General features: G+C 39.8%; 1 long non-coding RNA gene across 1 annotated transcript; it reads right to left on the reverse strand.

Moving 5' to 3' along the window:
* Positions 1–61,905: 61,905 nt before the first annotated feature.
* On the reverse strand, positions 61,906–227,000 carry LOC130083425 (uncharacterized). Its single transcript, XR_008806831.1, has 2 exons — positions 226,963–227,000; positions 61,906–61,982 (listed from the first exon to the last, which is right to left on the reverse strand). It is a non-coding gene; the product is annotated as an uncharacterized LOC130083425 (long non-coding RNA).
* Positions 227,001–288,358: the final 61,358 nt, after the last annotated feature.

The following is a 288,358-nucleotide window of genomic DNA, read 5'->3' on the forward strand; positions in this document are numbered from 1 at the left end:
TGAACCAGTCTAACTGCCAGGCAGAAGGAATCAGCAGGCAGGGAATCTAAGGGAGCAGACAAAAAAGTAAAAACTAGAACACAAGAAAACAAACTAAATATAACTAGTGCAATAGCAAAGGACAAATACAATTATATAAGTTAATATCTGGAATTAGTAAACAAAGAAATAACACAAGACTGCAACCTTGAAGACAAGCTGAAGAGAAAATCAATAAAGATTAGTTAAAAGCATAAAACAAGAGGTGAACCAAAATTAAAGCTTGGAAGAACAAGCGCAAAAGAAAGATTAGGATTTTACTAGACTAAAAATCAGGAACAAAGAAAACACTGAAGAGAAGAAAAAAAAACCTGACAGGAGGGGGGGGAGGGTTGGGGGGGGGGGGGCAGTGCAACGACTCCAAGACGCAATAACATGCACATAACTAACCAGCAAAGACATGAGGGAAAGAGGCACAATATAAAGGGAAAAGCACATGAGGATCAGGTGAAAACAATCAAGCAAACGAGGACTAAACAAGGGGGTGTGGTAACGGGAAAGTAACAAGGAGGCGGAACAAGAGCAGGACATGGCCATATGCTGACACACAAAACAAACATAGAGACATGAAACAAAGACAACACAGACGAGGCTGTCAGGGCAGAACCCTGACAACTAATGCTTTCCGCATGTTCATCCATATGTGCTGATATTATTCTAGAAGAGTACATCTGAAACATCTGACTGTTATCCAAATGTGCTGAGGTAACTTCCTGTCAACACACGAATATGAATGTATCATGGCCTTGTTCAGTTGAGAGTCTGCAGACATCATCCATACACATTGATGATTCCAACCATCTGGGTTGAAGGAAAAGCATTTCTGACTTGTCTAAATAGGAAAGCTGGACATTGCCTCAAGGTCTCGCCAAAAGAAGCTCATCTAAATGTGAGTTTCACATTCTTGGAGATGCTTCAGTGAGGACACTCATACAGAGCTCATTCATGAAGCTCCATTATCTATATCCCTGCCTCTGTCTGGTCTCAAAGTCCAATTATCTTTAATTTGTTTCCTATTTTTCCTGCATGCCTTGTTAAAGGACGGATTTTCTATAATAATCTCAACTGTCTTTTCAAGAGTGTTTTATCTCCGCTTTGAGATTGACATCATGTGGATCTTGTTAGCAAGGTCTGGACAGAAGGCGGCTTACTATTTGAGGAAATTGAATTGGAGGATGGGTCACCACAGATACCATTGAGAAAATTTAATTGATTTGCAAGTGCTAGTAAAAAGGAATATTTCTATTATGACAAAAGCCCTATGGCATTATTTAGTGTAGTATTATTCCCTAACTGTATTCTGCTGTTTAGCTGATTTAGCTACCTCTGTCATGGTCAATAGATATTTGTTCTGCTTTTAATGGGGACAGATTAAACTTTGTCCTGGAGAAAATTATATTGTCAATGTGGATTCTCCATCAAATGTCCCATTTAGCTCTCTATTAGGTTTAATCTGTGTCTGGGAAAGCAGCCCTTCTAATATCAATGCTTGGTAAACACACCTTGTCTGTTTTCCTGTTCTGTGTCCAGGGCTCGTGTAGCAAGTTTAATATCCTGTTCCTATTTATCACTGTCATAATCCAATTATTCACAGCATAACATAGTCAAAGCCAGCTGTCTCTCAAGGAAGATGAAATTCCCCTAAACATGGGCTTGGTCTGCCATTTCTGACAGGAAGTGAGGGTTAAGAAGCGGGCACGTCTCATCCGTACTCAAAAACAGACAAGAGAGGCCTGTTTTAGACACCAGGACACTAGTCTTACAGATTGGTATCAAGCGGCGAGCTTACGTGTCACATCCAAAGGACATTTACAAGACAGACATTTAAATGTTGCATAAAGTGCCCTTGCATAAAGTGCTTCTCTTAAGCAGCAGAGACAACAGTGTTGATGAAACACTTTTAACTCCCTTCACTACCCTCCCTAATTCTTATTTAGAAGAAAAGAGAAGCCAAACACTGCTTGTGGCTGGCAGCGCTTTGAATCGGCTGGACGGCTAGTAACAAATTAGGGGATGTCAGTGTGGGAAATGGGCTGGCCAGGATGATTAGTGTTGTTCTACAATCTGGTAAGGTTTGACCTTTCAGGGCTGCCATCATTCTAAACCCAAGTCAACTTGAGAGGGGGACCAGATGTAAAATGGAGGTTGTTAAAAACCCGTCAGTCTGTGTGCGCCTCAAACGTCAATTCACTTCACACTCTTTTGTTTTCTTTACTCCCCGAATTGAAACTCATCCTCATTTGAAGCCAACATGAGGCATCTAGAGAAATGACACTGTCAAAAGCCCCAAGTAACAGCCACCAATGGAATGAAAACAGATGATGTGTCAACAGATGTAACTCAGCACTAAAGTCCTGATGGAATTTATGTTTCCAAAACTCTGGCTCAAAAAAATACTTACGTTTTGATGAAGAAAATACAAAAATAAAAAGATGATAATGATCAAGATGCTTCAAGTATAATTTCCATGAAAGCACTGTTGACCCTAATTAGCCCTCTTTGGTTTTTTAAACAGTTGTCATGGCTGAGGGATGAAATAGAAAATGGTTAATATCAATGGCCAAAAACCAGAGACTTGCAGGCAGCGGGGCTGACACTGTGCACTGTGGGCTCCCTGCCAGTGTGATACGATATAGTAAGAGTGTTCTCTCACTCACTGCCAGCTGCAAGAGCAGAGGCAACAAAGATTCCCCTGTGACCCACACAGCAGCAGATTCAGAAAAAGATGGACGCCGCAGGCCCTAACCTCTGCCAGTGTTAATTGCCTTAAATTATTCAATTGCATCTGAAGCCAAAGAGGGTGCAGCACGCTGGGCGTGCAGCTGCAGGGGAGAGCTTACGCGGTCCAGCCCCTCGTTCACACTTACTGCCTGCTCTCTGCTCTCCCCGCCACCAAGATAAGAGCAGAGGAGAAAAACTGAATGGCCCATCCTTCACCTTCAGCCAGGCTGGATGAGTTGAGGCAATGGAAAGCCAAAGTATGTATAGCTCAATGATTTAAAATGGTCAAAAACAGGCATGCGCATGTTTGTTCATTCAAATGTTCATTTGTTAATTTAAATCTTTGTTTGTTTGTTCTTTTGTTTAAATTTGTGTTATTTAAAATGTTTTTGTTCAAATGTGCGTTCATTCAAATGTACACAAAAGAAACACTATTTCTAGAGTTATTCACTTTAAATCACCCATTATTATACTGCTATTTCTCTTTACATTAAATAACTGTGATTCCCATTGCATCATGGGAATTTTCTGTGACGTCAAACACCACATACAGAGACTTACTGTATTTCTTAAATGAGCAGTATACTACTGTATTTGACGTAACGGTCTCTCTGACTGGCACCATTCCATCGTGCTTTTTATTTCCTAATTTTTGCCTTACACCACGTGTCTACGTTATAACAGTCAGAGGCTTTCTATATTGGACACATTGAAGCGACCGGACCATTAATGCAAAAAGCAAACCTGTTTGTCCCTTGTCAGAAATAGCGCGAGCGCTTGGACTCGGAGTACTGTACGTCAGAAATATAACAGCGCATAACTATACACTGTCTGGGATTTGTCGTGTCGCGCAGAAACATCCAGTGTCATATCACTGGGTTCTGACAGTCTTGTTGGACTGCGCCGTTCGTGTCTGGCCCGGGGAAGAGACGGAATTCACTTCACCGAGAGAGAGACCAGAAAGCAAGGTAAAACACATTCTGTGTGTGTTGACAGGTTTGTGCACCCTATAGTTTAACATTATACTCGTCAACATGGCAGTAACAAACTTTACCACGGTAAACTGCGCCAACGTTTCATTTTACAGACTTTGTTAGATTATTGAATTGAATTGTTAGATTATTGAATTGTTTAAATACACCAAGGAGCAACGCTTAGTTTACATTAAATTAACTAATGTGAAATTCTGTTTTGGTTGTAGCCAATGTTGGCCTACTGTTGAGAAAATAACATTGTATGTTGGCTAACAAGTTTTATGGCTAGTGACCACCTTTCTAGTTTTAGCATTAATTTGCAAACTATAACATTATATATTTATTTTTTTAATGGAATTTGATATTTACTGCAATTTTGTATGTGTTTAAAAAGGCAACTGCAACAAAGCGCCAATTCGCGCCAGTGACGTCTAGCAAGATTCATGAGGTAAGCCTAAACTGTAATTGAATTTTTTTTAAATATATTTTGACATAAGTTTGCTAAAATGATTAGCATTATGTGATAAGTGCTTTGAAGCCACTGGTGCAGGTAGCATACAATATCTTATACAATCTCTATAAAATTGGCTTACTTTATATCAAATAGGCTAAGTGACCTTTGCATCATGTCTAACATTATATTTCTGTCAGGTCCATTAAGTCAAGAACACAGACAAAAAATAATTTAAGATTTTTTATTGAATAGAATGCAAACAAGTTGATGTTCCTGAATTAAAATTTGGCGGTATGGCTCTGTTCAGGACAGCAGCAGCAGCAGCATTAGGGAACGCTCACACAGTTTAGGACTGTGAGAGCTAAAATAAATTTAGCGATTTATATTATGGCAAAAATTATTTATTAATTACTGAAATGACTAATCAAGAGCGCAATAGCTAAAACATGCTTTTACCTAGATTATCTGTCTTTGAACTGTTTGACGGTCTACAGTGTAAGCTCTATGAAGAGATGACTAATCCAACTTCTGAAAAACGAGCTAGATGAAATTAAGCAGCTGATAGCGCATTCAGGGGCGTTATACTGAGCAGAGCGCGAGCAAAATAATGATAAAATGTATTTATTAGCGAAACAAATCAGAGACTTGAGCTCATGGCTTTCTGGGCGTCAAGAATAGCCCGAACATCGGGACGGAGGTATCGTTCGTAAGCAGCAGAAGACCACCGCCCCAGAGCTTTAAGGGTTGAAACCGGAGCTGATGCTGCCGCTGTTGTTGCTGCGCCGATGCGCAGAGAATGAGCAGTATAGCGGTCCGGGGGCAGTCCACAGAATTGGCAAAGGAGGTGTAGGTGACAAGAAAACCAGGTTCTGGACATTGTTTTCCCTGCCTGCGTGACGAACAGCGGCTCCTGCGGATTAGCACTGGGGCGGTACCTCAAATAGGACAGTATGGAAATCAGAGGACAAAAACAGTGTTAGACTCAAGAGATGTACACGATTACGCCTTTACAATTTTTATCAGTTTTGGAATGTTTTAAAAATAATGTGAAATGGTGATCATGAATTGAGACATCAGAAATTGTTAGATTGAGATTTGGGTCAAATGAACAAGTCCGTGAAGAAATTTCACCACCCCTTAGAAAACCAAAAAGGCTGTGAGAATGACTGTTTCTAACAACTGATCGGTGTACGGCCCAAAACACCCATCCCGTTATTTTGATATGATTTGTTTAACCAAAGGTAGAGTAAAAGGTAGACGTTTATCTTTGCCTTGTGGAGATTGTCTTTTGATCCCGTTCAGCAAAAGGTGAATGGAAGGATTTTCCAAAATACTGGAGGCAGATGGATCCAGGCAGCGCATATGGAATTGAATGCCAGCGACCGTACTTTTGATGGAAGGCTGCAGTTTTCGATCCTCGAAGCAGTGGACTATAAACGCACTAATATGTGATTTATTGACAGGCAGATCAGCTACAGATAAAGAAGGACAAAAACTGATGAAATAAGACCATGCAGAGTCATACGATTTTAAAGTAGAACTAGCCAAACCCCCAATACCACTAACAAGGCTCAAAATAGCCCCACACTAACACGGTAGCATAATGAGGGTCCCTACCTTCAAACCGAAGCATTGAGAACTTTGTCAGTGTCCAGACAGTTTAATAAGAAGATATTTAATACATACAGTCAACTTGGCGTATACAGGCAGGAGCCATCTTTGAAATACAGCCTTTACCAGTCAATCTACGAACGCCGATCCTCATTATCAGGGTTTCCGCGGGGTTGTAAAAGGTAGTAAAAGATAGTAAATTAAATTATGCCAAATTAAGGCCAGTAAAAAGTAGTAAAAAGTAGTAAACGTCATCTGACGAAGTAGTAAATTTTCGAACCCCCATCCAACTAGGCCTATGAGTTTCAATTTGTGTTAAGTGCAGGACTTTGTTCTAAAATTCGCGTGGATTTATTTATATGTTGCGAGTAGGACCTGTGCGATATCATGTGACGTGGTGTTTGTTCGTTCGCGCGCGCTGAAACAAACTGGGTACCCGGCTGGCCTGGCTTGCTGCCCAACCTGTTCGCGAGTTCGCTTCTATTTCAGTCATCAGTCGGCCGCCAAAGCCATATTTGATCGGTGAGTAGCCTAATGTAGACGACTGACTGCTACGCTTGTGACAGGGTGCATGTTAACTGAAAGAAGGAACAGAGAGAGAGCCCCGGCTGCGCGCGCGCACTCAATTCACTCTTGCTCTCTCTCCCTCGCTCATATTAATCAAAATCAATTGACAGACACGATGGTAAAAGGTCGGAAGACCGAAGTTTCACGTGGCGCAATTGGAAATTTATTTCCCGCTGTGTGTGAATTGTGCAAAAAAAACGTTGCCTTATCTTCTCTCACGGCGTGTGCCACATTCAGCTGACATAACCACACTTTCAATAAAGGAAAAATCTATCCTAAAAAAACCTATTTGTTGACACAAATTTTGTGCGATGTCCTAACTGATGGGATAACCACACAATGCGTACACGTCCGCTAATGACGCGTCACTTTAATGAATGGTTAACACAACGGATCTGTCCTCACGGGACTTCTGAATCGGTAACACAGTATGGTTCCATTTATTAAAATCTAGTTAACTACATTAGTTAACATGAACTATTAATAAACTGCACGTCTACATCATTAATTAATCTTTCTTAATGTCAATTTCACCATATAGCCTACATTATTGAAATCAAAAGTTGTATCTGTTAACATTAGTTAATGCACTGTGAAGTAATATGAACAAACAATTCATGTATGTTGTAAACTACGTAGTATTTTCAGGTTATTTATGTTATAATGTGTAGAAACATTGCAAAAAAAAAAAAAAATTAGTTTAGACTGGAGTGAGGTGAAACCAGAAAAAAAGTGCAAAGCAAGTTGTTATCTAGCAGCAATTTTTGTTATTTAATTAAAAAAAAAAAAAAGTATCTGGCAGCTAATTCTATTAAATTTTACAGTATATGGTAGAAAATTAGACTTCAATAAACTTTTAAAATAAACTTTTTAATGCTCCGTTTTTATTCTACTTTTTGATATTGATATGATTATACCAAAACAATTATCACGTCCAGCAAAGAAGTATTTTTTTTTAAAAAGGGCAAGAAAGGATAAGTGTCTGTCGGCCACCACCGAAGACCAATTTTGACCAAGGAAAAAACCCTGTACATTATGCAGTAGCACCTCAATGCAGTACATGAGATCCACGGGGAGGAGTCGGATCAAGATCCAAGGGGTGGAGATGGGTAGGATTAGGGTTGGGTTTAGGGATTAGGGGTGGGTTTAGGGATCAGGGGGCGGAGTTGGGTAGGTTTAGGTGTATGTAAGGTGGGAGGAGTCGGATCTGGATCCGACTCCTCCCCGTGGATTTCATGTTCCGCAGTGAGGACCATCTCACATTATGGGGAAATGCAAGTTTTCGAAGATATTTCATTACTTTACTTGTCTCTATATACGCCACTACAGTTGCATCTTGAAGTCGTGATGGTATTAAAAAATATAGTGAAGGTATTAAAAGGTATTAAATTCATTTTAAGAATTTCTGTGTATACCCTGTATTAAATGAAAGATAAAATATGATAGAGTAATAGAATGAACAGTGACCGAAACAGAAGCATGCTTTTTAGCAGGATTAATTTAGCATGAAAATATCTGAAGGAAATATATATTTGATGAACAAATTAAGCCAACTAATATGATTTATATTCTTTTGGTTTATCTACTAATACATTTAAAAATTACAAATGCAGTGAAAATTCAGGGATTGGTTACGGTATCGATATCGGCGAGTACCAAAAATGAAAGTATTGGTATCCGTCTCGTTCTGCAAAAAGTGGTATCGTGCATCCCTAATTGAAAATATTTAACGGGTTCGCGTGAGGGAGGAGCAAAGCAGTGCCATATTTGAAGCACATTTAGAGATGTGATTAAATAAATTGCTGTTTTGGGATAGTAATTTCACTGCTTAAGTCTGTGTGTGTGAGAATGTGTGTTTGTGGGTAAGTGTGTGTGATGTGACGCACTTTATTATTAATCTTTATTAAAGTTTATGGCTGTTAAGTGTCATTTGTTTTTAAGTGCCAAGGTTATTATTCACCTTATTAGGGCTAAGGGCTAACGTAATGGTTAGGATAACTCAAGGGCTAGGGTTAAAGGGGTCATATAATGCCATTTTTGTACAAGTTAATATGAATCTTTAGGGTCTAAATGAAAACTTTGTAATATACTTTTATCAAAAATTCTCATTAGTATTTTAAGAAAACACTCATTTTACCAGCTCAAAAATAGCTCTGTTTTCAGCACGCCGTTTCAGTGCACAATCACATGCCTTTAAATGATAATGAGCTTTGGTCACCCCGCCCCTCTGCGTACACAGTTTTTAATAACACAATAACCATAACGCGTTGTTCATTATAAACGTGGGATTATGAATTATATTGAGAACATTGTAACGTTACATAGAATATATGTCGTGTTGGTAGTAAAAAATATTGTGGAGGTAGTAAAAAAGGTAGTAAAAGGTAGTAAATTCATCTCTATGATTCCTGCATAAACCCTGATTATGCTACCGTGTTAGTGTGGGGCTATTTTGAGCCTTGTTAGTGGTATTAACAAGCGATTTTTATTTGTCATTGATCTATGCCCAATATACTAGCGTTATACTAGCTTTATAGGCTAAACTGTTTTTAGAGATAAAACTATTTACATTCGATAATCATGAAAACAAATCTCAGATAACGGTTGACTAGGTAACAATGTGTAATTAGACCAAAGGTTCATTTTGCGCCGGAGTTCTCCTTTAAACCTGTCTTCGTGGAGAGGGATGAATTCGGCCATCTTGTGCGTTTATGGAGAAGGAAAAAAGCTGCAAAGGCAAATGTTTCCAATGGTATGTCTGTGTTGGTCTTAACCCTTGATTGAACATTACTGCAGTTACATTTTGCACAGCATTTGATGTTTCTTAAACTTTGTTTTACATACTACACTACCCCATCAGTAAGAACCCACAATAAAGCGTCATGTTGATGTAGTAATAGTTCATACAATTGGCCAAGTCAGCAAATTCATATGATATTGTGCAAGTGCACTCGTACAAAATTCTATGACTTTTACTCCAGCTGCTGTCATTGGCCATTGCCTCAACTCTCTTGCAGATTGTAAGTAGTTGGACCGTTTATATCAGAAAGTTCATATCAAATCCATTGTATTCTTTATTAACCTTTACATATTGGCGCCGTCTCTTCTCGTACCAACAGTACATGATATCTTTCCACATGTTGATTTTTATTGACCACATCTGTTTAAGAAGCAAGAGTCTGGAAATGCTAGTTTAACAAGTTACGTGACACATGAGATCTTCAAATAACTTGTCCTAATCAGATCACTTAAACAATTAGTTCACCCAAAAATGAAAATTCTGTCAGTAATTGCTCACCCTCACCCTCATGTTGTTCCAACCCCGTAAGACTTTCGTTCATCTTCAGAACACAAATTAAGATATTTTTGATTAAATCTGAGAGCTGTCTCACTCCTCCATAGAAGCTAAGGGATCGAAACTTGCCGGCCTAGAAAGTTAGAAAAGACAATGTTTAAAATAGTCCAAGTGTCTACAGTGGCTCAACCTTGAGTTTATCCAGCGACGAGAATACTTTTTGTGCGCAAAAATAACGACTTATTTAACTCTTCATTTTCTTCTCTGTGGGCCTCTGAGTGAGTTTACGTAGTGTAACAGCGCAGCGCTTCTGTGTTGTACGTCAGAACGTAGGCTCGCTATTGGCCGACGCAGGTCATGTGTGTGATGCGTGTGACGTACAACACAGAAGCGCTGCGCTGTTACACTATGTGGCTCACTCAGAGGCCCACACAGAAGAAAATGAAGAGTTGAATAAAGTCATTATTTTTGCTTGTTTTTGCGCATAAAAAGTATTCTCGTGGCTTGATAAACTTATGGTTGATTGACGAAAGTCTTACGGGGTTGGAACTTGGAACAACATGAGAGTGAGTAATTACTGACAGAATTGTCATTTTTGGGTGAACTAACCCTTTAAGTTCGTTCATCACACCAAGAACAATAACTATAATGATAAATATTCTAACATCCACAACAAACGGACGATAAAGTTCTGTTTATTATCAAAAGTGCGTGCTGTGGTCATGTTGTCTGCCATTTTAAGTGCTTAAGCTTTTTAAAGTCGAGTAGATTCTGATTGGCTGTCAAAGATTTTATAGTTCATCAGCTGGAAAAAAAAAAAATTTCTGAAAGTGATTCCAACGAAATTGTTCCTCTGTGTCGTTATATGTTAAATAGCTGCAGTGTGGGCTCATCCTTTTTGTGAAGAGGCCTTTAAACTGCTTACAACAATACTGGCAGCAAGTAATCATGTTTAAAGGAATTCATTTATTAATATAGCTTGCTATTGAAGATACAGCTTTTTCTAGTACCACCTTTCTCTCATTATTAAAACTTACACCCAAAATTCTGCCCGTCTCAGTTCATGTCTTAATGTATATATTTAAACAACAATAGTATTTAAACATGGGTTCAATAGACATTTCTTGTTTTACAGCTGAAAAAGAGCAAGCCAGGCAAACCAGTATTCACCAGGACAACCAGTCCTGTTGGGGATGAGAAATGAACATGGCCTTCTCATGTATTCATAGATACTCATACATACATGTTTATAGCTGGAACTGCACAGAACACTGTTGAAGGTGAGCTTCCCTCCCTCCAGGACAAGGGAGTGTGTGAGGAAACTTCCCTTCCTACAGGTGTGTGTGAGGAAAGCACGGAGAATCCAGACACCCGAGCCATGGACTGCTCTCACCGTTACCATCAGGCAGAGGTTATCGTAGAACCCGCACCAGCAGACTGGACTCATACCAGTAAAACACACAGCAACCCCCACCCCCCAACCTCATATGCTCTACATTTTTTCAATTACACTGACTGGACTCTTACTCAGTATTATTCTGGACCCTGACATTCTATTTTCACTCATTCATACCGTACTGCACTGTATATGTATACTGTGATTATTTTGTTTGTTATTTTTTTCATTTTTCAATCTGTGTATAGTATAATATTGTACCATATATTGTTCTCTACTTGTATTGAGTCCCTAACATATACTGTGCATATTAATACTGTATGTGTTGTGTAAATATTCTATACTTGTCATCCATACTGTCATTCTGCAGAGTTTGCAAAAAATAATTTCATCACCTGTACACACTTGGGTTCATGGTTTTGTGACAATAAAATTATTTGATTTGATCACATCTTTTGTCCATCATTTGTACTGTACTGTGCTCGATAACAATTGCAAATTGCTTATATACATGGAAAAAGATTTTGATAGGGAGATAAATATCATGATTATAACAACCCTTTTTTATTTCTCTCAAATATCATAAGTCTTTATATGCTACTTTAGCTGTATTTATGCTGTATTATCCAGTAAAGTTTTGTACATGGTGTTGGATAACAACATATGGTGAATATTATTTATTAAGGATTGTGTTTGGTAAACACATAATTAGATTTTGTAATAAGACATAATAACCATGATTGTTTTAATTGAGACATGAAGATTTGTCATATTAATGACATTTGGGACAATCATTTGCTAGAATGTTACCATTGTATATGTTTTAGGACTTAGATGCTGTGTCAAATACAGTAAATATGCCAAATTTCAGTTACATGAAGTGAAAGGCTGAAAGATGCATCACAAGAGACTGCATGGGCTATATTGTAATGGGCACTTCAGGCACACTGAGGATGATGTACCAGGGAAAGATCAACATGGATCCTGTACTATAAGCAGGATGAGCATTCAAATTTCTGATGTCCAGAACTTTTACATTATGATGCTTTGCAGGGCATTCATTTTTTGTTAATACTTTTGAGCCATAAGTTACACACTGTGTGTACTTGGACAGTATGCCATTCAGTAAAACAATGTTGTACAATGAAGTGTCACAAGTGTATTGGTTGTTTAAATTGATGTCTTTGTTTATTGTCAACACTATTCTTATGCTATGTTTACATAATGATGACATAATGATGACAAAGGTGGTATAAAGGCGTTTTAAAAAGTGCTTATAGTAAAATACCAAATTTTAGCCTGCCTCTCAAATATGTCTTAGAGGTTTGCACAGTGACCATGATTAGATTTCCCTATGTTCAGTAAAGATAGTATTTTTAACCCTTTGATGCGCAAGCTATGGATACCCCCTCTAATGCACAACATGGGTCTAAAAAGACCCGTATTCATTTCCTATGTTATTCATGCATTGCTCTGCATTTTTTTTGTTTCACCTTTTGAAATCACTTTATTTGAGCATTTTATATTTCATGATCTATAAATTTCATGATTTATGAATATTCAAAATATCTTGTTTTCAATTATCTCAAATTCATATTTGAATATTTCCTAGGTTTTGTGTAAATACATCAAGTTTACACACATGGGTCTAAAATGACCCATCTATGCAAGCGTGATAAAACAAAAGAATAAAGAAAACTTTTTGTTAAAATAACCATTGTCACAGTTGTTTAGATCAACACATTTACTGTAACACTTGAAATTTGTTGGCCACTTTGTCACGCATAACACACATATAACCGATAACACTGAAATTGAACTGTAGTGTAGTGCACCTGTAGGGGGATCTCCCCACCACCAATGTGCAGCATCCACCCGGATGATGCGACAGCAGCCAGAGTGCACCAGAACGCCACCACACGACGGCTTATGTGACCGATAGCATTGATTTATGACCACAAATAAAAATTAATATGGAGGTACTGCCCAGGTAAGGTTTCTGCCCAACAGCGCCAATATATACTTGTATATATAATTTTCTATTGCAACTTTTATTTTGTTGACCTAGCTAACATTAGATAAAGTAAAATAAATAAAATATGTCGACCGCAAGCTAGCTAATAGTATTGGACATGTTTCTCTTTTGCACTAGTAATGGATTTCAAGGTCAAGGTAACCTTAGCCTAAATGTTCAAATTTTAGGCTATATCTGTCTTTCACAAAATATCAAATATTTTCTGTGACAAAAAATGTATTAAATAAAACTTACATGCATGAAATATACAAAAGCAGCCGTGTTGAATTGTGAAATGTGTGGCAGGTGAATAGTTTTCTGCAGTAAATATATTTATACTATTTATAAATATCAAAGGTTCCTATATGGGTCATTTTTGACCCATGTGTGTAAAATTGATGTAGAAATACAAAAACCGTGTTTGTTTATAAAGTAAGAAAGGAAAAATAAAAATAATGATTTGTGGAAATCAAAAACAAGATATTTAATGAATACCTGGATTAATAAATGACAAAATACATTTCTTTCAAATATTCAGCAAAGAAACATGAATACGGGTCTTTTTAGACCCATGTTGCGCATTAGAAGGGTAGTGAAACAAAAACGATTTTTATTCGAAAAGTAAGACAGGAAAAATTTAAATAAGGATTTGTAATGATCTAAAACAAGTTAATTGAGGAATACCTGAAATACTGAATGATGAAATTAATTTCTTGCAAAGATACAGAAAATGAAAACTCAGTCGGGTCTATTTAGACCCATGTTGTGCATCAAAGGGTTAAAAAAATTCTTTAATAAACTTTTTAAACTACATTACCCATGAGCCTCTATCATTATCAGCTATTTGGCAATAGTCTTTGTTTGTAGTTCAGTTAACTTATACTTAGGGTTAGGGTTAGGATCTCGGTAAAGGGGTAATTTCTCACAACAACTCAACACCACATTGTTAACTTTATGTATTACTGATGTAATTATAACAGCAAAACGTACTTTGCAACATTAAACGTTTAGTAATATGGGTTTAAAGATAGTCCAACCACAGCCAGTCCTGTAGGTGCCAAGGAAATGTCAAAGCCAATGACAACCCAGTTGAGCAGATGCGTCACACTTACTTGTCCATATATGGTCATTTATGACAGGATCTTCCAGGTTCTTGTGGTGAATGGACAAATTAAACATTTATTTGTCCCCATTAAATATACAACTAAAATGACAGATTGCATTGCATAACCCGATGCAACAATAGATTACACACAATAGAAAAATGTTGCAGTTGGATACTGTATGACAAATAAGTATTAAAATAATTCAAAAGTTTCATTTGCTTACAAAAAACTAATCCTCTGATAATTATTCAAGCATTCAGTATTTCTTAAACAAAGATAAGTTCAGCTACTATTCAAATGAAGTGCTTCTATAACATTTACAATGTATTAAAGGTATATATTTAATTCTGTGTTTCCAGGAAATGGACCCCATTACCATTATTAGCTAGTATAAATATAGGAATAAAAAAAAAAAAAACTCAAAAAAAGCATAATGAATGGACACATTTTGTAGTAATTTCCCAATGTTTATTTATATGTCAAACTGTTTAAATACAAAGATAAGCGCCCAGCACAGCATCCTCTGTCACACAGGTACTTCTCCAGTTTGCGCCACTATGTAGAAAAGAAAACAAAAAAATAGGTTGGTTATATAAAAAAATATCTGCATTGAGGTAATCAATTATAGTGAAAAATAGAAAACTCTTAAAAAAACACTGATTGATAAAGTAACTGATATGTAACCGAAACCCCTTTAAAACAACAATGAATAGTATACAACATGTAATTTTCATTGGCATTTCAGATGGATGGAGAAAACTGAACTGGAATGATATATGTAAGGGATAATGTGTAAGGGACATTATCCCGCTTATTACATGGCTACCTACCAAATAAATCAATAATTTGACTCAAAATATTGATTTAAAAAGGAGTTTATTGATTTAAAAATGATTGTATTGCTTCCGCTAAAGAAAATAGCGTTTAGTGCTACGTCTCTACGGTTAGAATCCATTGCAACGCTCAGTTTTTCATGGCAACGGTGTGTTATACTCAGCAGCGGTCTGTTTTCAAGAAACAACAGACCGCATTCTACATTAGAATTCAACCAAGCCATGTAATAAAAAAAAATATATATATATATATATATAATTACATATTATGCAATTCAATAACATTAAGTTGAAACAATTAAGGAAATAATATTAAAAAGAAAGAAAATAGGTTATTTTTAAATTACCATTCCTCCCCCCCCCCCCCCCCCTCTTTCTCTGTGTTGGCAAGTAGAATACAGTGGGAGGGATGGTGACAGGAGTGCTCACAGTAGAATCTGAGTGTTCACTGTAGAAAAGAAATTATTACAAGTAGACATGGTCAGAGTGGAAATTAGCAATAAGAGTGAAGAAGGGCTGAGAGCAGATGTGCCACACAAGACAGAGAGCGATGTGAAAGCTTTTGGATGGGTTGGGTCTTAAAAGAGCCATTGGGTTTGATATTGTTGAGAGCTGATGGAGTTTGATATTGTAGAGAGCTGATGGAGCAGGACTAAGTAATTCGTGACAAATCCTGCAAGAAAGGACAAAAGAGAATTTTATTAAATCACAAGATGAACTATAAAAACACTGACAGCCAATCAGGATCTATCCAACTTTAACCGTTTGTTGTGGATGTTATAATTATATAATGGATGTTATAATGTTATAATTATCTTTATAGTTATTGTTCTTAGTGTGATGAACGAACTTAAAGGGTTAGTTCACCCAAAAATGACAATTCTGTCAGTAATTACTCACTCTCATGTTGTTCCAAGTTCCAACCCCGTAAGACTTTCGTCAATCAACCATAAGTTTATCAAGCCACGAGAATACTTTTTGTGCGCAAAAACAAGCAAAAATAATGACTTTATTCAACTCTTCATTTTCTTCTGTGTGGGCCTCTGAGTGAGCCACATAGTGTAACAGCGCAGCGCTTCTGTGTTGTACGTCACACGCATCACACACATGACCTGCGTCGGCCAATAGCGAGCCTACGTTCTGACGTACAACACAGAAGCGCTGCGCTGTTACACTACGTAAACTCACTCAGAGGCCCACAGAGAAGAAAATGAAGAGTTAAATAAGTCATTATTTTTGCGCACAAAAAGTATTCTCGTCGCTGGATAAACTCAAGGTTGAGCCACTGTAGACACTTGGACTATTTTAAACATTGTCTTTTCTAACTTTCTAGGCCGGCAAGTTTCGATCCCTTAGCTTCTATGGAGGAGTGAGACAGCTCTCAGATTTAATCAAATATCTTAATTTGTGTTCTGAAGATGAACGAAAGTCTTACGGGGTTGGAACAACATGAGGGTGAGGAATTACTGACAGAATTTTCATTTTTGGGTGAACTAATTGTTTAAGTGATCTGATTAGGACAAGTTATTTGAAGATCTGATGTGTCACGTAACTTGTTAAACTAGCATTTCCAGACTCTTGCTTCTTAAACAGATGTGGTCAATAAAAATCAACATGTGGAAAGATATCATGTACTGTTGGTACGAGAAGAGACGGCGCCAATATGTAAAGGTTAATAAAGAATACAATGGATTTGATATGAACTTTCTGATATAAACGGTCCAACTACTTACAATCTGCAAGAGAGTTGAGGCAATGGCCAATGACAGCAGCTGGAGTAAAAGTCATAGAATTTTGTACGAGTGCACTTGCACAATATCATATGAATTTGCTGACTTGGCCAATTGTATGAACTATTACTACATCAACATGACGCTTTATTGTGGGTTCTTACTGATGGGGTAGTGTAGTATGTAAAACAAAGTTTAAGAAACATCAAATGCTGTGCAAAATGTAACTGCAGTAATGTTCAATCAAGGGTTAAGACCAACACAGACATACCATTGGAAACATTTGCCTTTGCAGCTTTTTTCCTTCTCCATAAACGCACAAGATGGCCGAATTCATCCCTCTCCACGAAGACAGGTTTAAAGGAGAACTCCGGCGCAAAATGAACCTTTGGTCTAATTACACATTGTTACCTAGTCAACCGTTATCTGAGATTTGTTTTCATGATTATCGAATGTAAATAGTTTTATCTCTAAAAACAGTTTAGCCTATAAAGCTAGTATAACGCTAGTATATTGGGCATAGATCAATGACAAATAAAAATCGCTTGTTAATACCACTAACAAGGCTCAAAATAGCCCCACACTAACACGGTAGCATAATGAGGATCGGCGTTCGTAGATTGACTGGTAAAGGCTGTATTTCAAAGATGGCTCCTGCCTGTATACGCGAAGTTGACTGTATGTATTAAATATCTTCTTATTAAACTGTCTGGACACTGACAAAGTTCTCAATGCTTCGGTTTGAAGGTAGGGACCCTCATTATGCTACCGTGTTAGTGTGGGGCTATTTTGAGCCTTGTTAGTGGTATTAACAAGCGATTTTTATTTGTCATTGATCTATGCCCAATATACTAGCGTTATACTAGCTTTATAGGCTAAACTGTTTTTAGAGATAAAACTATTTACATTCGATAATCATGAAAACAAATCTCAGATAACGGTTGACTAGGTAACAATGTGTAATTAGACCAAAGGTTCATTTTGCGCCGGAGTTCTCCTTTAACAAGCCCTTGACAGCACTTCCTTTTCAGCTGAAACAAAGAGAAATATATACATGTTGAGACAGTGTGTTAAAAATGATCCGTGACCAAATTATTTGAGAGGAAGGACTTTAAGGAAAGTTAATAAAACATAAAATAAGGATACATTCATTAAAGCAAATCAGTTATAACTAAATGTGTTCAACATTACCTAATTTGAAGGACCTGTTCAGCCTCCCTGGCAGCTTCTTCAAGATCAGCACTGGGAGCTTTGAGTTCAAGTTCCCTGTTAATAGCAGCTTTCTGACAGAATTGATCAAATTTTGATTTTTAAAAATATTCCATGATGAAGAAGAGAAAGAAAGAGAGCAAAAAAATGTGTAAATTAATTACAGTTAAAAAAACTGAGAGAGAGAGAGAGAGAGAGACAGAGACAGACAGAAAGTGAGTTTTTGCGAGAGATGGCCTCTTAAAAGAGCTGTTGGATTAAAGGTTGTTTTGGGAGATGGAGATGGAGATGTATGTGATCTGAAGTAACTGCAAGACAGAAAAAGATTATTGAATTACAATTACATTACAAAAAGGTATTAAAGGCATGGCCAGTGTTGTGATTATTGTGGTAAAAGCATGGCAAGTGTTGTGTTACTGTTTCAACTACAAACACCACAGTAAAACTATGGTTACTGTGGTAAAACCATGGCAAGTGTTGTGTTACTGTTTCAACTACAAACACCACAGTAAAACTATGGTTACTGTAGTAAAACCATGGCAAGTGATTTGTTACTGTTTCAACTACAAATACCACAGTAAAACGACAGTTACTCTGGTAAAACCATGGTAAGTGCTGTGGTTACTCATGTGCTCTAAATACAAATAGTAGACAGTAAAAACAGTTATTGTGGTAAAAGCATGCAAGTTACTGTGCTTTAACTACAAATACCACAGTAAATCTAACGTTACAGTTACTGTGTTAAATCCAAGGTAGGCCTATGTGTTGTGGTACTGTGCTTTAACTACAAATTCCACAGTAAAACTACTTAACTTAGGTAAAACCATTGTAACTGTTGTGTTACTGTGTTTACAAATACCACAGTAAAACCACAGTCTTAAAAGCATGGCGTTGTCTTATTTAACTAAAAATACCACAGTAAAACTAATTAATGGTACAATTTATGGGCACTGTGCTAGCAGGATCGAGCTAATATACTGTGGTAAAATCACATTCATTCAGTGGCATTCGCAAATGATTTGTAAAGAAAAAAACATCAAACTACACTTATACTTACACATGAATTGCCGACAGTCACAACGATACATTAAAAAGATCTTTAAATAAAATAAAACAGATATTGATTACGGCGTTCAGGGACATTCTTTTTCTTGCCGCATTTTGTTTTTATTGGTAACGACAGTCAAAGGTCATTTGATGACGACACACCCGATAAACGAGACTGTCATATATAAGACTGCTAGAGGGCGCTTCATTTTAAAACGCCACTATAGGTCGTAATACGCTGCATGTACAAACGACATATGGGGTCGTTTTTCGGAGGAGGACAGTCTCTTTATGGGAGTTGATGGTTTTATTTCTTTCGCTCCATTTTTATGAAGCGTGTTCTCCTCGGGCACACGGACTTTGGGTGGGCGTTCCCACACTAACTACAAACATGAAAATATTAACAATTATGCATCCTACAAAAATTCTCATTGAAATTAAAGCAAATAGGAGTACCAAAGTTATTCACCTGGGGGCCAGATTTATGGCTCGGGCCAGGATGAGACATGGAGGAAATAGGCTTAGATTTAGAGCATAAATTAGTAGAATGCGAGAGAGAGCCGCAAACGGAGCAGGACAGGATTTGGTGACCTGTGAAGTGTCTACTTATGAGCGCGAGATCGACCACGGAGCAGTCTAGTCTGATTAAAGCGTTGAATGAACATAGCTGCCTTTGCAGAAAAAAGACTTGTGATACTCGTAGAACAGAACCCCACCGTAAGAGAGAGCTAGGTCAGAAATGATGGCCAGATATGGCCAGAGCAAACTCCAAATGCGGTAACGAACTCGGAAAAGTTCGAATTTTTGAAAGTCTAGGGTCCCCATCTTTTAGCTCGACATGTACGTCACCACAGTCTACTATACGCCGTTCACACAGCTCGGAGCCCAGCAGGAGTTTAACGAGGTTAATGTCATTACCTGCCAATATCTGTCCCCTCAGCTGATGAGAGATGGCAGCAGCTGGTGGGAAAAAAGGCGAGCCAGTGGAAAGAGGTACGGCGGTTGCTAGGGTCCTTTTAGGTATAAATTCCGCGGTGACGTTATCACTTTGAGGCCGGCACGGATGGTGATGCGGGTCGGAGATAACAGCGGCAGTTGAAGCCGGGGTGGATGTCGATTGAGCAGAGAAGAGGGTCGAGGAATGTCTGGAAATGTAGCGGTCTTCCAGTGTTGATATCCTAGCGGACATGCCGAGGAGAGAAGATTGGATATCAGAAAGTGCCATGAGCACTGGATCATCTGCTGAAAAAGCACTTGGGCCCGGACGAACAAAGCAGCTGACCTGTTTTTGTGCTGGGGCTTTGCTGGCCGTCTCGGGATTTTTGCGCTTCGAGGTGTGCTTTTTTCCGGAAGACTGGGGAGGAGGCACCGGCGGAGATTCAGCAACTGGGATAATTAGAGAATTGCAGAGGAGGACAAATAGGTCCTCGTGAGAGGCGCCACGCAGAGGCTGAATGTCATTTGAAAATAGGGTTTCCAGTATTTTTGCCACGGGCCAATCGCCGATGCATGGTTGGGACGAGGATTTATTCGTCAACCGCCGAGAACTCCTACGAGCGGTAGCGTTATCTTCCGGGCAGGCATCCTGCCCCTGATCCGATTGGAATGGTGATGGCCAGGTTTCCTCAGAAGAGTCTTGCCATTCTTCCTCGACAGCGGCGGAAGTCATAGCCGACAATAGGGTGAGTAGAATCAGTACTTTTGCGCTTAACAACATGAGTGATTTTACCAGCGTACAGAGCAGCAGAAGCGAGCAGCAAGCATGTGTGAGCAAGTTGAATGAGCTTTAAATAGGGCGCCTTGTTTGAGCTTTGGCCATTGAGCAGCGAGGGGAGTTACCCAGCTAATGCAGCTCAGCTGGAGCAGATCAGCTGGAGCAGATCAGCTGACGGGACAGTGTTGTTAGCAAATAGCATTAGCAGTGTCTTGACTACCTGGCCTGACAGAACTGACGCTGACGCTCAATTTATTACACAGCAAATGAACCAGTCAGAAGATGGACCATTTTCTATGTTCAGTCTCACCAGATTAAATGTATCCAGGTAAGTATTGCAGTTAAAAACTCTCACTAATTCATTCATACCAAATCTAGCATTTTAATAACTCAAGTTTATATAATATATTTACATTATTTTGATATTTTGTTAGGCTGATGACTCTACCATTGCAGTCCCACCTGACCAGGAAGGTCCTAGTATCAGCGCACAGGTGGGTTAACTACTGGAAGGAGAACGATCATCACTCAGTGATTTCTTGCATGTGTCTTACTGTCTATTTGTCTCAAACAGGAACCCCTTCACTGCAGACAAGCTGAAATGGGCTAAAACATCAATTTCAGTCTTTCTCTATACGGATCTCAGCATTTTTGAACAGAATTTATGATATGTAAGTATTAAAATTTAATCTGGCATAGTTTAATTTAGTCAATTGACAAAAAGCTGTTTACAAATATATATTCTTAAGTTTTAGTAAAAAAAAAAATGTAACAAAAAACAAAAAAACAATGGAATTCTCTCTCTCTCTCTCATGTTGGAACCGGGATCTCCTCTGAAGGACTGAATATACATTTGTGTTTGTGGACCCGCATACAGACCAGGGAACATTCTGATGTTGTCATTCAAGTTCTGAACAGGAACCAATCTTTGGAGAAGTTCATTTATTCACAAAGGTGGACAAAAACATTTTGATTTGAAAGTATTTTGATGATGACTTTTACTCCTATGCTGTGGAAAAGATGGAGGAGTAGACAGTCAGACATTGATAATAATAAGAAATGTTTCTTGAGCATCAAAGAGACTTCTTTCAAAAACATTAGGACACTTAAATACTTCTTTTGGCCACCAGTGTACGTGAATAATAATTATTTTGAAGGTGGGGTTATGTGTCATGTATCCTTTTTGACTGCTTAATGTATTTATATTCTGCAGTTTTATGAATGTAATGGTTGCTATTTCATTATAATAATTGTGTAAGCTAAACAACCAATGCCTCTACAATAATTTTGTCAAATGCTAACGTTTTGTTTAGGATTTTATGTACTTTTTTTTTTACAATGTGTGCAGTGATGGACAGCACATAATGTGTTAATTTAACATGTTTACACATCTTTGTGCTAACCTTTCTGACATATTTACTTTGTTAAAATTAACACAAAACCCTAAACTCACCCACCTAATTTTTACACATGTATAAATAATTAACACATCATTTCCAGCATTGGCAGACTGTTTATTTTGTGATGTATATGAAATGTAAAAAAAAAAAAAAAAAAAATGGTATTGTGTAATAATTTTGTCTAATTGATTTGAATGTCAGTAGTACTTATGTAGGATAAAAATAAAAATTTATTCTATATCAAAATTATGAAATCTAATTTATATTTCGTAAATAAAAATAATTGTATAAGTGTACTGATTAGCTTGATTTTTACAGTAATACACTGTATTACACAATTACAGTACCATGTTGTTACTGTAAAACTGAAATACGTTATGGTACTGTAAATCTTAATTACAGTAACTTACTGGCAACAGTGTTGCCAGTAAGTTACTGTAATTAAAATTTACAGTACCATAACGTATTTCAGTTTTTCGTTATGGTAATCTTTTTTCAAATATGCATTTTTTTTGTCTGTTTAAATGTGAGATTGTTCAAATGTGACCCTGGACCACAAAACTAGTCGTAAGTCATACCGGTATACTTTTAGCAATAGCCAACAATACATTGTATCGGTCAAAATTATCGATTTTTCTTTTATGCCAAAATCATTCAGTAAAGATCATGTTCCATGAAGATATTTTGTAAATTTCCTAACTTAAATATATTTAAAAAATATTTTTGTGAGTGGATGCAGCAAAATCACGCAAAAAAAGTCAGAAAACACTACAAACTTCAATCGCTGCAGCCCGCTCTTTGAGAATTACCCACTCAAGTTTGGTATCTATGTCAAGTTTAGATTTCCCGCTTTCGGGTTCATAACTCTCCACGACTTCATTAGAGCAGTAAGCCAATAGAGAGTGTTAAAACAAACCCTTGTGTAAAAAAAAAAAACTGTTTTCTTCTTAGCAACGGCCTGCTACAGCACCTATCATTGGCTGGCGACTTCTTCGCATGCACAGTGTACACAATCCGCAATGGTTACGGTGCAAGCCATGGATTCTGAGATCATACGTTTGCTCAATTTAAACTTTAATGACAGCAATAATTTAATGACAGCAAATGATTGGGAAGATGATACAGAATGTCCAGAGACCGGCTTGGCAAAGGAGGATGCCCTGGAAGACGACGAATTCAATCAATGTGTCAAGTGTAAAATTGTATATGTTCCTGGTGAAATGTGATGCGATCTGGGAAAACCCACCACATGGTGAAATTTGACATAGCCTATTACAGGTTTTGATAATCTGTTTTCCAAATCTGTTTTTCTTTCTTTCATTGATTAAAATGACGATTTTTTTCCCCATGCGTGTTCTTAAAGAGAACGACTTTTCAGCTTGCCACTATAAATCGCAATTTTTCTGCACTAAACGTGTACATTTTTCCAAGATATATTCAGAGAGGATAGACAAGATGTTAAAGAATAATAATTTAATGAAAACCCAATTTTGACAAAAAACTTTCAATCTATTTTTAGACCTTACTGAAACCAGTAAGCGACATCCAACGGGTTTTCCCAGATCGCATCACAAATATTTTAATGACATTTTGTGTGTATAAAGGTTTAGTTGTGGTAAATCAATAGTGCAAATTTCATTTATTTTCCTTCATTAGTAATATGCGTAGCTAAGGACTTCGTTTGGACAACTTTAAAGGCGATTTTCTCAATATTTAGATTGTTTTGCCCCATCAAGATTCCAGATTTTCAAAAGGTTGTATCTCGGCCAAATATTGTCATATCCTAACAACCCATACATCAATGCAAAGCTTATTTATTCAGCGTTCAGGTGATGTATAAATCTCAATTTAAAGAAAATGACCCATAAGACTGGTTTTGTGGTCCAGGGTCACAAATGTGTTTGTTTGTTCATTAAAATATCCATTAGTTTCTTTGATTTCTTAAAATGTGCTATTTTAGATTTGTTATTTCAAATGTGCGTTTGTTCAAATATGCATTTGTTTGTTCGTTCAAATGTGAATTTGTTTGTTCGTTTAAATGTGCATTTGTTTTGTTTGTTCAAATTTCTAAGTTGTTCAAATGTGTCATTTTAAATTTGTTCGCTCAAATGTGTATTTGTTTGTTCGTTCAAATGACAGTTTGTTCAAATGTGCATTCGTTCAAATGTCCATCTGTTAATTTGTTCAAATATGAGTTATTTCAAAAGTGTGTTCATTCAAATGTTCGAACGTTTGTTTGTTCAAATGTGCTTGTATTCATTCAACTCTTCCTTCCTTCCTTCCTTCCTTCCGAATCTAAAGTATATACTTTAAAGTCTTAGATTTCACCCCGTGACCCTCGTCTGCCATACACAACACTCTCCACAGTATCTCCCTTTCTGACCTGATTAAAATAAACACTTCTGTGGTTTAAAAAGTTTATCACTTTTTACACAGTATTAGCACAAAGCCACACTTTACATTATTGTGAATTCAAAGCCGTTACAAACAACATGGAATTCAGAGGAAGAGACACGCACTTTTGAGCATACTTATGTATGTATGAGTGCATTCATAATTCATGGATATTTCTTCCATGCATGCTATATGAATGCAGCCAGAGAAAAGGGGAAACATTTCATCCCATGTCCCATTATCTACGTAAGAAGGGAATATGTGTTGAATCAGACATGATAAATTTAAGTTAATTTTGTTCCTCTGTTCTCTAATCGTTAAGCTGAATCCTTCTATGGCATTAGAGAAGCTCGTACAGTAAGTGCGTAACAAGGCTCAGAGCAACAGTTAGCATTAATGGGGCGTTTGGGTAAACATGGGACTTTTTTAAGCCATTTTTGTTTAAGAAACACTTTCATAAAAATCTCAAGCATTTGGAACGCCTGTGTGGAATCATGACTGAAGGTCACTTTGGTTCACATGACCTCACCTTTGTGTCTCTGCTCAGTATTGTCAGTGACTCAGAGCAGCCTGAGGCCTGTGGTAGAAGGATGTGGTGATGGGCACTGAATTTCGCAGCTCCACCCAGAACATTTTCTCAGTTTTTGCAGGAAACAGAGTGTAAAGGGCCCAAGAGTGGTGCCCTCTCATCTGAGACTGCAGGCTCACCGTTTGGATGTAGAGCTCCCGGTCCCCTTCGTCAAGCAAAACAGGAAGCTTTTTGCGACCTGTCACCGAATATCTCACAGTTTCCTTGTTTTATATTTTTTTATTTGTTGTTAAAAGAAACATTTCTCCCACTACCAGGCACCAGTGCGCCACATCCACTGGGAGTTCTTTCACAGCTTCATTCTGTCCCATTGGTTTTTTTTATTTTTTTATTTTATCTCTTTTGCTTTTTACCTAGACAGAGGCTATGGGATCAGCTGTCTATATTTTGCAGTATAATTATTGGCTTTCTAAAATTTGAGAACATTTAACATTTAGAAATGAAGAATTGCCTCCCTTTAAATTCATGAATGTGAATTTAAATCAAATTAGCCACAACAGGAAGCTGAATTGGAATTTGAATGACAGCTAGAGGAATTTAATTTAATAAATTGTCAGTCTGTCCATCCGTCCATCCATCCATCCATCCATATTTACTCTCAAAAGCAGTGGCTTGCAGTGGTGTTTTGAAATGAGAATGAGGCGGCAAAGTCCTCACTTTGTTTTCATAAATCAAATGTAAATTCATGTCCATGCAGTTACACTTAATGTTGTCACATTTTCCTGGTTAAATAAACATTAATTTGCATTACATAAAAAAATAAATAATCTATTTTGCATTTGTACATTATGCAATTAATATTATATTAATTAAAATTAAATCAATATGAATAAAAGTAAACTAATACTCTATTAATTACATTTATTAAAACCAAGGATAAATCTCAAGTTTGGGTTTTAAAGCATTTTTACACTTATTCCAAAATAATAACTGAAGGAAGTAAACAGTTTAACAATATATTTTATTTGCGAACTGATGTTCAGCTGTTCTTTTCAATAGTCAACTTATTTTTGGATCATTATTCACTCACTAGATTGCTCATGAGTGATTTATACACTTTTTATTGTTACATTTTGTAATATTTGCTTTCCAAATAAAAAAAAAATAGATTTTTTTTTCTCCATTATTTTCTCATACATTTTTTTTTAGGTGGCACTGCCTCCTCGGAGGAAACACCCTGATCAAAAGTAAAAGTTTATGTTAATGAAAATATCAGTGCCATCAATTCAGCTCTCTCTATACCCTGAAGCAGAACTAGACTTGCTAAAGGAAAACATTGGAAATTCATAAATTAAGAAGTGCCTCCCTTTAAATTCATGACTGTGAATTGCCTGTTCAAAAACAAGCTGAATTGCCTGTTCAAAAACAAGATAGCAAGTTCAGGATTATATTAACAACATTTTGACTTAGTATTTCCTGATGTAAACTATAAGGCTGCAGTTGTGATGAAAATGATTGAAAATGCATTTTTTTTTCTTCACTTTTGTCTGTATGGCATATATTCATTTCAACAGTACAAATTTAAGGACCCAATATACTTCGAAATTACGTCATACTAGTTCATTCTCTGTTGTTGTTTGATCAAAATCAGGCAAAAGGTGCTAATTAAAAGCAATACTGACACTGTTTTTTTTTGTTTTTTTTTCATGTTTAATACTGTAAAGAGATATATATAAATGTGATTTGACCTGACTGGAGTGCCGAATTGCATAGCTGGTGCAAACATGATCAGATGCTTTCTTGACTGTTGTTTTCTTACTACTTTCATTTTTGTTATTGCGAGGAAAGTGTACAGAACATATTTAAATATTCATCTAAATGCCACTCCCAGCTGTAAAAGGTATTTCAAACTTAATTTTACCCCTAAGCGAACAATGAAAAAGAACTTTGCAGTGAGATCATCAGGGCCTTTCACACTTAACTGTACATGTGACATTGATTACAAGGGATTGGATAGGATTTAAATGTATGCTTACGTGCAGCACTGTTTCAGAAATTACGGAGCAGTCTTTACCCCTTCATTAGTGAAAGTCAAGATTCACCTGAGAGCAATTTATCAATTCAGGACACATTTGCAAAAAAGTCTAAATATGCTTGACAGATTTTGACAACTGGTTCAACCATTTTGCATTTAATGACGTATGCAAAGAAATGAAAGCGTAGCGTAAGTTCCGCCAGGAAGACTCAATTGTTACATCATTTATTACCTTCTCATCTATCCAATCGCGTCTAATACTTACGGTATAAAATACCAGTACTTACACGTGTTTGAGTTAGCAGATGCTGACGCTTCCATTGACCTCCATCCTCCCCACCACCTCCAAGATGGTTCCTTCCCTTCCAACCTCCCCACCACCACCAGGATGGTCTCTTCCTATACTTCCCGGGGGGTCGGCTGCGCCCCTGCCTTCGTCTTCAGGCAGGAAATGCAGAGTCCGGACCCTCGGATTGCGAGCTATGGACGGGGCCTACGCCAAAGAACTTTATTGCATATATGGCTTGCTGGGCTGTTAATAAAATGCATCATTGTACAGTATCTCATCTCCCGAGTCTTTCTGGTAGAACTAATGCCTAGATGTTTTCGGAGTAAGAATATTCAACAGAAAATTTGTATAATATAATATTTTGATCAATATGACATAAACATAATAACATACTGACATAAGCATAATGACAATGTAGGAAACAGCAGACAATTGAATGTAATCAAATGCATGAATATACCAAAGCTCATCAGACCTCAGCGTTGAGTTTCCTCGGTCCCCCATCAGCCTCTCGGCCACATCCACCCCGGGCCAGCCGTTTACCAGTGCCGGCTGAATGTACTGATCCCCTGGCTCCGCCTCCAGCCACTGTTCCTAACACTCTACCTCGGCCCGTCTTCCAGGCTCCTCCGCCTTCGCTCATTCCTCCCTCGGCTCCACCAGGGAGAATGGAACTTTTGGCTCCACCAAGCTCCCTTGACCCTCTGGCTCCATCTATGTCAGACGACACTGCATCTATGCCACAGACTTAAGAGCCGTCCGCTATGCTCTGTCTCTCCACCCCTACGGCTCCATCTGGCTCCACCCTCCCACCGGTTCTGCATCGGACCTCAGGGTCTCTGGTACTCTGGCTTCACCTCGGGGGATCGTCGCCACAGCTCCGTCGCGGCCTTCAAAGCCTGCGATCTCGCTCTGGACCATGTGCTCTTCGTCTGTGCGTTGGGCTTCCACCATTGGCTCCGTCTTCGTCCATCATCCCCATGCCGTCGAGTCCACCTCCATGGCTCCTCCCTCCTCCGACTCCACCATAGGATTTCATCCAGGCTGAGCTCTTGGCTCAAGTCAGCCTGCGTCTGCTCCTAGTTCCTCCATGGCTCCCCTCGCCGCCTGTGCCACCGTGATTGTTTCTGCCTGTATCTCATTGGCCAGCTTTTCAACTGCTACTCGTCCTCCTCCAGAGCCCCCACCCTCCCTCCAGTTGAACCTTACGTTCATTCATGTTTTGTTTCTGTTGGTTATTTCCCCATTTGTCTGCCTTTAAGTTCTCATTAGTCACATTTGTAACTGATTGATTAGTTATTCTGTTCAGCTGTGTCCCGATTCCTTCCCTTTGTTTGCCTCATACATTTATACCCTGAGTTTCTGTCTGTTCCTTTGTCTGTTCTCGTTTACAAGTGGCTGTTTATTCTGATTCTCCTGAGTTTTCCAAAGTTTTATATTAAAATAATGTTGTCGTCGTAAGCTTCATTCGCCACAGCTACCCATTCCAATAACAGAATTTAACTTCAAGAACAAAATAATAATTATATAGAGCTTGTCTCAAGAGTATTTCAGGAAGGAACCAGCAAGGATCGCACTGCCAGTAAGTGTCAGACTGCAGCACAGCTGCAGTTAAGGAAAAGAGTAGAGGGCCTCTCCTACAGATGCCTGGCAATTCAACAACAAGACTCTTGCCACTCACATGGGACTATTTGTCATGCAACTGAGAGGCTGAGCATACTTGTGGAAAAACTGTTCCAGCTCGTCATCAATTTGAGCAAAATAAACAGTGACAGTCAGGCATATCCAGAAAGTGACTTGAAAAAGTCAGATCTGATTCTGTCAAGATGAAGCCCTTGGTCCCCTGTGTGATTGGCAGAGACGGGTGGATCTCCTCCATCACATAAGACAATGAGGAATTGCTCTCTCACCTTGAAAGTGGTTTTGGAACACACAAAACATCCAAGTGCAGGAATCCCAGTAGACCACATGATTATTCTGCTTGACACACAACTCTTGCCCAACTGTTTAGTGAGAGAGCACCGTTCCAGGAAAACAGTGGGGTAAAGTGAAGGAAAACCTCAGTCCTTAACTGAGTGTGAATGGAAAGGAAACAATTTGATGGTTTGAAGGTTTGTGCAGGAGTTTGAGGTTAAGCTTTCATCTATGCAGTGCTATAATATCATTCATTATTGATTGTGAGATCATGGGGCACATTTCAAATGATCACTAATTCACATAGTTCACATTGGGATTAAGCTCCTGGTTATCTCCACTACTCTTATGTTGTTATATAAAAAGAGGACCTTTTATATTTGCTTCTGCCATATCAACATTCTAGAAAGTTCCAATTGTTTTTGATTATTTGAAACATTTTACAGTAAATTGCTCTTTCACATCTCACAGGAGATGTCATCATGTTCGCCCACATACAATCCCAGCTAGTAAATGAAAACAACCTTGTCTTTATATTTCTTATCCAGAACTGATTATTCAAGCTCTCAAGGTAGTTCTAGTCAAAGGTTTGTCAAAGCTCAGTTTTCTGTACTTTCAAATACCACTCGAGCAGGCTAGCTGACTGAATACCATGCTTAGACTGAACACTGAACTCAGAGCAATGCCAGTTGCCAATTCAGAAGTTAAATGTGGTGTCTGTTGTGAATATAATCCTATAGCAGCATACAGCAACATAAAGTAACATTGATTGGTTTTTATTTCAACTTTCAATTTTAATTAGTAGATTTTCACCTCACAGGAAACTAACATTAAAGGGGACATAACACACATAGTTTCTGCCAAACTTTCTGCCAGTATCGCATCCTTCATATCTCTGAACCCTTATGAAAAGAAATATATATTTCCCTATGTATGAATGATCAATATAGTATATGGTTTAACAGTATATTTGAAAATATACCGAAAAATATATTGTGCTAATATGTTACAATATATTTAATAATACATAATGAATTGCCGCTTTTCATATATTGAAAAACATGTGACATTACTAATATATCATGTATGTAATTTTAATTTCAGTAATACACTGCATAATATATGTATATGTGATCAGATATGGTACTGCATGTGTAATATATTGCAGATATATGTACTCATGCAGCATAAACACACATATATAGAGAAATGTATAATGTAATACACTTCATTTGTATTTTTTAATTATTTACATTATAAGTGTTTCATATAGGCCTAAGCTAGTTAACAAAAGCACAAGCACACCTGCATGTACTAAAGTATTTAGCCAGACTATCACTGTGCTGAGGAGTGCACAGCCATTACTTTTAAAATATAGTAGCATAATTATAGTCTTAAAGGGGACATATCATGAAAATCTGACTTTTTCCGTGTTTAGTGCTATAATCATGAGCCCTGGTGCATCTACCAATCCAGAAAACGTGAAAAGTGACAACCCACTTTGTATTGGTAAGCCTTTCTCTGCAAGCATGTCAAAAAATAAGCCGATCAGGTTTCTATCCCCTTCTGACATAGGAATGGGATCTTATTATAATATTACCGCCCCTTAATCTGCACGTTTCCACCCACGGTGCCGCCATTTTGTTTTCGCAAGCGACAGTAGTGTACTTTACAACAGTGTAACCAGTTCTAACGCAATGGCAAAAGTTTGAGCAAAGCATGCAAACTTTTGTTGTTGGCTGCACAGACGAGCACAGAACACTATTTGACCAAACAATTTCACAGCTCTCTTATAAAGACCTCAGGGAACTGTGTCAACTTGTGTAAAAGTTAAACATGACAGTACATGCAAGTCGTCAATAAGATGGAACTCCACAACAGCTACATAAATGTATCCACTAACCATTCACTCTTCCTGAGTCTCTCTGTAGGGCTGCACTCCACTACTGGTTATTTCTGAGATTTTGGATAAGTGAGATTATTTGCATGTTTTGCTATTGTATCCGAAGCTCATGTAAAGGATCGGCTGTCTTCTGAACGGAGGCAGAGCAGCAGCTCATTTGCATTTATAGGGACACACGTTTTTGCTCACACCCAAAAAGGGGCAACTTTGACAAGCTATAATAAATTTCACAGACATATTGTGGGGACTAGTGATGTCCGGTTCGTGAATGAATCGTTCTTTTGACACCGGTTCTTTTTAGTGAACCGGTCGAACCAGTACTCTAAATTGGACTGAATCGTTCGAAACAGTCCACGTCTTGCGTCAGCGCTGATCCACAAGTTACTAAAGTTACTCACTTTCGGACATGCCTGAGAGTCCCTCCCACTCGAAATAAACCAATATCCCGGACTATATTTTACTCCAGTAAATCCTTCAGTTCACTAAACTGAGACATGTTGGGCTGAGAGAACTGATGAGGACGAGCAGCTGATACTGAGCATGCGTGTATTACCGAACACATACAGGTACAGAAGAGGGATGAAATGCATGTTTCTTAAGTAAGCTATTTTGTTGAACATCAATAAGTGTAACAAAATAAAACATGTTGGAAACATTTTTATCACATAATTAGTATTTTCACTGTATTATTTTAAAGATTGTAAACACAATGAATGGATTGTAAAACTAAACATGTATTATTATACTAAAACATTATTTTCAGGAAAATAAGTTGATATAAATCTTTGACGTAAACTCTTGCCAAGGTTTTAAGAGTGCAATGTAAATGTCTATAATGTGTCAATCAAAACATAATGTAAAAATACTGGAGACATGCATCGACTTTTTAGTTTTGTCGACTGTATAGTAGGCTAAGGTTTCAGCAGTTCTCAGCTCAGCACACACAGGCCTAACTGCTTCAGCGGTTTTCGAATCACCCGTACAGAACCGAGAACTGTTTCTTTCGGACATGTTCGATACGGAGAACCGATGAGCTGGAGATACTGCGCATGCGTGATAGCAACGTCTCTGAACCGAACTTTCTTTCGGCCAACTGCATGCTGTGCTGATACATGAGAACGGGTGAACCGAGGACTTAAAGGGATACTCGACTTTTTTTGGAAATAGGCTCATTTTACAACTCCCCCAGAGTTAAACTGTTCAGTTTTACCGTTTTTGAATCCATTCAGCCGATCTCCGGTTCTGGCGGTACCACTTTTAGCATAGCTTAGCATACATCATTGAAGTGGACAAGACCATTAGCATTTCTAAAAAAAAAAATGACCAAAGAGTTTTGATATTTTTCCTATTTAAAACTTGACTCTTCTGTAGTTACATCGTGCACTAAGACCAGATTAAATCCAGATAAAACGGAGGTATTACTTATTGGTCCAAAAAACTACCCACAAAATCTCTTACAATACAACTTTAATTTAGAAGGATGTCCTGTTACCTTATCCACTACAGTAAAAGACCTGGGTGTTATACTAGACCGCAAATTGTCTTTCGAAAATCATATTTCATTTGTTACAAGAACTGCCTTTTTCCACCTTAGAAACATTGCTAAATTACGTAACATGCTATCTGTTTCTGATGCAGAAAAGTTAGTTCATGCATTCATGACCTCGAGACTAGATTACTGTAATGCTTTATTAGCTGGTTGTCCTGCATCCTCAATAAACAAGCTACAGTTAGTCAAAAATGCAGCCGCTAGAGTTCTTACTAGGTCAAGAAAATATGATCATATAACACCGATTTTATCATCTCTACACTGGTTACCTATTAAGTTCCGTATCAATTACAAAGTACTGCCCTAAATGGCTTAGCTCCTGTGTATTTAATGGACCTTTTATCGCCCTACAATCCACCGCGTTCTTTAAGATCACTAAATTTGAGGCTTCTGGTCATTCCTAGGATATCTAAGTCCACTAAAGGAGGGAGGGCGTTCTCACATTTAGCTCCTAAACTCTGGAATAGTCTTCCTGATATTGTTCGTTGCTCAGACTCGCTCTCCCAGTTTAAAACTAGATTAAAGACGCATCTCTTCAGCCAAGCATTCACATAATGCTTACCTTTTGTACTACTGTTGAATCAGATCAAATGCATTAATATTATGAACAGCAGCTACGCTAATTATTTCCCATCTGCTTTTCTGCTGTTATCTCGGGACGCTAGTCCGTACCATGAGAGCAGCAGGCGTAATGATATGACGCAGCGCCTGAAAATAGGCCACCTTCCGTCAACACAACGGAACTATTTTCAGGCGCTGCGTCATATCATCACGCCTGCTGCACTCATTGTACGGCAGTGAAGTTTCTTGATTATTACGCAGGAATGAGAGTATAGTTCCTAGCCATATCAGCCTAGAAAATCGCAACTTTACATTTTCCGTCGGTCTTAGTGCACGATGTAACTACAGAAGAGTCAAGTTTTAAATAGGAAAAATATCAAAACTCTTTGGTCATTTTTTTTTAGAAATGCTAATGGTCTTGTCCACTTCAATGATGTATGCTAAGCTATGCTAAAAGTGGTACCGCCAGAACCGGAGATCGGCTGAATGGATTCAAAAACGGTAAAACTGAACAGTTTAACTCTGGGGGAGTTGTAAAATGAGCCTATTTCCAAAAAAAGTGGAGTATCCCTTTAAATGAGGGGCTGAATTCGGCGAAATGCAAGTTTATTTAATAACAAATAACATTATGAAGACCATTTATTCACTTTATATCTTTAAGACATGTGAAACATCCACGTTTGCACATTGCCTGTAGGGTACAGGGTTCATTTGCAAAATGTAAATGTAAGAAACTTATCCAAGATGATTATGACGATGAGTACTATTATTTAACTGAAGTTATGATTACAAACGCCTTTATTTTAATGTATTTTTATCCGCAGGGATGTTAGAATTGACGTCATTAGTAAGAACGTAAAAGAACTGGTGAACCATTTTCTTTAACCGGTTCATTGAAACGAACTGTCTGAAACAACCGGTTCGTGGAAAATAACCAGACTTCCCATCACTAGTGGGGACCCCATATATTTATATTACATCTTATGAAAAGGGGCATAATATGTCGACTTTAATGGCATTTGGCCAATCGTCAAACAAACCACATGCCCTACTCTTCAGCACAATGGTAACCCTAAAAACTCACACATACCAGAAAACCTTTTAAATTCCAACATAATAGAGCATTAAACACTAACAGATCTCCCCCTATATGAATATTGAGCAAAACACACTAAATGACACTTCATTTTAATATTTGCTCTGCTTTAACAGTCAGAAGCAAAGCATGCTGGGAACTAGATGTTGTAACTCATTCCGTGAATGTGTGTGTATATATTTGTGTGTGAACATACATTCACATTCATATAGGAACATGTATGTGCAATATGTACACAATAAATGATACTACTTTGTGAATATTGCATGTAATGCAATTTTTGTCTTCATTTATAAATATTTTATATGTATTAATATATAGCCATACATGGTCGATGCATATGTTGCAGTATATTGACAAATATAATCAGTTTCCCATACATGGAAATGATTATGTAATATATCACATTATATTTCACATTTATATTCCCATATATTTTTGTTCCGTAAGGGAAGAGTCTTTAGTTTGATCAGATTTATAAAAGACAGATACAGCTGTGCCGATTCTTTCCGAAAACAGCCGAGCTCCTGGGGGCGTGCCGTAGGCGGAGCTAAATTGTCACGTACAATACATCATCGCATTATCCCTGGATAACTCGCAGATTCACTATACGTTCGTGTTGTTAACATTATATGCACTTACGTGCCGATCGGCGACAAAACACACATTTGATGTTACTTACCGCCTGCAATTCCGACTCATGACAGGGATATTTTATAATGCTGGAACCGCTCCATCTTTCAGTTTCAAACGATCTGCAAATCCAGCGTCGAACTGGGCCTTGTTTATAAAACATTTGTCACCAAAATACCGGGAACAAACAAACAGACTGTTGCTGCCCCGGAAAAACTAACTGCATCCACTGTTCCCCTAACACTGGGTTCTTAGGCAAGCTGAACAAGGTTATCTTTCCCTCACAACCAAAAACACACTGATTTCGTGGTCTATAAACAAAATGACAGCCCTGCTTACGGCTTACGTTACGTTACGTTGCTCTTGCTCTGCTCGATGTGTGCACGAGCACTTCCAGGAGAAGTGCGGATACACTGAATTCCGCCCTTTATGACATCATCCAAGACCATACTCGAAAAAAAAACTTTCCGAAACTTATACGAATCCTGAAGGAGTGTATTTGGCAAAGAAATACTCCGTCATACGTTCGTTTTTTTTTTTAACTTTGTCCATGTTTAGCATGAGAATCCAACTCTTTAACAGTGTAAACAAGTCAGAATGTATGAAATAACATTAGACATCCCCTTTAAATGTTTGCTTTATATATAGATTTTTCACTTTCCCTGCATTAATCAAAGCACTTCTTCCCTGACGGGCAGGTTGGGCAGGAACATACTCTCTCACACAATTACTGTCCACTGAGAGGCATCCACGTCCAACAGTGAATCACCACTAGGATCAGATGTGATGTTTCTATTCCTCAGAGTATGATAACTCATGGTATTTATCACCTCGTTTAGCATCCTTGCATTGAAAGCTGGGCAGCAAGGAGAATTAATCTTCCTTGAGGTGCTGCTCTTTCAAGAGCAAGCAGGGACAAGGTGCACATAAACTGCACTGCTGCCTGTTCTGTGTCTTTTTAGGTAGGCTGAATGACAAATGGTTGCGTCTAAGAAGATGATGCTTGCAAACAAACATAAAACTTGTAGATAGAGAGGCTACAGTTGACACCTCCCAATTGCTGAGACTGATAAGCAAAGGGTTAAAGGTCAACCAACAAGAGGTGTCCATGCAGAGCCACAATGCTGATCAATGTCTAAGCTCTATTCCTACAGACCATCTATCCATGCTAACTTATTAGTAATTTGATAAAGGTGAGAGAGGTGTAAGCTGAGCCACTTTTTACTTAAAGTCCCCATGAAATCAAAATTTAAGGTTTTTGGCTTTTAGTATGAATATGTTAGCCTTCCTGTTATCTATAAGCTAGTGTGCTCCAAAACAATGACAAAAATCACATTTAGAAGATATAAGCATTCAAAACCTATAGTCTCTCCCTTCACCATATATGGGTCGGTAGTTTTGGTGACATCACTCTGCATTTCACCTTCTCATCAGATTTTCTGTCCAATCAAATGCTCTCTAGAATCTAAAGCGTCCCACCCCCTACATTATAAATAGATGCTGAAGCTGTGGCTAAAATCAGTCACTTTACTATTTTCTACATGGTAAATGGCACACAGTGTACTATATAGGGGATAGGGAACGATTCAGACAGTGTAAATATGCTTTCCAATGCAGTCTGGTTTTTACGTTAGTGTCACACAAACAGCCTCGGTGCGCACACAGTCTGCTTCGGTCTAGATACATGATAGCACAGGGCGGATCATATGCTCAAGTCGGAGCATACCAGGAAAAGTATCAGACCCATTTGAATTCTACACAGAATGATGTATTTTAAAGTGATATGGATGAGATTAGGAGGTGAAACGGTTAGAGATTAGAAGGAAACTGTGGCTTTACTGAGCTCGCCGGCTCTGGCCGAGTTGTGATATAAAATGCTATTGGCTATTTTGAATTAGGGTAGGAGCTGTTCGATAGTTCGATATGTCATGCCCTGTCTTCCTGTTTCAGTGGAAAGTCAACACATTGAATAATGCTGTTCGTTTCAACACATTAACACCAATTAACTGCTAAAATGTAAATATAATTATGTAATAAAATTAGAATGTAATATTATAAATATAATGTATCTTGCATTTTATTTCAGGATGTATGCTATCAAATTCTCAAGGTCACGCCAGGCTCTCCAGTCACACCCACACAGCGTCCACTCTCTCCTGAGTTCTAATCACCATCACCTGTTCCTCATCACCAGTACTAAAGTGCACACCTTTCAGTCATTCATCGCTTGGCCTTGAATGTGGAAACAGACTCCTTACCTGCTCACCTTGGTGGTTCAGCTAGTAAGCCATGTTTATCTCCTGTGTCGATTCCCCTGCGTTTCCTTCGCCTTTTTAATAATCTACTTTGTCTCCGTGCCTGAGACCTGTGGATTAAAGATTACCTGTATACTCTCCATGTTCATCAAGAGGTGTGCGTTTCATCCAGTTACTCTACCACCATCGCCATTCACTACCTGCAACGAAAAGCAATGCAAGCTATCCACCAGCATTCTCTTTGTTTATGTGCCATTTACTCACCTGAACTCTGCCATTCATCCATCTGTTCAATAAACGACTGTTTGGATTGTTTATATCCGTCTTGGTTTATCCTTGCACAAATTCATTTTACAGCAATACATTCTAATGAGAGAAAAAATGTTAACATATAATATAAACCTGGCCATGTGACAAATTGTACAGTTTGTTATATTAAGGAGGCAACACAGCTTAATTGCTGACACATCTTACCCTATCTCCATTAGTGCTGCAGTGTGTATGACTTAACTGAAAATATTCTCAAACCCCCAGCAACTGGGCAAAAATGCAACGTAACTCAAACTAAATAATATCGCATCATAATGGCTAAAAAAAATAAACAATTCTGTACATTCACGGAACAACAATGTGAAGCACAATTGTGTAGTTATACACGGTTGCATTGCAATGTTATATCCTATTCCCATGCTTAGAATAGGTCTGTAACGAATAAACAGATGACGCAGATGAAGTAGAGAAGAGCTAAATGTGCTCTAAAGTAGGCAGTGATCAAGATGTGAAAGCAGAAAAAGGAAATTCACTCAGCTCATGCGAAGCATAATCTGCTGAATAAGTCAGTCCAAACATAGAAGCTCATTTTCCACCCAAGAGCAACACAGATGTGATCCTTGAATATATTACTGCTTTAGCCACCGTTATTATAACCATTTTGCTTTTTTCTAACTGGGATGGAATATACATAATCTAATGCCAGGAGCAAAAATAGAACCTGAGGAAAGGGAGAGTTTGATGGCCTGTGATTGAGTGCTCTTGTTTAGCAGCGACCAAGTTGTGTGATGTGAAGCCATCTAGTCCTAAGCCGACTGGTTGGCTTCTGCAGATATGTTCTGTCGGTCCTGTGAAGATATTCCTGCCAGAATCATGGATTTTGTACCATAAGTGCTCAATATCTATGCAAATGAACAGCATCATACATCTACAGAAGATTTGCTGGGGACCATTGATCAAGCCCGAAATACAATCTCTCCTTGGTAACAATTGAATGCTATTTGATCTATGGCACCTGATTGGATAGGACAAATCCAATCTATTTGTATGTGCAGTTCCTTCAGAATTTACACTTCTGTTTTTTTGTAGTCAAATCTACAAAAGGGGAGACGGAAGCCATCATTACATTTGTATTTATACTTTGGAGGAAGTTCCTTGAGTTCCTCTTCTCCTCTTTTACCAACCAATGGACATTTTGCAACAAATTGTCCGGTTACACTTTATTTCGATAGTCCACTTTAGACATTCAACTAACTATAAGTAACTTTTCAACTACATGTCAACTAACTCTCATTAGAGGATTAGTAACCTGTCAGTAGACTGTTAGGTTAGGGTTCTGGTTAGAATAAGTTGGAGAATTGTAGTTGCCAAGTTACTTATAGTTAGTAGAATGTCTGTTGGGGGACCAACAAAATAAAGTGTTATCAGATATTAAGCAGACAGTCTACTAATAATCTAATGACAGTTAGTTGACATGTAAGCTGCAAAGTTACTTATAGTTAGTAGAATGTCTAAAGTGGACTATCAAAATAAAGTGTTACCAATATTGTCCAACTGTTGAAAACTAAACAATTGTCCTGTGACCTACTACAACCTGCTATTTTCCTCATATTTACTTTGGAAGCATTGCATTATGGGAAGCAGGAAACTGGCTAGCGAATGTGAAAATATCTGCCAAATGTATTGCATGAAAACAAAGCATTTTAAAAGGTTTGGGTCTGAAGTTTTTCTTTTCTTTTTTTCTTCAGCAAGAACTAATTAAATTAATACAAATTGACAGTTTATTTGATATAGATATTTGCATTGTTACAAAAGATTTCTATAACAAATAAATGCTGTTCTTTTGAACTGTCTATTCTTCAAATAACTGTTATTTTAAATTGTAATAACACTTAACATTATTACTGTTTTTACTGTATTTCTGACCTAATAAATATAGCCTTGCTGAGCATAAGAGGCTTTCAAAAACATAAAATAACTAAACAAATAAAAATTCTTAGTAACTTCAAACAGTAGTGTATATTCATGAATAATCCAGTATAATCCATAATGAATTTCCTTCATAGTATAATCCATAATGAAATGTAGAGCTTTACTTCAAAATGTAAAATGACAGTATCCTGTTTACAATATCTGTGTCTGAACTTGCACACTGTCAGAGTAGGTAATACATTTAAAGAAATATGTCCTATAAAGTATGTGTGTATATATGCACACAGCATGCATACATACTCCATCCATCATGTTGGTATTGACCTACTGTATAATTGCATTCTTGTCACTGTTCCTCTACTAACCAGTCTTTTATTCATCAGATAGTAAAGAATCCATCTGACATATACTTCATAATCTCAGTGGAAGTATAGGTCATTCAAGTATTTTTTCCCCTACTGTTATGAATACAGAGGAGTTAGACACAGCCAAATACTAAACTACTTGATGTACTGCTTTTCACATACTATATTACAGAAGTAGGCATATTAGGTCACGAAGAGTTAGCTCTTATGTGCTAATCAGTGGTGGAATGTAACAAAGTAAAAATACTTCGTTACTTTACTTAAGTACATTTTTCACGTATCTGTACTTTACTTAAGTAGAATCAATAGTGCATACTTTTTACTTTTACTTCGTTACATTTTGCAGAAATTATTATACTTTCTACTCCATTACATTTCTACAATAGTCTGTTACATTTTCGTTACATTTTCTGAACAGTTTTTCCTGCCAAAACGTCATCCTGACCGTCCGTTCGCCGCACGTTTGTCTCACCAGTCAGTGAAGTTTGGTTGCCATATCAACCCGGTCAGTGTTTATCGTGCAATTTATACGCGAAAATTATTTTTTTACGTGCATATGGTGGGTAGGTTTAGTAGTGGTGTGGAGTCATAGACGTGTGGGGTGCGTGTGTATTACGTTTGGTTAGGATTAGTATGGCAAGCCAAGAGGTTAAGAATTACGCCATATATTAATCGCGTTTACAGCCAAACGCCGTCAAATACTAGTATTTATAGTAAGGATATAGTAAGCTTGATGTGTGTATTGCCTAATTGCAAGCTTGTTCAGAAATGGTGACAAAAACTTAAAAAATAAATCCATCATTATTGAACATCATTATAGGAGTAAGCTATTAGGTTGAATGAGTTAGAATTAACTGTTTTATAAATCATTAGAATATACATTAAGAGAAAAAAAATGTTATGCAAGTACTTTTACTTTTAATACTTAAAGTACATTTAAAATCAGGTACTTTTTACTTTTTACTTAAGTAGGATTGTCATTGTGGTACTTCTACTTTTACTAAAGTAAATATGTCTTTGGTTATTTGTACTTTTACTTAAGTACTGAGATTCAGTACTTCTTCCACCACTGGTGCTAATAGCACGTTTGCCACTGGACATGACCTGCTTGATAGAGAAAGATGTTTTTGCCAAACTCTAAGATATCAGAAAACAAGAGCTATTTGATATGCAGGTCTCTACTGAGAACAAATTTTCCTGACGATTTCTTTCCTATTCCTCTGCGCTCTGAAGTCTCTGAGCACTTCTGGAGAAGTAAACAAACAAAGACTGGTTTCGGTTTATTTCTTTACTTATTTATTATTTTTCCGTCTGTTCCATTTCAAAGGTAAAGATATCACTCATAAAGAAAGAGACATTTAATGGAACACAGGCTCCCATGTGTCCGGCTCTGTGGAGTGGTTGCCCAGCAGTACTATTCATAAATATAAAAAATGCATGGAGAAATCTGATCCAAAGCATGTGTCATACATACAGCTGTGAATTAATCATTCATTTGATGGCCACTTTTTGAGACACTGTACATCTATTTCCATCAACAGGAAAGCAATCTATTGATTAATTTTTAGCTCTCTGTAGATGGGGGGAAATTCCGTTGTGGATATGCATTGGTATTTAGGTCAATATACTATGAATTATTTTTTTCTCTTTATTTTTATTTATTTATTTATTTATTTATTTTTCATGTTTTTGCATTACTTGCATGTTTTTAGTGTTTTTCCCCCCTTCAAGCAATGGAGTCTGTCTGCGCTCAATTGAATAACTTTCAGAAAAAATAGAGCACCTCATTTGTCAAAAGAAATATAATCAATATTGAATTACGTGATTACATTTAAGATAGAGCTGGGAGAAAGATGTGCTTCGAAGGCAGAGATACAGAGATATAGAAATGAATCAAAATACACAGCAGCATCAGCAAAGACTTAAAGAAAAGTCATGGGATAGGATAAATTAAATAGATGAAGATGATATGAAAAGGCACCAACACTCTAAGCCTTTAAATTAGGAATCATATAGAGAGACATATGGAGACATGGCATGAAGGCATCGATGAAATGTTTTGTTGTTTGTAAGGTATAAATCACAGTCACATAAATAATTCACCAAGGTGGAGCAATGATAGGATACACATGCAAACGTGTAATGTTATATTCTATTATTTTTCCTAGCAAAAATAATAGCTTGAAGTACTATACAAATGTAAAATATATGTGATTATAATTATGACAAAGTCAATTCATTATTTTGATATTTAGTTTATAATTATCTTAATTATGGTGATGATGTCTGAGTGAATTAAAATTGGCATAATTAATTACTTCTTACACAATATTTAAGCTCACACTGGCTCTTGTGTGATAGATAATGATTATTCATAAGTGATGATTAATTGGTTGTAGCTACTAATCCAAAATTTCAACCATGAATCGTGTCATCTCAGTCTTTCGTAGGCGCAGGCACGCAACATCAAGGCTAATTGTAGTCTAAATAACGTGTTTACATGTTGGATGAAGATAAACTACAATCTCATTATCCATGTCAGTTAGTCTGACTTCACAAAAACTGGACTAGTCCGATTTCAAGTATTTACATGACATGTTAACAACACAAATGATTGCTTCAATCAGACTGAAATCAACAATGTAAAGAATAGGGCTAATTCAGGATAATGGGGACATTTTCCCCCAGTCATCTCAATGGCAAAAAAGTGTCTCAATTTACCTGCATTCCCCCTGTAAACACAAATTCTGACCTGTGTACAAGTATATGATGTGCATGTGATATAATTTAAAATGAGATGCAGCTCTGCTTCAGGCTAGATTGTTCTAGTTCTTCTGTGGCAGACACTAGGAGGTCTGAACTTATATACAGCTTCTATTTCTGTATGTGACAATCTGTGTGTGGCAGAAACACAAAGGAAGCCATATTATGCAATAAAGAGTAAAGTGTGTATAACATTTTGAAGTTTTTACTTTTTTTTTCCCCACATTCATCAACTTAGCAACAGTTATGGCGAAAAATCAATGCCAATAATAACCGAGCGCACAAGATGCTGGCGCGCGCGGTAAATGACTTCCGCGAGAGGATAACAGATCTGTAATGGTGTGTTCACACCGAACGCGAATAGAGCGTCAAATACGCGTCTATCGCGTTTAGTTAGACGCTTGAACATTCGCTCGAGTTCAAATTTTTCAACTTGCGCGGAAGACATTCGCGGCAAACGCGTCGCCCAATTCGCGTCATTCGCAACGCCCGGCGCGAATGATGCGTCTATTCGCGTCTTTGCATTGACTTTGTATGTAATCTACTCGCGCAAATAATTAAATTCGCGTTCGGTGTGAACACACCATAACACGCGAGGAAACGGGAACTCGCGAGCTCATTCAAAAACCGTGCGCCTGCATGACATCTCCTCTGCACGCAATAGAAGCCATCACGTGCATGCATGATCATTCCACACGCTCTCGCGCTTGATCTGCTCTCGCCTGCTGCTTTTGCTCTCTCGAACAGTTTTATTTTTGGCAGTCGAGGGGCGGGACTTGATGTTTTAATAACCTCAAATGTCATTGGTTACTTACCCTTTTCCGGAAGTCAGTTGTGATTGGACGCCTGTCCAATAACCCGTAATTCACTTGACTTGAGACATGAGACATCACTTAATTTGTTTTATTTATTGTGGTTTATTATTAATGTGTAATGTGATTTAATGCATTGTTAATATAGAATAGATTCTTCCCAGATACTTTATTAACAGGAAGGCTTACTAGTGATTGCATTGTGTTGTTAAGAGATATTTACAGACTGTAATGACGCATTTCCATGGTTATTATTAGCATTGCAAAGGTACCCACATTTTTAATAAATTTGTACGTAATATAAGTGCTTCATTATGTTTTCTATTAAATGTAAAGGGGGTTCTGGCTTCTCAAGTTAAAGGGTTAGTTCACGCCAAAATGAAAATTCTGTCAGTAATTACTCACCCTCATGTTGTTCCAACCCCGTAAGACTTTCGTTCATCTTCGGAACACAAATTAAGATATTTTTGATTAAATCTGAGAACTGGATCACTCCATAGGCTTCTTAAGGGATCGAAACTGGGCTCACTATTGGCCGACGCTGGTCATGTGTGTGATGCGTGTGACGTGCAACCTAGAAGCTTTGCGTAGTTTCACTACGTGAAATCTCACGGCCCACAGAGAAAGAAATGAATAGTTGAATAAAGTCGTTATTTTTGTTTGCTTTTTGCGCACAAAAAGTATTCTCTTCGCTTGATAAATTTAAGGTTGAGCCACTGTAGTCACTTGGACTATTTTAACGATGTCTTTCATAACTTTTGGGCCGGCCAGTTTCGATCCCTTAAGAAGCCTATGGAGGAGTGATCCAGCTCTCAGATTTAATCAAAAATATCTTAATCACAACTGACTTCCGGAAAAGGGTAAGTAACCAATGACATTTGAGGTTATTAAAACATCAAGTCCCGCCCCTCGACTGCCAAAAATAAAACTGTTCGAGAGAGCAAAAGCAGCAGGCGAGAGCAGATCAAGCGCGAGAGCGTGTGGAATGATCATGCATGCACGTGATGGCTTGTATTGCGTGCAGAGGAGATGTCATGCGGCCGCACGGTTTTTGAATGAGCTCGCGAGTTCCCGTTTCCTCGCGTGTAGATCTGTTATCCTCTCGCAGAAGTAATTTACCACGCGCGCCAGCATCAGTTTTACGCTCGGTTATTATTGGCATTGATTTGCCGCCATAAACAGTGACTTTTCAATGTGAATGATGACTAAGTGTGTGTTCCAACAGTTCATTAGGGTGATGAGCAAGAAGTGTGTGCTAATCACTGATAGCCGTCTGGGCAAGGCTTGATGGCAGTTTGAGAAGCTACTCGATTGGCATGGCCCAGTGAATCATTAGCTTCTGTGTCTGAATCATGTGCCAGCTTCACAAATATATTTTAGAGAAGCTAATTTAAGAGACGCAGGCCACCGTGATCTTCACATAATCTAAACACAAAGGCATTTTTTTCACACTAAGCAGCTTCTGAACGTGTTTTTTTTTTAAACACTGATGCCAAAACAACACATATACTGTAAGTTAAACTAACTAAACAATGTTTTTATAGTTTTATTATATTCTACTAACATAAAACAAATCCATGGCACCAATAAGACATCTAAAACCTTTTTTTTTTTCCAGATTTTCAGGAATGTTTGAGAAGAAATGTATAGTCCACCAAACTAAAATTCGATTACTAATATAACCATAAGTTTTTAGTCAATTACCTCCAATGTGTCTTTTATCTTACTATTATCTGTGTTTTACACACTAGACAAGTACACAAGCGTGTCAATGCACAAGCTTTGTGACAAGTGAGGATTAACACTTGCACTTCTCAGATCACGGCAGAAGAAACAGCTTTCCGCTCTCTGAGAAATGATTTCTCTGCCACATCATCATTTGGAGTAGGTGAAACCACAACATTTATCACAAAGATCAGTGTGACATTTGGCTTGACTGATACTGCCTGTGAGCAGCTACAGACACTCCTGTCATCGACCATCCCGACTTCATTGCTTCCCCTCATTCCAGTGTGTTTGTAAAAAGATATTGATAATTCTAGTTGGGATGAAAGTGCCATTCGTATACTGTACTGGGTCCCACTTTATATTAAGTGGCCCTAATACCTGTGAACTTACATGGTTACTAGATATGTACTTAGTATGTAACTACAGTGTAAATACACATTGGTACATAGTATTTACAACTGTAATATTTGTGTAACTACACATATGTAACAACCCACGGAAAGGTATGTGTAAGTACAAATGTGTAACAGGACATTGGTAACAACACTTTTTCCACTACAGTAAGTACACATGTGTAACAGGCATTATGTAACTACATTTTGTAACAACAATATGTATTCACACAAGTTGTTCCACTTCCACACGCAGTCTTCCATACTGTAGTTACCAGTTAAGAACACACTGAAACCATGATGATTCCTATGTGTATACCATGTATTTACTATATGACCGGCAGCACTTATGTTGAATTACAGCTAAGGTTTTCCCTTGTGGTACCAGTGTACATACATGGTAACTCCTCAGGAACTCTGCACTTGATACAATGTGTTAAACTGTCATAACTTACATGTATTATGCAAAACCCAAACCTCTGTGCAACTGTACTAACAGTGTACTAACATGGTAACTCCTCAGGAACTGTCCACTTAATATAAAGTGTAAAACGGTCATAACTTACTGTGTATTATGCAAAACCCAAACCTCTGTGCAACTGTACTAACATGGTAACTCCTCAGGAACTGTCCACTTAATATAAAGTGTAAAATGATCATAACTTACTGTGTATTATGCAAAACCCAAACCTATGTGCAACACTGTATTAACAGTGTACTTACATGGTAACTCCTCAGGAACTGTCCACTTAATATAAAGTGTAAAATGGTCATAACTTACTGTGTTTTATGCAAAACCCAAACCTCTGTGCAACTGTACTAACAGTGTACTAACATGGTAACTCCTCAGGAACTGTCCACTTAATATAAAGTGTAAAATGGTCATAACTTACTGTGTATTATGCAAAACCCAAACCTCTGTGCAACTGTACTAACAGTGTTCTTACATGGTAACTCCTCAGGAACTGTCCACTTAATATAAAGTGTAATTGTTAGGGTCATTGTTGTGTACCACAGTAAATGCAAAACACAAGGTTACGTAGTGGATAGTAAACTCTGAAATATAAATGTTATAGTTATGCTTTGATAGATTCTGGGATATTACGGCATAGCACTTTTAAAGATTTATTCTTTAATTTAGATTTTTTGATTTGCCATTGTGGTGACCTATTTGCCTTTACAGTAAATTCCAGTGTCTGTAAACAATAAACAAGAATAGCCTACACTTTAAAACTTTAAAAATACCTTGTTTAATCGTTTAACCATTTTGTAGTATTTAGTTTATTTACCGTGAGACACAAAAAGCGTTTCCTCCAATAAAACACAACATAAATTCACAAAAAAACAAAAATTGTATTAGCCTGATATAATCCAAATCTTTAGAATCCATACGTTGTTTGCAAGAAACAGATCCAAATTCAGCCCTTTATGATCTTCATCTCCATTTCTCAGCAGCGACCGCCAACGTCAAATCCCGCGCTCAGGCGCTGGTGATGAATTCAAATAAAAAAAATGTGCCTTCTTGAAGCGTTACGACATGTTTTACGGCCGTGATATCAAACGCTCATTGGCTCTCGCCTGCTTCGTCACAGATTGCGACATGCCGTGTTTCAGTCGGTGTTGTACATTTGAAATGGAGAAGCGCGCGCGCCTTCACAGAGTGCAGTGAACCGAAACCCGATTAACATTTTCATGGATTAATAATTGATATTCTGATCTGTACCTCATACCCAACTATCATAATACTGCAAGAGAGGACTGCGGCTGCAACGCATCATCATGTGAACGACTTTTGGTACCGGTTTTGACATTTTCGCAATAAACGAATTATTGTGAAATTTATAACGTTAACGTTACTTGTCTGTCTGTTATGTTTTTATTTTCTTCATAAGTGTAGCCTACGTAGTTTTAAGGAATGGTTATGGGTAGGTTTAGGGGTATGAGTAGGATTAGTGGCTCAAAATATATTTTAATGTTATTGTTAATAAAACTATGAGAGGTTTGGGTTTGCTGAGATGGTCTGTTATGACCGTTTTACACTTTATATTAAGTGGACAGTTCCTGAGGAGTTACCATGTAAGTACACTGTTAATACAGTGTTGCACAGAGGTTGGGTTTTGCATAATACACAGTAAGTTATGACCATTTTACACTTTATATTAAGTGGACAGTTCCTGAGGAGTTGCCATGTTAGTACACTGTTAGTACAGTTGCACAGATGTTTGGGTTTTGCATAATACACAGTAAGTTATGACCATTTTACACTTTATATTAAGTGGACAGTTCCTGAGGAGTTGCCATGTTAGTACACTGTTAGTACAGTTGCACAGAGGTTTGGGTTTTAATACACAGTAAGTTATGACCATTTTACACTTTATATTAAGTGGACAGTTCCTGAGGAGTTACCATGTAAGTACACTGTTAATACAGTGTTGCACAGAGGTTGGGTTTTGCATAATACACAGTAAGTTATGACCATTTTACACTTTATATTAAGTGGACAGTTCCTGAGGAGTTACCATGTTAGTACACTGTTAGTACAGTTGCACAGAGGTTTGGGTTTTGCATAATACACAGTAAATTATGACCATTTTACACTTTATATTAAGTGGACAGTTCCTGAGGAGTTACCATGTTAGTACACTGTTAGTACAGTTGCACAGAGGTTTGGGTTTTGCATAATACACAGTAAGTTATGACCATTTTACACTTTATATTAAGTGGACAGTTCCTGAGGAGTTACCATGTTAGTACACTGTTAGTACAGTTGCACAGATGTTTGGGTTTTGCATAATACACAGTAAATTATGACCATTTTACACTTTATATTAAGTGGACAGTTCCTGAGGAGTTACCATGTTAGTACACTGTTAGTACAGTTGCACAGAGGTTTGGGTTTTGCATAATACACAGTAAGTTATGACCATTTTACACTTTATATTAAGTGGACAGTTCCTGAGGAGTTACCATGTAAGAACACTGTTAGTACAGTTGCACAGATGTTTGGGTTTTGCATAATACACAGTAAATTATGACCATTTTACACTTTATATTAAGTGGACAGTTCCTGAGGAGTTACCATGTTAGTACACTGTTAGTACAGTTGCACAGAGGTTTGGGTTTTGCATAATACACAGTAAGTTATGACAGTTTAACACATTGTATCAAGTGCAGAGTTCCTGAGGAGTTACCATGTATGTACACTGGTACCACAAGGGAAAACCTTAGCTGTAATTCAACATAAGTGCTGCCGGTCATATAGTAAATACATGGTATACACATAGGAATCATCATGGTTTCAGTGTGTTCTTAACTGGTAACTACAGTATGGAAGACTGCGTGTGGAAGTGGAACAACTTGTGTGAATACATATTGTTGTTACAAAATGTAGTTACATAATGCCTGTTACACATGTGTACTTACTGTAGTGGAAAAAGTGTTGTTACCAATGTCCTGTTACACATTTGTACTTACACATACCTTTCCGTGGGTTGTTACATATGTGTAGTTACACAAATATTACAGTTGTAAATACTATGTACCAATGTGTATTTACACTGTAGTTACATACTAAGTACATATCTAGTAACCATGTAAGTTCACAGGTATTAGGGCCACTTAATATAAAGTGGGACCCTGTACGGCATAACAATCTATACAAACATGTATGGTGGGCGTATTGAGCAGCCTAAATTAGAACCAGAAATGGTAAAATCAGATTGTTTGTGTGTTTTGAAGACCGATATAGTGTGCTGTTACCAAGTCATCAAGGAAAATGGCGGATCTAAATTGGGACTTTAATGTGAGGCTGACAGAGTCTCAAAGGAGATGGGTGACATCCCACAAATGCCAGGTTCAGTCAGATGCAAAAAATCATTAATTACAGCTACGAAAAGCACAATCGCCCCTGCAGCATTAAGTGTAGAAAAAAACACAGACAAAATAGCAAAACACTCTTTAGAGGTACTGTACATTTCATTCTAAATCTATACATCCAAAATGGACCAAGATAGAGACAACCTTTGAATTGCCCTTAATAAGGATAGAGATGACAATGAAACACACCAAAAAGTCTGTCATCATTTACTCACCCTCACCAATGCTGTTGATTGAAATAAAATAAAAATAAACAGAAAAGTGATTCATGATATGATGAATTCATATGATATAATCTTCCCTTGCAGTGAGCACTTAACAGCTATGAATGGATGATTGTCAGGCAAACTCGTGAACTTTGTTCTAATCCATGAAATAATAATTCAGAGTAGATTTTTGAACCAGATCGAATGATTTAAAATAAAAATCTGTTCACAAATCAGACATCACTACTTTTCTCATTAAAGCGCTTTCAGTGAATAACGACTGAAACTTTGTTCTGTTTCTCACACAAAGCTATCGCACAGCTTGGAATATGCTACTTTATGGTATCATTTATGAAGCTTTTAAAAATCTAACTTGAGGGTGATACAATGATTACACAATTAAATTGTTTAACTTAAATGTTCCTTTAAGTGCATTTCCTGGATGGATGGATGGATGGATGGATGGAATGAACAATGTTACAAGTCACATTTGGAAATACAGGGCAAACTCTGATTTAATTGGAACTGTGGTCAAAGGACCTGAAAGCCCAACTAGTGTCCTGCACTGGCCCCTCAGACAGACCCGGGATGGAGGGAGGCGAAAGCAGTCGGGATGGGGCGAAGAAGGGACAATAGGGACATTTCTCACTATTAAACCCCTGTTATGAAAACTTCACATTAATAAGACATGTACATTATGGACTTGAAACATCCTCTCAGCTTGAGATGAAAAATTAAAGAGAAGGGGAGAGCAAGGAAAGCGGTGCCTCCTGAAATAAAACACAGAACCAGCTTGGAACATTAGAGCTATCAATAAATCAGAGTATAAAAGACAGCTTTCAGAGGAAAAGAGTATATGCAACCCTCACTGTCCCTCACTCACTGTAGGAAGATGGGTTCTGAAATTAGCATGAAGTGCTTACCACACATACTACATTCTGTGTTGTGTCTATTAGTCCAAGTAGTGTGTGTACTTGAGTCAATGACATATTTTAAGATTTTCCATGATAAAAAACAAAAATCTTTTAAAAATCTAGATTGAGACACATGTTCCAAGTGCTTAGAAATGTACTTTAGGAATTGTATTTACAGTAGTCAACATTTTAAGTGGATCAAAACCTTTCATCAAAGTGAATTTTGAACAATACCCGTTCTTGACTTAGGACAACTTTGATGATTTTTTTTTTGATCGACTTCAAATGTTGACTACTGTATTTGGTTTCATAGTGTTTTTTTAATAATATTTATACCATTTAAATTGTTTTGGGAAATTATCATTCATTCATGAGAAGTTGTGCCACATGTTTTTTGAAACCCCAAATGAATCTTGCCATGTCATACACTATTTAGGATATTTTAGGCTTGTTGACATGTTCAACACACCCCAAACATTAAATAAATAAATCAATAACAATAAAAATAATAATATATGAATAAATAAAAAACAATACAAATAATACATGAATAAATAATAACAAAACTTCAAAAACATTATTGTTCAAGTCAGTGTAAGAAAAAAAGTCACATTATTGACCCATTTGCAAGGGTGTTGATTTGTCTCACTTTCCTGTATTTTCATAGTCGTGTTTTTTTCTGAATAAATCCCTCTATTTTCATTTGACCTCGTGACTGGGGTTGTCATCGCATTGAGAAGTCAAGAGGTCCGTGCGGAGTAATTTAGGATATTGCTTGTGCCACGTGAGATGTACCACATGGAATTATTGACTGTTGGGGCATTTGCATGCAGTGTAAGCTTACAGCCTGGAGCAAAAGTGATCCATTCTGAGCAATATCAAGCTTTCACACGCTGCTTGAAATGTTGAGATTCGATAGCAGCAGCAGATCAAAGACTCAACACAATTAGCTCTGACAGCCTTTATGTGTTTTCGAGAGAGACCTCACCTTTTTTTTCTCAGCACAAGTGATTCCACATGCACCATAATGCATGATAGCACATCATGTTGGTTACGATATAGTGTAGAATTTCAGATTCTCCATTGGCAGCAAAAAAGAAGAGGACCGTGTATAAACCCACCAGCTCATCACAAGGCTTGGAATATAAATACAAAGCGGACAGGCTTAAACACTGCAATCTGAACTCTGTGTCACAGAGATGGAAACAGACAGGGCTGTGTACTGAAGCAGGAGAATGAAAGCACTCTGGTAATAGTCCCGTCATCACTATCAGATGATTATGTCTGTGCCTGGCCCTCAGAGGGCATGTATGATGGCCCCCTGTCATTGTTTACGGGGGCTCTCTAAACTCAGCTAGCCAGGGGGGAAATGCATCGCTGCTTCAGTGAGCTTTGAAAACGCCTCTCCTTCTTCAATACAGCCTGGTCCCCCTGCTGACTGCAGACGGTCCCCTACCAGACGCAGGATATACACACTATGGGGTGCTGGGTGGCTCCACCTGATGGGTTTGTGGGAGGAGGGGTGTTGAGAGGAAACGCAGGGCTTTGACCAAATGCCCCATGGACATGTTTTACATTCTCTGACATTCATTAGCCAAAACTTGTTCTCCACTCTCCACTGCTCCTGATATGACTTGACGGCCGTGGCTTTGATCAGGCCGGCATGTTACTTGGACACAAACAGACATGGGTGATACTTCACAAGCATTCTCAGCGTCACCTAACACCAGTGAGTCCCTCTCCGTGGATAATTACCAGCCCTGCACGTGATCTGATTTTTTTTCTTCGTATTCTCATGTGTAATTTCCCTTCTTTTTGGGTCACCATCTTGGATAAATGCTCAGAGACAGGGACAAAAATGCAGATACAAATGTTCCTTTTCTCCTCTAAGGAGAAAGCAATATTGTCATCAGTTTCTAAATTACATAGTCCCTCTCAGTGGAATAACATACTAAACATGCAATCAAATCTCATACCGATTTGAACCATAGTAATTATTTCACTATGTGGAAGAAGTCACTCTAGCCCGTCCCAACCCTCAAGGGTACAGCTATTTACAGCTGGTACAGAAACAAAAATAGTCCAATAAAATGTTGCACACATGCAGGCCTACGAATAAGATAAAAAAAAAAGCACACAATTTTGCTAAATAGATAACAAGCACGCTATTTGCACAAATGCTTGATTAACGCGGTCGTGTGGTAATAATTACTGCAAAATTACTGTGAATGTGTCTCAGTATGTTAAGGATGCTAACCTGAGTTTCTGTTGAGCCAACAGGCTTTGCAAAATACCCATAATTATAAAACACACTGACAGAGGAGAGAACATCATCAAACAAATGTCACGGATGGATGCCTTACAGACAGTTCAGTGTGCCGGGTTACTAGGCACGCTGATTCACGCCAAATAGAGAGACTGTTACTTATATTCTAAGTATAGAACATTGCAGTGCATTAGACAGGCCATGCATGCCAGATGCAGAAAATATCTTTTTTTTTTCACTATACTTCAGAATATATAACTACAATTTTACAGCTCAAAGCAGGAAACTGCCTAGGGTGGAACTGAATGTGTGATTAATATGTGATTAAAATCAAAAAGACAATTACAAGTATATTTATGCTCAGTGTATGCAGACTATGGCTCTTTTTCACACACCAAAAAAATAAGAAAAAAAAAACATGACAAAATCATATTTGCATGAAGATTTAAATGTTTAGAGGTCTCTGTGATCAATAAAATAACCAACAGATGTTGGTTGACAGATGTGACAGATGTGTCTAAACTGAATGACTGTTATTGAAAGTGCTCTTCTGAAACGCTGTGTTCCAGGAACATTTAGATGTTTGCTCCCACAAAACTTTTTTTTTTTTTTTTTTGTATGACAAGATCTGTAATCTTTGAAATTGCAGTTCAGTCAGCTGTGCATAGTGGTAGAAAGTTTTGCAGAGATTATCACTGGCATAACCTTGGCAGGGGCAAGGTATATTTTAATAAAGCCTGTCTGCTGGAGTGTCTGGGAGAGGATGACACAGTGCCGATAGGAATACTGACTCACACATACTTTTAACCTCATTCACACAAACAACTCTGTCCATCTTCCTGTCATACATACTGAACATCATCCATTGTTTTCTTCTTCTTTCATGCAAGAACACATTACATTGAAATGTGTCTCTGCTATTATTTAAAGCGCACATCTGTCTGTCTACACTGCAAAAACAACAACTAAAAACAAAACAAAAAAATCTATATTAATTTAAATAAAACTAGTAAACATTCAAAAATAGTATAAAAAATATTCATCTCCCAGTGCATGCTTGAAAAAGGGTGAATGAGACCTATGATACTTTTTTTAGTCTAGAAATCGAACAATTTAATTAATAAAGCTCACATGCTTCTTGGTTCGACTAAAATGAATGTCACTTTCACTGTCTGTGACAAAATCTCATTGACAGAAATCCTTTGCTGCTGCTGCGGAAGAGTTATGCTTTCCCCTCCATTGGAAACATCTATGTTCTTGTGAGAATTATGATTCCCCCTCCACCACGTCGTGTGAACTATCAGTGGTTCTCACAATACTACAGGTACGGTTAGGGCCCTAAAGTATAACTGTGCACTATATAAATAACAGTACAGAATGACAGCATCATGAAACTGAGAATCCATCCCTGGCCGACGTTTGGTTCTCACCTTTCCCTGATGTATTTTGTGTGCTATGGTAATAAGCACAGATCAAAAAGCAGCAGGCGCAATCAGCCGTGAGCCCAGGAAGATGAATTTGTCCTTAACAGACAGTTCCAGACGCAGTTTATAGTACGGCAACAACTCAATGTCCAGTCCTTTGGGTGAAGTACCACCATTTCAAATATGTGTTTGAAGTTTGGTTAGATCAGGACAAGAAGCACATACAGCATCAACATCAGCAGCAGACAGAGAATTGCAGGAGGCAGATAGAAAAGCAACAAACTCCTCATCAACATCATCATCAACAGTCAAGCCAAATCACCTTTATTTATATAGCGCTATTTACAATACAGATTGTTTCAAAGTAGCTTTACAGAGATAACAGGAAAATCATACAACAAAGTTTGTGTCTAGAAGAACATAGCGTCATAGTCCAGCTTAAGTAAGTTCAGTGATGGTTAATTTTTGTTGTAAAACATAAAAAGTAATTAATTAAATGTCCCCAACTAAGCAAGCCAAAAGCCAAAGGCAAAAAAGCCGATAAAGGCGACAGTAGCAAGGAACCAAAACTCCATCAGGTGACAGACTGGAGAAAAAGACCTTGGGAGCAACCAGACTCAGTTGGGGGGCCAGTTCTCTTCTGGCCAACGAACAAACAGTGTATGATTATGATTCAGGCAGCATTATAGGTCAGAATTCAGATTGGATCAGAACATTCAGAATAATTATCCAGTTCCATCTGGTTGAAGATCGGAGTCATCATGGAGATGAGTTTGTTGAGGATCAGTGCTCTTGGCTGTCGTGTCGATGAGGCCTTCACAGCGGAGAGTCTAGTTGGCACAATCTCAGCTGACGCTTCAGGGATGCGTTGTGGTCGTGTCTAGGCGCAGGTCCTCCATCTGATCTGGATCCATCAGGAAAAAGACCCTCCGCTGAAACAATATGACCTAAGAACAGCAGCAGGCTGGTTTGTCGGAAGCGACACTTGTCTTTATTGAGCTGCAAGCCAGCGGCTTCTAGTTGTTGCAAGATCGATTGAAGTGCTTCGTCATGCATCGACATGTCCCGTCTGTGGATGATAATGTGGTCCAGGTAATTTTCAATTCCTGACAAGCCAGTCAGGATGATAGTCATCATCTTGTGAAATGTTGCAGGGGTAGAAGCCAATCCGTAAGGAACAAGGCAAAAACGGAACAGTCTGTCGTGTGTAATAAAGGCATTGAGGTCACAACTGTCCTTATGCAGCGGCACTTAGTAGTCAGCATTAGTCAGGTCGATGGTAGTGAAAACAGTAGAACCTTTTAGAGCAGAGAGTAGTCTATCAGTGCGTGGGAATGGAAAAGTGTCCACTATCACTGCTTTATTTGAGCCCGTTCTCTTCCGAAGGCGTCATATACTGACGCTTTTGACATTTCGTCTACATCCAACGCACATGGCACCCTTTGGCATCAATATGAGACGCAGATAGATATGGGCCAGAAGGCGCCTCCTAGCGGTCTAACCCTAACCCTACCCCAGACCTAAACCTACCCATATCTATCTGCGTCTCATATTGATGCTAAAGGGTGCCATGTGCGTTGGATGTAGACGAAATGTCAAAATATGTCAAATATGACGCCCTAGGATGAGAATGCGTTGTTTATTTGGCTCTCTGAGGTCTATTTTAACTGACTTTTTTTGCGTAACAACAATTGGTGACACCCATGTAGAGGCATCGATGCGTTCTATCATCCTAGCTGCTTGCAAGCGATTTAATAACTCTGACACAGCACTGCGAACAGACATTGGCAGACGGCAAAGTTTTTGACACACAGGTGTGATCTTTCATCCAGCTTTAAGCGTATAAAATATAATGTTTTTAGAACATCCATACTCAGTTAACTCAGCAACAGTGCACTAAAAGACTGGCACAGGAGAAGTAGGCACAGGAAGGGCATTATGAGGCAGGACTTAATTGTGTTCAATCCTCACATGCAGTGCAGACATTAGGTCCCTCCCCATGAGGGATGTCCCTTTGTCCACAATGAAGAACCTGGAAGTACAATGAGTGGTCATGTAGGGAAATGTTCAGTGATGTGAAATGTTTTTGGGCTTTTCAATATGTCACAAGGCTGCCTGTGAGTTGCGACAGCAGAACGTTACTGAAATGGCATGCATGAGTGATGTAGGGGAGGAAAGATATGGAAGACCCACTGTCAACCACCAAATCCACCACACAAGTCTGTGAGTCTTCCTGCATGTTGCAGTCGCAGCTGGGCAGTTCGCAGCATTAGCTAAACGTGCCTCCAATCCACAGAGAAAGCATGACTTCCTTTTCCCCACCTGAGAATTAAAGGTCCCGTTCTTCATGTTTTTTTGAAGCTTTGATTGTGTTTACTGTGTGCAATATAACATGTGTTCATGTTTCGCGTGTAAAAAAACAGCATTTTTCACACAATTTACTTATCTGTATACCGCTGTTTTCACTGTCCAAAAAACGGCCTGATGACTTCCTTGTTCTATGAAGTCCCTCCTTCAGAAATATGTAACGAGTTCTGATTGTGCCAGCGGTTCCTGTGTTGTGATTCGACAGCAGCTTATCGCACGTTGCCCGGAAAGGTCACGCCTCTTACCATAAATCGGAGATGCATGCGCAGCTGAAGTGCTTCTTCTCCGTGGGAGCACAACAAGAGCACGCCCCCTTTTTTTGTGTATTCCTGTGGGCGGAGATTAGTAAAAAAACTGTTTAAGATACGTCATTAAAAAAGGAAGTAGAGGGATGTAGTCCAAACCGGCCGTTCGCTGTATGCTTTGAAAGGGGACTTCTGTTAAATAAAATATCTCGCTAGGCATTGAACTTTGAGCTTTATCATTTTACAGGTATTATTTATGCTCTAACAGCAACATTACACACTAATTAAAGTTTGAAAAATGGAATCGCGAAGAACGGGACCTTTAAGATGTGCATGTGATGGTTTCTCCCTTGTTCTGCATTCTGCACTTATTATGTGTTCTTATTTCCCTTTTTTAGCTGATATCAGTGAAGAGTATGTACTACATTCCTCTGAGATTTGTGTTTCATTTAAGACATAGATTTGCAACCCTTATATCTAGTCTCTGAAGTGAATGCTGGGAAACTACTACATAAATCCACTTTCCCTCTTTCTCCCTCATCAGAACAGTGATGGAACTCCAACCTGCAAAGGAAGGGTCTACTGATTACATTAAAGATCATGTAATGACTCTGGTATAGATTCAGGTTGCTGCTGGCACCAGTCCCCCCAAGTATCTAAGCGAAAACAATGTCATTACCTGTGTAATTGAGGCCAATTCTCTTCATCTTTGAGCTCTTAGGGAGCTTTTATGCTGATTAGAGAAGAGGTGGCCGAGGGCAGAGAGGTAGGCTCAAGATGTGCATAGATGACTGCAGGAGTTTGGAACAGTAAACAAAGGACACTGTACTGCTTTGGCTCCATCTGAACATGAGACAGCATTTGCTCCAAGGCTTGTTAGCAGAGTGATTACCAGACTCACACTGGGAATAATATTTTGTGCAGTAAAGATGAGAGATGTAGTAATCTATTCATCATTTGTCAGTTTTCATCCACCTCGCTGTGGTGTTTGCTGACTGTAAACAGCATTGTGATCTTCAACAAATTATCCCAGAAATATTTAAGTCTTGAAAAATTCTATTTGTGCAGTCAAACCTATAATTGGGAACACCTTCCAGCAAGCTAAAGTGTAGCTAGGGAGCCACAACAGCAAACACCTGTGGGTTCAGATAAATCATACTTTTACATCAAGCACAGTTGAAAGACTCTGAATTGATTGATTCCCAGAAACTACCAAAGTCTGAAGCACATTAAAAAGTTATCCCAAATGAAATTTAAAGGGACAGGTCACACACACATATATATATACACTACCGTTCAAAAGTTTAGGGTCGGTACGATTTTAAATACTTTTAAAAGAATTCTCTTCTGCTAACCATGGCTGCACTTATTTGATTAAAAATACAACAAAAATCAGTTATAGTATTAAATATTATTCCAGTGTAAATCAGCTGTTTTCTGTGTGAATATATAGTAAAGTGTAATTTATTCCTGTGATCAAAGCTGAATTTTCAGCATCACCAGTGTCAGTGTCTTCAGTGTCGAATGATCCTTCACAAATCAGTATAATATGAGGATTTGATGCTCAAGAAACATTTATTATTATTATCAATGTTGAAACAGTTGTTGGTCTGTCAGTTGTACAGTTTTTTTTTTTTTTTTTTTTTTTGATTCTTTGATGAATAGGAAGTTCAAAAGAACAGCATTTGTTTGAAATATAATCTTTTGTAACATTATAAATGTCTTTACTGTCCTTGATAAATAAAAGTATTGATTTCTTTCCTCCAAAAAATAAAAATAAAATTCTCACTGACCCCAAACTTTTGAACGGTAGTGTATATATATGTATATATTAGTGCTGTCAAACGATTCAAATATTTAATCGCGATTAATCGCATTAATGTCATAGTTAACTCGCAATTAATCGCACATTTGTATATATTCTAAATGTCTCTTGATTTCTTTTTGTCCCATTATTTTTTCACATTTTACAGTTTTTTTCGATCGCTAAACGACAGTGAGCACAACTGGAGCTACAAGTGCAAAACTCTAACTACAGTCTGCACTACCAACAGTCCCCTGCGCTAAACAGTACACATCACCTGCAAAACTCACTCAAAGCAACACAACTCTTAACACATGGCTCAAAACAGGCTCAGTGAAGCAAACACTATGCACAACCCTCACTGAGATAACACACACTGTCACTTAGAACACACTGAGAGTAAAAACACTAGCATAAAACACCAATACAGAAAATACTAACTTTTCATCTTTACAGTTTCAACAATTTCAGTGACTTCATAGAAAGTAATATTTTCTTCAATGAAAAGATTGATATTCTTTCACATGATTTATTTACATTTTTAAAACATAACAATTCTTTAAGGGTAAATGAAAATTAGCAGTTTGCTTCAATAGCCTGTAGTACTGTAATTTACGGAATTACAGTAATGAGAAAAAAGGTAGAAACTAAAAGTACATACTGTAATTCTAACAAATAATTGAGGGGCTAATCCTGCCTCTCTCTAGCATCAGGCCACAGGTTTTCGTCAACATCACATCTAATGTTCTCTCTTGCCATGCACCTGGGGAAGAACCTTCTGGAGTGCCGTATCCATCCCTGGCAGTCCTCTGGACTCGTGGCCTCACATCCGGCACGCATGGCTTCCAAAAGAGACATTTGGTCATGTGGGTGGTGATCAAACACTTACCACCTCCAGGCAGAGAAAAACTCCTCTATTGGGTTGAGGAAGGGTGAATATGCAGGCAGGTACAAAATCATAAATCTGCGATGTGCTGCAAACCAATCTGTGACAGCTGCAGAGTGGTGAAAAGCAACGTTATCGCAAACTATGACAAAAACTTGGGGGTTTCTTACTGGCTCCCCTTGTTCTGCTGGCACTAGCTGAGCATAGAGCTCTTCTAGGAAAGCTATAAGCCTTTCTGTGTTGTATGAGCCAATGAGTGGTGTGTTGAGAAGCAAACCATCATTGGCCATTGCAGCACACATCGTCCCCTTGGAATTATAAGTTTCTATCTGCGTTCTGAGCAGTTTTGAGATATTGAACTTTAAAGTTTTTGCATTCCATTTGACTGTGTAGAAAGAACCTTTTTATTTTCTAAATAAAAAGTTCCAAAATGTACACAACTTAAAAAACAACATCACATAATGTAAAAAAGTGGTCACAGAATAAGAATATGTGAATAACTAAATTTTGACAAAAATGTCAGATAGAACCTTATAATTCCAAGGGGACGACATGGTGATATTTCCCCCCCTTTGGCCTGGAACCTCCACAGTGGCCCGTTGACCTATAACATTCCTTCTTCTATATCTGTGTAAATATTCTATAATTGCAATAGAAAACAATTTCCTGTAATGTTTTTATTTATTGTAAGGATGTAACTCTCACCTGTTTGTACGATGGAAAATTCGCATTACAGATGCCACTGTGGATCTTTGCAGATTGGGTTGGACCCTCAACCCTGCCTCTCTCAATGAGAGACCATAGTTCACGACATGGTCTATAAGTGTAGCCCTTATTTCATCTGAAATAACAGCTCTTTGTCTTCTTTGTCTCCCTCCACGAACCCGTCCTCTCCCTGCCACCCTTCTCCCTCCACGAACCCGTCTTCCTTGTTCCATTTCCAAAATTAGTCTTTCTGAGCTCTACCTATATATATATATATATTTGTGTGTTCACTAACAAGTCTAAAACAAGACACCTGCTTAGCCTTTCAGCTGAAATTGCACTCAGTAGTGTTTGAAAGGCACAAGGCTGAAATCTATTCTGTTTTGAATGTGTGGTTCACAGTTTTGACAGCAGTGTGTTAGCATTTGAACAAAGTGCTGTAAATCCACAGTGTTGTGCAGGTTGTGGTTAAAGTCATGGGATAAGTGTGTAGAGTTTTGAAAACTGTGTTCAAGCAATGAAAAACGAACTAGAGTTTGGTCCACATGAACTGCTGCTGTGCAGACTGTAGTTAGAGTTTTGCACATGTAGCTCCAGTTGTGCTCACTGTCGTTTAGCGATCGAAAAAAACTGTAATGCTCTTATCAACATGGAAAAGTGGATCGGCTTGCTTTGTGCAAATGTTTTTTTTTATTGAAAACAACATTGACAATACTGTGTTCAATTTCACACTAACATTCTCACTTGGAGCAAATAATCTCTCACACAATGTAACACTGTCCATCAATAAAAGGGTGAAAGAAATACTGACATGGTCCTGATCTTGACGGAGGGGCGGAGAGTTCGCATCAGCTGTGTGTGTGTGTGTGTGTGTGTGTGTGTGTGTGTGTGTGTGTGTGTGTGTGTGTGTGTGTGTGTGTGTGAGTGTGTGTGTGTGTGTGTGTGTGTGTGTGTGTGTGTGTGTGTGTGTGTGTGCTTGGCCATCAAGTAGTATTTCAGACTGGACGTGCTGCGATGATGATAGCTCAGTTCACAATGACAAAACACACAGATCACTTTGGTCTTGTCAATGGAACCATTTGGCAACTTTTTAAAAGTAAACTTTCCATTCAGAATCTTATTGGCATCCATTTCGGCGCCTCGCGCTCATCATCCACTCAAAACGTAACGTTTACCAACTATTTGGCCGGCTCGCAAGCCCAAACAAGTGTGTGCGGCGTCGTGCCTGTTGTTTTGTTTCCGGTCTAGCTAGATCCGCTTGCGCTTTCAAAACGTCCTCGCGCATGCCACGTCCTGTTGCAAAAGCATGTGAAAAAAACTACAAAGTTTGCTAGGCCAAAAAGACCATTAATCACGCGATAAAAAAATTAACGCCGTAAAAATGGGTTTGCGTTAACGCCGTTAAAGGATTAGTTCACTTTTAAAAAACCTTTTGCTGATAATTTACTCACCCCCATGTCATCCAAGATGTCCATGTCTTTCTTTCTTCAGTCGAAAAGAAATTAAGGTTTTTGATGAAAACATTCCAGGATTTTTCTCCATATAATGCACTTTGCTGGGCACCAAACGGTTCAAGGTCCAAAAGACAGTTTCAGTGCAAACTGCAAACTGTTCAAAGGGCTTTAAACGATTCCAGACGATGAATAATGGTCTTATCAAGCGAAACAATCGGTCATTTCAAAAATAAATAACAAAGTTTAAGTTTTATAAGCTCAAATGCTCGCCTTGCTCTGTTCTGTGATGCACGTTCGTGACTCTCCTGTTCGAACTCGTTCATCAAAATGAACAAATCTTTTTTCAAGTCATTTGGTTCATTTAACGAACGAAATAAAGGAATTGACTAGGAAAAAGATTCGTTCATTTTGATGAACGAGTTCGAACAGGAGAGTCACACAGAACAGAGCAAGGCGAGCATTTGAGCTCATAAAACTTAAACTTTGTTATTTATTTTTTAAATGAGCGATTGTTTCGCTTGATAAGACCCTTATTCATCGTCTGGTGTCGTTTAAAGCCCTTTGAACAGTTTGCAGTTTGCACTGAAACTGTCTTTTGGACCTTGAACCGTTTGGTGCCCAGCAAAGTGCATTATATGGAGAAAAAACCTGGAATGTTTTCATCAAAAACCTTCATTTCTTTTCGACTGAAGAAAGAAAGACATGGACATCTTGGATGACATGGGGGTGAGTAAATTATCAGCAAAAGTTTTTTTAAAAGTGAACTGATCCTTTAATAACGCGTTTAACTGACAGCCCTAATATATATGTGTGTGCGTGTGTGTACACACACATATCGTCTCTCTCTCTCTCTCTCTCTCTCTCTCTCTCTCTCTCTCTCTCTCTCTCTCTCTCTCTCTCTCTCTCCGTGTGTGTGTGTGTGTGTGTGTTTTAATGGTTTATGCTCAATTCTCCAAGCATTTAGGGGATCAGTTCCAGATGTTGACTCCCAGAAGGGTGAAATGGTAATGCAGGCCTAAAGCGAGAATACTCTCTACTGTATTGGAAAATTTGATTTGTCATAATACCAGGGTTTGTCTATTCATTAAATATGTTTGTGACTCAAATCAATTAAGGAAAACAATACAATGCACAAGCTTCCCACAGTGCAGTGGACCACTTTCTCAAAGTTGTTTTCCCATTATTTGGGGGCCAACAGAGGTGACTGAATTCAGACTGAAATGCCACCTCATCTGTCCTCAGGGCGAGTGATATGTTGATATGGACTGTCAGTAAGCTCTCCCACAACCTCTATTTGTCATCTAAACATAAGGCAACTCAAAGTCTTGGATTACACATTTCCTTTGCATTTTTCACTATTTTCTTTTCTTTAATTTGCTCAAACTTTCCACATATGCACTCAAAGCCTGTGCAGTGCCATTGCCTGGGACTGGGCTTCCATCCATGAACGGCTCATACCTCCTCCAGCAAAAACAGGGCGTACTGGAAACCAATAAAAGGGTTGAAACCACATGCAACAGAGCTGCTAGAGGAGAAGAACAGCCGTGTGGCCCTCAGAGTCCCATGTGCAGTAAATTAATGCAGCACTATAAATAGCCACGTGGATGACTGTAGGAAGATGTGATATAAGAAATGTAAGGAGGTTGGAAAGTTAGTTGTGCAGTTTGAAGCCACGTCATGAACAGCTGCACATCAACATTCTCCCCAGCTTTAAAACACACTTTAAATAGTGTTGGAAGGGGAGGGAAAGTGAGAAGTATGATACAATGAACAAGTTCAATGTGGAAAACCTGTTGTTTTCAGCTTTGAATTTAACCTTGCAGCCTCACATACGGGCTAAAGTCAGGCGTTTGGTTGTATTTCAGTGTTTTTCTTCTCACTCACTGCTGTCAAACCATTCATGTGGTTCATATTCTTTCTTTGAAAATCTCATTTTCTGCATCTCAAAGAGACTACCACTGACGGTAATCACATCAGGACATAAGCAGCATTGCACAAGAGGCTGGCAATACCATTAAAGGACACACAGAGACACTCCTAGTGCTTTTCAATCAGAAGCAGAAACTCGATCTGCCAATTTCAACCAATAAACAAATTTCTTGAAGTGTTACTCGTTGAAGTGAATGCTGCAAGAAAAAGGGCTTTTCTTTATGTTGGAGTTGATTACATTAACAGAGGAATTCTACTATAACAATGTTGTGTTTTGTAACCTCTCAGCCTCTTCGCCGTAATTAAAATACATAAATCAGGGAGAGAGAGAGAGAGAGAGAGAGAGAGCGAGAGAGAGAGAGAGAGAGAGAGAGAGAGAGAGAGAGAGAGAGAGAGAGAGAGAGAGAGAGAGAGAGAGAGAGAGAGAGAGAGAGAGAGAGAGAGAGAGAGAAGCTATTAAGGCACCATATTTAGAGGTGTATACATTTGCATTATAGCAAGACAGTTTGCTCTTGTAATAAGAATACACAATATCATTGCACAAATAATAATAAAAACATATTACGGAGAGAAAGGGAAAGACAGTATGATACCCGTCCATCATAAAGCCCTTGGCCAAGGGAGGATATTTAAAATTCAAACCCATTCCTGAAAGCTGTGTGTGAAAGAGAATACAAACAGTGGTGAATTAGTTGAGCTAGCACGTACATACATTCATCAGCCTCCTTCCTCTGATGATTTTATACAAATGCAAAATGTTCCCTGATAGGCCTAAATATTCTGCATGCTGAGGGAGGTCTGGGTGGCCTGACAGAAACATTGGCTACACTTTAAAATCCAAACGGTGACTCTTTGCATTGAGATGTCACTAAGAACCCCAAGAATCCCACAGGACACAGCTGAGGCCTACAGTCCCATGACTCAGAACATCAAGTCATTTGGCACGGAATAAAATCAATTTCAACCAAAATACATAATACTCATTCCAAATTCATTTGCTCATCTCCCACGGTGGTATCTTTCTAGATGCACTTGGAATTCTAGTTTAGTTGTAAGAACACAATGAATGTAAGTAACTCATTAAACTTCTCAAAAAGCTTCAGCAGGGGTCTGATTGGATTTCTCCAGACTTCTATTCAGAATAACCAACAAGAAGCTCCCTAATAATGGCCATTAATTTCCATGTCCCTCAGGCTTTCAATGATGTTGTTGTTACTTTCTTTTTTCCAGCTCTTTTGTAATACTTATTTAGAGAAATCAAATCGGATGCTGCAAAGGGCTACATGTCGTGTCATGCAATTGACCCCTCAGAGCAATTGCCTTAAAGAACAACAAGGACAGAAAATAACAGTTTATTCCATCCACTAATGACCAAGCCCGTGTCCATTGATACCCTGTCTTGAGCTTCTTGGCGTAACCAGAGGTCAGAGGATATGATAAGGACAGATCTCAGAGCGGGACAGAGCTGGTGGTTAGCAAGAAAGTCAGACGGGAAGGCTGACAGATGCTTAGAGAGAGACTGACTGAAGGAGTTTCCCAAAGGAGCCAGTGCCAAGGGAGTGCTTGAGATAGTCATTCCTCCGGTGTCACCCCTGATGGGAGGCATGGATTAGTGCTGAAGCTCCCTGGGTGGCCATGGTGCCACACCACATCCTGTTCTGCCCAATTATCTCCTGTCTCCAGTCTATCTTCACTCCTGCTCCGTTGATCCCCAGGACCCCTGTCGGTGAGCCACTCAAGACCTAAAGTAGAGCTATGGACTGCCTAAAAAATATATATAGCACACTCTTAAATCTAGTGTGCAACTTCTTGCACTTTCCTTAGAATTAGCCATTACCACTTGAAATCTTTTAGAGATGTTTACATCATTAAGATTTTCTCAACATTTCCAAAAGCCCCAAAATAATTTTTCAGAGTAATTACCATTTATGATGTTATGGAATGTTGAACAAATAATTTCAGCTGGTCATGTGTAACGCTGAATATGCAGAGGGAGACAATTGCTCATACAATGATAATGCTCCATTTGAGAGCTTGAATTAATTCTGGCGCCTGTCCTAAATTATAGTTTCATGTAATTTAAAAAACAGGCAGATGATAATAGAACAGAATATTTAAAACATCATTATTGTCAAATGAAAAATGTAAATATAAAGCTCACAAGCAGGACATCAAACAAATAGTGCATAATTTATTTCTCTCTCTCAAAGAGTCATCATTGGCTTCTTAGAACGTATGTTTGGTCTCATACAGTAGGTATAATGATAAAGTAGCTCTCACATGGCACACACAGTACCCTCATCTAACTCCCGCTCTTCTATCCCTCATCAACATGCCGTCAATATGATCCCTGTTGAAAATTGCATGATTTGTAACGAAACATTTGAATACAGTTGAGCTTTAAACGGTCGCTTAAAATTAGATGAATAAAGCAATGTGAGCTGAATAATTTTGACCTCTCTCTAGACTGCATGAATAAATGAATAATACACTGCACGCGCCCTACGTCTTAAGTAGTAGCTCATTTATGTATAAATCGTTATTCTCCTCACTCAACCCACTTGGCTCATTAAAAATTACAGAATAAAGTCTTCACAAGTCTTAAAATATAATGCAAATTTTAATTATGCTTGACTGATGATCAATAATGAAAAAAACTGGAGTCATATTTTGAATACTTTCAAATACACTGAATGAGTGTCAGCAGCCATTTGTGTGGCAACATAGGTTCTGAACTTAACACTGAACTGAATCTGTATTGGCTTAAACCAGTCTTACAAATGCTGATACCCTGCCACCTTGTATCTCTAACCTTCCGTATTCTTGAAATGGGTTGCTGTGATCAGAGAGCTGACCCTGGGTCTGTACTCTGTGACCAACCAAGGTTATTCTGGCAGGATAAAGCTGGGTTTTTTTTTGTTTGTTTTTTTATCCTTTTGGGCAAATGTCACCAGGCCTTGATCTGGAAAATCTATGGATGAGCTTTGAGCACAGAAAGGAAACAGCTAACTGCTAAGACACATTGGAGGACAGATAGCATGTCACAGCCCTGATGTCAGAATGGTGTGCTTTCAGATAAGCGTAGCATTAAATGTTTAATGAAGTTTATCTTAGCACTCACTTTTTCAAAGCCATTCCCAGGTTTAAATCTACAACCAGGAACATTGTTGTCTTACAAATAATGACCAATAAGGTGTTATGTGGCAGTGGTTCTCTCTTTTGAAAGTACAAAAACATGTAAATCAAAAACAAAAAATGTTTGTAGCACCACTTTCAGGATTTGATTTGTTTTAGTGTTGAATAATGAAAAAAATACTAACACAAATACAAATAAATACATAAATAAATAGAAATTATATTAAAATGAAAAATTTAAAAATGTTGGAGGAGCAACATAAAAAAGTTGTTGCTCTCACTGATTCTCACATCTTTTGTCAACGCATGTGAATGTGTGAAAGTGAAGTTCCCGCACCCCCTTAACAACACCATCCCAGTTTGAGAACCACTGTCTGCTGTCTTACAACTAAACCAGTAACACTCAAACCCTGGAAATAATTTCTGTATTCAAAAACATAAAAGGACCATTTGAGTAATTTGAAATTGAAGAAGCAATTCCACAAAGAACATTGGGCTTTTGCAGTAATAACTTTTGCTTTCAATGCAAATTGCAGTCAGATGCAAATGAGGTTAATTGTAAGGAGCTTTAAGACTATCTAGCTAGATTCAGAGGAGAAAATGCACAAAGCTAATGCAGCTACAATTGGTATAGACAAAATGATCGGTGGGAGGAATAGTCCAACTATTGACCAGAGAGAGGAAGTGGAAAACGAGGCAATGTTTTGGTCTCCTCCTCTGCACATTCATCTGAATATAGCCCTTACTCTGTTATCTAAACTCTTGGTTTTGGTTTTGGTTCAGTTGTTCCATTTGAATGGTGCATTTGTACTGGCCTCTGAGCGAGATTGGATTTGGACTTACACTTCCTGTCCTGCTGTTTTTCTCCCCTGCTTCGACTGCCTGGCCACAACCAACTCCAACCCTCCAACCTTTAGTGTTATTTTGTATGCATCAATAAATAAACATTTCATATCGGTGTGCAGGCTGGTAGCTACTCACATTGTTAATCTGTCTATAAAAAAAATAAGAAAGAAAAAAAGAAATCACACCTTTGCAGCTGACACAGTTGCTTGCACTTTGGATTAATCAATTATACAGAGGTTGAAAAAAAGTATATTTTCCCTTACAGCAATAAAACCAACCGTCATGTCGTTCAGTAATCCATCTTATGAAGCATAATTCACTCTTTGGCTTCTTTAGAGTCTGGAAATTAATTTCCAATTCTCTGTCAGTGATTTACCCAGGCAGGGAATTAGGAATATATTACCCTGGCAATGAAAGTTTAAATTTTCTGCCTTAACATACATCACAGGTCTAAATCTCTGGTTGTGAAAACAAAAAGAAAGCGTGGAAAGCATTAATTCGGCAATTTATTTTACTTCCTTTTCTGTCAGAAATCCTTGACGAGTGTTTAGGCAACATCCATCCATCCTTTATTCTGACTGTACAGCCTTCAAATGTCAGACATCCAAAATTATTTTAATCTTTCAGACAAAGTTTATTAAAATTTATCTAGACAAATTTAACCTAGGCCTATCTATTGTTTCATTGATGTGTCAAGAATTGCACACACTGAATCCACTGAGCATCAGTTTGCACTGAAGACTAAATACAGAAGGACGAAACAATTAAATTAATCATTTTATCAATATTTGAGTTATTCTGTATAGTGGCACAATTCATGTAATTTCCATGCAGCTGTACAGAAAATGACACATTAATGACAATAACACCAAATAAATAAATAAATAAATAAATGTTAGTTAAAAGCAGAGAAAGTCTACAGTGAATTAGTATTTAAAGTGTTGTTTTAGGTATGGTATCTTGTGGTATCATATGGTATGGTGTCTTACTTTGATTTTGTTTTACTTGGCATCATAAAATGTCTAGACAGAAGGAGTTCCTGCCCCAGTCCAAACACTCAGTAAAAAAAGTCTGCATTCTAAAAGTCTTTTTTTTTTAGACCCTTTAATTCTTTTTTTCTCATTCTTTCATTATTCAAACAGCATACTGAAGGCCAAATGCTGACGTAACCCTTTTAAAAGAAAGCACATGCAGAAAAAAGTGGTCTCCATTTTTATGCATGAACTAAATCTAATCATGCAATCACATTTTTTTCAAGCCTGATCATCTAACCCTAATGTTTTACATGTTTTTTTTTATTTTAAAATATATGCAGAGATCCATAATGCTGTATACACAGCAATAAAACCATCATCACATATGATGTGTTGGGATACATGGGGCCATCATATGGCCTCCCGTGTCACCTCTTGAGCTGAGGAGGGAAAACGTGCACAAAGGGGAGGGTGAACATATTGACTCAAAAGCAATTAACATGCTCAGTATGGAAGACAATGTGTTCGATCTGGAATGCCAGTGTCTTCTAACACACATGCAAAGATCTAAAAATGGCTCTTTCTTATTGCAAGGTTGTCGCACACATACACACACACACACATTGGGTTTTCATGTTTTATGTAGACTTCCTATTTACAATAATTTGTATACTGTACAAACTGTATATTATGTCCCCTAACTCTAACACGACCCCTAAACCTACCCATCACAGAAAACTTCCAATAAGGTTAAAAATTACCCCTATTACTATCCTTGTGTGAACATTTGGTCCAGATAATATATATATATATATATATATATATATATTAGAAAATATAATTTTATATTGAGTGTTTCAGACCAGTTTACAGTCTCTATGTTGTTTTAATGATTATTCCTTTTGTAACTATTTGCGTTGGCAGAAAACACTCTGAATAATCTGGCCAAACTTTGTCAGAAATATAAGTTAGTCAATATTAATTACTTGTTTATTGAGAGCTTTTGTTTAAAAGCAATATCTCACTCACTATCATACTGTTGTACTGTTGCAACCTTGTAGGATTGCTTAATTAACATAAACATAAATATTTCTTCCAAAGCACTCTTAAAAAGGGAACAGGTCACCCCTCCCTCCCCCCTCCCCCCTCCCCCCTCATCCCTCCCCCCTCCCCCCTCATCCCTCATCCCTCATGAGAGCAGGGAATTAAAGAGTTAGTTCACCCAAAGATTAAATAAATCTGTCATTAATGACTCACCCTCATGATGTTCCAAACTCGTAAGACTTTCGTTCAACCTTTCGAGGGAACTCGCGATGCGTCGATGACACTTTGGCAGAGGTGGAAAGAGTAATAAAATATTCTACTCAAGTAAAAGTACTACTACTTCAATGAAATTTTACTTAAGTACAAGTAAAATTACCGGTCAAAAAATCTACTCAAGTAAAAGTAAAAAGTAGCTCATTTAAAATATACTCAGAGTAAAAGTTACTGAGTTACCTTTTTAACAGCGGGCGTGGGGGACTCTCCCGTATGGTTGTAATGGTAGGAGATTTTCACAGTATGATAACGTCTCAGAAAATATCACGGTTTACAGTATTAATCAATTATTAAATACATAAACTGTATTATTCAATTATGGTTATTATTAACCACAATTAGTATTATTATTATTATCATCAGTTAAAATGACAGTTAAATTAATGAAGTTTTTTTTTTTTTTTTGCTTTTATTATAACAAACTTGAAACCATTTGTTTGTTTTGTTAATTAAAAAAATAAAATTTCAATAAAACATGTCTAATCAATTAAATTTGATAATTGATAATGAATTAGATTAACAACTTATTTTTAACATTAATAATTTATTAAAATGTTTAAGAATAATATTGTCCTATGAAATGTATTTTATTCAGAAAATTAATGTTTCTTAATATGATTTAATCCAAATATATTATCAAAAACGGTGGTAATCAAATGTAAATTTAAACTTGAGTCCTTTTATTTTTTGGGGAAGCGCTGCAAAAATGGATTTACTAAATTAAACCATGGACAAAAAATATATATTCCTTTAAATAATGTTTAAATAAAATGTAGTATTATTGTTGTTATTATTATTATTATTTTGAGAAGTAGAATAGTAATATATTTCTGTCATAATTTCTCCTAGTAAAACCAAACTTTTATTTTGACGGGTTGTAGTGAAGACCAAAAATGTAAAAAAGTGTTTCAAAGTGTATTTGACAATGGTTTTGTTTTTCTCAAATAAAATGATGAAAATGCTCATTAGGCGTTCTCTCAGAGCAGCTCTGGAAATGTTCATGTATTCATATCCTCAAATTGTTTGTGAGAGACGCTGAAAACACCATGAACGTCACGCGTACTTGAGTATGTAGTAGACAAAGCGGCGCAGATCAGCAGAACAAATAGGGATATATTTACATGCAGTATTTTTGTGCTTAAATATTCACAGACCATGTCGCGATTGGATTTATTGCACAGTTCTACTTTCCATGTATTCCATTATTTTGCGTGTTTAACGTGACATCTGCGTTATGTAATTTTTTTCATTTTCATGACTGGATTCCGGGATTCCCTCTGCATCACGTTAATCATTCGGCCTTAAGTTATAATCGGGACATACCTTTATCTGCAGGAGGGATGGTGTCCTATGTATCCTCCTTTTGCAGCCACTTTGCGTCCACATTTTTTGCTACTTGGATATTTATCCTCGAGAACCACGTTTTTTTTCTACAAAGTATTTTCATACTGGCCATAATTCGCTTCATAAGAATTCGAGGGCGTTTTCAGCTTCAGCTGGGTCTGCGTCACCTTTTTTGCGCGTTTGTTCTCCCGCCCTTCAATCAATGCAGTAGTTTCCAGAGTGTGATTTTGTTTTTCTCCCTTGTATTATTATTTTTTACTCAGTAACGGATATGATTTCAAATGTAGTGAAGTAAAATACTTCAAACAAAACGTACTCAAGTAAAAGTAAAGATTTTAAAAACTACTTTAAAAAGTAGAAGTACACAAAAAAAACAACTCAATTACGTAACGCGAGTAAATGTAATTCGTTACTTTCCACCTCTGCACTTTGGGAACGCTTCCAGTGTGAATGCGTCTGAAGTAGTGATGCGCGGGCCGACTCGTAACCCGCGGACTTTATTTGCGGGGCGGGTTGAGGCGAGTCATTATTTTTAATCCATGTATGTTGCTTGCAATTTCCAGCCTATATTAAATATTTGGGAATATCTATTTTCTTATTTCATTAGGTTATTTGATAAGGTTACAATACGAATGCCGTAGCAACTTAACTTGCGTGAGGTCCGTAAACCTTTGGCGTCACGTGACACATCACGAAAGCGGCGCGCCAAGCAGCTCTGCAGCTCCCGCCGCCAGCCACGACAACAACAACAACGGAGAAATAAAAGTGAAGATGGAAGACGAGGTGCGGGAGAAATTGAGGTTGGGAATTTAACTGATTAAATTAAAAAGAAAAATAAGGTTAGGCTGCTAAATCTAATGTTTGGGAGCTGTTCTCAGAAATAGTTGCAGCAGGAGACAACAGTAGCTAGATCGGCTACCTGAAGTGCAACTCGTGTGAAAAATATACAAACAGTAGCGCCACAAAACAGGCACTTCCAGCATGTCAAGACATATTTGTGGGGGTCTAAGAAATAAAAAATGGTTTAGCCAATAGATGAATACAAACGCTGCTTTGTAAATGTTGAAAATGTTTATTAGTATCTTATTAATATGACCTGATTTATGATTCATATTCATAATCGTCTCTTGTTGCCAGTTTACAGGGCGTTGTTTCCAAGCACTTTCAGGCTGAAATAAAGGCTGTTTTCATTAACATTACAATGCCTAGTAGTATGTCTATTTAACGGTCGCGGGTGCGGGGCGGGGCGGGTTGTGAAAATAGATACAGTGGTGCGGTGCGGGCTGGGTTGGGCCAAATAATTTCATAAAAGCGGGACCCGCGGGTTGGAAAAAAAGCCGACCCGCGCATCACTAGTCTGAAGCATCTATGTCAACTAGTCCAATGGAAGGAATGAACTTCACAGGCGGGTGATGTCATGACCAGGAAGAGATACGAGCGCATCCGGTGAAAGCCGGCATTAGCTTCTGTTGCCTCAGCAAGCGATCTGTGTCAAACTGTCTGTTATATTTACTGTTGTCTGTCTGAATATATATCTAAAACACTATGGCGAAACAATTGCACAGACTCTGTGTTCTCCCTGCTTGCGTTATTTAACGAGTGGGGACACACACGAGCTTTGTGTGATGTGTTTGGGAGTGGAGCATGCGGTATAAGCCTTCGAGGTGGCTATTGCCGACATTGTGAGAAGCTTTCGCTTCGCATGCTCCGCTCCCGCCTGTCACTTTTCAAGGAAAATGGCCAGGCTCGCGGTACTCAGGGTGCAGGACCCGCGTCTGCCGAGGCAGCGCGGAGAATGCATTCCTGCGGATCGCAAATGGATCTCTTTACGGGGTTGGAGACGGGTCCGCGGATCTTATCTCCTCCCTCCTGAGGGATCTATTGCTTTCTCTCCGATATCGGAAGCCCGCGCTGCGGTCTCTTCCGCCCGGAGAGAGAGATCAATGCTTCAGGTCTCTACCTCCGAGGAGGTAGATGTGCTGGGCATTGAAAGTGACACAATCATTGGGGAAGTGGATTCACCATCTCTTTCCCCAGCGTATGAAAGATATTAATATATATATATATATATATAAAATAAAAATAAAAAGCTGGTGGAGGTGATTACTAAGGCTGTAGATAAATTAAATATTTAATGGCCAGCAGAAAAGGGGGCGCTCGTCCTAAAAATAAATTAAACGAGCTTCGTCCTCTCTATTTTTTTCACCTCCATCACGGGGCCTTCCATTTTTCCGATCTGCACAGCGAGCTGTCTAGATCATGGAAAAAGCCTTACTCATCTTTCTTTTCAGCCCCCAAGTTCATGTATATTCAGATATTAGGGGGTTAAGAGAGTATGGCTATGGGGCAATACCCCGGGTAGAACAGACGCTTGCGAGGTATCTGTCTCCCGGTTCAGTATCGTCCCTGAAGGCGCCGGCTTCTCTCACTAAACCATTAAAGAAAACTATTTTTTTAATCTAGTGGGCAAAGCATATATGGCAGTGGGTCTAGCATGAGCCTGCTTGCACACTATATCAGTGCTACAAGCATATCAGGCTGACCTGCTGGGGTATTTGGACAGAAGTGAGGGTGTTTGGCCCGATGGGGTTCGAGAACTTCGTCGGGCCACATATTTATCTCTCAGGGATACTAAGGAGACCGCCTGAGCAATTGGGCGGTCTATGGCAGCCCTTGTGGTCACTGAGAGACACCTCTGGCTCATTTAATGGAAATCAAGGAGAAAGATACAGCTTTCCTTCTTGATGCTCCTATCAATCCTTCTGGTCTCTTCCGCGCGGTTATTTCGGTCGTCGAGTTTCCAGGAGGCCAAATTACAGTCAGAGGCGGTTTAAAAAAATCTCTCCCTCGCTATGTCCAACCCCCTAGGGCTGCTGGGCATGAGCAGCTCCAGCCATCTAGCATCACGGAAGCTACTGCCAAATATATCTCTATGGGTCCTGCAGTTAGTAGTAAGAGGCAGATTTGGTTCTCGTCCTCCAGGGTACAACGGGGTGTTGCTCACATTAGTGCATCCCGAGCAGGCTCTGGTAATGGAGCAAGAGGTAAAAGCCCTGTTAGCAAAGAAAGCTATAGAGCAGGTGTACTCACCCGACATTGCGTCGGGTCTTTACAGTCGTTATTGTCATTGTCTCATTGTTCCAAAAAAGGATGGAGAGCTGTGTCACATACTAGATCTTCGTCTGTTGGAGTGTTTGGTGCTGGAACTCAAGTCCAAGATGCTGACACTCAAACAGATTGTGACTCAAATCAGATCCTCCCTCAGCACAGGAGGTTCCTGAGGTTTTCTTTCAGGGGCAAAGAACACCAGTATCAGGCACTTCCTTTCGGTCTAGCTCTATCACCCCGCACATTCACGAAGCGCGTAGATGCAGCTCTGGCCCCGCAAGGCTGCAGTGCATACGCATTCTGAATTGCATAGACGACTGGCTGATTCTAGCGGAAACAGAACAGTCAGCGGTTCGGCATCGAGATGTCGTCCTCGCTTATATGCGAAGGTTAGGGTTGAGGCTCAATGCCAAGAAGAGTGTGCTTTCTCCAGTACAGAAGACCACTTTTCTTGGAGTGGTCTGGGACTCAGTCACGATGGGAGCCGTTGTGTCACCCGCTTGTGTAGCTGTTATCCTCACTGCCACAAAAGAGCTAAAGCTAGGCCAGTCACACACTGTGAAACGGTTCGAGAGACTGTTAGGCCTCAGGGCAGTAGCGTCCATTGTGATACCCTTTGGCCTGCTGTACGTGAGACCTTTGCAGTGGTGGCTCAGGACCAGAGGGTTCTCCCCGAGGGGAAACCCACTCTGTATGATCAAGATTACGCGGCAGTATCCCCACGCCTTGGTTATATGGAGGAAACACTGGTTCTTGTCCCAGGTTCCGGTGTTGGGAGCTCTTTGCCATCGAGTTGCTATCTCGACAGATGCTTTCCTCACCAGCTGGGAGCGGTATTGGAAGGCCGCTCAGCTCAGGGCTTGTGGAGGAGTCATCTTCTCTCTTGGCACAGGAATTGCATAGAGATGATGGTCGTCTTCAATGCGTTGAGACATGTCCTCCCAGACCTGAGGGGCCATCATGTGACTGTTAGGCCTCAGGGCAGCAGCGTCCAATGTGATATCCTTTGACCTGCTGTACGTGAGACCTTTACAGTGGTCACTCAGGACCAGAGGGTTCTCCCCGAGGGGAAACCCACTCCGTACGATCAAGATCACGCGGCAGTATCCCCGCGCCTTGGTTATATGGAGGAAACTCTGGTTCTTGTCCCACAGACAACACGTTGGTGGCCTCTTATTTTGGTCCCTCGGGAAAATATGCTCTCTGAGGGCAGTGTATATTCTAGGGGGCCAGAATATTGGAGCAGACACCATGTCGAGGCCGGGGCTGAGGCCAGGGGACTGGAGACTCCACCCCGATGCGGTGGAGCAAATATGGGAGTATTACGGCCAGGCAGAAGTGGATCTGTTCACGTCTCAGCATACCCCTTGGGGCTGGATGCTACGTCTGTACGCATTCCCCCCTGTTGCTCTAGGACCTAATTCTTCTCCTCGACGGCCCTCCCTTGGAGATCCCGATCAGGGGAGACCTTCCGTCTCCGCAATATTGCACCCCCGGCGGGGGATTTAGAAACTGTGGGTTTGGCCTCTGAGGGGGCCCAACTCATAGAGAGTGGTCTCTCAACCGAGGTTGTTGAGACCATTCTAAGCTCCAGAGCTCCCGCTACGAGGAAACTATATTCACTATTTGGATAGTTTTTCACTTCTTGGTGTTACCAGCGTCAGTGGGATCCGGTTAACTGTTCAGTAAACACAGTATTCGAGTTTCTGCGAGAATGCTTCGTATCAGGTCTATGTCCTTCCATGCTTAAGGTATACGTGGAGGCCATTGCGGCTTTCCACGCCCTGGTGGGTGGTACATTTTTGGGTCAAGACCCCCTGATCACTCGTTTCCTTCGTGGCACTTTGAGGCTGAGGCCTGCAACTTGCACTAGGGTGCCGGCTTGGGACCTTGCAATAGTTCTAGAAGGCCTTTCTGGGGCTCCATTCGAGCCCTTAGATTTGGTCTCAGAGAAGTTTCTTTCTTTTAAGAATATTTTCTGCTGGCTATTTCATCCCTCTTAGAGTCGGAGAACTTCAGGCCCTTTCGGTCCCCACCTGCCTTGAGTGCACCGGGGATGACCAAGGCATTCTTACCCAAAGGTGTATGTTCCATGTTCCTAAGGTGCCTACCATCATCCGAGGCCTATTGTGCTGCAGGTTTCTGTCCTCCCCCGTTTATCGGACCAGGAAAAGCTGAACCTCTTGTGCCCAGTGCGAGCACTGGACACTTATGTTCATCGGACTTCTCCGTGGAGAAAATCCAACCTATTGAGCAATAGATAGTCGAGACTATTCTTCTTGCTTGTGAGTCCTCTGACCAACCATTTGGTGGTCAGGGCTCATTCCACTAGGAATATGGCTTCTAAGCTCTATTATCTGGAATTCTCTCCAAGACGTTTGTGATGCGACAGGCTGGTCCTCACCGCTCACATTCATAAGATTTTATAGCTTGGACCTGGACGTGTAGTGTAGTGATGACAACAGGCTGACATTCAGGCATTTGAAAGTTTGGCGATTTGGGTATTATCGTTCCCAAAGCGTCATCGACGCATCGCGAGTTCCCTCGAAATGGAACGTCTCAGGCTACGACTGTAACCATAGTTCCCTGAGAAAGGGAACGAGACGATGCGTCGCCCTGCCATACTTCCTGCATCCCTGTGATCGACTTGCTTCGGCAATTTCTGAAGCTAATGCCGGTTGCACCGGATGTGCTCTTAATTCTTCCTGGTCATGACGTCACCCGCCCGTGACGTTCATTCCTTCCATTGGACTAGTTGACATAGATGCTTCAGACGCATTCACGCTGGAAGCGTTCCCAAAGCGTCATCGACACATCGTCTTGTTCCCTTTGTCAGGGAACTATGGTAACAGTCGTAACCTGAGACGATCTTTTTGATAAAATCTGAGCGATTTCTCTCCCTCCTTTGACAGTCTACACAATTATCATTTTGACGCTTCAAAAAGTCCATAAAGAGATTATAAAACCAGTCTATATGTGAATAAAAGCCTAAATTCAATCTGGTCATCACATAAAGCGATGTTGCCTTTTCAGAAAAAGTTGACTATACGGCTCAATTTAGTTTATGATCTCTTTATGAACTTTTTGAAGCATCAAAGTGGTAGTTGCGTATATCTGACAAGGTAATGACAGAAATCGCTCAGATTTCATCAAAAAATACCTTAATTTGTGTTTTACCTTAATGGGTGAACTATCCCTTTAACATAAAGCCTTAGAGTAAAACCCAGAGAGAGCTTATCTGAGCCCATACATGGCTCTCTCATGAGACCGCTGGACAAACAGATTTAGAGAGAAACTGCAGAAATCCCCCAAATCATTTTGCCCTAGCTATAACAAGAGTGCTGCTTTGCGGCAGGCAGGCCTGTATATTGATTTGATGCCGATTCAAATGAAGGTGCACCTGCTGTGTTAGCAGTTGCCTCTAAATGTCTCCACTTCCAGAGCCATTATCTTCATCTATTGCTGAGTTTAGGTTTAAAAATAAACAGACACAATCTAATAGCACAAGCATTAAAGGTTACAGTGTGGAGAGATTATGCCCTTAGAAGGGTACAGTATATCTGGAGGTACAGTATATCTGAGATGCGGGTTGAGGATGCTCATTGTTTCTTGCTCTTGTCTCTCTTGTCTCTTACACAACAGACTGGAAATTCAGATGACTCTGTGAGAATGAGGTTTGAGATGCAATATGTTGGTGACAATACAAAGATGGGTGTTCATTGTTGAGACTGGCCTTGCAGTATTAGACGGGGACAATGCCTCGTCTGGAGGAGGAGACACACAATAGCCGTGCTTCCTCTCTTTTTATGTGGAATGGTAAATACCAGTTTGATACAGCATAACTGACGTGTACTCCTGACACAAACTAAAAAACTACTGTCACTGTAACATTTTTACTGCAAAACATTGGTCAAATATCGAAGCTGGAACCTTAAAGGGTGAGTTCACCAAAAATTAAAATTTTGTCATTAATTACTCACTCTCATGTCGTTCCAAACCCGTAAGACCTTCATTCATCTTCGGAACACAAATGAAGATATTTTTGATGAAATCTGAGAGCTTTCTGTCCCTCCATTGACAGCAACTTCTTGCAACTTTCAAGGGCCAGAAAGGTGGTAAAAACATTGTTAAAATAGTCCATGTGTCTACAGTAGTTCAACCTTAATATTATGAAGCGATGAGAATACATTTTGTGCGCAAACAAACCCTAAAATAACGACTTTATTCAACAATCTCTTCTCTTCCATGTCATTCTCATACGCTGTTGACATAATGTACAGTGCAGCGCTTCTGGGTTCAACGTCAGAACGTAGGCTCACTATTGGCTGACACTGGTCATGCGTGTGATGCTGGCCAATAGTGAGCCGACATTCTGATGGGGACAGTGGAGATGCAACTTGTTTTTGGCCACGTTGCTTGAGGTCTGAGGCATTTGCACCTGCCTAGCACATTTTTTAGGCAAGGCTCGCACTGGCCCGACAGTGGAAAAGTGGCTAATGATGCTATTTAACATGGTCCTGACATGAGGACCTGGGAACAGGTTGATTTGGTAAAGGTCAAATGATTGTAAAAGTTTTATCACTGTCAAATTTACTGGACATAATTCTATAATGTTTTTCTATCCCTCAATTATAACTAGTTATGGAAATTAGGGACATTTCTAATACAGTGATCATTTTTCTATTTGTATTTTTGTATTCATTAAATATTTAATCAGTCAATATTACTCTGAATAAAATGGCATGTGAATCCACATATACTTTACCATTCAAAAGTTTAGTTTCGGTAAGGTGTACAATTTAATGTTTTTGAAATAAGTCTCTTATGCTCACCAAGGCTGCATTTGTTTGATCAAAATACAGTAAATACAGTAATATTGTGAAATATACATTTTAAAATACCTGTTTTAATGTATTTTTAAAATAAATGTATTTATGTGATGACAAAGCTAAATTTTCAGCAGCAATTACTCCAGTCTTCAATGTCACATGATCCTTCAGAAATCATAATATGATGATTTATTACTCTCAAGCCACATTATTATCATTAATCTTAAAAACAGTTGTGCTGCTTAATATTTTTCATAATTTATTTAATTTTAATATTTTATAATAGTGTCTTTACTCTCACTTTTGACCAACTTAATGCACCCTTGCTGAATACAAGTATTAATTTCTTAAAAAAAAAAAAAAAAATCATACTTACTCCACACTTTTGAACAGTAATGTATGGATGCATTTGGATTAATTAACCTCCTCGCAAAGCTCTTCAGTTTACCGGAGTTCATTCACTGTTCAGTTTCAGCTAGGTTAAAAACCATTCATTAACACACATTTTAATCAGTGAGACTCAGATTACCAACAGTGTCACGGATGCAACATCATCATCAACACCAGACCCTTCAGCTCCACCCACTCGATCAGCTTCACCTGTCACCGGTTTAATAAACCTTTCTGTAAATGATATTACCCGTTGTCTTCTTCTGTCTGCTGGCAACCAGACTGTGATCTGTTTTGACACATTAAAAAACAAAATGACGTATCTTACTCATAAGTGTCCACTCAACACATTTTAAAAATAGAAATACAAATGTCAGAGGATGTTTGGTTTGTCCACATCAAACACTCCAAAATTACTGTTTTCTGCTCTCTTTGCTGCCAAAACAATTCCTATCGAGGGTCATTACTGTGATGTCTCCTCCTTTCATCCAGCAGCCATCAGAGGGTAATGAATCCTACCAAAGACCTGTTTGTGTAGGTGCTCTTTATGGGATGTCAGTGATATGACAGGCTTGTGCATCTGACAAATTTCCGAGGACGACACTGACAGCCATTGCTATGAGCTAGCCTGATGGACAGCAACTAGATCTTATCAGCGAATGGCTATCAAGCGGTGCGACAAGCCTCTTTATCTCCCAGCCACACATTCTCCCCTATGACTGGGCCCTGGGGTGGAGTGGGAGAGAGATAGAGTGAGAGAGGCAGACAAAGGAGGTGAGGAAGAGGGAGAAATGGAAGGAGAGACAAACTTGTCATTTTAAAAATGTTTTAAAAATAAAATAAGGATGCATGACTCATTACCCTTGTGATAATGAGCAGACACTGAACATATGTCAGTGCAATTTCTCACGAGTATAAATGAAATTACCAGCATTTACAAACAACACTCAGCAGTGACATTTCAGAGTTTTCAAAGCTGTTCAGATTAAGCATAAAATACCCTATTTTCAAAAGATTGATAGGGGTTTAGTGTTTCTGTAGACTCCAATTCTTATCTGTGGATCTGGATTTTAACAGTATAATTTACAGACCTTGGTCATCATGATGGCCTCTGCTCTAATATGAGCCAATTGACCCAAAGCTGATGTCTGTAGATTTTGCATTTCAACAAGGCAAATGCAGTCTGATATAAGGCCAAACAGTGTACACAGCTGTAAAAGTGGTGTGAATTCAACAACTTGTTACACACAAATATGTATCTCTCTTAAAATACCAACATCCAGTAGGCTCATTGGAAAAATGTAGCAAAAAAAACAAACAGAAAAAACATATACATACAATTCACAGCAGCTTCCAGCGGAAATGAACACTAATGGCAGTAAAACACCAACTGTTTTCACACAAATTATGATTACTGGGGCAGGCTATCGATTAATAAAGACTATGTTATGATGACATTAAAAAATTGTTACCATATGATTGGTAAACTAATACATTTGAAACTTGCATGCACAACCAACTCCATATAGGGTTTTCTAACATAGTAAACTTACTCTGTAGCTCACCTGGTAGAGCGTTGCACTTAAGATGTGAAGAGCTAGGGTATGAGTCCTGTGAGTCACGATAAAAGACCTCAAAGACGTGCAAACTAAAATGCTAATGTGTTTTTTTAGCTCACGTTTTTCTTTTTTTAACACTATCGGTTAAGTTTATGGTAGGGTTTAGTACATTATTTTCAAACGCAATATAGCATTAACCTTTTACCACCCCTTACCGTACATTTCCTTTCTGAACTGCTGTGATACATAAAACAACCAAATGTAATAACATATTGTTTACAATCATCTGTGAACATGCTTTTAGAGCCACACTTACTGGATAGTTCACTTTGAAAGTGTTGAAAAAATGCAAGAAGCAACACAATATTATTTTGCAGAAATAATCGCCACAGGTAGGTTTTTGCAATGAGATTGTGTTGGTAAAATAAAGGTGTGTGTCCCAATGTACGTGTTCCTGAATGACAATTACAAACAGTTTTAAGCAGTCCAATGGAGAATGGGATTAGACTGAGAATCCTGATTGAGTGAGTAAGCAGAAGAGTGAGCATGTGTGGTCCCTTGACAGAGGAGAGGCTGAGGAGCAGGACTGTGGTTAACTGCTGTGCTAAGCATGTCAGATGGGCTCTATTCCCAGGCTCCGATTTCTGTCTGCCTGTCATCTCCTCTGTCTGATTCATTACATCTGTACACAAACAGTAAATACCATATCCCTTCACAAATGAAGCTCTTTTTTACAAAGATGACAAAGAGGATCAATGCCATCCATTCAGATGTGTCAGGGCTAATCTTTTACTTCTCCTTGTTGACTTATCTTTTCCATGTTGTGATCTTGTTGTGGGGAGGAGGAGTGTAAGCAAAAATCAAACATCCCCACCCTGTCAGCTATTACGATCCACTTGCACCTCATCTTCACCATGCCAGTGCAGAGGGAATTTATGTCAAATTGTTCCACCGAGCGAAAATGACTGCTCATCTCAAGGGACAGGGGGTGCGTCCTGTTGCTATGGATTTCATATCATGTGGCAAAGTTTTGCAATTTCACAGAGAGCATAGATCTGTTTTACTCCTAGCGATCATGGGACTTCGCCTCGGCTTTTCGGGTTATATGGATGCACCACTAAGATGAGAAAAATATTTTCACATTATGGAATAAATGAAAAATAAAATAAAACACTAAAAATTTTAATCAGTCATTTTAAATTATACAAGTAAAATGCAAAATGTAAAATGTAATCTAAATGTAAAAATAGGATAAACATCAACTGATACCGAAAATGCAGCCTAATCTCATGAAATTAGTCTCTATAGCACACATTGTTTTTGTCGTGCAGTTTTTAGGCAAAAATTAGTTTTTACGTGCATATGATACGCAGTTTTTGCGTGCATATGATACGCACTTTATGCCGTGGTATATGCACGTACCCCACACCCCTAATCCTACCCGAACATTTAATACGCACGTACCCCACACCACTAATCCTACCCAAGGGGTTTACAGTGTGTATCATATGCACGTAAAAACAAATTTCCGTGTATAAATTGCACAATAAATACAATGCGGGCTATAGAGATGCAATTCATGAGATTGGGTTGGATAATGAATGGAAGATGATGATGATGATGATGATGATGATGATGAAAATTCATCCCTATATCAATCATGATTGGGTAAATATGAGGGTATATTTAATATAGTAATAATGTTACTGCAAATTGAACCATGTAAGTATCCCAGGGCAGACAGAAACACAGGAGTGAATCTAAACATGGTCATCGGTCAAATAACCCTGGTGGCTGATGATGACAAAATGACTATGTCTGTGATAACAGGGACAGATTGCAAAAGGGAACAACAGCAGACAGCAAACAGCTGTCTGACACAGTTCAGAATGGCTCCAACCACAGTCAGTGCCAAAAGACAAGATTACATGGCTAAAACAAAGGCAATATGGCAGCAGCACACTCCAAACGCATAACTGTCATGTGGTCTTAGGATAGCAGCCCACAACAAACTCTTCACTTTTAAAATGACACAGAGCAGATTTGACAACCTCACAATTTGTGAAATCAAAGGCCAGACTCACAGCAGCAGAATACGGTCCAAGTCCTGTTTTAGAGTGCTAAATATGGCACTGTTCAAAGTGAACTGTATCTGGATGACTCTGTATCTGTGATAAGAGCCTCATCTTGAGTTCATTTTTTAACTAGCACTTAGCACTAACTTAGCACTTATATAATGAACTGCAACTTTACATGTCTTCCGTGTCCTGTTTAATTCGTATATTTTACAGTTAATGTGAAAATGTTAACATGATGAAGGAGTTTTCAAACTTTGTCATGCCAATGACTCCCAAATATGATGATCCCTCTATAAAGTATAGGCTAACGTTAGTGGTATATTTCCATAAAAATATGAATGAAGCCATGGTCACACTATAGACTTTGAACACACACAATTTCTACGGATACTGCAACCGTTGTGATATGATGTCACACTCTGCAGAATCTCTTTGAAAACATAAATTCAACATATTACGAAAAATAATGAGCCTAAACTGTACAAATACAATCTACTCCACTTTACTGCAAAATGACTATGTCTGCTGCCCTTGACATTATGAATATTTAAGACAGTACACAGACAAAAATAGTTGCAAAAGCACATTTTATTTTTAATATAATATTAATGTAAAAAAGTACATCAAACATAAACATTTCTGACATTGACAATTAGCATACAGTTTGGATTGGCGGTATGGTTCTGTTCTGGGTGAGAACTCCCTGCACATCTATGCAGCCTAGCATGTATACGAGCAGCAATAACCCCCCTTAGGGTAAACAGAACATAACCAACATGAATGCATGCAGATATCATTAATTCAATATTTTAATGTACAACATAATTCGAGAATTTAATCTTGATTCAAGGGGAATCAGAATGCCAAATCCTGACTGAGACAGGAGGAGCTGGGGAGGGAGGAGGGTAACGCGCTCCCGAGAAACAACGATATCAGCTGATATTACTGAAGGGGCTTATATATGTTTACAGTGGGCATCGTATTCCTATAGGTAGACGTGGATCAGCTGAGAGTCACTGAGGCGAGATTGACTAACGTGACCTGCCAGAACTAATGCTATGCTTGATTTTATTGTTATTGGAACCCACATATTTACATACAACTAATATTGTTAATGATATTAAAGTAATTAAAATATTGAAGCATTTAATTGTTCTTGGAACAAATGTTTAAATTGTTAAACATTTAGATTAGATTGTTAGATGCTTTATATTCATGAAAGTCATCCAGTCTTTGGAGCATAATCTTGAGGACCGTGAATTTAGAGGTTCTGGCTCACTAATTGTTGTATGCACGTCTTCTTTAAAGTAAAAGATTTTGTCTGGGTCAAATGCCAAATGTGGTTCCTGTGGCACCTTATCTACTGGGATGTCAGGTGTCACATTTAAAGACTCTGGGTTCAGGTTCAGTATATTGTTTATGGTCCTCAACTTCTCTCTCTGCCTCTGTTTTGCCTTCATCCATAGAAGACTCCTTTTTTCTTGATCCTTTTGGCCAAGTTCATCAATTGACACTTTTTCTTTTTTGGCACTGAGTTTTCTTCGTTGGTATACTACAAACAAAAAGAAAACTATACCACTACTACTACTAATAATAATAATATAATATTGGCAGGTGTTCCTGTTAATTACTCAGTTTTCTTTAGTTACTAAATGCAAAATAGAGCCGATTGTATGCATTGTAACAGTGTTATGATGCAATTACTACTATAAATAGTATTATAATAATAGTAATAATAATAATTAAATAATATAAATAATAAAATCAAATTATACTTTTCTCTTATTTTGGCAAGTATCTCTTCTTTTTTAACAGGATCAGCTTTGATCCTTTCCCAGTAGTGAGCTGCTTTTTCATTATTTGATAAAGGCATCTGCAAAAATTCAGTCAAAATAATGTAATAATATACTCTGCACATTTCCTATTAAAAACATGTTGTATTTATTTATTCCAGATATGTACAAATATGACCTACATACATTGCTGTCATTCGGTACAATCAGTATGTCATTCGACAAAAAATTGTCCATGTTTTATAACGGTTGTACCGAATTACCTGATATTTCGGGACATGTGTATAAGCAAGTGAAAACATGATTTTTTCAAATAGTTACTTACTTTGCTTCATGACCATGTGGTCCTTTGGAGGTATCTGAATGATATCACATCCTGTCACATGATATTGACTGCATGACTTTATCCAAAATTGTGCCTTTATATTGGTCACTCCGAATGACATCAATGAAATTAATTTTTCCGGACATTCTTTCTCATAACAAAGCAATGACCTCCACACATATTTTAATACCATTTTTCACTATGTTGATATATAATGTTATAAAATCATGCCAGAATAAAAACTATATAAATGTATTACATTTTGAGATAGTTTAATCACAAATGAAATGGCTGTATTGGCCTTCGGACGGTTACACCGAATGACATTTTGACACTTCAAAATCTTTAAAATACCTTTATATGTAGTCAAATATAATTAAAACCTTTTGTATTCAATAAAAGAGATCAAGTTGTACTACCTTACATACTTTGGCTGTCATATCTTTGTTTTTTTATTATTATTAAGGCCTTTGGACAAAAAATGGCCCGTCACGTCATTGACCCATTTAACATTGCAAAGAATAATTTAACACACGATATGAATAATGCATATCCATCTCATCCATTGCTGAGCTGTTCATTCAGTGTGTCTGGTAAGAAAATAAAATGCAATGATTACAGTGAGACCTCGGATTCTTTGGTTTAGCTCAGCACCTCATTAAATCATGTGGAAAATGAAACCTGCCAAACTACTGGCTCTGCAAGGCACAATGTGGTCTCATCTACTCCCAAAACAACAGCAGCCAAAGACAGACAAAAGGACAGCTTCTATCACATCTGCATCAAAGAGCTTCACGGTAAAATTCGATATAAATGATTTATAAATTATTCACATGCATATTACGGATGAAATGTATTAAGAGCCATCAAAACTGCTAGTAAAAAATTTACACAGTAAAGTATGCTTCCAGAACTACTTCATCCAAGAGAACACGCTGTCATCCTCTTTTATTAAAAGCTTGGCACTTCTTGTACTCAGACTAGTTTATTAGTTCTCCAGGGCTCGGTTAGCACTTCAGGGCCAACAAAGACACAATAATAAAATTAAAAGGAAAAACGATTCAACAAAATACTTGACCCCGTTCTCCATAACCTGCACATCTCCTTTGAATTCGCACAATGGGTTAAAATGGCTGCATTTGACCATTCATGTGAAAAGCACCTCTAATTGCCCTTTCTCTTTGAATGAGTGCGGCATGTGGCTAGATAATGTCAATTAACACTGATTTGGTATTCATAGAAACAGTAACAATTTATTGCATTCATATTGGTAGAATTATCTAGTTTGCAAAAGTCTTGTACCCTTCCTCAAACTTTTAACATTTATCTTTTCATTAATTTCAGACTTTTCTTGAAGGCGATAACACTGATAGGAAACATTATTAAACTTTTGGCTCATACCAGATTACCACTATCATCACTATCTCTTCTTTACTTGACAGACTTTTTTATGTAGGATGAACAAGTATGCTAATTTTATTTAATTTTAGATATGAGAACATTTATCTTTCCACACTCTTCAATGACGAGGACTTCTGGCTTTTGAGCTATTTGAGGAAATAAAGTGGGTTTTAGGTTAAGGCAGTGGTTGTTTTTTCTCTCTTTTCTTTCCTATTTCTCTTTTTTTCCCAAAAAGACCAGGTGAAATACCTACTACAGAACTCCATTGATATGTGGTCAGGGATCTTCCTGATCAGTTCCATGCTGTTTAACTTCACTTCATATGTAAATGTAAACTTTAAGCAGAGAATGAGGATGCAGTGTTATGAAAAATGACCTTGAAATGAACAGGAATTCATACTCGGAAATGACCAACAACAAGGAACACAAAGACTGTGCTAGATACTCACCAACCGTTCATGCAAGCATTGCTTTAAACACTCTCAACTAGCTTTGTTTCCTGTTCCATCTGGATAGAGAAGTGGCCTGATGAGTATGACTGATTTAGGTATTACGTTGTGCATCTCGTATTAGTCAGTTACACTAGGAAACATGGGAGAAATAGCATCAGAATGTACACAAGGCAGAGCTCTGTCCATGGAATGATCCACCACAGACGTCTCTAAGCCTGTCACAAGCTGTTACAGCTCAGACTGAGTAAACATGAGCACCATTAAACAAATTATGTACTTGATGCTGCAAATTCGGAAAGAATGCGAGATCAACGTTACACTAGGCCATCATGATTTGTGTTGTCTATGTGGCAGACCAGATGGAGACCGGATTTAAACACTTCTAATGCTCTGGCATTGTCATTGCTAAACAGAATATTAGCATGTCATGCATAATAACAAACAACTGCTCCCGCCGGCATGTACAACGTTTATCTCTGAGGTCTGTATGAGAATGTGTCATTGAAACACTATGTACACTTCAAGGGTAAACTATTCCCCTCATGCTGCAGCTGCGCTGTCTTCAGCCTTCCAGTTTCCCCTCTTGCACTTTTGACTTTTTCATACATTTCATTTCATTATATACACAGCTCTCTGGAATATTTGATTCTGCTTGGTCAATTGCTGCATTTTCCAGGCAAGTTTCCTATAGAACATAGCTGTGGAAGTTTAATGTCACAGCACAGTCTCTTTCTTCTTATACAATAAAACAAATAAACTAAATCAACATATCATGTCCATTTATCTATGTAATTGGTATGTACTTTTGTTATAATCTGTTGTTCTGTTTCGTGTTGGCATCCTACTATCATTTCAGTTCTCATTTCAGTACTCTTAGGTCCCTGCACACTGAGTCCGAAATTTTCGTAAGCATTTTTCGTATTAATCATTTGGTGACTCTGATTTGTCAAACACCTCTCAAAATGCTTGCTACGGATGCGAAAAACGCAGAAAATTCTAACCCGATCAGATTTTTTTTTGACAGACGAAAGTTTCGGATGCAGTGTGTAAACATGATTGACACAACTTGAGGTCGTTTTTTTTTTATGTTCGAAAATTTCAGATGATAATTTTCAGTTTGCAAAGACCTAATTCTTTCAATTTTAGCTCGCTTGTCATGGATAATTAAATGCAGATTTAACTTTCTATTGATTAATAATAAAACTGATAGTTGACTTCAAAATCTGATTTATTTAGCAATGTTGAAATACATCAAATAGCAGATGTACACAGCCGTGTAAACAAATTAAATTCTATATTAATGTGACTGTAAATAGTCAACATTTAGGCTGATGATTTGTAAATAATAATATTAATAACAATATTATTATTATTAGTTATTATTGTTAGAACAGTAGTGTAATTGGATAAAAATGGATAAAGCCAAAAGACCAGATATGTGCATTAAGACTTGCAGTGTAAACACAGCCAAAGAAATTGGTGTAATGAATTTTTAGATATCACTAGTTGTAAATCACTAAACTCTCAAACAAACAGCAACAACTTTAAACAAATGCCAAAAAGTCTGGCTTTGGCCTACAAAGCAGCAACTGACATAAGCAGGTCTTCAAGTTTTACATACATGTCAGACTCACAGTACGAGAAAATGAAAAAGAGAGAGACATGTAGTCTAGTGCAGTAAACTAGTGTGGATGAAATGATAAGAGTAATGCATTTCTGGTGACTAAGACGATGAGCTAAATACTGTGGCATTTCTTGAGAAAGCATTTAATGGCAGTTATTACCATTAGCAACAGATTAAATGAGAGAAATTTGCAAGAACAGAGAGCATATTCACATCTCATAATCTAACTGAGCCCTTCTTGGTGGAATATTAAGACCCATGATGGGTTCAGCACAATTAGCCTTCAATTAAAGCTTTTTAGTGTTCTTTGAGAATATATTTCTGAACTTAACATGAAAACATCAGAACAGAAAATAAAATTTCAACAAATATAGGTTTTGTATCTATAATAACAAGATGCTTTTCAACAGTCCACATCATCTTTTGTGCATTTTGTATGCCTAAATAGGACATATGAGACATCGAACAGTCTTTGTAATGGCAGTTCTGGAAATGCGCTCTCACATAGAAAGATGAGATTCTATTTACTTAATTCTGCCAGTGAAATGGTGTGACTGACAGATTAATGGAGAGGTTTTTGACAGTCAGCCATGGGATCACAGTGTGGGAGACTTTCTGAAATGAAAATTAGACAGCGCTACTCTTTCACATCCATATCATTTCACAGGTAATGCCTATGATAACTAGGAGACTTTATTTTGAAGATACTGACTAATTACTCTGTGCCATAGCTCTTTTTGTTGAAAACAAAAACAAAAAAACTAAATGGCTAAAGGATTGCATGGGGACTGTGTGAAGTTACTTTTTTAGAGGAATCACAAAACACATCAAAATGCACTGCAGCACTTGTCTTCCATTTAAACCATTTGGAAATATTATTATGGGTGTGTACTTGTAAAGTTTGGTTTTGGGGTTTGTCTCATGTTTAGGTTTTCATGTCTTTTAATTTGAAGTTTGATCATGTCATGTGATTCCATGTTCTTCTCATGTGATCTTGTCATGCGCTCATGCCATGTTGTAATTACCATAACAATTCTGTTCTGTAAAAAGCCTTCACATGTTTGAATAACTTACATTAACTCTTACATTTTCTGAGAGCTACGACTTGTACCACCTGACCACTGCAGATTTAAGGTGTGATCGACTTGAAGAGCCACTGTGCAGACCGATCAGTGACATCAAAGTGTTAGAGCGATTTGAAAGCATACGGAGCATTCTTCACAGAAATTACAACATGGCGTGAAGGCAGTATTAGTAAATGTATTATGTTCACATAGGTTTATTGACTTGTTATCAGTTATCTATTTTCATTGGTTCATGTTCTTTAGTTCAAATTTGTTATTGGTTGTTGTTGTTGTCTTGTGTTTCCCCTTGTCCATGTATTTGAAGGGTTCAGCACAAAATGAAAATGCTGTCATATACTGTATGTATATACACTCACCGGCCACTTTATTAGGTACACCTGTCCAACTGCTCGTTAACACTTAATTTCTAAGCAGCCAATCACATGGCGGCAACTCAGTGCATTTAGGCATGTAGACATGGTCAAGACAATCTCCTGCAGTTCAAACCGAGCATCAGTATGGGGAAGAAAGGTGATTTGAGTGACTTTGAACGTGGCATGATTGTTGGTGCCAGAAGGGCTGGTCTGAGTATTTCAGAAACTGCTAATCTACTGGGATTTTCACGCACAACCATCTCTAGGGTTTACAGAGAATGGTCCGAAAAAGAAAAAACATCCAGTGAGCGGCAGTTCTGTGGGCGGAAATGCCTTGTTGATGCCAGAGGTCAGAGGAGAATGGCCAGACTGGTTCGAGCTGATAGAAGGGCAACAGTGACTGAAATAACCACTCGTTACAACCGAGGTATGCAGCAAAGCATTTGTGAAGCCACAACACGCACAACCCTGAGGCGGATGGGCTACAACAGCAGAAGACTCCACCGGGTACCACTCATCTCCACTACAAATAGGAAAAAGAGGCTACAATTTGCAAGAGCTCACCAAAATTGAACAGTTGAAGACTGGAAAAATGTTGCCTGGTCTGATGAGTCTCGATTTCTGTTGAGACATTCAGATGTTAGAGTCAGAATTTGGCGTAAACAGAATGAGAACATGGAACCATCATGCCTTGTTACCACTGTGCAGGCTGGTGGTGGTGGTGTAATGGTGTGGGGGATGTTTTCCTGGCACACTTTAGGCCCCTTAGTGCCAATTGGGCATCGTTTAAATGCCACGGCCTACCTGAGCATTGTTTCTGACCATGTCCATCCCTTTATGGCCACCATGTACCCATCCTCTGATGGCTACTTCCACCATGTCACAAAGCTCTAATCATTTCAAATTGGTTTCTTGAACATGACAATGAGTTCACTGTACTAAAATGGCCTCCACAGTCACCAGATCTCAACCCAATAGAGCATCTTTGGGATGTGGTGGAACGGGAGATTCGCATCATGGATGTGCAGCCGACAAATCTGCGGCAACTGTGTGATGCCATCATGTCAATATGGACCAAACTCCCTGAGGAATGCTTCCAGCACCTTGTTGAATCTATGCCACGAAGAATTGAGGCAGTTCTGAAGGCAAAAGGGGGTCCAACCCATTACTAGCATGGGGTACCTAATAAAGTGGCCGGTGAGTGTATATATATATATATATATATATATATATATATATATATATATAGATATATATATAGATATATATATATATATCAGGGTTTCCGTTGTCCGGTAATTACCGGACTTTGGCCGGGAAAAAAATTAAAGTCCGACAAAATTAAATCTCTCCGGTCAAATTGTCCGATTAAAATGGCCTAATAATCCCACCCCCTTAACACAATCGGAATTTGAGAATAAGCCTAAAATGTATAAAGCAAAAATACACCGACCGATCAGAAGGATTATTTGCCATTTTACAAGCATTGAGTCTGCGGACACCGCTCCTCTTATCAATGCCGTAAGCCTGCGACGTGATGCCCTCGCCGTCATGACAGCCCTCCGTGGCAATGGAGGATTGCACTCCACAGCCCGCGAAGGGAGGGCCTCATATGTGATTTCAACAAAATTTATCCAGTTCGGATGCTCATTTCGGTTAATTTTCCCGACCGACAACCGCCGCTCGTTAATCGATTATTAACCGTTAACTGATAAGATTATAATATTGAATTGGCATTAAATAAGAATAAATTGCCTATCTGTGACCCGTTAAAACTACAAACATTTTTATTTATTTATCAAAGGGTTTATTTTAACGTGCAAAGTGCAAACAGCAGCATACAGAACAGATCAACAACAGAACCTGGATTCAGATCAAATTTCCACGCACCTGCAGCATTTCTAACAGTGACAACAGAGACAAACAGGATAAAATAGTTCAAATAAAAACACAAAATTGGCCAACACTAAATATATTATTTTTATAGCAGCCCTACCTCAGTCCACACCGAGATGTTTTTATCTCGATGTGGCGCGGACGCGCTTGGAAAAAACGAGCGCGTCGCACTTCCATTATGAGCGCGCATACTGTGCGCAGCGCACCTACATTTGAAATAACGAACTTGAGCGCGCAAAAGACGCGATATGTGAAGTCATTTTTTAGGTTACATAGCCTGCCTCCAGTTTTCCTCAACTTGACTAATTAAGGGGCGATATTTGACTGGCAAATCATCAAAATGTCCGTAAAACGAAAACTCTGCCGGTCATCTTGACCGGCATCATTTTTTTCTAGCGGAAACTCTGATATATATATTTATATATATATAATTTGTTACATTTATATAGCGCTTTTCTAGGTACTCAAAGCACTTTACATATGGAAGGGGTAATCTCCTCAACCACCAGCAATGTGCAGCATCCACCTGGATGATGCGACGGCAGCCATATTACGCCAGAACGCCCACCACACACCAGTTTACAGGTGGAGAGGAGACAGAGTGATGAAGCCAATCATTATATATGGGGATGATCATCATTTACTCATCCTCACATTGTTCCAAACCTGTATGAATTTATTTATTCTGCTAAACACATAAGAAGATATTTTGAAGAATGTGGGTAACAAACAGTTGATGGGTACCCTTGACTTCTACAGTATGAAAAAAAAGAAAAAAAGACTGGAATTCAATGGGGTCCCATCAATTTTCATTTTTGGGTGAACTATCCCTTTATGCCCTCATGTTTTCTTGTCGAGTATTGTTGTTTGTGTATTCTGCTGTCAGTGAGTCAAGTCAAGTGTATGTTTATGTTTAGTCTATTCATAACCTGTTCATGTTCTAAGTCTATTTTTGTTCAAGTTATCTTCTCGTTTTGTTCACTTTGGATTATTCAAATAAACTGCACATGGGTTCATCTCAACTCACCTACAGTGGACTAATATTACAGTAGTAAAGTTAGAGTGCAGCTTCACATCTTTCCATCACCTTTGCATACCTACTTGTAATATAGTATATGTTTTTATCGTTCAGAAGGTAAAGATTATCTATATATGCACTTGTGCTTAAACTGTAGGCCTACACGTAAATGGCTGTTGGTGTGTTATACTATGCTTTTGCTGGTACTGTACTACGAAAAAAAAAAATTAGCTGTTGTTACACCTTCAGTCCTCCACATTCTATTACAAGCACTACAAAAAAGCGTTTTCACACAGATCATAAATAAAGTTTACTATCACAATAAGCAACTGGCACAGCATTCCACAAAGCATCTAACACAGTTCCCCTTTCAAGGGAACTCGAGCTGCGTCGAGACACGGGTGGAACGCCCCTGCGTGATTGCGTCTTGAAGCACGTATAATCAGTCCAATGGAGAGACGAGACGTCATAGGCCACTGACGTCATCGACCAGGAAACTATAAAACACACCTGAAAACAGACCGTGCTAGCTTCTATGCCTTCAGCAAGCGCTCTGTGTGAATCTGTCTCTGTCTATTTATTGTTGTTTGTCCACAAGCATATATATTAGACATGAGTATGGAGAGCAAAGAGCTTTGGATCGTGTGTTCGTCAATGCCCTCGCTTCATTACGAGTGGGGACACACGCGATTCATGTGTTGTTTGTTTGGGAGTGGAGCATGCACGGTCAGCTCTAGTAAATTGGGGCTGACAGTGTTCATTCATAAATTCCAAACGTGTAACATATGCACTATTGAGAGTTTTAGCTCTGCTCTTGTTGGCTTTCTTCTCGAGGGAAGAAAGCCAATAAAGATTTGGCTCGGATCTCGCGTTTGGCGAGGCAGCTCGTGGATTATGGGTTTGCAATAAATATTCTGTGATTCGATCTCGGATCTCGCGTGTGCCGAGGCAGCACGTAGATTACGGGGCTGCATAAGAGTCATGGCTCGGATCTCGCATTTGTCGAGGCAGCGCGTAGATTACGGGTTTGCAATAATAATCTATTGGCTCAGATCTCGCGTTTGCCGAGGCAGCGTGTAGATTATGGGTCTGCATCTCTACAATAAGAATCTATGGCTCAGATCGTGCACTTGTCGAGGCAGCACGTAGATTATGGGTCTGCATATCTGCATAATAAAGTGGCTTTTCTCACGTTTGCCGAGGCAACGTGTAGATAATGGTCCGCAATGGATAATATGCGCAGGGAACTGAATAGACGGGACATTTCCTTTTTCGCTCGTTCTCTTATGATTGTGTGAAAACTAATTTTGTATTCTTTATTGTTTGAGATTATAATATGAGGTCTATATTAATACACTATATTCAGCCTTTCAACTAGACCGTTTCTACTTGTCTGGTTGATATTTGGCTGCATTTAATTTTTGAGAAAATGAAATATGTACTCATCTAATCTTTGAGCTAGATGTCTGTATTGATATACTATTCAGCTTTTTCTTCCAGGCCATGGTTACTTGTTTGGTTGATATTTGGCTGTATTTAATTAAGGACATTAAATATGTACTCATCTGATCTTTGAGTAGTCATTTAATTCTGAGGAAATAAATGGTTCGTTCCCAGGGGGAAATCGATAATACCTCATTATATGGTGACCATCTCCCTTCGGTGCCCTCCAGCGAGTTCTAGTCTCAGTGTCTGACTCGCAGAAGGGGGGTTTAAGAGGGGTCAGTTGGGGTTTTTTTCTGCCGGTCATCTGTTTCAGGACGCCGGATTGGCTTCTCAAGCTATACTAGAGACCAGTCTCGAGAGGCTGGTTCCTTTAGTAGTCTCAGCCGTAGTCGTCTTGGGATAAGACATATCTGAGGACAGTCATTATCTTGAAGAAGGCTTCGACTAAGAAGAAGTCCTGACACCGAGGCTATCAAGGCTTCTGAGGGTGGCCCCCTCTGGGGAGAGATGGGTTCGAGAATGCCTCTGGGGGGCGACTCTCTGAGGAGGGTCGTAGAACAGTCAGTTCGGTTGTTCGCTGCCGATTCGCCGTTACAGGGCACCAAAGTGGCTGTTTGACCAATACCAGAGGCCAGTGTTGAGAGACTGGTCCCCTTAGTAGATTTTCTGGCAGTGTGGAAGCTACTGCCAAATATATCTCATTGGGGCCTGCTCACTATAGAAAAGGGTTACAGAATTCAGTTCTGTTCTCATCCACCCATATTTCTAGGGGTCCTCCCTACGGTGGTGGACTCCAAGCAGGCTCTGGTTATGTTATCATTCCTGGGAAGCGACTCTCTGAGGAGGGACACGGCGCTGCCAGTTCAGTTGTTTCCTGCCGGTTCGCCGCTTCAAGGCACCGAGTTGTCAGTGTTCCCGAATGATCCTCCGAGCAGGGTCGTAGAACAGTCCGTTTGGTTGTTCCCTGTCGATTCGCCGTTACAGGGCACCGAAGTGGCTGTTCGACCAATACCAGAGGCCAGTCTCGAGAGACTGGTCCCCTTAGTAGATTTTCTGGCAGCGTGGAAGCTACTGCCAAATATATCTCGTTGGGGCCTGCTCACTATAGAAATGGTTTCAGAATTCAGTTTGGTTCTTCCGCCCAGATTTCTAGGGGTCCTCCCTACGTGGTGCTCTGGCTATGGAGCAAGAAGTACAGACTCTTCTGCGAAAGGAGGCTATAGAAAGGGTTCCTCCTCCCAGTAGGGAGTCAGGGGTTTACAGCCATTACTTCATTGTTCCAAAGAAGGATGGAGGCTTAAATTCAAACAGATTGTGTCACTGATTCAGTCCGATGACTGGTTTGTCACGATAGATTGAAGGACGCGTCCTTCCATGTAGCCATCCGTCCTCATCACAGGAAGTACCTGAGGTTCGCTTTCGGGGCGAAGTGTACCAATATCGGGTTCTTCCCTTCGGCCTAGGTAAAACTAGGCCAGTCACTGACTGTTGGGTTGCATGGCAGCTGCGTCCAATGTAATAACTTTTGGCCTCCTGTACATGAGACCCCTGTAGTGGTGGCACAGAACCAAGGGGTTTTCTCCGAGGGGAAATCTTTTTCGCATGATCAAGGTCACGCGGCGATGCCTACGTGCCTTAGTCATGTGGACTTTTTCTCTCAGGCGACCGGGTTGATCCTTCACCCCAGCCCAGAGTTGTGGAGACTTTGGGCTTGAACTCTGAGGGGGCCCAGCTCATAAGTTCGGCTCTCTCAACTGAGGCTGTTGAGACCATCCTCCACCTCACAGCTTCCTCCACAAGGAAACTCTACACCTTGAAGTGGATATTGTTCACTTCCTGGTGCGGAGAGCACCAGCTGGACCCAGTTATCTGCCCTGTCGTTATAGTGCTGGAGTTCCTGCAGGAGCGTTTCTCCGCAGGTCTATCCCCCTCCACACTAAAGGTGTACATGGCAGCCTTAGCTGATTGCCACGTCCCTTTAAGTGGTGTAGCCTTGGGGAGACACTCTGTAGTACGTTTCCTTCGTGGCACTGTGAGGCGTCTGACCAAGACACTAGGAGTATGGCTGCCTCAAAGGCTTTATTATCGGTGGTTTCCCTCCATGACATCTGTGATGCGGCAGGCTGGTTCCTTATCGCATACGTTTGTTAGATTTTATTACTTGGATCTAGGCTCCACTCCGGGGGCTAGGGTGCTTGCTTCTTAGTGTGTGCAATGACTTCACACAGAACAGGCATTTGCTATTATGGCATCGTGGGTATAGTGTTCCCACCGCGTCTCGACGCAGCTCGAGTTCCCTTGAAAGAGAACGTCTCAGGTTACGTATGTAACCCTGGTTCCCTGAGAGGGAACGAGATGCTGCGTTGCCCTGCCATACTCTCTGCATGACTGTGATCGACTTGCTTCGGCTTTTCAGAAGCTAGCGCAGTCTGTTTTCAGGTGTGCTTTATAGTTTCCTGGTCGATGACTTTAGCCGTCTATGATGTCTCATCTCTCCATTGGACTGATTATATACGTGCTTCATGACGCAATCACACAGGGGCGTTCCCACCGCGTCTCGCAGAGTCTCGTTCCCTCCCAGGGTTCCCTGAGATACGCAACCTGAGACGTTTATCCCACAGCTATCAAAATGCATCCTTTAATAAATAATATCTAATCTTTAGCAAGATAAATAAATAATAGACAAATACATCAGCAATTCACAGATTTATATAGTTTTAGAATACAATTTCATTTATATACAATGCCATGTCACATACAAAATAAAGAAAAGAAAAAACAGCTCTAAAAATGCATATCACTATCATTTGAGTCTCTCAATTACAGGAAGCAGAATATGGCATGCAGACTATTTTTTAATATTTATTCACATGACAAATTGTACATATTTTCCTACATTAATAAAACAGTTGAAATTCTAACCCCACTCTACCATATAATTTTAAATTAACTAGTAAAGCCTGGAACACACCAAGCCGACGGTCGGCCGTCGGGCAGTTTTTGTGCGTCGGCCGACTAAGTCTTCTCAGTGTGTTCCGCACGGTTCCGCACCGTCGGCTGAAATTGGTCCACGTCGACTTTTTTTCGGGCGATTCGACATGTTGAATCGGCGTTGGGCCGTCGTGAAAAATGGAACTCTGATTAGCTGTTCAGCTTAGTGAACGAGTCAGTGCACGAGAATAATAGCAAATCAGCGAGCAAAGAAGTCAAAACGGTACAGATAGAAGGCTGTTCTTATGTTACATCATCTTACCTGAGTGTTCCTTGGCGACTATTTCAATATTAACATGAGCGGAGTGGAATAAAGAAAGTGTTTAGCAGGATTGATATTCAAAACGGTAAGCACGCACTGCTTTGTTTACGGTATGTGTATCTGCAGCGTAGGTTTCCCTTTTTGAATGACGAATATAGACGAATATATCTGCAGAAATAGACAGTTGCCTCATTTACACGCAAGCGCAGAACGCGCATTCTAACTAACAGTCGGCTGTAGTTCTCTCGGTGTGTTCAAGTGCAGCTTTTTACCCCGACGCGAGGCGACAACACAGTCGGCTTTCATCAGCGCTAGTTCGTCGGCGTCGGCTTGGTGTGTTCCATGCTTAAGACGATGGGAATACTCAAAAACAACCCTATACTATACTAGTTCCACACACACTAAAGGGACTGGCTCATTTTTTAACCTGCTTTTTCATCCAGTGCTTTGTGCTCTGGTTTAAATGTCACAGAGGTCCATGTCTACTAAAAGTAAATGTAAAAAATATATATTTTATATATATATATATCAATGCCTGTTCTCTTTGATCTCCATCTAGTCTCACAGCACAAGGTGATAAACATAATAAATTCCTCTTCACTTCAGAGTCTGTGGAGGTGGTAAGTTGGAGTTCTGCAAAACTGCTAAGGTGACCTTTTATTATTTAAAATCCTGGACAGAGTTCTCTAGACAAAAAAAAGAGAGAGATAGCAACAACAAACCGTCTCTCTCTATGCAACAATACCTTTGCCATGGCATTACAATTCAGATGCAAACCTCAGGTTGAAAGTCATAATTTCTGTTTGGTATGCAATAAAAAGCTCCTTCTAACTGAAGCCAATTTCTGTTGCTATGAAATATATTTCGAAATGTATTTTATGTTGCACTTGACACATCTGGAATCCAAAATCTTTTACCAGTGATTTACACATTCTTCAGCAGGTGGAAGGTGTCCTGGCCGTGGAGGGTGATAAATTCAAATCTGTTCGAGGTAACACTCACCTTCCCACTGCCTGCAAAATGTATGACAAGCTGCTTACTGAATGACAATTAGACTTTTATGATTTCATGTCAGCGTGAATTTAATTGCTGTACTGTAGGAACCTGTCTCCACACTCAAATTATATTGCCATGGGCTAGAGGACAACTTGTTTTAATGCTTGAAAAGGACCATCCGTAGGTTAATGTCATTTACATCAAACCTCACTGAAAGGCGTGTGATCCATTTATATACAAAAAGCCGCCAAAAACACAGTACAAAGTCAACAATTATTGCTAAGGTACGGGTTACCAGTTTGTCTGTTCATCTTCACTTTGGCTCCCAAGAGCTCCTAACATTCAAGTAGTCTTTTGGTATGTGGGGACATACCAATATTAGAATTCTGAACTATACTGATAAGAGACAATTAGTTCCATCAATTAACACAATTACTTACTAATAAAAAAAAAAAAAAATTAAATGTTACAGGTGAATCTACCCATCAAAACTTTACACTACCTTTTTGTCACGATTCCTGTCTTTGTGCTTCCCTCGTCTTCTGTGGACCTTTTGTTATTTCCTGTCTTGTGCCATGTTTCCTGTGTTCTTTGTCAGGTCTTGTCCTATATGGATGTACGTTTGGTGTTTCTCAGTCTGTTCTCGGTTCCCTGGTCTCGGTTATGGATTTGTTTATTTTCTTATTAAACTACTTTGCATGTGGATCCAGCTCTCCCTTTGTTTCTTGAGGTCACCCTACGTTAAACTTAAAATTTTGTGTCAAGTAAAAAAAAGAAAAAAACTTTAAATCAGCTGTTTTCAACGCTGATAATCAGAAATGTTTATTGTGTTCCAAATCAACATATTAGAATGATTTCTGAAAGATCATGTGACACTGAAGACTCAGTGGCGGTTCTAGCCCATTTCAACTGGGGGGGCCAAGCTGGGGCCAGTTGTACTGTTAGAGGGGCCAGTTACATTTAGACCTTATTGTTGTCCTATCATTTTCTGCACTGCTGCAGGCATTAACAGGCAAAATACCGTGTTTATAATCATTCAACAATGTATTTGCATTTCCATTATATTTTTACATTTGCATTACATATTCAGTATTAGTCACAGTAACTGTAATAGACATGATGTCCTTCTTTCTCTTCATTTTGAGAACTATAGAGCAAAAGCAATGGGGACCAAGAACCTTATTAATTCATTTACTGAAAATAACTGACTTTCTAGGTAACTACGTCTAACCGTTTACAGGGTTCCTGCACACTTTTTAAAGTCAAATTTAAGGCTTTTTAAGACCTAAAGAAATCAAAATTAATACCGTACATTAGGGGTGTGCAATATTGACAAAAATATATTTCAATATTTTCAACGTTTTGTTGATAATAATTAGATGATATTTTACTGATTGTGTTTTTGTGCTGGTGCCATGGCTGGTTTAGGCCTGTTGTTGACAGCTGACTCACGAAGATATTCATATTTTTCATATTATATGGTCAGTTCACAGCAGTGACAGAAATAATTTTTTTAATTAAGGGGCAATATTTGCCACCTTAAATTGATTTCCAGGGGCATTTTCACCTATATATGGACATTTTTTCTAAACTTATTTAGAGTTATGCATCACCTTTTATGTCAAATACTAACATTCAAATTATACAATAATTATACTTATTTATACAATAATCCTTAATTATACAATAATTATACAGTACCACTGCTACCAGTCAAATTAATTAATTCAATCAAAATCCATCTTTGCAGTGCAGAGGTGACACAGAAGTGGCATTAATATATTTACACTTCATTTACAATAGCATAAATAAAGCTATGATATTTTTTAAAAATCAATATTTAAATATAAAATGATTTCTAATTTTAACGTTTTAATTAAAGGATACTTTAAATATGAAACTAAAACCGCCAGTAGGCGGCGGCAAGTCCCTGTAAGAGGGATTCATTCATTCAACCGATTTGTTCAAACGGCTGATTCGGGAAAGAAGCAAGTGATTTGTTCAAAACGCGGATTTCAGACTAGTCAATAAATCATCGCTGTGTTGCATTGAGACTCTGCTACGGTTTCATTATGAAATTCTAGTCGGCGAAATAAAGGGAAAACAAACAATATTGACAATATTGTGTCTAAAAAGTTCTCCCAATGTTAACTTATTGTTAATTTAACTGTTGTATAACATAAATATCACAGTTGCAATTGTGCACGGGAAAACTGCACCCTTGCTGATGTGATATTCTAATATAAGAACATAATATGATATAAATATAAGACAAAAACTAATTTGGGGACATAGCCTACCTATGAACTGCACACAGCAGTGAAAGGACGATAGACAAATGCGATGTCACCTCACAGTGCCTCGTACATAGTTAAAACAATGATTACAATATCATAATAGACAATACACATCGCACACCCCATACGCACATAAAGAATGAACTTACAACTGAACTGACATTTACCAACTTTCTCCTTCTCTCCTCTCTCGCGTGCAGGAGACAGACGTTATTCTGCCGCGATTCCCGGGAATGTGATGCGAATTGTCACGTGAAAATGCAAATCCACAAAGATAGAATAATAAATAGAAAAAATAATACGCATACAACGATAACAACGATAGCAAAAAAACAGTTTTGTAAAAATTATTTCAAACCCCACATTTAGGGGGGCCACAAGGGGGGCCAAGCTTTTTGTCACTGGGGCACTGGCCCCCCTGGCCCCCCCTCTAGAACCGCCACTGTGAAGACTGGTATATTCAGCCTTGCCATTACAGGAATAAAATAAAATGTCACAATAATTCAGTAATAATATTTCACAATATTAGTATTTTTACACTAATTTTGATCAAACAAATGCAGCCTTGGTGAGCATAGTAGATTTGTTTAAAAAAATATTGAAAGACCTCAAACCTTTGAATGGTTGCAAATAATGTATATTAGCCCTTTCACACGTAAGTTTAAAATATTCTACCTGACCCCCCAGCGTGAGTTTTTCAAGGCGACCGTTATTTAGAACTTGTCACTTTAATGTTTCCATGGTGACGCATCATTGCTTGTCACGTGACACAGCGCAACCACAACACAGCGCTGAATGAATGATGATCTGCTTTTATGTCATTTTTCCTTTTTTATTAAAAATATTCACAAATGTATTAGCTATAGCATGAAACACTGATATTCCGATTATCAAATATGTGCAAGTGGATGGGTTTTGTTATTTAAACATATTTATAACGATCGCGTTTGAGCTGTATGCACAATGGGCGGCGCCATTTTAGTTTGTTTTACAGTTCAGAGAATCGAATCTGTTGGATTTGCAACACGTCAATTCCTCCACTTCTCACGAAATACATAAAAGTAAGTGGCCGGTGAACTGGGAGAAGAATAGGGTCAAATGTAAAGCTACTTACACAATGTGTATCTGATATGAATAAAACGTGTTGTCTTATTATAATGGAAAGGATTTTTATTGCTGCTTCCATAGACATCAGTGTGTATTTTACAAACTCAAAATAATTGTTTTGCTAGTACTTATGTGTATTTAAATGTCTGAAACCTAAAATCAGCATTATGTGGTTGAAAACACTCAATAGTTGTGATATATGACAGCCAGGGACGGACTGGGGCTAAAAAACAGCCTTGGACTTTCTCCCAAATAGGCCCATCATCCAGCCATTCGCCCCTAGCCACTAGGATGTCCTGATACTATGCCACAATACTGTAACCTATATCAGACAAGGTATTCACAGCAAGTAATATCTCAAAAACAATGATGACAATTGGGGTTTTGTTTATTAATGAAGCCTCAGTCTTCAAATAAAAACAAAAAAATGTACAATGCCATTACATCTGCATTGAAAATAAAATACAAATAATGAAATGTCACTGGCTACAGAAACCCTAATTACACAAACTTGTAATTATAAAACATATAGTTACTATATACCAGGTGACAGGCGTCTCCAACCTTTTTGTGTGCGAGGGCTACCTCAAGGGATAAAATAATCTAGAAGGGCTATACTCAAAAATATTTATTATACATATAACATGGTGGTGTTTTTTTACCTTACCTTTACCTTTACTTTTAACTTTAACTTTTTTACTTTTCACCATCATATGCGAAATAATAAAATATCTTGATATTCTGGTTCAACAATTCCTGAAAAATTTGTAATATATATATATATATATATATATATATATATTATTCTCTAAAACCCTATTGTAGCATAAACATTTAGTATAAATATGTAATGCAAAATAAATAAATAAACTGCCATAACTTCTAAACAAAAACATTACTGCATTACATTTAATAGCCTACATTTATAGGCCTACATGACTATTAATATAACAGCATTTTTAATATGAATACAGGCACATTTCTGCCAAAAAAGTTTGTTTTACTAAGTTACAGTTAATTCATAAGTTGTGGAGTGAAATGTCTTCTAACTGGTTTGTTCTTGGAACAATGTTTCGCCTGTTTTTTTGCGTCAAGATGTTGAGAATATCAGCGCTGTTTAATCTGGCTTTTAACTAGCTTAAATCACAGCCATCTGTGGGTTTATAATAGAGATAGAGAATTCTGCGCTGAATTGAAATGCTTCTCAGTGGATCGCGCAACTCTGTGTAATAATGTTCGCGTGATCGAGATCAGTCCGCACAGCTGCTTCGGCCGCGATCGCAGTTTTTTTGGGCCGAGCTGATAATGCTCCGCGCTGGCATCCAACTTAAAGGTGCATTGCTGCCACCTACAGTACTGGAGTGTGAAACAGATTAGTGGGGGGAAAAAACAGGTGATGACTGCGTGTGTGGCGGGTGGTGGCACAGATGGCCAGTCCGCCCCTGATGACAGCACTGAGTGCGTCCGTCTCTGGCTCAGCGCCAGCCAACGCGCAAAAGCACGTTTGAATTTAGCAGTTAATCACGTGATGCACTGACCATTCTAATCACACCGGTGTGATCGTACGCTCCAGGGACCAGCCAAGACTGATCACACCGGTGTGATCGTACGTGTGAAAGGGTTAATAAATGGTATGCCAGTAAAATGGTGTGGAGAAAATAAATCGAGATACATTTTAAAAAATTATTATTATGGTTTTTAAAGATTAACTTTAAGTAAGCATTCGATCACAACAAAGATACTGCACAAGATGTAATGAAAATATAGCAATACCACTATATCTCTAATATCAACCAATACAAAAAAAACCTCTGGAAAAAAAAAAAACGTCTCAGGTTACGTATGTAACCCTGGTTCCCTGAGAGGGAATGAGATTTGAGATGTTCACATGATCAAAGATACAATTAAACATCTCGCCGCGGTGGGAATGCCCTGCGTGATTGCGTCGTGAAGCAAGTATATAATCAGTCCAATGGAAAGACGAGACGTCATAGGCGGGTGACGTCATCGACCAGGAAGCTATAAAGCACCCCTGAAAACAGACCGCGTCAGCTTCTGAAAAGCCGAAGCAAGTCAATCACAGGCATGCAGGGAGTATGGCAAGGCGACGCAGCGTCTCGTTCCCTCTCAGGGAACCAGGGTTACATACGTAACCTGAGACGTTCCCTTTTTAAGGGAACTCGAGCTGCGTCGAGACGCGGTGGGAACCCTACCCACGACACCATATGACAAATGTCTGTTCTGTGTGAAGTCAATGCGCACACTAAGAAGCAAGCACCCTAGACCCTGGAGTGGAGCCAAGATCCAAGTCATAAAAACGAACAAATGTAAGCGGTGAGGATCAGCCTGCCGCATCACAAATGCCATGAAGGGAAACTCCCGGGATTAATGCCATAGAGGCAGCCATACTCCTCGTAGAATGAGCCTGGACAGCCAAACGGGGAAGGCTGTCCGGCCTCTTCATAAGCAAGTGAGATAGCCTCAACTACCCACTTGCTCATCACCTGTTTAGATGCAGGGCAACCAATCTTAGGTGACAAGTAATTGCTCTGATATACGCCACAGAGCAGCTCTGTGGACATACGCATCCAAAGCCCGGACAGGGCATAACAGATTAAGTTTTTCCTGATCTGGGGTATTAAAGGTGGAGGACAGAAGGCCTGCAGCACAAATGACCCACACATTTAGTAGGGACCTAGAAATACAACCCGACCTGGGCTGAAGAAATACTATCACCATACCGGTGTAAATCCAAGTACGTGCAGGGCTCAGCCTCATGTACCACGGAGAAGACAAATTTAAGGATTATATTTCATCTAATAAACTCTTATTATTTTCACTCTCATAATGTTCAGCTGGCCAGTAAATATTAACTGGCAACAGCATAGATAAAACCTCCTTTTAAAAGCTCCTCTTTATTCAGCAGAGTTATGAGCGGACTTATTTATTTATTAATTGAAAACTCAAACATCTGCCTTATTCTTAATATCTTTATTTGTTTTGTTCTCTTTCTCTTAACAAAACACTAACGATACCAATTCCTCGGAACTGAAATCGCAGCACACTGGATCTGGCATATGAAAGCTGAGATAGGGCGGCGCCCGTCCCAACCCACGCTGTCAGATCCGTTTGCGAACCCCGAAATGTGAGTCGCCGCCGTGCCTCGGCAACAGCGGGACCCGCGCGGGGAACGCGAACCGAACCGAACCGCCCTCCTCGAAGAACGCCCGGCGGGAGCGGAGCGTCCTCACGGACAGCTTCTCGCAATGCTCACAGTCAGCCCCCTCGAGAACTGACTGTTGGCATGCTCCACTCCCAAACAGCAACACAAAGCTGATGTGCGTGTCCCCACCCGTGATATAAGTGGGCAGGGAACAACACAAAGCTTGCTTGCTCTCTTTTGCCATAATATAAATAAATATTGCAACTTGACAGACAACAATAAATATGACAAGTACAGAATACACAGATCGCTTCCTGAAGGCGCAGAAGCTGACGCGGTCTGTTTTCAGGGGTGCTTTATAGCTTCCTGGTCGATGACGTCACCCGCCTATGACGTCTCGTCTTTCCATTGGACTGATTATACACTTGCTTCACAACGCAATCACGCAGGGCGTTCCCACCGCGACTCGACGCACCTCGAGTTCCCTTGAAAGGGAACTACTATCATCTGATAATCGATAAGGTGCCTATACTAACCATCTCTAAGTGTTAAGTACATTGCATTGGAGGGGTATATCCTACATTCAGAATTTATCAATGAAAACACACTAATACAGCCAATTAAGATCGGCAGTTCAAGGAGCTATCTAAGAATTGTCAGGTGACAAATGGGAGTTAAAGACCATTTCCAGTCTATTTAGGTTAATTCCATGCTGAACAAACCAGACAGAAGAAAAAAAAAATATCTACAGTATCTCTCATCTATCATTCTGTGTTGTACACTGAAGAGTATGAATGTTCTAGCAAGTTTTTTACTCTGCACCAGCATCCTCCATTATTAGATACAGCTGCTCAGGTATACAACTGGGAGGGAGAACTGGGACTGATTCAATCTGCTAACCTCTTGTGTTAGCCCACTGTTGCCACTGTAGTCAGGTCAGTCCTGGCCTCGCTAAGAGAGTTAAAGAGCTATTCTTCCGTGAGACCTCAGCCTAAACCTCATCCACTGCACCGGCCTCTTTGACAGAGATGTGCTTATAAGTGATTACTTTATTGTACTTTTATTGTAGCAATTATAGTAAACTTGTTGTGAGTTCTCTGGGATTATTTCTCAACTGTCCCTCTGCAAAACAAAACTGCATGGTCCCGTAAGTCTGCGAATGAAAAGATCATTTAACTTAAGTTTTGCTATTTCCTATAAATTTGTCTGATGGGACTACAGTCAGCTAAAACAGAAATGGGTAATTATCATAGTACACAACATAATCAACATAGACCAGCAGTGAAGTCTCTCTGCATTTTGAGTGCAAACGTTTTGGATGCGGGGGTTTCATAGCCACTTGCAGCTGTTTATATCTCTGTTTATATCTGTTTATATGCTCTACTTCTGCATGATGGGAAGCAGAAAATGACTGATTACTATCACATATTTAAAGCACTGAAGCAGTGACCCTGAGGAGGCTGGGACTGCACAAGAAGAGTGCCATCGTACTGATAGGAATCAGTTTGGATGATGAGTAATTGTGCAAACGCTCAGGCACTTCTAATTGGATCCAGAGCACTGTTGTTTCATAGGTGTGAAAGAAGACGTGATAACTTCACAGTCCTGGAAGTATATTCTTTTTTTCTTTTCTTTTTACCATGAAAGAAATTGTGTTTTAACATTTGAGTTTGGCATTAAAATAGCATGCTACTATTGCATGTACTATAAAACGTCTCGGTTACGTGTGGTAACCCTCGTTCCCCGAGGAGGGAACGGGGACGTGAGTCAGAAGTGATTCTGACGAATGGGAATCACTTGCGAGAGCCTATGTACTTTGAGTGAAACTAAATTAGCCAATGCACATTGGCATGCGATAATTGCACCAGCTGCTGTGCATCGCGGCGCAAGCATATAATGAGCAGAAGGTGCCTCACATCCTTGTTTTTTCGCTGAGGAGCCGGACCTGTGACTCGGCTGTACAGTGGAAGCTCAGCAACCAGACTGATCTCATGAAATGGCGAATGTATGACACGCAAATTCGTATTTCTATTTTTGGCGTGCTATCAACACGCATAATCGCTTTTCAGCGTGTTTATCAACGCCGTTGACTTAACTACATTACTGTATATATAAATATATGACCTACCCCAACCCCGTCCCTAAACCTACCCGTCACTGGGGTTAATACCATTTATGAGTCTTCCCCTACCATCCTAGGAAAAAAAATATCGCTCCGCAGATGTAGATCTACGTTTTGCTTCGTTTCGCTCGGACATTTAACGGCGTACACATACACGCGGAATCACTTGGATGTGTAACGGCGTAGACATACACACAAAAGATTTCGGCGTGGACATACACGCGGATAGCTCAAAATGCGTATAGATAACACGCCACTTGACTTGAAAGTGGCGTGTATGTTTACGCAAAGTCATGATGTCATGTTGCAGCAACTGTGGCGAGTGGACTCACGTCTCGAGGAACTAAGGTCATCATACGTAACCGAGACGTTCCCCTTCGTCAGCTCACTATGGCGAGAGTCAGAAGTGATTCTGACGAATGGAGATATCTACCAAAACGCCACGGCTGCTGGCCCTTCCAGCGCTCCACTTGAGCCTCCTGGCCTGACCGCATTGTTTGGGCAGAAAGTAGGAGCTCTAAGCAGAGAGGGTCAGTCACTGCTGTTCTGAAAGACCCACTCAGTGTGACTTATTGGATAACGCTGGGAAAGCATGCCCGTGGAAAGGAGAACGCTGCGGAAGTCACGTCCTACCCCAGAGGGAGGCACTTTGACGGTTACACATATGGACTAGCCAAGCAGGGTAGTACGACATATGGCAGTCTCTGGGGTGGTTCCAGCTTAATTCTAGGGGGAAAGAACACCAGCAGAGATGACAGAGCAGGCTCTGTCAAGGGAAAGACACTGGCTCGTCCGCAGAGGAGCTGATCGTGGAGGAATTCACATATTGGGGCGGCCAAGGGACCGCTACATATGGACACCCAGCCTAACACAGGTTCAAAAATGCATACGAGTGTAGGCCTGGCGTCAGACGCTCCGCAACGTCTGACTGCCGCAGGGGTGACGGATGAACTCACAGGGTTAGCCATTTCTGAGGAACACTACTGGAGCAAATATACACATGTATCCGGCCCATTGGGGCGGGAGTGGCGTTGCATGCCGACACTAAGAACGGGTCCCTCGCACTACTGGCCACTGGGGGCGAGAATACGGGAAGATACCAGCTCTACACGGAGGCTATAGAATATAGCGAACAGTGTTGCCCAGGACGCAGCTCTACAATATCTGTCAGCGAGGCGCCTTGAGCCAGCGCCCTGGAGGAAGCAACACTTCTAGTTGAGTGTTCTCGCAACCCGAACAGGCAAGGCACGCCTTGGGCTTCATAAGCCAAGGCGATGGCATCCACTATCCAGTGGGCCATCCTCTACTTGGAGACTGCCTTTCCCTTATGCTGGCCTCCGTAACAGACTAAGAGTTGATCTGAGGTCCTGAAGCTTTGCAACCCATCTTGCAGTAAAGAAAGCACGACTCTAATCAGACATTTTCAGGGGTCTTCCCGGTGGGAAGATCACCATTCAATGAACAGGTTCCACTTGAGTTTGAGTTTAGAGTTTATTCACAAATACCATTACCATCAAATTCTATAATACAGCGGGAGTACAGAATCAGAATTTGGTATAGTGAATGGGTCCACCAAAGAAGCTAATAAAAGCTTATGGGTGGGGGCCCATAGTTTATGAAAAATAAGTGGTACAGACAAAGTACACAGTTACTACCTGCAACCAGACAATGGTAAAATAACGGAAAGCACGCAAAGCGCACCAGTACATACATAAAAGTACATACACATACAATCATACACATACATCCCAGTAGTCCATGACAAGACAGTTAAATATGTTAAATGTAGGTTGATAGATAATATTTTTTTAGTTGTCTTTTAAAGTTGGAGATAAAGGGCAACACCTTAAGGCCATCATCAATCCCGTTCCAAATCTGCGGCCCCCTACAGACAACACTCATACTGGGACGAACATGTCGGCGATATTTTCCAGATATGAGTGGTTTGGTTCTCGTTTGGTATATGTGCTGGGGGCTAGAGATAGGAACAAGACTACTCAATCTAGAGTTCAGACTATTAACAATTTGAAACATAAGACAGGCATTATGATATTTATTTAGCTCAGCTAGTCTTAATAACTCAAAGCGATAAAATAGAGGGTGAGTAGGAGAATGTATCTCTGACCAGGATAGAGCCCGTATAGCTTTCTTTTGCAATGATGCAAGTTTTTTAAGATGACTTGTGAAGGTGTTGCACCATATCACATTGCAGTAATTAAGATGTGGTTCAAAGAGAGTTTTATACAACAAGAGTAAGGCAGACAGCGGAAGAACATGTCTGATCGTATAAAATAAGACAACATACTTTGAAAGTTTGTTCACAAGATGATCAATATGACAATTAAAGGTAAGAGATTCGTCAATGAGGACCCCCAGGAATTCAGTGGAATGCACTCTTTTTATCAATTGGTCATTAATTTTAATCAGACAGTGTTCAGTGTTTTTAAATAATTTTTTCTTGGTCGATTTGAATATAATAAAATTTGTTTTGCTTACATTTAATGACAGTTTATTGCATTTAAACCAACAGTCAACTTTGATTAACTCTAAATTGACTATATCTTGTAGAATAACGGGGTTACTATGTGATGTAAACAAATTTGTGTCGTCTGCAAAGATGATTTTATGGAATAACGTCGATGAATTTACAAAATCATTTATATATAAAATAAATAAGAGTGGCCCTAAAATGGAGCCCTGGGGGACCCCAGAGATTATGGGCTTACAAGAAGAGTTATGGACATACTGTTCCCTATCATATAGATAACTTCTGAACAATTCAAGTGCTAGACCTCTGATACCATAGTGTTGTAATTTGTGCAATAAAATATCAAAATCAATGGTATCAAAGGCTTTTGATAGGTCCAAGAAAATACCAATACCACATTTTCCCTCTTCAATACAGTCATTAATTTGTTTAATTAGGTCTAATTTTGCCATACATGTTGTGCTCTTTTTTCTGAAACTGTATTGAGAGGGAACAAGAATATCAAGTTTATCGAGATAGCCACTAAGTCTATTGTATACTACCTTCTCCATTACTTTAGAAAAAGTGGGTAGAATTGATATGGGCCGGTAATTATTCATATTATTTCTATCGCCCGATTAAAAAATTGGGATTATCTTAGCAATTTTTGTCATTTTAGGTACAATACCAGTAAATAAAGAAAGGTTAATACAATGAGCCAATGGCTCTACAATGATGTTCGCAATGGCCTTCATGATCTTACTAGATATCCCATCTACACCAGCGGTGTATGAACTCCTCAAGTCCAAAATGATCTTGAGGAGTTCGGTACTGTCTGTTGGTATCATGAAAAATGAATGAATGTAGCTACCAGAGAGAAAATGCTTAAAGGTGACACCCTTGGGTTGACTTATCTGTTTAGACAGATTTACACCCATTGAAACAAAATGATTATTAAAACTCTGTGCAAGAACAACTTTGGCATCACCAAGATCAGGTAGAGCAGCCGGTTTATGTCTCCTATTGAGAACTTCATTTGACACATTCCATGACCTCCTGCAGTCCCCCTGCGAAGCTTTTAGGCAAGGCAAGGCAAGTTTATTTATATAGCACATTTCATACACAATGGTAATTCAAAGTGCTTTACATAGAAGAAATTAAAATAATCAAAACAAATAAGAATAATTAAAACAGTTTAGAATAAAAAATAAAATAAAGTACAGTAAAAACAGTCGGACGAACAGTGGCACAGTGCTCATTCAGTAAATGCATAGCTAAACAGATGTGTTTTGAGTCTGGATTTGAATGTAACTACAGTAGGAGCACATCTGATCTCCTCTGGAAGCTGGTTCCAGCTGCGGCTGGCATAGTAGCTAAAAGCAGACTCTCCATGCTTAGAGTGAACCCTTGGTATTTCTAGGTGATGTGATCCTAATGATCTGAGTGATCTGTTAGGTTTATATTCAGTGAGCATATCTGCAATATATTGAGGTCCTAGCCCATTAAAAGATTTATATACCAGTAATAATACTTTAAAGTCAATCCTAAATGTAACTGGGAGCCAGTGTAAAGACCTGAGGACTGGTGTGATATGTTCATATTTTCTGGTTCTGCTCAGAATCCTGGCAGCAGCGTTCTGTATGAGCTGCAACTGTCTTATGGTCTTTTTAGGAAGGCCAGTGAGGAGTCCATTACAATAATCCACCCTGCTGGTGATAAAAGCATGCACAAGTTTCTCTAAGTCTTGATTGGAAACAAAGCATCTAATTCTTGCAATATTTTTCAGATGATAGTATGCTGATTTAGTTATTGCTTTGACATGACTACTGAAACTAAGATCTGACTCTAGAGACACACCAAGATTCCTGATTTGATTTTTAGTTGTTAGACCCCTAGCGTCAAGGTATGCGTTCACCTTGAGAACTTCATCTTTGTTTCCAAACGCAATGACTTCAGTTTTGTCTTTGTTTAACTGAAGAAAGTTTTGGCACATCCAACTGTTGACTTCATCAATGCATTGGCACATGGAGTCAATGGGGCTGTAGTCGTTAGGCGATAGGGCTAAGTAGAGCTGTGTGTCGTCTGCATAGCTGTGGTAAGAGATTCGGTTCTTTCTCATTATTTGGCTCATTGGGAGCATATATAGGTTGAACAGGAGTGGCGGAAGAATTGAGCCTTGAGGGACTCCACATGTCATGGATGTCCACTCAGACTTATGGTCTCCTATACTCACATAATAACCTCTCCCTTCTAAGTATGACCTGAACCATTTTAGGACTATCCCAGAAAGCCCCACCCAGTTTTCCAGCCTGTCAAAAAGTATGTTGTGATCGACAGTGTCAAATGCAGCACTGAGGTCGAGTAGTACCAGCACTGATAATTTGCCTGAATTAGTATTTAAGCGAATATCGTTTATTATCTTTATGAGAGCTGTCTCTGTGATGTGATGCGATCGGAAACCAGATTGAAAATTGTCGAAGTATCCATTCGAGATTAAGAATTTGTTCAGCTGATTGAAGACAACTTTTTCAATGATCTTGCCTATGAAAGGAAGATTTGAGATCGGTCTATAGTTGCTTAATATAGTCTTATCCAGATTGCTCTTTAGGAGTTCTGTTTAATGATTTATTTTGCTCTTTCTTATGATCTGCGTTAATTTATTTTTATAAGAAATATATTTCTCTTTATTCAAACTAGAAGGATTTTTCATGTAGGATTTGTAAAGCATACTTTTATATTTAATAGATTTCAAGATTCCCTTTGTAATCCAAGGGTTCTGGAGAGTAGTGCTGCATTTGACAGTCTTCTCAGGAATTGTGTCCTTGATTGAGTCTTGAATGATCTTTATCAGATTGTCATATGCAGCATCAGGAGTCGCACTGTCATAGACAGAAACCCACGACTTGGCCTGTAAGTTAACAATTAAGTGCTGTAAGGTTCTCTCATTAAGGATTTAAGATTTAATTTTAGAAAGTGGAGGAGAAACTGATTTACCAGAGCCAAAAAACATTACAATTGGAAAATGATCTGTGATATCAGCCTGCACGACTCCCGTCTCCAGCTTGATGTTTTGAATATTAGTAATGATATTGTCAATAATAGTTTTGGATGTAGGTGTTACTCTAGTAAATCTATCAATGGTTGGGAAAAAAGAGGAGGAATGCAATGTGTTCATAAAGTCATATTTTGCCGCATCTTCCTTAGAAATATCAATATTGTAGTCACCAAGAAGTATGCAGTCTTTTTTTTTATTATTCAGTTTATGTAATAGATCTTCCAATTTACAATAAAAAGTATCAAGAGCAGAGTCTGGTGGACGATAAATTACACCGACAATAAATGTTTTGTCATGATTTTTAATCTCAATGAATAAAGACTCAATGATCATCCTCCAAATCAAAATCACAGATATTTACTTGGAGGCTACTCTTAACATAAAGGCAGACCCCTCCACCTGTTCTATTTGGCCTATTCTTAATGTGTAGATTGTATCCATCAAGGTTAAGTAAATCGGCATTTGAAAATTCATTGAGCCAGGTTTCACTACACCCAATAACATCAAAATGACAGCTTAAGTTAGATAGTAGAGAAACTAAGTCAGAATGATGTTTGTTTAGGCTTCTGATGTTTAAATGTAACAGTGAATAATTATATATATCATTTAATTGTTTTAAGTTATCAAGGTCAAAAACATTACAAGTAGTATTGCCATCCATATCAATGCAGTGCTGAGAATCTCCAACAATATTGAGATCATCAAAACCCATAATATAAGCAGTACAAATTAATCACGGAGTTTCCTGGGATTACATTGAGACATTGACACGGCGATTAAGCCACAACACGCTCCAAGCCGCCAAACACACGCACATACACAACACACACACAAATATTCTAGTACCATTGTATAAATAATTTATACCACGCCGCAGTCATCCGCGCCGACTCGCAAAAAATAAATAAATAGTCTCATAGAAATGGAAAGCAAAATGTATCTCACCTCTCCGCCTGAAAACAAGGTTCGAGCCTCCCGTAAAGGGGAGAAGGCTATTAGAAACATTAAGTCATGATAGAGAGACTGTCGCCCAAAAAACGCAAAAGTAGAGGCAAACAAATCACCGCTGTGCACTGTCAATGGAGAACGGAAAAAGATAGGAGCTCAAACGGCAATAAGCTGTAGCCCTCAGGTCTGTCACCCTCGTCGCATGGATTTGGGCAAACTATGATCAAGGTTTCCGCAAGGGCAATGAGACAATGAAAGCTTCAGCCTCAGCTGCCGTGGGAAAGTGTTTCCTACCTCCCGACTCCATCTTAATATAAAGCCTGGCGGGGTAGAGCAAGGCCGGCTTGAAACCACGCTCGTACAACTCCGACATGACCGTCTTAAACTCTTTCCGCTGCTCCACAACCTCTGGAGGATAATCCTCAAATACAAGGATGGAATGGTCCCGGAATTTCAGCCTACCCCTCATGGTCCGTGCATGGCGGATAATCTTATCCTTTACCTGGAACCTGAAGAGACGATTGATGAACGGTCTTGGCCGCTGGTTAGGTGGAGGTTTGAGTGCCAGGGTTCTGTGAGCCCGTTCATACTCCACAGGCGAATCGAGGACCCCTCCAAAGACCTCGTCGAGCATCTTGGTAAAGAAAGCTGTCGGTTGTGGCCCCTCCATGGATTCAGGTACACCGATTACCCTGATGTTGTTACGCCGGCTCCGTGATTCGAGGTCTACGATTTTAGTTGCTAATTTGGCATGGTCTATCTGGAGCTTGGTGATAGCCTCCTTGGCAGCCTTCAGGCATAGCTCTCGCGCGTCACCTTCACTCTCAAGGATTTCGAGTTTCTCAGCATGTTCTGTCACGGTAATTGTGACACCGTTCAACTTGGTCTCAAGAGCTGAGAAAGTTTGTTTGAAGTCCTCAGAGATGGCGGTTCGATGAGACTCAAGCAGGTGGGTGAGGGACGCCATTGTGACCGTCTCAGCGTTTGAGTCGGTCTGCACCGCTTAAGCCTTCGGCATAGTCACAGCAGATCAGTAAGTTAGTAAATCCACCACTTTGAATACGTTTAGGAGAGAGTTAAATTACAAACGATGAGTTTAAAGATGAGCAAAACATTTAGCGAGGGCGCGAGACGCTGCGTGCTTCGCTTGTTACCACATCACTTCCTGTGCTCAGAGCATAGAGGCGGTGGTAGATGGTGTCTACCACCGCCTGGGGTAGGCGTCCTCCCTGAATTTGCACAGAGTCTGTGCGAGAAGGCTCACTGGGGAAACGCATACTTGCGTAGGCCCCGGGGCCAGCTGTGCGCCAGTGTATCCGTGCCGAGGGTCCCTTCGTTTTTTGGGGGGTTTTTTTGCCCGGCCACCAGCCCACCGGTGGACCGCTGTCCTGCTCTTGATTGTACTCAAGCAGTTCAACACTGACCGGACCCGCTCCTCTGTGAGTCGCGCTGTCTGGTTGACAGAGTCCAACTCCAAACCGAGACAAGAGATCCTCTGCCCAGGGGAGAGTTTGCTCTTGTCCCAGTTGACCCGAAGGCCCAACAGGCTAAGGTGACGGAGCACCATATCCCTGTGTTCGCACAACTGATCCCGAAACTGAGCCAGAATCAGCCAGTTGTCGAGATAGTTGAGAATATGAACGCTGCGTTCATGGGACAGGGACAGCCCGAAGGGTAGGACTTTGTACTGATATGCCCATCTCTCGAACACAAACCGCAGGACCTACTCAATCACATCCTTCGCCAGTAGGACAGATCTCTGCCCACAAGACAGGGGCATCGCTGCTCCACACAGAGGTGAAGTGGATGCCCTTGAACTTGGGAGGGCGCGGGGCAAAGTAAATCGCATAGCCGAGTCTGATGGTACGGATGAGCCAGCGAGACGGGCTGGGTGCGCTAGCCAGGCTCTCAGACACCGTGCAAGGGGGACCAACGGGACCATGGACGTACCCGGGGTGGAGCAGTGAAGTGGAACACAGGGACTCGACTCATGAGGCACTGAGGTGGCCCGAAGTGGGGTCTGAGTGTGCTGTGCAACACTACCTGGTTCCAGGGAGGGGCAGAGGGTGCGTGGGAAGGCCTGGTAGCGTCCCCAAACCGCACACTGCTGCCCTCTGGCGATAGAGGGGGACGGGTGTGGCAAGGCATGGAAGCGTCGCTCACTGCCATTCGGGCCCTCTTGAGACCCAGAGATAGAGAAGCTGCTCTTACTGAGAATTTGGATACAGCTGACTTAGACGCCAGCGGCGGAACAGAATTTGAATAAACAAAAGTTGACTCTTGGTCCCCCGTCTCAGGGCTGCTGAGACAGGTGCCACAGTCTTCCTGCGAAAGCTCGACGGCACAGTAGAGCTGGCTGTGACAGTTTGACGAAAAACAGACTGAGGGGTAGCCCACGAGTGACTCTAGTATCACATCGGGACAAGCTCTTGGTTACCTCAGCCTGCTTCTGAACTGTGGAGAACCACTGGGCACAGTCTCCAACAGTGTTGCCGAAAAAGGCCAACTCGTGAGATGGGAGCATCGAGAAAGCGAGCTTTGGCGATGTATCGCTCCTCTGCAAGGTTTAGCCCCGGGGTGCTTCTGGACCACCTGCGTGGACATCGTATGTCCGAGGGCCAGCACTGTGACTCAAACCACGGTCAGTCACTATGCACAGATCAACCCAGACTCAGAACTACCCTCGTGCATTGCGTGTTTTGGCTCTCCACAGGGCATCACATGCAGGTAAGAGGCAGTCTGCCATTAGCAAAGCCACCCCACCACCAAGGGTAGTGAGAGAGAAAAAACTTTTTCTGCAGATTTTGGCATGTTTGAGTCAGATCTTTGGCATATTGGCGCCAATATGCTTCCATACTGCCAAAGTTTTTCACACACATCCGGGCAGGCACGGGGGCGGGGGGAGGAGGCGTTCTCCTGAAGAAGCAGACTCGTCTTTTGAAGTTAAAACACTCTAGGATAAGATTGCAGAGCAGGAACAGCATTCACCCTCTGGCTCCTCAGCAGAAAAACAAGGATGCGAGGCACATGCTGCTCATTATATGCCTGCGCTGCGATGCACAGCAGCTGGTGCCATTATCGCATGCCAATGTGCATTGGCTCGTTTAGTTTCACTCAAAGTAGATAGGCTCTCGCAAGCAATCCCCATTCGTCAGAATCACTTCTGACTCACGTCATAGTGAGCTGATGAAGGGGAACCGTGAGGTCATCGTCTAGCTCAGTTCTCATATATACACTCACCTAAAGGATTATTAGGAACACCTGTTCAATTTCACATTAATGCAATTATCTAATCAACCAATCACATGGCAGTTGCTTCAATGCATTTAGGGGTGTGGTCCTGGTCAAGACAACCTCCTGAACTCCAAACTGAATGTCAGAATGGGAAAGAAAGGTGATTTAAGCAATTTTGAGCGTGGCATGTTTGTTGGTGCCAGACGGGCCGGTCTGAGTATTTCACAATCTGCTCAGTTACTGGGATTTTCACGCACAACCATTTCTAGGGTTTACAAAGAATGGTGTGAAAAGGGAAAAACATCCAGTATGCGGCAGTCCTGTGGGCGAAAATGCCTTGTTGATGTTAAAGGTCAGAGGAGAATGGGCCAACTGATTCAAGCTGATAGAAGAGCAACTTTGACTGAAATAACCACTCGTTACAACCGAGGTATGCAGCAAAGCATTTGTGAAGCCACAACACGCACAACCTTGAGGCGGATGGGCTACAACAGCAGAAGACCCCACCGGGTACCACTCATCTCCACTACAAATAGGAAAAAGGGGCTACAATTTGAAAGAGCTCACCAAAATTGGACAGTTGAAGACTGGAAAAATGTTGCCTGGTCTGATGAGTCTCAATTTCTGTTGAGACATTCAGATGGTAGAGTCAGAATTTGGCGTAAACAGAATGAGAACATGGATCCATCATGCCTTGTTACCACTGTGCAGGCTGGTGGTGGTGGTGTAATGGTGTGGGGGATGTTTTCTTGGCACACTTTAGGCGCCTTAGTGCCAGTTGGGCATCGTTTAAATCCCATGGCCTACCTGAGCATTGTTTCTGACCATGTCCATTCATTTATGGCCACCATGTACCAATCCTCTGATGGCTACTTCCAGCAGGATAATGCACCATGTCACAAAGCTCGAATTATTTCAAATTGGTTTCTTGAACATGACAATGAGTTCACTGTACTAAAATGGCTCCCACAGTCACCAGATCTCAACCCAATAGAGCATCTTTGGGATGTGGTGGAACGGGAGCTTCGTGCCCTGGATGTGCATCCCACAAATCTCCATCAACAGCAAGATGCTATCCTATCAATATGGGCCAACATTTCTAAAGAATATTTTCAGCACCTTGTTGAATCAATGCCACGTTTAATTAAGGCAGTTCTGAAGGCAAAAAAGGGTCAAACACAGTATTAGTATGGTGTTCCTAATAATCCTTTAGGTGAGTGTAAGTGCCAATGCAGGCAGATCAATAATATTGTTGAATATTCAATTGAATGTTTCCAACTAAGCAAGCGCCAAAAGCCAAAGGCAAAAAAAGACAATAAAGGCGATAGTAGCAAGGAACCAAAACTCAATCAGGGGACAGAATGTAGAAAAAAACCAGGCTCAGTCGGGAGGCCAGTTCTCTTCTGGCCGACTAACGAACAGTGTATGATTATGATTCAGGCAGCATTATAGGTCAGAATTCAGATTGGATCAGAACATTCAGAATATTTATCCAGTTCCTTTCTCTAAACTGCAAATAATTGTCTGGCTGGACGGTTTAACATCTGCAAAAAAACTCATAGCTCAACACTGGCTCCCACCACATACCCTGGATGTATTCAAGTGGCTGATTCAACTTCGGGACATTATAATGTTAGAAATGTCCACAGCTCGGGTGAACTCGGCACAAATCTCAACATAAAAAATCTGGACTATAGCTTCTGAGAAGGTTTCCAAGGATATTGTGCAAAGCAATGATCAGCACTCAGATTGAATACCCTAACACTTTATCCCACGTGTGTTTTTATTTTTCTTTTTCTTTTTATGTTTTATCATTCCTGTGGCTGTTTTTCTGTTGACTTATCTATCCACTATGTACCCCATTGTAAAGAGACCACGGGGCGGGGCGGGGCGGAGTGGGGTTGGGAGGGGAGGGAGGGATTGGTAGGTGGGTAGTTGATTTCATCCGTGTTTTCCTGTTGTCATTCTGGCATGTTCATTGTCAAAAATGAAAAATAAAATGGCTTAAATAATAAATAAATAAATGTATTTCTCTAGTTCCATCTGGTTGAAGATCAGAGTTACACAAACCAATATCACTTTCTTTATGCTGTTTTAAATCTGTTTTTATGGAGTGGTACTTATTTGAACTGTGCAGCTTGAATATATAACACACTTTGTCTAAAATATAAACTATGATACAATTAATGAATAGTTAAATTTAGTTAAATTTATTGTTGAGAGGAAACCCCTTGAGATGTTTTGAGGGGACCTCAAGAAAAACATACTTACTTACAAAACAAAGAAAAAAGACAAAGGCTCTCCATCACACCAAAACCACCCATATCTTCCCCAATCCAACCATTAGATATTAGGCAGTAAACAGTTAAGGTCATTCGTATAAACAATTTAGAATAAAAAAATATATATATATATATATATATATACATACACATCAAGCATGAAGAAAACAGTTGCAGCTTGTATGCAAATAATTAAGAAGAATAGAAAATTGTATACTACGCATAGAAAAAATGGAAACTTTAGTAGAAGAAACAGCACTGGCAACAGCAAAACTGAGAGAAAAGACCTATCATAGCAAGTTTACAGCAACTACAACCAATATTTATTTAATCATAACACATTTTAAAGCATTTTGTTCTTCCAAACAATCTGTCTGATGTAAGTCTGGCAAGAAAAACTGTAACTGTTAAAATCAGGAATTTGAAATGGCTCGTACAAAGCAATAATCCAGTGTTTTGGAAAGTCTTGAAAAGTTAGCAGGCAGAGTACAGATCCACTGCAACAGACTTCGGAACCATGACTTGAACCATATATTACTTTAATCATTTACATTATTAATGAATGTATATTTCATGTTACCCATATTAAATGTAATTAATTGCAATACTGTTCCAATAACAACATGCATGGTTTCTATGGCTTCCCCAACATCTCCATCTAAACACTTGAATCGTGTCTGATGTAGCTTTAAGCCAGTGAATTTGTCATATGAGTAAGAAAAGTATCAGTCTTTTTGGTACTCTATTAGAAACTAGAGGCTTTCATACTTTCATCAATAACAAACAAAAAAGTCTGCATTTATTCATGACATATTCAACAGATAACCGGGTTGCAGTGTGTGGATACTGTTCCCTTTCGAGGGAACTCGAACTGCGTCGTAAGATCGACACTTTGGGGACGCTCCCTAAGCGTGCGCCTCTGAAGTAAGAATGAAACTAATCCAATCCTGATTGGTGTTGCGTCGTGACGTAACATGTGACGGCATAACCGGATGCATAAAAGTGACGCTGACACATACACATATCAGCTTTCGCTTTTCAGCAAGCGCTCTCTGTGAAACTGTCTGTCTTATTTAGTGTTGTTTGTCTGTGCAAAGCTCTATATATATGGCGAGTGAACAATACACTAAGTGTGTGCACCCCTGCCCAAGATTATATATATATATATATATATATATATATATGTTCACAGTCAGCTCTCGAGAGGGCTGCCTGTGAACACTGTGAAGCACTTCCTATTAGAGTGCTGCGCTCCCGCTTGGTTATATTATTTCCTGATGATGGCCAGGCTCGCGATCCCCGCGATTCGGGTCCCGCGTCCGTTGAGGCGGCGCGACGGCTTAGATTGTGGAGATCGCAGAAGGATCTCGCGGATGAGAACGAGACTGCTGAGGCACCTTTTCGTTCATCATCCGCAGATTCTATGACACTCGTTCACGACGCAGAAGCCCGTGATGCGGCTTCTTCTGCCCGTGACGAGTGCCCGGTGCTCGAGCTATCTGTTTATAAGGAAGTTAATGTGCTCAGCATCGGGAACGAGCAACATGAGTCACACTCGCCGGCTTATGTTTCTGCTTATGTAGAGCTCGTGGAGGTTGTGATGCGTGCTGTGGCCAGACTAAATAAATAAATACATATATATATATATATATAAAATATATCAGCTGGCCACAAAATAAGCAGGATGATCCCTGTCAAAATGAACTAGACGAGAGATTCCTGCAGCACCGTTCACAACCTCAGAGGCGGGGCTTACTGTTTTTCCCAGATCTTTATAAAATATTTATTTATGTGTAGATCCTGGGAAAAAACCCCCCACTTTTTACGTATCTCACCACATTCATTATGTTTATTCGAATGTGGTGGGTGCGAGAGAGTCGGGTTATGGCAAGATGCCGCAGATGGAGGAACCTTTAGCGAGCTATCTTTCTCCTGATCCGGCATTTTCGCTTTAAGCCCCGGCGCTGCCCAACAAACCGTGCAGGGACACCTCTGCACTGGTTGGCTGGGCTTATATGGTGCAGGAAATCGATGTTGCTCTTTCGCCGTTAAAAACGTTTCGAGACACATCGGTTTCCAGCGAACGCAGGCTGCACTGTCCGCCCCACAGGCTTGCGGCCAGGCAGCATTCGCGTTCGCCAATCGAGAATCGTTTTCGGTCCAGCCCTGCCGGAAACCCGCTTCAGGGGGTCGAGAACGAATCCCGATTAATACCCGAAGCCAGGCTCGAGAGCCTGGTTCCTTTGGTAAAATATTTAGAAAAGAAAAGGTCAGGCTGGTGCGTGCCTGCACTCTATGACGATTTTGCAGGTGTACCAGGCCGATCTTCTTAAAGATCTAAGTGAGGAAAATATTTCCTGTTGGCCGCTCCGCTATCTCCCTCTGGCCTGTTTTCCAACGCTGTCACTACAGTCGTTGACAGGTTTCAGGAAGCAAAAAAAAAGAAAAGAAAGAGAGTGTTGCCTCTAGAGCCCCTCCTGCGGGAGTTTGGCAACAGAGGAAGCACTCTCAGCCGAAGTCCTCCAGCCAGAAGGGTGACCTGAGGGCCGTCCTTCAGGCGGAGAAGGCTTCGGGAAAGAGGTCCTAATGGTAGTGTAGGACCTCTGAGGGCTGCCCCCCCCCCCCCCCCCCCCCCCCCCCCCCCCCCCGCTGTGGAACAATCGAGGTTGTTCTAGCAGCAGGTGCCCTCGGGGAAGAAGATGTTGTCCCGCCGTCTTTGACGCTTCGGGCCACATCGATTTCCAGCGAACGCACACCGTGGCGTTCGCCCCAAAAGCTTGCAACAGGGCACCGACTATGGTCACAAAATCTGTATCGACTTTTTTCCTGCCGGTCCTCCGCTTCAGGAAGTTGAGAATAGTGCTCGAAAAATACCCGAGGCCAGTCTCGAGGGGCTGGTTCCCTTAGTAGATTTTGTAGAAGAATGGCAATGCCTTCCGAATATATCTATATGGGTCCTGTATATTATAAAATATTATAAAATATGGGTACAGATTGCAGTTCGGTCACCGACCTCCCTAGTTTGCTGGGGTGGTACCGACTGCAGTGGTTCCAGAACAGGCTCGGGTTATGGAACAAGAGGTACAGACTCTACTGGAATTAAGGGGCCATAGAATGTGTTCCCCTACCAGACAGGGAGTCCGGGTTTTACAGCCGGTACTTTATAGTTCCAAAGAAGGATGGCGGACTGAGGCCAATTTTAGATCTAGGGCTTTTTGAATCGTTCTTTGAGGAGATTCAGGTTCAAAATGCTTACTATTCCCATTATCGTGAACCAAATCAGATCCGAGGACTGGTTTGTCACGATGGATCTAAAAGACGCTTATTTCATGTCTCCATCCTTCCGTGTCACAGGAGGTTCCTGAGGTTGCTTTCGGGGGCGAAGCATACCAAAATCGGGTTCTTCCGTTCGGCCTAGCACTCTCTCCCCGCACGTTCACAAAGTGTATGGATGCAGCTCTGGCTCCACTGAGGCTTCAGGGCATCCGCATACTGAATTACATCGACGACTGGCTCATACTGGCCCAGTCTCGAGAAATGGCAGTTCGGCATCGAGATGTCGTCCTTGGCCACATTCAGAACCGGGGGTTGAGGCTCAACACTAAGAAGAATGTGTTGGACCCAGCTCAGGAGACTACTCTTCTGGGCGTGGTATATAATTCGGTACAATGCGGGCACGTATGTCTCCCGCTCGTATCGAATACCATCCTGGCCATGGTGTCCGGGATAAAGCTAGGCCAGGCCATCACTGTAAAGCAATTTCAAAGACTGCTGGGCCTCATAACAGCGGCATCCAACATAATTCTTTTGGGCCTGTTTCACATGAGGCCCCTTCAGTGGTGGCTCAAAGCCAAGGGTTTTTTCCCCAAAGGGAATCCGTTCCCTATAATAAAGGTTACGCGCAGATGCCTTCGTTCCCTATTAATATGGAAGAAACCTTGGTTCTTGTCCCAAGGGCCAGTGTTAGGGGCGCCATGTCGCCGGGAAACTGTTTCGACAGACGCTTCCCTCGCTGGCTGGGGCGCGGTCTCGGACGGCCGCTTTGCCAGGGGTCTGTGGCAGGACCATCATCATTCTTGGCATATAAATTGCCTAGAGATGTTGGCTGTGTGCAGGGCTCTGAGGAGCTTCCTCACAGACATCAAAGGTTACCATGTCTCAGTGGTAGCTTATCTAAACCGACAAAGGACACTCAGATCGCGCCCTCTATCCAGATTGGCGCATCAGATCATTTCATGGTCCCAAGGGAAAATATTATCTATAAGAGCAATATATGTCCCGGGGGTTCTGAATCAGGGAGCAGGCATCCTGTCGAGGCAGGGGCTGAGGCCCGGGGAATGGAGACTCCATCCAGAGGTGGTGGAGTTCATATGGCAGAGGTTTGGACCAGTAGAAGTGGATCTGTTTGCGTCTCGAGGGACGTCCGTCCCACTGTCCACTTTGGTTCTCCCTCACTCATCCAGCCCCGCTGGGGTTGGATGCCATGGTACAGGCCTGGCCAAGGCTTCGCCTGTACACTTTTCCCCCCGATCGCTCTGCTCCCGGGAGTCCTGGAGAGGGTCCGTCAGGAGGGCATCAGTCTTCTTCTGATAGCCCAGTTTTGGCCAGCCCGAGTATGGTTTTCAGACTTAATTTCACTCCTGATAGCTCCGCCATGGCAGATTCCTCTGAGGAGGGGTCTGTTGTCTCAGGCGGAGGGCACTATATTCCATCCTCAACCAGAGCTGTGGAAATTGTGGGTCTGGCCTCTGAGGGGGCTCAGTACCTAGATGCTGGTCTATCATCTGGGGTGGTCGAAACCATACTTATCTCTAGGGCTCCGACTACTAGGAGATTATATGGCCTCAAGTGGAATATTTTTCTACTTGGTGTAGAGAACTTGAGTTAGGACCAGTTAACTGCCCAATGGCTTCAGTTCTGGAGTTTCTTCAAGATCGTTTCTCTGCGAATCTCTCCCCATCCACACGTAGGGTGTACGTGGCTGCCATTGCGGCGTTCCATGCACCACTAATTGTTGGGCCTTTGGGGAGGCACTATGTTGGGCCTTTGGGCAGGTCATACTATTTCTCCATGGTATTGGAGGATGAGACCGACAGTCAGGTCCAGGGTTCCTTCCTGGGACCTGGCGGTGGTTCTCGAAGGGCTATCCCTGGCTCCCTTCGAATACCTCCAGTCGGCTTCGCCTAGGACCTCACGTTCAAGATAGCCTTTCTCTTTGCTATTTCTTTAAAGAGACTGGGAGATCTCCAAGCCCTGGCATTATCGCCAGCTTGCTTGGGGTGTGCCCCCGGCAGAGTTAAGGCCATCCTGCATCCGAGACCCAGCTATGTGCCTTAAGTGCAATTTATCACGGCTAGGTCCATGGTCCTGCAAGTATTTCATCCTCCACCTCATGTGTCGGCAGAAAAGGAGAGGTTCCTTGCTCTGCCAGTCAGAGTTCCGAGTATTACCTTGAGAGGTCCTCTTCTTGGAGGAGGTCGGACCTACTGTAGTGTGTTTTGGATCACCTATTAGGGGCTCCCGGCTATACAAACCATAAGTAGGCCTACAAGGTGCACAATTTGCCTTCACCTTTGGCCGTTAGGGCTCATTCTACTAGAGGCATGGCGTCCTCTAGGGCCCTCCTTTCGGGAGTTCCCATCAAGGAGATCTGTGGGGCAGCCGGTTGGGCTACCCCACACACTTGTGTTAGGTTCTATAGTCTGCACCTCCCTAGTACGCCTGGCGCACATGTGCTCTTGTCCTAGCTGAGTGCCTGAATCAGTTTCACTCCGGGGCAGGCCTGTCTTCGGTGCGTGGCCTAGTGGGCATTCGTTCCCCAAAGTGTCGATCTTACGACGCAGTTCGAGTTCCCTCGAAAGGGAACGTCTCGGGTTATGACTATAACCCTTGTTCCCTGAGAAGGGAACGAGACACTGCGTCGTCCTGCCACGCCCCTCGAGGCCTGAGAGTGTCTTGCTTCATCGCGGAGCTGATATGTGTATGTGTCAGCGTCACTTTTATGCATCCGGTTATGCCGTCACATGTTACGTCACGACGCAACACCAATCAGGATTGGATTAGTTTCATTCTTACTTCAGAGGCACACGCTTAGGGAGCGTCCCCAAAGTGTCGATCTTGCGACGCAGTGTCTCGTTCCCTTCTCAGGGAACAAGGGTTATAGTCATAACCCGAGACGTTTTCCAATGATACAAATGTCTGAGATGCTCAGAAACTGCTAGTCCTAAATAAATAAATAAATAAATCATTCATTCAGTCAGTCAGTCAGTCAGTCATTCATTCAGGAAAGAATATACCATTCAAATTTTTGCAGTAAGTTGTTTTTATGTTTTTGAGTTTATTTTGCTCAGTAAAACAATTTCTTACTACTTATAAACATTCATCAACTTTGTCTAACATTTCCAGTCATGTATATATATATATATATATATATATATATATATATATATATATATATATATATATAATATTTTCTACGTTAATATAACTGGTTATTTATATATTTTGCTATAGTGTGTCAGTAGGAAATATCAGTTCGGCAGCAGCGTCTCTACTCATAGCGAAACTAAGTTTATCTGCTCCAAGAACAGAGCCGTTATTACATCGCTAGTGAGAAATGTCTTTTAGCTTTTCAGTTGGTAAACTATTTTACTGATAAAATCATCAGATTAGCTTTGAACACGTTTCTGTGAGAGAGAGAGCGGGAGAAAGAGAGTGTGTTCTGTCGATATAATAAAACGTAATTTTGTGGCAAAAATCATGGAAATAATTTGCTGTTTTTATCCTATTGTTTACCATATTGATTTGCTTGGTCAGTGTCATTGTGGTTTTTGGTTATTTTGCTGTTGTAGGCTGTTAAGACCTTTGAAATAACTGAAATCATTTGATGAAGTGATATTGAACTGCGGTCAAGAGCTGCCCACTTTAGCCGTGCGTTTCCCTGAAAACAATTCCACAACTTATAATGTTTCAATCAGATTCAATCATTTAACAGCCCAGTAGTATAACGATATTTAATGTGTAAGTCTTGATTACCAATGTTTTGAGCAGTTTAAAGTCACCTATGCCCGTCTTATTTTCTGGAATACTTACAATAGGCAATGTGTCCATGTAAAACATGAGAAAATAAACAAGAAATAATCTGTATATTTAGAGTAGACATTTGTCTAAATGAGCATGTATTGCTTTGCACCTGAAACAATGCCTGTAACATGTCATCTAGCATGTAAGCATATAATTTTCTGGGTTAATAAACATGTGACAAAGTGTATATTTGTGATATGTGTCACAACAGTAATTTAAATCATCAGATTTGTCTGATGTGCCATATTTGAAAAACAACTGTAAACAAAGTAGATGGAGGACAAAGAAGCATAAAAAATATATAATTTAAGCACATTTTGCTCAAGGTGTTCAGCTACATTCATGGCAGAGACTGACAGGATTACCTCTGATTAGTTGGAAGAATTGTTTGAACCACAACAAAAGTAGCTCAAAATGTCAGCGCATCAGGCTTTCTTACTGAGCCTTATTCTCAAAGCACAAGAGAAAGCCAACATCAATGAGCAGTGACGTGGCAGGCGCACATATGGAGTCTATTACTTTCCACCTCCTCCTCCGCCTCACCAAAATACAGACTGTGTCGCCACGCTAACCAATTCTCATATTCCAGAAAAAAATCACAAAAGTACATTTCAGCCTGCCAGCAGTCATGCGGTCAAGCTCCTACAAAGAAAAGAGAAACCACACGGGGACTGAGAGCCCCATCCATAAACACACTGCTAAATACACAGCTGCGAGTGTACTAGTGTTGGTCATCTACGTCTGAGGACTACAAGATGAGATTTAGCAAATGGAAATTTGAAGTTTGGAGTTAGTTTTGGGCTTAATTCAAGTGAAAACCATAACCAGGCTACCTATTTGATAAGAATCTTTGTTAAAACAGTAGTCTAAGCCGAATGTACTTGCCTTTGGCAACACAACTGTTAACAAGCCTCTTTATTCAACATCACCTCAGAAAAAATTACTTCACGTGAAGTGTGTCTAATATTTCTAATCAGAACGGGAATGCATTTGCAGTGAGTTTTATAATGAGAATTAATAATCTGAAATAACGAGATGACTGCTTCATTAATATTTCAAATAACAATATCATACAGAATACACAAACAAGCGGTGAGCGGTGCAAAGCGTAATTGTCATTTCTAATTTTCTGCCCAGACAAGACAGAATAGGCGTGCAAGACAGAAATACAGAAGCTTGGCAGACCTTCGTGTCTCAGTGTGTAAATGTGATGTAGTCCAATTAGGTCTCAGAATACCAAGAACAGACACAGTCACACGTACACACACACACACTTTGTGTGGAAAGACAGGAAAAGAATAAACCTTCAGTGAGTCATCAGGTGTACACAGAGACTTGAATCTTAGAAACACTGAGCCTGTCAATCCTCCACATCACAGTGAGACTTCTGCCGCTTCACAGGAGGTTCAGACTGGCAGGAGCAAATCTGTGTGTTTTCCACATATAAACACTGTGAGAGTTTCAAATCAATTTGCAGAAAACTTTTCCACACAAGCCTTTCGTCTTCTAAAGAATAAGGCGATGAAGGTCAAAGGGAAAGAGAAAGCAGCTGCTGGGGTGACAGGAAGAGGGTGAGGAGGGGCTGAAATTTTGTCCGTCGGCCCTGCACAGTAGAGCGGTGCTATTGGTAAACACAACGTGGAGGACCAGGAGGAATGAATAAATGCTATTTTCCATTTACCTGCACCAGTGAATCCTTGAGAGATACAGGATTGGATGGTGAGCAGAGTGACATGAGGCATATAACTGTTAGAGCAGAAATTGTGGCAAGGGATACCCGGCCCTCTCTCTCGCTCCTGAGGAGGGAAAAACACACCCAAATAAAGCCGAAAGAAAAGCTCCACATTGTGCTCAAAAGGGCTTCAGCACCACAATCAAGCATTTTTGTGTAGCCATAAGAATGAAAAATTCAGGATGAAACATGATGTCCAGGGTGCTTTTTATTAAAAGATAAGAGGACATCTATGCAAACAGAGGAGTCTTGCACTGGAATATTTGCAGGAAATTTGTGAAGGGCTATAATCATGGGAACATGTGTATAATTTTAAGCTTCAAATTCTAAACACTGGTACATTTGGAATATTCAAATAGAAAGAGTTTTTTTTTTTTTTTTCTGTGTAAAAGAGTTTGACTTGAATGGGAAAATAACGATTGCGGTTCATCGGGGTTACGAGTCGTTATTATGGCCGCTGATTGTGTGGCAAGTACTTTGACCCAGATTGACCTTTACCATCTGTTGCTCAAGAAATAACCCTATTAATGGTCACATTGTAGTCTGGATATTCTGCTTACATCGTAGAGAAAACTGCCAACAAACCCCCAAAACTTCATGTGTTCTCTTCAGTGCTGGGTACTAGCAATTGATTATATGCAATCTGAATAAAGTAATCCAATTACAAAAATTAAATAGTTGTAATTAGATTATATTTTAAAATACCCATAATCAAATTACATTTACTTTTTTATTGATAACATAATTACTTCATATTCACAAAAGTGGTAGTTTTTATCTAGTCTGGCAGCTATATAGAAAATTGAGAGGCCACACATCATAATCAACTGAAATACTTTGTAAATGTTTATTTGTTACTGTAAATGTAACATTTTTGAGATTTAACAAATTAATAGCTTTCCGTTAATTTACAAACCTTCAAAAACCTGTTGCGGTAACCCTGATGTACTGTAATGTCTAAAACATTTCATGTTCTTGCAAAGAAAGAATGGAATACATTTTATTTTCCTTTTTATATCAATATGGTACAAGATTATCATATTCAAATCAATGTGATAAACGTGATCAACAAGTTAAGTCAAAAGTAATCTAAAAGTAATCAAAATGTAGTCCGATTATATTACCTTAGATGTGCAATGTATTAATTAGATTACATTACTGATTACAATTTGCATTATGTAATTTGTAATCAATAATGGACAACAATTTGTAGGTAATCTACCCAGCACTGGTTCTCTTTCTTGTCTCATTCTCAAATACACAGACACAGGCCCTCATGCACAATTCAGATTACGAAACTAAAGCAATGAACAAGATTGATCCCAAACCATCAGCTGTAGCTTCATGCCAACAGTACCAATAATGCCCCTTAACACACATTCATATTAATCATTGGCCTTTTGCAAATATAGAAAAGCAATCACAAAAACAATTATCCAGTAGGATATGATAAAGTAGGCAATTTCATGCCCTACTGCTTGTTTTGTTAGGTGCTAGTCAAGCTGATTTGTAAATCACAGCCGTATATCATCTTTATTCTTAATTTTGCATCCTCAACTCCAACACTGTACTCTGGTAGAGACAGAGACATAGATAATCATTAATATTATTATTATTTTGTTTAGATACTGTATCTTATAACAGTGAATCACGTCAATATTCAAAGTATTTGCCCGGTCTTCACAATGCAATCAGGAGTGTTACATTCCCCCACAGTGTTTGTCCTTTCGGCAAAGTGATTTTAGTCTCTTAAATCCCAATGCTCTATGGTTGAGTTGCAATAGAGGTGAAGATAAAGACTTATTGGGACTGTGTTTAGATAAGACTTTTTTTTTTTCTTCAATATTGAAGAAACCAACATAATTCCTAAACATATTTCCCATGCAATGATTTATGGACTGTGGTTTTCTTTATTTATTTAACTCATCAACCTATTTAAGCACAAGAAGTCACTGGAATAAAAACATAATGATAATATTTACAGGTTTCCTATATACTGTACTTGTTTGGCATTTAAGAATGTAAACTTAAGGACAAAAAAACAACAATACATGAGACTTAAAGATCTTTATAAACTCGGTACAACTGTATTCTAAAAATATATAATGGCCTTTTTCCCATAAATGTTATTTCATATTAATTACAAATTAAATTAAACCATTAATTATATTTGTCTGTTTATTTATTTGTGCTTATTATTTGATAAAACAGAACATATTAACTCCAGTCATTTGCCAGTGATCAAATAAAAACAAATTTGTAACAGTGACAATGCAAACTCCATTGTACAAAAGGAAATAATTTCCATGTAAGATGCTCTGATACTCTGATAGGCATTATCACTATTGGTCTCTGATTGTTTGACCCTACTGCACATCTAGAGTCCTGCACGTTTTCCCCCTGCTTAATAATAGCGGTTCTGATCTATTTACTTTGTCTTTCTCTATGGGATTTATCTCCTCCTCATTCCCTAACACTTTTCTTTTTCCCTCTGCACTTGACATATTTATAGCTGCCTCATGCTGAATCTGGCTTAGAGATAGTCTGTAGGTACTTTAGAGTGAAAAAAAAAACAAAAAAAAAACAGTGCTGGAGTTAGTCTCAATTAAAATTATAATTGTGCAGATAACTTCATAAAGAGTACTGTAATTAAACCGGTGTGAATATTGCTTTATGTGTAGTTACAGATCATAAATACAACCTAATGCATGACTGATCTGTCATATTTTTTGTCACACTACAGTATATTTGCTCCATCTTTAGACTAACAAAGTAAACTAAGAATCTTCATATCATACCCACCGACATACAGCTGTAAGGTTTTCATGCATCAATGACATGCATTTCTTTTTATAATATCACACCATATGACACAAAATCAAGCATACACAGCTACGGTCTAAATTAGCCAAACGCTTTAACACATCTCTAGTCATTTCGGAATGCACTTTTAAAAAAAATACAAATTATTCATTATCCTTAAAATTGAAACATTACCGTAATAACATATTAACTGTGTTCATTTATTACTAGCATCTTAATGTCATTATTATAATTAGTATATATATTCTCCCTTTTTACCTAAACATCTAATGGAGTTTTTTTTTCTTCTTCTTCCTGTCACTCATTTTTGGCTTGCTCACTCATTATACTCTATAAGAAATAATAATTAAAAAAACATTACTTAAAAGGGGTTTTTTAAAACTCAAACATACTGTCTCAGCACAGGTGGTAAATGAGATGAGTTGTAGGTGGCACTGAATGGATGCCAGAGATGCAGTTGCCAGCCATTCTACACTCATTTGGTAAGCTAGCATTTATTCTCTCAGAATTACAGTACTGCATGTTCTCACCTCCCCCTTCCTCGCTGAATACCTCTCTTCACACTGATTAGGTAATAGGAGCTCATTGTCTCTCTGTCCCTGTCACCGCACGTCTCAGATGACAGTCAGACCCTTTTTTTTACATATTAAAAAAAAAAAAGTGTTTTTTTTTACATTACCCCACACCCCCCTCTCTTTCTTATTTTCTCATTGGATTCAAATGATCTAAATGACTAATAGCCCCTTTTAGTGATGCATGAGTTGTGTTAGCTGAAGGGAAGCAGCCATGAGCTCAATAAACAGTTAAGCAGGATGCAGTAAATTTCAACCGCAACTCTCTCTCCAGCCTGATGCTCATTACAGGTGTTTGGCTCTAATCACACACATCTGGATCCCATTGCTGAGATCTATTCCAAACCTGTTTGTTTATAAAGGTAAATAGGCCTGTGCTCTGACTAAACAGAAATCTGTTCAACTTTCTAAAGATATTTTTGTTTTTATCATAGGGTTTTATTTTTTCAAAGAACTTATCCTAATGCTTTATTAGTGAATTGGAAGGTAACGCTATTTTGATTATCCCCTTTAGACATTCTACTATCTATAAGTAACTTTGCAACTACATTACAACTTATTCTCTTTTGAATATATAGACTGACTCCTAACACTTTATTGTGATGCTCCCCCAACAGACATTCTACTGACAATAAGTAACTTCGCAACTACGTGTCCACTTAGTCTACTAGCCCAACCCTACAGTTAACTGATATGTAGCTGCAAAGTTACTTACTAAAATGTAAGTTATATATATATACACACACACACTGGGGCAGTGGGCAGGGTTTTATTTATTTATTTATTTTGCACCCAGGGAGCAATTGGGGTTTAGGTGCAATGGGTAATGAGAGTGTACATTTCCTGCCGGTACTGAGACTCAAACCCACAACCTTCAGGTTACAAGTCCAACTATAAAACCAACTATAAAACCATTAGGCGCCACAACTGTGTATATATTAGTGGTGGGCAAAGATACATTTTTTTAATCTAGATTAATCTCACTGTAATCTTGGAATTAATCTAGATTAATCTAGTGTGCTACCCAAATAAATAACCTTGGGCAGGGGCGGAGCTAGACTCTCAGTACAGTGGGGGCGGAACTTCATCATGGGGCCCTCTGCTACCAAGTCATTTTAAAATTAAAACCATAAACAAAAAACGTAAAATATCTTATGAATGCATATGTAATAATGTGTCACTTGTTAAGCCAAGTAAGCTTATATGTTAAATAAAACACAAAGACTATTTCGTTCTTTTCTTTTTCATGCGCCCGATTTATATTTTCTCTCCATTTTCGTAACTATTCTCTACGTTATACATTCGCACCTCACGCCACCCACTGTACTCCTGAGGCAAGTAGGCCTATCTTATACGCTGTGTTTCGGATCATTTATGACTCACAAGACGAGCTCCAGTTCACGCACCGACGCCTCCGTGTCGTGATTATTTATTGTCTGCTATATTTACTTCTTATTTATTAAATCCAGGCAATTGGTTGATGAAACATTGATTAAAATTAAGATACAATTAATACAAAACGAAATTCACCTTAATGAAAGGCTTTGTGCTTTATGTTTGATGTCTCTGTGAAAGTTTTAAAGCAGTCTTTCAGTGCCGCTTTCAGAGTGGTCACGTCCGTAACGGGGAACTGTCACGTAACATTGTTTTTTCCTCATAAATGTGTACACGAAAAATAAGACAAAATGAATATTTTATGTTCTTTGGAGAGCCAACCCTTCTTCATCCGGTGAGTAGTATTACTTTTTTGTACTTTTGCCACCTAAAAGTTAAAGTTTTTTTTGTGTCACGTCCGTTACGGATGTGTATTTCCCTCATATTAAATATAAAATGCATGTGTAGACTGCTATTTTTATTATCCTTGTAATATTATCTGGTATCTTTATTAAGGGAGTATGGATAAACAGTAGTGTTGCTTTCGTCAACGAAAATTATGACTAAATATCGTCGTCAACGAACCTTTATCACGTGACGAAAACGAGACGAGACGCAACGTAAATGCTGGTCATGTGACGATGACTATAACTAAATGTATAATGCAATATTGCTGACGAATAAATACGAGACTAAATGTGGCTTACAAAATAAAAACTATGCTAAAATGTCTCTTCATTTTCGTTGACCAAAACGAGACGAAATGTTATTTAACGTTATTTCGTCTCGTTTACTTGCATTATTATTATGCAGCATTTCTGTCTCCTGTGTCACTTCAGGGGCTGCATCAGATCGCACTGCGCAGACGCATGCGACTTCACATCCTCAAGCCCCACTCGCATTATTTAGAAGATGCAGCTGTGTGAGTTACGGCTGTTTCACACATTCTCCGTGTATGTATGCGGTGCGTGTTGCGGTGTGTATGCAGCAGCGCGCACTATTGTGCTTTCACGTGTGTTACGTTTGCAGTGCGCAACTGATCTACGGCTGTACCACAATCACAACATTTATTCTCTATTTTTTATTTCAAATCAATATTTTTAGCCTACATCCATTATGTCGCGTTGTTGAGGTACTGTGTAGATCTCTGCTCTGGTGTTATGCACACACCGCTCCTGGAGCGCATTGCCGGACCGCATCCGCGTGCGGTGTGAGCGCTCTAACCATAGGCTCTAACATGGGTGCGGGAAAAAACCACATACGCACTGCAAACGGAGTATGTGTGAAACAGGCGTTAGCATAAACGACAACAAACAAAGTTAAGTCTGACACAGAGAAAGGGATTCGTCTTTGGGAGTAAAAGAAGAAATTACATTTGGAAAAACTTTCATTTCATCATGTGTGTAGGCTACTTCTAACATGTTTGGTTGCTGGTTGGTAAAATGAATATGTTGTAAATTCAAATCAGAGCGTCTTCCGTGTCTGGAATCCCTTGCTCTGGTCATTGGCTTGCTCTGGTCTGATCGCTGATCGATTGCTCCTGTCTGCCTCGCTGCCTGCTGTGTGTTTGTTTGCTTCGAGGCTGTAAGCTCCGCCTGAGCCTCGTATTTCTTTATGTTTTGAGCCATCATTTACTATCTAGTTGTTTATACTACTAAATACAGCTTACCCAACATCTCAGATTAACCTTACATCTCTAGCTTCCTTTATTGTTAACACAGCACGCTAGTAACTCGCTAACGTTAGCCTGCTAACGCGCCACCCGTGCGCTCATTTATATATTTATTTTCTCTCGCGCGCCCGCGCCTTTGAGTTCATAAAGTCCAGGTAAGTAAGAAATCAGTTAACAAACACGGTGAGTAATGTCTTCTTGTCCTGTTATTGTCACCTGTGTCACATGTCATATGTTTAGCTCCTTCTCCGATGGCAATATAGGATTTATATGTGATAAATGCAAGGAGACAGTCAGGCTGACGGAGAAGATTTCAGAACTAGAGACACGCATCCAAACTTTAATTGAGGATGGTAAGAATGCTAGAGCTTTAGATAGGGTTTTGGATGCGCCTAGCATAGTGAACTCTTTACATGATTCGGTTCCGGCTGAAGTAGAGCCCGTGCAGCAGGGCAGATGGGTGACCGTGAGAGATCACCGCTCTAGTCGCGGATCAAAGAACCACTCTTCTGTTCCGATTCCCATAACAAATCGATTTGCCCCACTCAGTGAAACACCCACTGAGAATTCTGTTGATTGTGCCCTGGTAATTGGTGATTCGATCACACGGAACGTGAAAATAGAGACACCAGCCACCATAGTCACATGTTTGCCGGGAGCCAGAGCGCCTGACATCAAAGCAAATTTAAAAGTGGTGGCTAATGCTAATCGTTAATTCTCTAAGATCATTATTCATGTCGGCACTAATGATGTTCGACTCCGCCAGTCGGAGATCACCAAAATTAATATTAAAGAGGTGTGTGAACTCGCAAGTACGATGTCAGGCACTGTAATTTGCTCTGGCCCCCTTCCTGTACGCAGGAGTGATGAGATAGTTAGCCGATTGGCCTCACTGAATGGTTGGTTGTCGAAGTGGTGTCCGCTGAATAATATAAAATTCATAGACAATTGGAAAAGTTTTTGGGGCAAGCCTGATCTGTTGAAAAGAGATGGTATCCATCCCTCCTGGGCTGGTGCTGCTCTTCTCTCTAGTAATTTGGCTCATAGTCTTAGAGATAAAACATGACAATCTGGGGCTCAGGTCAGGAAGCAGACAGACTGGCTAAACCGATCGTCTGCTAGCGGCCTCACGTCACCAAGGTCAGATAAATCCCATTACATAGAGCCTCTTTCACCTAGATATCATCATATAGAGACTGTGTCTGTTCCCCGAATTTGGAAATCCAAAAAACGTCAGGTTAAAAATTTAATTGATGTTCAACAAATAAAAAACAGATATAATACAGATGAGCAAATGATAAAGCTTGGGTTGCTGAATATTCGATCCCTTACTTCAAAATCTCTCATAGTTAATGATATGATTTCAGATTATAATCTTGATATGCTGTGTTTGACAGAAACCTGGCTAAAACCAAACGATTACATTATTTTAAATGAGTCAACCCCACAAGATTACAGTTATAAAAATGAACCTCGTCTGAAAGGCAAAGGGGGAGGTGTTGCTGTAATTTATAGTAATATTTTCAAAACCACTAAGAAATGTAGCTTTAAATATACTTCTTTTGAAGTATTGGTGCTTAATGTAAAAATGTATAGTGTAAACGATAAATCACATTTGAGAATTATGCTGGCTACTGTATACAGGCCACCAGGGCACCATAAATATTTTATCAAAGAATTTGTGGACTTTCTATCAGATTTAGTATTGGCTGCAGATAAAGTAGTAATTGTTGGTGATTTTAATATACATGTAGATAATGAAAAAGATGCTTTGGGATTGGCATTTAAAGACATTGTAAACTCAATTGGAGTTAGACAACACGTGTCAGGACCTACTCATTGTCGTAATCATACTCTAGATCTAATATTATCACATGGAATAGATATTGATGCCGTTGAAATTCTGCAGCAGAGCGATGACATCTCAGATCATTATCTAGTCTCATGTAAATTACATTTAGCCAAGGCTGCAAAGCCGACTCCGTGTTATAAATACGTTAGACCTATAACTTCTGCCACTAAAGATTGCTTTATCAATAATCTTCCTAATCAGTTTCATCATCTCAGCATCCCGGATAGCTTAGAAGAACTTGATATTGCAACAGAAACGTTTAACTCTCTCTTTTCCAGCACTTTAGACGCAGTTGCTCCGTTGCGCTTAAAGAAGATTAAAGAAAATAGTCCAATGCCGTGGTACAGCGAGCACACTCAGGCCCTTAAGAGAGCAGCCAGAAAAATGGAGCGCAACTGGAAGAAAACTAAACTAGAGGTATTTCGGATTTCGTGGAAAGAGAGCTCGATTGCTTACAGAGAGGCTTTAAAAGCTGCTAGATCTGCTTATTTTTCAAACCTATTAGAAGAAAATAAACATAATCCTAGGTATTTATTTGAAACAGTGGCTAAACTAACGAAAAAGAAAGCTTCAAGCTCAGAAGTGTCAAAGCAACACAGCAGTGATGACTTTATGAACTTCTTCACTTATAAGATTGATAATATCAGGGACAAAATTATAACTATGCAACCGTCTACCACAGTATCGCATCAGGAAGTGCATTGTAGTCTCCCTGAGGAAAAATTTGATTTATTTGTTGCTATAGGAGAGGAAGAATTCTGCAAACTCGTTAATTCATCTAAATCGACAACTTGTATGTTAGATCCTATACCGACTAAGCTACTGAAAGAGATGTTTCCAGAGGTCATATATCCTCTTCTTAATATCATTAATTCATCTTTGTCTCTAGGATACGTACCAAAAACCTTTAAACTGGCTATGATAAAACCGCTTGTTAAAAAACCACAACTTGATCCTACAGAATTAGTCAATTACAGGCCGATCTCGAATCTGCCTTTTCTGTCAAAGATATTAGAAAAAGCAGTATCTTCACAACTATGTTCCTTTCTAGAAAGAAATGATATCTGCGAGGATTTTCAGTCCGGATTTAGACCGTACCATAGCACTGAGACAGCTCTCATTAGAGTCACAAATGATTTGCTCTTATCATCCGATCGTGGTTGTATCTCTCTATTAGTGTTACTCGATCTTAGTGCTGCATTTGACACCATTGACCACAACATTCTTTTAAATAGACTAGAAAACTATGTTGGCATTAGTGGAATTGCATTAGCATGGTTTAAATCATACTTAACTGACCGTTATCAGTTTGTAGCAGTAAATGAAGAGATGTCTTATCGATCACAAGTTCAGTATGGCGTACCACAAGGCTCAGTACTAGGACCGCTGCTGTTCACTCTGTACATGCTACCATTAGGAGATATCATTAGGAAACATGGAGTTAGCTTTCACTGTTATGCCGATGATACTCAGCTGTATATTTCTTCAAAACCCAACGAAACTTACCAATTCACAAAATTAACGGAATGCATAGCTAATATAAAAAATTGGATGACTAGTAATTTCCTACTACTAAATTCTGAAAAGACAGAGATTCTAATTATTGGACAAAAAACTTCCACACGTAATAACCCAGAATACTGTCTAACACTTAATGGCTGCTCTGTCAAGTCTTCGTCGTCGGTTAGGAACCTGGGTGTGCTATTTGATACCAACCTTTCTTTTGAAAGCCACGTGTCTAGTATCTGTAAAACTGCATTTTTCCATCTTAAAAATATATCTAAAATACGCCATATGCTCTCATTGGGAAATGCGGAACAATTAGTCCATGCGTTCATGACCTCAAGGCTAGATTATTGTAATGCTCTACTGGGTGGTTGCCCTGCACTCTTAATAAACAAACTACAGCTAGTTCAAAACGCCGCAGCTCGAGTTCTTACCAGAACCAGGAAATATGACCATATTAGCCCGGTTCTGTCAACACTGCATTGGCTCCCTATTAAACATCGTATAAATTTTAAAATATTGTTGATTACCTACAAAGCACTAAATGGTTTAGCTCCGCAGTACTTGAGCGAGCTCTTAACGCATTATAGTCCTTCACGTCTATTGCGATCTCAAAATTCCGGCCAGTTGATAATACCTAGAATATCTAAATCGACTGCAGGCGGTAGATCCTTTTCCTATTTAGCACCAAAACTTTGGAACAGTCTTCCTACCATTGTCCGGGAAGCAGACACACTCTGTCAGTTCAAAGCTAGACTAAAAACATATCTCTTTGACCTAGCATACACATAATACATTATAGACTTCTATAAATTCAATGTTAGGCTGCATAGATTAGGTCAGCCGGAACTGGGAACACTTCCCTTAAATCTTGATGTACTCGCTACATCATAAGAAGAATGGCATCTACGCTAATATTAGTGTCTTTGTTTATCCCGAGGTTTTCCCGCAGCCTGCCGGATCCAGGCCGTGTCCAGATCTGACGAGGGAGCTTTGCCTGGACCCGATGACAATGCAGTGCTGAAGTATCCACTATCCTCTCCCTATGGAGGATCGCTTTCCCACTCTACAGATAAAGCGTTGTGAATTCCGGCTCGCGTACCCCGAAGTGATAAAATAAAACAAAATTCTGTATCAAAATTTTTAGGCAAGAAAAGTAGTTTGTTTAGGCTGGGTTGTATGAATTACAAACCTGCGCACATATTTTAAAAAGCACATAACTATAGAATTCTGAATGAGCATGTGAACGCCGTCTGCGTTAATCACAGGTTCGCGTTTAAAGTCTGATCATTTCGACGGAGGTGAATCAATCAAAGTTAACTTTAGCTGGAAGTAACATTATTCAAGAACCGCTATAACGCCAAAACAATCTGTTACCTTAAATGATATGTTTATCTCTGTAAAGCTGCTTTGAAACAATCCATTGTTAAAAGCGCTATATAAATGAAGATGACTTGACTTGACTTGACTTGGAATGGATGTATTCTTGAGTCTATAAGGTAACAACATAATATAATAAGATAACTATAAGAAGATAAGATTGTTTGAAATGGGTTTGGCTAAAAGAACATTTTGGTTTCGTCTATACTACTAGGTACTTATACTATATTGACTGGGTTAAATAGAATTGCTTTACTAAAAAGAGACTAAAATAACATTTTCATTGACTAAAACTAGACTGTCTTTCGTCGACTAAAACTAGACTAAAATGTCATCGGTTTTCGTCGACTAAAACTAGACTAAAATGTCATCAGTATTTGTCGACTAAAACTAGACTAAAATGTCATCAGTTTTCGTCGACTAAAACTAGACTAAAATGTCATCAGTTTTCATCGACTAAAACTAGACTAGACTAAAAAGAGTATGAACGTGACTAAAACTAATAAAAACTAAAATGACAGCTTGACACAAAGACTAGACTAAAACTAAAATTAAAACAGGCCGCCAAAAACAACACTAATAAACAGACGTTTCAATATATTGGTATTAAATGCCCTCTAGAGAGCAATTCGGCTACATCCGCACTAAAAAATCAAGGTGAAAGTAATCATAGCTTGCGTAGTATAGACCCAGCTCTAGTATAGACCCAGCAGTTGATGGAGATTTGTGGGATGCACATCCAGGGCACGAAGCTCCCGTTCCACCACATCCCAAAGATGCTCTATTGGGTTGAGATCTGGTGACTGTGGGGGCCATTTTAGTAAAGTGAACTCATTGTCATGTTCTAGAAACCAATTTGAAATGAATCGAGCTTTGTGACATGGTGCATTATCCTGCTGAAAGTAGCCATCAGAGGATGGGTACATCCTGGCCATAAAGGGATGGACATGGTCAGAAACAATGCTCAGGTAGGCCGTGGCATTTAAACGATGCCCAATTGGCACTAAGGGGCCTAAAGTGCGCCAAGAAAATATCCCCCACACCATTACACCACCACCAGCCTGCACATTGGTAACAAGGTATGATGGATCCATGTTCTCATTCTGTTTACACCAAATTCTGACTCTACCATCTGAATGGCTCAACAGAAATCGAGACTCATCAGACCAGGCAACTTTTTCCAGTCTTCAACTGTCCAATTTTGGTGAGCTCTTGCAAATTGTAGCCTCTTTTTCCTATTTGTAGTGGAGATGAGTGGTACCCGGTGGGGTATTCTGCTGTTGTAGCCCATCCGCCTGTTGTGGCTTCACAAATGCTTTGCTGCATACCTCGGTTGTAACGAGTGGTTATTTCAGTCAAAGTTGCTCTTCTATCAGCTTGAATCATTCGGCCCATTCTCCTCTGACCTCTAGCATCAACAAGGCATTTTCGCCCACAGGACTGCCACATACTGGATGTTTTTCCCTTTTCACACCATTCTTAAACGTAAACCCTAGAAATGGTTGTGCGTGAAAATCCCAGTAACTGAGCAGATTGTGAAATACTCAGACCGGCCCGTCTGGCACCAACAACCATGCCACGCTCAAAATTGCTTAAATCACCTTTCTTTCCCATTCTGACATTCAGTTTGGAGTTCAGGAGATTGTCTTGACCAGGACCACAGCCCTAAATGCATTGAAGCAACTGCCATGTGATTGGTTGATTAGATCATTCCATTAATGAGAAATTGAACAGGTGTTCCTAATAATCCTTTATGTGAGTGTATAATAATACATATACATATATACACAACCACACACACATACACACACACACACACACACACTATTAACAGAAGCAAACAACTTGAGACAGAGTGCATAAACAATACCAGACCAAGAATGAGTGAAGGTGAGGAACTTAAATACACATGATGATTGACTAAAATGATAAGCTGATGATTAAATGAATATCTATGGTAACTGATTATGAAGGGAAAAAGGGAACAAAGGAACACAGGCAAACATGTGATTAAAGAGACTGATAGAAAACAAAAACAAAACTAAGCATAACTGTGACACTATTGTCATGGATGCAACACCCTCATCAACACCAGACCCTTCAGCCTCACCCACTCGATCAGCTTCACCTGAATACTAATCCAGCGCACCTGCACACAGCTCCTCAACACACAGTACTTAAGCAGTCACCTTTTACTCCCCAAATCATTTGGTCTAGTTGTTACCAGAGACAATTTATATAGAGACAGGCAACTTCCTCAATCCTCAATACAACTATTCAGGGAAAACCCGTAACGCCAAAGTTGGCGGTTGTATGCACATGTCCCGCCCCTCCCGCTGGAAAGCCAATTGTCTGCTTTTACCAGTCAAGCCGGGAAACATTTAAGCCTATCGTCTGGTTTCACTGACGCATGCGCACAGTTGAGGTTTGCGACAGCGGAGACGATTTGGCGACAGCGAGTTGTGTTGTGTTGTGTGGAAGATCAGATGGAATCCACATGGAAGAGGGTGATAACAACGCGAAGGCACCGGACTACCAAGGTAGTTAAAGCATTTTATATCAACCACAAATATGTTACCTTGCATTCTAAGTATATGCTGTAGAGCACAACACCGGCATTCTGGATAGAGACGTAAATGAAGTCGGTGTCGTGAACCCTTGCGCATGCGTAGTAAAAGTATAACCTGTGGGGAAAAAGGCGTTTTAAACCTTATTTTGGGGCAAAGTCATCAAACTTTTTATTTAGCGATTTTTATCATATTTAACTGCTGTTTCTATGTTTTTAGTTTTTATGTCCCGAAAGTGCCGTTCTGACTCTCTGCTCATTCATTAAGATAGGAGCCTGGTCTTGTTAGTCCGAAATAGGTGCCCGGAGGCATTGCCAAAAAGGACTTTGTTGTTACCAACCATACAACTTACCTGGCTCCATACCTGCTACGATTCCTTCTCTTCATCATCTTTCGTTTTCCTCGTCTCCAGATCATCATCACCGTCACAGCACCTGCAAGATACACAAAGACTGTCAATTATGCAAGTTAAGTCTACAAAACGATCTATCTGCTGAACACTCACCTACTTATCTCACTTACTCTTTGCTATCTGTTAATAAACTACCGTTACCTGTGTTGTCTCCTTCTGTACGCTGACAACTATAGCCCGGGTTCACAGACAGGGTTTAGATTAAGCCAGGATTAGGCATTAGTTCAATTAGGGCATTTAAGTAGCTTATAAACGTGCCTTAGAAAGAAAGAAAAAAACATTACTGGTGTGCATTTTGAGACAAAACACTAACTTTGACATATTTTAAGATATGTCAGTGCAAGTTGCTTTCAGTAAAAAACGCTTAAACACACATTTTAATCTGGGACAAGGCTTGAGCTTTGTCTGTGAAACCGGGGGTATAGTGTTAAAGGGATAGTTCACCCAGAAATTAAAATAAGCCCATGATTAGGTCACCCTGAAGCCATAGGTGTATATGACATTCTTCTTTCAGATGAATACAATCGGAGTTATATTAAAAAAATGTCCTGGCTCTTTCAAGCTTTATAAGGGCAGTGAATGGATGTATGTCTTTGGAAGTCCATCAAAGCACATCTATTCATGATTCAATGTTCTATTCAATAAGAGCATAGCAACAAAACAAACATAGTGCTGTATGGAGAAGACATTAAATTTAATTCTAGCAGTTATGGGAGGCTGTGTGATCGGAGTAAAAGGGTAACTTATTTCTGAGGCCTGTTGCATGAAGCTAGTTGAACAAACTCTGAATTTTAGAGTAGGTTTAGAGTTGACAAATCCATCCAAATCCAACCTGATTTAAAGGGTTCAACGGACTCACAGTGATCTGTAAACGTTTTCTGTCAACTCATATTTGATCCAGAGTATGCGAGTAAGCGTGTGCACCTGAAAGTGTCATGTGCAGCGAATAGCCAATCACGCGTAACATGAAGAGCAGTTTGATACACTTCTCTGCCGAAGATTAAGAGATCAATATGAAAAATATAATGAAATTAAAAACAAGGCAGGAATAAACGTCTGTTGCAGCGAAAGTTTGAGAAGGCAGTTAAAATAAAATATCTGACTATATCAATGCAAGTGAATCAAACACATGGGCCTTATAATTTATATTATAAGACATTTATAAGAAACTTGAAGGATTTTGGGTGAATCAAGATTGAAGTGGCAAGTCTAGACAGAGTGTCTTTTAAAGCAGCAATATTTCAACTGAACACTCATAAAAATAAAGGTTCCAAAAGGGGGTTTTCACCATGATGCCATAAAAGAACCATTTTGAGTTCCACAAATAAACTTTCAGTGAAAATGATTTTTTTTTTCTTAGTGTGTATACGATTTGAATAATCTAAAGAACCCCTTTACACTATAATTATATTTTTGTAAAGGCATGGATTTTAAAGATTCTTTATGTAACCTACAAAACTTTATTTTTAAAAATGTAAACTTCATACAGTTTTAATTATTCATGCTGGCACTTACATCATTGTCCAACAAGTGAACATCAAAGACTGAAAAAAACCCCCCACATTTTTCAAACTTTGTACCATGTGATTTCTGTCCATCTTTTGTAGAGCAGCTGAAATGAGATCCTGGCCTCCTGTTAAAAAGCAAAGGACTGCCCTCCCGGAGCTTAACCACAAATTGTGTTTTATTAAAGCCTGTAAATCTGTTTTAGTAACTGTGTACCACAGTCCCAGTCTGTATAAGCAAGACCTCTTAAAAGCATCCAAAGAGGAGGAATTAGCGGCATTGGTATTCTCATAGGCCGAATGATACATGAAAAACGAGGAGAGAAGAGTTGCAGTCGCTCGTGTTGTAGAATGCCACCTCTCCTCTATCACTACTGTTCTATTTATGTTTCAAAGGGAGCTAATTACTCCAGATCCAGGCTGTTAAAGGCAATTACCACATAAAGAGAAAGAGAAGGGTTTACTAAAAATGTTGCCATCCAAATTCATTCAAACTGCTAGATTGATACCAGACTTGAAAGCATCTGCACGTGGAACCAATTAGAGAGTTAATTGGTTTATGATTGGGGCAAACAATTCAAACTAAAGCACTATGGATGGGTTATGAAAGAGACAACCACTTTTTCGAGTAGTTCACGCGTACAGGGCCTATACGCAGGCTTGCGAAAATATACACATTTGACTCAGAGCCGCGCTGCTCCTTTAAGAAAATAATCCTTCTCATATCTGACCCCCAGAAATGGTGCAGAAAATAAGGAAACTCTGATGTCATTTGATTTTACACCGCAACACACATTTTAAGCTTCTCTCGTCTGCAATAAAAACACAAAGTAATAACAACAAGACACCACAGTGATGGAGAGGACTTTAAACCGTGGAAGAGTGTTCCACGAGTTCACTTTTATAAGGAAATGGAAAGAATAAATTGAAACAGTGTGACTGCAAAATAACATGGGGCTGTAAAAGTGGAGAGCAAACACGCACACATTTTTTTTTTTAAATAGTTAATAAGATGGTCCAGTTTTACTATAGTGCCATTGTGCAGGGTAATAAGAACTTAAAACTGTACAGTACTTACGTGTACTTACAGTGTACTTACCTAGAAAGTACTGGCTAATATAAGGTAAGTACATGGGTTAGGGGTAGGTTTAGGGGTAGGTTCAGGGTTAGTACCTAGTTATTACCCAGTAAGTGTAATAAGTACATAGTATGTACATGGGTAACAGGACTGTAAAAGGAAGCGTTACTGCTACATTTTGCTAACAGTAGTGCTCTCTGAAATGTTGTTCCTTCACTAAATGCACCATGGATTTTTAGGGTTTGAGGAGAGTAATATTCAATCCAACTGGATTGTTGTTTATTTAATTATTTGCTGTGCATAAACAGTGGATAAATAGACAACAGTAAATAGACAACAGATGTGTCATATAAACAGTTTTTATGTGTTTACCTTTTTTAAAATAAATTAAAAAAGGTCCAAAATTATTTAATATGTATATAAACGATATTTGTAAAACATCAAAAATACTGAGATTTATCTTGTTTGCAGACGATACAAATATTTTTGCATCGGGTGATGATTTACAACAACTGTGTCAAATTGTTACCTTGGAACTCAAACGTGTTAATATGTGGTTCAAACAAAACAAATTATCACTAAATTTGAGTAAAAGTAAAATGATGATATTTGGCAACAGTAACACCAATGCTCAGGAAGCAATCCAGATAGAGGGTGTTGTTATAGAGCGGGTGCATGAAATCAAATTTCTTGGAGTTATAATAGATGATAGAATTACTTGGAACTCTCACATTAAATATACCATCACTAAAATATCAAGAAGCATTTCTGTAATTGCTAAAGTAAAGCATATTTTAAATAGTAAAGCATTGCATACTTTATATTGTTCTTTGATCTTGCCTTATTTATATTATTGTTCTATGATATGGGGTAGCACTTATAAAAGTACATTAAGACCAATAGTAATGTTGCAAAAAAGAGTTATTCGACTAATTCATAAAGTAGGGTTTTTGGACCACACAAACTCACTATTTTTAAAATCTAAGATCATGAAGTTTTATGACATTGTTGAGTTCCAATCATTACAGATATTATATAAAGCAAGGCACAAATTGTTACCATGCCAAATACAAAAAAGGTTCCAAGAACGTACTGGTTATTATGATTTACGTGATGAATTAAACTTTAGGACGCAGAAACACAGCACAACTTTGAAAAGTTTTAGCCTTACAGTCAATGGGGTACAATTATGGAATAATTTGGAGATAGTGATAAAACGAAGTTCAAACATCAATCTTTTTAAATACAAATATAAACAAAAGATCTTTGAAAAGTATAGAGAAGAAGAATTTTTTTGTCATTAGGGGTACTTCTACCATGACCAGATACTTGTTGTCTCTTTGTTGTTGTTTTGCACTTTCTTTCCTTGAACCATTGTGAAATAAGACATTTTCTTGTATAACATTTTTTTTTGGGGGGGGGGGGGGCGCTTATAAGCTCTTTTGCTTCAGCTCTCTCCTTTTGAGCAGAATGGTTACTGCTCAAATAAATAAATAAATAAATAAAATAAATTAAAGTAAATAAGAAAAATAGAATAAGTGCAGAAACCCCATAAAGACTTCAAAATAGCTGATGCTTTTGGGCAAATCATCTGTTAAACCTGTGGCACATACTGTGGTGGAATAGTTTCGTAAATTGCAGAGCACATTTCCTGCATAGTGCTGAATAGTCGTTTAAGAGGAAACAGCCCGTGGACATTGATTGAAGCCTTGCCACGCTCTCTCATGCAGCCAGAATGATGTGGTATATCTCTACAAGAGAAGGAAGACGGTAGAAAAAGACAGAGTGAGAAAAAAATAAAAGCAAACCTAAACACAGCCCTCTCTTCTGCTGGTGACAGCAATGCACATTTTTCTTCCATAAAAGTATATGTGACTGCTGGGATGGGGCGAATAAGGAGTACTTTTGTTTGGGAAGGAAACCACAGTGAACTTGATAGGCCCTCGCGTCCATTAAATCACTGCGCTTTGCTTATTTATTTAGCCACTTGCATCATTCTCTGCTCCGGCTCTGTCCGCTTTTACAGTAGTGACAACAAAGCCAGGATAATTTTACTCAATACAAGTCTGTGCGTAATCTAAAAGCAGCATTGTACGAGTCATGTTCCTGACTGAACTTGTATTGGCCACTGTGCGCTCATACAGAGGGGAGATTCTCCTGGGAGGAGGCCAAAGTTTAAATCAATAGCAAATGAAACCTCCTCCTTCAATCCTTTCTCCATTTCTCTCTCTTTCTCACACATATTATGTACGCTATATTTACACACTGTCTTCTGTTAGTCAGAGAGTCAATGCAAGTATGGTGAACGCACATAAAGTTGACCAACTTTGTTCCACACCAATTTGTTCCTCCCTCAAAGTGAACAATTTAAATTGTATTATTCATCTTGCATGCCTCTAATTCAACTCAGACCTTCTTTAACCTTTCATGAAAGGCAAGCAGTTACAAGCCTGAATCTAATAAGTTGGATGCTTAGAGTCTTGAGAAAATAATAAAAGCAAATTACATTAGACTCTGAATTTGATCTAATTGTGGGAGCCAAGACGTTTACTGTCTTTTTTTTCACTCCGGTGTGTTAGTTCCCTTTCGAGGGAACTCGCGATGCGTCATCGACGCTTTGGGAACGCCCCCAGCGTGAATGCATCTGAGCATCAATGTCAACTAGTCCAATGGAAAGAGTGAGCGTCACGGGCGGGTGACGTCATGACCAGGAAGGCATAAGAGCACATCCGGTGAAACGCGGCATTAGCTTCTGTGTCTCAGCAAGCGATCTGTGTTACTCTGTCTCTGTCTATTTATTGTTGTCTGTTCGATATTATTGGGAAGAGTTATGGCGAAACAACTTTACAAACTCTGTGCTTCTCCCTGCCCGCGTTATTTAACGGGTGGGGACACACACGAGCTTTGTGTAGTTTGTTTGGGAGTGGAGCATGCGGTGTCAGCCTTCGAGGGGGCTGATTGCTAGCATTGCGAGATACTTCCGCTCCGCATGCTCCGCTCTCGCCTGGCGCTTTTCGAGGAAAGTGGCCAGGCTCGCGATCCTCAGGGTGCAGGATCCGCGTCTGCCGAGGCAGCGCGGAGAATGCATTCCTGTGGATCGCGAATAGGATCTCTTTACGGGGTTGGAGACGGGTCCGCGGATCTTATCTCCTCCCTTTCCACGAGGGATCCAGTGCTCTCTCGCCAGTCTCGGAAGCCCGTGAAATCAATGCTTCAGTGCTCTACCTCCGAAGAGGTAGATATGCTGGGCATTGAAAGTGACACAATCATGGGGGAAGTGGATTTGCCATCTCTTCCCCAGCGTATGAGAATTATATATAGCCTATATATATATATATATATATATATATGATAGTTTATATATTATATATAAAATAAAGTGTATATATATAAAGAATGTATATATAAAAAAATATATATAATAATAAGCTGGTGGAGGTGTTTACTAAGGCTGTAGATAAATTAAATATTTAATGGCCAGCAGAAATAAGGGGGCACTCGTCCTTAAAATAAATTGAACGAGTTTCCTTCCCTCTATTTTTCCACCTCCATCACGGGGCCTTCCATTTTTCCCGATCTGCACAGCGAGCTGTCTAGATCATGGAAAAAGCCTTACTCATTTTTTAGCCCCACATTCATGTATATTCAGATATTTGGGGGTTAAGAGAGTATGGCTATGGGGCAATACCCCGGGTAGAACAGACACTTGCGAGCTATGTCTCCCGGTTCAGTATCGTCCCTGAAGGCGTCGGCTTCTCTCACTAAACCATTAAAGAAAACTATTTTTTAATCTAGTGGGAAAAGCATATATGGCAGTGGGTCTAGCATGAGCCTGCTTGCACACTATAGCAGTACTGCAAGCATATCAGGCTGACCTGCTGTGGTATTTGGACAGAAGTGATGGAGTTTGGCCCGATGGGGTTTGAGAACTCCGTCGGGCCTCAGATTTATCTCTCAGGGATGGCAGCCCTTGTGGTCACTGAGAGACACCTTTTGGCTCAATTTGATGGGAATCATGGAGAAAGATACAAGATAATCTCTCCCTCGCTATGTCCAACCCACTGGGGCTGCTGGGCGTGAGCAGCTCCAGCCGGCTAGTTTCTCATACACAACACAGCAGCCAAAGCCTTCAAAGCAGAAGCCGGATCCGAGGACCGTTCTTCATGCTGAGAAGGCTGCGGCTCAAAAGAAAAGGTCTGGCGCCACGGCGTCAGACCGGTGAGGGCAGCCCCAACCGGGGTGGAATGGTGTACACCTCATTATACGGTGCCCTTTCCATCTCTGTGCCCTCAGGGGACCGTTCTGCCAACCCCGCCACCCTTGGTGCTTCGGGGCGCAGCATTCTCCAGCGAGCTTCTGGCGCAGCGTCAACTCGACATTGCGTCGGACTCGCGCCCTCTGAGGGGGTTCGAAAACAGTCAGTTCGGGTGGTCTTTATTACACCAGAGGCCAGCCTCGAGGGGCTGGTTCCCTTGGTAGATTTTCTGGCAGCGCGGAAGCTACTGCCAAATATATCTCTATGGGTAATGGTAATCTCTCTGGTAATGGAGCAAGGGGTAAAGGCCCTGTTAGCAAAGAAAGCTATAGAGCAGGTGTACTCACCCGACATTGCGTCGGGTCTTTACAGTCGTTATCTCATTGTTCCAAAAAAGGATGGAGAGCTGCGTCACATACTAGATCTTCGTCTGTTGGAGTGTTTGGTGCTGGAACTCAAGTCCAAGATGCTGACACTCAAACAGATCGTGACTCAAATCAGATCCGAGGACTGGTTTGTCACGATAGATCTAAAAGACGTATACTTCCATATCTCCATCCTCCCTCAGCACAGGAGGTTCCTGAGGTTTTCTTTGGGGCAAAGAACACCAGTATCGGGCACTTCCTTTCGGTCTAGCTCTATCACCCCGCACATTCACGAAGTGTGTAGACGCAGCTCTGGCCCCGCCAGGCTGCAGTGTATACGCATTCTGAATTGCATAGATGACTGGCTGATTCTAGCGGAATCAGAACAGTTAGCGGTTCGGCACCGAGGTGTCGTTCTCGCTCATATGCAGATGTTGGGGTTGAGGCTCAATACCAAGAAGAGTGTGGTATGGGATTCAGTGACGATGCGGGCCACTCTGTCGCCCGTTCGTGTAGCTGCTATCCTAACAGCCACAAAAGAGCTGAGGCTAGGCCAGTCACGCACTGTAAAACAGTTCGAGAGACTGTTGGGTCTTGTGGCAGTAGCGTCCAACGGGATACCTTTTGGCCTGCTGTACATGAGACCTTTGCAGTGGTGGCTCAGGACCAGAGGGTTCTCCCCGAGGGGAAACCCACTTCGAATGATCAAGATCACGCGGCGGTGCCTTCGTGCCTTGGTTATATGGAGGAAACACTGGTTCTTAACCCAGGGTTCGGTGTTGGGAGCTCTTTGCCATCGAGTTGCCATCTCGACAGATGCTTCCCTCACCGGCTGGGGAGCGGTATTGGAAGGCCGCTCAGCTCAGGGCTTGGGAGGAGTCATCATCTCGCTTGGCACATGAATTGCCTAGAGATGATGGTCGTCTTCAATGCGTTGAGACATCTCCTCCCAGACCTGAGGGGCCATCATGTGTTGTTCTGAAACAGTGACTGTTAGGCCTCAGGGCAGCAGCGTTCAATGTGACACCCTTTGACCTGCTGTACGTGAGACCTTTTCAGTGGTGGCTCAGGACCAGAGAATTCTCCCTGAGGGGAAACCCACTCCGTACGATCAAGATCACGCGGCAGTATCCCCGCGCCTTGGTTATATGGAGGAAACTCTGGTTCTTGACCCACAGACAACACGTTGGTGGCCTATTATTTTGGTCCATCAGGAAATTACGCTGTCTGAGGGCAGTGTATATTCCAAGGGGGCCAGAATATTGGAGCAGACACCCTGTCGAGGCAGGGGCTGAGGCCAGGGGACTCCACCCCGAGGCCTTGGAGCAAATATGGGAGTTTTATGGCCAGGCAGAAGTGGATTTGTTCTCGTCTCAGCATACGACGCACTGTCCACTCTGGTTATCCCTCACTCAACCAGTCCCCTCGGGGCTGGTTGCTATGGTGCAGACGTGGCTGAGGCTACGTCTGTACGCATTTCCCCCTGTTGCTCTGCTCCCAGGAGTTCTGGAGTGATTCCGCCAGGATGGAATAAGCCTATTTAGTAGCACCACCCTGGCCGAGCTGAATTTGGTTTACGGACCTAATTTTTCTCCTCGACGGACCTCCCTTGGAGGTCCCGATCAGGAGAGACCTTCTGTCTCAGGCAGGGGATGCAATATTGCACCCCCGGCAGGGGATTTGGAAACTGTGGGTTTGGCCTCTGAGGGGGCCCAACTCATAGAGAGTGGTCTCTCAACCGAGGTTGTTGAGACCATTCTAAGCTCCAGAGCTCCCGCTACGAGGAAACTATATTCACTATTTCGAGAGTTTTTCACTTCTTGGTGTTACCAGCGTCAGTGGGATCCGGTTAACTGTTCAGTAAACACAGTATTCGAGTTTCTGCAAGAACGCTTTGTATCAGGTCTATGTCCTTCCACGCTTAAGGTATACGTGGCGGCCATTGCGGCTTTCCACGCCCTGGTGGGTAGTACATTTTTGGGTCGAGACCCCCTGATCACTCGTTTCCTTCGTGGCACTTTGAGGCTGAGGCCTGCAACTTGCACTAGGGTGCTGGCTTCGGACCTTGCAATAGTTCTAGAAGGCCTATCTGGGGCTCCCTTCGAGCCCTTAGATTTGGTCTCAGAGAAGTTCCTTTCTTTTAAGACTATTTTCTGCTAGCTATTTCGTCCCTATTAGAGTCAGATCTTCAGGCCCTTTCGGTCCCCACCTGCCTTGAGTGCACCGGGGATGGCCAAGGCATTCTTACCCGAAACATGGATATGTTCCAAAGGTGCCTACCATTATTCCGAGGCCTATTGTGCTGCAGGTTTCTGTCCTCCTTTTACATCTTACGGACCAGGAAAGGCTGAACCTCTTGTGTCCAGTGCGAGCACTGGATATTTATGTTCATCGGACATCTTCAATGAGGAAGTCCGACCAGTTATTTATTTGCTTTGGATCACCTAAGAAGGGTCTTCCTGCTTCTAAACAGACGGTTAGTAAGTGGATAGTTGAGGCTATTTCACTTGCATACGAGTACTCTGACCAGCCGTGTCCTTTGGTGGTCAGAGCTCACTCTACGAGGGGTATGGCGGCCTCTAAAGCCTTATTATTTGGAGTTTCTCTTCAAGACGTATGTGATGCGGCAGGCTGGTCCTCACCGCTCACGTTCGTCAGGTTTTACAGTTTGGACCTGGATGCTGCCCCAGGTTCTCAGGTGCTTAGTGCTTAGTTCCAACAGACTAACACTCAGGTACTTGGAATTCTGGCGTTTTGGGTATTCTCGTTCTCAAAGCGTCGATGACGCATCGCGAGTTCCCTCGAAAGGGAACGTCTCAGGTTACGACTGTAACCATAGTTCCCTGAGAAAGGGAACGAGACGATGCGTCACCCTGCCATACTTCCTGCATCCCTGTGATCGGCTTGCTTCGACTTTTTGAAGCTAATGCCGCGTTTCACCGGATGTGCTCTTATGCCTTCCTGGTCATGACGTCACCCGCCCGTGACGCTCATTCTTTCCATTGGACAAGTTGACATTGATGCTCAGACGCATTCACGCTGGGGGCGTTCCCAAAGCGTCGATGACGCATCGTCTCGTTCCCTTTCTCAGGGAACTATGGTTACAGTCGTAACCTGAGACGTTTTGCACAATGACATTCTTGGTATTCCAAAAAAAAAAGGATAACTTTTTAAACTGATCTGATATTACCTTGTAAACAAGACCTAGAAATTCATATTTTCTATTAAGAAATCAGGTTCCAGGATGTTGAAAAAAATATATAAAATAAAATAAAAATAATAATAAAATTAAATTAAAAATTTAAATTAAAATTAAAAAAATAAATATAGGCACAACCTCTGAAATGCTATATTTGTTTTAGTAAGTACTTTTGGTAACATGCACACAATCTCAATAAAAAAAAAAAAAAAAAAATAATCACTACCTAAATTGTCATGTCGATCTCCAAAATACCCAGCTTGGTGCTTACCACATTAATTGTTCTTTCTCTAATACTCTCCAAAACTCTCAATTAATCTATTAATCTCTCCAAATCTGTTCATGTATCCCCTTGGTTGAGGTTGGTGTAGTCTAATGTTTGTTTCATGCTAAGCAAAGAAGAAATGGGAAGTGATTTGAACATGTTTTGAGGCAATTCGCACCATTTTAAAAGTGATTGAGCCTAACCAGCTAATTAGACATTTACATTTAGGGGCTAAATAAACACAACTGGCAGGAGAAACAAGAGCGGAAGACACAGAAGTCATTATCATCTCAGCCAACTGATTAGTCTGATAATGAAAGAAAGGCAATGATTCCTCAAGAAATGCTCTGAGCCTTAGCTTTATAGCCTTTAATACCAGCCTTCTCCAATCCTGAAATCTGCGGGAGTCAAATAGAAATCATGCTATCGGCAGCAAACACTGGGAACTAATTAACACTCTACCTCAAAACTGCCTCAGACATGCTACAACACAGCTGTACTAAGTCCTACTTTCTTTCATCCACAAGATACTTTCTTTAAGATGACGACGCAGGTGAATGGAGAAAAAAATAAAATAAAAGTGGCTGATAACCTCCAGGGCTTCTGGTCTAATCTCAATGTACATTTGAGCTGTAGGCCAAGGGGCAGAGCCAAGCGCTATGATGAGCTGCAGGCCATGGAGAAAGATGACTAAGCAGGATGAGCAGCTTCAGTTTTAGGATGAAAACAGATGTAGAACTGCATGCCTCTGGGGTGCCAAGCGAGCTCTTCATTCATGAAATTTATCGCGGTCGAGCGTTGAGCCAGGCTTTGCCTCGCTGCGTTGCCTTGGCCTGTTTTGTAATTAAGTAGCAAGATGATTCGCCTCATTTCATGACTTATATGTCTGGAGCTTGGTTAAGAGGAGAATTTAACCTCCAAGACTGGAAGACTGACGGGCTGAACTGGCCCTCACTGCTCAGCCCCCGGGACCTGGTGACAGAAAGAGTGAAGTGACATGCTAATGGAAGCCCAAACGGAGAGGCAAAATAAGCAGCACATTCAAACAAGCTTTTCACAGGAAAGGACAAAATACAGCTATTAACTAACATCCCAAATAGAAGCTACTGATTTGCTTGTCCAGTCTAACAAATTGTGTTTTATAATCTATTGCAGATGAACATACACTACTGTTCAAAGGTTTGGGTTTGGTATGGTTTTTAATGTTTAAAAAAAAAAATTAAACTCTATGGCCACCAAAGCTGCATTTAATTGATCAAAAATACATAAAAAATGTGTTTCCCGTCGTTACCAATTAGAGTTCAAATAGAGTTCAATAGAACTTGCGACCATAGTTGGCTAACGATGCTTTTGGGAAATGCACTCCAGTTTAGTTCCTGTTTCTATTAATTCACCTTCTAAAAAGTGCAGTGTTACCATACCAAAAAAAAAGCATAATAGGTCCTTTTAAAATTTTTATTTATTCCTGTGATGGAAAAGCTGAATTTTAGCAGTCTTTGGTGTCACGTGATCCTTTAGAATATACACTGAACAAAATTATAAACGCAACACTTTTGTTTTTGCCCCCAGTTTCATGAGCTGAACTCAATTGACCCTTTTCAGGGACCTTGATTGACAGGTGATCTGACCAATTCACCATCCGCCATTTTGTCCGACAAAGCAGTCAAGAGAGTTAGTAGATTAACACGGGAGGATTTGAACTTGAAAAACGGAATGTACTGATGCCTTTCTGCGGTTAAAACAACATTCCTTCTTATGTGCATTCATGTTTATTTGATGCTATAAATGAACTAGAAGGAAGAGTTGATCGGATCACGAGCAACTTTAACCGATGCTCTACAGCGATATGTCACGACATATTAAAGGTGACCTATAATTCAAAATTGAATTTACCTTGGTATAGTCAAGTAACAAGAGTTCAGTGCATGGACATGACATAGAGTGAATCTCAAACTGGACTGTTTTCGCGTTCTCATTTAATTCACGTTTATGAAAAACACCCCTGAAAAACGGTCGGTTCTCCACACAATACCGACTGTGACGCAATAGTCGGGATCATTAATATGTACGCCTCCAAATATTTGCATAATGCCAGCCCTCAATGCCAGGTGGAACTGCGCAGCCGAAGCATGGCAGTTGCTCAGTGTGGATGTACACATGAACACAAAAGTATTTTTTAGTTCCTTCATCTGAGCCTCTGAAGAAACAATGGGTTAATTTTATTTTCTCTGGAAATTTCCAAACATTTCACCGACTGTTTCCTCAACTTGGGCCAATACAGAGCTGGCCTCGGATCGAGCTACCAAGCAACACTTTCTGATGTGTAATTGTTCAAGTTCAGACAGGTAATCTTTCTCTCAAAATCGTTCAATACTGTTTATGCATCAGTTAGTCAAGCCAGTGACTAAAATATCAACTTCACATCGTTTCTTTTAGTAGGATGAAAATAATCGTATTTAAATTGTGAACAAATTATATACAGAAAGCGATCAAAGAACAATCTTTCCACACAGCGCGAGTTTATCTGGACACTTGCCAAACTCGTTATGAAATCAATGACGCACGTTACTGCACAACGAAGCTCTTACTGTATTTACATCATCGTGTTTGCATTGGTGAAAGCAGAGAGAGTGCAGAAACTGCTTTGCAATGATAAGATCTTCATTCTCGCGATCAACACACTGTCATCTGCTCAATGCTCATCACGGCAACATTTTATGTGATGGGAATAGATCTAAATACTTTAAAAACATCTCACGATTCGTTAATCTCGATAGCTGTTATAGTAAAAACGTATAATAGCAGTAGTAAAAGTATTCGGGAGAGAGTTTCACATGTAATGCGTAATAGCGATTTCATATGCAAGCATGTCAGCCAATCACAGCAGTGGCCGCGGTTACACTGAATCCCACAGCAGACGCCCCTTCAAACAGAGTGTTCAAATCAGAGGCTAAAAGCAGGCTAGGAAAAATGCCATTTATTTCTAAATTATGATTATTTTTTATCTAAAAAACATACTAACATTATAAGGGTAACCCAGGAAACATTATAAAATAATTAAAAAAAACATTCTAGGGCACCTTTAAAGAGCCACAAAACGGTATTTATTGTTTCAATATCTTTTTAAAAAATGACCAAATTTAAAAGGTGAAAAGTAACCGAAAAGTAACCTGGTCTGTCCTGTCTGTCAGCGTGTTGTCAGTCCGCGATGTATTTTTCACTGCGTGAGAATATGGTGTGTGTGTGTGTGTGAGAGCAGCGTAGCTTGTCGGACATAGCGACAGTAACTAAGACTTTTTCTATGTACACAAAAGTCCTATTTCTCTCAAATATTGTTAGCAAATATGTCTAAATCTGTGTTAGTGAGCACTTCTCCTTTGCCGAGATAATCCAGCCACTTCACAGGTGTGGCATATCAAGATGCTGATTAGACAACATGAGTATTGCACAGGTGTGCCTTAGGCTGGCCACAATAAAAGGCCACTCTAAAATGTGCAGTTTTACTGTATTGGGGGGGGTCCGGGGGGTCTGGGTGGGGGGTCAATATAAAACCAGTCAGTATCTGGTGTAACCACCATTTGTCTCACACAGTGCAACACATCTCCTTCGCATAGAGTTGATCAGGTTGTTGATTGTGGCCTGTGGAATGTTGGTCCACTCCTCTTCAATGGCTGTGCGAAGTTGCTGGATATTGGCAGGACCTGGAACATGCTGTCGTGTACGCCGATCCAGAGCATCCCAAACATGCTCAATGGGCGACATGTCCGGTGAGTATGCTGGCCATGCAAGAACTGGGATGTTTTCAGCTTCCAGGAATTGTGTACAGATCCTTGCAACATGGGGCAGTGCATTATCATGCTGCAACATGAGGTGATGGTCGTGGATGAATGGCACAACAATGGGCCTCAGGATCTTGTCACGGTATCTCTGTGCATTCAAAATGCCATCAATAACATTGACCTGTGTTCGTTGTCCATAACATACGCCTCCCCATACCACAACCGCAGCGCCACCATGGACCACTCGATCCACAACGTTGACATCAGCAAACCGCTCACCCACACAACGCCATACACGCTGTCTGCCATCTGCCCTGTACAGTGAAAACCGGGATTCATCCGTGAAGAGAACACCTCTCCAAAGTGCCAGACGCCATCGAATGTGAGCATTTGCCCACTCAAGTCGGTTACGATGACGAACTGCAGTCAGGTCGAGACCCCGATGAGGATGAAGAGCATGTAGATGAGCTTGCCTGAGACGGTTTCTGACAGTTTGTGCAGAAATTATTTGCTTATGCAAACCGATTGTTGCAGCAGCTGTCCGGGTGGCTGGTCTCAGACGATCTTGGAGGTGAAGATGCTGGATGTGGAGGTCCTGGGCTGGTGTGGTTACACGTGGTCTGCGGTTGTGAGGCCGGTTGAATGTACTGCCAAATTCTCTGAAACGCCTTTGGAGATGGCTTATGGTAGAGAAATGAACATTCAATTCACCGGGAACAGCTCTGGTGGACATTCCTGCAGTCAGCATGCCAATTGCATGCTCCCTCAAAACTTGCGACATCTGTGGCATTGTGCTGTGTGATAAAACTACACATTTTAGAATAGCCTTTTATTGTGGCCAGCCTAAGGCACACCTGTGCAATAATCATGCTGTCTAATCAACATCTTGATATGCCACACCTGTGAAGTGGATGGATTATCTCAGCAAAGGAGAAGTGCTCACTAACACAGATTTAGACTTAGATTTAGAATTTTGTTCAGTGTAACATGCTGATTTGGTGATCAATAAACATTTCTTAATATCAATGTTGAAAACAGTTGTGCTGGTTACTGGTTATATATATATAACCAGGGGGGGGGGGAATGGAGATGGCATTGTCCAACGGGGGCGTCTCTGCACACGCAAGGTTGCGCGCGCGCTACGCGGCTTGAAGCACAATCTCTGTCTCGCGTGCGCGCTCGCTCTAGATTACGGGAGATTTTAACTATTTTGCGGTATAATTAGTCGATCACGAGTGGCTCAACAGGTAGATCTATAGATAAACTCATCTTTCAGGCATTTGACCGACCGGGTTGACACTTCAGCGTGAGAAATCGGGAGTGTGGCGTGTGAGCATGTGAAACCAATCAAATGCGTGTGTCTCACGGCCAATGCGTGAGAGTTGGCAGCCCTGAGAACGCCCTCTGGGTGTGCCGATAGTCTGAATCCCATATAGAATCAAGCCAATTCATTGGCTGATGGCGCGGGCGCCGCATCGACGCACTTACGTCGTCATATTATGTTGGCGCGCGCTTCTGCTCCTCAGATTTCTCTGCCGAAAAAGGAAGCTGGTCGGCAGCGCGAGGAGCTTGGCAGCGTCCCGTTCCATATTGAGAGATATGTTACACCAGTAACCAGAGATGTTCTCTTTCATAGGTTCACTCAACGCTGCGTAGCTAAGAAGCAGTGGATTTGTAGGCTGCTGTATCAAGTGCCGTTTGAACTGACGCGCTACAGCGATCTGTCACATTTCAAAGAGCCAAAACGTTATTTATTGTGTGAATCTCGTAAAAATATTGACAGAATCTGACAGCTGTGGATTTGTTCCATATCAAAAGTAACCTTCTCTGTCTTGTCTGTCGGTGTCAGTGTCCTCTTTGTCCGCGATTTTTCTGTGTGAAAAGGGTCATTTGCGTGAGTCTCACGGTCAATGCGTGAGAGTTGGCAGCTCTGCAATCTCCAGTATTATTACATTGTTTGATACAATATTGTTTAACCCTCTACTGCACAGTGTTGCCATATGGCAACATACCCTTTCTTTGGACATTTCTTGAAATTTTAAAATAAACATGAGCTCTGATTAATCTTAAATTCATAATAGAACCTGGTGGTAACCAATGATATGCTTTGATGACATCACGACACTACACACACCCTTGCAACGTCATTCTTTTCACACACTTTTGATGACTCCAGCTGCTGAAAAAGTGCTCGTGTATATGTGAAGATTTTCCTCATTTTTTTCATATTTCTTCGGAATAAAAAAATACATCAAGCATCTGGGATAAGTTCTAATCTTTTTTCAATCATTGTCACATTGTTTTGATACTTATATTACCTTTTTATTTAATAAAATAGGTATGTTGCCATATGGCAACATTGTGCGGTAATGGAACAATATTTTGCCCATGCTAATGCAGAGTAGCTTTGTATGAATGACAATGTATGGATGCACTGATATAGTTGGATGGTTGTATTCTACTCATATATTTATATATATTTGTATATATTTATAAAGTAAAGTAAAAGTAAAGTATAAAAGTAAAATATATATCCGTCTTGACCGCTTTGATCACTGGCCAGAGATGGGTGCACCAAAAGGAAGGTGCAAGAATCCTGGCTGCAAGGGCATCGTCAGAGGGGTTTGCTCTAAATGCAAGGTGCACCTCTGCCTTAAAGGTGGGGTAAGTGATTTGCAAAACGGCCGGCAGATTTTGAAAATACACAACTCAAAAGGTCCTACCTTCTTTCCTCCAACGCTGGCCTGACTCCACCCACTCCACCCATTCGAAGAGGGGCATGGGGGAGGGGGCTGTGGTACGACCGTTTGATTGACGCACTTACTGTCCAATGATTCTAGGTGGTCTTGGAAATGATTGGCTGGAGTTTTTCGAGTCCTGCCCGTTCCACAGATGATTAAATTTTTTAATTTTCATGTCAGTGCTTCTAACTCAGTGGCTGTAAGTGGGTTAGGAATAGGATTTCAAGTGATTTTGAAAAAATGGTCAAAAAAGAAAATCACATACCCCACCTTTAACGGAGAGAACAACTGCTTTAAGGCGTTTCACATCGAGTAGTTTCACTTGAACAGTTCTTATGAGTTTGCGTCAGATGTTTTGTAAATGTTGTTGAAATAATCGTTTCGCATTGAGTAGTTTCACTTGAACAGTTCTTATGAGTTTGTGTCAGATGTTTTGTAAATATTGTTGAAATAATACTTTGAAAATTAGTTTCATATTTTGTACACAAAGCTCTTGAAAACATTTTAAATAATAAAAACAATTTCATTTCTAAAAAGACAGGTCTGTAATCATCTATGAATTTCATGTCATTTTGGGAGAAAACGCATCAGGCTGTTCCATTGTCGCACAATGTTGCCATATGGCAACGTACCCAAAAGTACCCCCCCCCCCCCCCCCCCCAAAAAAAAAAAAAAAAAAAAAAGACATGTTAATTTGAGTCTATTTTATATATAAAAAAACACTGTAAAAATTTTTTCCATGATTGCATAATAATGCGTGCTGTAGAGGGTTAATTTGATATTATGTAAATATGAATTTTTATTTTATATTGGTTTTATTATTACCATATGTTACTTATTTATATTGTTTAAAGATTTAAGTTAATATTGTGTCCAGTTTGGCCCTGTAAATTAAAGGGTATTATTTTTTGATAAAGTGTGTGCGGTTTCATTTTCTTAAGTACCGATTTAAGAACCGTTTAAGCACCGAAACCGTTTAAAAAATACCGAGTAGGTACTGGAATCGGATAAAACCCAACCGATACCCAACCCTAATGCTGAATAAAATTATTTATAAAAAAAAATAAACTGACCCCAAACTTTTGGTAAGGTATACACGACAAACACTGAGATGGTAACGGCTACTAGTAACTAGCCTAGTAACAGAGGCATTTCTACAAATAGTGGACTTATTCATTTAACTAAAAGACACAGGTGGAACCAAAGAAAGACAGTTGCATTGTTGTATTTTTCTCGCTAAGATTTATAGTATGCTGTGTTTGTTTATAAAACAATACATTAAGTTCAGTTTTGATTTTGTGTTCTGCACAACAAACCAATTTCTGTAATGCATGTCAGCAGCCCAGAATTGAGATTGTCTATATATTCTTCTTTCTTAATTTTGCCACAGTAAGAGCAGCCAATCCACACAAACAAATCAGATTAATACCTGCTTTTCAGAGCTATAAATTTGCACACACATTTACGAAACTACTTTCAGGCATAATAAATCACTTTGCTTGTTTGCATGTAAGGAGGCACATCCAAATTTCCTATTCATTAATGGAAACCCCACGAAAAAGAAAAGACAAGTTATTTTGCTTGTGTGATACAGTCCTCAGTAGACTACATAAGAAGATCATCTCAGACATTTTTGGTGGGTACTACTGTGATGAAGTGAAAAGTGCTCGATGAACCTTCGTTAAAAGTATTAAGAACCAAAATTACGTTCATGATGATCTAGAACTTCATCCAAAATAGTGTGTTCCACACAGTTATCCACTGCTGTTTTTCTGAGGTACACAATTGTGGGGAGATTTCATTTGGCAAGAAGCCTTTACTCTATGCATATTATTTATGTGCATTTTTGCAACAAACTTCAAATTGGATGACCAGATTTCAGTTTCTGATGATCCTCTACACTTAAAAAACAAATTTGTGGATCATATTTCCAGCATTAGCATTTAATGGAGGTGTGTACCCATCTCCTCTCCAAATAATGAGCAAGTTTCGGAGCCGGCTATATAGTGACATTTGCCACAGACAGAAGCTATACAAATGCAAATGTAATCTGCCTGTCCTCCTTGAGATCCTAATTGTTTGCAGCTGCACAGCAATCTTTGGGATAAAAGCAGTATTTGCTTCTATTAGAGTCTGCTCTGACTGGAGACCACTCTCTCACGAAGGCATATCATTTAACCATTTCTGGCGCGGAAGAAAACAGATCAATGTCAACACCAGACGACTGCACACTAATCCAGGGATTAGACTGAAGGTCATCTGGCTAACATTACTAAAATAAATAGCTTAAAAGTTCAGGTTTTGGTGTCACAGGATTAAAGAATGTCTCACACTGAATGAGGTGAATTTTAAATACAAACAGTGAGCCAGCGATAACATAAAAGGACCATTACGTTACAATGGTTACAATGCCAATGTCATAATAACCTTCTCTGAAGTGCATAAGGTACATTCATTTTTAATAATGTAACAGTCCAGAGTCAATTATTCAGTTTCTGGCACATGTAAATATGTTTATTGCAAGACATTTTTTTAGGTTTTGACCATACAACAAGACTATTCAATTAGCTTCATTCGAGGGCCGGATAAATTATATAAAAGTTGAGGTGGGCCGGTGGGCCGGTGGGCTTAGCTTATTTATTGAAACATTATTTATTATTTATTGAAACATAACAGCATAAATAAGCTAAAAAAAAAAAAAAAAAAAGTATTGTATTTACTTGGACATGTGGTACCCAACAGTATGCAGATTTATAAGACCATGATAAATAACTAATTTAAAGCGGTGTACAATTCTTCTTAGCTATTGGTAAGATTTATTTTATTTATAATTATTATAGGCCTAAATGAAAATATTCTGACAGTGAGACTTGGTAACCACAGGTAAAACCATGCATGGCTACACACTCACTACCTCTGTATAAAAATGCCTAACGCAGGTAAAAACTATACACACACACCTTCACAAAGAAACTCCCATAATTTCATAACAAAAAGGAAATATACAGTATATTCCTATAGCCACCTAATAAATCTAATGCAATATACTGTAAATGACTATAACATAGTATTCAATATAAATATTCCACATTTCTGCCCAAACCATGGTATATTACTACAGTAAATTCAAGGTAAATGTTTATAAGGGTGGTGATCAGGGGATTTAGAGTCTCCTAACTTCGTCCATGGCACAATGTTTCTGCTGTTTTCCTCATCAGTCTTGTTGGCAATGTTGAGGCTGTTTCATCCGATTTAAAACTAGTTACAACTCTCTTGTGTTTAGAACTATATACTAACACCACTAATCAAGCCCAAGCCAAAAGCATTACCCAAGTGACAGTAACTAATAAACGCTAAGTAGTTACTGGAAAAATAAGGTATATGAGTGATCATGTCATACACATCAAAAGTAAACCTAGACAAATGGGTAAAAATGCACATGTAGATGCAACAAAAGAAAGAAAAAGTGAGTGAAAGCAGACTGCTGTGACGGTAGTTTGCTTGTGGTCAGGCAGGCATGAGGCTTCATGTGGGAATAAGAGAGAGATAAATGAATAGGGGACAGCGACAAGGGCAAAGCTCAAAAGAGAACAGCATGAGACGAGTGGAGCATTTCACCACGGCCTGCTTCTCATTAACATTCCTCTACATTTAGAAGAGCAGAGAAAAAGTCACCCTCTCACACACACACACACACACACACACACACACACACAATCACCCCTATCATCATGACATCTGACCTCATTTTATACAACTTAGCCTGAACAGCTTAACATAATCTGAAAGCTCTACCAATTTATTCCTGGAACTGATTCATTAACAAGATGTCCATATTTCTTATGTCCATATATAATCCCTCAGATATGTCAGATTCAGATGTTTACACACAAGCAAAATATCTAGAAGCAAAATCCCACAAATGAATAGCTGGGTATTACTTAAAGAGCAAAAGCCCCGGTCTATTTAATGAGAGCAATCATAATACTAAACACACCACAAAACCGTGATACTAATAATTCTAGTCTAGTCGTTTTGGTGTCTATGGGGCTTGGCTGGAAAAGGATGAAGGTTTTATAATGTTTAATAGCTGACTATGTATTGCTTCATATGCAATTTAAAACTTGTTCCGGAAAGTATGAATGTTCTGTTAGTGTCTGTGAGCATCCCTTAAAACAGATGACTGCCTGTGTCCGTCGCAGAGGGTGTGCATCTTCATTAATGTCCAATCAAAATCCAATTACAGCCCCTATCGGTGCAAATTAAAGCCGTTTGCATTAAAATGCTACTGCGGGCTGAAATATTTCCAATCACTGCAACACTTGATTATCACTCTGTCAGGATCAGCCTTTGGAAAATTAAGTATGGCATGTTGGGGGTTTATAAATTCCCCCGCCCGCTTTCCCTGTGGCCTATTTACCATAAACTGTGTGAGAACACAAACTGCAACGAGCATGGCAAAAAAAAGTAAATAAAAAAATAAAGAGTCTGCCAGCCGGCACAAGGACATGCCCATTAACCAGATGTCCCCTGAGTGATGTCATCCAGTGCCCTCAGCAAGGCCATAGTTCCCACGGGCAATGGAGCACTAAAATTCCCATAGTTCAGATCAGGTCTGGAAGGGTCAGAAAAGTAAGGATGTTTGCATTTCCCAGAGCAGTTCTGAGAGCATGAAAAAAAAAAACCTATTAAATCTATAAATCTGATAGATAGATACACAGATATATAGACAGATGATAGATAGATAGATAGATAGATAGATAGATAGATAGATAGATAGATAGATAGATAGATAGATAGATAGATAGATAGATAGATAGATAGATAGATGCTCCTAACTGAGGCATTAAACACAGTGAGGGATTGGGTTTGTTGATGAAGAAGAAGCTGTCCCTTGGCTTAGTGGACCATTGCCTCTTACTTAATGGATCAATCTAATCATTGGCAATGAGATTAGAGCTCCTTGTGAACGCTATATGCCCAAAAGCATGTGGACACCAAAACAGCATGTGTTGTTGAACACTTAATTTCAAATCAATTGTTATGAATAGGGGGTTAACATCTTCCAGTATTCTGGGAAGACTTTTCGCTATATGTTGGGACATGGATCTGTGGGGATTTCAGTAAGCCTGTAAAAAAACAGGGTAACACTTTATTTCAATGGTCCCTTTTTAACATTTTGTTGACTATAAGTAACTTTGCAACTATATGTCAACTACCTCTCATTAGAGTATTAGTAGACTGTCTGCTCAATATCTGCCAACTCTTTATTGTGATGCTTTCCAACAGACATTCTACAGACTATAAGTAACTTTGCAACTACATGTCAACTTATTCTATCCCTAACCCTACCAGTCTACTAATACTCTACTAACTCTCTAGTGAGAGTTAGTATAGATGTAGGTGCAACGTTACTTAGTCAACTGAATGTGTTAAAGGGACCATCCAAATAAAGTGAAACCAAAAACAGAACAAAATATATATATAGCCTAATTAAAAATGTTTTTTTTTATGATAATTGAAATGTAATGAAATTATATATCATATGAGCAGGATATATGCCATGCTATATCAGCATGGCTGTGATGTGGCCATAGAAACAGCTGTGCTGATATAGAGTCATATTGCCCTCATCAAAACAATTTCCCCGGGAACAAATAATAGATCAACGATTGCACGTTAGATACACCCATAACAAATTATATCCAACCACTACAGAGATATCAAAGCCAGCAGCAAATGTCAGAAGGACTTGCCGAGATAAGGCTGTTCTCGGCGGGTGTACATAAGCGTTGACTGTCCGGCAATCGCCTGAATCTCACAAATCCGAAAACGTCGGAGCAAATTTCAAATAGTTGCTATCTTTATAAATAAACTGCAGATTTGTAGTTTAAACAACTATATCCTTAAAAAACTCCTGAAGCTAGAATCGGTAACACAACAACAGTAGTATTTTAAAAATGATGGTGGGTTTTGCTGCCAGTAGAAAGACAAGCGGAGTGATACAAACAGTGCTGATACTGCTCCTGAAAGGCCTCTCAGCCAAGCAGATTCCAATCAGACCATTTTATAATTTTATAATACATTTACCATTTTAGTTTCACTTTATTGTGATGGCCCCTTTAACACATTCTGTTGCCTTAAAGTGACATTGCACCAACATGTCAACTAACTCTCATTAGAGTGTTAGTAGAGTAGTAGACTGGTAGGGTAAGGTTAGAGTATTAGACTGGTAGGGTTAGGGTTAGAATAAAGACTGGTAGGGTTAGGGTTAGAATAAGTTGACTTGATGTATTGAAAAGTTACTTATAGTCAGTAGAATGTCTGTTGAGGAGCATCAAAATAAAGAGTTAGCAGATATTAAGCACACATTCTACTAATACTCTAATGAGAGTTAGTTGACATGCAGTTTTAAGGGACCATTAAATTAAAGTGTTGCAAAAATGTATAATCAAGTTATATTTGACTAACAACATATAGCCCTGATTAAAGATTAAAACATATAGCCTCCTCATTTTAATAAGGGGGTCCCTTCGCAAGGGGATCACCATATTTAAGGGTTCTGCCATCAAAAGGTTTGAAAACTGCTCTAAAATGTCATTGTATGGAGTAGCATTACGTTTTGTCTTCAATGGAATGGAGGACCTAGCCAAACCCATTAATTAGAAGGACATCATTGGGAAAGTGTCATCTTAAAAAAAAAATCAAAAGGACTGGTAGTTTTTCAGCAGGCTGGAGACCTCAAGGTGGCTGGTGAGTGTTTTGTGAGTGTGTTTTCGGGGCTCGCCACACTCCAGTCACGCTTCTGTCAAACAATGATGGAGTGACAGTGAAGCTCTCGCCATGCACGTCTGCCATGGCCCTAGGAAGCCTCTCCCAGCAGCTTCATCATCAGCAAGCCTTAATCATAATGCAAGAAAGGGGAAACAAGAACCCTGGAAAGGGTACAATCTAACTTTGATACCCAGGCTGTCATTTAATCTGGTTAGCTGTAGTTGACAACAATCATCAAAAGTCTCCTTGAAACACGGCACAGAGAAGGTGAACTGTCTCCATCGCTTCTTTCATTCATTCATCAAGTGGGTTGGGGAGGGTCACAGGAAACCCCTAATCTCCAATTCTCATTTTAAAACTGAAAACAGAAAAAAAAAAAAATTAAATGTTGGAAGAATGTGTTTTTTATTGCCTCCATCTTAGATCAATTTGGCGCTTCTAATTAAGACCACATGTCCTTGAATCCATGCGTGGGCCATTGCACACAATGCAAAATCAGAATCCCTAGACACGTTTAACCCTCATGTGGTGTTCAAAACCCTATAACACCTGTGGTGTTCCCGGTCAAAAATGACCGGGCCATAAAAAAAACCTTATAAATCACTCATTATACCATATTTTCACCCAATCTTGGATTCAATCTTTTTGTCAACATGTTCTCTTTCAATTAGGACTGGTTTTATATTTTGATTTGCATCTGAATAATCATAGGCCTCATTTATTTGAGAGTAGGCATTTCATTTTTTGAGTAATTTTTTTTAAATTTTTGAATAATTTTGGAAATATTAAATAAAATCTGAAGAAAATTGGTATTGTTGATCACACTAGTCAACTTAACATTTTCACCAGGAATTTTGTTTTGAAACTTTTGTTTTGTAAAAAATATGGCACATAGTCACACTTGTGGTGTTCCCGGTCAAAAATGACCGGCCTATAAAAAATAGCTTATAAATCACTCATTATACCATATTTTCACCCAATCTTGGATTCAATCTTTTTGTCAACTTGTTCTCTTTCAATTAGGACTGGTTTTATATTTCAGTTTGCATCTGATTAATCGTGGGCCTCATTTGTCTGAGAGTAGGCATCTCATTTTTTGAGTAAAAAACAAATAATTTATGAGTAAATTTGGAAATATGAAAAAAAAAATGAAAAAAATGGCTACTGTTGATCACACTTGTCTACTCTAATGTTTCACCAGGAATTTTGTTTTGAAACTTTTGTTTTGTAAAAAATATGGCACATAGTCACACTTGTGGTGTTCCCGGTCAAAAATGACCGGCCTATATAAAATAGCTTATAAGTCACTCATTATACCATATTTTCACCCAATCTTGGATTCAATCTTTTTGGCAACTTGTTCTCTTTCAATTAGGACTGGTTTTATATTTCTGTTTGCATCTGAATAATCGTGGGCCTCATTCATCTGAGAGTAGGCATGGTCAAAAATGGTCACAATGGCCGACCATTGAAAGTGAATGGGAGAGACTGAAAATAACAGAACAATTTAGTTTTCAGGAGCATGTTCATTATTTTCATGTACACATATGAGCATGTGTGCTTGCAAACATCGAGCCCTTGGACCTGTGCATGTATCGATACATTTATACACACGCTACCCAGACACACACATGTTAAAACACACAAACTTTTTTAAATATTACACACATTCTTTTCCACAGAGAGAAATTTGATCCTACCCTAACCTGCATCTAATATACATTTATCCATCTGACATTACCACACACACACACACACACACACACACACACACACACAGGCCGTGATCAGATTTTTGACTCAGAAACTAGTGAGGAGGAGGAAATTCAGGATGCATCTTGCAGTGAAGATGTTTCTAAAGAGGAAGGCACCACTGAATCGGCTACGGAGCTTGAAACAACTGATGAGGAGCAGTCTTCCAGTGATGAGGGCCCAGCTGAGGTTACCGTTTCATTCTGGTCAAAAGATGGAACTTTGTCCTGGCCTTCATCCCCACCTATGAGGCAAGGCAGGTTTTCTTCTGAAGGCCTTCCTCTTCAGAAACATCTTCACTGCAAGATGCATCCTGCATCTCCTCCTCCTCACTAGTTTCTGAGTCAAAAATCTGATGAATAACATCATGTGCAGAGCTGTTTTGCCATTGTGCTGCCACAAATGAATGACAAGCAAAATGCTGTGAGGCATTTTATATATGCCTGTGCTATCACATGATGTATATTTGTAAATATTGTCTAGTTCTGTGTGAGAACCTCACAGTTCCAAAACAAAATGTCATAATATTTTGTCTGGAAGCTGTGATGAAACAAGACCATGAAAGAAAGATTCTTTTGAAGCCGGGTCACTGCAGTCACGGCCAGTTTGTGTGTGTGTGTGTGTGTGTGTGTGTGTGTGGTAATGTCAGATGGATAAATGTATATTAGATGCAGGTTAGGGTAGGATCAAATTTCTCTCTGTGGAAAAGAATGTGTGTAATACTCAAAAAAGTTTGTGTGTTTTAACGTGTGTGTGTCTGGGTAGCGTGTGTATAAATGTATCGATACATGCACAGGTCCAAGGGCTCAATGTTTGCAAGCACACATGCTCATATGTGTACATGAAAATAATGAAAATGCTCCTGAAAACTAAATTGTTCTGTTATTTTCAGTCTCTCCCATTCACTTTCAATGGTCGGCCATTGTGACCATTTTTGACCATGCCTACTCTCAGATAAATGAGGCCCACGATTATTCAGATGCAAACAGAAATATAAAACCAGTCCTAATTGAAAGAGAACAAGTTGACAAAAAGATTGAATCCAAGATTGGGTGAAAATATGGTATTATGAGTGATTTATAAGCTATTTTTTATAGGCCGGTCATTTTTGACCGGGAACACCACAAGTGTGACTATGTGCCATATTTTTTACAAAACAAAAGTTTTAAAACAAAATTCCTGGTGAAACATTAGAGTAGACTAGTGTGATTAACAGTAGCCATTTTTTTCATATTTTTTTTTCATATTTCCAAATTTACTCATAAATTATTTGTTTTTTACTCAAAAAATTAGATGCCCACTCTCAGATAAATGAGGCCCACGATTAATCAGATGCAAATAGAAATATAAAACCAGTCCTAATTGAAAGAGAACAAGTTGACAAAAAGATTGAATCCAAGATTGGGTGAAAATATGGTATAATGAATGATTTATAAGCTATTTTTTATAGGCCGGTCATTTTTGACCGGGAACACCACAAGTGTGACTATGTGCCATATTTTTTACAAAACAAAAGTTTCAAAACAAAATTCCTGGTGAAACATTAGAGTAGACTAGTGTGATTAACAGTAGCCATTTTTTTCATATTTTTTTTTCATATTTCCAAATTTACTCATAAATTATTTGTTTTTTACTCAAAAAATTAGATGCCCACTCTCAGATAAATGAGGCCCACGATTAATCAGATGCAAATAGAAATATAAAACCAGTCCTAATTGAAAGAGAACAAGTTGCCAAAAAGATTGAATCCAAGATTGGGTGAAAATATGGTATAATGAGTGACTTATAAGCTATTTTTTATAGGCCGGTCATTTTTGACCGGGAACACCACAAGTGTAACAAGGTAACAATACTCCCACAAAAAAATAAGAAAATTTTCAAAAAAACACTGAGATTTAGTTATACCGTTTGGGAACAAAGTCACTAAGTTTCAGTCCAAAGCGACAACATTAACTAGTATTTTCGGGAAAAAGAAAATCTTCTCCGGGTCAAATTGACCCGAACACCACATGAGGGTTAATTGCTAAAAACAGGTTAGTTGGTTTAGTTTGTTCTTTTAATTAATTGGGTTGACTGAAATGTGCTTCATTTCGTGTTGTATTTTTTGTAGGCTATCTTCAGCCACTCTTTAAGGTTTTGTGTGCTGAGATGTTGTTGTTGTTGAAAGAGTTTCAGATTTTTTCCCCCATAGAAAAAGAGACAGAGTGTGGCTATGCTGATATTTACATTTAATCACAGTCCTAGAATTTTCGAAAGAGAACAAACAAGGCATTGACAGTCATGTGACCTGAAGATGGAGGGGGTGGGGGAATAGAAAAAGGGTAAAGAGACAGAGGGGTGTAATCAGAGAAAGGGAGCCATGGGAATGTTTGTGATTGTTTATTATGTTCACTTGACAAAGACGACACACTGCTATTGTTCAAATGTGGGTTAAGACCACTATTTCTAAATGTAACTCTTTAGCCCTGTTCGGACGGGATTAGTATTCCAAATGTAGTTTGAGTTACAATTCTTATCACCCGACGTCAGTGATTTCATGTACCGATTCGGACGGAACTAACATCTCCATGTTTATTACAGAAGTGGGAGTGTGTGTTTTCTAGACGTGAGCTAATCTGCTGTGCTTGAATGCATTATGTATGAAGAATATGTTTTTTTTTTTAAATTTATGAATTACTTATTGATATAACTTTTATTAATTATTTAAACCCTATTCAAATAAACTAAAAAGTAATAAATAAAATAAAAAAACAAATAAATAAAAGTTTATAGAAGTGGCTGTTTACAATAAATCCACATAAGTGAGCAGAGACATCTAGACAAGTATCTTACCTGACACTGGTATTAAAATGGGCAGTCTTTACAGTTTGTACGATTTGGCTCTAATCTATTTATTAATTTTATAATTTAAATTTTTCATCTGATATATTCATGTTGAAATTAAACGAAAGTATGGAAAAGACTGGTGCACAAATGATAGCTCAGGTAGGTCAAAAAAACACAGAAGCATTAGGATAATACAACATCAGCAATCACAGACATTAGCATTTGGACGGGATTAGATTTCTCAGGGGACTGCTGAGTTTGCCGAAAAACAGACGGTAATTTGCCCTGGAATTTTTACTGAGGTTGTGTGAGAAAAGCACAGAAATGGCATTCAGATAGGATTAAGTACGTCTGAGAAACAACTTCCTGAAACACCTTAGCAACTACCTAGGAATAATTTACGGCCTAGCAATTTACAGCAACTACCCAAAACACCCTAGCAACCTCTCATTATCTTGAAACTTCCTAGTAACCACCTGAAACACCTTAGCAACTACCTAACAAATACTCACTGCCTGTCAACATCATTGTAACCTCTCAAAACACATTAGCAACTACTTATGAACCACTCACATCAGAGTAACATCATAGTAACATAGCAACCACCAAAAACACCCTTACAGTTTGTTCAACAGGTGTTTGTACAAAAACACCAACCTAGCAACCTCTCATTGTCAGGAAAGTTCCTAGTAACCACCTGAAACATCTTATCAACTAACTAGAATCCACTCCCTAGGTGTTTCTCAATGTCAAGGATACTTCCTTGGCAGGACTCGTCCTTCCAAGTCATTTCCTTCAGAGGCTAGGCGAGGCTCCTCTTTAGCATTCGGAGAACACGTAAATGGAACAGGCTAGCAAGTGCACGTCATTGCGTCATTACGTCAGTGAAAAGGTCCGTTGGTCCCTGCTAAAAAAGACGAGAAAGCTATGAATAACGCTCTGAATGGTATAATATTAACGTTACATTACTTTGTACAACTTAAGTAGTTATTTATAAAATAAATGCCGGTGACGGCAAACAAGCTAACAATTGTTAAAATGACAGGTCCGGTTCAGTTAGCCATCAATAACGTATTAAATTAGTATATATTTGTATAATTTGTAATATCAATACGGTAGTAATTTGTACTGGCATTTAAACGTTAAACTTTACTTATATGACGGTTATAACAGATGTATGGTAACGTAAATATTTACATTTGAAAGCATATTGCCCCGTTATTGCTCCGACTCTGCTAACGTCCGACTTCTCCATTGTGTATTTTTTTTAAACAAGATAGGAAAGCTACGCGCATAGGATTGTGGGCGATTTGAGAGCGCGAAGTCTACACATATGCATCCTTTCCTGTGTATGGGATATTTTCCGAACGAAGGACTCAGTCCTTGGTTGAAATTCTGAGGATCCTCGACATTGGAACAGTCCTTCGACGGATGTCGATGACGTAGCATCCTCGAAATTCCGGCTTCCGAGGATCCTTCCTTGACATTGAGAAACGGCTCCTGTCTGGCAACTTGCTATTAGCCAAGACACAACTCACTGCCTAGCAATGTCCTACGCACAGACCTTGACACTTTCAATACCTCAGCAATTACCTACTGTGGCTCCCTACCTGGCAACTTCACAACTACCTAACAACCACTCACTACCTCTTAACCTATTTGTAACCACCCATAACACCTTAGTAACTGCTCAGCGACCTCCTAGTAACATAGGAACCACTCAATGTAACTTATTGTATGGTATTTTACTATATTTGTACTGTTGTTGTATTGTTGTTATTTTTTATGATGTTTTATTGCAGGTTTTTTTCAATTGTTTACACACGATTTTGAAAACTGGGTTCTTTTTTTCAAAATATAAATCACAATTATCCAAAAACCACACTCAATTTGCATAATTCCTAGATTGTTTGCCAAAACATACACACTTCAGTCAAAACATACACATATTTGTGAAAATGCTATTAGTTTTCATTTAACCAACACAGTCCTCAATGGTCAGACACTATTGCAGCCAGTTTCACACTGCTGTGATAAATAAAAAACACATTTGTAAAAAAACTAATTTTAGGAAATAGCATGTGCTAGATTTTTGGCCAGACATTGTTATGTAAGGGATAATTTAGATAAAATAAAAAAAATAAAAAAAAAATGTGACAAACCCACAACATTCTTCATGATTCGTTTGAGATATAGGGAGAATGTACACAAATAGGCCTACTATAAACTTACCAAGCACTGCACAACACTGATGCTGCAGACTGAATATTTCAAGTATTTATACTTACAGTATTTCTTACCATAATCAGTTACAGTAATCAACCAACAATGAAATCAATGAAACAAATACAATCTGTAGACAAATAAAAATCACTGCATGAAGTACTGTAAAAGCAACAAGAATACTGTAACTGTTCAGTTACAGTATCAACCAGAGATTTGGTTGATCTCTTTGTGCAGCTTCCATCAGTGTCATTCCATGGTTGATAACAATAAGTGTTGCACGGATTTCTTGAGTCAAATTTGGACCTCGTCTTCTTTGTTCAGGTTCTATCAACTCTTCATGTCCTGCTCTATCTCTTCCTGGGCCTCCTCCTCTATCTCCTTCTCATCTTCCTCTACCTCCTTCATCTCCTCTTTGAGCTCCCCCTCTCATTCTCACTCTTCTTCTTCTTCTAGCTTCTTTCATTTTTGTTGAAGACAGGTGAACTCACCTGCTGCCTTTTATAGCACACCTGAGTGCTGTGTTTTCAAATTAGCACATGTGTGCTTCCACACCTGGTGGATGTGAGTATCCATTTCGTTCATTAGTGTGGTCATTGGCAATCCAGGGCTTTGTAATGACAAGAAAGTAACCTCACAATCCTTATCTGTGTCTAAAGGCGGGCGTACACTGTGCGAATTCTGACGGTCGGAAGATCGTACGTCCACGCACACTTTACGAGTGAGTTTATCCGAAAATCGTACGGAGGCAGTGATATGCGACACGATTTTACGACCTGCTGAATTCCGAAGAAATCGCACGAAGTCCCGCGCCAAAAACTCTGATAAAAACTCTGCTCTCCCTCCCTCATAACTGCATATAAAATACAAGCCGTGACTATTTTGCAACATATATAGGCTCGTTTTCAGCACCGGGAAACGGACGTCTGGTCACCCTTTGTGTGTGTTTGAATGAGTTAAAAAACGTAGTTACGGTACACACTATAGCTAACAATAGCTACCTTTATATAAGGCCGTAACCAGGGTTTAAAATTATTAGTGAGGTCCGGGGTGAGGTGTAAAGAACTGTGCTATAATAGCATCCACTAGACTACTAGAAACACTGCTTTAATGTTTGCCGTCTTCCTGCTGGCCAGTAGCCTATTTAGCATATTTCATCCTGTAACATACAGATCTGTATTATGCTATTGTTTTTGATAGTGTTATACATTTCTTACAGATAATTACGATGATCATTGCGTTTGTCTTACCGAATGTGGTATCTTCAGCAAATACAGTTTGTCTATAAGCTTTTTTTATTTATTAATGCCGAGTAACAGTAAAATGTTGCCAGATATTGCTACAAAAAACAAGCAAAAACAAACAAAAAAAATTATAAAAATCCGAAATAAGTTCAAAGCTTGTGTTTTGGAAATAAGATTAATATATATCATGAACCCTAACATGCAACTTGCCACTTTAATAACTTCCTAAAGTCTGACATTAAATCAGATAAACAAGTCCAGAAGACTACTGCCACCTCTCCATTAGGTGGATCTGGCAACACGGGATCGCACCCGCGCCCTCACTAACAACGCGCTCTCAAAGCCCCGTTCACTGCGCTAGCTTCTCGCAGCTAAATTAATTGCAAACACTCATATGAGATGTTTTAAACCACTGATTATTCATTCAGAGAGCTCTGAATCCGCTGATCCGCTGAAAAATCTCCTCGGACGAGCCTGTCAGGGTACAAACTGCATGACACATCATGCAGTGCTCGCTGTTCCTGCCAGAGTTCAGCGAGTTTATCTTACTTTTCAATAGTTCAAATTCGCCGTGGCGCTGCCATTTTCGTCTTTCTTCCTCTGTGGATTTCCGCAGCTCCTGATTGGTCAAATTCAGATAGATCGACAAATCGGCTCATTCAACCGCACACACCTCACGAATTCAAGCTGACAGCTCCCGAACTTTTTCGACATGCTTAAAAATTATCGGGAGGTCGAGAGGTGCTCGGCTCGGCTCGTATCTTCCTCGCACACGATACGAGCCCCGACATGCGAGAATAACCGATTTCCACACGATTTCTCCCGAGTGAAAAAAATCATCTGCGAGCTCGTAAAACAGCAACAAATCGCACCGTGTACGCCCGCCTTACGGTGTGAAAATGTGTTTTACAAATCACTGTGTGTAATGTTTTGCAAAAAGGGTGAAGCAGACATTGTGTATAATGTTGTGCAAATCTGTGGAGTTGTTTTGCTCATTGTAGTAGAATTTTGCAAATTGTGTGGACATCTTTATTTTAGTGTGTAAACAATCGTAAAAAAACTGTAATATTGTAAGGCACATTGGACAATGTAAATTGTATTTAATTGTGCTATATAAATAAATTACCATTGCCATTATACTGTATATAACTTACAGTAAATAACCTTCAATCTTTAAATCACATAAAAACTGCCCAGCATTCAAATTACTTAAGGCTTATATAACCTTCAGACTAGCCTGCAAACCATAACCTCCCTGTCATTTAAGTAACTTTCAGAGTTTGTCTTGACAAACTCTCCTATTCTAGTTTATTTTATTATTTCTCTGAATTTTTAGCAATACACAGAGGGGAAAAAACAACACTGCAGGTTTATAAATAGCCTACATATCCAGTATATGTTCTTGATTTCAGTTTTTCCAGCAGTAATGACTGAATAGAAGTTTTGAAATAATTAATTATTATTAATTAGCCTAATAATATTTAAACAATTTTAATTTTTAATCAAAATATGGCCTAATGACTTTGCCGTCAGTTTGTACATGAGTACATGTGTCACCAACGGTTGCAAGGAACACACAATGAAAATGAAGATCAGGTATTATGTATTTAATAATCCACACAGAAGGAAATACAAACAAGATACGCAAATGAAACCAACCGCTATGCGTAAATGTGACCGGACAATGAGTGACACAAAGCGAGGAACTTAAATAGGCCGAGATAATGAACTAAATGATCAGCAGCTGTGACGATTAATCAGAGTCCATAGCATAGACTGTAAAAAATATGGACAAAGCGTCTGTGACGTCACCCATAGACTTTCTGAAGAACGGTTTTGAGGCTGTTTATGGGGGATATGGGTGGTGCCATCTTGGAAAATCTTACTATATTTCAAATACAAATGTTCAGAAAGGATACAGAGGTGGTATGATGTGTTGTGTCAGATCATGGCCGAGACGTCAAACTTCAGGAATTCCACTCGGCGCAGCCCGTTATCAGCTGTCAATCACGCGCTCATTTGTTATACATTTTATATCTAAATACGATCTAAACTACCGAGTTAGAAAAAAATTCCCCCCCCCATCACAGTTGTCAGGCACTCGGAACCTATCGAAAAATAAAATAAAAGTCCATGGGACCAACCTGTAAAAACATGAATTTATGCTGTGAAAACTGACATTTTAACATGCGGGTCTATGGAGATTTGCTCCCTTTTGGGACCTCCCTCTAGCGGATTTTCGATGTATTGCAGTTTTTCGCACTTCCGGGTAGGCTACATTTTTCAGATTAGAATGTTGCCGCTTGATCCATAGAAACTAATGATTGACAAAGGAAAACATGTGACTGAGAAAACAAACTAAAACTCTTGCATGGACTTGCATAATGTTTTATCATGGGTCTGTTTTTTTTTGTCACTGATGCATGACTATATTAAAAAAAAATGTAAATTAAAAAAAAATAAAATAATAAATGAATGTTTTGTGGTTTCTTTTGTTTCCCAGAAACACAAAAAAGCAGTGAGATTCACAAGCACAATTTTTAAAAATATATTCATAGCGGTGAGGTAGAGATCAACTCCCACTGAGTGTACTAAAACAGCACTTTCCAAAGGCACTGAGTTAAAAGCCATGTAAACAGATTACAGAGTCTTAGGGGTAAATAACATTATGAGAGAGGAAAAAAATTCACTGTTTCATGTTCATTCCTGGAACTGGTGCATTGAATAGGTACTGGAAAGGTATTTCTTCAGCCTCTCTCTCTCTCTCTCTCTCTCTCTAACAGCAACATTAATACACTTGAATAGCCAGGTTTATGGGCTCTCTTGTTTCACTTGCCATGATATTTCTTATATTTAATAATCACCCCTCTGAATGCTTTAAGGGAAGGAAGTTTACAGCAACGAATCAGGTTTAACCACCATATTGATATGACAATCCTGACATATGACCAGACACTGGTCACATGGGCCTTTTCAGAGTAAATACTAGAGGATTTGCTTAATAAATTGCATAGGCAGCATAGGTTTGGAATGAGTGCCATGCGAGAAACTGAGTTAGAAATTTTATTTACTGCAGTTTATGTGTCATGGTCTGTCTGTCACACTGTCTCCTGGGAAGTTGATGAGCACCTATTTTATCTAGAATTGCATCATTGTACAGTTTCTGTCAGCACAGAGTTGCTAAAAGCCCCTAAGCCACCAGGATGTCATTTTCTGCTTTTTCAATATGGAAAATTATTGATTCAGAGAAAAGTAGTTTTTAATGAAAATTTCATTGTGAAAGCACAGAATATTTGGTGTTGTTCTCTCTCTCTCTCTCTCTCTCTCTCTCTCTCTCTCTCTCTCTCTCTCTCTCTCTCTCTCTCTCTCTCTCTCTCTCTCTCTCTCTCTCTCTCTCTCTCTCTCTCTCTCTCTCTCTCTCTCTCTCTCTCTCTCTCTCTCTCTCCTCTCTCTCGGAAGAATGACAATTCCTGTAGATCGATGGTGCTTGTCAAATCATTAAGAATATGGGGTGTTAAAACAGACTGCAGGTTTATGCTACATTAAAGTGAACTCCAGGATCTCGAGTCGTCCTGGACATTGTAGCCTTGAGCAGGTCAGTTAACCTGAGGTTGTTTCAGGGGAATATTTCATTGTTGACTGGCAATGTTAAATGAATGTTTGGTTTACCCACAATGAAAATTCTGTCATTATTTACCGTCATAACATCCCAAACCTGTATGGCTTACAAATGTATGTGCATAGTCATATTCTTTCGGATGAAACCCACATTTATGCATAATGTCCCTGGATAGCATTATCTTGTTTGCGCTAGTTTAGCTAAAAATCATTATGTATTCACACTATCACACATTAGTGAATTAAAGTAACAGGTTTGAAATTTGCTGGTAATTTCTAAATCACTAAGTTCAAACATAATGGTACCTGATTATTTGTATATATTTCAAGGCATTGGTTTGGGTTTAGTTGTAATTTGATTGATTCAGATTTCACATTATTTTAAAATCCTGCGTGCCTATTCATACTCAGTTAATTTAATTCATGTTGATTTATGCAAGCTTGTTTGGCTCAATCCACACAGAAAAGGTGTGAGCAACTTCAGCTAATTGGCACTTAAAACAACTGTTACTGACACAAGAAACATTTGAAAATGAATTATCTCTCACATTGCTTCATTTCCGGTCAATACCCTGTGGACTGGAGCTAATCTCATGCAAACAAAGAGTCCATTAATGCACCAAAGATTTTGGGGTGGGAGAGAGGGTACAATGTCTCAGAGCAACTCCCAGTAGTTCACTACACAGTATAGGAAAGAGGGCTGAGGGAGGGTTGAAGACTTCCAGATCTCATTTAAAATATATTGAGGCAAGAATTTAGGGTGTTGGGTAAAACAAGTGAGTTCAAGGGACATATAAAGTGCCCAAGCTGACTCTATAAAACAAGTGAAGAGACCATCATCTTTCCTGTCTAAAAGCGTTGACAGTAATTACCAGTCTCCTTTAGCAAGGTAAACCTCCACTAACTGCAATAAATCGTGATGGTCTGTTTTCAAACAACTTTGATGGGTGGAGGATCTAACAGTGAACTTTTGGCAACAGTAACTGTTTCCAACCACGAGGTTAAAAAAGTTTCCATTTACAGTGAATCTACAACATCTCATACTGTATGTGACTGAAAAATGGTTGTGTTTTAGAGTTTTGAAGTGCCCTTAGTGACTTCATCTGATACCAGTGGCTCAAATCAAGAATGTAAGTCACCTCCCAATGAGTGTGTTTGAATGCAAATTCTAAAAACAATGCTTAACTCTTTCCCCGCCATTTATCAGATATCTCATCTTTAACGAGAAAACGCTTCCCTGCCATTGACAAGATTTTACGGCTTTCTGTGTTTTCACTGTTATACACCATTACACATCTCCTGAACGAGTACATTATCTCCAGATCAAAGCATTTGTAAGATCTCATTTGTAAGCAGATGCTTATGAAAAATAATGCGATCATCAACAATAAACAGCAAAACTGCCTAACATTACCGAATAAAATGTCGACCCAGGAAGTGGTAAGGACTGTAAAGCTTTGGAGGTGTTGATGGACTCGATCTACTCTATCTATGTTTTGCTCATTGTAATTCGATCAAGACGTATTCTTTGACAAAAATGCGATTTCCTCAGCTTTTTGCTCAGAATGTTGCTGATTTTACCCACATTCACAGGTTGATAAAAAAAGAATGCATGAAGCTAGAATTTTCTAGCTGTTCTTTCTCTTGATATATTGCATGTTCAGATATTCATACAACAAAATATTCTGGGGGCTTGAGATGGTCGATTTTTTCCCCTAAAAAAATCAGCGATTTTTTTTATAAAAAAACTCGATTTACGATTCGATTCGATTTTTTTTTTAATCAAGTACAATTTCTATAATTCTGTGTTTTGAACTGATAATCACTCTTTTGTGTGTTAAACACAATCTACTTAATACAGACAACTTCATTATAAAGAAAAACAACAAATCCAACAAATATATGATCATAATCTATGACACAAATGCTATTATAAACTAGATTAGTGGATAATTCAGCAGTAAAATTTATTCTAGAAAAATCACAAGTGCATAATAATTGTATAAAATCTGAACATTTAGTGAAAAAAATAATTAGTGGGGAACAAATAAGAGCACTAAATCTGGTAAAATGTTACACATTGCTCTTTGTATTGTTGTAAAATACATTCATGAAAAACAAGATAACAAAATCAAAAAGATCAATTATTATATAGCCTAGTCTACTATAAAGTCGAGACATGTTTTAAATGTATAGCACAGCTGTTTAATGAGGCAGCAACATATGATAGATACAAGAAAGGCTATTAATAATCTTTCATTGCGCAAAAGTATTATGATATGAAAGGCTCCAATACAGTGCGGCACACAGCGCTTATGCGCATCCCGAGCGCAGAATGATGCACTTGAAGCAACACGGAGTCACAGCGCGCAGCGCGTCGAGTCCGCATTGAAAAGTTCAAAGCACAAAGGAAATACATATTGATGCGTAGTGAATTATACAGTATCTATCTATGCAATCGTTTATTGAGCCTTTTCTTTTAAGAGTTTTAAATTTCAGTTACTGTGCGCGTGAAGAACAATTATAGTGCTCTGACTACTCTAGTGTGATCTAACAGACACCCGGTAGAAAGTAGCATGATTTAGTTACAGCAATAAAGTCCAGCAATATAAAGTTGTTTTATGCAAAACCATAGACCTTTATCTACAGATCAAGTATAATAATAGTAACATTGAATCATGTCGTACCCGATCTGCTCCGCAGGGACCGTGCTACGGAAACACTGAAGGAAGATTTGGCGAATGCAAAATGTAGCCTATGTACGCTATACTGAAGAGGGGAAGAATTTTTTTTTTTCCTAAACCGATTTTTTTGAAAATATGAATCGATTTTACCTACCAACTCGATTTTTAAATCAAATCGATTTTTTTCCCAGCCCTAGGGGGCCATGATTTTTTTTTTTTTTGGTAAAATGAACAAAAAATACTGGCGGTGGCTGGCAACTCTTTTTCTTTTATCAAAGTAATAGCCCCAATATACTAGCTATAGGAACGTTTTTTCCTTATGGAAGTTTTGCGTTTGGTGAGCTATTACAATATTAAAACTCAAATCAATATTTTGTGTACAGTTAATTATGTCATCCGGTATCGCATCACTCTCTCTAGTTTCAAGTACACTGTAATGGATTAGAAGTTAACAAACAGGTACCATTTTAAATCAGTTTCAGAACTTGCCGCTTGCTTCTAATTGCTTTCTCCGCTGAAGCTTTGCGTTTAAAGAGCTAATAAAATATTTCGACTCAGATCAAGATCAATATTTCATGTCTAATTATTTACTTATGTGGCAAGTAGCCATGTAATGAGCAGGGTAATGTCCATCCAGCCAGTTGTTACAACGCTTAAGCTAATTGAAGTGCATCCAACCACCGTGAGTGAAATATATCATACACTCTGACTTTATTAACATGTGTTCTCATGTGTACAGTCGTAGAAACTGCAAACATGAGAGGAGCATTTGAGTCTGCTTCCCGCTGACCTTTTTTTTTTTTTTTTTTTTTTTTTTATATACTTTAGGTTTTAACATCAAACTCACAATAAGTAGAATACCCTGATGAAAAATCAAGCATGAATTCTATATTGGTCCAGGCTGGTTTATGCTAATTAGAGCTGGTACAGTGCTGGTCTAGCTGGTGGACCAACATAGTCATGCTGTTCTCAAGCAAAACTGAGCTTGTGTTGCTGGTCCACCAGCACTCCTGCTTCCCATACTGGTAACCAGCAGACCAGCAACCAGCATCCCATGCTGGTCCCAGCATGCAAAGCATACCTTATGCTGGTCACCAACAATACAGGATTTTTCAGCCGTGTAATCTGAGTGCAAAGCATGGATGCTTATATGCTGACGTCACCCCCCAGGAATTAACCTGATTTTTTTTAAAGGCTTTTAAACATGGTTTTCTTTTGTTGCCAGGTTATTGGTTTGCATGTAAACTGAAACAAACGTTACATTTTAAAAATTAATGATCTGTGAATCTAATTTCAAATCAAACTATCAAGAAAATGTTCCAATTAATCTCTCACATAACAACTGAACCTCAGAAACAGCGGCAGTGACACTTTGACAGACGAGTGCGGTCTTCGACAGATTACCACTGCACTTTTGATTTCTCTGAGATATGATCATCACAGGAAGATGAACCAGAGCAGAGGAGCAAAGGGTCATATGTGGTTCATGAAAGATCTATTATTGGCAGGCTTTTTCAAAGTCTGCTATATATTAATTAAACACATGAAATTAAATACGGCATGGGCTGAGAAGACCTCTTCCGATAACCTTGAGACACTCTAAACACAACGTCTGAAGCATAATCCCAGCTAATTAATAATGAGATATAAAGAGTGATGTAATGTTTAAGGACCAAATCAAATTTGTGTAGTGGGTTAACTCACTTAGGAACACATTACCTCTCCAGCCCAAGATGGATGCATTTGAGAGAGGAGGCTGGAGATGTGCTTTGGTTAGAGAGAGGCCTAACCTAATTTAGAAAGAACTCTTTTTCCAGCACGCATCATCCCTGATGGATGAAATGGACCGCCGTGCCCGTTACCCAGCCCCTTGGATTGAAGGTTCCCGGAATATTCTTGCGATTGTTCCCGCTGATTGTAACACTTCTATCCCGGCAGGTCTTTAAAAAGAAACTCTATCTGCCTAGCTGAGGCTTTCTTCCTGATCTTCAAGGCTTTTAACTACAATGTCTGTGTTTGTGTGGACCATGGGACATGCAGAGGGATTTCGCTAAAAGGTGAAACAGATTACGCCAGCTGGGAGAGTGTATTGATGAAGCCGGATGGTTTATCAATGGATTTTGAGAATGTTCACATGATTATTTCATCATAAGCATCTCCCATTCAGTCTCTCAGCATTTCCATTGAATAAGTGTTGAAAAACATTGTAGATGTTAAGTTCAGAATAGTGAGTAGTTAACATGTCTTGTTCCTGGCACCAAAACGACAGGTATATGTTACCTACGTAATCTGTTTTTATCTTTGTGCTCTGTTGGGAAACAGGCTACCACTGTCTGCCATCTGTTAAACTGCATGTTATACTAAAGTCACAGGAAGATAGATATTTTGTAAAATTAAATACAAAAAAAGGTTGTTGATGTGATATTTTGGGGATCAAGGAAAGATGGAAGGAGAGCAGTAAGTTACCAGAAATATGCACAACCAATAAATTCCCATAAAATGGCATGTACAACAGTCCCAGCTGGAGTTTTCTGGGGTCACCCGGTCTGAGGAATTTCAATCGTCAGCTGTAGACATATGGGAAATGTATGAATAAGACAGCCTGACACAACCCTCCATATATAGGCCTCCTACTGTTGTCCTTCAGCACATGACAGACCATGACACTCAACAGCTTTCTATCTAAAGCCACATTAACAGTGTTATTCTTTGTTTTTACTAGGGACATACCCAAAGCTAAATACCTTATTCATTAAGGACCAAATGATGAGGTCAAAATAAATAAATACTTGTTAGTAGGGATGTCAATTTTCACAAATTCCCATGATCGATTGTCGTTTAAATTAACGATCAATTAATCGATTAATCGTTAGCCTTAATACTGCAATATGCGTCTGCTGCAGTGGCATATGGCCAACAGCATGACAGGGTATGCAAATGCTGCTCAAAAGGCTACCTCACCAAATGAGTGAGAAGTGTTTTAAAGGTTCTCTAAGCGATCCTGGGTGACGTCACTTCTTGTTGACGTTCGAACTATTGTCAAACAAAACGGAGGCTAGCTAGACCCTCCCTCCTCCTCATCCGCACACTAACCCCCCAAACCACACCCCCAAACCCTTCTTGTCGGTCATTGGCTGGAACAGTTAGTTATGTTTCGTGGAGCGGGTCGCCGCAGTTTGTTTTTGTTGCTGTTTGTGAAGCCTGGGCTGTCTGCAGAGATTGCGTTTCTTTACAGTGTGTTCAGGGGACAGGAAGCCAGCGGATAGTGAGGAGATGTTTGCTGTATGTGACAAAAATGTTTTGGCCTAAAAAATGCGTGAGATCGCTTAGAGCACCTTTAACCTAAATAAAGTGCTAGTAGGATTGTAAAATGTTTCGATGTGATTGGTCATTAATTAAATTACTTAGAAAATATAACGACTTAAACAACGTGTCACCAACGCCGTCTCAGATGCGTGCTTGTCAGAATGTGTACGCTGATGAAAACGCAATAGTTTAAATATTATTGAACTATTATAAAATAGTGTTCTCATGTTATGTGACAGTCCTAATTATAGTTATTATTAGCATTGCTGCTTGAGGTGCGTGCTGAATGAACTCTGGTAAACTGGAGCACTTTGCTAGCGCTTTATTTAACTCAAAGAAATGCATCCTATATGAGATTAATCAGATACAAAATAAACATAATATTGCAAATTATATCTGCACAAAATGATGCGAATGCACAAGTGAACTTGAACTAAGTTACAAGCCATAAAGAATGACTCATGTTGTGGAGGCGCTTTTCCTGGAGCAACGCGGTGAAACACGGCAACTAAACCCAAATAATTCACAATGTTTTATTACAATATTGTTCTCATTATAATGTTATGTAATATGATATGACAGTCCCAATCATAGTCATTATTAGTCGTGCATTGCCATTTTAGCTGCGCACGCTGAAGATAATCGCTGCACGTTTTACTACAGCGCTCGTTAATTCTTAACCAAATGCATCCTATATAAGATTAATCAGATATACACTCACCTAAAGGATTATTAGGAACACCATACTAATACTGTGTTTGACCCCCTTTCGCCTTCAGAACTGCCTTAATTCTACGTGGCATTGATTCAACAAGGTGCTGAAAGCATTCTTTAGAAATGTTGGCCCATATTTATAGGATAGCATCTTGCAGTTGATGGATATTTGTGGGATGCACATCCAGGGCACGAAGCTCCCGTTCCACCACATCCCAAAGATGCTCTATTGGGTCGAGATCTGGTGACTGTGGGGGCCATTTTAGTACAGTGAACTCATTGTCATGTTCAAGAAACCAATTTGAAATGATTCGAGCTTTGTGACATGGTGCATTATCTTGCTGGAAGTAGCCATCAGAGGATGGGTACATGGTGGCCATAAAGGGATGGACATGGTCAGAAACAATGCTCAGGTAGGCCGTGGCATTTAAACGATGCCCAATCAGCACTAAGGGGCCTAAAGTGTGCCAATATAACATCCCCCACACCATTACACCACCACCACCAGCCTGCACAGTGGCAACAAGGCATGATGGATCCATGTTCTCATTCTGTTTACGCCAAATTCTGACTCTACCATCTGAATGTCTCAACAGAAATCGAGACTCATCAGACCAGGCAACATTTTTCCAGTCTTCAACTGTCCAATTTTGGTGAGCTCTTGCAAATTGTAGCCTCTTTTTCCTATTTGTAGTGGAGATGAGTGGTACCCGGTGGGGTCTTCTGCTGTTGTAGCCCATCCGCCTCAAGGTTGTGTGTGTTGTGGCTTCACAAATGCTTTGCTGCATACCTCGGTTGTAACGTGTGGTTATTTCAGTCAAAGTTGCTCTTCTATCAGCTTGAATCAGTCGGCCCATTCTCCTCTGACCTCTAGCATCAACAAGGCATTTTCGCCCACAGGACTGCCGCATACTGGATGTTTTTCCCTTTTCACACCATTCTTTGTAAACCCTAGAATGGTTGTGCGTTAAAATCCCAGTAACTGAGCAGATTGTGAAATACTCAGACCGGCCCGTCTGGCACCAACAACCATGCCACGCTCAAAATTGCTTAAATCACCTTTCTTTCCCATTCTGACATTCAGTTTGGAGTTCAGGAGATTGTCTTGACCAGGACCACACCCCTAAATGCATTGAAGCAACTGCCATGTGATTGGTTGATTAGATCATTGCATTAATGAGAAATTCAACAGGTGTTCCTAATAATCCGTTAGGTGAGTGTAGATAGGCCTACACAAAATAAACACAATATTAAAACTTACATATGCACAAAACAAAAGGCTGTGAAATTGCGAATGCACATGCAAACTTATAGTCAAGATGAAGGTGTAAAATGGTCCCAAACATAACTCCAGCGCGCTCGCTTTACATGTTACGCAAGTTTTATCGAATAATATTATCAACAATTAATTGATCGTCGATTAACCGTTAACATCCCTACTTGTTAGACATTCATCTATGAGTTGTAACTGATTTCAACATTGATGAATAATAAATGTTTATTGACCAGCAAATCAGCATATTAAAATGATTTATGATGGATTATGTGACACTGAAGACTGGAGCAATAATGCTGAAAATTCAGCTTTGCCATGATTAAAATCCACACATACTGAACAGTAGTGTGTATACAAATAATTGTTTTGCTGCACGTCCCTTGCAATTACCGCTTGCTTTCTCTTTTTTCTAGCAACACAGCAAATATCAATCACTCTTCAACGGTGTAAGCTAATTATGTGAGTATTAGACTAACCCTACCAAATTATTTGTCGGAAAATAGGAATTTATCAGGTCCAGCTCCATTAATCTCTCATTCTTGATATATTATATGCTCCCTAATGACAACAGCTGACTTATGATAATGATGATCAGATTTAAAATCCAGTTTAAAGAACATTCCCTATCTTTACCGCTGTCTCTCTCTCTTTCTCCAATTGTAAATGATTTTTCTGTTATCAAGCAGCAGGTCCGTCTTTTATTAAGCTACCCAGGAAATGACATTTCAGAAACTGGCCTTCTCTGTGAATGAAATCTAATTAGCACAGATTTACATATTTCTAAGTGCAGTACAGCTTTAATCAATAAACCCACCTGGATGCAGGGCTATTACAAGACTCCCCAGGGTTATACACAATCTGACCGAAACTATGACACAAACATGTGTCCAGTGGCAGTGATATAATACATTTTCTCAAACCTATGCAGTTTAATTACAGTTCTGTGTTAAGTGAGGAAACTGACTGTTACACCATATCCGCATGCATATATACATGGATGATGTTATTACAACTCCAGACCCTCTAGAATGTACACTTTGCACACTTCTTACATTTACTCAACTCACTGTTAACAAGGCAATTATTTAAAAATGTTCTCTCTGTACCATATTATGCAAATTGTTGCGTACAAGCACGAATTACCTATCACAAAGTCCTCAAACTGTCGCTACGAAATATCCAGGGTTCAGAGCTCATCAGTGGAAAAAAGGATTTTTTTTTTTTCCTCACATCACAATCCCCCAGACTATGAAGAGATGGGATTATTCTCCGAATCTGCAGCGAGACCATTTGTGACCTACTTGAGGAGGGGAGACAGGAAGCAGCTCCCCGCATTAAACCAAAGCGAGGCTTATCTCCATGTGAGGTGCAACAAACCCACGTTGAGGCGACACATACCCGTTCCATGTCCTTAATAACACAGTCGACTTTTAAATTATATTTTGGACTGGATTGCGGACAATTTATTTAACTAATCAATGAGAAAGTACATATTTTGTAGAAAGACTTCAATCTAGGGGTATCACAAAATACCAGCATTGCAGATTATTATTATTTTTTTTTTGTTATATCATTTTAATACTACACATAAATTAAAACTGTAAAAAAAAAAAATAATAATAAAGCCAGCACCAGTAGCTATCTGCAACATAAATGTGGCAAGCTTAACGTTGGTTGTGATCTGTCATAACATGCAAAAAAGAAGAAAGATACAGTGGCTGTGGCTGTGTCCGAATTTGCATTCTCTATAGGTATTTTGAATTAATAAGCTCTTACTTTGCAAATGCTAAAAAAGTATGTGCAGTATGAATGCAATCCGGACGTACTACATTCGCCATGTTGTCACTGCCATTTGACCTACCAGCGTCAGTTGCATCAATTTACTGCCATTCACAAATTATTTCCTGTGGCCTTATGGGATGGCAACGTGTCCAGAATCTCATATCGTATGCGCACTTCAGAATCTCAGACTTTTTGCCCACTCTTTTATGAGTACTGTGAATTCAGACATACCGTTTTTGCGCCAACCATATAGTAGGGAAGTATGCGATTTTGGATGCAGCCAGTGTACTACTGCCACACAAAATCATTTCGGAGAAGATGACAGAAGAAAGCACCTCAAAAACAGTGTGCAAGTTTTTTTGGATTCAGTAAAAAAGATAGCCCTGTCTTCAGGAAGTGCTGATCAACAGTAAGATCTTTTTGTACACTTTTGAACAGTTATGGTTACAAAATCTATCTTCATCTCCCTATACACGTATTCTGAGTCTGATTCACTGGCATTATTATTATTTTATTTATGATTATTTCCATAGATATCGCAATAATATAATGAATTATTTTGGTCACAATAATCATGCTGTGAAAATCTAATAATGTGAAAAGCCCTACACTCTAAAAAATGCTGGGCTGTTTCAACCCAATTTTGGGTCAAATATGGACAAACCCAAACATTGGGTTAAAAAGTTATTTTAAAATGTAACCCAATGGCATTTTTTAGAGTGTATACTTCAGACTGTATATTATTACAAGTTTCCTTCAGTCTATAAGTTTGCCACTTGTTGGTCTTGTATGCAGCGTAGGCCTAAATGGTGTGTAACAACAAAACACATCCAGTGTGCCATGTAACCGTATACCCTGCCAAACACCATTTTCAGTTTCTTCCTTATTTGAGGTCCTCTAATAAAACTGCTATATGAATTTGGGAAGAAAGCATAGATAAAACAGCAGGAAATTGTCCATTTCCTGTTCATGTTAGACTGAAATAAATGTAACAGTAGTAGATCCGATCCAGCAATTTAAGTGTAACTTTAAATTCACATACCTATATGATAGTCTTTGTGTTTCTTTGAAGGCAAGTGGTGACTAATTTTATATATGTGAAAGTGGAACCAGATTAATGTCCTGGGAGTGCACCCACCAAGAACCAAGAAATAAGAAATGATATCATGCTGTAATTTAAGTAAAACGTGCATTTAGAGCATGACTAAGACACAGAACGGTGACCCGTAAAGACTGAAACTGAGCTATTACAATCTCTAATGAATGCCATCCCATGTGCGGATCCACTCTATGAAAGAGGATAAAATGCAGTCCCCCCTCGCTGACATTTATGGTCTGTCTCCTCCAGCCAGACTTACCCAGGATTGCTAAATAAACACAGGCACACAGCTGAGGATCATGTTCCACTCTCCATTTCAGCTAATACCTTGCCTCTGTAACTGAAACTCCGGCATTGTTGTCTTTTTGAAGGCAACTGGAAATTGGCTACTTTTTTAGGATAACAGAGGATTTTCAAGTAAGACCCAAATTACGCCTCACCTTAACCAGGATCCGCCAACTGTCTGAGTTTAGTATTTCAAAGTCGGTGGAGCGGCGGTCCCACTGTTAAAACAATGCCTTGAATACACAATGTATTTCATCGTTGCAATTTTACCCCGAGGCCTGCATCTGAATAACCAGCATGCTGTCTCACTCGGGCAGTCTGTTGGGGGCTAATTTTGGCTGGTGCCCACTACAACCATCAGACACCAGCTGTGCTGTGCAGTTATATTTTATTTCTTTCACTTAATCATAGTAATAATCCCAAACAGCATACTTTTTCTTCTAAATGATGGACAAACTATCTACAATTTACTTGCTTTAGTAAAGAAGCATCAGACCCATTATTTATGCATTCGTTTTCCCAATTTACCTTGACAGATCATGACTGCACTTTAGCAGTCTATCTATCATTTCTCTGTACAGGAAAAGTGATATCTCTATTTGATATTCAGATGAAAATAATAACAATGTAGTTGAAAATATATTACTGAGATAAAGTGCAGAGACTGGAATTGCTATGCTAATGAAAAAGATATTCTGGGAAAAAAAATACAATTTTACAAACATTATCAACAATTATTTTCATAAAGAAATATTAGTTCAAAAGAATAAGGTAATTTAATTAAGCATGTAAATGCTTTTAAGGCACACATTTATATATATATATATATATATATATATATATATATATATATATATATATATATATATATATAGTGTGTGTGTGTGTGACCCTGGACCACAAAACCAGTCACATGGGTATCTTTTTTTAAATTGAGATTTATACATCATCCAAAAGCTGAATAAATAAGCTTCCGATTGATGTATGGTTTGTTAGTATAATTAGTTAGCCACTATTTGAAAATCTGGAATCTGAGGGTGCAAAAAAATCTAAACTTTGAGAAAATCGCCTTTAAAGTTGTCCATTTATGTTTGCGATTGTGCTGCACTCACTCACAAAAATAAATGTTTTATATATTTACGGTAGGAAATGTACTAAATATCTTGATGGAAAATTATCTTTATTTATTAGCCTAATGATTTTTGGCATAAAAGTAAAAACGATAATTTTGACCCATACAATTTATTGTTGGCTATTGCCACAAATATACCCGTGCTACTTGTGACTGGTTTTGTGACCCAGGGTCACATATATATACACAAAAAAAAGTTTTTACTTATAAACAATATTTCACATTCAACTAACTATAAGTAACTTTGCAACTACATGTCAACTTATTTTCATTGGAGTATTATACTGTCTGCTTAATATCTGCTAACACTTTATTGTGATGCAGACATAAGTAACTTTGCAGCTACATGTCAACTTATTCTACTAAATCAAATCCTAACACCTAACCCTAACCAAACTACTAATACTCTGATGAGAGTTATTTGATATGTAGTTGCAAAGTTACTAATAGTTAGCAGAATGCCTAAAGTGGACTATCAAAATAAAGTGTAACCTAAAGTTGTGATACACTCTGAATGCTGTTACTCACACCTCATGTGTTTAAAGTACACTAATATAGGGCAAACTGACTGTATGATTATGGTGACATACATCTACTTTAATAAAATGACATTGGTTTTCACACACATCTCTAGAGACTTATTTTGAAGAGTGTAAAGAAAGAAAATCAGGTCATAATATGCTTAAATTGAATGTGCTCTACTTAGTTCATGTTGTGGAATTCTGAGGTCACAGTTTAATTATATGGGTAACAGAGAAAAATATTTATTTATTTGTATTTTATTTTGATTGATTTATTTATTTAGTTTCTCATGATAAGTCTTAGAGGGATAGTTCAAGAAGATATTTTGAAGAATGCTGGTAACAGTTGATGAGCACCATTGACTTCCATATTTTTTTTTTTTTCTTCCATTCTGTGGAAGTCAATGGTGCTCATCAAGTGTTTGGTTGCTGTCATTCTTCAAAATATCTTCGTTTGTGTTCAGCAGAAGAAAGAAATTCATACAGGTTTGGAACAACTTGAGGGTGTGTAAATAATGGCAGATTTAAGAACAGACACAAAAAGGTATAACTGAAATGTGTGCTAAGCAGTAAACTCTTCCATACTTTGAACACAAGTAAAAAATGGAAACATTTAAAAACCAAACTTAACTAGTGCCTAATGTAGAAAATGAATCCAACAGCCTTCTTTCTCCACAGTGCATTTCACAGTTAATAAACTCAAGTCCATGTATTTCTGATTGACCTGTAATGCTCCACAAAATGACGGAAATGGGTCTATTAAAAATAAAGAGTGTGATAAAAATATTTCTGCACATGCATTCCTTTAGCTGAAATCACACATTCATATCTAACACACAGTTCCCACTTTCATTGTATAGTCATCAGAAACAGCCTATGGGGAATGTGATTCAGTAGCATTAAAGGGAGCATTAGTCGACTGCTCCAGTAAATTGGTCCCTGTGGTCGGTCCCCCAGGAAATGTGACTACATTTAGATTACTACTGGACAAATAGCCATGCTGATGTCACAACACTTTATAAAGACTGTCAGAATAAGAAAACCAACAAAAAGGATGAACCAATTTTTAGAAAGTAGCAGGACTACCTAATCTTCTCATATTAGTTTTATAGTGCTCCCAAGAAAGATTGTTATAATTCTCCAGCAGGGAGTTAAAAAGAAATTTGTTTTCAATTTTAAAGACCAGTCAAATTTGCAATTACTTTATGCATAGCTCAGTAGTGCTCTTTTAATTAAGTTATATCGGAATACTAGAAAAATGTAATACTCTAAATACAGCTGAAATGTAAAGCCTTTCAAATATAATACCAGAAAAACGGTACGTGTTTCTATCTGTACATTCCCACTCACTCTTCAGCAAAGTACTGTCACATAAGGTGTAAAAAGAAAAAAGAAAAAAAGAAGCTGTTCCCAAGGCATCCGGCCTCAGCTGACACATCTAGATCATGGTAATGTGGCTTGAGCTCCCACACTGGAAGACTAGCTGACTATAGACCCCTTTTGCGCCAACGTCACAATTACGTCACAGCGTCAGCTGGAGGCAAAACAAACGGACAACTGGAGGCGGCTAATACAAACCAGCACAGATTCGGCTACATAATAAGGAGCTTAAATGATTATTATTATTATTAAAATTGTCATCTTGTTGTGTTGTTGGGTGTTGTTGGGTGCAAGAATCAATGAAAAATGAATATGCTGTATCTGGAATTTTTTATTTCTAGAAAATATTCACATCATTAAAATTGCACCGTAATGTCACTCTTTACATTGTCATCTTCTTTGCGCTGGCAAGGCAGAACTGCGGATCGTACCACGCAAGTCTTGTACATGACCATTCATCACATCTAAAGATTTATATGCCCTCAGTTTCTCTTTACGCTCGGTTTATCTATCGGATAGGTGTAGAAGTCAGGCCACTCAACCGGAGGTAGCGTTAACGTTAATCCTGTCAGATCGTTCATCCATTGAGTGAGCGTGTACTGGTCAGCCAATCTAGTTCCGTCCATTAAAATTAACTTTTGCAAATAACAATCGCGGTCCTGGACACTGAGTGACCTTGCACATTAAGATAAAATCGGATTTTCTCCAGTCATTGTTAAAAAACAAGCTAACAAAACTTGCAAATTAACGTTAGGGAAGCGGCCAGAGGGATCGTTCTGCCTCCACCTAAGCTCCGCCCACAATAAAATGTCACCATGTTTACTAACTGAAAAAGGGTCTATATAGACTGTGTGCTGATGCAAATGTATATTGATACTTACAATGCACCGACAGGCCTCCAGCCAAAACCAATGAATCACCCAGTCGGCCCTCTGGAGAATCACTAAAGATTCAACATGTCTATTCGGATCATATCAATATTATAGTTGTGCAGCCAGCCTGATACCATTAGTAAGAAAAACAGAGCGTGATACCATCTACATATGATTGCAATGCATTACAGGAACTGATGAAATTCCTGTAGTCTACAATAGATACCACATGTCAGATGATGTGCCGCTATTGTAATTTGAACCTCCTTTGGGATAACTGGTCATGAAATAATTAGAGGCTTCAGCATTTGAAATTGTAGTTTGTGTCGCACCACCATGAGCTTGATTGTTTTAATTACTTTTTTTTTTTTAAATTAAAGAAATCGTCTAGACGACTTTCTGTTGTTTGACTTCAAAAAGCATTATACTGTAACTCAGATGCAAACAAGAAGGCCAATTCATGCTCAATGTCACATTCACAAGTCACTTCACTTTTCTCTGTAAGTTTGAGGTTAATGTGCTTCATTGCCATGAGACAGATTTATAAACTGATATTCATCCCAAAATATTTCCATGTACAAAATTATTGCTACTGCTACTCAGTGTCATTTTAGAACTATTTAAATAATATTTATAATAGTATTATGTACTAATTATATATTATTTATATTATATACCAATTTTAGTTTGTTTTATTAAGTTTCTTATGTTTTTGTTATTTATTTTTCTATTATAGTCTTAATTTATTTTTATTTTAGTTTTAGTAACTGTAGTACTTAAACTTATTGTACTTAGTTACTTAGTTCACTTGTTATTTTCACTTTTCATCTAATATTTATATTTTATTTCAGCTTTATTTCAAATTTTTTTTTTATACATGTTTTATATTTTTAGTTTGTTGGCAATAACTACATTGCTGTTAATGCTACTACTAGTAGTACTAACAGTGTTGGGGAAGTTACTTTTAAAAAGTAGTGTGACTCGTTACTCGTTACTTCTTAAAAAAAGTAATCCGTTACTTTACTTAGTTACCCCGTATGGAAAGTAACTTTTTACGTTACTCGTTACTTTTACGTTACTTTTATGTTGCTTGACTGGGCAGAACCCAATATCTGTTCCTACATGTGTAGGCCTACATAAAGTTCTACTATGCATAATGTCATATACTGTATAATGCCATAAATGCATAATGCATTTATCAAAAAAAATTATATTTATGAAGAAATGCCCGTTAATGGATAGGCATATGCATGGGCGGCGCTAGGGAGGGGCTAGAAAGAAAGCCCCAAAGAAAGACCAAAGCACTCCAAAAATAATTTCTGGAAGCAATTATATTCAGGCTGTATTCTATGGAAGTCCTGAACCGCATGGTGAAGAAAAATAAAGAAAACGTATCTTGTTATTTCGACATAATAAGGGGATATTCTAATCTGCATTAAGCCAAATTAAGCGTTCTTCTTATAATGGTTTTCTATGGGAGGAAAATGCTTAACTCTGGGCTCATCTGATTTTTTGTACATAGTATAGCCTACTTTATTATGATTTTAGTATCATAATGATTAATAAATGCACGCACAATTATCCGTGAACTTGATAAATGTTGCAGATATGTTTTACTATGCACGTCAACAAATGCCTTTCAACTTATGTGTGCAAAATTCAGAATTAAATGAATGTGCTGCAATTTGTACAAATAGAGAGTCTAGGCCTACTAAACGTGTGTTGTAGCTATTAAATAAGCACATTTAGTTTCATATTTGTTAAAATATAATGTTATTTTTTTTCCATCTATGTTGATTATGAAAAGTGAACACCATGAGTAAGATGGATGCGCAATATATCGGAGACATTGAGTGGGTCAGACATGATTTTGACAACTTCATTAAGTTTTGTTTTGAAGAAAGCCTTTCTTTAAAGTGAATTTCGTTTTGTAAAAATTGTATCTTGATTTAAATAATTGCCTGGATTTAATAAATAAGAAGGAAATATAGCAGACAATATAATCATGACATGGAGGCGCCGGCGCGGTCACTTGCATTGCACATGAACTGGAGCGCATCTCATCATAAATTAACCGAAACTCAGCGTATGCCTCACAGACATGAGAAATATATCTATATATAGAAAGCTTGAAATGTCTTTAAACGAAACAATTCAAAACGAAAAGAAATAGGCTACTCTCTGATTATAGCTGTCAAATCTGTCCCTGGGAAAAGTAATGTTTCGCCGAATTGAAAAAGGAACTACGTTTCGTTACCAAATTTTCAGTAGTAGCGCGTTACACTACTTTTTACCCGAAAAAGTAGTTACGTTACTGTGTAACGCGTTACACACACACTGACTACTAATAACTATGGTAAATGGTAAATGGACTGCATTTATATATCGCTTTCACAGACACAATGGCCACCAAAGCGCTTTACATATTGCCTCACATTCACCCATTCACTCACTCATTCATACACCGACTAACTATAATAAACAATATCAATACTGAAATCAATATCAGTATGAAGTCCAATATTAATAATAAATAAAACTAGCACAAGCCTCTACTCTTAAAAGTGTGATGTTTATGTTGAGACTTTTCCTTCTCTTTCTTTCTTGCTCACTATTTCCTAACCCTCTCACCAATGTAAACACAATAACCTAGGCACACTTCCTTTGTTTGTGTAAGGATTGATTTCATTAGAAGGACTTCAAAGAGCTTATCAGATTAACCATGGAAAACTGTATACATAGTAAAACCAACTGTGTCAACATGAACACTGGAGGAGGCTAAAATTGAATTAAATCGACTCTTGCTAGCAGTGTTTTAGGATGACAATGTCCTCATTGTAGATATGAACTTAATTGAAATGACTCTGGGGTTTATGAGGCTCAGCAAGGTCAGTGCCTTTTTGACCAGGCTCTACTGTAGTAAAAACTGATGCCTCAGGGATGCTTTAAGCTAAATGTTAAGACATGATATGGACTTCCTCAATGCTAGTGTCTTTTATACACAAAGTGGAAAAAAAGCATGATTGATGTTACAGTGTTGTTACCTGTCTTAGTGAAATTATTCAGTTATGTAATACAACCTATAGTGTAATCTATAACTGGCAGGATCATATATATTTTTTTTGGATAGGATATGTGGATGTTTGGATTTATTCACATTCAATATGCAACTTATACATGTTTGCAATTTTATATTATTATTCTATCTTGTCTTCACCGCTTGGGTTGTTAAAAAAAAAACATTTCAGCAGTTGCTCCCACACAGCCACATAGTTATTTTAGGTTACACTTTATTTCAATGGTCCATTTCGACACTCTAACTATAAGTAACTTTGCAACTACATGTCAACTAACTCTCTGTGGCGAGCAGGACGAGGCCGAGGGTCGTGAGAGAGCGCCGTGAGGCCGGTGGCGTGGTTAATGATGAGCGACACCTGTGAGACGCACCGGTCTCGTATCTCTCACGATGGAGCGGAGGCATAAAGGAGGAGCGATGACAGTGAAGAGCGAGAGAGGAACAGGCCTGATTTTATGTTGTGTTTTGTTTCTTTTTTTTGTGGCCAGCAGTCGTCCGCGAGGGGCTGCTGGCTTATACTTTCATTTTGTATTTGTTTTATTTTGTTATTAAACTTGTTGAATGTTTGCCGGTTCCCGCCTCCTTCTTTCCATAACTTCTGAACCTTGTTACGCTGGTGCCGAAACCCGGGAAGAAGGAGGCGGGAAACCGGAGAACAATCAACAGAGTTTAATAATAACAAAATAAAACAAATACAAAACGAAAGTAAAGGACAGCAGCCCCTCACGGACGACTGCTGTCACATATAATAAAACAAAACACAAGATCAGGCCTGTTCCTCTCTCGCTCTTCACTGTCGTCGCTCCTCCTTTATGCCTCCACTCCTCCGTGAGAGATATGAGACCGGTGGGTCGTGCAGGTGTTGCTCATCATTAACCACGCCACCGGCCTCGCGCCGCTCTCTCTCAGGTTACGGTTAGGTGTTAGGGTTTGGGTCAGTAGAAACATGTAGTTGCAAAGTTACTTATAGACAGTAGAATGTCTGTTGTGGGAGCATCAAAACAAAGTGTTAGCACATATTAAGCAGACAGTTTACTAATAGTCTATTGAAAATAAGTTGACATGTAGTTTCTAGTAGCATGCAGTAGTTAGTAGAATATCTAAAGTGGACCTTCAAAATAAAATGTTACCTGATTTTTCAATGTTCTGTTATGTCTCCCCTGTGTTACTCTCTACTATTCAAATGGAAACTGTGTAGCAATGAGAACCAAATGTAATCACCATCAAAACTTCCAGGTCAATTGGCATGTGACTTGCATTAAATGTCTCATGCAGTGCTAACTGAGCATGACTGGAATACAGAAATTGTGTTTAAAGAGCAAAACAAATATGTTCTGGGAGAAAAATACCTTCTTTGCTTAGTTCCCTTTCGAATGGGAACTCACATTGCCGTTTCGATCTCGATAACCTGACAGGAAGTGTTTTTTTTGTTTTTTTTTGCCCCAGTTTACAAACCCTCATTTTATCGTAAGGCACCTTCAGGAGTGCTTGGAGTCTTGAGATCCTACGAAGACATTTCTTTCCAAAGTGGTCGCAGCTTGCACTCAGCTGGCTCCCCTTGAGGCCTCCATTCTTAGAGCTCGGTCTGGGTGGTCACGTCGTGTTGTATGGCTCTCAGTGAGCCTCCTTGGTGGTCTTTTGCGTAAAGCATAGTTGGGCTTCCTCTCACTATAAAGGGGCATCATGCTGAGTGGTGTAGGCTTTTTTTTTAGCCTCCTTGGTTAATTGTCTTTTAACTGTGTCCCCAGAGATCCGTTCAGATAGCAGCGTCGAGTTGTCAGGCATTTTTGTGAGCCTCCTTGGAAAGCAGCCTCCTACGCTAGGCCTCAGATCTTAGATATCCTCTCGGATGCTATATCAGGTCGTTGGCTCTCTGCAAGCCTCCTTGATTATATTTTCTTTTTAGAGTGTTGCTAGGTCTCCTCTCATTTTGAGAGTGGTTTTCCTGAGACCTTGACTCGTCAGGGGTACACTGTCCCTTGAAGTAACAGGCATAATATTCCTTATCATTGGCCATATTCCTTTGAAGGTATTCTGAATAATACCTGGTCCTGAACTCTGCCTGCAGGGTTTGTAGTCTAGGTTTTTGGCACTAGGGAATAGAGTCACGACAGGACGGGGAACTGTGACTCCGATCTTATCTCTGTGGAGTCATTGGCTTTATGTCAGCTGTTACAGCATTTATTCTCTCAGCATGGCGGAGTGGGTATTTGTTCCCCATAATCGTCCCAGGACGCAGTGCCATTCAAAAGGGAACGTCTTGGGTTATGAATGTAACCATGGTTCCCTGAGAAGCGGAACGAGACACTGCATCTTGCTGCCATGATTCGGGTATGCCTGCCCACGTCTCGGTCAGACAAAAGAAGTTAACGTGTACTACATGTGCTCTTTCACACTCTGGTTGCACCGATAGTGACATCATAGGCTGTTGCCGGCCAATGTTATTGCCATGACACGCGTTTCAGACACCAGTCACACTGGAGGCGTTCCCATAAGCATCCTAGAACGCAATGTCTAATTCCCCTTCTCAGTAGGGTTGGGAACCGAGAACCGGTTCTTATGCAGAACCGGTAGTGTTTTTTCAAAAATACCAGAACCGTGTGAAATTCCTGAGTTTCGGTTCCGAAAACGGTTCTGATGCGATGTGTGGACGAAGTGCTGGGAGCTTATCCTTTAATAGCGACGTCTCACCACATGAATATTAAAATTGTAATGAATGCACTGTCCCTCGCGCTATTCGTATAACAAGTTACTTTTTTTTTGCGTCAGATATCAACGCAGAGAGAGAGAATAAAGACAGTAGAGCTGCACCATAAATCTTTAAACGATCTCGATTCAAACACCCACGCGATCTTATTCCTAAATGACAAAAATGACAAATGACAAATGATCACAGAAGTACTGAGATAAAAGTTTATAGTTCGAGAATAAACACTGATGTCTACTGTAGCAACCAAAACAGTTAATCACCTTTTGAAAGTCGCTTCAAATAACGAAAATTCGCTTCCGAATTTACAAAATGTATATAATGAGCGATTACATCATGAATGCCTTTTTTCAAAACGTGTTTTTGTCTTATCCTGAATCACTACGGTAAGGCTGTAATAAGCGTTTAGACTCGGACTCCTTTACTCGGCACTGCTGCGGAGTAGCCCAGTGCCTGCGTGACTCACCTGCGTCATAGACAGAGAAGTAGCTCCGGCTACAATGTTCTTCCGCAAGACGCATGCATTTCTGTTTATTAACTGCTAGAGCACTTTAATCCAGTAAGGAAACAAGTGAAGTTTTTATGAATCAATCATTCAAACCGATTTTAAAAATATTATGTTTCACCTGTCTGGATCTTACATGTGTGTTCAAGCATATTCTACCCCTTCTGAGAGAATATTCCACTGCTGGAGATACAATAAGATATAGGAGAGGTCCCAAATTATCCTTGAGAATGCAACATTTCTTATTTTCCTTCAGAAAAAATTATTGCTAAATAATATGTTGCATTTGTTGACATTGCCAGTCTGTTAAACTCATTTGACAAGTATCAGAAATAAAACACAAAAAGGATTGTGTATTTTCCCCGTACTACTATTTGTATTAGTTGTTTTAATAATTTTTATTGAATGGGAACCGGAACCGGAACCGGAATCGTTTGGCGGAACCGGAATCGGAACCGGAACCGAAAAACTTCTTACGATTCCCAACCCTACTTCTCAGGGAACCATGGTTACATTTGTAACCCAAGACATTCTTTACTTTTGTTTGTATATGAGGAATTTATCGTTTTCTTTTCTAATTGTGTATCAATTGTGACAAATACAAAATTTCCTTTTTTTTTTTTTATTCCTTATTATAGACACTGCAACATATTTAAAACTATTGTCTTGAATAGCACATACTTTTTTTTAGCCTAAGTGACTTCACAGTACAGAAATTGCACCCTCATGGAGCAAGCCATGGGTTAAGTGCCTTTCTCAAAGGTGAAGCCGTTCCGGGGCAGAAGTGGGATGCCGGTAATTCTCCAGTTATTGGATCACCCTTTTCTGGAATTGATCCTTCTAACCTCAGCATTAGAAGCCCAAATCCTTAACTATTGGCCAGAACCAACATGTTGCACAGCTTTTTTGATACAGCAGGACACAGAGGTTACAGAAAGAGTTAACCTTTACATAAATGGCGAATAATGTCATATTTGAAGGGCTGTGCATTTAATGTAGTCCAACTTTTCCTCAGCAGTTACCTGACTGTTTTGGGTTCAGTTCAATTCAATTCAAGATTATTTGTAGAGCGCTTTTCACAATACATATTGTTTCAAAGCATCTTTACAGAAAAGTATTGTTTCAATGTTAAAACTAGTAAGTATTCTGTTATCATCCAGAAATAAGTGTGTCAAAGTAATGTCCATGTGGCAGTAATATACAGCTATAAGATAATACATGTACTAGGGAGTAATAACAATTTGTGCTCACACCGTCTTGTATGTCAATCCAAAATTGGCATTATCTGAAGTCTTCGCAAGGGTATTTTGCCAGTTCATCAAGATTTCACATAATTATTTAAAATATTATATTCTAATAAAATAAAATATGTTAGAATGAATTACATTCAAACAATACCAAATCTTGGCATATCTAACAACTAAAAAATACAGTGCATGACATACTGAATACAAATAGGTGATAATCTGTATTTATTGCACAGCTCACTAGAATACTTGATTATGATTGGTAAATTTGGTCCCACTTTATATTAAGTGGCCCTAATACCTGTGAACTTACATGGTTACTAGATATGTACTTAGTATGTAACTACAGTGTAAATACACATTGGTACATAGTATTTACAACTGTAATATTTGTGTAACTACACATATGTAACAACCCACGGAAAGGTATGTGTAAGTACAAATGTGTAACAGGACATTGGTAAAACACTTTTTCCACTACAGTAAGTACACATGTGTAACAGGCATTATGTAACTACATTTTGTAACAACAATATGTATTCACACAAGTTGTTCCACTTCCACACGCAGTCTTCCATACTGTAGTTACCAGTTAAGAACACACTGAAACCATGATGATTCCAATGTGTATACCATGTATTTACTATATGACCGGCAGGACTCATGTTGAATTACAGCTAAAGTTTTCCCTTGTGGTACCAGTGTACTTACATGGTAACTCCTCAGGAACTCTGCACTTGATACAATGTGTTAAACTGTCATAACTTACATGTATTATGCAAAACCCAAACCTCTGTGCAACTGTACTAACAGTGTACTTACATGGTAACTCCTCAGGAACTGTCCACTTAATATAAAGTGTAAAATGGTCATAACTTACTGTGTATTATGCAAAACCCAAACCTCTGTGCAACTGTACTAACATGGTAACTCCTCAGGAACTGTCCACTTAATATAAAGTGTAAAATGGTCATAACTTACTGTGTATTATGCAAAACCCAAACCTCTGTGCAACTGTACTAACATGGTAACTCCTCAGGAACTGTCCACTTAATATAAAGTGTAAAATGGTCATAACTTACTGTGTATTATGCAAAACCCAAACCTCTGTGCCACACTGCATTAACAGTGTACTTACATGGTAACTCCTCAGGAACTGTCCACTTAATATAAAGTGTAAAATGGTCATAACTTACTGTGTATTATGCAAAACCCAACCCTATGCAACACTGTACTAACAGTGTACTTACATGGTAACTCCTCAGGAACTGTCCACTTAATATAAAGTGTAAAATGGTCATAACTTACTGTGTATTATGCAAAACCCAAACCTCTGTGCAACACTGTATTAACAGTGTAACTTACTTACATGTAACTCCTCAGGAAATGTCCACTTAATATAAAGTGTAAAACGGTCATAACAGAGACTCAGCAGACCCAAACCTCTCATAGTTTTATTAACAATAGCATTAACATATATTTTGAGCCCCTAAACCTACCCATAACCATTCCTTAAAACTACGTAGGCTAACGTTACACTTATGAAGAAAATAAAAACATAACAGACAGACAAGTAACGTTATAAATTTCACAATAATTTGTTTATTGCGAAAATGTCAAAACCGGTACCAAAACATGATGATGCGTTGCAGCCGCAGTCCTCTCTGGCAGTATTATAATAGTTGTGAATGAGGTACAGATCAGAATATAAATTATTAATCCATGAAAATGTTAATCCGGTTGCGGTTCGCTCTGTGAAGGCGTGCGCGCTTCCCCATTTCAAATGTACTACACCGACTGAATCACGGCATGTCGCAATCTGTGACGAAGCAGGCGAGAGCCAATGGGCGTTTGATATCACGGCCGTAAAACATGTCGTAACGACAATAATCTATCAAAGCATAACTATCACATTTATATTTCAGAGTTTACTATCCACTACGTAACATTGTGTATTGCATTTACTGTGGTACACAACAATGACCCTAACAATTACACTTTATATTAAGTGGACAGTTCCTGAGGAGTTACCATGTAAGTACACTGTTAATGCAGTGTGGCACAGAGGTTTGGGTTTTACATAATACACAGTAAGTTATGACCATTTTACACTTTATATTAAGTGGACAGTTCCTGAGGAGTTACCATGTAAGTACACTGTTAATACAGTGTTGCACAGAGGTTTGGGTTTTGCATAATACACATTAAGTTATGACCATTTTACACTTGATATTAAGTGGACAGTTCCTGAGGAGTTACCATGTTAGTACAGTTGCACAGAGGTTTGGGTTCCCTTTCGAGAGGTTCCTCCTATTGCGTAAGTAGCTTACGCTATGGGAAAACTCCTTTTCTCGAGAAATATTGAAGTCTTTATGTCAAACGCATTGCAGCTGCACAGCATACAGCAATGAGCGAGGCAGCTCGGTCATTGGCTGTGCTGCGGCAACTGCACGAACCTATGACGGGGCGACTCTGAACCCGCTTCCAATAAGCGTGCTTTGCGCCTGCGCGCGTCAGAGCCCGCCAATATGGGCGTGGCCAAGGGCTATATATTGGGCGCCCAGTCGTCTGAGTTCTTTAGATTTAATCTCCTTCAGCAAAGACCTTCTCTTCGCTGGATCCTCCGGATTTCTTGGAGTCTTTTCGCCGCCGCCGTCGACAAGCCTACAGCAGGACTGCTTCGAAGACGCCGGCGCCTTCAGCCGCCTTCGATCGCCTTCTGCTAAGCCATCCGGCGCGCATCACCGATATCCTTTTCAAAGCTAACCAGTGTTCGCCTCCGCGACACTTTTCTAAAAGAGCAAATTAACTGGGTGTTGTTTCAAATGCCTTCCTGCGCCTCGTGTCGAGGCCCTCTTCAGGACGGGGATCGTCACATCATTTGCACCCGCTGCCTGGGACCGGACCACGCAGAGGCTGCCCTTACTCTAGGCGGATGTCCCGAGTCTGACGCCCTGGGCCTCACCGAGCTTCGCGCTCGCTTCGCCGTTTTCACCGCGAAAGAGCCCACTTCCACCGTGCTACCATCCCCTCTGGTCGAGCAGCGCAAGAAGAAGCGCCACTCACAGAGGCCGCCAGAGCACGCGGTTTGCAGTGACGTCACGCCGGGCCAATCCCCGCGTGCTTCACCACCACCCGAAGACTCCCCGCCGCCAGTCCAGTTCACACAGGCGGACCAGCACCCCTCCAGCGGAGCGATGGGTCTCGTCTCGTTTGGCGCGTCAGGGGATGACGACGAAAAGGATGACAGCCTTTCCTTTGATGCTGCATCCGACGACTGGCCGGGCTAGCCTTCGACCCCGCGCCATCGACGTTAGCGGGCACAAGCGTGGGCTCCAGCATGGACTCGGAAATCGTCCGTGGAAGACCTCGGGCTCGATTGGTTTTCCCCGGAAGAACCCGCCCGCAGCCGACTGGACGAGTGGTTCCTGCAGGGGCGCCGGCAGGCCCCTCGGCAAAGGCCCTCCCCTTTCTTTCCCGAAGTTCACGACGAACTCACGAAGTCGTGGAAAGCCCCGCACTCCGCTCGCCTGAAGCCTTCTTTTTCTTTGTCGCTCTCCTCTGTGGACGGCGCGAAAGAAAGAGGCTATGAGGGGACTCCGCCCCTCGAGGAGGCTGTGGCCAATCACCTGTGTCCATCCTCCACCGCTGGATGGAAAGCCAAAGCTTCTCATCCCTCGAAGACTTGCCGATCTACTTAAGCTCTCGCCGGTTGCGCATACGCCGCCGCCAGCCAAGCTGCATCAGCGCTTCACTCTATGGCTGTCCTCCAAGTGTTTCAAGCTAAACTTCTCCGCAGTATGGACGAGTCTGGACCTGATCCTGAGGCATTCAAGAACCTGCGCAGCGCCACCGACATAGCACTGTGAGCCACAAAAGCCACCGCCCAATCCATCGGCCGTGCTATGGCTAACCTAACTGTCCTTGAGCGCCATCTGTGGCTGACGCTAACAGAGATGAAGGATGCAGATAAGGTGTCATTCCTCGACGCGCCTATCTCCCAAAGCGGCCTGTTCTGACCAGCGGTGAAGGAGTTCGCTGAGCGCTTCACCGAAGCCCGTAAGGATTCGCAGGCTATGCGACACTTCCTGCCCAAGGGATCTAGCTCATCGCAGAGCCGCCAAAGGCCGCCTCAGCAGCAGCGAGCTAAGACGGCGCCTCCCGTCTCTCAGCCCAGACCTGAAACTGACTTTCGACGCCGCTCACGCTCTGCCAACAGGAAGCAACCGCCCGAGCGACGGGGACCCCGGCCCAGGATTGTGCTGAACCCAGAGCCTCGTAAGTCCTCCTAGCTACAGGGAGAAAAAGGGAGAGCGCGTGTCTCGCAAAAGCCGGACCGCTCTCTCCAAAACGTTTAAAACATTACCCAGTCCCCTTACAGGCGGCTGGAAATGTCTGTACAGCAGCCAATGTGCCAGCCACACAGCTCGCTCACCTGCAAACAAATGCCGTTTTTACGGCGACACACAGAAATCACATAAAGAGCCATTTTCTGCCTGTGTCGTTAAAGGGTCACGTGTCCACACCAAAGTGCGCATTCCCACATATCAAAACTGTCAAAGCAGTGCCAAATGCTTCCCCAGCTCAGGCTGGACGCCCCATAAATGTAGATTGTGTGCCAACTGTCACGTATGCACCACTACACATAAGCACTGTTCCCACAGTTATAAACACTTCCCCAGTAAAAGCGGGAAATTCTATAAGAGTAGCGCGTGTGCCCGCTGTTATGCACGCACCCCAACTCACAAACACTGTTTATATGGCCAAAAACCTCCCGCCACGAGCGGGAAGTTTTATGAAAGTGGCGCGCGTGCCTACCACAGTCTATGCACCCCCACCCATAAGCACTGTCCATACAGTCTTAAACATTTCCCCAACTCACACTGTGAGCATTGCGGCGAGCGTGCCTGTAATCTCACACGCACCCCTGCACTCGGCATTCAACAAAGCTGCTCAGCGCGCGCCCGCGCCTCTGAGGGCTGTAAGCTCGGTATTAGCACAGGGCGATTTGCCGGCGGGAGCCATACGTCACTGCGACACGCCCCCAGCCAGCATTCAGCCCATATCTGTGCGAGCGAAAGCTTGGGAAAATATCCCCGGCATGCCGAAATGGGTTTTGAACATAATAAAACACGGTTACTCGCTTCAATTCGCTCGCAGACCGCCCCGCTTCACAGCGGTGGTCGAGACGAAAGTGAGAAAAGATGTTTCACATGTTCTACGCACCGAGGTGCTCAAACTGATAGAGAAGGGCGCTATAGAAACAGTCCCTCCCTCTATGAGCGAGGCAGGTTTTTGCAGTCGCTATTTTCTCGTCCCGAAGAAGGATGGTGCTCTCCCCCCCATTCTAGATCTCAGACATCTGAACAAAGCTCTAATGATTCGCTCGTTCAGAATGTTAACAACCAAGCATATCCTCGCGCAAGTTCGCCCGGAGGATTGGTTTCTATCAGTGGATCTGAAAGACGCTTACTTTCACATTCCGATAGCGCCTCATCACAGGCCTTTTCTGAGATTCGCTTTCGAGGGACAGTCATACCAGTACACAGTACTACCATTCGGCCTGTCACTGGCACCCCGTACATTCACGAAATGTATGGATGCAGCACTTTCCCCCCTGAGGCAGCGGGGAGTGCGAATACTGAATTATCTCGACGATTGGCTAGTCCTAGCACAATCAGAGAGCCAGTTAGTGACACACAGGTCTTGGATTATCAGTCATCTAGAATGCCTGGGTCTAAGAATCAATTTTGCAAAGAGCATGCTATCCCCCAGCCAGAATATTTCTTTTCTGGGAATAGTGCTAGACTCAGTGCAGATGACGGCGCGCCTCTCATCAGAGCGCGCGCTCACTATCCGGCGCCTTGCAACATCGTTCAAAGCGGGCGCGCGCGCCCCCGTCAAGCGATTTCAAAGGATACTCGGTCTCATGGCCTCGGCATAAGCTGAACTCCAGCTTGGATTGTTGCACATGCGTCCTCTCCAACGCTGGCTCAAAAGCCGTGTCCCCACTCACGCGTGGCGCTCGGGCCACTTTTTAATCAGAGCAAATCACGGCTGCATAAAAGCCCTGACGCCCTGGAAAGCTGTCGACTGGTATCAGTCCGGTGTGAGTTTGGGCGTGAACACAAGGAGAAAAATGATCACGACAGATGCCTCCAAAATAGGTTGGGGGGCCCTTTACGAGGGCAGGCCTGTCTCCGGCTTGTGGTCAAACCCGGAGAAGCACCTACATATAAACTGTCTGGAATTGAAAGCGGTCGCTTTGGCTCTCAGAGCCCTGCTTCCGTACCTGAAGGACGAGCACGACCTAGTCCGAACGGACAACATTACGGTAGTCTCGTATATAAATCGTCAGGGTGGACTCAGATCGAGCTCCCTGCACTCGATGGCCAGGGAGCTCCTCCGATGGTCCCAGCGCAACCTGCGCTCACTGAGAGCAGCGCATGTGCCAGGTGTTCTGAACCAGGGAGCGGACATGCTGTCCAGAGACAAAGTTCTCCCAGGAGAATGGTCTCTCCACCCCCTGACGATTCAGTGGTTATGGCAAACCTTTGGCAGAGCAGAGGTCGACCTCTTTGCCTCCAAGGAAAATGCACACTGCCCTCTCTTCTTTTCAAAGAGCACAGACGCGCTCGCCCAAATCTGGCCGAGCCGCCCGCTGTATGCCTTCCCTCCGGTCGCGATGCTACCTCAGGTCATCAGTCGGATCAGGGAGGAGAAATGTGTAGTGCTCCTGGTAGCCCCACTCTGGAAGAACCAGACGTGGTTTCCAGAACTGATGCAGATGATGCAATCTGCCCCATGGCCGATTCCGCTGAGGCTAGACCTCCTCAGGCAGGCCAACGGGATGATCCTCCATCCCCGCCCCGATCTGTGGGCCCTCCATGCATGGCCCCTCAACGGGTTCCCGGGAACCTCCCCAGTGGAGTGTTGAGAACCATCACTGAGGCGCGAGCGCCCTCTACGAGGCGCTTATATGCCCAGAAATGGAAGGTGTTCAGTGACTGGTGTAAATCCAGGAACCTGAACCCTGAGACATGCGAAGTACCGAGTGTGCTCGTTTTCTTACAAGAGCTGTTGGAGGCAGGTCGCACCCCCTCCACGCTCAAAGTATATGTGGCTGCCATAGCGGCATCACACGACCCTGTAGAAGGACGCACACTAGGGAAAAACTACCTAGTTGTTCGTTTCCTGAGGGGCGCCAGGAGGATAAATCCCCCACGCCCCCCCTCAGTGCCGATCTGGGACCTGGCCACGGTCCTGGACGCACTCAAAAGTGCCCCGTTCGAACCCCTCCGAACTGTGCACCTTAAACAGCTCTCGCTCAAAACTGCTCTCTTGCTGGCTCTCGCCTCGGTCAAGAGAGTGGGCGACCTGCACGCGCTGTCATCAAGCGCTGCCTGCCTGGAGTTTGGACCTAACGACAGCAGAGTTGTCCTCAGGCCAAAGCACGGGTATATTCCTAAGGTGCTCTCTACACCCTTCAGAGCACAGGTGATATCTTTGGCCGCGCTATCGTCTCCAGCAGACGAAAACGACGCTAATTTACTCTGCCCGGTCAGGGCGCTCAGAGTATATTTGGAACGTTCTGCCCTGTTCAGACAGACAGAGCAATTGTTCGTATGCTTTGGTGCGGCCGCTGCAAAGGTCTTGCTGTTTCAAAGCAGAGAATATCGCGCTGGATAGTTGATGCTATAGCGCTGGCTTATGAAGCCAAGGGCCTTCAGTGCCCCTTGGGCATCAGAGCTCACTCTACGAGAGGCATGGCCTCTTCGTGGGCGTGGTCGAGTGGAATACCCATTCAAGATATTTGTGCGGCAGCAGGCTGGGCCTCACCGTCAACATTTATCAGGTTTTATAACCTACAGGTCCCCTCATTGCACTCCAACATACTGTCGGTCTAGCTATGCATAGGCTGGAGTGTGTACATGCTGAGCATTATCTCCTCCCTTATAGGGTCCGTCTCTGACTGACTTAGAGGATTTTTCATGCATATCAGTACATAAAAATGTGCTTGTGTGTTTCTCTGGACGCCCATTGGGCCGTTCCACATTGTCCCTTATAAAGCCCGCCTTCGGCCGTCTCGTTGGATAATTACTTTGCTTAAAGGCTCAGGCATCTGCCTCCGGCTTAATAGAGCGAAGTCAGCACGCACGGCGTTTTACATGGTGTTCCCATAGCGTAAGCTACTTACGCAATAGGAGGAACCTCTCGAAAGGGAATGACTCGGTTACTAACGTAACCTCGGTTCCCTGAGAGGAGGGAACGAGTATTGCGTAAGCTGCCGTGCTTGTGCTTGGTCAGTTCGCTTCAGTCGATTGAACCTAAAGAACTCAGACGACGGGGCGCCCAATATATAGCCCTTGGCCACGCCCATCTTGGCGGGCTCGCGAAGCACGCTCATTGGAAGCGGGTTCAGAGTCGCCCCGTCATAGGTTCGTGCAGTTGCCGCAGCACAGCCAATGACCGAGCTGCCTCGCTCATTGCTGTATGCTGTGCAGCTTCAATGCGTTTTACATAAAGACTTCAATATTTCTCGAGAAAAGGAGTTTTCCAATAGCGTCAGCTACTTACGCAATACTCGTTCCCTCCTCTCAGGGAACCGAGGTTACGTTAGTAACCGAGTCGTTTTGCATAATACACAGTAAGTTATGACCATTTTACACTTTATATTAAGTGGACAGTTCCTGAGGAGTTACCATGTAAGTACACTGTTAGTACAGTTGCACAGAGGTTTGGGTTTTGCATAATACATGTAAGTTATGACAGTTTAACACATTGTATCAAGTGCAGAGTTCCTGAGGAGTTACCATGTAAGTACACTGGTACCACAAGGGAAAACTTTAGCTGTAATTCAACATGAGTCCTGCCGGTCATATAGTAAATACATGGTATACACATAGGAATCATCATGGTTTCAGTGTGTTCTTAACTGGTAACTACAGTATGGAAGACTGCGTGTGGAAGTGGAACAACTTGTGCGAATACATATTGTTGTTACAAAATGTAGTTACATAATGCCTTTTACACATGTGTACTTACTGTAGTGGAAAAAGTGTTTTACCAATGTCCTGTTACACATTTGTACTTACACATACCTTTCCGTGGGTTGTTACATATGTGTAGTTACACAAATATTACAGTTGTAAATACTATGTACCAATGTGTATTTACACTGTAGTTACATACTAAGTACATATCTAGTAACCATGTAAGTTCACAGGTATTAGGGCCACTTAATATAAAGTGGGACCATAAATTTTGCTGATTTTTTTATTATTATTATGGCCATTAAACTGTAACAGGCAGCATTACTGTGCTCATCTCATGCCTCTCATAACACTTTTTCTTACATAAAAAATAATAATAATTTCAACTCAAATCAATATTTCAAATCCAGTTATTTATTTATTTGGTAAGCAGCTGTGTAATGGCATCACGGCAGGCTCCTGATCACTCTGTTAGTATTTATATTGCGATAGGGCCTAATGACCAGACAATTGTATATTATGCCTTAGATATGCATATGCAGAAAACAACAACATTCCAGTGACGATAATTTTTCTCAGTTCTTTCAAGAGCATTTACTCTAATGACACCCAGCAGTAATATTTTTACAGTAATATAGCATAATAAATGACCTGGGATCCACATGATGAAACACAACTTTAATATTTATTAAAGTCTTTAATTTTTGCGATTTTTTTCGCCTGCATTCACATTCTGCCTATTAAGAATTAAAGACAGAAGAAATATGATTTTCATAACTTAATGTCTCAATTCACTAAAAATACATCATTCAATATTTAATTCTACATACTTGTCATGAACATCAGCTCAGAAGTAACAAGCACCACAATTATTTTAAATATTATATTATTTTCCTCAAAAATATTAAGCAAAACAACACTGATATTCATATGAAATTTTCAACATTGATAATAAGAAATGTTTCTTGAGCACCAAATCAACATTAGAATGATTTCAGAAGGATTATGTGACACTGAAGACTGGAGTAATGGCTGCTGAAAAAATGGGAGTGTACATATCTACAAAGGAAGCAGTATCAGGAATATATGAGAGAACCCTGAGGATTATTTATAACAAATGCAAACTACTTTACAGAACACTTAAAGGCCCCCTGAAATCAAAATGTAATAAAATATAAATATGTTAGCCTTAAGTTTATGTAAGCTGGTGTGTTCCACAACAATGACAAAATTAGCATTTAGGAGATATATAAGCATTCAAAACTTACAGTCTCTCACTTCCACTAAAATGGATCACAGATGTTTATGACATCACCGCGGACTTCAGCTTCTCATCACATCTTCTGTCTAATCAAATGCTCTCGAGAATCTAAAGCGTCCCGCGACTCCCGCCCCCCTATGCTATAAATACTACCTGGCCAAAGCGACCGTAGTCTGTGGCCTGTATGTTCAGTAGTAAACGAATCCTCATCAGCTACTCGTGATCATCAGTTCTCTCAGCACAACATGTCTCAGTTCAGTAAACTGTTGGAGTTACTGGAGTAACATATACTCCGGGATATTGTTTTATTTCGAGTTGGAGGGATTGTCAGGCACGCCCGAAAGTGAGTGTCTTTAGAAAACTGTGGATCAGCGCTGACTCAAGACACGAACTGTTTTGAACGATTCAGTTTGATTTGGTGAACTGGTTCGACTGGTTCACTAAAAAGAACCGGTTCAAAAGAACAATTCGTTCAACATAACTACCATTGACACGTACGTTACGGAGCAATATGGGTTGGAGATAGGTGTTCGGTTGCTCAAACGCTCGAGTTTTATTCCGTTTTCCAACTGTACGCTGGTTAAGAATGAAATGGCTATAATTTATTCACATACTATTGAATCCAACGTATCATCAGCGCTCGGATTCGATTCCATGGTCCTCTCAAGTACAACTTGCAAACTAAACTAAACCAAACTAAACTAAACTAAACGCTATTGGCTATTTGAAAAGGGGGAGGAGCCATTCAATATGTCCCGCCTTAGCTTCCTGTTTCAGTGTAAATTATGTCAATGCATCATACAAAGCTGCACATTCCAAGGCACTTCAGTGGGCCTTTAACATTCTCACACAGCCGTTCTGCGATTGGTTCTCAGAAAACAAAATCCATGTTCGAGTGTCTCACTGATCTTGAGTTGGTTAACCTTGGACAGTCCAAAGACGACAAGCTATCACTTAAATTTTTTTTTTTTTAAATGGCCGTGAAGAAGAAAATGCTTTGCAATAAGCATTTGTGAATATGAAGCTTCAGGCTATAGACTTTGTCATACAATACCATGAAGTTTTTTGTACTCTGTGACAGCTGAAACATTTGCTGAGAAAGACACCACAGCTTCCAATTTGGGAATATGTCAAATAGAGAAGACCAGATAATCAACATTGACAGAATAATTGAAATATATAATGCGAATCAAACTAATACAGGAAAAGTGCAGTTTAAAGGTGTAGAGTTCTCGCAAATGTATAACTGGATGATAAGGTCAGTTTTGCAGAAGGCCACACTGCTGTATTTTCACATGGGTGTTTATTTCCTCCACAGTGTTTTAAAACGATTCTTTTATTAACCAATGGCAAAATTACTTAGTTAGCTACTTTTGTAAACAGTTTATCTGTAATGCTTATCCTGTCCCCAAAGCAACAGATAATAAGGTTAGGTTAGTGATTGTGTTGCAAGCGACTCCAAGCCAGGAGTGTGATATATTACCGTGTTCTTGTACAGCTCTCCAGAGTTGTGGTCTCTTTTTTGATGCAGCTAGTTGGCATGATCCAGTGTTACATAAACCTATTTAGGACTGTATCCAAGCTATTCTTAAGAATATAAGTGTATATATGTAATATTCTTCTTTAAATTTATTCTCTTGCACTCTGTTTTAAAAACCAAAAAATCTTAAGTAAGTTGGCTGGTTGGTTGGTTGGTAAAATGTAATTATTGTGTTCATGTATTGCAAAACATTTTTGCTGCTACTGAGGAGGATATACGGGAAAGGTTAGGGACAGGTTTGGTGGCATTGGTAGGTTTAAGGGTGGGTTAAGGTGTAAGGGAAGAGTCAACAGAGTAAGACGTAATTACAGAAATTAAATACAGGTGTAATTACATGCAGGGTTTTTTTTTTTTCAAATATAAGTATAATGTAAATACATGTACAATAAGTGCATTGTATCAAATTATTAATTGAAATGTTAGTATATAGTTAAAGATACTTCATATAAATTTCATTTATTTTACCAAAAAATGTAAGTTTAGCCTACATGTGAATCCATATTCATTCAAATCGTATGTGCTCCTTATCAGTCTTCTACTAGAAAACTAACTTTCTGCAACAAAGCACTCTTGGCTAAATAAAATATGCAGCTGTATTACAATTCTTTAGTAACTTTATAGCAAAGATGGAGATAAGATCAGTAGATAGATTCTCTTCTTGAATGACTGGTCTCTGGAGCATGTCCCAGCCGTAGCGTGTATTTAATCTGTTCTAATAACAGCAGAAACCACATCTCCTGGCTTCTTTCATTTCAGGGAATTCTTAATGGAAGATTAAGAACATTTCATTTCATTTCATGACTGTGCACAGTAATAGGTTCTAGAGAAACACTCAGTTACTCTCAGTTGTTCAGATATTTAAACCTCAAACTAGCAGACTCAATAGAACAGAATAATATCTGTAAGTGAGCCTTTAAATGGTACAGTAAATAAATTGCAATATCAAATTACTTTATCAATTAAATTTGTCGTATCGTCCTACTTTGCTATTTTAGTGCACCTTGACAAATCAAATCAAATGTATAGTGCACACAAACATCAATGAACAACAAACGTTTTAATTAATTTAAGTATGACACTTCATTGTGCAAAACATCAAAACAAAATGCAACAATAATTCAAACAAAATTCTTTTTCCAGGCTTTCTAATGTGACTAATGTGCTAAAACAGGACAAAGTAATTTTATCAGGCACTCAGTTTCTGAGCAACTAGACCTTCAAGCAGCATATCCAATCCTGAGAGACGCTTGGCTCTCAGTTACTGTATTGAGCTAGCAGAAATCAGCTTCTTTTGATTGGGACCAGCTTTTAGGAGTAAAAAGTCCAAGAAAGCAGATCTCCTATTGGGATTTCCTCTGCTACAAAAATGCCTATTGTCTCTCTAGCCTCTGGCAAAAGCCAAAGCCGAGGTACAAAGGCTGAGTTCTCATTGTTCCAAAGGTAGACTTATAAGACAGCAAACTCTGCCTAGAACAAAAGAGTGAAACTGCTTTGTATTTAAATGTCACAATGAGAGGGGAGAAATTAAAAAAAAGCTCTATATTTCATAATAAAGCCTGAATTTAAAAATGTGAAGTTCATGTGTTCATACAATCTGATAAAGGTGAAGAAGTTTGCTTTGGATTCATTCAACTCATGTTCAGTGAATTATGTGATTTGCGGTAGTAAATTCACCTCACAAACCTGCAAAGCTCCATTTATAGTCAGGTGCTAGCCTTAAGTCTTTAGTACAAGCATCTCACAATGTATCTTGGTTCACAGTGCAGTCAATTATAATACAAAAATACTACACTAAAAAAAAAATTATGTAGAGACAAGTCTCACTCAGAATTTGCCAGTAAATTTCACAAATAACATGTAATTCTGAAGTAGAAATACTAAAATATATTTTCTTGTAAAACATACAATAATTTTTGTTTTATTTACAAACTACAAAAATCATGTTTGACAGTTTACTTTGCGCATATTTTAAGATCACACACTTCCTAATAACAATTGTGGGCTGACAGACTTTAACTCTTTCCCCGCCATTGACTGAAATTTCCGGCTTTCCATGTTTTCACTGTTATACAGGAGGGGGCGCTATGACACATCTTCTGAATCTACTGAATCTCCTCATCAAAACACATGAAAACAAGATGCAGAAACAAGCAATATCATATGTAACCATATCCAGGGCTCGACATTAACGCTTGTCCGGGACAAGTGGATTTTTTGAAGGGACAAGTAAAAGAGAATTTTACTTGCCCGACCGGACAAGTAGCCTGATTAGAACATCAATAACAAAAAAACAAAAAAAATAACTAGGGAATCACTAAACCCGAGAGAATGATTCTGATTTTATTACATTTATTGTAAGTTGCGATCGATTGTGGATAATAAATGTATTACTGACGGTAAGGTTGCGCTGTTGATCCTCACGCAGCCTCTCGAGGAGAAATCTACACAAATGAGCGCAGCACACACAAACTCAGTTAACAACATACTGCCTATAAAAAATCTAAATGTCGAGTTTTTATATTTTTAACATATTTTAAGCAACCTCAATTATTTTTCCTGAATACCATCACGATTGAAAATGTGACATTGATTTCCTACAACAGTTCAATAAACAGTTCAAATTAAGTCACTTACATTTTAGATGCAATATTGGCTGTTTGTGTTCTGTTTCAGCAGCGAAAATAGTTCCAAACAAAAATCACAGCAGAACCACGGCGCATCTCACAGGAACACTCAACCTGTTTTCATTACTGAATGATTCCGCATTTTGAACGAATCGGTTGAGTCAAAGATTCAATGACCCATTCATAAACATAGACATAATAAATACATAGACGCCCTATTGGCCGCTTTGGAACGTTGCTGCGATACGTCAACGGGTCTGCCATTTTGCGGAGGGCAAGACTGCACTGTAATCAAATGTAAGTAAACGGGTGAGCTGCGTTTTTTCTGGATAAAAACAAACTCTTTTTACATTTATCAACCGATTTCAGTGGTTTGTATGTGGTGTACAAAAAGTTCCATCTCTAGTTATTTAAAATCTCGATAGTTAGACTTGTAAAATATTTTTAATTAATAAAGAATGGTCAAAGCTCAGGCTTGTCATGTATCTGGCTTTTTATTCTTGGATAAGAATGGTGAAGACCCCCATACTGAGATATAATTTAAGTTTTCTTATTGTGGAAAAAGCATTTTCTGTGATTGACCAGATTTTAGCAATAACAAAGATAACTGATGGATCCTTTATAATAATACGTTATAACTACAGTGCAATGCAAATAGTAAATATAACATAAAGTGAGAAGTAATAGTAAATAGTTTAGTCAATAAAATAAACAAATAGTATACAGCAAATAAAATAGTAATGATTAGTATAATTATATAATATCATAAGTACAATAATACAATCATAAAAATATTGATAATAGCATAGTTTATTAATAATACTATAATAATAGTAATAGAATAAGAAATATCAATTACAGAATATACACAATAAAAAATAAGTTAAACAGTGACTTTAATATTTAACTCTTTTTGTTAAATTTCAGTTTTATTGATCAGTAATAGCCATTATAACAGAAGTAGCTTCAGTCAAACATACAGCAGGATACAATGTTAAAATAGCTTAAATATAAAGTTATGAAACTTCACTTTGCCCTCAGCCAAAACGATTTACCAGGGAACCATTTATAGATTAATGAGACCAAAGATCGCCCGTTAGATATACACAAGACAAATTATATCTCATGTTTAACCACTAGACTACAGACATCCGAGTCAGCGGCAACACTTCAGAAGCACTGGCCGAGGTACGGCTGTTCCAGGCGGGGTAGACGAGCGCTGAGCGCATCTTACAACTCCGAAAACGTCAGATCAAATTTTTAAATAGGCTCTATCTTTATAAACAAACCACATATTTGAGCTTTAAACAACTACATTGTCGACTGAAAAACTATTTAAACTACATTTCGTGACACAATAACAGTAGTATTTTTAAATGTATCCTCTGAACGTTACTATTACTAATTAAATCATGACCAAATACAACCAAAAACAAACGTTCAGTCTTGCTTGTGTAAGGTAATTCCTCGAAAGCTGTTTTCAATTGTGTGGCGATGTGTACAGCCCATAGACAGTATAAGAAATGGACAGAGCCATCTCATTGGAACTCAGTTGAGACAGTTGAAGCCCATTTTTAGCGATTTCTGAGCACTTCCGTTCCTGACGCGCAGACTCAAACCGACTCAAACTAAGCTTGATGACGTGAGCAACCTGTCTGACAGACGTTAATCTTCTAGTAGCTGTGCGTAAAAATTGCCAACGTTAATCTTGCAGAGACGGGGAACTTGAGCAAAGAGTTCTTTGGCTTGAGTGAGCAGGAGTAAGTATTCCGTTGCTTTTATGGACTCATTATCTATGGGCTTCTCCCTTGACGGGACGTCCCCCCGATTGCCTGCGAGCTTCTCCTCCTGTCTGTACGGTAATTTCTGTACAGCGCGACAGAGAGTCGAGTGGTTATGACGCAATCGTTAGCCTATTTTTACTAAAAACTGTTTCTACGGGGCCATAATGTAACATAGAAGGTAATGGAGCACTTTATACATTGTCGTGTTTCTCTAGAAATAAATAATGGACAAATGGAGTCTTTAAACGCCTCAGATGTAAAGTTATTCGCTGTCAAAGTGACGCCAAAATGAATGGGAGTCAATGGAAATGCTAACGCAAGTGAAGTTCTGCTACAACATGGCGGCACCCGGCCGGCTTCAACTTCCGGTCGATGGATTACCCCCTTGGTACAGCCCCAAACAGCGCACAAAACAGGCATTTTTCTCAATTCCCGGTATGAGAGGTATGGGAAAGTTGCCATCCCCAATATGGCGGAGCCGTTGACGTACGCTCCAGCGGCCAATAGGGTGTCTATGTATTTATTATGTCTATGTTCATAAACATCTTTTTCATTCTTGAATGAATCAGCCGTTTGAACGAATTGTTTGAATGAATGAATCAACGACTCATTCATTAAGACGTCGCCTGCCGCCACCTACTGGCGGTTTAATGTTATGTTTAAAAGTAGTATCATTCTTTCCAATGTTTCTTATTTGTATATTTAAATCAATTTCATAACATTATTTTATGCAATTGTAATTTTTCAGTGTAAATGATTTAATTTGATCAGCCCTACCTAGGGTAACAGCCCTATAGTGTCTTATTATTCTAAATAATTGAATTTATTGATCAAATTTAGGAATTTAAAATGAAAGATGAAGCATACATTTAATAAGATTGGGGGAGGGGATGCCCTTTAAAGGTGCAGATATTACAATATGCCGATTTAAATATATCAAAGCTGATTGAACACTGATGAGAATATTGATTCAGAATAAATTAACAAAAAAAAAAAAAAATCCGGACAAGGCAACTTTTTTACTCGGACAAGTGAATGACAGATTTACTTGTCCAAAGGACAAGCACACGAAAAGGCTTAATGTCGAGCCCTGATATCCATATAACAAGATCATCAACATTAAACAGCATATAAATCAAAACTGCCTAATGTTACTAAATGAAATGTCGACCCATGACAAGGTATGGGGCTGTGAAACTTATGTTTTGATCATCGTTCTGAATCCAATATGGATTTAGTCCTTGACAAAAAATACATTTTCTCAGCTTTTTGCTAAAAATGTTGCTTTTTTATTAAACTTACCCACATTCAAGTGTTGATAAAAAAGAATGCATGAAGCTAGAATAAAACTTTTTTTTTTTTTTTTTATAGTGGGTCTGTTCTTTATTTTGATACATGTTCAGATATTCAAACAACACAATATTCTGTGAGCCATGAACATTTTGTGAAAATGGTCAAAAACGCTGGTGTTGGCTGGCCACTTTAAAAAAAAAATGCTGGCGGGGAAACAGTTAAATTGGATGTCACAGTAGAAAATTTCCGGTTAAGAAAACATTTATATTGAACGATAGAAGGGCAGACATACAGAGAGATAGATAGCATGGCGTAGGGCCTGGGTATGCACGTGCATATGGACGGTTTAGGGGCCTGCAGCGAGGGGACAACGAACGAACGATAGATAAGATTAGGATAGATAGATAGATGGATAGATGGATAGAGGTGTTCCAATAGTTTTTCCCCACCGAAGCACTTGACCTTCTGTGTCATAATGATTACCAACTGCTGCTGTGTTGCTCATTTTTCCACATTAACACAGGAACAGAGGCCTGGGAGTTTAATTGCAGCCAAAGCAACAAACAACTCCATGTTGACAATCAGGTCTTATTAGATTCCCGCTTGCATTTCCCATCCCTGTCATTCAGCGGAGGCCAAGGTTGGATGAGGCCATTAATATTCACAGCATCCCAGCACATTATTGGAGCTCTAAAAGGACAGGAAGATTGCTTTATCTGACACAACTTCATGGTCAGACTAAGAGGCAGCGTGAAAAACATGGCAGAGAACAAAAAAAAAGACCCAGAGGCCCAGAAAAGGACAAGCGAAACTATATGTAAGACAAAAACAAAAACAGAGCAAATGTCTGGGACAACGAGCATATTCAAAGGTTAAATTGGGATTTTGTGGTGATGTGATAATTCCACAGCCCTAGAAAAATACAAGACATAACATGTTAAAACCCCTTTGTGATAATACTACCCATACATATGCTAGAAAAAGAAAAAAAAAAATACACTAATATAACAAATGATTAGGTGTATAATTATGAAATACACAAGACTACTAAATATAGCTGTGTATAGTGTGGGTATGTTGCATTACGCATGTTTTGACATGAACTTTTAATAAATTAGGTCCAACTAAATCATAAGTAATTTCTGTCTCAATAAATTAAAGGGAATTGCAACATTTTAAAAGTTTACAATAAGAAAAAAAAAACGTGAGATATAAAGTCACAGCTGGAAAAAAAAATCACAATTGTAAGAAATAAAGTTGCATTTCCAATAAATAGAGATAATTTGTTTTTTGTTTTGTTTTTTTAAATCAGAGTGTGACATACAAAATCACTCTGATATAACAATCTTTACGAGTTGGAAACCACAATTTCAAATTGCAGATGGGCTCCTGTAATTGACTGGATCAAGAATGAGGCCAGAACCACATCTGCCTTGCTGAAATAAAAGATTCCCTTGTCTCTTGTTAAAAGTGATAATATAGTTATCAACACCTGTCTAGCTATTGAGGTAATTTAATAATGCCTTAAAGGGGGTCTTACAGTCTTTTAAAACAAAGTATGTGGTTTGCATATTATATCTGAATGAATTAAACTGATAGCTAAAGGATTTGAACAAAATTAGTCAAACCATGTTACAGTGTAGTGTTCAAAAGTAGCAAGAGAAGTGAAGTGCATTGTGGATAGCACATACAGTTCGTTTATCCCAGACATCAAGCCAGCCTCTTCTCTAAGCAGCTCTTCCAAAGCCCTTTCAAGCAACCTCAGCCTTTGTATATTGTGGAGCCCGTTTATATAAGTGTTCCTCATTTGCATTCCGACTGGGCTCTCTCTCCCAAATGTCCAGCCTATTGAGACCAGTTGTATTGTTCTGATTCTGTCTTGTGGAAACAAATACAAAGTGTTCCACTTTGTATTTGCTATACAAAGTATAGCAAACAAAAAAAGTGGCAAAGCTGTCATGTGTGCTCTCCAATTAACCGTAATCTATTTAAGACCAAAGAACCACACGTTCTCACAAAATCCTTAATTTGTCCTCTTTGCTTGGGTGTGAGTAGAACCATCTGATTCATTTCACTCAGTATTTACTGATTTATTTAACTGAGTGAAAGACGATAGTTAGTAGGTTAGTTAAATTGTATTTCTGTCATGCCAAACATTTGGCCCATCCCACATGGGATTACAAGACACCACAAACTTATTTTACAAACATCTTCCGGTCACATATACAAATCATTTGTAGAAATACATGAATACAAATATATATACATACACAAACACACACACACACACATCCTCAACTACAAATCATCTTGATAAAGAGCTTTTTTCCTCTTCTCCCAGGCTGTCTAAAGATAATTGGCTAATTTTTGTTTCACATGTGAACAGCCATCTCAATCTTTGAGCATCATCCATATTTACCAAATCAATCTCTGATTTTATCTTACAAAACAAAAAATCACGCTGTTCACAATAAAATGGACAGTAGAAAACAAAATGGAACTAATTTTTTGTATCATTCAAACAACACATGGGACAGATCTGGTTTTCCTCTTCTAAATTAACACATATCGTCCTGTTTCAACAGTCAAAGGTAAAACACCAGGGGCCGGTTTCACAAAGATAGACTTTGACTATGGCTTAGATATAGTAGATAGTCAGACTTCAGATAGACATCTATGGCCCAATCCCAAATGGTACACTTCATGTGCACTTTCGGTCTTGTGGACTTACAATGGCTGCCGCGTGCGCGTGTCCGTTAAGTCCGTGAGACCGCAGTGTGTCCCATTTGTCATTTTTAGATCTCAGAAGGGTGCTCGCGAGCGCCCCCTCTGCGGTCGATTTGCGCCCTTGATGCGCACTTTTGCCGAGCCCGCGCTGATGCGGACTCCACAGCAGACTTCTTCCCGACATTCAAAGCGGCGTTACGTCGCGAAAGTGCGGACTCAGAGGAAGACCGCGAGTGCTTAGGGTTCCATTTGGGACAGGGCCTAAATCAGACCGTTGCCCAAAGCACTTAAGACTCTGACTATCTTAGGACTACACTGCAATGCATTCTGGGTAAAATAAGACACTTTTCAAAACAAAAAAAAACATGGCGGATCGAGTAAGCGCATTCAACCGCTCAGTGGAGTTTCTCCCTGCGGAAAATATGTGTTTGTTGGAGGAGAATAACAGTTACAAAGACATTTTACCTGGGAAATTTAGCGAAGAATGTAGTAACAAGAAGAAATGTTTAATTTGGGATGGGCCATTTTCCCTTTTGGCTGTTTGTAATGTAACTGATTGTTACTGTTGGTTGCCAAGGTAACAGAGTCTTAGACCCAAGTTAGCCTGGGGGGGAAGGCGTCTAATTTTTTTGGTCTAAATTAAGTCAGTCTTTATTTTTGTGAAACAGTCTAACTTGCATTAGACTAGTCTATGAGCACATTTTAGACTTGTCTAACACTATAGACCGGTCTAAAATAGCTTTGTGAAACCGGCCCAACAGAGATCTTTGCCTTTTTGACAAGTTGTATTCAACATATTCCGGTTTAATCATCACAAAAATATGCAATTGTGGCTTAGCCCATATATCGTTAGCCCACTGCTCTTTGTCTTTAACAAACACAGATTCTTTAAACAAACCAATATTCAGCTTTTCATTAAGACAACTCGCCAAACCCATATTTACAAAACAGTTTGCATACCTTTAGACCAAGGACCAAGATTGTGTTTATCCCAGAGAAATGTTTTCCTCGTCAACCTACTTGCGTCCATATCTAATAAACGATTCCATAACTGGTCCATACATATCTTCCAACGAGCCTCACATGATTCCCATCCCATGTCTCACACTATCGCCAATGTTGGAGCATATTTGTGTACACCCAGAAAATATCTTATGGCACTATTTTGCACTAATTCACAATTAGATATGTTTCTAAGTCCTCTAACCCCCACAATATAATCACTATGATAACTACTGTTTACTTCCTACTTGAGCAAAATGACCATTTCCATCAAATTGAAGTGATTTGTACACTACTGTTTAAATGTTTGCGGTCAGTTTAAAGAAGTTTTATGTGCTCACCAAGGCTGCATTTATTTTGATCAAAACTGTAATATTGTGAACTATTATTATAATTTAAAATAACTGTTTGTAATATATTTCATATATTTTAAAGTGTCATTTATCACTGTGATGGCAAAGCTGAACATGTATTATTATTATTATCAATGTTGAAAACAGTTGTGCTGATTAATATTTTTGACTGGAAAACGTACTGATACAGTTTTTCAGGATTTGTCTTTAATAAATAGAAAGAACAGCATTCATTTAAAAAAAAGTAACATACTAAACTTTACGTTTGGATCAATTTAATACAATCTAGCTGAATAAGAATATTTATTTCTCTCTCTAAAAATATATCTTACTGAATCAACCTTTTGAACAAGATTGTACAGTATATTTACATTAAACATTAGTGATGACAAAAAAACACAGAAATAGTCCCCACCACTAATAGAAAATATTTCAAGGTTGTACCTGGCATTTAAATTTAAGTGATTTTTAAATATTTGTATATTGCATTACTGAGACTTCATGCACTTCTCTGTAATGATCTGATAGCAGCAAATATCCGTTTCATAAATATTACACCACATTTGATTGTTTTCACTGGCGTTCATGATGATATATATATATATATATATATATATATATATATATATATATATATATATATATATTTAAATCATAAAATCTTGAAATATGTGCACATGAGTAAATGTGACAGACACAGACACAAGCTTCCCTCCAGTAATAAGCATAAATACCCTGGTAAAAATCCTGCCACATCTGCTGCCCCTGCTGGCCAAACATCGATGCTGCATGGGAACTATGATATTCTCTTATTTGTCAGATGCTGCTACAGGTTTCAAAACATCTCTTGAGTGTATTTGAATATATAGGATGTGAGGCTGAAACAAACATCTATCATGGTGAAGGGTTGCACCATCTCATGTATGTGGAGTTATAACACTCACATACTGTATGATGAAATTAACTCCTCTGCTATCACAGAATTGCATGCCACTGACATCTCTATATTGTCATATATTCAAACCTCATTGTATTCAAGTATGGCGTTTCAGTTTTCACTGCTATATTGCAAATGCTTTGCAGTTAACACAGTTATAAAGCTGCAGTATTTCCGTTCCTGTCTCGCTCTATGAGCTGAAAGATAGTCATGGGTGTGACTTGAGAGACAGGCGGCACAGACGGGCTCCCCCCACTGTCTGGATTCACACAGAGCTGAGGTTTTAAGGTGGTCCTGTCTAATCTGCTGCCGGTTCTCAACCCAGGTTAGGCACTGTACCCGCTCTCCATCACTGTCACACAGGATATGCATGAGGTAGGGAGAGTATATCCATGCACCATTGGACTACTCCACGCTGAACTACTTCAAGAGATACCACATATTTTGCAAGCATTTGTATGGAATATGCAATACTCTCTCGCTCCTGCCAAACACATGCAAATCATTTACAAAAAAAGATCTATTGGAAGGCGACAATAATCATCTTTTCCTGCCACGCATTACATGGAAAGCTTAATTTTAAAAATATGTAACAACAGCCCACAAGCATCCTGCATATCTAGGTTGATAAGAGCCAGCTTCAAACCAGGTGGTGGATGTTACCATTTGCACATTTCATAAGTAATGCATTCCCTCCGTATTGTGATGTTTGTCTTTTTGCTCTTGAGCGCTTAACCTTCGCAGTGACTCTCCAATGCATATGGAGTTTTAAAATGAAGGGAGGAAAAGAATCAATGGAAACTGCATTTAAATGTCAAGAAGACCATATTAATAAATGTAAGAAAAGCATTTGGAGATACACTTTACACCATCTCTCATTCTCACCAGAGATGCATATATTTGAACAAAAAATACAGTAAAAACAGCAATATTATGAACTATTACATTAAAACTATTATTACTGATTTCTATTTCAATATATTTTAAAATGTAATGTATTCCTTTGATGACAAAGCTGAACTTTCAGCAGCCATTAATCCAGTCTTCAGTGTCACATGATCCTTCAGAAATACACTCACCGGCCACTTTATTAGGTACACCTGTCCAACTGCTCGTTAACACTTAATTTCTAAGCAGCCAATCACATGGCGGCAACTCAGTGCATTTAGGCATGTAGACATGGTCAAGACAATCTCCTGCAGTTCAAACCGAGCATCAGTATGGGGAAGAAAGTTGATTTGAGTGACTTTGAACGTGGCATGATTGTTGGTGCCAGAAGGGCTGGTCTGAGTATTTCAGAAACTGCTAATCTACTGGGATTTTCACGCACAACCATCTCTAGGGTTTACAGAGAATGGTCCGAAAAAGAAAAAACATCCAGTGAGCGGCAGTTCTGTGGGCGGAAATGCCTTGTTGATGCCAGAGGTCAGAGGAGAATGGCCAGACTGGTTCGAGCTGATAGAAGGGCAACAGTGACTGAAACAACCACTCGTTACAACCGAGGTATGCAGCAAAGCATTTGTGAAGCCACAACACGCACAACCTTGAGGCGGATGGGCTACAACAGCAGAAGACTCCACCGGGTACCACTCATCTCCACTACAAATAGGAAAAAGAGGCTACAATTTGCAAGAGCTCACCAAAATTGAACAGTTGAAGACTGGAAAAATGTTGCCTGGTCTGATGAGTCTCGATTTCTGTTGAGACATTCAGATGTTAGAGTCAGAATTTGGCGTAAACAGAATGAGAACATGGAACCATCATGCCTTGTTACCACTGTGCAGGCTGGTGGTGGTGGTGTAATGGTGTGGGGGATGTTTTCCTGGCACACTTTAGGCCCCTTAGTGCCAATTGGGCATCGTTTAAATGCCACGGCCTACCTGAGCATTGTTTCTGACCATGTCCATCCCTTTATGGCCACTATGTACCCATCCTCTGATGGCTACTTCCACCATGTCACAAAGCTCTAATCATTTCAAATTGGTTTCTTGAACATGACAATGAGTTCACTGTACTAAAATGGCCTCCACAGTCACCAGATCTCAACCCAATAGAGCATCTTTGGGATGTGGTGGAACGGGAGATTCGCATCATGGATGTGCAGCCGACAAATCTGCGGCAACTGTGTGATGCCATCATGTCAATATGGACCAAACTCCCTGAGGAATGCTTCCAGCACCTTGTTGAATCTATGCCACGAAGAATTGAGGCAGTTCTGAAGGCAAAAGGGGGTCCAACCCGTTACTAGCATGGGGTACCTAATAAAGTGGCCGGTGAGTGTACAACTGTTCAGTATAAGTTAATGTTAGCTCTGGTCAATTAAATAATATTAACAGATACATCTTTTGATTTTAATAATGGATTGGTAAATGTAGAAATTAACATTAAGATTAATACATGCTTTAGAAGTATGTTTTCATTGTTAGTTCATGTTAAAGGGGTCATCACAGGAGAAATCAAATTTGCCTTGACGTCATTTGACATAAAAGAGGTCTTTGTACCAATAAAACATCCCACAAGTTGTAAACAAAGAATTTATTTAATCAAGCTCCAAAATTCGCATCAAAAGCAAGTAGGATTGAAAATAATCAAAGATATTTGAAAAAGAACAAAGGCATTTGCTTTACTGTTTCAACCCCCCTCTATGTCTTACCACAAGGGCATTTGTAATAATGACAAAGAGGTGTTGATAGTGCTCAAGGCCTGTAGGCCAAGGTGTGTACATCGATGCCATCCTCTGATTGCTCTGATTTTGGGTTTCAGTCACATGGTCAAGGAAAGGATAAAAGTAGATTGAACTGTTGCTCTGGGCTTCTTCTTTTTCTCCCTCTTCTATTCTCTGGCTCTTCTTTTCGCTGTTCTTTCTTCTATTCTCTAAAGCCTCTCTCTCTTTCTCACTCTCTCTCAGGTAACATTATATATATATATATATATATATATATATATGCTGGGTACGATTAATGGTGTAAGTTTTTATCATCTCATACATCTATGTTGTAACTATTTTAAGTGTAACCATAACTAGATATTGTCATTGAAACCTTTCAAATACAAATGATGTGCTATTTTTGATTCAGTATTAACTTTGATGTGCTACCTATTGCAATACAATATAGTCACTCTATAGCAACGCTCTCCCACATATTTTTCTATCATAACTGCGCTTATTTCCGTCATTGGTATAAGTAGCAGTAGGTGGTAATAGACAAGAAATGGACAATTTTCTATCATCTTGCTGATAACGTAGTCATTCGGCAATCCTGCAGCCTGAACAACTGTGGGCAAACCACCCTTACAAACCCATTGTATTATATCTGAGTTGGTTCGGGCTTAAAACATGAAATGTGCAGAGATTTCAATGGGCATAAAACAGGTCCCTATTCTCTTAAAGGAGTAGTTCACTTTAAAAAAAAATTTTGTTGATAATTTACTCACCCCCATGTCATCCAAGATGTCCATGTCTTTCAATCTTCAGTCGAAAAGAAATTAATGTTTTTGATGAAAACATTCCAGGATTTTTCTCCATATAATGGACTTCAATGGTAGCCAAACGGTTCAAGGTCTAAATGACCATTTCAGTTTAGCTTCAAAGGGCTTTAAACGATGCCAGACGATGAATAAGGGTCTTATCTAGAGAAACGATCTGTCATTTCAAAAATAAATAAAAAAGTTAAATTTTTATAGGCACAAATGCTCGCCTTGCGAACTCTCCTGTTCGAACTCGTTCATCAAAATGAACAAATCTTTTTTCGAGTCATTGACTTGTTCATCAAAATGAACGAATCTTTTTTCGAGTCATTGACTCGTTCATCAAAATGAACGAGTTCGAACAGGAGAGTTCACAAGGCGAGCATTTGTGCCTATAAAACTTTAAGTGTTTTATTTATTTTTGAAATGACCGATCGTTTCGCTAGATAAGACCCTTATTCATCATCTGGTATCGTTTAAAGCCCTTTGAAGCTGCACTGAAACGGTCATTTAGACCTTGAACCGTTTGGTGCCCAGCAAAGTGCATTATATGGAAAAAAATCCTGGAATGTTTTCATCAAAAACATTCATTTATTTTCGACTGAAGAAAGAAAGACATGGACATATTGGATGACATGGGGGTGAGTAAATTATCAGCAAAAGTTTTTTTTTAAAGTGAACTAATCCTTTAATCAGTAATGGGTGTGTTTTGGGCGTAACGTGCAAAAAAAACAATCAGAGTGTAATTTTCCATTCCCTTTAAAAGCCATTGCGTTCGAGCCATGGCGGATTCGCTATTTACATGGCGGAATTATTTGCAAGCAGAAAAACTGAACGGGTCTCCAGAGAGCAAACGGATCTACTCGTGCGCGAGGTTAAAGAGCGCAAGCAGACCATCTACGGGACAAGCCGGATTCCACCATATCTTTATGCACACAATATTAATCTTTTAGTTTGTGTGCTGCCGCGCGTCCCTGTGTGTGTAATAAGCAGAGTGTACGCATGTTTTAAATAAAATAAAAAATACTGCGCCATTGACTTTAGACCAGGTTTTTGTTGGTCAATGGCACAGTCTATTTCAGTTGCCTCAAAATAACAACGCGCCAACAATGCGCCTAAGCACATCTAATTTTCAGACCAGCACTCATATTACAATAATAAAAAAAATCATGTAATGACCCCTTTAAACAGTTAACTAATCTTAACAAATGGAACCTTATTGTGAAGTGTGACCATGCGTTTTAACGTTGTGCAGCTTAACATTTTTGTGGAAAGCATGATACATTTTTTTCAGGATTCTGTGATAAACAGAAAGTTTGAAAGAACATTATTTATTTGAAACAAAAATATTCGGTAACATAAAGGTTTGTTGTCTTTTGATCAATTTAATGTGTCCTTGCTGAATAAAAGTTTTATTTTTCTCTCAAACCTTTGAATGGTAATGAAGTTGGCACAATAATGTTTTATGTACGACTGCACTGCATTATTCTGGATGACCATTGAACAGACAAAGCAGTTCATTTACAAGTCATTCAAAGCTACAGAGCGCTGACAAATAGCCAGAGCATAGACGACCTCTGGACTGAAAACATTCCACTAATTTTTTTTATCTCTCTAGCTTTTGATTTTCTCATCATATTATTTATTATTCAGAAATGTAAAATATTCACCTCTGGGAGAGGTTGGAATCTTAATGACCTAGCTTTATCAGTATTCCATTATAACAGAGAGTGTGGCTGGGCTAAAATGACTTAAATGGAAATCATCATCTTGTGTATAGACTGGATATCATTCTGCACAATATATTTCATAGTTTATCGTTGAAACTTTCGGCTCGCCACATCTTTCCTCACTTGAACTCCACCTGGTCCACATCATGGATAAATAACACTTCATTCCACAGTAATATGCAACTGTTAGCCAAACTCATTGTTTTCCACCTGCATGATAACCCTGCGAGAGACAGTAACACTCTTTCAGAATTTGCTCATTAAAATTTGACTCTCATGTAACATACATTAGTTGTCAGACTGCTTTTATACTTGTTTTCAAAAAAAATGCTGTTGTTTTCATTATGCTTTACTTCTTAGTTTCCATCAATATATCAGCCAAGAGTTGCAGCTGTTTTCAGTGGTCAGCAGCAGTCTTTTTTTGAAACAGTCTCTCGTGAAGAGAAGGGTGACTTGAGCAGGTTATGAAACAGTTGGACTGTGGACCAGGTACTGTGTGAACTCTGCCTCCCAGATGAGCATGAATCTCTGTCTTCATCTCCCCTGACTAAAAGAGAGTGCAAACCACACTTATGAGACCACTGATATGAGTACTGAAAACACAAACAAATCTTCCAGTGAGCTGTCTAGACATTAATACGGTAAGCTCCTTAAATGAACACTATAGAGTTATTTCAGGGTATTACATAAGTTGAATAGCACATTAATAATATATGTATGAGACTACGGGGGCTCATATTTGAGAAAGAGCAAGAAGCTTTACCTCATTTTATTTAATGTATCTGCTCTTATTTAGGGGGCATTTGCACTGGTTTAAGCAGTAACCCTGATATCATTATGCAGCCAATAGAAATCTGCTATAAATTATAACATTAGCCATATAGAGAAATACTGAATCGTCCTCTCTGTTCTGTATTTAAATACTGGAGTGGTAAAGTGTAAATTGCACATTATATTTTCTCAAGAAAATGTGAATGCTGCTTGCATGTGCAAAATGTATTCTATGTTGTTGCTAAGGAGTTATATACTATCTTTAAAAGTTTGGGGTCTGATGTTTTTGAAAAAAGACTTTTACGGTCACCAATGCAGCATTTATTTTAACAATACAGTAAAATCAGTAATATTGTGGAATATGATTACAATGTAAAAAAAAAACTATTTTCTATTTTAATATCTTTCACGATGTATTTTATTCCTGTTGTGGCAAAGCTGAATCTTTAGCATCATTACTGCAGTCTTCAGTGTCACATGGTCCTTCAGAAATCATTCTAAAATGCTAATTTAGTGCTCAGGTATTATTTATTATTTTTATCAATGTTGAAATGATTGAATATTTTTTATATATATTGTGGAAACTGCGATATAAATTTTCCAGGATTCTTTGAAAATGTTTTATTTAAAATATACATATTTTGTAACATTATAAAATAATAAAATAAAATAATTACTGAGCCCAAACTTTATATATGTGATTGCTAGGGTGTTTTGGGTGGTTGCTAAGTGGTTTAATAGTATACTTTAGTCAGTAAAAACGAGCAATTTATGAGCAATAGTAATAGAAGGATCTCTATATTACATGGAAATTTCTGATTTACCTAAAATAGCCTGACCAATAAAAGCTTTTCAAATATTGTATATTCTTTTTTAGAGTTTACTTAAAAATTAAAAATCAACTCCAGAGAGATCCATTCACCTCCCACACTCTCTATTTTTTCTTCTTCTACTTCTTTTTTTTTTTTTCATAAATATGTCTAGGTAGTGTAAATTTTTTATTTTAATAGCTCTGTGGCACTTTGATTGCAGAAGCCGGAAGCCAGTGTTTTCTCTCCTCGAGTGCGAGTGAGTTCAGAGAACTGCACTCATGACAGAGACTGTGGTGCCTCATAGAGGACATGATGTCAAGACTCATCAGCCTACACGGGTGGAAGGATAGACCGGAGAAACTCAATATTGTCCAGATACACTCATAAAGCAGTAAAAGCCAGGACCATGAAAAAAAATAAAGCTACCACATGCAGGCTGTTGAAAACTTGCAAATCATCCCATCTGGTTCATTGTTTGAGCATGTGAAGGATCTTTGTGCTTGGGAATAAAGAAAGCTCACATTTTACTGTAGTTCTTTGGGATCTAAAAAGGCAATGAAATAGTTTTCAAAGACCAAAAACATTCAACACTTTGTCATTAGCCTGAAAAATAATCCGCTAATTTGTGAAGCGTTTCTTAACCAAAGTCCAAAGCAGGGGTGACTGACCAGCTAAATTCATCTAAATGAATAAACCGATTACTTACACTTTCTTAAAAAGGAGTAATAAGTATGCCTGCACAGTAATTGCATTACATATAATTAATTTATGGCTAAATGTTTGATGTAGCCTAGAAGAGGATTCTAGGTTTAAAAGAAGTCATATTCCAAGTTTTAAAAATGTAATACAATATTTCAATTTACAAATTCTGCTACTATTTTCAGCAACTACTCAAATTCTGCACCAAGGGGTGGATGAAAGAGAAAATAAATATATAAATACACAGCCAAGAGAAGAGGCTCATACCATTCTGACACAGTCTCAGTATTACTTAACATCGGGATTTACCGCACAAGTCGAGATCTGCGTGCTCTGCCAGAACACAATGAAAACATAATGTGGTGAGTGAACAATCTCTGAAGAGGCAGAGGAATGTGAGTCTGGGTTAAAGAAAAATATGTGAATAAATAAATCGACACAGTCCTTTATAGGATCTATGTGGGGTTTTTGGTCACTTCAGAGTAACCATAATGACTGGCGTCAGAAGTCCTGCTGGAAAACATCCTAAACTGTGAAACTGAACAACAACAAGCATATAACTGCATGGCTTTATTTCTTCACATTTGTATTTCTTCCAGTCCGCAGTCTAGATTGCAATCGAATTTCAACACTCCTGTTTCCTATGGAACAAACAACACATGTGAACTGTGAAAAGTGAAATGCACTCAGGCAGGAATATTTGTAAGTCTAACTGGAGAAGGAAAGTGGTAAATCCAACCAAAGCCATGCACGACTTTGTATTGACACAGGAGTACTAAGAAGAGTTACAGAGCGGAATTCCCTTAGAAGATTATTCTGGATAAGCCTGTGTGCTTTGGACTGTGAGTTTGGCAGAATGTAGCTAGGCAGTGAAGGAAATATATTGAAAAAGACTTTTTTACCAGATTGTATTTTTTCCCCTTCTCACTGATCTGCTGTCTGAAAGCTGCCAGTGGGCATAGGGCTAGGTTTTGTATATTCAGCACCTGATTTGCTGGGGTAAGAGGAGTGGATAGGGACAGAGAAACGTACAGGGCTGCTGAATGGATCTGGCACTCCGTTTCGTTTGTGGGAGTGAGCTGTCAAGACACAACCGTCCTCAGGGGGGACCCACAAAGAACAGGCACTTTTTCTTCTTTCATTTTTCTCCCTCCATCTATCTCTCTCTCTAGATGAAGGGACAACTGAAAAAATGCTAAAACTGGATTTTCTGTCACTCCACATGGTTTATACAGGTTGAGAGTGGCTACCTGCCATCTTATTTTAATGTTCTCTATATTTATTTCAAATGTAATTTATTCCTGTGTTGCAAAGCTGAATTTTCAACATCATTACTCCAGTATTCAGTGTCACATGACCCTTCAGAAATCATTCCAATATGCTGATTTGGTACTTAAGAAACATTTCTTATTATTATCAATGAGGGACCTGATACATTTTTTTATTAATAAAAAGTTTAAAAAAGCAGCATTTTTAAAAAAAAATAGAAATATTTTGTAACATTATAAAAATATTTATTGTCACTTTTTTTTATCTATTTAATGTGTCTTTGCTGAATAAAATATTAATTTATTCAACAAATAAATCTTACTGATTTTTCAATGGTAATGTATGTTGAAAGCACAATTTATCTGATCTTGTCTAATACATAATATTATTTGTTTATATTTTTATTTTGAATGTTAAATAGGCAGATTGCTTTCGTATAAGTGCAATAAAAAATATTTGGGGTTTAACAATATATCGTGTCACAATATATCACAGTGCAAAAAAATGCATCAATATGTATTGTGGATAGTGATAATATGTATCGTGTATAATTTACCCAAAATGAAAATTACTAAAGTAAAATTCAAGTTTACAGAGTTTTAGTGTCAGTACTACATTAAAGTACTATATGTTGAATATAATGTATAATAATGCAATGGGGGGATATTTGTGGGTCCTGATAATGCCAAATGTCTTATGTTACCAGTAAAAAGTGGTTTACATTATTTTAAATATATCTAGTCAGTGACAGAGTGCAAGCATATTGGTCTAAAATAATTCTGTATTTTCAGCTTCAGAATCATGAATATTTTTATTCTGGTGTCACCATTTCATTTCCACCCACAATGTAATACCAAATTACCACATAATTACCACGTTAACCTTTTATCAAATGTCTCACAATAATTTCGTATCGTGAGTTCAGTATGGTGATATATGGAATCGTGACATGAGGGTATCGTTACACGTCCTAAAAAATATAGCTGCAAGCAGCAATTATCGGGGCCACGCACAAAGACCACAATATGTCATGTCAACATGGCTGGGACCATTAGACCAACTACAACAATGAGCAATTAAAGACATTATTTTAGACAAAATGACAGAAAATTCATAAACAATCACTAGTTGTTTAATTTAACGGTTTATTACTTTTGACCAATAGGTGGCGCTGTTACGTAACTGTGGTGTGATCAGAGTAAGATGACAATGGTACATGCAAAGTTTGGAGTCAATATGTCAAAGCACTGCAGGGATACAGCCTAAAGAGACATTTTGGCTCCATGCCTCAAATTTGTTGCTGTGCTATACGAAAAAGGTTTCTTCTATCGACACGAAATCCCAAACTTTTTGTCTGCACGGTCTGAAGATGATACGATTCGATTTTGGTGAAAATCGGACAACTAGGAGGACCACAATAGCTATGTTTCCATCCACACGTTTTTATCCGCATTAAGTGATATCGAATGAAAAATGCCTTATGGAAACAGTAAAATTTGATTGAATTTCATGAATATCGACTCAAATGAAATACGATCGGTCTCATCGGATTTTATCTTGATCGATATACGGCTTATGCGTTAAACGCGGATGGAAACGTTATTATGGTGCAATCTATTTTACCTAGTAAAACTTTGTTCGCAAATGTTGGCGATATCCATTCGAATATCAATTCGATATACCAATTTGATCGCAAAACAGCATGTGACGTCATTACGCACAGGTTTTTATTCGCTTTAAAGCCGTTTGATGGAAACACACTTTAACCAGCTTTATTCGCATGAGTTTTTTTACTGGACTTCAGATAATTCGATTGACAAGTAGATGGAAACATGGCTTATGTGGCACTGCACTGAAACGTTTTGAGTAGTGTCAGGGCATGGTGCTGAAGACACATACCGAATTTAGTAATGCTACGCCAATGCGTTTGTAAAATATAGCATTTTATGACAAAATTCAAAATGCTCAATGCCCAAAATGGGCAGAATTTAAAATGCCGTCATAGGGTTCAATTGAATCGTTGTGAGCCAAAGAATCAGATCGCTCTTTCGATTTAAAGGTTATTAGTGTAAACATGAGTACAAATTTGGACAGTTGGTGGTGCTAGAGGGATCGAGAGACTCCAAATTCGCTATGGTGACAGGTCAGACTATTCTCTATCTGTGTACCAAATTTCATAACTTTTCCGCAAGCGGTTCTATGGGCTGCCATAGACTTCCAGAGCGGAATAATAATAATAATAATAATATTAGTAGGAACACCAACGATTGCAATAGGTGCCAACGATTGCTAATAATTTGATGTGACTAATTGAAGATATGTCTAGTAACACACATTTTCCCCAATAATAAGGTTTCATATTTGAATGCATTTTGCTGACCCTTTGGATGATAAAAATATACCACGTGCTACACGTCATTCATTTAGTTGTAGCGAACAACAGTAATGTGTGAACTAAGTCAAGCATAATCACTCTGCCAAAGCACCATAAATCACAAGACTGCTTCAGCATTTCACCATTATTTACAATTTACCAGTCTTCTGTTTCAGCATGGATGGTATCAGAACCAATGACTAGAAACTCCAGCTCAACATCTGCAGCTAGATGATTCTGGCCCACCCCTCCAGCCTCACGTGAGGCCTATCTGTCACCCCAGTGTCCCCATGCTGTTCCGCTTGCCTACTGGAGCATCTGGTCCTATCTCCGTAGGGAAGCAGGCATGAGTCCATGCCGCCTCCTGAGCCCTGCCACGGCCACTGCCACAGTATCAATTTATATCATATTAACTTTTCCCATGCAGCACCAGGTGCTCAATTAGGAGACAGGCCCAGGGCCAAAAGCAAGCCAAAGCCATTCAATAAATCACTCTCCATTAGGGGCCTGGTGGCCCCTTCTAGTGCTGTTCTGTGCCATGTCTTCCTGGTGCTGAAGGGGCACTCTGAATAGAGCTCACACAAGATGAAGAAAATATATATGATCTTAGCCATCGTGGAAATGCCCTTACCTGCCTAATAACCATTCAGGTGTTTAACCCTCTGAAAAAGTGAGGGACAAAAATGACAAAATTATATTATATTCTTACAAAAGTATATTATCCCATTTTACTGAGCATGATTATATACACTACCAAGCAGAAATATGGGGGTTAGTGTGATTTTTTAATGTTTATATGCTTATGCTGACAAAGCATGCATTTATTTAATAAAAATACAGTAAAAAAGTAATACTGTGAAATATTACTACATTTGAAAATAACTGTTTTAAACCCTCCTAGGGGTGCAACAACTAATCGATAAAATCGATAATAATATGAAAATCGTTGTCAACGAATGTCATTATCGATTAGTTGGTCTGCTTACGTCACGGGGAGCGTTTACTGGTGATTGGTTGAAACAGGCCAATCACGATGCTCTCTGTCTTACATGCGCTTCATGAGGCACACACACATGCAAGGTCTCTCTCCCTCCGCCGCTCTGCCGCGCGCACTACACGGTTTGGAGCACAGTCTCTTCTGTCTCGCTTGCGCGCTGTACTAGATTCCGGGAGTTTGAACTAATTTGCGGGCATCAGGGAGCCGCTATCAATATGCGAGTGACTCCCGGAACTTCCGGGAGACTTAGGCCTATGTCTGTATTTTGTTTCGAGCATCAGGTTGCGCAAACAGTTCGCTCGCAACATAAGTGATGGATTAAAATAGCGCTACCTCAGAAATAGATTAAATTAAAACGGTGTTTACAAAGTGAAGCACTAAATATAAAGGCAGTTAATAACAGCAGCAGTAAAATATAGTTTTTTAGTCACTGTACTCAGTGGTTTTCAGCGAATGCTTGTGCACTAATGCATCATTTTTCCTGTCCTTTTAATCAAGCCTGTTAGCTTGCTGCGTACCTCCATTCCGTTCTCTTTTTATAGCATTTGTCTACTATTAAGTTTTAATTATTTTTCAAACGCGATCTACTGCGGCTCTACGTTCACACGCTTGTTTTGCGTGAGAGAGCGGTGCGAGGCCGGTGGTGTGAGTGATAATGAACGACACCTGTGAGACGCACCGGTCTTGCATCTCTCACGTCCCTCGGCCTCGTCCTGCTCGCCACAACCCTGATTTAGGGTTTTATTTAGTTATAATAAACAAAAAATCAAAGTGAAATTTTTATCCGATTAATCGATTAATCGAAAAAATAATCGTCCGATTAATCGATTATCAAAATAATCGTTAGTTGCAGCCCTTTTAATATAGTTTAAACTTAAATGTATTCCTGTGATGGCAAAGCTGAATTTTCAGCATCTTTACTTTAGGATGGGAATTTTTTTAGAAATTTTTCTAGAAAAATTTAGGATGGGAGTATTTTTTTTTCCAAATCTTTTGCGTTCCCTCGCAAAACTTTTGCGTTCTCCCGAGAAACTTTGCGCTCCCTCGCAAAACTTTTGCGTTCCCACGCAAAACCTGTTGGGAGCTCGGACAGACACTTCCTGTTTAATGTCCCGCTGGCAGTGTTTCAGAGCTCCGCACGTTAATGGAGCGTTTCATAGTGTTTGAACTTGGACTCAAATATAAAGAAATGCGATCAGTGCTTAACTCAAGGAGATCAGTGAAGTTGGCAATATATTCACATAGGCTATTTGAACTTCCCGGTTCAATATTCTTGAGCTAAACGTTGTTAAAACACAAACGACACCTATTTACAATCACAGTAACCTAGACAACGAGCTACAACCCAATTCTCCTCAAAACGAGCTTTATAAATAGACTAGCTAAATGGATCTCTATGAGCAGGCGGCTGAGAGACAAGTCCGAAGGGACCATCTGCAAAGTGCAATATAACCCAAAAAATGACTAAAGCTCATAGTCATAGTCATAGTCTCATAGTCAAAAAATATAAAAATAGTCACTTCAATGTTACAAACCACCCAATTCAGTTTACACATCAATGGTGACCCACTGGTCATAATACACTGCTTTTGCACATTTTATATTATAAAAAATATATACAATAACTTCACTGTAACACACCAAATTTAGTTCATACATCACTGCTCTAATGTTTGTTGTACAACACTTAGTTTGCTTTTGCATTATATTTGCTCACTGAATTTGATGGCATTACACTGTATAACAGTGTAAAGTTATTGAATAGTTTTTTTCTAAAAAGGGTAAAGTTATTGATTTTATTTAATAATAAATTATCATAAAAATTATGCATTTTTATATTGTAGTATAACCAGCAGGAGAGCAGTGATGTGTGAACTGAATTTGGTGACAGTACAGTGTATCACAGTGAAGCTACTGAATATGTTTAATATTTATAATAATATAAAATGTGCAGAAGGGTTTTGGGATTTGCACTTTGCAGACAGTCCCTTATTCGGACTTGTCTCTCAATCGGCCAGTTAAAGACAAATTTATATTATAAAGCTCGTTTTGAGGAGAATTGGGTTGTAGCTCGTTGTCTAGGTTACTGTGATTGTAAATAGGTGTCATTTGTGTTTTAACAACGTTTAGCTCAAGAATATTGAACCGGGAAGTTCGAATAGCCTATGTGAATATATTGCCAACTTCACTGATCTCCTTGAGTTAAGCACTGACCGCATTTCTTTATATTTGAGTCCAAGTTCAAACACTACACTCCATTAACGTGTGGAGCTCTGAAACACTGCCAGGGACATTAAACAGGAAGTGTCTGTCCGAGCTCCCAACAGGTTTTGCGTGGGAATGCAAATATCTTTGCGAGGGAACACAAAAGTTTTGCGAGGGAACGCAAAAGATTAAAATCTCCCATCCTAATTTTTTTCCACCACCAGGTCCCTTTAGGGGCTCCGTACTATTCTTCAGTGTCACATGATCCTTCAGAAATCATTCATATGCTGATTTGGTGCTCCAGAATTCTTATAATTATCAATGTTGAAAACAGTAGTGCTGCATAATATTGTTCATATTGTTCAATATGAGTTTTTTTAAGGATTATTTGATGAATAGAAAGTTCAATATATCAACCTTTATTTGAAATAGAAATATTTTGTAACATTACAAAAGATGTGTGTAAAAGTCACTTTTGATCAATTTAATGCATTTTTGTTTGACCTCAAACTTTTGAATGATAGTGTACTACACATTATATAGCAGTGGCCAAAAGTGATGTCCGGAAGGATTTTTGTTTTTAATGACCCTACAAGTTTGATTAAACCGTCAAAATATGAGGGAAATATATCATATTTTTAAACATTTTTAAATATGGGGCAAGAACAAAAAACTAAAATTAGTTAGGATATTCAATTATCTGAATATATTTATAAAATCCCTTTAAATAATTTGCAACTAGGCTAAGCAGCCTAAAAAAAGAGTGACAAAAAAAAAAGACCTTTTAAAGCCCTCAGTGCAAAATTGGCAAGATTTACTCATGACGCTACTGTTTGCACAGGGTCATGGTACAGGACCAATAAATTTAGAGAAATGTGGGGGTAAACTATTCATTTTGACTGAAACATTAATAAAACACTTCTACTGGGCTGTATAACGCAAAAGGTTACAGAAAGAGTAAGTTTATTCATGAGTGACCCACATTTGCTCCCATAAAAGGCATCAAAAGTCTCATTGTCCCCTCTGACATGGTATGGCTTTTTATAGGCTCACACTGACAGCCCCAGACACGCTCTTTCCAGTCTAACTTCCTAGACCATTAGTAATTGAAACCAGCGCTCCTATAAGACATCAAGTTGAGCTTTATATTTTATCATTCCACTGCACTCACCAGAAAGCTGGATTTCATTGGTAATTGTACCTGACAATACAAGATTGTTCATTTGAAACTCCTCACAATTTACCTAATGGAAGTCAGCTGCTGCAGTTTCCTGTCGAAAGCGATCTCAATGTTGTTCCACCCGGACCTCTTCCAAGTAAAACAGACTGACCTGTCAGTCTGGGAGAGATGGAAAGAGAAGAATTCAGGCAGGCAGGGGAGGATGAAGGGAAGGGAAGGGAAGGGAGGGCTGCTCCAGTTCTGAACAACTCGGAACATTTTTCGACTGTTATTCTACACTTTTAACTCCACTGCAGGCTAAATACTCTGGAATGTGGGCGACATATTTTGGCATCTCAGACCAACAGCACAGCTTCAGATTACATGCATAAATGGCCATGAAATGGGTTGAGAGCAGGGGTAAAATTAAACTATACAATTTGTCTAAATTGAAGAACATGTGATGTTTTGGCTTAAGGGGAAAAGGCCAAAATAACCCAGTGATATCTGAGGGAGGAAATTAATCTTCTCCCATGGATTCAAGTATGACTTTTAATTGCTGAGTTGCATTTTACAGCTTGATATTCAATCTGCTTTCAAGGCACTGTATTGATATTCTTCTGTTAGGGGTTTGTTTTAAACCTTTAAGTCAAGGGTATTCAATTAAAGTTAAAGAGGCCCGGTCTCTATATTTCCTTCCCAGCAGAGCTCCAGACAGTACCTTTTAGGAACAGTTATACATTCCCATTGGGGCAGCTATACTTTGTAAAATACTAAACACTCAAAATAGTAATCAAAGATGAGAATCTTGGGCCCCGAGAGCCAAAGTAGTGATGTTCTGAATTTTTATAAATATTTACCAAAAAAAGTAAATATATCTCCCAACTGGATATAGCCTACAGATGTTTTATCAGGCTATTTTTTTTAATTATTTATTTATTTATTTTACATTTAGACCCCAATGGCACATAGCACCTTAAACCTTGGGACTGAGAAAACACAAGGGGTGCAGGTTTACTTCTTAAGAAAAGTATGGACCATTTTTATATTTTGCTCAAAATAATAAACTACTTAACCAAACAACTTACATAATCTAATAATCAAAACTCTCATCATGAGCACAAAACAAAGTTAACTATGGTAATTCTAATTCCAAAGTTTTCTATCTTCCCCTGGCCATCTCTAAATAATTTTCCAAATTATAACATTGTTTATTATGAAATGCTGGTTGCTGATTAATAATGCTAAATGGAGAAGAAGAAAAAAAAAAACATCTAAAGGCGCCACACATTAATTGTCACAAACCTGGTTTAGTTAAACTGTCGCAGTCATCTCTATGACAGATACAAATAATTGTATTTGCTGAATTCTCATTTTCTGCAGTGTTTTAGCAAAGGTATGTTGATGCTCACTGTGTTTACAGTTGTTAAAATATCCGCGTCGTCTGTGGCGCTCTACGTCTTGGGAGAGAGCAGGAGAGAGGCAACTCGCACAGAATGGAAAGGGGTTGAATGAAGCTTAGGGTGTATTCACACCAGGAAAGTCCGATAGTTCACTTGCTTTGGTCCGGACCAAATAAATTTGTTTTGTTGTTTTTTGGTACGGTTTGCTTTCACACTGCTCTTTTTGCAAGTGAACCAAAATTTGTAAACAAAACCACACGTGTGCTAAGGTCTTCCATTCATTGGACAAGGATTCTCAAGTAGGGAAATCAGGAAGTGCAAAAAAGGCTTAACGTAAATTAACGCAGCATCATCCTTGTATTGTAACTATCGTTACATTATATGAACTGCAAATGCTTTTTTTTTTGCATCTATGCGCGATTAGACTAAAGAGAGCGCTCTGTATGTGAATGTCCTGATGCACACACTCATTCATTCATTCCATTCCAATGATGACAGTTGTAGGTTACAGTTTGACAAGAGTTTACAGTGTGACAAAAGCACAATGTTGTGTTTTATTGCGAGTGTACACAAATATAAATAAACACTTTGCAGGTTTAAGGATGAACAAAATGACGGAGTATGTTTTTTATGTTTCCACTGTTCGATCGCGCGTATAAAGCAAACGTTTGAAGTGAACGCGCGTTCAGAGCTAATAGCCGATGGTACAGATTATGTGTCCCTAAAGAACCCAAATATCTAACAGTAGTTCCGCATTACATTAATTAATTTGCACGCGAGTTTTATTTATTTTTATACCGTGTATTCTCCATGTAAATTCGTGCACCGAACAGTGACGCCCGTACGTTTCGGTTCAATACGAATACATGTACCGTTCCTCCCCTAATGCACACACGACGCAGAAAGACGCGCAACAGATGTAATGTAGTAGGCTACAACAGATCACTTTCCCATAACGCAACTCCGACTACGGAAGCCTGTTAACTCAAGGCGCAGTGCTTTCTTGCAATTGGGTCGGTTCATGTTCACACCGTAAAACGAACCGTACCAGAGTTCGTTTGGAACCGTACCGAGACCACCTCTTCAGCTGGGTCTCGGTTCGGTTGTTTGGTCCGCACCCGAGTTCGATTGCTGTATTCACACCTGCCCAAAAGGTCCGCACCAAGGGGGGAAACGAACTAGAGTTCGATTCAATCGAACCAAACAAGGCAGGTGTGAATACATCCTTATTTAATGAAGTTTGGCTCTAGCTTAAAATATTAGAGAATGTAGCGCCGAAAGATCATTGCCATAAACTACCCTGAGCACTTGTGGTGTGAACCGCTCCGTTAATTGTTTTGAAGAGCTGCTCACTTTAAACTGTAGAAACGGTAAAATGGCGCAATTATGTCCCGCGGTCCGGTTCAGGACCCAGGCATTATTAGCCGCTTTTCCACCGTCTGGCCGAACGGTTCCGGTTGTGTTTCCACTTGAGCCTGGTACGGCACGATTACAAACCGTTCTCGGACAGGAATTCTCGGCAAGGTCTAATGCTGCGTTCCAGGCAGGTTTTTGAGCACGTAAATCACGACTTCAAACTACGACTCACGACTTTGTCGCGTTCCAAGCCAGTCACGCCAAACTACCTGAGCGCAAGGAATTGTGGTAGCTAGATGTAAACAAACCATTGCTGTTTTGTATGGTTTCGCGGGCTATGTGACGTCAGAGCTCGTAACTGGGAGTACATCGATCTAGTACGAGTTCACGGGTGGGAAGTCACGAGTTTGACTGCCGTTCCAGTGTACTTTCACGGGTATAAGGTTGGAAAAACACGGGTTACAGGTTGCCTGGAACGTGGCATAAGTCTAACCGCTCTGAACTGTGCTGATAGAATCCGTGAAATGACGTCAACTCAGGATTGGTCACTTGTCTGTTGCCTGGCTACCAGTGTCTCTCTTGCGCGCTATTTGAGACGTAAACACAAATTAATTATAGGCAATTAAAATAAATATCTGACTATCCTTCATAAAGAGGTCGCTATCGTCTGTAAAGGCTTGCGTTACCAAGGCAACGACAGATGTAAGCAATAAGGTACTCGAGGCAAGTGCTGTATCGTGAATAAGTATAACGGCTGAAGGGCGTTGTTAGGCACGACGCAAAGCGGAGTGCCTGCAACCTCTTCAGCCTACTTATTCACGATACAGCACTTGCCTCGAGTACCTTATTGCTTTTATAAAACAGTTACCACACAATAAAAATATTAAAGTAAAAAAAAAAATTATTAACTTTGATGAAGTAAAATCACTAAAAGCCTTCCTTCCGCTAGAAAAAAAAATAGTCCCTGACCGTGAACAGCAACAACATTCCACTTCCAATGTGTAATGGTAATATGCATGAAAGCTCAAATAAAAACAACATAGGGACTGCAGTGTTCCGCAGTGATAAATAGAACCGTTGGGTGAAGCTGTCATAGCCGTGTTTTATCATGAATAAAGCACAGCTATTGACCAATCAGAATCAAGGATTGGAACTAACCGTTTTATAATTTGTATTACATTCCATAGAGCGGCCGTTATCAGCCCCACAGTGGAAAATGAAACCGTAGTAGGCTACCAGCTGTTCCGGATCGGCACGGAATGGAACGGTTATGTAATCCCGATGGTGGAAAAGCGGCTATTATTGCACCATTTGACGTTTCTACCTTTTAAAGTGAGCAGCGCGTCAAAACAACTGTCCACCATTTGAATACCACTTTTATTAGACATCTGCGGTTAATTCAATCCAAACTGTTTTTTGTTTTTGTTTGTTTTTGTTTTTTGAAGATGCCTTTTAAATAATTGTGTGGACTGTGGAGATAATTTCAGCCTTGGGTGTGCTATTTCTTGATTTGGCTAAATTAAAACTAAATTTAAATGTTTTTTTTTAAACTATCAATCCATAACATGAATCTATAACATTTCAAAATGTAGCATAAAGAAGCTAAATGCAATTGCAGACATCAATTTACTATGATATCACTATTTAAAATACAACTGACCCGACCTGACCGTAAACTATTTTCTAATGTAGGCTATGTCTCTGGTGGGTCTGTGAGTTTAGATGCAATTTGTTTTTCTGTATTTTTAGATCATTTCTATAATTTATCTAAAAATACAGTAAACACTATTACCAGGTCACTTAATGATAACATTTTATAACACTTTAGTTCATGAGCTTTATTAGTAAATTATCCAATTCATGTCTAAAGGTTGTTCTGCATGTGAAACTTGCAGTAACCAAGGAGGCAGAGCTCAGCGAAGGATCGACTCATGGCCTTTCTGGCTTTCTCTCACTCTTTATCTCTATCAGACACAAAAACACACACAAGGTAGTCCATTTCTAATTGTGATGCTTTGACCTTTCTGTTAATAGTCAGAAGCATGATAAATAAACAGAATACCACGCCAGATGCCAAACTAAGCAACATTACACATGATAAAATGGCTTACTTTGCATGTCCCAGCGTAATTTACATATTGATTACATTTAAATTCCCCAAATTTTAGGTTTTTGAGAGATAAAAAAAATAAAAACTTACAGTTGGACCCATGAAACCCTTAGACAAGAAGATGCTGTCAGAGAGTGAGGAACGTAACGTCTCCAGCATGCACCTTTCCTGTGTCACAACCGGAAATGTAAATGAGACAAGACACTCTCCGCGTGACCCTGCCTCTGCCCCGAGTCTCTCTCCCTCCTATCTCAGAGTGTCCTCTGCAACGGAACACTGATTTTCATATACAATCACACACACACAGCTGTCAGGCCTAGATTAATTTATGCTGATTATCCGAGGGGCAAAAGGTAGATCACGTATACATTCTAAGTGGAGATTAGTTGCTTAAGAGTGGCTTCTCTAACTGCCGTGCTTCTCTCTAGACGTATCAGAGTAATTAGAACGATACACACAATTGAATATTGTACAGAGGATACAAGGCTGTTTTTTTTTTTTTTTTTTTACACCATAATCTCCCCACAATCATTTTTTTATCCTACAGTGGCATCTTTATTGTCTACACTTATGACATGTTATGGGGCTTCCTGTGTCCTTCAGGTACTTAAAGAGATTGTTCACTCAAAATGACAATCTGGCATCATTTACTCACCCCCATGACATTCCAAACCTGTATTCAATTCACATTTATTTATACGTTATACATTTGGGTGACTGTGTGTGTTTCAGAAATGTACATGTACAAATCACACAGTTAGCTAATTTAAGGGAGAAACAATGAGCTCAATGAAGTAATGAATACATGTTTAACAAAATAATTAGGATATATAGAAAATTTTGCATAGGTGCATGTTGATTCGGAGCTTGCGTCAACTTTAGACCACTCAGGAGTTGAAGTCATCTCTTCACAGGTTTTGGGGAATCTGAAGTCTTCATAAGAGGCTGGATCCAAACTGGAGCTGACGAACTCTCTAGTTACCTCGGGATGGGCATCCTGAGATAAAACAGAAAAGAAAATGGACAATAACTAGCGTAGCTGCTGTTCATAACATTAAACAAACATAGTCATGTGCATTTGATCTTAAATAACTGGAGTACAAGGTTATGAGATGCCTTATGTGAATGCTTGGCTAAAGAGATGTACTGTTATCTACATTTAAACTGGGAGAGTCAAATGTGAAAACTCTCTCCCTCCTTTAGTGGACTTAAATATCCTAGGTACTACCAGAAGCCCAGAGGTTTGTGACCTTAACCCTCTGGGGTTCTTCATTTTAGACTCACACTCAGGACCTTCGGGTCAAAAATGACCCGGAGGGCGGCATTAAGATACATTTTATTTGAGTAAAATCAATGAAATATATTTTTGTTCAATAATATTTTTCTTTTCTTTTTTGGTGTTTTGAGATAATTTTATGATTTATAATTAATATTTATGCAATAATTAAGACCCATTTTTTCCCATTGAATATAATAGAAAATGTATATATATATATAGATATATAATTAAAAAAAAGTTTTATTAAAGCTGTATTTCATTTTAGAGTCAAGTCTAGGCCTCATGAAAGCAATTTTTGAAATGAGATCGGAGCCATCTGGTGGACACACTGAGCATTTTTATCATGCAATAGCACATTTTTACCACTAGTGGATTTACAGCTCTCTGTAGAAACCTATGGTAGAAACACTCTAGTGATTTTTTCACATATTGTTAAATTTTTTTTAGGTTGTTGATTTGAATATATTATAACAGATTCTCGAAGACTATTTTTGTCATTTTGTTTAATTTTTTTTTTTTTTTTTTTTTTGGTTGGTTTAAATGGTAATTTGAAGTGCCAGTTTTACTTTATAATACAGTCAAACCTAAACACTGCATTATAAAGAGAACAAATGGAAAGCATTTTGTCACCCATTGTTTTAAGAGATTCACCCCTTCACTGTTTTGTAGATTGTATGCACAAAAAAACTCTGTATTTTCAAATTTTTGCCAATTTCCCATTCATTTCCTATGGGGGTCATTTTTGACCCGAAGGTCCTGAGTGTGACTATTTTGTTTTAAGACCACTTAGACTTTTCAAATCCTTTCCCCAATTTTTTTGGGTGTTCATATACCAAGTACCAAAAAAAGTCACCAAGTTTTGGACCATTCCGATGAAGCTACGATTTTTAACATTTTTTTATTTAAACGCTTCGGGACATTTTTGACCCGAAGAACCCCAGAGGGTGAGCGTGATGGATTGTAGGGCGATAGACGATTGGTTAAATACACTGGAGCTAAACCGTTTAGGGCCTTACAGGTCATACTTTTGTAATTGATACGGAACTTAATAGACTTAATGACTTTCTTTCTTCTGTTGAACATGTAAAAATATATTCTGGTGAATGTTTAAACTGTCTTTGCCAATAGAATGAAATTTAATGGGGTCTTTTTTTGTATTCAGAACAACAAAAGTCAAACAAGAAACAGCATAAACGTGAGTAAATGATGACAGAAACTATCCCTTTAAGGATGAGAGGAGTTTGAATTGATGGCCTGGCACAGCGTCCACCCAAACATTCTTCTGAATATGGCTCTGTTGTAAATAGTAAATAGTACAAAAAACAACCCAGCAAGCCATCTGCAATATGGATGAATAAAATCACAGTAGCACTCAATGCTAAAACCATACAAACAAATGACCTCAGTTTCTCTGTGAAACACTACAAAGAGCATGATTAATGCAGCTACTAATCCAAAGATACAGTACAATCAAATATTTCATATTCATGATTCCTGGGATTTGGATACAGTCAAACGGAAACATGCTCAAATCCTTTTGGCAGAATGTTCAATACCCAAACAGCTTGTGCACCCAAAAAAAAAAAGAAAGAAAAAAAAGTTTATACTACCTTTCTTGCCTGCTGCTTTATGTTTCACTGTAGGGAATTGGGGGATAGAGACATCGACTGGCCATGCCTGACTGAAGCTGTCCCTATTGCTGTTGTTTTTTCTTGCTGTTGTTCCTGTAGGAGCTGCTCACCTCTGCCACAATAAGTCGACCTAAGATCAGCCTTCGCCGTATGGTCATTACCAAGGGATCAATCTCAGGGGTCATCCCGACCTTTGGACATTATGGAGGCTAGAGACAGTGCAAAAGGCACATACCACCAGTCACTGCCCTGCAGACCACCAGTGCATGAGTAAAAATAGAAACTGACCACAGAAAACAACACTATGTGCAATAGATCAGTTTACGCTACTGGAAAAATACAGGGTTATGTCAGACTATGATGGAGGATTCATGAAAATCTTAGGAAAGAAGTTAAGAAATGTTGTAAGTTAAATTCTTAGAGGTTTGTAAGAATGGTACTGTGTGCAACTCATAAACGGTTCTTAAGAAGTTCTTGACTCGCTGATCAATTCAATGAAAAACACTTCAAAGGCAATCTTTTTGTACTGCCTGCAGATTACATAAAATAATAAAAAATGTGTATACTATTTTTTGTCACGAATGGCTTGATGGAAATTCGACACTCTGAGATACGTTATTAATGTTGTGTGTATTTTAAATAGTTATTTTTAAAGAGCCAGTCTGATGGAGCAGTCTGTTATATTCATTTGTGCTCCGTCTCTCTTGCGTTTGTTCGGGAGTCAATAAATCCTGTGTGTGTGTGTGTGTGTGTGTGTGTGTGTGTGTGTGTGTGTGCTACTACAGTGAACACGTCCTGCGTATCGGCGCTTCCATATGTGCTGAATGATTTCGAAAATTAGGCTGTAATACACAATCAAAAATTATTTGATTTTACTTTTGTAAAGTTGTTACTGTCTTTCAAATTCATCAAAAAGTCACATCAAACAGAATTATGACGATCAATCGATCAATGTTGCCATTTCAGACTGTTCAGAGTACACGTTTACTCATATGTACAGTTATTATATTAATAAGCTAGTGTTATGTTGTAATGCATAATATTTCAAACAACCCAATAAACATCTTACCTTTGTGGATTTAAGACAAGTTGGAGGTTTTCCTAACTTCAAGAGTTCTTATAATGATTTTTAAGAACTTTCTTTCCAGGAACACAAATTCTTATTATAGTTTTGTCTTTAGAAATGTTCTTGGGAATACAAAATATTCTTAACTTTATTCTTAAGTTACACAAGTTTTGTGAATCGGACCCCAGATTGACAAATAATATTACCTGCAAGTTACTTATATTAACAGGTGGCATCTAAAAAAACAACGCATTCTCATCCCAAGGCGTCACTAAAATGACAATTTTGACCATGCTTCAATATTCGACGCTTTAGGCACCCTTTAGCGTCAGTTATATGACGCGATCCTAGGGCGTCATCTAACTGACGCTTTACCTTTAGCGTCAGTTAGATGACGCGGGTAGGTTTAGGTCTGGGGTAGGGTTAGGATTAGATAGCGTCATCTAACTGACGTTAAAGGTAAAGCGTCAGTAAGATGACGCCCTAGGATCGCGTCATGTAACTGACGCTAAAGGGTGCCTAAAGCGTCGAATATTGAAGCATGGTCAAAATGATTCCCAAGGCGTCAGTTTCATGACGCCTAGGGATGAGAATGGGCTGAAAAAAAGCACAACCTGGGTAATTTCCTGTCTGAGGTGAATTAATAATGTTTCCTCATTAGGCACCATTGAGGGGTGGATTGGATGAATTCCATCTCCGGAGTGGTTGAATTAATTAGATGTCACCCTAAAGAAGTAAATAAGATGTACCGTCACCATAATGACTATAGAGAACTGAAGAATCGAGATGATGAATTAATTGAAAATCAATCTCTTGATGAAAGGTCCCTTTTTTACTATCCATAACAAGCCAGGAACCGCATCAATAATAGAGGAGATTAGATGTCCCTGAGACATATTTGAGATCCCTCTGTGTCTGGACCTGGGTGACTGCTGTGTTGTCACAAGGGAAAATGACAAAACACAGCTTGAGCTGTCCAATGTCAAACCCATCGCAGAGTCTTAATACTCAGCTCGCTAAATAGACACTTGTGGGCAGGATATACAAAATGTATAGAAAATGTACTTTCGCAGACACTGAATAGACTGGGAGATTGTTGAGTTTAACCGTGTGCGATACAAGGTTGCCAACAGAATGTAAAAAGTACTGCAGTGTTCGTACTGTATATACAGAATATCATAGAAATGTAAAATGCAAAGTATCAATGCACTTAAAGAACATTAAAAGATTTAGTCCTAATCAAAGGAAGTGCAGACACCCACATCCAGTTGAGCACTTGTAGAAGAAATACAGCTTGATACTTTCAGACGGTATAAAGAATGAAAAGTCCTTCGTCATTGTACCTGCTCAAAGCAAGCACTAATCTATTCCAGGTACTTAATTCTGATTATTATGTTTAATCACGGGCAAAGTGTCATATACAAGGAATACAACTTATGTTGCGGATCTGAGGTGTTATTGAACGATATAATAATTACTCAACAAACAAGACCACTTTTTGAATCTGTCTTGAAACACTCAGGGTGTTAAATACAAATCACATGTCATGTTGAAGATCGTGTCTGGGTGGAATGACCTTGTTTGGACAGGGGTTGACTGCCATCCGGGTGGCTACATGTCAGAACAGTTAGTCTGAGCCAAAAATTCAAGCTGCTCCAAAATGGATACACATCACTATCAAGGTCACTGTGTGGTTTTAAATACATTAGTACATCTAGCGTTTCCTGCACATGCCGGAAAAAGAATGAATGATTATAACTGCTGTCCTCAATTCTCATACCTCCCTAATGATTTATCTAAATCGGGGGGGATGTGGGAAAAAAGTTTTACATACATACATACTGTGAATCGCGATAATAGATAAAGTGCATCAAAGATGTAAAGAGTGGACGACGGGGTCAAACCTGACATTCATTTCAATACAAAGATCAGCAGAAACCGGTGGAGGGAGATCAATCAGATTGAATTTGGGAGTTGGAAAAGCAGCACGAGGGAAGAATAGAGTAAAAAAGGGCATTAAAGAGCTGCTTTTTGAGGAAGAGCATATTGACATGAGGCTGTGGGATAAGAGTCTGCAATCATCAGGATAAACAATAACATTGAAGAGGCTCCACTTAGGGTTGATTAGACTGATTCTACCTCTCATCAACCCCTGACAACCTTTGAAGGAGAAGTCTGTGGCATGACCCCTTTATCTTCATGTAGAAGTTGAAGGCAGTCCCACCTCACCACACACTCAAGCAGAGAGAGCTGCCATTTGTTCAAGTACAGTCCTACATTAAGCCCACCTGAGGGCTGCCTCTTTTAAGCACTCCCACGCTACAGAAGAATGTGCACCATTTTGATAACTCGCTTGGTAAGTCTGAAGTATAGCATGTCTTAAAGTCTTATATAATAATTATATGTATAAATGTTTAAATACCTTTAATAACATTAAGATGCAATTGTGCCATTAGTTGGAAAATTACAAACACACACACACAAAACCTAACCTGTCTAATATAATGTTAACATTTATTATTCATTTTATTTATACAAATTAATTAAATCATTATATCATAAATAAAATAATTATTCATGAATGAATAAAACAAGTTTAATTAACAGTTTATTTTTATTTTTATTAACCAACCAGCCATTACTAATCTTTATTTTTAAATATATAAAATGTTATAATGCAGAACTGTGGCAGATAGGTTAAAGGCACTAGACAGCACCTTCTAATATCCAAATGTCTGCAGATTTATGTCAGCACATAATATTAAACCCGGACTGAACCTTTGGTGGACAGAAGGCAATAACAGGTAAGATTTAATGTTGTAAATCAAATGTTTTATGAGTGTTCAACATCACCTCAGGTTCATGGAAAAAGACTAGCTCAAAGAAGAAGAAGAGGGGGAAAAAAAGGCAGAGGCTCTGAAACAAAGCCAAATCCTGCCAGCACAATACCATCAAAGCCGAAAGTGAGAGGGAATGGTGAGTTTCCAGCATGTGTCTGGCATGAGCTACTGTCCCGACAGGTTATCTGCTCTGAGGCAGAGATAATCAAGAAAGCAGAACTGTCTCTGGGAAGGAAGTGATTCTAATCCCAATAACCCAGACCTCTGCATGGGGAAATCTATGCCGATCTGTCACTCAGCACAGCTCTCTGGTCTTATTGACAGCTAACATGTCTCCCGGCAAATAAATTCAGCAGGGCCATGGCAAGACAGTGGTGACATTTCTGGGTTAGCACATTCTCTCGAAATTATTAAAGACACAAAAGTTGGAATAGGGCGCTTAGAGTGTGCCCTCATTATGTTCATCACAAGCATGTGCTATATATGCCATGCAAATCGCAGCTATTTTTCTATGTGCATTATATATCCCGTTGACCAGTCAGTTGAGACGTCAGATATGATAGTGTGTTTCCGAATTCAGTACTCATTGTTTGCCAGCAGGATTTCACTGTGATTAAAGTGATTAAAATATATTGATATTAACTGCACGTGATAAAACAGCTGTTGTCAGACAATTCTCTTTTGTGTTCTCTAAAATTAAGGACTATATCGAGGATATTGAGGAAAATAAAACCATCATAAATGTAGGGGAGAAAAATTGTTGAAACGTCAATCTGCGTTCAAGAAACTGCACAAACATAATCTCTGGATTGACAGACCATGCAGACTGAAAAGTGCACAGAAGCTTTGGGAGGTGCTAGATCAACAATGTTGTCTCTCCGGGAGTGCTTGTGGATTGTGGTAGTCTGTTTAAATTCCTGACAACGTGACAGTCCATGATCATAGTCCTATGGTGAGCATCCCAGGGACCGATGAACGCTAAAGATTAATTATACGATTAGCTCTGCCTCCACACATTTGTATGAGGCCTTCAAGATTCAGCAGAAGAAATGCACTGCAACACTGTCTAATCTAACTCGCTGTGCAATAAAGCCGTCGGATTGTGAGCAGAAAAGTTATTTCTTTGACCACAGGAAAGCCAGTGGCTCTTTATTACTGACAAAAAGAGAGCTGTTATGCTGTTTGTGATGGGGAATGAGTGGAAACAGGAGCTGGCAAAACATTTGGGGTCCATCTTCCAGTGGTATCTATCTATGTGTTGCAGATATAGTGGGTGACCAATATGGGTTTACAAATGAGTCAACGGCAATATCTTAGAGAGGACGTTGGCTAATAGAAAACCCCAAATAAAAATTTAGTTTAAAAAAATACATGCAGTTGTTAACTAAAACTATTTTTTTTTATTAATTGAAATAAAGCTGAAATAAAATAAATAAATAAGATAAATACATATTAAACTTAATGAAAACCTTAATGAAAAAAAAAATAAAGTTAGATATGTCACTTTGGTAACTAACTGATATAAAGTTTAAATTGAAGTACTAAAATTAATACAACTGAATAATAATAATAATAATAATAAACAAAGCTAAATAGAAATATTTGAAAAAAAATCTAAATAATGACAAAAGCACATAACAAAACTACTAAAACTTTAAAAGTAAAATGAAATCTGAAAATACATTTGTTACTGTATTTATTATTCTTTAACAAATTCTTAAAGCGACGCTACACAGACCGATCGGTTTATGACATCAAAGTACAGCGAGAGCAGACGGCTTCGTATTTCACTTTGATGTCATACACCGATCAGTCTGTGCAGCGTCGCTTTAAGTCGAACACACCTATTATATCAATTGACCACTAGTTGCAGAGGTCCAGATGTAGCAGTGCACAGCAACTCACTATAATATTATCTCCGGTAAGTTCAAAACTCTAGAATCCAATAGCAATTGGAAAATGGATGGGCCCAAAAGATCAGTTACTAATATTGCAGGTGCTGAGAAAGATTCAAGATATTGAAAAGGTTCTGTGAGTTCTAAATGTGACCTGCACTCATGAACCCAAATATATGATTCAGCTGAGACCCATTACTCATCATATGAAGCTTCCAATATAATGCTTTAATGATCTATGGTAGTACAAAAATTGCTTCACATTGTATTTTCAAAAATATCCCAGCCCATGATTACTACAAGAATGTGTCTGTGGTGCAACAATCTTTGTGTCACATAATTAAAAACAGTGCCTGGTGACGATTGCCCATTTAATGAATTAGAGGGCATTCCCTGAAAGAGTTTTTGGCTGTGTTGATTACTATCCACATCTCCAGTGCAAGTAAATAATTTTACTCAAGCAATGAAGCATAAAGCATATAATGACTCTGTGTAGATAGTTGCAGATTTGAAATGTGATCCAAAAACAAGCTTGAGGGTGTAAAAGCATCCCAGACTAATGAATCACTTATTCAGAAATGAACACAACCTACTATTTACAAGCTAGTCTGACTAAACTCTACTGCGTAGACATTGAACTTTCCCTACATACAGTTTAATGTTTCTAGTACTCAAACAACAAAAAACTTCCCACGATGACAAGTTTTATCAGTGAAATGCCTCAGTTATGCTGCATGTAACAAGAAAAGAGCGGTAAACTTTGCTCATCACAATGGCTGTTGTCTGCTCTCACCAGTCCCTCGGTGTAAGTCGAACCTCATACAGTACACACACTGATTGCATCTCATTTCACCTACTGTAAAAAAATATTTATCAAAATATATCCCACAGAGCAACAGGATTGTTTTCAATAAGAACATCTTTGTATGCTGTTAACCTTAAAACAATTATGCTTTTTTTTTGCTCTGACATGCTTCTGCATTTGTGGTACCATAAGCATATTTATATTGAAGCATAGCGTGTTAAAGGGGAAAACAATTTAAGACTACTGGATTTTTTAGTGCAACTTCCAAAATAAATAAAAAAGAGAGAGAAATGGAGATATTTTTTTTTCTTTTATAGCAAGGATGATTTAAAGCTGCAGTCCGCAGTTTTTCCTCTTTGTCGCCATCTCTGTTCGAAATCTGCAATTGCAGTTATTCGCTGAATTATCAACTTTACGTGAGTTGTACTTCGACACGGCACAGCGCGGATGAATCCAATGTTTGAGGAGAGTGTGCGGCTGTCAGTCACCGCGCCGGTGTGGATACTCTTACTGTCATTCAAAATCACAGATTATTCATTTTGAAAGTATGACCAACATAAAAATTTTCACCGGAAAATGACATCTGAAAAAGTAAGTAACATCCACTTTTGTTCTGGTTCTAACATTGCAGTAAATCGCGCTGATTAAATCTAAAAATCGCTTATCATATCACGCGAAACCATGCAAATTATACTTTATTCTCAAATTGTTAATGTTCAACATCAGCATTGCGTGACTACATGTAATGTCCTTCCGATATTATCCTTGTTTTCGCATGGGTCCGGTTGCAGTCTCTTTTTTTCTATAGCCACTCCGAAGTCCGAACGAAGTCTGTTGCATTTTACAGCGGGTGAAACTGTTGTCACTGTTGATTGTCGTTTGAACCTTTCTGGATCCGCCATCAAATTGATAAGTTTAATTATATCAAATGCTGTGTGAAAAGGCTATAAATCTCCACCTCCAACATCCTCACACGCAATATAGCCTACTAGCCGAGACTCCTTCTTTATGTGCACAGATGTGACGTAATGACGCAAAGACATGCTCGAATCTCCCGTGGAAATCCACCAGTACCACTGGAATTAAAAACATTATTACAAGCTTACAGCTTTGATTCGAGCTGAGGCAAGCAGAGAGTTTTGAACACTGGCTGGTTATGTATTTTCTCAAATATGTATTTTGGATAATTTTTTACCCAAAAAAGCTACGGACTGCAGCTTTAACTGATCGAAAGTGACAGTAAAGACTTTTACTTTGTTACAAAACAAATGCTCTTCTTTTGAATCCTGGACAAAAAGCCTAATGGTTCCCACAAACATATTAAGCAGCACAACTGTTTCAACATTGATGGTAATAAGAAATGTTTCTCGAGCATTTCACAAGGTGGCAATGTTTGATACACAATGATGAAGTGACGTTTCACTCATAGTTACCACAGGCAGAAAACAAAAGAATAGGAAGTATCATCAGCAAAACTTGAAATAGCTCAGTGATTTACTGCAGAGCAAGTACTGAACGCAATCAAATATTAGTATCTCTGTCACTGGATGGTGGATCTGGTGAAGAGGCTGTCAGCGATCAAAATATTGATTTTGAATATGTTGAAAATGATAGTTTTGAGAATATGTTTGAGATTGTGAATATGAGCCAGTTGCTGAATGTACTGGGAAATGAGCTCTGATGAGGACAGTGATGATTGTAAAACATCTGCTCAAACTGAACCCTTCTAAGATCCAAAAGGTAACAAAATATGCTTTATTTTATTCTTCTGTAATTGTTACTCTAATATCAGGAGAGTTGTGTATTACCACGACAGGTAGAGATCAATCCGTGTTAGATATAGATCCAGGTCACTAAAGACCAGAATATGCAATAATGATTAGTGAAACATTTATGCATTTAAGGGTTAACCAAGATGGGTAAGGTACATTATTGTTTATTGTTAGTTCATGATACCTAATACTAATTGAATCTTATAGTGAGTGAGTGAGTAAGAAATACAATTCGGCTCCCAACTCCCATTCAAGATTTCTCTGTTAGCTTTCAGTGTGAATGTAATTTCAATGTAAGCCACATGTGTTAGGAAATCACAATCTCCCTATGATTTATGGACATGATTGTAGCTCTCCATTTTATTCTCTTCTTCCTTACTCTATCACCTCTGGCTAACATGCAATACACTGCGGCAGATGAAGTTAGCCATTTTACAGTTGTTCCCAACAGTCTGCACATGCTGGTCCTTTGGCTGTGAGCTCTCACATGTCCCTGCTGGAACACAAGACAACGGTTGAGTCCAAGCCTCTTCAGCAGAAACCTGCTTCTGGCTAGGTGTCTGGCAACCCTGCTGTTGACAAGCTTCTCCCTAAACACTAACCCTCCCCTCTCAAGAACCAGTGAATTTTAACAGGGCTAAAAAAACAACAACAACTATTGACTATAGAATTGGCATAAAAGTATAAGTAAAAAGAAAGGATGTCGGGTTATTTTAAAAACAGTAAACAGGTGCTTTGTGATAAATCAGAAATGCTTTTCATGTGCCAAGTCTTTGATGATTGGATAGCATAGGACCTCAGGCACACAACAAATTCCAAAATATATATTTTTTTAACTGTGACATACCCTTTGAATGCAAATTGGTATAATTTTTGTAAGAAACAAACTTCAAAGTGACACTGGCCATCATACCTGTCAACATTTGGTTTTCAAAATCCGGGAGATTTCTCCGGCGGGCGGGGGGGGGGGGGGGGTTAAATGTACAACTTGTAACGACTGGAAATAAGGTGTGGCCCCTTTAAGAGCTGTGCGCTCCCTGTTGAACTGTCGGCAGTATTGTATTGTATGTGCCTTGGGCCTCGAACACCCCTTTTACTGTCTATGCAAACACCCCATGTATGCGGGTAATTTCTGTTTGATGCTAATTTTTATCTTATTTTGTTTATTAAGTAGGCTAACGATGTGGACGGTAGAACGTGTGAAAGACAGTTAGGCTAGACGAGTTCGATTTGGGAATAAAGTGCGAGTTGTGAGATGCCAATCGCCTCCGTGAGTCTGTCTGGCCTCTGCATGCAATATCTTCAGTTGTGAGCTATCCCTAATCTTCCTGAAGCAACGCGTTACAATCTGTACTTCAGTTTCATTGCGGGGACACCACCTTCACCTGCCATCATGTCTATCGGCTCGCTTTCGGGTTAAACTTTCCGCGACTGCGCAACTGGGTTATAGGTTGCCAGGTTGAGGTGACAAACGGGTTGAAATTGTAAATGGTCTGTGGATTGTGTGAATATAATGCATTTAATACAATCTGGCAACTGGTCAACATTAGACAAACATATTGGTCCGATTATTCATAAAGGAGTTTGGGCCATGCAAATTACGGGAGTTTCCCGGGAAAAATAACAAACCGGGAGGGGTCCGGGAGATAGGGCTAAAAAACGGGAGAAACCCGGGAAAAACGGGAGTGTTGACAGGTATGCTGGCCATGTCGTTTTGATCATGGCCCATGAAAGAGGCCTTAACAAAATATAAATGTACATCAATATGTCTGAATCAAAACAATTATATATCATTAGACTTTTTAACCTTTTGTTGACAATCATTTCTATATATAGGCTAAGTCATGGATGTCGAAAGAAATGTGTTAGTTTTTGAGGGGGAAAAATCTAACATTACTATTCTACAAATATATCTTGCCATTGCATGCACTTGGTATCAATGAATTACATGTAATCGCCAAAACAAATCAATGGAATTACTCTGATGTTCCTCTTTCCTCGTATGTACAATATTTGTCAAAAAGGAACAAGATAATTTAAAGTACATTTTACATCATAAAAAAAAAGAAGTTAGACCAGCAGTAATCCAATTGATAGCAATTTTACTGTGTAATTTTTACCAGAATAATTAGTAAAATTAGTACCAGAATAATTTCATAGTGAATATATTGTATTTGGATGTTATTTTAAGACAAGTTTTGCTATAAATATAGACGTGAATTGACTGCGGCATGAATGTTTTATGTACTGGGTGCCCGCGTCCTGCACTTAGAAAAGTTGAATTCATTTCCTGCGAGAATGAGGAATCCGCACTACAGCACAGGTTGGTGACTGCTTAATTTCAAAACTAAAATTAATATTTTTGAATTGTTTTCTGCCCTTAAAGGCTTGGCATCCATAATCAAGTCATCAATCAGGCAGTGTCTTGGATCCCCCATTTTTGCTCCCTCAAAGCCACTGTATGTCATTCTCAATGGGTTTGTTCAATCAGGAGGCCTGACAGCTGAAAGAAAGAGAAACACTTCTTACAAAAAGAACCCCTACTCAACTGCCAGCCATTTAAGGAAAATATGAGCTGTAAATTCAGCTGAGAAGCTGTCAGCATTTCAAATGCGCCCACATCCCAGAGATCACGGTGAAGAAAGGGATACATTATGTAAAATGTGATCAAGGTCTATCAGGAAAATGTATAACTCATACAGACATTTGCTTCTCTCAAAGTGAACTTTGTGTCGGTTTGGTCAGAAAGCAGATTTTAGGTTAACATAATGCCCATTTATGTATTTTGCCTATATGTAATCCAGTAAAACTTCCTTTCCTGATGTTGAGCTAATGGAAGAGGGTTATTACCGGGCAATGCAGACTCAGCACTTTGTATAGAAACTTAATTCCCTCATATAATTAGGAAAAAGGAAACTTGAAGGTCTGCGAGAATCCATTTCGGTAAATGTCAATGTTCCTGTTAATCAGTCAATGCATTGATTTTGTTTAGCCTAGTTAGATGATGCTGTCATGACAGGACAGAAAAAATTACTTTGGCATTAACGAAAATCCGCCAGCTCTAACCATCTTGTTGGACAGATGCCTTACTTTTCGGAACCTGCATTTAGCTCACCTACCCTAAAAGTAATTAATGACCGTGAGTCTTTTTATGCCGGAACAGTATCCCTGGAAGCAGGAAGATGATATCTGTAGACTCAGAAGACAGGTTGTAAATCCTAAGTAAGTCTTCAGCTCTGGCCAGTTCCTGAGAGGCTCCACACGACATTACAGAGTACCTTGTGTGGCTAGACTAGATGGAGCGGTCGATCGATGGTAACAGGATGCAGGTCTCTCTGCTTTCAAACAGTGGGCTGGTTTTGTGGTCAGGTTCAATTGGGTAATCAATCGTCAATTTTGCTGGCCCTCATATAAGATGATCCAGAGAACAGATAATCAACACACTGAGTGATGAGGCGGACTGAAACTGAAAAAACTGAAATTTTCCCCATGTTCTTTTTCGGTATACGGCACTGTCATATTGCTTGTGCAAATATCATAAAATGTATGCACAATAACGCAATGAAAAATGTGGCAGCTGTCATAATGTTGTAAGGTTATATTTCAATGTAACTTTAGATGTGCCAGACAGAAAACTGCCATGTTAACCTGCTCAAACTACAACTAAAATGCATCTTGAGATCAAAATTGACCCCGCATTTTCTTAATGCATATTAGTCATTGTTTTTTTCTTCCTGTACTGTAAATCACTTCTCTTTGCTGATATACGCAAGGTTACCCTAACGTTAAGCCAAATGCATTCAGATCTGCCTCCAGTTTGGTCACCAACGCTCACTACCAATATCTTGTCCTATATACTTTTTTCTTGTTTGATAAGACATACAGAAATTTTCTCCCACCACTACTACTACTACAAAACACACACTACAACCACACTGAGTTGCTTTATGATAATTCACTTATTTTAGCACATTTAGACATTAATTAGTACATTATTGTTTATCTCAAGTGGAACATAAGTGTTTTTATTTATTTATTTATTTTCTATTCTGTTCTATTGTAAACATTGATTTTTACTTTTTAAAATATATATGTTTTATTTGATTCTTGTATGTAAATATTAATGTAATACTTTGCAGTTTAAGCAGGGAGAAGATTAAAGGTAGCTAGAAGGCTGTTATTTGGGATCTGCATTGAATTGATGTGCTTTATCACTCTCACAGAAATGCACATTTATCTTAATTTCTAGTACATTTTTTATTTATACTACAGTGACAGACTAACAACTATCAATGAAATTATAGCTATACTTACAGAGATACAAGCATATTTTGTGTCCTTTGAGATTGTTTCTTGACTGAGATCAAACTATTAAATAATCAAGCAAAGAAAACAGGGAAAGGGTTCTGTAAAACTAAAGGAGATTGAGGTAATTGTTGCACTCAATAAATGAAACATCACTAATAGCTTAACGCACAACATCAGGTACTCTACCTCCTCCCAAAATTACAGACAATTTCAGTAACGGCTGACACGTAAATTATCACAATTAGGAGAGTTAAAATAATGTTTAGTGAAGCTTTATTCAAGCATCAACTGCAACAACATCAACAAAACAGCATAGACTAAAAGACTGATCTTGGGGTTTAATAATCAATATCGAGGTCTTTAAAATTAAGATTTGAACGATTTGGGGATATCCAAAGTCACCTCACTTCTCTCTGACATTTTCTCCACCGCATGTGTGTGTGGCACAAGTTGTTGAAGTGGAGAAGAGACGTTCAGGTGATATTCTTCATCCAGTTGTACTTTTCTCAATATCGTAGATAAGCGAATGTACATGTATGATATCTTACCATCATATAGTAAGAATAGAATATCGTTGCAATGTAGTGTGACGCTTCGATGCGTTCAATGCAAATCGGCATATTTTATTTGTGTCGATTCAGCCCCACTTCACTTAATGTTAAAGTATTCAAAATCAAAACAGGATTCAATGGAAGTTATCAAAAGTAACCCAGGGAGAAATATAGAAAGTTTAGAATATTTTGATAGATTATTTGAAGCATATGATTGGGTTGGGCTTATTTTAGTACTGTTAAATGTGTCTCATTTTATTGAACAGCTGAAAGACTTGCTGTAATTGTCTTTTGGAATTCAAGTAATCCAATTGGTATGCTACAGAGGGTGAGGAACGGCAGGGTGTCAGAATACTGAGAAGAGGTGGGAATGACATCTGAAGTATGTACAAGAGGCCAGATCATCCCACCACAAAATATGTTCAATAGAACACATGGCTCCATTTCACAGGTCTAGATGTACCATCTATTCCAAATAATAGCACCTATTTCCAGCCAAATGTAAGTGTGAAAATATGTGAGAAGGTTTGGGAAGAGGTCAGGTGAAACTGCAAAAACCCAAAAACTTTGTTGCACAGCCATTTCCCATCCCTGTGTCCTTGAAAGGTGTGAGACAGACAAAAGCATCTTTTTCAGTTTACAGGACTCTACTGTAGCATGAGATGTTTGCTGAAGCATAATATCGTTTAGAGGGAAAGCATTAATTCTTTAATGTATTTTTCTCTTCACATTACCAGAAATTTATTCCTTATCATTACGTCTCTTATCATCCAACATTTCTATTTGACAATCTAATGATCCTGCTGAGGGGAGATTTATTTTTGGCTAGTAGCTCTGGGAATGTCACCGTTTTATCTTCACCATTCCAACAATTTCTTCTTGACTACATTCCTCAATCTCCTTAGATTATTTACAAGGCTTTTGATATTCTCTCTTTGTCGTTATTGCCAGTCTATAATTCCCGAAGGCCGATGATCTAAGATTCAGTCGCAGGCAGCTTATTTAAACAGAGTCGGTGTCTACACTACCAACTGATACAGTTTAATTCTGCAGAATACAGAATACTAGTGAGGTTTAAGGAACAGCAGAATACAATGCGAAAATTCAGAACGTAAAATCAACAACAATAACAATGAATTATATCGCAATTTATTATTATTATTAATATTATAAAAAAAATAATTCATAATAATTCAACCAATAAAGCCAACTGAAGCTTTCTTCAACTGTACAAATCAGCAAGGACATCAAATTTCAGGATTCAGGATCAAATGATGAATATTTTGGTGATGCAACGTGCTATTTGTCCTTGAGACTTTTCTGTTCTTCCTTGTAAAATAAGTTTCTAAGCATAAATGTGCACCTTGATTAAGTTAAATGGCATATCAGCATTGAGTAGTTTCCTTGTGTAGTGTGATATAAATAAATGGCCACAGAGGTACAGAAACTTAAGTTTTTTTGTTTTTTACATGTGAATGAAATTAATTCATAGTCCTTTTACAGCACTTCCATGATTCAAGCACACACTCCCAGTGGCAAGTCACGTGAGGTGTTTTGTCTTATTGTAAACTACAGATTCGTCAGTGATATGTCTAACAGCGGAATTAAGTAATTTGCCTTCATTCATGCCTTCCCGTTTTCCGCAAGCTGCTCTCGAATACTCCAATTGATGGGCCTCCGTTCAACACGGCAAACTGCCAGGACAGCAGACATCAAGGCATCCTCCCTCTCCACCCGTTAAACTTGTGAAGCAACGTTAATTTTTAATGGAGAATTGATCTGTGTAAATCAGAGGCAGATAGGGGCCCCTTTTCTCAGATAATCTGATAAAGAAAGCTTGCCGTTTTCAACAGTAGCCGGCTGGAAAGGGGTGAACCCTGTTCTCTGCAGCTCCCTGCGCCGTAATCGAACTAGCGAGAGGTAGATCAGAGATTCAGTGGGTGTAAAGCGAGAGAGAGGGGTAGGGGTAGGTGGAGTGGGTAATCGACAAATCTATCCTCATGCTTAGCTTGGCTGGCTCTCTCATTTGGTTCAAAGTGGGTGCAGATGGATTTTAGATGGAATGGCCTTTGCAAGCGGTAGCCTGTGACACACGTCAACAGCATGGCAGCTCAGGCTTTTGGAAAACTCTAGACTTGTGCCAAAATCATCATACTTATCATGATTAACAATCCCTAGTTGTCTGAATACTGAAAAAGAACTAATGCAAAAGTTACTCAGACATTTGGTTGAATGCATTACATGCCTATAAATACTGATTACAGCTTCATTGTCCCCTTATTGCCATTTGCACTGCAGTTCTGTCCAACTTGGCTCATTTGAGCCTGTGTGGGCTGCACACCTAATTGCTCTCTGGTTTGACAAGTGTAATTGTCCTTAAGCACCTTACATGTATTACACTGTCATTTCACAGTGAATCAGTGGAAAATCGACTTCTTTACATCACCTTACATGCTCACTTCTGAACCCGCTGACATTTCTCTAGACCTGGGGCCTCATTGTTAAAACTTTATGTAGATTTCATCCTTAAAAGTGTGTGTATGCACAGTCTCCTTGTCTTGTTTTAGAATTAATATTATCAAAATTGATCACAAAAGCAAAATTGTATAGTTATTCTCATGATTTTCCACTGGCCAAATAGTATTTTTAATTATTTTAAACAAATCTAATTTATGTAATTTGTATTCTATAAGAAAAAAAAATGTTTTAGGTTGTTTATACAGTATATTTTAATGGAAAATGGAAGCTTATTTCTGCCACGGAATAAAACAATTTAAAATATAATTGCAACTTTTTATCTCACAATTGTGACCTTTTTAAAAACAGAGCACTCTGTTTTAGGTGTGCCTTATCCAAGACATGAAAGTAAAGCTCACTGCTATGAACAGTTTTGAATATTAAAATAATTTTCAACATCCCCTCTATTTACACGTGTAGAATTGTTTTGAAAAGTTATCTCGTTGCATAGTTTAAACATTTTTGTGCATTACATATGCTTTCTAAGCCTTAGTTTTGGCAAATAAACAGTTATAATTGACAAAAGATGACTTTCTGTTTTGTGTTATTGAATGATTGTACCATTGTTTGTCACACTGTTGTTCTTAGGCTATTCATTCATCCTTTTCGATCAAGTGAAAAATGTATGTTTCATTTTATTAAAACAAGACACTGCAAATGACAATGTGCACGTCTTAACAATGACAAAACAGAATATGTTGCTCACTGAAACTTTATTAAGGATTATCGAATGGATTTGACCAAAACATTATATCTGATAACCCAATGCATCAACTCCATAAATGCAGAAGCAACGGAAAGAACAGCATCACAACTATCCCAACTATTCAGTTTGACTGCTTCACTACAGTATAAATATTCAGTACATATCAAACGATATGTATCAAAGCAATAGTGACACATGGTTACTCACGCTTGTGTGTTGGGACATTAGCCTACTGTCGGATCCAATGAAGATTGCACTGCGTCATCTTTTATTTTCAGTCTCTCTGAAAAGCTTGTGTCTTGTTTTAAAAACAAATCTGCAGTAAAATGAACCGAACAAATGAACAGTGTCTTACTGATGTGATCTGACTGGAACTTCATTAAAAATAAAGTTCATCCATGCTTTCTTTCTGTTAGGATCACAAGGATGGCAATGCAAAGACTGTTTTTTCCACAACTTCACACTTCAAAACGTCTTGTAATCCTCAGAGGCATCTCAACATTTTGTTGCTGGAGTAATACTGTGTTTGTGTATCTCATATTTACTACTAGGCCTACATCATGACATGCACAAATCAGTGGGCTGGGCTAAAGAGTCAATGATGTACAGTAGCAGGCACTGATCTTCTTCTGCAGAGGCAGTCTTTCATCACTATGATGTAATAATGTGACACAATCCGAAACAATTCATTCAAGAGGTTTTGAGTTCTGAAACCTAAAGGATATTTTTATAGCCCAATGACCTCAATTGGGTCAAAAGATCAAGGAAAACTGTAAAACATAGCATGCCACAGGAAAAGCAGCTCAAATGTTTTCTAAATTAATATAATTTTTGTTCAACTTTTGGATAGTGACTAATTTGTGTGCTTAACTCCATTAATGAGAGTGGAATATTTAATCTAAATTTGTGGTATATCAAAATGAAAACAGAGTTTAAAATAATGTAGTGTTTACTTCATTACTACACTCATTCCAGGAAAAAAAAAGCATATTTATGACAAGTTTATTTTTTATTAATCATGATATTGTGCCTACTCACATTTCAATACCTTTTTTTTGTGCGTATATGCAACGTTTACATCAGGCCTCTGTTGATTCATGGACCTGATGACAACCTCATTCCCACAGCAGCACAGCTGTTTCTTATTCATTCGCATCTCCTTGATCTATATTTATCTCCATTCTCACATCTTTCCCAAATTCTAAAATGTTGACTGTCACACTAACATAAACAAACTACATTCTACCAAATATGCTTTCACTTTTCTTCCCATGCACATGTTCAATCAAATACACAAAGTTCACTGCAAAGCCTTTTGCACTGTCAGCCGGGGCATCTTAAACTATCAGTTTAGCATGTGGTAGAGGGAGAGAACAAAGGGCAAATTTGAGAAAGGTCAATGAGGACAGGGTCTCTGAGATGTGCGTCAGCGAAGGCTCAGATAATAGACCTAATGAAGATGTAATGCACATGGGCATCATGGGTCATGGCGTGCCCTGCATTAAAACGATGTGCGGCAATAACACTGCAAGTCGGCCAATCATCTCTGTGTATTGACATGCTACGCTGTAAGGACAGCTCTCCCCTTTGAATATTGAATTGCACTCTGTTTTCTGTCTCTCCAAGAAAAAAGGTCATTGCATGAGTGGTATGTCTAAAATGTAATAGACACAATAGCCCTGCCATTTATATTCTAGGGCTTGCAACAAAAATAAAAACTAATAAATAGAGATAGATAGATAGATAGATAGATAGATAGATAGATAGATAGATAGATGGATAGATGGATAGATGGATAGATGGATAGATAGATAGATAGATAGATAGATAGATAGATAGACAGACAATTTATTTATCCTGGTGATCTGTTATTGTGCTACCACAACAGTCTTGGTGGCGGCTGCCTGATATGCAATGCGAGTCGTAGGATAAAAGTATTTTAGCATCTGTCAGTTCATTTCCATTTGCAACTGCAGCTTTTTTCTGCTCCATCCTCAGGTTTCAAATAGACTACTGCACATTCCCATGAATCTCATTCCTATGAATTTTACATGCTTAAAAAGCGTGCATACATTTCCCCTCACTTTGTGCTTTGTTTTCCCTAAAAGGATAAAAATGACCTCTATTATTGCTGGTTATGTGCCCAACTTTGCTCCCATGATCAACTGAAGAGCGTGTTTGATTCCTTCATCTATCAGCCTCATTAGAATAATACAAAAATAAATATGCCAACGCTGTGCAGCTGGTACTCCAGGAAAATCTATTAATTCTCTACTACCACTTGACCACCCAGCACAAACAATGAGTATGAGATGTCTGAAATGAAAAGGGAAAGAGAACGGCTGCCCACACAAACCCCGACGAAGAGGACGCAATTCTCTTATCATGCCAACCGCCTTGCGGCAAAACGAAGAAGCCTGTTCCTGTCACTGCAGTGACAGGCGCATGTATCCCTGGCTGTAATGGCACAGGATACAACTGCCACATTGCACCCGGTGGAGATATCTGCAGAGCAATGCAAGAATCATGTGAGACAGCACATCTGACAAGTGCCATGACACCTGCCAGTCAGGCTGCTGTGTGACATGACCCAGAGCCGTCCATCTGTGCCACCTGCGAAAACATACAACATGCAGCCACATAACAGCATCCCGTGTTGATACATGTCTTGACAGTCATGACACAATTTTGCATAGCAACATTCATTTTCAACATTAAACGTTTTGTTTTCCACAGTTTGCTGTAAATGGCATATGTTATAACAAGCTTCATAGATCTAAAATTACAAAGTAATTGAAAGAAAATGCTTAAACATCTGAACAACATTAAATTCCACTCTTCCCCTAAAGGGTAAATCTTATATTGCTGTAAAAGCAATATATCTTGTTCATATTTCTTACTTGCTGATCTTCATCCATGTTGTCAGCCCCTGTAAAGTTGAACATTAACAGAATTTAAATTTCATCATCATATAATAGCGCTACAGCATAAGTTAAAATTAAACCGATAATAGTTTTCATGTTATGGTCAGTAACCTATTATTACCTATATTATTGTGCTATTAATAAATAAATGGCTTTATGGATTTTCAAATTCTATTCTATTTTTTTCAAAATACATTCAAAACAAAACGATACAACTAGAATGCTGTGGTGCCTAAATGTACTTTTATCATTTAAACCAATTGATTTTAATGTACAGTTAGAGAAATGGATGAGATCTTGAGTCCATTTCTCTTGATCTTGACAACTTGAGATCTCGAAATATTACATTTTAAAATAAATACACAGAAAAAAAGTTGCAACAGCAAATACTATAGTGGAAAGAATATAGAATTTCTGTATGTAGGCTCTTTTTTGATAATATAACAGACTTGGTTGGTGGCATGAACCGAGAAAATGTATTTCTCAAAAATGTCTGTCCCAGTTTACTTAACTGTGAGAATATGACTAACACTGATGAATATATTGAGTATAAGGTAAGGATCTAATCAACAGTCCCAAACTAGTTTTTCATAATACAATAAAGTCAGTAAGTCGGTGTCAGCCACCACAGTCATCAAAACTATAGAAAATAGCACAATTAGAAAATAAAGTGGTATTTTGGAATCTATGGAAACTACAGTTACCATGGTAAATACACAATACTAACATGTCATGAACTGTTAATAAAACGAACACTGATCCTGATGAATAGAATTAACATACCTGCATGCAGGGGTGGATTAAGATCTACACAGGCCCCAGGCTCAGGGATTTCTAGAGGCAGAATTGTGCAGAGTTCTGACCCCCGCCAAAATAGTATAGGTCTAGGTCCTAGGTCCCCAGTATAGGTAGGTTTAGGATTAGGTGTGGGGGTGGGGGTGGGGTTAGGATTAGGTAGGTAGCGCCCTCAACGACGGGGGTAATAATTTGGCAGGGAGTTAAAATTCAGCACAACTGAGTTTGTGCTGTGCGTTTACTGATGTAGGGTGATGTAACACTCTGTCATGCGCGCTGTGAGCTCATCAATTGCCTGTCATTTTAAAACCTCCATCCAGTAACACTAGTAATTACTATTATTGTATAAAAAGATTAATCAGAAAATATTTGTTAAAACTGCTCAACCCTAGACTACAGCTTATGGGGCCAATGAATTAATCCGCCCCTGCCTGCATGCAAAGCTATCCCAGCTAACACACAGTAACGTAGGCAACGTTGCATTATTGCATCCTCGAAATTTAATTAGCTCTCTTTATATAGTGAAGTGATCAGCCCAGTCTCATCCCAAGACGTCATATGACCATACGTCAACATCCGACATTTTAGGGTACCCTTTAACGTCAGTTAGATGACGCTATCTAATCCTAACCCTACCCCAGACCTAAACCTACCCGCGTCATCTAACTGACGCTAAAGGTAAAGCATCAGTTAGATGACGCCCTAGGATCGTCATCTAACTGACGTTAAAGGGTACCCTAAAACGTCGGATGTTGACATATGGTCAAAAGCGTCAGTCATATGACGTCTTGGGATGAGACTGTGTTAAAGTGATACACAGTGTGCATTTGCGTGCGCAATTGAAGAGTGTGCGCCGCGCGCACAGTTCTGTCAGAACCACTTTCTTCAAGAATGATTAACAATTAGCATACAGTTTGGATTGGCGGTATGATTCCGTTCTGAGCAAGAACTCCCTGCCCATCCAAGCGCAGCGATAAACAGAACAGAACCAACATAAATGTATTGCAGATATTCAGGGCCGTCGCTAGTAGGGGGTGAAAGGTGGTGACAATTATAGGGGCCCCCGCTGCCCAGGGGGCCCCACAAAATCCAGCAGTTATACTATTTAGGCCCCTGTTGTATGAATAATTCTAATATTTATATTAGTTGTATGCCTGAGATTTAAATGAAAACCACAAAAACGTGGAATTTGGGTAAATATTTTTCCAAATATCTGCTTCTCTTACCTCCTTAAAAATGGTTTAGTCCGACCTAAAGTATTTATTAATTATTCAGTCAGAGTCAGTGACAAACATCAGATGGACCCAATAAAATTGTAAGTCCCACCCCAGCTCGTGAACAGAACCAATCAGAGTTGAGGCGGCAGCTGGCTTAAGTTAACGATGAACTTGGTGGAAGAGCAGGAGACTGACTGACTGAAAAATGTCGGGGAAAAGAAAACAAATCAGGGAACCAGAAATGCCAGGAAAAGACGGAGAGGGAGGCAAGGAGAGTGGTTGTATCCCAGTCGATCAAGACGTTCTTAAAGACCGGTTATATATTGTTATTTCGCTGGGAATTAGAAAACTTGTGTCTACAGTCTGCCGTGTACAGTCATTTTTTATTATCGGTGCGCGCCACAATCGACCGAATGATTACGTGGTCTAAATTCCTATCTTTTTACACTATTGTAAATAGAGTTTTAAAAAAAAATTACACGAGTCACGACGCATTGCATTATGCATCTGACCTGCCGGCTGATGATATTTAAAACATCGAGAAAACACGAATACAACACACTGCACTTGGATGAATAAATGTATTCGCTTTATTTAATAATATTACCAGTTCCATATTATCTTTATTAAAAAATAAGGCAATATGGTTTTATTTTTTTAATTAGACTACATTCTTGTCAATTTCTAAATGTTTACTTTTTGATTTATGAATTATAACAGACTGATGGGGGGGGGGGGAAATATTACTTTTTAAAAATTGGTTTTATTATTATTTAACAATTTCTTGCTTTTTGTTAGTTTTTATTAGTTGTAATTTTTATATAAACATTTAACTTTTAAAATAAAGGTTTCACAACAACATCACCATCTTCTGTTACATGTGGGCCTCCATGTTCATCTATTGTACAGTAGCCTATATGATATTGGTGGAGGGTGGTGGGGGCCCACATCAATATTTTTTCAGGGGGCCCCGAATCCTCTAGCTACGGCTCTGCAGATATTGCAGACCAGACACTTAACCCCTAGTTGCTCCAGAGGCGTGCGACCTCTGACATATATAGCAATTGTAAGTCGCTTTGGATAAAAGCGTCAGCTAAATGAATAAATATAAATGTAAATGTAGATATCAATCACGTACTTAATAACAATAATTTAAAGTGACAGCATAAATCAAGATAAATGACAGTCTGATTTGAAAATAAATAATCGCAACTGACTGTGGATGAGAGGAGGAGCTAGGGATGGGGGAGGGTAATTAGCTCTTGAGCAACACGATAAAGCTGCTGATTATACTGAATGGAACTTATACATAGGGATTCTGTGATAGGCGTCGTGTTCCTATAGATATATGGGGATCAGCTGAGAGTCTACTGACGTGACATGCCAGAACTAACGCTACACTTGATTGTAACTTCTAACAGGACAATAAAGTTTGTTTTTCTGAGGTGAGACATTTTATTTTGTAAGATCGGGAAAACACGTTTTTCTCAGGCACACTTTATTTAAACTGCTTCAAACAGAAGAGTCACAGCATAGAATTACGTTTTCACGAGTTCACCCTTACATATAATCAGATAGAGTAAAGAGTGTGAGTATTTAGCATGCTGTCCGTGGAGAGGGATCCGAGCTCTGTAATTTGGCCCGAACCCAGGGTACTCCCCCTGTATTCCTGGCTGTGGTATGAACCAGCCAGGACGACTCGGGGTGGTGGAGGGATGCTGAAAACTGTCGAGGAATGTAGGTGAGTCGACTGTGTATATACAGTATACATATATATGTAAATATGCAAGTATTAATCTTCAGAAGGCCCTCTAATGCTGCTTGGATAGATGAGTTAATTGCTGATTGGAAGGACGTGTTGATTGGATAGATCATTTGAATGTGTTCCTCCCGAACTTTGTTAATTAAACATTATTTTGTTGTTGTTTCTTTGACTACACACTCCAAACGGTCTTGTGACCCACCAGTTGAGAAACCATGCTCTACATAACTGCCAGATACTGAACATCTCTTTAGAGACTTGTACAATTAAAAACTTAGATGAACCCAAGTATTATCATGCTAAATGTTCAAATAAATTATTTTAGCACCATCATTAAAGACGACCTGACCTCTGAACTAAGTAAAATATTAAGGACTCATTCTCTATTACCCTGCAGCCAAACAAAAACCACATCTTCCCTCTTCAACTTGCTTTGGAGATAATAAATCTTCAGAGATTTAAAAATGCCTTGAGAATATTTATTGTCTTGAGTATATAGTGATTTCCCCCCCATATTACCACACTGAAAGGTCATTCTCTAGCCAGGGACAGACTTCCCATACGAACTGCGGATGGCTAGCGGAGCTGCCGACGAGAGACTGTGCGGTAATAAACTATATAGAGGTGACAGCTCTGTTTTATGAGCTTCTTATCACATCCCTGTGGCTTTTACCCTCTCTGGATCACAGCCTGTGTTGTCCTCAACTCTGGTTGTGGCCATGATTGTGTTTTCATTTCTTTTGTAAAGCTCTATTCTCATGCTGGCTTTATCATGTAAGGCTACTTTATTGTGGCATCCGGTGAGCAGGGTCGAGACGTGGTGCTTAGTGGAGGTAAAATAAAACATTTAACTCTCCAGGGCAGCTTGTGGAGTGACTTCAAGCTCTCTTCTTATGCCTTGACGTCCATTATATATAGTCGAAGTGTGTGCCAAATGCTAAATGAGATTATTTCGCTCAATATCTCTACCAACAGAAGTGCACAATCTAAGTTATGTTTATTTATATTCACATTTTTATAAGGGTCAGCCAGGTACCAGGAATGTAAGTGCGGTAAATGGCTAGAAATGCTGAGAGAGAACAGAATGCCATGCTGGATATCTGCAGCACGAATAAAGAAAGTCAAATTTACTTACTATTTTTTTTCTCATTTCTTTTTATTTATTACATGTTGCTGAGCTGAGCGGTGATGAAAGAATATTAGGTTTCTTTTTAGGCATTCACAAACAAACCCTCACAGCAGAATTACACATACGGGACGTGTTTGCTTACGTGGGTGAGGGAAGTAGACATCCGTTGTGTTCATATCTTTTTTCAAAGTGGCCAGGCGACAACAAATGAGTGCAGAAATCTATTCTGTTTTCCACGGATGTAATTGTAGGGTGATGGCACCCCTCTCGCAGCAGAGCTGGAAATGAGTCTGGAGCGCGTGTGACAGCTGTGGAGGTCACCGAGCCTTTGGATGAAAGCTGTCTGTCTGTTCTTTACACATACCTTTTCATCACATTGCTGGCTCGCTTCCACCAGTAATAAGCTCAAATAAACACCCTTCAGTTGTGTGCATTAGGATGCTGGCTTTCCGCACATCATCTCAAGTGTCTTGCAAACGAAGTGCTGAAATTAGCTAGCTGATGATCAGTACCATTAGATCTGATAGATCATGTCCTTCAACACAAGAGCTCTTAATTGTTTGACCAAACCTGTAAAAGTATGTCACTAGGGCTGTCAAGAAAGAAAGAAAGAAGTATACTGAGAGCATTTATTTTGTTGGTAACGCTTTAGATTACAGCCCGGAAAGTACTGCGTAATTAAAGCGATTTTACAGTGTAACCTTCAGTAATTATAGTCTACCTATAACGTACTTACAATATAAGTATAAGGGAACAATATTTTAAGTTTGGGGAATAAAGGGGTAACATATAAAAATATTCATACTGTAAGTATTATAGAACTAAGGGGTTCTTATTCTACTTTTATGATATAACAATCTTACATTTGGGAGCAATTTAGCAAGAACATACCTTTTTGAAATAATGGTGAACCAGCATACTGACTGTATAGGCTTTTTAAAAATTACAGGGTACATATCTATGCATTTATAAAGTAATCTTTTTAACAAAAGTGCACTGAAAACGAAAACTATTACAACTTTTGCTTAAATATTGGGGAACGATACTCTTGTTTCATGTAGTTACAGGGTAAGTGTGACATTGCGGGCTGTAAATTAAAGTGGTGCTTGTTACCCTCTTGTTCCATGAAGTTACAGGGTAAGTACAGTAAAAATGCATACACAATAAAGCACACTCAAAAAGGGGGGGGAATAAAGCACACTCAAAATATAGAGTAGGGTGATGGAGAGAGAGTTTGTAACAATGACAGCACAAAAGCGTACAAAAAAACAGAGAACTTTCAGAGTTATCTCCTCAAACATGATTTTGTGTGGCAGTAGTAGCTACACAGTGAGTCTTTTTTTCTGTTGTAAGATGGATGGCTACCAACGCTAAGGTGCAATACCACCACCTACTATGTTGAAGCAACAACCAGATAGTTACTATAGTGCTGGGTTAGAAAAGATATTGGTAACACCTTATTTTAATGTGTCCTTGTTATACATGTTACATGTATTTATTTGAGTAATAACTATAAATTAGGCATAGTTACATTAAAACTAACCCTAAACCAGACCCTAATCCTACCCTAACCCTATAGTAAGTAGATGTAGTTAATTGTTATTACTCAGTACTTTTTTACACTGTAACAGGGACATACGGTGACCGGGAGGGGACATGTTCGGTTCACTTATTTTGTAATTTTGAGACGGTCCCTAAAATGCGAATATCGAACGTCCAACGTCAAACCAACTTCATGCCAGTGCAAAAGTGCGACAAACAAGCCCATTCAATTTAAGAATGCGCTTCAGGTGTCTTTCACTTATAGGGACACATTAAAATAAGGTGTAAAAAAAGATATTATCTAGGGATGTCAATTTTCATAGATTCCCAAAGTCAATTCTGATTAATCTTTAACCTTTTAAATCCAAAGTGGGGGGTGCTTTAATTATCATGTTACTCAACATCCACTTGCTAAAACAGCACCAAATAAGTGTCATTTTAAATCTTAGAAGATTGGCTTTACAGTGAATATAGGGAATATGACCATCACTATGACCATCACACAAGTGCTTTTAATTTGCTGACATTTAAAGTGCTCTATCTTTTATAGCGTGAAAAAATAACAGAAACATGAAAATGTGATCTGTAAAATCATAGTAGCCTACATAAAAGCCTTTTGTCATATATCGTTGAAAAGGTCTCAATTACCAGAATACATCAAGCATATTTGTTTCAGTTAGAGGCCAAACAAAACCAAGTATTTGTATGAAAAAGTGCTGCCGATGCACATGTAAACAGCATATACATGATGCTTTTGTGCCATGTATTAGTCTGGAAGTTCCCGCAACATTAGTAAACCGTAGTAGATCGCATATCTTTATTTAGAGCAGGTGGTCTCAAACGAGCCCGAACACAACATAAGACAATGTGTTGATCACGGAGTGACATGACATGCGGCTTGGCTAAAGCTATATGACTTGTGGGATCCAATCGAGTTGAGATCATGATGCAGTTTCCCAACGTCACTTGAAAGTTCAACCAATGGAAACTGGATCTCAGGTATGGTGGGTCGATATAGAGGGTAGGGACGATGTGACCAATCGGACACTGTTTTACAGCTGGAGAGCGCTTCGATTGGTTTGATGACAAGTCTTGATTTTCCATGGGCCATAGAATAGGAAAGCGCAGCTGAAACAGCGCTGGAAAATCATCCCTTCTCAACCAGGATATTATTACTTGTTTATTCTATATATATTTATTGTGGCATTTACACAAGTAAGTAGTTCTTATGTTCAGTAAAGTCACTTGTTTGGAGGTTTTTTTGGACACTTGATTAATTATGTTTTTAACACATTAATACACTTAGAATACGTAACTATGGCGCACGCGCTTCATATTTCCTTGTGTGTCTGCAGCACGTTTTGCGCATGAGCCGCATATGCACCTCAAAACTACGCACTTTAATGATGACCTTGCTTAATCGACCATCGATACGTTTTATCAATTCAATTATCGACAATTAATCGATCGTCAATTAATCGTCAGCATCCCTCATACTAGCATATGAGTTGTATTAACAGTATCAGCATTTCACTTTTAAAGTATCATCAATACCAGATCGTCGATTAATCGTCAGCATCCCTCATACTAGCATATGAGTTGTATTAACAGTATCAGCATTTCACTTTTAAAGTATCATCAATACCAGTATATTGGAAAAACCACTACTAGTCACCACTACTGGACCTTAAATAATCAACTGATTTCAGCGCCTGTATCCATCAAAGCAGAATACATCGTGAAACAGCAGAGACTATGAAATGAGCCATTCCAGAACATTCCACATGGATGCATGTATATATTTTCAGAGTGATTCGGCTACCTACGTGTGCTATGCATTAATTCACAGTGGCTCAGGAGACACTATTAGATTTATAGTGCCATTTATTTTCTGTCGAGACAGACATGTAGTGCGATATGGCACAAGGAACACAATTTACCATAATATTCTTCCATAATGGTTCATTCAAGCTCATGTAAGTGAGTGTGAAAGTCATAATAGCAGAGAATATATCACGGCATATATGACCAAAGACAGGTGCAAAATTACAGAAAGCATCCATAGCTGATGGAGAACTGAGCCCTTTGTCCATTTGGACGAAATGGTGCTAGACGTCGGATTAGTTAGCTTGCACTCTTAACGAGCATGTATAAAGAGTAATTCAAAGTCCTCATGGAAAGAATCTCTATATCATCAAGATAACAACGTCTGTGTAAGGCAATTTGCTAATGATTTTGATTTGACCCCCAAATGTAATGTACAAAGATTCACCCAGCATACACAATCAATGTATGGCCCTATTTGGACCCTGCTCTGGGAGACATCTGACTGTGCTGCTACTGATTAGATCCTCCTAGATTGTGCCTCATTGTGCTGTGCTGGTATGGGGCATTCAGCCAGACCTGAGAGAGAGGGGGGGGAAAAATCAAATTCCTTGACTGAAACGAGGGAGTCAACCGTCCATCACAACCAGAACAATTAGCTGCCAAGTGTGTGTCTGTGGGGAAGAGTGCAATCAGACCAGTGTCAGTGATTTACAGTCTGCATTCTCATTCTATCAGTGCCGGACACGTATTGTTTCATACAAAACAATAATTTATCATACATTGCTGTGCCTCCAAATAATGACATATTGTTCAATCTTGCAATTCAATGCATATTGCATATAAGGCAGTTTCACTTAAAAAAAATCCTCTAAAGTCTTGAAAAGTCTTAAAAGTCGAATGAGGAAACAAATCTATCATCCAGGAATTCGCAATATATTGATCCAATATCGGTTAATGGTTGATGTTGTTATTTAATTGCACATGCTTATTCCCCCCATTTTTACATTTAGATTATCTTTGCCATCATATAGCACTTACATAAAAAGGAACTAGTTAATCAAAAAATGAAAGTTCCATGATAATTTACTCACCCTTATGTCATTCCAACACAACAACAAAAAAAGTGTTTGTTGTTGTTGTTTTTGTTTTGTTTTTTCAGGGGCCACCAAAAAGGTCTGCTTACCATCATTCTCCAAAATCTTTTTCAATCTTCAGCAGAATAAGTCATTCAGTTTGAAATGAGTGAATAAATTTCATTTAAATGAAGACAATTTTAATTTTTGAGTGAACTATCCCTTTAAAAGATAAATCTGTAAAAACACTAATAATTTAATAACATTGTTAAATATTTAGCAAATGTCAAAATTAATATCCAATTTTTAAATTGCACATTATAATGCTGTGCTGCCTAAATGACTGATTTTAGTTTAGAGATGAATTTATATGTCGACAAAATAGCATCACATTTTAATAAAGCCCATTTACCAGTTATTAATAAGGTAATTATCAGAGCATCCCTGCTCTAACATCAGTTCATTTTCTTTTTTGCCAGAAGTTCTGCTGACAGCAAAGTTGTTGTTTATTTCTATTATGACAACAGAAAACAATGAAACAAAGAAAAATGAATTGATCAGTCTAGGCAGACCATTTGCTAAGTTGTCTAACATGATGCTAAATGTGTCTGTCTGTGTTTAGGGAGGAATAGATCATTTCTTGAATTTTTTTTAGTCTGTTTTTATGAAATACCCTCAAGTCTTCCAATTAAACTGGATCCGTTTTCAAGAATAACATTCCGCCCCAATGAAAAATTTCGGAAGACACTCCATGTGGCTTATCATGCTGTTGTCTAAAGCTTAGGATGTTTTAGGAGGGACACATTGCCAGGTTTGTAGCAGAGATATTAGCATTTAAATGCAGTGTTTGAAGTATCTGTGCTGGCACCTGGCCTCACTACGTACTGAGTCAATCAATCTTTGTTTGTTATCATGCCCTTCACGACAAATTGCCTGAGAGCTCCTCTGAGTTGAAATCTGAAGAAAACAAAATGAGAGAGTGGTGCTCCATCAGAAAACAAAAAAGTACAACTCCAAAAACGTCTCGGTTACATATGGTAACCCTCGTTCCCTGAGGGAGGGAACGGAGACGTAGGTCAGACTGACCAATAGGAATCTCGCTAGAGAGGCCAATCTACTTCGAGTGAAACTAAAACAAGCCAATGCACATTGGCATGCAATCATTTGCATCAGCTGCGCGTCCTCGTCAGCGCGGGTATTTAACAGCAGCTGTTATGATTGCACGCTAGTTTTTTGCTGAGGAGCCAAACCTGAAAAAGCTGGCCGCCCCAGCGGGCGGCAGCAGATGTGGCGACGGGACCTACGTCTCCGTTCCCTCCCTCAGGGAACGAGGGTTACCATATGTAACCGAGACGTTCCCTATCGGTCAGTCACTACAACGTAGGTCAGACTGACCAATAGGAATCCCTACCAAAGCGCCACAGCTGCTGCACCCCATCCAGCGCCCCATGCAAGCCTCTACACCTTCTTGCCTAGAAGGACGATAGGAGGAGGCTACACACAGAGTGTATCTGTCACTGTTGTTCCGTAATAACCCATACAGTGAGATTATTGGATAACACTGGGAAAGCGTGCCCTTCAGTTAGGAAGGAGGACGCTGCGGAAGCCACTTACTTCAAGGAGTTATGTGGGGAATACATATGGACTAGCCCGAAGGCTGTACTACATATGAGATAGTGGGTGACTTAGCCCAAGGGAAAGACACGGGCTTCCGTTAGGAGCAGCCGTGGAAAATATACACATATGGGATCCCCGTAGGGTCACACATATGGAACCCAGCCCAGATCCGGTTCTCAAGGATTCAGCGGATAAAGGCCTGGCACCTGGACGCTCCGCCATGTCCGGGCCGAGGGGTTTTTGGAGGACTCAACAGGTTTTTCACTCTGGAGCAATAAGGGTGCACAGTAGGGTGCAGCAAGCCGACAGAGCCGGGCCTCTCGGTGCTTCTACCCGTTTAGGGTGAGAACACGGGAGGAGACCGGCTCTACACGTAGGCTATAATATCTAGCGAACGTGTTAGGTGTCGCCCAGCCCGCAGCTCTACAGATATCTGTTAGCGAGGAGCCACGTGCCAGCGCCCAGGAGGATGCAACGCCTCTCGTGGAGTGTGCATGCAACCTGAGCGGGCAGGGCACGCCTTGAGCTTGGTAAGCCAAGGCGATGGCATCCACTATCCAGTGGGCCATCCTCTGCTTGGAGACAGCCTTTCCCCTCTGCTGGCCTCCATAACAGACAAAGAGCTGGTCTGAGGTCCTGATGCTTTGAGTTCTGTCCACGTACATACGCAGAGCGCGAACGGGACAGAGCAAAGCCAGGGCTGGGTCTGCCTCCTCCAAAGGCAGCGCTTGCAGGTTCACTACCTGGTTTTTGAAGGGAGTGGTAGGAACCTTGGGCACATAGCCAGGCCGGGGTCTTAATACCACATGGTTGTCACCCGGCCCGAACTCTAGGCACGATTCGTCGACCGAAAATGCGTGCAGGTCTCCTACCCTCTTGACAGAGGCCAGTGCAACCAGTAGCAAAGTCTTCATGGAAAGAAGCTTTAAGTCTACTGACTGCAGAGGCTCAAAGGGAACATCCTGAAGTGCTCGAAGCACCAGGGGAAGATCCCAAGAGAGTATGGAGGGGGGTCGAGGAGGATTTAATCGTCTCGCCCCCCTAAGAAACCTGACGACCAGGTCGTGCTTCCCCACTGTTTTGCCATCTACGTGGTCGTGATAAGCTGAAATAGCTGCAGCATGTACTTTGAGGGTGGAGGGAGACAGCCTTCGCTCCAACCCTTGCTGCAAGAAGGAAAGCACAGACCCTATCGAACATCTCCGGGGGTCTTCTCGGCGAGAAGAACACCACTCGACGAACAGGTTCCACTTCAGGGCGTAAACACGTCTCGTGGACGGCGCCCGTGCTGAAGTGATGGTGTTAAGTACCTCAGGGGGTAAGTCACCTAGAACCTCCGCGTCCCGTCCAGGGACCAGACATGGAGTTTCCAGAGGTCTGGACGCGGGTGCCATAGGGTGCCCCGTCTCTGAGTCAGAAGATCCTTCCTCAGAGGAATGGGCCAGGGAGGGACTGTCCCAAGGAGCATGAGTTCTGGGAACCAAGTCCAGGTGGGCCAATAGGGAGCCACCAGAAGGACCTGCTCCTCGTCCTCCCTGACTTTGCACAGTGTCTGTGCAAGTAGGCTCACTGGGGGAAACGCATATTTGCGGAGGCCCCGGGGCCAGCTGTGTGCCAGTGCGTCCGTGCCGAGTGTTCCCTCGGTCAGGGAGTAAAACAGCTGGCAGTGGGAGGTCTCTGAAGAGGCAAACAGGTCTACCTGAGCCTCTCCGAACTCTCTCCAGATCAGCTGAACCACCTGGGGGTGGAGTCGCCATTCTCCCGGAAGCACAGCTCGTGATAGCTCGTCGGCCACACGGTTGAGCACGCCAGGGACATACATGGCTCGAAGCGACCTCAGACGCTTCTGACTCCAGAGGAGGAGATGGCGGGCGAGTTGCGACATGCGACGGGAGCGTAGACCACCTTGTCGGTTGATGTACGCCACGGTCGCAGTGTTGTCCGTACGGACCAGCACGTCCCTGCCCCGTAGCGGCCTTTTCAGGCGGCTCAGAGCGAGATGTACTGCTAGCAACTCGAGGCAATTGATGTGCCAATGCAGTTGGGGAGCCGTCCACACCCCTGACACTGCATGCCCGTTGTACGTGGCACCCCAGCCGGTGGCAGAGGCATCTGTGAAAACCACAGCATGCCTGGAGACCTGTTCCAAGGGGACTCCTGCCCGAAGGAACGAGAGGTCTGACCACGGGCTGAAGGTCTGGCGGCAGGCCGGTGTGATTGCCACCCGGTGAGTGCCATGATGCCACGCCCATCTCGGGACTCGGCCGTGAAGCCAGTGCTGAAGCGGTCTCATATGAAGCAAGCCGAGCGGAGTTACCGCTGCTGCCGCTGCCATATGCCCCAGGAGCCTCTGAAAAAATTTCAGTGGGACCGCTGTCCTGCCTTTGAACGTGTTCAAGCAGTTCAGCACCGACTGAGCGCGCTGCTCTGTGCGGCGCGCTGTCTGTGCGACCGAATCCAACTCCATACCGAGAAAAGAGATCCTCTGCACAGGGGCGAGTTTGCTCTTTTCCCAGTTGACCTGAAGGCCCAACTGGCTGAGGTGCGTGAGCACGAGGTCCCTGTGTTCGCATAACTGATCTCGAGAGTGTGCTAGTATAAGCCAGTCGTCGAGATAGTTGAGGAGGCGAACGCCCTGTTCTCTCATGGGAACAAGGGCCCCCTCCGTGACTTTCGTGAAGACACGGGGAGACAGGGACAGCCCGAAGGGCAGGACCTTGTACTGATATGCTCGACCCTCGAACGCAAAGCGCAGAAACGGCCTGTGTCGAGGAAGAATCGAGACATGAAAGTACGCGTCCTTCAGGTCGATCGCTGCAAACCAATCTTGGGGACGGATGCATCCGAAAATGCGTCTCTGCGTGAGCATTTTGAACGGTAGCTTGTGGAGGCTCCGATTCAAAACTCGCAGATCCAAGATCGGTCGTAACCCACCACCTTTCTTGGGTACAATGAAGTAGGGACTGTAGTGCCCTGACCTCATATCGGCTGGAGGGACCGGCTCTATCGCGTCCTTCGCCAGTAGGACTGCGATCTCCGCACGCAAGACATGGGCATCGGCTGCTCTCACTGTAGTGGAGTGGATGGCCCGAAACTTGGGGGGACGCCGGGCGAACTGAATCGCATAGCCGAGCCTGATGGTCCGAATGAGCCAGCGAGACGGACTGGGGAGCGCTAACCAGGCTCTCAGAGACCGTGCAAGCGGGACCAAAGGGACTGTAGGCGTACCCGGAGTGGGGCAGCGAGGTGGAACACAGGGACGTGGCTCGGGAGGCTCTCTCTGGGAGGCGGCCCGTAGCAGGGTCTGTGTGTGCTGTGCAGCACTTACCTGGTTCCACGGGGCAGGAGGTGCAGGAGGCGGCTCGGTGGCGTTCTCGAACTGCACACTGCTGCTCACTGGCGACAGAGGAGGCGGATGAGAGTGGTGAGGATTCTGTCCTCCCACTGCTCTCCGGGTCCTCTTCGGACCCAGAGATGGTAGAAACTGCTCTTTTATTGAAAATTTGGGTACCGCTGGTTTTGAGGCCAGCGGCGGAACACAAACAAAACGAAACACAGGATTTTCCACCCGGCCCTCTTCCGGGGGAGGGAGCGATGCAGTCATCGTCTCCTGGAGAGCAGTCCCTTCCATCTCCGGGTCGCCCGTCCTAGGGCCGCTTACCCCTGGCTTTGCCGCCCCTCTTGGCGGGGGCCTGGACGGGCGGGGCGCCCTGCCTGCGACTGGCTCCACGGCGCCGCTTAGGTGGAGGCTGCTGCTGTGGCACGGGAGCAGGGGCAGACGCAGGCGGACGCCCTCGGCGACGAGCAGACTGAGGTGCCGCGGGCGGCGGGGTGGAGGCAGCAGCTGGCCGCCGCGGCAGGATGTGTTTGATGGCCTCCGTCTGCTTTTGTACAGCCGAGAACTGCTGGGCGAAGTTCTCGACCGCGTCGCCGAAGAGGCCGGTCTGGGACACAGGGGAGTTGAGAAACCGGAGTTTGTCAGACTCCCTCATGTCAGCCAGACACAGCCAGAGATGGCGTTCCTGGACCACCATGGTGGACATCGCACGACCCACCGACCGCGCGGTCACCTTCGTCGCACGAAGCGCGAGGTCCGTCGCGATGCGAAGTTCCTGAAGAACTTGGGGATCATGACCACCCTCGTGCAGGTCCTTCAGTGCCTTGGCCTGATGGACCTGCAGCAACGCCATGGCGTGCATGGCAGAGGCAGCTTCCCCACAGGCCTTGTAAGCCTTGCCGGTTAAATCCGACGAGTACTTACAGGCCCGGGAAGGGAGACACGGTTCTCCACGCCAAGTGGAGTTAGGGCACAGTTGCATAGCAACGGCCCGTTCCACTGGCGGGATGCGCGTGTATCCCTTAGCTGCCCCGCCATCAAGGGTGGTGAGGGAGGAGGAGCCACCGGAACGGTTTCTGGCAGTAAAAGGTGCCGTCCACGTTCCCGTAAGCTCCTCATGCACTTCCGGGAAGAAAGGCACTGGGGTGGGTTGCTGAGAACCAGCGCGCGCCACCCCGAGATACCAATCATCCAACCTCGAGGGTTCGGGACACGGTGGAGGATTCCACACGAGCCCGACCCCGTTGGCGGCCCGGGAGAGCATGGCCATCATCTCCGGGTCCGTCTCAGGCACCGCTGGCACCCCCGAAGGAGGCAGCGGTGCCGAGTCGTCGTCCGCAGAGAAGTCTGACCCACCCTCCGATGCAGCGATCGACATCTGGTCACTGGGAGCCCCAAAGGAGACAACCGGTACACACCTCGAGGATGGTCCAGCTTTCTCCAATGGAAGCTCAACTGGCTGCGGAGCATGAGAGGGGTGAGGGCTCCTAGGGGGTTGGTTCCCCGAAGGAGACGCGCTCACCGTGATCCTCAGGTCACCCGCGCCCCCGCCCGAAGCAACCCTCTGAGGAGGATTGGAACGAGGCAGAGGCACGGGGACTCCGCCCCTTTGCAGGAACAGGAGTCTCGACCGTAGCTCCGCGATGGTCATCTTCCCACAATGGGTACATGACTCATCCACAAACGCTGCCTCAGCGTGTTCAATGCCCAGACACACGAGGCAGCGTTTGTGACCATCCTGTGAGCCCAGGTAACGACCGCATCCAGAAACACACAAATAGAAAGTCATCTTTTTCTTTTTAAAAGACGCTCTCTATTTGTGTAAGCTCTTTTAGGGACTGCTCTCACTGGTGCTGAAACACGCAGGGGAACAGTCACTGCGAACACAGACAGGAATGTGCACCTGTCTGTGCGCGATCTCTCTCTCTCTCTCTCGCTGTCTTACCAGCTGTGAAAACAGCTTTTGAGCGCTCGTACGGCGCACCTTACCAGCTGTTACAACAGCTTTTTGGTTTGCTCAATACCACAGACAGGAGAGAGAAAAAGACGACTGTTCGCGCTGCCGTGCTGTAACGCCCGCACCGGGAAGGAGAGGTCCAAAGAAGAGGCTCGCTTAGTAACACTCTGTAGGTTTAACATGAAGCGTTTGGCTCCGAAGCAAAAAGCTAGCGTGCAATCATAACAGCTGCTGTTAAATACCCGCGCTGACGAGGACGCGCAGCTGATGCAAATGATTGCATGCCAATGTGCATTGGCTTGTTTTAGTTTCACTCGAAGTAGATTGGCCTCTCTAGCGAGATTCCTATTGGTCAGTCTGACCTACGTTGTAGTGACTGACCGATAGGGAACAACCCCCACTGCTCAACTCACCTTGCAAAAAAAGAAAGAAATACTTTTGTACACAGTGCCTTTAGCACAATTCATTCAGATTCTAAAGAATTATACAGTTTCAGTTTTAAGCAGTGTATTCATTAATTCAAAAGATCTCATGCTGATTTGTTTGACAGAAAAACATGAATAATACATTCATTTTGAGTAAATGCATTTTGATATCTTGTGTCACCATTCACAGTTGTAAACTCTGAATTTTGTCAGGAGTATAAAAGCTTTGAAGTGTTTTAAATGTTTAACTTTTGTACTGCAACTTTTTTCACACTCTCAAACTATTTACATGCATTGCTTTCCTGTCTCACATGATGACAAAAAAAACCCACAAATATAACTAATTTGTGAATGGTTATAATGTAAAAGTACATTTTGCGATAACGTTATAACTGCATCACACTAACACATCTGCAACAAGCAGCTCTGGAGAGGCCATGACGCTTAATAAAGGCTGCAAAATACTTCATTGTGAACAAAATCTGACCAAAACTAAACTGTTTTGAAGTTTGTTCCAGTGGTTTGAAACAGCTTGCCAGCAAAAGACTTAAACACCTTCAAAATACCATTATCGTAAATGGCATGTGCTCTGAGGCTCCTTTTTCTTTGACATGGACATTTTTTAGCTCAATCTCTGTCGAGGTAAAAAAAAAAAAAACACATTAATACAATGGAGTGCTGAATTGGAATATTTGCAGTACAGCCCACCATTGCTCAGGAGTTCCAAACTTCGATTTACTTTTGAGCAAAGAACAACTTTTGAGTATATTGAAGCCTTAAGAAAACAGACCAAGCAGCTGGTCGCCATTTATAACCACATTTTAATCAGTGTTTGTGGGTGGGTAGAATTCTGGCTGTCAGATGGCAGCAATGCTTATGATAATCTCAACATGGCAACACACCCTGAGATAACCGTTTCTCCGTCTCACATGTCACATCATCATCTAAGCCCCAAACATCTGTAATATGACCAGCCATTTGCATGTGTCAGTCATAGAAATAATCAGCTTTAAATCCAGACGCCTGTCAATACACGGATAGCCATCTGCAGATTCACACTCTTCCTTTAGTTGAAACCAACACCTTAGAGAAAAAATTCAAGCGGAATTCACAGCAATTTAGCTGCCTGTCTGTGAGGGATAGATTGAACATATTCGTCCATCAAGGTATCAAAAGCATCTGGCAGGTAGTTGCGTGTTATACATACGAGCAAAATATATAACAACAAACTATGGGGGTACAACATAATGTCATATGCAAAGTAAACAAAAGCTGATGACACAAAACGTCTCAGGTTACGACTGTAACCATAGTTCCCTGAGAAAGGGAACGAGACGATGCGTCATCGACGCTTTGGGAACGCCCCCAGCGTAAATGCGTCTGAGCATCAATGTCAACTAGTCCAATGGAAAGAATGAGCGTCACGGGCGGGTGACGTCATGACCAGGAAGGCATAAGAGCACATCCGGTGAAACGCGGCATTAGCTTCAAAAAGTCGAAGCAAGCCGATCACAGGGATGCAGGAAGTATGGCAGGGTGACGCATCGTCTCGTTCCCTTTCTCAGGGAACTATGGTTACAGTCGTAACCTGAGACGTTCCCTTTCGAGGGAACTCGCGATGCGTCATCGACGCTTTGGGAACGAGAATACCCAAAACGCCAGAATTCCAAGTACCTGAGTGTTAGTCTGTTGGAACTAAGCACTAAGCACCTGAGAACCTGGGGCAGCATCCAGGTCCAAACTGTAAAACCTGACGAACGTGAGCGGTGAGGACCAGCCTGCCGCATCACATACGTCTTGAAGAGAAACTCCAAATAATAAGGCTTTAGAGGCCGCCATACCCCTCGTGGAGTGAGCTCTGACCACCAAAGGACACGGCTGGTCAGAGTACTCGTATGCAAGTGAAATAGCCTCAACTATCCACTTACTAACCGTCTGTTTAGAAGCAGGAAGACCCTTCTTAGGTGATCCAAAGCAAATAAATAACTGGTCGGACTTCCTCATTGAAGATGTTCGATGAACATAAGTATCCAGTGCTCGCACTGGACACAAGAGGTTCAGCCTTTCCTGGTCCGCAGATGTAAAAGGAGGACAGAAACCTGCAGCACAATAGGCCTCGGAATAATGGTAGGCACCTTTGGAACATATCCATGTTTCGGGTAAGATTGCCTTGGCCATCCCCGGTGCACTCAAGGCAGGTGGGGACCGAAAGGGCCTGAAGGTCTGACTCTAATAGGGACGAAATAGCTAGCAGAAAATAGTCTTAAAAGAAAGGAACTTCTCTGAGACCAAATCTAAGGGCTCGAAGGGAGCCCCAGATAGGCCTTCTAGAACTATTGCAAGGTCCCAAGCCAGCACCCTAGTGCAAGTTGCAGGCCTCAGCCTCAAAGTGCCACGAAGGAAACGAGTGATCAGGGGGTCTCGACCCAAAAATGTACTACCCACCAGGGCGTGGAAAGCCGCAATGGCCGCCACGTATACCTTAAGCGTGGAAGGACATAGACCTGATACAAAGCGTTCTTGCAGAAACTCGAATACTGTGTTTACTGAACAGTTAACCGGATCCCACTGACGCTGGTAACACCAAGAAGTGAAAAACTCTCGAAATAGTGAATATAGTTTCCTCGTAGCGGGAGCTCTGGAGCTTAGAATGGTCTCAACAACCTCGGTTGAGAGACCACTCTCTATGAGTTGGGCCCCCACAGAGGCCAAACCCACAGTTTCCAAATCCCCTGCCGGGGGTGCAATATTGCATCCCCTGCCTGAGACGGAAGGTCTCTCCTGATCGGGACCTCCAAGGGAGGTCCGTCGAGGAGAAAAATTAGGTCCGCAAACCAAATTCAGCTCGGCCAGGGTGGTGCTACTAAATAGGCTTATTCCATCCTGGCGGAATCACTCCAGAACTCCTGGGAGCAGAGCAACAGGGGGAAATGCGTACAGACGTAGCCTCAGCCACGTCTGCACCATAGCAACCAGCCCCGAGGGGACTGGTTGAGTGAGGGATAACCAGAGTGGACAGTGCGTCGTATGCTGAGACGAGAACAAATCCACTTCTGCCTGGCCATAAAACTCCCATATTTGCTCCACCGCCTCGGGGTGGAGTCCCCTGGCCTCAGCCCCTGCCTCGACAGGGTGTCTGCTCCAATATTCTGGCCCCCTGGAATATACACTGCCCTCAGACAGCGTAATTTCCTGAGGGACCAAAATAATAGGCCACCAACGTGTTGTCTGTGGGTCAAGAACCAGAGTTACCTCCATATAACCAAGGCGCGGGGATACTGCCGCGTGATCTTGATCGTACGGAGTGGGTTTCCCCTCAGGGAGAACCCTCTGGTCCTGAGCCACCACTGTAAAGGTCTCACGTACAGCAGGTCAAAGGGTATCACATTGAACGCTGCTGCCCTGAGGCCTAACAGTCACTGTTTCAGAACAACACATGATGGCCCCTCAGGTCTGGGAGGAGATGTCTCAACGCATTGAAGACGACCATCATCTCTAGGCAATTCATGTGCCAAGCGAGATGATGACTCCTCCCAAGCCCTGAGCTGAGCGGCCTTCCAATACCGCTCCCCAGCCGGTGAGGGAAGCATCTGTCGAGATAGCAGCTCGATGGCAAAGAGCTCCCAACACCGACCCTGGGTTAAGAACCAGTGTTTCCTCCATATAACCAAGGCACGAAGGCACCGCCGCGTGATCTTGATCATACGAAGTGGGTTTCCCCTCGGGGAGAACCCTCTGGTCCTGCGCCACCACTGCAAAGGTCTCATGTACAGCAGGCCAAAAGGTATCCCGTTGGACGCTACTGCCACAAGACCCAACAGTCTCTCGAACTGTTTTACAGTGCGTGACTGGCCTAGCCTCAGCTCTTTTGTGGCTGTTAGGATAGCAGCTACACGAACGGGCCAGAGTGGCCTGCATCGTCACTGAATCCCATACCACACCAAGGAAAGTGGTTCTCTGTACTGGAGAAAGCACACTCTCCTTGGCATTGAGCCTCAACCCCAACATCTGCATATGAGCGAGAACGACACCTCGGTGCCGAACCGCTAACTGTTCTGATTCCGCTAGAATCAGCCAGTCAACTATGCAATTCAGAATGCGTATACACTGCAGCCTGGCGGGGCCAGAGCTGCGTCTACACACTTCGTGAATGTGCGGGGTGATAGAGCTAGACCGAAAGGAAGTGCCTGATACTGGTGTTCTTTGCCCCAAAGAAAACCTCAGGAACCTCCTGTGCTGAGGGAGGATGGAGATATGGAAGTATACGTCTTTTAGATCTATCGTGACAAACCAGTCCTCGGATCTGATTTGAGTCACGATCTGTTTGAGTGTCAGCATCTTGGACTTGAGTTCCAGCATCAAACACTCCAACAGACGAAGATCTAGTATGTGACGCAGCTCTCCATCCTTTTTTGGAACAATGAGATAACGACTGTAAAGACCCAACGCAATGTCGGGTGAGTACACCTGCTCTATAGCTTTCTTTGCTAACAGGGCCTTTACCCCTTGCTCCATTACCAGAGAGATTACCATTACCCATAGAGATATATTTGGCAGTAGCTTCCGCGCTGCCAGAAAATCTACCAAGGGAACCAGCCCCTCGAGGCTGGCCTCTGGTGTAATAAAGACAGCCAGTTCGGGGACCTGAAACATACTGGCAGGAACCACCCGAACTGACTGTTTTCGAACCCCCCTCAGAGGGCGCGAGTCCGACGCAATGTCGAGTTGACGCTGCGCCAGAAGCTCGCTGGAGAACGCTGCGCCCCGAAGCACCAAGGGTGGCGGGGTTGGCAGAACGGTCCCCTGAGGGCACAGAGATGGAAAGGGCACCGTATAATGAGGTGTACACCATTCCACCCCGGTTGGGGCTGCCCTCACCGGTCTGACGCCGTGGCGCCAGACCTTTTCTTTTGAGCCGCAGCCTTCTCAGCATGAAGAACGGTCCTCGGATCCGGCTTCAGCTTTGAAGGCTTTGGCTGCTGTGTTGTGTATGAGAAACTAGCCGGCTGGAGCTGCTCACGCCCAGCAGCCGCAGTGGGTTGGACATAGCGAGGGATAGATTATCTTGTATCTTTCTCCATGATTCCCATCAAATTGAGCCAGAGGTGTCTCTCAGTGACCACAATTTTTTTGGCTGCCATCCCTGAGAGATAAATCTGAGGCCCGACGGAGTTCTCAAACCCCATCGGGCCAAACTCCCTCACTTCTGTCCAAATACCACAGCAGGTCAGCCTGATATGCTTGCAGCACTGCTATAGTGTGCAAGCAGGCTCATGCTAGACCCACTGCCATATATGCTTTTCCCACTAGATTAAAAAATAGTTTTCTTTAATGGATTAGTGAGAGAAGCCGACGCCTTCAGGGACGATACTGAACCGGGAGACATAGCTCGCAAGTGTCTGTTCTACCCGGGGTATTGCCCCATAGCCATACTCTCTTAACCCCCAAATATCTGAATATACATGAATGTGGGGCTAAAAAATGAGTAAGGCTTTTTCCATGATCTAGACAGCTCGCTGTGCAGATCGGGAAAAATGGAAGGCCCCGTGATGGAGGTGGAAAAATAGAGGGAAGGAAACTCGTTCAATTTATTTTAAGGACGAGTGCCCCCTTATTTCTGCTGGCCATTAAATATTTAATTTATCTACAGCCTTAGTAAACACCTCCACCAGCTTATTATTATATATATATATTTTTTTATATATACATTCTTTATATATATACACTTTATTTTATATATAATATATAAACTATCTTATATAATTCTCATACGCTGGGGAAGAGATGGCAAATCCACTTCCCCCATGATTGTGTCACTTTCAATGTCCAG

Source organism: Rhinichthys klamathensis, unplaced genomic scaffold, assembly GCF_029890125.1.
Source record: "Rhinichthys klamathensis goyatoka isolate OS25496 unplaced genomic scaffold, OSU_Roscu_1.1 h1tg000055l_1, whole genome shotgun sequence".
In the NCBI taxonomy this organism is placed as follows: Eukaryota; Metazoa; Chordata; class Actinopteri; order Cypriniformes; family Leuciscidae; genus Rhinichthys; species Rhinichthys klamathensis.